This window comes from Bos taurus, chromosome 20 (assembly GCF_002263795.3).
Source record: "Bos taurus isolate L1 Dominette 01449 registration number 42190680 breed Hereford chromosome 20, ARS-UCD2.0, whole genome shotgun sequence".
NCBI classification, from domain to species: Eukaryota; Metazoa; Chordata; class Mammalia; order Artiodactyla; family Bovidae; genus Bos; species Bos taurus.
This window is the reverse complement of record NC_037347.1, coordinates 17475487-17763844: the sequence shown is the minus strand read 5'-3', so window position 1 is coordinate 17763844 and position 288358 is coordinate 17475487. Positions and strand designations below refer to the sequence as shown.

At 43.4% G+C, this 288358-nt stretch overlaps 1 protein-coding gene, 3 long non-coding RNA genes, 1 other non-coding gene and 1 pseudogene across 5 annotated transcripts; 2 read left to right on the top strand and 4 right to left on the bottom strand.

Moving 5' to 3' along the window:
• Nucleotides 1–52471: 52471 nt before the first annotated feature.
• LOC107131561 (uncharacterized) lies at nucleotides 52472–172243 on the top strand. The gene is made up of 7 exons (XR_001494451.3): nucleotides 52472–53396; nucleotides 53505–53673; nucleotides 97245–97339; nucleotides 98988–99115; nucleotides 100182–100295; nucleotides 155089–155196; nucleotides 163457–172243. It is a non-coding gene; the product is annotated as an uncharacterized lncRNA (long non-coding RNA).
• Nucleotides 58550–58644, bottom strand: LOC112443069 (uncharacterized; annotated as a pseudogene).
• LOC132343214 (uncharacterized) lies at nucleotides 110587–182078 on the bottom strand. Its single transcript, XR_009491927.1, has 3 exons — nucleotides 181947–182078; nucleotides 172218–172367; nucleotides 110587–111505 (listed from the first exon to the last, which is right to left on the bottom strand). It is a non-coding gene; the product is annotated as an uncharacterized lncRNA (long non-coding RNA).
• On the bottom strand, nucleotides 142332–144045 carry LOC781741 (BAG family molecular chaperone regulator 1). The gene is given in 2 exon segments (XM_002696310.6): nucleotides 142332–143892; nucleotides 143894–144045. Coding segments are annotated over 2 exon segments (714 nt in total). The 5' UTR covers nucleotides 143954–144045; the 3' UTR covers nucleotides 142332–143238.
• Nucleotides 182079–231945: 49867 nt separating the features above from the next.
• On the top strand, nucleotides 231946–286763 carry LOC104975232 (uncharacterized). The gene is made up of 6 exons (XR_003031226.2): nucleotides 231946–232255; nucleotides 233416–233552; nucleotides 249220–249338; nucleotides 255365–255417; nucleotides 257978–258106; nucleotides 284697–286763. It is a non-coding gene; the product is annotated as an uncharacterized lncRNA (long non-coding RNA).
• On the bottom strand, nucleotides 240234–240306 carry TRNAG-CCC (transfer RNA glycine (anticodon CCC)). The gene has a single exon. It is a non-coding gene; the product is annotated as a tRNA-Gly (tRNA).
• Nucleotides 286764–288358: the final 1595 nt, after the last annotated feature.

The window sequence follows — 288358 nt, the reverse complement described above, 5'->3', positions numbered from 1 at the left end:
CAGAAATATAGATCAATGGAACAAAATAGAAAGCCCAGAGATAAATCCACGCACATATGGACACCTTATCTTTGACAAAGGAGACAAGAATATACAATGGATTAAAGACAATCTCTTTAACAAGTGGTGCTGGGAAATCTGGTCAACCACTTGTAAAAGAATGAAACTAGAACACTTTCTAACACCATACACAAAAATAAACTCAAAATGGATTAAAGATCTCAACGTAAGACCAGAAACTATAAAACTCCTAGAGGAGAACATAGGCAAAACACTCTCTGACATACATCACAGCAGGATCCTCAATGACCCACCTCCCAGAATATTGGAAATAAAAGCAAAAATAAACAAATGAGACCTAATTAACCTTAAAAGCTTCTGCACATCAAAGGAAACTATTAGCAAGGTGAAAAGACAGCCTTCAGAATGGGAGAAAATAATAGCAAATGAAGCAACTGACTGACAACTAATCTCAAAAATATACAAGCAACTCCCACAGCTCAACTCCAGAAAAATAAATGACCCAATCCAAAAATGGGCCAAAGAACTAAATAGACATTTCTCCAAAGAAGACATACAGATGGCTAACAAACACATGAAAAGATGCTCAACATCACTCATTATCAGAGAAATGCAAATCAAAACCACAATGAGGTACCATCTCACACCAGTCAGAATGGCTGCGATCCAAAAGTCTACAAATAATAAATGCTGGAGAGGGTGTGGAGAAAAGGGAACCCTCTTACACTGTTGGTGGGAATGAAAACTAGTACAGCCACTATGGAGAACAGTGTGGAGATTCCTTAAAAAACTGGAAATAGAACTGCCTTATGATCCAGCAATCCCACTGCTGGGCATACACACTGAGGAAACCAGAAGGGAAAGAGACATGTGTACCCCAATGTTCATCGCAGCACTGTTTATAATAGCCAGGACATGGAAGCAACCTAGATGTCCATCAGCAGATGAATGGATAAGAAAGCAATGGTACATATACACAATGGAGTATTACTCAGCCATTAAAAAGAATACATTTGAATCAGTTCTAATGAGGTGGATGAAACTGGAGCCTATTATACAGAGTGAAGTAAGCCAGAAAGAAAAACACCAATACAGTATACTAACGCATATATATGTAATTTAGAAAGATGGTAACAATAACCCTGTGTAGGAGACAGCAAAAGAGACACTGATGTATAGAACAGTCTCATGGACTCTGTGGGAGAGGGAGAGGGTGGGAAGATTTGGGAGAATGGCATTGAAACATGTATACTATCATGTATGAAATGAGTTGCCAGTCCAGGTTCGATGCACGATACTGGATGCTTGGGGCTAGTACACTGGGACGACCCAGAGGGAGGGTATGGGGAGGGAGGAAGGAGGAGGGTTCAGGATGGGGAACGCGGGTATACCTGTGGCAGATTCATTTTGATATTTGGCAAAGCTAATACAATTATGTAAAGTTTAAAAATAAAATAAAATTTAAAAAAAAGAGGTATACAGTCTAATAAAATATATACACATATATATTATGTGTATAAATAATAAAATATACACATTAATAAAAATATACACATTTTTCTTACTATTTGCTAAACCATTTGAGAGCTTATTGCAGACTTTACTCCCCAAATAATTTCATATGTATCTCTAAGAAGAAAGCAGTCTCTCATAAAACCGTCAAATTCTTAAAATTTAACATTGATCCAATAGTGCAGTCTTACATACAGTCCTCTTAAGTCTCCTTCTATCTAGAACAGTTTCTCAGTCTGGCAATTTTTTTTTTTTTCCATGACATAGACTTTTCTGAAGACTAGAGCCTAGTTGTCTTATCTCAATTTGGATTTGTCTGATATTTCCACATGATTTAACTCATGTTATGACTGTGGTGGCAGGAGTATTACTTAGGCGCTGTTCTTTGTTTCTGAGTATATCATATCAGGAGGTACATGATGTCAGTTTGTCCTCTTATTGGTGATGTTTTATGTTTGATCACATGGTTAAGGTGGTTACCTTTATAATTAATAAGTAATTTGTAGAGTGAGAACAAGCCAGTTTTAAACAAAAAAACACTTTAATAGTTGGATAGTATTGACCAAACCTTTAGAAACCCAAGCCCAAATTGCTGCTGTTGGTAAGAAGTTGCAGAAAGAAAAGCCTTCTTCTCTCTTCACAACTTAAAACATGAAAATACTTTTCCTTTTCAAAATTGGAGAAATAAAAATCTTTCCCTTTTTATAATTTGGAGGAGAAGAAATACAGAAAGGACAGTGAGTAAATACAGGTAAAAATGTGGTAACTAAATATTTCTGATTTCTGTGCTCACCCAGAGTAACCAACATATCATATACATACATACATACATACATATACATACATATACATATATATATATATATACATACATATACATATATATATATATAATGTGATGGGTGCAGAAAGCGGTATATGCTCTTAGCCAGGTCATTTCAATAACAACAGGAGAGCACTGAATTGTGTCTTTGAGGCTGAAGAGCTTCCGCAGTCTCTCTGGCTTCCATACTGATTAGAAGTGCTTGAGATACATCATAACAGTGTCAGTATGGTGTTTACGAGGAAATTGTCGCTGTCTCTTGCTTGTAGAAGGTGACATAATGGAATTTCCTTCCTTTGTCCCGGTGACAGGATGATGAGCACTGTCTGGGCTCCAGTTAGGCCTGTTTTGCCATTCATGTATCTGGGCTCAGCTGACAAGCCCGGGGAGATGAGGGAGGTATGTCGGTCACTGGGACAGTGGAGTCCGGTGGGGTGGGCCCGCACTCCTGCCTGAAAAAGCGTTTAGAAATGACTGAATGAAAGCGAGGGTGGGGCGTGAGCACAAAAGATGGGGGCAGGGAGCAGCTGCAGGCTCACTGTTCTGTGAGGTTCTGCAACTCAGGACGCAGAAGTTTACGGGATGGTACCCGGGGTGCCTTTATCAGCGTAGGTGTCCAAGCACAGATTCAAAATAACTTTGCCTATTGTCGCTCCCTCCTCCACTCCTCCAACTCACTAACATAACTTGGTGGTTTAGTTGCTAAGTCGTGTCTGACTCTTGCGAGTCTGTGGACTATAGCCTGTCAGGCTCCTCTGGTCCATGGGATTCTCCAGGCAAGAATACTGGAGTGGGTTGCCATTTCCTTCTCCAGGCGATCTTCCCGACTCAGGAATCGAACCCGGGTCTCCTGCATTGCACGCAGATAATTTACCAACTGAGCTACGAGAGAAGCCCTTACCAACTGAGCTACGAGTAAGCCCTGTGTATTAATGACGTGTAGTATTCCAGAAAGGTTTTAGGAAGTCTTGGTGCTATAATTTATTATTAATAGAGTTGGGTGGCATATTTAAGTTGAGACAAATTAAACCATACATGTTTAAGTGGAGGATATATGTGGGGGGCGGGGATTTTTTTTTTTTTTTCACTTACATCGTCACTTTTTTTCAAGTAAACTAGACCTTGTCTATCAGTACCCCCAGGGAAAGGGATGGCAAAACAAAGAAACAGAAATAAAATAAGTTAATTGCAATGAGTAGGTCCAGGTTAAGGAAGTTCAAGGGATGACTCTGCAGTTACCACCCTCTGCTTTGTCATTGCAGCAGCCTTAACTGGTACTCCCTCCCAGGACTTAACCTCTCTAGTCCACTTTCTAACCTGCTGACAGTGAGATTTCAGGCACACAGGTTCAGTTCAGTTCAGTCGCTCAGTCGTGTCCAACTCTTTGGACCCCATGAACTGCAGCACGCCAGGCCTCCCTGTCCATCACCAACTCCCGGAGTTCACTCAAACTCACGTCCATCGAGTCAGTGATGCCATCCAACCATCTCATCCTCGGTCGTCCCCTTCTCCTCCTGCCCCCAATCCCTCCCAGCATCAGAGTCTTTTCCAGTGAATCAACTCTTTGCGTGAGGTGGCCAAAGGACTGGAGTTTCAGCTTTAGCATTATTCCTTCCAAAGAACACCCAGGACTGATCTCCTTTAGAATGGACTGGTTGGATCTCCTTGCAGTCCAAGGGACTCTCAGCAGTCTTCTCCAACACCACTGTTCAAAAGCATCAATTCTTCAGCACTCAGCTTTCTTCACAGTCCAACTCTCACATCCATACATGACCACTGGAAAAACCATAGCCTTGACTAGACAGACCTTTGTTGGCAAAGTAATGTCTCTGCTTTTGAATATGCTATCTAGGTTGGTCATAACTTTCCTTCCAAGGAGTGAGCGTCTTTTAATTTCATGGCTGCAGTCACCATCTGCAGTGATATTGGAGCCCCAAAAATAAAGTCTGACACTGTTTCCTCATCTATTTCCCATGAAGTGATGGGACCAGATGCCATGATCTTCGTTTTCTGAATGTTGAGCTTTAAGCCAACTTTTTCACTCTCCACTTTCACTTTCCTCAAAAAGCTTTTTAGTTCCTCTTTCACTTTCTGCCATAAGGGTGGTGTCATCTGCATATCTGAGGTTATTGATATTTCTCCCGGCAATCTTGATTCCAGCTTGTGCTTCTTCCAGCCCAGCGTTTCTCATGATGTACTCTGCACACAGGTTGGGACAGATAATTCCTCAAATGAACATTTCATGGCATACCATTGCCTGTTTAAATGATGATGATAGCACAACACTGGCATTATTATTACACAGCATTCATTGAGTGTACTATGTGCCAGGCACTCTTTTCAGTGGATGTATTATGTAGTCTGTCCCTCACAACAACACTATGAAGTAGTTACTGGTAGACATTCCTGTTTACATATGAGAAGCTGAGGCTCAGGGTGTCAAGTAGCTTGCCCAAGGTCACCCAGCTGGGAAGTAACTGAGTGGGGCCCTGATCAGTCTGACTCCAGAGCCTATGCCAATCCCATTTAGTCATGCTGTTCCACCTGGAGATCCAATGTCTCCTGGCATTTGCAGAGGAAAGCTGATGTGTGTGTGTGCGTGTGTGTGTGTGTATGTGCATTCGTGTGTGTGTGCGTGCATGCTCAGTTGTGTCCAACTCTTTCCGACCACACGGACTGTAACCCGCCAGGCTCCCCTGTCCATGGATTTCCCAGGAAAGTATACTGGAGTGGGTTTCCATTTCCTTCTCCAGGGGCTGTTTCCCACCCAGGGATCGAATCTGTGTCCCTTGCATCTCCTGCATTGGCAGGTGGATTTTCCACCTGGGAAGCCCAAGGACAGCTGATAATAATACTTGTGAAAAGCGCAAGTGTTAGTCTCTCGGTCATGTCTGACAAATTTCAGCCCTATGGACTGTAGCCCACCAGGCTCCTCTGTCTATGGGATTCTCCAGGCAAGAATCCTGGAGTGGGTAGCCATTTCCTCCTTCAGGAGATCTTCCCAACCCCTGAACCCAGATCTCCTGCTTTGTAGGCAGATTCTTTACCATCTGAGCCATCAGGGAAGCCCAACTAATATTTATCAGGCGTTAAATATGTATGAGGCACTGTTTCAACTGCTTTAACTGATTTACACAATTACCTTACAGCAAACTTTCGTAGGAGGTAAATAATATTATGGGCTTCCCTGGTGGCTCAGATGGTAAAGAATTTGCCTGCAATGCAGGAGACCTGGGTTTGACTCCTGGGTTGGAAAGACACCCTGGAGAAGGGAAATGGCCGTTATTCTCATCTTTGCATTTTGTAGATGGAGGAGTTGAGGCACACAACTATCCCACCACTGCTAAGTGGCGGGCCAGGCTTCAAACCCAGGCAGTCTGGATCTAGAAACTACACTCTGAATCACCTACTGTGCTGCTTTTGGTGCCTGGCTTCAGGTTTCCAAGACCAGGTGTCTACACATGGGTGGGCTTCTTACAAGGGATGTCCATGTTAACAAAAATAAAGGGATATTTGAAAATCCTCAAGCTGGTAGAGCCCTTCAGCTGTCCTCTGGCTCTGTCCCCTGAGTTGCTGCTGCTGCTAAGTCACTTCAGTCGTGTCTGACTCTGTGTGACCTCATAGACGGCAGCCCACTAGGCTCCCCTGTCCCTGGGATTCTCCAGGCAAGAACACTGGAGTGGGTTGCCATGAGTCAAGCTTTTTTCTGAATCCTTGAAGACAAATAGCAGGCTCATGGGTGTTAAGTGTCCCCTGGGGATGGGGATTCTGGACCTTCTCTGGCCTTTCCCCGCTTTCCTCCCCAGCATGTTTCATCACCTCAGGATGCCACCAGCCAGATGCTTTTAAGTCTCTCGGCTGGAAAAATGACCATGAATAAAGAAAATGAAGCTCTCAATGATGGAAGCTCCCGATGGTGCCTGCAGTGGGGTATTTCCTAGCATCTGTCTCCTCCCACACTGAGATCATCTTTTTATTGCCCAAAGATGCTATCCCTGCTTTGTTGCTGGCTACTAACCAGCCACTCAGGTACCTGGAGTCCAGGGCTGCCTCATTATTCAGCACAGTCGTGTTATACCCCAGACTGCAATACATTATCATTCAAATGAGCCAGCCACAATGGAAGACAAAATATGCACGCTGATTTCTCTCCAATGCCCTTTCTCCAGCACTCCCTAATTGTAGCCGGCAGTTGATTGGGATAGTTGAACATGGAGGCTGACGGGGCAGCCGTGGTGTTCTCCTCTAAGCAAAACACAAACAACACATAAGCTCACTAGCTCTGTTTAGGTAAGCAGGATTTTATTTATAGCTCAGTGGTATAACAGTGCTCTGAATGGATGGTCAGTGGTCTATTATAGCATCTCTCCTTTTGGTTCCATATTTTTGGTTGTCTCTCCATTAAAACAAAACTGATGCACTTGTGACCTTGGCTCATCCTCACTTCTTTTTTTTTTTTTTTTTGTCTTTCATCAGGGTGGTTTCATGATGACTTTCTCCTATCTAATGCTCTGTATTTTTCCGAGGATGAGCGAGCTCCCATGCTGCATTCTGTGTGTTCACTCATGCATGTAGCCAGTCATGCATCCATTCATTCAGAGAACAAATATTTACTGAACACCTACCAAGGGCTCAGACATGTGCAGGGTTCTGGTGTTACAAGATAGTCATTGTTCTTACCTTTATCATAGCTTAAAGGCAAATGGCAGAGCTAAATATTCAACAAATAAATGCTCAGCTAAACATACTTTTGCAAATTGTGACAGGTGCCCTACAGAAAAAGATGAATTGTCACAAGAAAAAAAAAATGTAACCATGTAAGGTGATGAACATTGACTACATTTCTTGTAATCATTTTATAACATATACTTGTATCAAATCCTTATGTTTTACACTTAAGTGAATACAAGGCTATATATCAATTATATCTCAATAAAACTGGAATAAAGAAAGAAGTTTTAAAAAGAGGATGCTTATATCTTGTGTGTGTGCCAAATCACTTCAGTTGTATCCAACTTTGTGTGACCCTATGGACCATAGCCCACCAGGCTCCTCTGTCCATGGGATCCTCCAGGTGAGGATACTGGAGTGGGTTGCCATGCCCTCCTCTGGGGGAATCTTCCCAACCCAAGGATCAAGCTCTGCATCTCTTATGTCTCTTGCATTGGGAAGCAAGTTCTTTACCACTAGCACCACCTGGGAAGCTATGTATTCTTGTATGGAATCCAAATACATTTAGAGAAACACTGATCTTCAACACTAGTACATGATACATAGGTTAGTTAGTGTTCTCCAAATAATATTTTTCTCAGGTTATGCTCTTCATAGCTTGAAAAAATAAATCAACTTTCAAAGTCGTCTGTGTTTTTCTGAAGGAGAATTTGAATGTTAATTCTTTAACCTCTATGATGGTATTTGTTTCCTCTACCCTATTTCTTTGGCTTCGAGTTACTATTGTGTGATGTTGTGTGTCTCTCCTGTACTGGTTAGAACTTGGGGTGGTGTGGTATACAACAGGAGGAAAAGATCCATCCTGTACGTATTTGACATTAAAAAAAAAGTTTCCTATGTCCTAGACACTGTTTTATCTTTCTGTCCTCAGCACCTATCACACAGAGTTTACCACTGATTAGCTCAGATAATTTTTAATATAATGTAGTGCTTCCCAAGTGTCACTAGTGGTAAAGAACCCACCGCTAGTGGAGGAGATATAAGAGATACAGGTTTGATCCCTGGGTTGGAAAGATGCCCCTGGGGAGGATGGCAGCCCACTCCAGTATTCTTGCCTGGAGAATCCCCATGGACAGAGGAGGCTGGCAGGCTACAGTCCACAGGGTTGCACAGCGTCAGACATGACTGAAGCAACTTAGCACACACGCATGCACAGAGAATACTATTATTTATTCATTGGGCAAATTCTTATTAAGCATCTGCATCATGGTAGTGCTAGACCCTGGAGACCTACGAATGAAGTAGACCCAGCATCTCCTTTCCTAGAGCTTAAGTTGCCCGGAAATGTATGGAGAAGGAATCATGCAATAACAGTGACAAGGAACATGTTATCATGGACGAGGCAAGGGGATATCATGGGGGCACCTGGACTCGGCATGGTGGGAGGGAGGGGATTAAGGAAAAGTTGTAAAGGAGATGACACCTTAGCTAAATACGGAGTGTGTGTAGGGCAGCAGGGAGGAAGGGGGCATCACATATGGGGGTAAAAGGGAAGATGTGATGCATCTTAAGACTTAAAAATGTATGTGAAGAGAATGGGAAGTTGCAGCAGATGGGGCTGGAGAGGGATGCAGGAGTCAGGAATGACTTTCTGGGCCCTGTTGAAGCATTGGTAGTGGTGAACACTGAAGGGATTTAGTGGCGGAGGGACTGGAGTGGTCAGATCTGCATGTAAGGATGCATCATGGAGACTGGGTTGGGAAGATGCTGCAGGAATCCACACGGAGATGGTGCAGCATGGATGGAAGTGCATGAATCCAGGGACATTTGTGAGATGGAATCCACCAGGCTGAGGTCCTTTTTTGGACAGAAGGGTGGAGGGAGAAGGAAGAGGCCACTGAGGTAGGCAGGAGGGGATGGAGGTACAGATGTCCGCCTTGGACCACAGCTTGCCTTTTTCGCTGCTTATGGTAGCACGTGCAGAGCCTGCTGCTTTGCTGTTTTCCATGTAGAATCTTCCTAGTGTGCCACAGCGTGGATGCGCCTTAGTTCATACAACTAGTCTCTTCTTGATGGAAAATTATGTTGGTTCCAGTCCTTTACTATCACAAACTGCTGCCAGAGCCCTGTGGCCTCTTGAGAATTTCTAATAGTGGAATTTCTGGGTCAGAGTGTTGAGGAGACTTTTGCCGAAGTCTCCCAGCCAGTGGGGTACAGAACTGATACTCAGCCCGACTAGAAGGAGTCGTGTCTGTGGCCTGTGATCTCTATGGTGCTGTGCCCTCCCAGGCCGAGTGACTGGGATCGCTGGACCATAGGTTCGTCTCTTGTGGAGGGAGTACTGACCCACTACTGTGGTTGGGAAGTCACCCGAGCGCTTCTTAAACATGCAGATTTCTGAGCCTTCTGAATAAGAATCCCTGGAGGTTGGGCTTGAACATCTGAAATCTTAATTTTGTCCCTAACACTTAGTTCCTGCCCTAGAGTCCTTCCCTGGAACTCCGGGAGTCATCTCTGAGGTCCTCCCCAGTTCTATAGTCTCAGGGTTCAGAACAGTCTACAAACCCTCTGTGTCAGCTCCTGCAGAGAGCTGGGGAGAAGGTGAGAATGGGGGGCTGCACTAAGGCGGGAGCTCTCCATCCTGTGAGACTTTCTTCCCCCTCTCCCTGGTACCCTGTGACACCATGCTGTGGTTCTGTTGCTGAGTCACGTCCGACTCTTTGTGACCCCCGTGAACTGCAGCACACCAGGCTTCCTGGTCCTTCACTATCTCTCTGAGTTTGCTCAAACTCATGTTTGTTGAGTCAGTGATGCCATCCAACTATCTCATTCTCTGTCACCCCCTTCCTTCTCCTCTTGCCCTCAATCTTTCCCAGCATCAGTCTTTTCCAGTGAATCAGCTCTTTACATCAGGAGGCCAAAGCACTGGAGCTTCAGCTTCAGCATCAGTCCTTCCAATGAATATTCAGGAATGGTTTCCATTAGGATTGACTGGTTTGATCTCCTTGCTGTCCAAGGGACTCTCAAGAGTCTTCTCCAGCACCACAATTCAAAAGCATCAATTCTTCAGCCCTCAGCCTCCTTTATGGTCCAACCTTCATATCCGTACATGACGACTGGAAAAACCACAGCTTTGACTATATGGACCTTTGTCATCAAAGTGGTCTCCACTTTTTAATACGATGTCTAGGTTTGTTATAGTGTCACCACGTTGGATAATAAAAATTCAAACGCCCAGTTTCAACCACTCTTACGGATCAAGAGGGAAGAGGATCAAGAGGGGGGCTATGATCCTCTTGGGGGCGAGGTGGTCTTTAGTTTCCTTGGCTCTGAGAAGCTGGCCCAACCTCCCACTGGATGTGAACATGGCTGTGATCTAAGGGCCTCCTCTGGGCAGCCAGACAACAGAATGGAGTTGACTCTGGGGCTCTGCCTGTGCCCAGAGCCTGTTCTTGGGGGCGGTGTGCCCACTGCACACCGGGACGCCCTTCACTAGCTCTGTGCCCACACCATCTGCTGACACATTGCTCGTGCAGCTTGGGTTCCACGCCCACGGCAAGAAACCCCTTTACTCTTTCTCAGATTAGGAGAAAAGTGCTTACTGGCAACACAATCCACCAACACTGTTTGCTCATGATTTATGATTAAAAAAAAAATTGGTTAGGTGTAAAAGCAGCTTTGTCCCCAGAGGGCCCTGTGCAGTAGCACTATTAATTTGGAAGCATTAGCCACCTGTTCTTGACACCCCCACCCAGACCTTTGTCATATCTGAGGAAAGAAAAAACAGGGACGATGAGTGACAAGACCTGGACCCTAGCCCTGCCTCAGTCGCTGACTGTGTGGTGCCATGAACTCTCAAATTTCTAGACCTCTGTGTCCTCACCATTAAACTGAGAGATGTGCTTCCTGATGTACTTTTCTGCTCTGGGCATTCTACACATCTCTGATGGGTAATTAAGTCAATACTAATGTTTGTTGAGGCTTCCCTTGTGGGTCAATAGTAAAGAACCTGTCTGCCAAGCAGGAGACATGGGTTTGATCCCTGGGTCAGGAAGATCCCCTGGAGAAGCTACCCCTCCAGTATTGTTGCCTGGGAAATCCCATGGACAGAGGAGCCTGGCACGCTACAGTCCATGGGGTTGTGAAAGAGTCAGAAATGACTGAGTGACTAAAGAACAACAGTGATCTTTGGCCTGCCTGTTCTGTTGAAAGAGAACTAGTCACAGACAGCTTGAGAACTCAGAAGGCCTTTATACCTAGAGTCAGAAATACTGATTTCCATTTGAAACACGTGCAAGTCAACCTTCTTGCCACCCCAGCATGCCAAGCAGAGGGTTGGAGAGATGATGCTTTTCAATGTGCATTTATTTCCATTGCTCTGGAATGAGGCCTTTTACAGGGGACAAGTGCCCCAAAGCCCCAGATATTTAGGGATATACCATTCTGAGAGGGGCTCCATGGAGCACTGTTCTCATTTGGAGTCAACCTCTGTCCTTGGCAGCTGCGGGGTCTGGCTGATGAGGAGACTGAGGGGAGGCCCCTAGAGGGAAGGGGAAGTGCCCAACTGGCCTGGACATTTGTGTTCTGGAAGCCCTGGAGTGGGCTTTCATAATGGGCTGCCAGGCTCTGTGCCCTCTTAGCTCTTTGGCAGCTGAAGCTGGGAATTCCACACCTGTAGACTCAGCTGGCTCCACACTATGCTGGGACTGATCCTAGGTTTACAGGGAGCAGTTAGAAAGAGCCCTCATCAGTTCAGTGTTGAATGTGGTGTGTGAGTCCACTCTGGCCTTAGTGTCCTGGTTTCCCTTGGCTTGGGTTCTTATATCCAGTAAGGTGCTAGCCTAAGAGGCAACTAACAGAAAATCTTACTGAGACTGTATTAGGGCATGTATAAAGGACACACAGAGGCCTCCCAGATGGCTCAGCAGTAAAGAATCCACCTGCCAATGCGAGAGATACAGGAGACGTGAGATCGATCCCTGGGTTGCAAAGATCCATTGGGAGGAAACCCACTCCAATATTCTTGCCTGGAAAATCCCATAGACACAGGAGCCTGGCAGTCTACAGTGCAAGGAGTCACAAAAAATCAGACATGACTGAGCACAGTATAACATAGCAAAGGACATGCATTATCTTACATACTTGAAGATCCAGTTCGAATAGATGCCAGGCTTGGCTGTTTCTTAGATGAATGATGTCATCAAGAACCCATATTCTTTGTGCTTCTCCCTTCTGCCATTTTTTTATATTTACTTCATCATCTAGTAAAGAATCCGCCTGCAATGAGCGAGACCTGAGTTTGATCCCTGGGTTGGGAAGATCCTTTGAAGAAGGGAAAGACTACCCACTCCAGTATTCTGGTCTAGAGAATTCCATGGACTATATAGTCCATGGGGTCACAAAGAGTCAGACATGACTGAGCAAATTTCACTTTCACTTTCATCATCTGGTTGGTAGCAGGATGGTTACAACTGTTTCAGTCATCACATTGTGAATGCAATAATATCTGAAAGAAGAAGGACTTTCCTTTCCTAGGGCTTTCTCTTGAGAGGGAGGAAAATTTCCCCCATGTTTCATAAACTCCAGTTCAGTTGCATGTCCAGTGGGATTACTCTATGGACTTAGATTAATCATCTAAGGTGGAAGGGATTTGGAGGAGGCAACCCAGTGTCCACCATGGTTTCTAGGGTTATCTATTTTCTTTCTTGGTAGTGCAATCAATCTGCTTTCTTGCTTGCCCAATCTCTTTCTCTTTAGCTATTTATCAGTTACCTCCCTTTTCACCCTCCAGTTCCACTGCAAGCCTCCTCTGAATTTATTGCAGGCAGGCACTCCAAATCTAGACTCGGAATTGCATCTTACTCATCGTCTCTCTTGGCTTGACCCATCTACCTGTTGGACTCTGGTTCCTGTGTTCCCCCTCCCCATTGGAGTGGACATTCGATTGTCCCATGTCCCTGGGTGAGACACGCAACAGTGAGGCAGGTCAGAAGAGGGGCACAACCAGGCTCTGGCTGAACCTCAGGGCTGGGTGAGGACTCACAGGTCGTAGTCCCTTTCTGACCACATGGATCACTTATAACCAGAACTGGAAGGCGCCATACTAATCGCTCAGCTGCCTGCTCCTGCTGCCTCCTTGCTCTGGGAGTGACCTGGTGCAAGTTTTAGAAGGAAAGGAGGAGACTCTGTGCTCATTAAGCTTTGCTTTGTTGGGAATGGCTTGCAATTGTGGGGGGCGGGGCATGGCAAGGTATCCTTTCTGCCTAGGAAGGAAGGCGGAATTGGAAAGGTAAGACCCCACCGTGTGTGTTGGAAAGCCACTACTCTCCACCTGTAATATGACTGTGGGTTGAGACAACTGAGCTCTGTTACCTTTCTCCCTTCCTCCCCTCCCTCTCCAATCCCTTCCCTCCCTCCTTTTTTTCCCACTTCCTTCCTTCCATTCTGGAGTTCTCCTGGCCATGGCTGTTAATACAGTATGGTCAATACACAGCTGGAGAGCCAGTCTGCAGGCACGTGCCAACACAGAATGCAGATGAGGTTTGCCAAACAGCTAATCAGGGGGTTCCTCATAAGAGCTAAGATAAGGGGGAGGGGCTGAGGCAGAATGTGCTATTAATTCCCCCAGCAGGCCAGTACCCAGCACTCCCTAGCTTCTCTATATCCTAGTTTATTTTCAAAAACACTTAGACACAGACAAGAGATCAGTTGGTTCACAGCATATCCTCTGTGAGATAGGGAAGGTACTATATCATCCCTATTTCATAGCTGAGGAAACTGAGCTTCAGAAAAGCCAGGCCATTGCCTTGCCGGGCAGAAAGTTAATGATGTATTCTTGGCTAAGTTGACTGCTCAAGGTCACCCCAGGCATTAGTGATGGATTTGAACTCATGAGTGCCAACCATTCCTGCCCACTGTGCTGTATGGTCCTGAGGAGTGGCATAAAATGAAAGTGTCCCAGCGGACTGTGAGCCACGTATGACCTGGGCCTCTGATCAGACTGACTTCTCTCCCAACAGGGCCCGCTGACACTGAGGCAGATGGAACTGAGCTGGGCCCACAAGCAGCATGTGGCCAGCATGCAGCAGAGACCTTCAGCGCCTATTCTGGGAGTCTCTGTCAGTGAGCGACCTTGGGTGGAAAGAACAGTATTCTCCTGTGTGTGTGCATATATGTGTGTGTGCATCCAGAAATGGGATGGGCTGTGGGTGTGGACGTGTGCACACACTTGTCTATGTCAGTCTTCCAGATTCCCAGGAAACACTTGGTACATTCTGCAAAGCTTTTGGGACCAGCTTCTGTTGCTCTTTTAAGAAATGAAATTGCCTTCCAGATGCTTCTTTCACTTGTTTTTTCCTTCACTTGACAGAGCTGCCTAAACTTCTCATTCAGGGGCCCTAAGAGGAGTGTATCATTTCACGCTCCCTTGTTTAGCTTCTCCAAAGCTGAAGCCAAAGCTGGCACAGCTACTGATTAGCCAGAAATCAAAAGCGAAGGCTGGGCTTTTGATGGGAAAACTGCTACATTAGAGAGGGCTGGTTGTTTTACAATTGCAGGGTTAGGTCCATAATATTACCCACCACTGAATGGCCATTAGATTGCAAATTACCGGTCACTTTGCTGGACGGCTCAGCCATCCTGTAATCACGATCATAATATCCTCCATAATGGTCAGGCTCAGGCACCTACCAGGAGTCTGGCTGCTGAGGCGCCAAATTGCTGGTCTGTGTACAGTAATGATTATCACAGCAGGAAGGAAGGAAAGCTGCCCCAGCGTCCTGGGTGTGTGGCAGTCTGTCCCCATTCCCCATTAGGACGCAGAAAGGACTATCGGAATGACTTGTGTTCCCTGCCTCCTGGGTTCCACCATTGAGGATCTGACTTTGTGTGGCTCTCCTACACCATGGCATTACCAGTACATGGGCTCTTGGTTCAGATGTGCCAGCTGGGCTATCAACCCTGAACTGACAAGTGAAAAAAGAAAGTGATTTGTTTTCCCCAGCCTTTAGTGAACTACATATGTGTATGTGTACCTGCATGGGTGAATGTCTGGTGATGGAAATGTGGCTGTGAAACACACAAAGTTTCAAAAGCATTGATACGCTTGTATTTTTAAGTTGGGTGTGACTTCATAATTTGCATACACGTCATAGGTATTCTTTTGTGGTTGTTGTTGCTCAGTTGCTAAGTCACATCCGACTCTATGTGACCCTACGGGATGCAGCATGCCAGGCTTCCCTGTCCATCACCAACTCCCAGAACTTGCTCAAACTCATTTCCATTGAGTTGATGATGCCATCCAACCATCTCATCCTCTGTCAGCCCCTTCTCCTCCTGCCTTCAGTCTTTCCCAGCATCAGGGTCTTTTCCAATGAGTTAGTTCTTCACATCAGGTTGACAAAGTATTGGAGCTTCAACTTCAGCAACAGTTCTTCTAATGAATATTCAGGGTTGATTTCTTTTAGTATTGACTGGCTTGATCTCCTTTGGTGTTCAAGGAACTCTCAAGAATCTTCTCCAGCACCACAATTCAAAAGCAGCAATTCTTTGGTGCTCAGCCTCCTTTATGGTCCAACTCTCACATCCATACACGACTACTGGAAAAACCATAGCTTTGACTATACAGACCTTTGTCATCAAAATGATGTCTCTGCTGTTTAATATTCTATCTAGGTTTGTCATAACTTTTCTTCCTAGGAGCAAGTGTCTTTTAATTTCGTGGCTGCAGTCACTGTCCACACAGATTTTGGAGCTCAAGAAAATAAAATCTGTCACTGTTTCCACTGTTTCCCCATCTGTTTGCCATGAATATGCAAAAAGAAAAAGAGAAGGCAAAACTGATGGGGTGATGAGCCCTTGGCCTAGCACTTGGCTTGTATCAGGGCCCAGAAGGACACAGAGAACATGCTCTGGTGAGGTGGTTATGTCTTTAGGTAAAGGGGTCAGGATGGAGTGAGATGAGTGAGGACCAGGGACTGAACGCCCTGAGCTCACTTGAGTTTCGCCTTCAGCTCTCATGGTACTACTTCCTATTGCCAAACCCAGCCAGAAGTCAGAGGACAAGGGAAGCCAGAGGTACTTTCTACAAAGGGCAGAGCAGGCTAGGGAAGGGGGTGGGATCTCGAGAAGTGAAGTGGACATACCCAGGGCCTTGTCTAATTCCGATTTGTTAATGGGCTGTGTAGGCACTAGCTGGCTAATGGGGCCTCCCGGGCCCTGTATGCCTGGAATTCCAAGGTCTTAGTCCATTGAAATTGGAGTCCTACCCTGTGTTGCCTGGGAGTTAACCATGGGGGCCTCTAGACTTGTCCTTCCCTCTGTGGTGGTTTTCCTGGTCCAAGGGGCCAATGACTCCTCAGTTTCCATCCAACCACAGTTACTGCCCAGCACTTTGGCCCCTAGAGTAGGCTTCTGGGCCTCTGGAAATGCTGCAAGATGACTCATTGGCATGGCCCAGCTGAGCAGCTGTGTGTAGAATGTTCTGAGCACAGACCTGGGACTTGATGCAAGCCTTTCTAAGCAGGAGCTGGGAGGTGAGTGGTGGGTGAAGGAACCTTCCACAGACTCAGGATCAGGCAGAAGGCTTAGCACTTCTCCATGACTTGCAGGGAGGCTCTGGACTACGCCCCTCTCTGTGCTTCACTTTTTTCTCCAATCTGGATGAAATGGCATCCTGCCAAGTTTTGTAAGGCACGGCAGCTCCCTCGCCAAGCCTCCTTCCCAGCCCAAGAGAATGCTAGCTGAGAAGGGAATAAAGTTGGCATTATTTTCAATTCCCCCAGAAAAATACCATTCTCTGCCCTGTGAGAGCCCATTTGCCAAATTGCTTTTAGCAAGGCTGCACTACTGACAGGAAAAGACTCAGATGGTATTCTGTGCAAGCAAAGAGAGCAATGAAAATAGCAAATGCTCACAGTGCGCCTGCTCTGTGCTAGGTGTGTTTCAAAATGCTTTGCAGGTGTTATTATATTTGAGCCTCGCGACAACCCCATGAAGCAGGTACTAACGTTTCCCCCACTTTTCAGATAGGGAAGCTGAAGGAGAGAGAGATGAACTGACTTGCTCAGGGTTACACAGATGGTGAGTCGTGGAGCTGGGACTTGAACCCAGGCGGTCTGCCCCCACAGGTGCGCCTCCTGCTTTTCCTTCTTGGCTACCTTTTCCTTAGTAGGTGCCAAGAGACAGGATGTTCCCAACTATGAATGGAGCGTAGAGCTGGAAATAGCTTAGAGGTTCATGTAGTCCAGCCTCTGTCCTCTTACAGAGGGGAAAACTGGGGGTCCACGAGTTTCCGCGCTCAGCTCTCTGGAGCCCTGATCTAATGTGAGTGAATTACTTGGCAGTTCTGGAAACACTGGGCAGCTCAAAAGTGGCTGGCTGTCCCTAGTGAAAGTCTGGCAATTTTCCTAGTGTTGTTTAGCAAGTAAATTTCTTTGAAGCAAAGTTCTTTTTATCCAAGAAGCAATGTGACCTCAACTCTCGTTTAATAAAACATCTCTGACGTTAGCTGCATGAGGCAAAAGTCCCGAGGGTGTCCGTGCTGCCCTTGTGCTCACTGAGCCTGATGCTGTCTCCAGCATCAGATGAGGAGCTGTCTCTAATGTAAACAACAGCCAAGCGTCAGGTTGTGGGGGCACTCAGAGACCAGATGAGCAGGGCAGGCTGGAGGCACAGCCCAGGGGAGAGAAGGCTTTCCCTCAATTTCCAGGGGGGGTTCAGTGGCCACCTGAAGCATCTTTGTCTGTAGAGGTCCTCAGCCCACCCAGCCAAGCTGCTGTCACAAAGAACAGAGTGTCTTGGGCCATGTGATCATGGGAGAGGCTGCCCAGGCCTCCGAGGGGACTGCCAGCTTCTGAGCTGTTGATTCCATGACTCTGGGACCCAGAGCTGCAGAGAAAGGGCAGCATTCTTCCTGTGCGGGCCTGATCCGAATGGCCCCATGGCTTTCTTTTCTCTGGGATCAGCAGGGCTACTGTTGGGAGGGACAATCCAGGCTGTTGTCCTGGCCTGGCCCAGAGGCACCACGGCCAGATGCAGAGCTGGCTCCCTGGGCTCATCCCTCCCGCACCTGCCCTCCTCATCACTGGGGCTCGTGGGTCAGAGCCACACAGGAGCTCTGCTCCTTCCCATCTCCCGGCGGCTGAGGCCCGGGACAGCTTCTGTCTGTCCAACCCAGACAGCCCTGGGGACAATGAAGAGGACACCCCTTCGCCCATATTTTCCTTCTTCTCCTGGACACATCAGAATTAAGACGGAGACATTCTATGTCTATGAAGAAAGTTTGATGTTCAATTGGAAGACACTTGTTTTCCAGATAATGCACTTACAAAGGGGTTAACATGCCCAGAGTAAGCTCCAGGAGTTGGTGATGGACAGAGAAGCCTGGCGTGCTGCAGTCCATGGGATCGCAAAGAGTCGGACATGACTGAGCGACTGAACTGAACTTGACTGAACATGCCAATATTTTCCTCTGCCTTTCGTGTGGCTTAGCTGATAAAGGGGACACGGCTTGCTCTCTTGGGGGAAGATCTTGCTATTTTTTTCTCTCTCATGCTGTTTTTTAGTCCTCAATCATGTCTGTTGTGAGAAGGCCAGGTGTGACCTGGACAACCTCTACTCTTGCTATCAGGGCAAATGTTTTCTCATGTTGTGAGTAGGAGCTCTTAGGCCTGTGTTTGGTGATTGGGAGAGAAATAGAGAAAGGGTACCATGATCACTTTGCTTCAAGGCACTGCAATCTATTGGATGTTTGGTCAAAGAATCCAGGAATTCCTAAATCTTGTCTCAGACCAACAACCCCTCCATCAAATGATTTCCCATATCATCTGTATCAGTTAGGGCCCAGCAGGAAGCAGGTGGCATACTCAAACTAATTTGGGGGAGATTTTAATAAAGGGATGACTAATAAAAATGTGGGCAGGGTTTAGGGAAACCAGTGATGGGTGGTGTATTATCCTGGAGTTTGCAACCCCAGGAAACTGTTACCTTTTAGGCCTGAAGGCCTAGGGGAATGAGCACTTCCTGCATGCCAGAGAGAGCTGTGGCTCTTTGGGACAGCCTCCTGACAGAAGCTTTGGCCTGTGGAAGAGGGAAGCAGTCAATCAGCCACGATCTGGCTGGCCAACAAGGATTCAGAGCAATCAGTCTCATACTCTCCCTGCCCCTCCACTCCAGCCAGTTCTTCCCATTGACCAAACCTAACCAGAAGCGAGAGAGACCGTGTTGATGAAGCCTATCAACACAGTTCATAAGAGTCAACTTTCTGAAGCACAGAGCAGGGTGAAAGCTGGAGAGTGCATTTGGAGGGGTAAATGAAAGCATTTAGCACAGCATCTTGATGTTACCTGCCCTCTACCTTATCCGGCAGGCACTTCTGTCCATGGGGATTCTTCAGGCAAGAATACTAGAGTGGATTGCAATGTCCTCCTCTGGGAGATCTTCCCAACCCAGGGATCAAACCCAGGTCTCCCGCACTGCAGGTAAATTCTTTACCATCTAAGCCACCAGAGAAGCGCACCTTATCTCTGATTCCTAACAAATATGTATATACATCACCCCAACTTGGAGAGGGGTGTCATAGGCCCTCAGTATACAGAGGTGAGGATTGTTGTTAACCAGCCTACAATATGGGCTTCCTTGATAGCTCAGTTGGTAAAGAATCTGCCTGCAATGCAGTAGACCCTGGTTCGATACCTGGGTTGGGAAGATCTGCTGGAAAGGATAGGTTACCCACTCCAGTATTCTTGGGCTTCCCTTGTGCCTCAGCTGGTAAAGAATCTGCCTGCAGTGTTGGAGACCTGGGTTCGATCCCTAGGTTGGGAAGATTCCTTGGAGGAGGGCATGGCAACCCACTCCAGTATTCTTGCCTGGAGAATCCCATGGACTGTATAGTCCATGGGGTCGCAAAGAGTCGGACATGACTGAGCGACTTTCACTTCACTTCAGCCTACAATATACAGGGCAGCCCTGTGATAACAAAGAACTATCTGGTGCAAAATGTCAATAGTGCCAAGGTTAAGAAACCCTGCTCTTAGCGGAGAAAGGAAGGTCTGGGCTCTGTGAAAGGGACTCAGAGAGCAGGTGGAAAAAAAGAGAAGGGTTTTTGTGTGTATGTGTTTGCTTTGGTCTGCTTGTTTTGAATTTTAAAAATTTTTTGAATTTAATTTTTTTGATGTGGACCATTTTTAAAGTCTTTATTGAATTTGTTACAATATTGCTTGTTTGATGTTTTGGGTTTTTGGCTGTGAGGCAGGTGGGAGTAGTAGGAAGAACCTATGACAGAGGAAGTTTCCAGTTTTGTCTTTGGGAGGACAGCCCCCTGTTGGGGCCCAGCTGGGCTCACTGTCTGTATCTTGGGAATCAGCTGAACTGCAAAGCCAAGCTTCTTAGATACCGGATTGAGAGGTTTTGGGGGGAACATCTCAAACCATAGGGATGACCCTCTAAGTTTCCCTGCTCTTTGTGGCTTCTCAAAGTGGTACAGCAGACTCTAAAGAGCTGTTTCAGGATGGTTCAGCCAGACCCAAAGGTCTGGCAGAGTTCTTGCCTTTCCCAGGCTTTGGGGTTCTCTGCTTTTCAGCTCAAAGCTCTCAGAATGTTAATAAGTGGGGACTTAACATAGTTCTGAAATAGTTCTCAGGACATACAAGAAACGTCCCAGCTCAGAAAGTAAAGGAGTGTAGTCAGCTGTCCTTTGTTAACTTGCTGATTAAACCTGGTCTTTGCTTCTTTATTCCCTTCCTTCCTATAACCCATTTTCATGTTATTTCCCTGCCTGGCTGTGCTTTGGTTAGAAGGGGCAGGCAGAAAAGAAAACTTCCTATCAGCTGCCTTTGGCAAGTTATTAACAGACTCAATGAAAAAATGAGGAAGTAACGAATACAATTACCTTAAAAAAAAATCAGGATTAACAATTAATCCCTTCCTCCATCACCATGTCTTGACTGGGCTGTATTATAGCTTGAATGAGTTTAATTATTTATCAGGTTTTATTTATTTTTTTAAACAAATAATTAATTTACATCATTTAAAAACAAACAGACAAAGGATTTAGATAAAGAGAGGACAGTCCCCTCTCTCTGTCCTCCCAGCCCATCCCCAAAAGCAGTGTTCGTCCAGAGATAGTCTACTGCTATACAAATATGCATATATACTCTCCTTTGATTTTTTTCATCTCATTCAAATAGTAGTATATTTGCTTGTTACTCAGTAAGGTATCTTGGAAATCCTTCCATATCAGTTAAGAACTTCTTAAAAATTGGTTCTATGGTATTATATGGATATATCCTAATATATCTGGCCAAAAAGTTACTTGTTTATAAAAAGGCTTTGAATCCATTTCAAACTAGAAAGAAGGCTCAACTAAAAACAAAACTGAAAGTTTAGGCATGAAAGACCATTTGCTTCTATCATTTTGTAAAACTTTTATTCTTTCATCTTTCTGAGATTTTTCTGAGTATTTTTCCCAGCATTTGCCCCTTAACTTCAAACCTGTACAAAATAGCTGCTCAGCACCATGCAGTGTCCCAAAGGCTCGGATACTGCTTACAACTTAAACCATGTCCGTTTTATTAAATTACTGCGTGTTTACTATTTTTTTCCTCATGGAAAGCCACCCTGAGCCAGTCAAACAATATCAACATCAGAAAAGCCTATTTTGGCTTGGGACAAGACATTGCACCTCTCTGGTCCCTGGTTTTTCCATTAAAAAAAAAAAATCTAAGTAGTATACTGGGGACCTTAGCAGTTTGGAACCTTTGTACCAGCAGGGCTGGTTCAAATTTAGAAGAGCCTGCTTATCTGGGCTGTGTTTCTGTGGACAGCCAGGACCCGTGTAAAAGATGAATATATTTTAAGTAAAGAAAGAACTTGCTGCATTTGGAAGCCAAAGAGAGGGCAGGCAGAAGAGCCATCAGGGTGCAGAGCGGGCTGGGGCTCCAGGGCTTTGAAATGCTTTCCAGCGTTGTCACTTGAATGTCGAACACGTTATTCTCAGAGGACACTAAAGAGAAGTACAGGTACCCTGGGCTCCAGGGGGATTCATTATTCAAGGCACAAAATTTCCTACTCTGGCCTGCAACACATTATAATTCAAATGAGTCCAGCACAATAGAAGAAAAATATGCAAGCAGATTTCTCTCTGTCGTGTTTTTTCCCCCTCCTCTCTGAAGCCCTGTAATTACAGCAGGCAGGTGGAGCATCTGGGGTGTGGGGGAGTCCACTGTATTTTTACCTTCCCAGGAACGCGACTTGCCTACCACATCAATATATTTTATTTTTAATTAAGCGCCTATTGCAAAATCTGAGTCCCTCTGCAAAAGTCTGATTCACAACTCTCCACCCCCCCACCTCCCTCCCCGCGGTTCCTCCAGATGCTGCTGCTATTACTGTCTCAAATTTCCCCTTAAAATTTGCTCTTTTAGTGAATTACTTATGGCCTTTCTTGAACTCTACAGCTCTGAGGCGGTCTAATTGCGGGACCTTCACCTCTCTTTTTTTTTTTTTTTCCGTTTGCTCAGCGCACCTGAGTCGGTTTCTTCGCGTGACCAGCAGCGAGCGGTTCAGACCCGGGAGCCCCTTCCTCTTCCCGGCTTTCCCCGCAGTGGTCATGCGGGGGTGGGGGTGGCGCTGTGTCCATAAGAGACCTCACGTCCTGCGTTCCGGGGCAGCGGACCCCGGCCCTGCAGCCACCACCCCCTTTCCGCACCCCCCCTCCCCGCCCCCACCCGCCTCGGGAAGCCTGGGCTTTGCGAGCTCTGGCGTCCGAGCCTCACTGGAGGAGGCCGCAGGATCCGAGACCCCTACGTTAGTCAAAAGTGAGGGAGCGTGCATAAAACCCCCTTGATGTGGGCGCGCCGGCAGGGTAGGCAGAGGGGGAGGACGAGGCAGTCCCCAGGGATGGCGCGGAGGGTCCCCGCTGGCCACGGCGGAGGCAGAGGGTGCCTTTTGTGATGGGGAAGTCCAGGACTCCAGGAGGGGCGGGAACTCGCGTCCCGGGATGACCTCGCCCAGAGACCCTGGACCGATGACCTCCAGGCAGCGTGGGGGCTCTCGGGGTACCCCCCCAGGAGAAGGAAGCGGCCCTCGACCAGGAGCCTCCAGGCACAGCGAGGGGCTGGGGTGGGGTGGAGGCAGGCCGCTGCGGGGTCCCTGCGGCCGACTGTCTGGGCTGGGTGAGCCTCCCCGATTGATTCCGGCTGGATGAGCCCTGGTACCCTCTCTGGGCACCAGAAACGGGATGCAAACGAATTCCCAGCAACGCTCGGGGCCTCGCGGGGGTGGCTCCCGGCCACCGCACTGCCACTCTGGCGGTCAGCTGGTGTTTCTGCCTCCTAGGGGCAATTTGAGGCATGCTCCGGGGTTGGTCCGGGACAGTGGAGGGAGGCGGCAGCCCAAGTACTGGCGAGGCTTGGGCCGTCAGCACTTGCGGAGAGCAGCAGCAGCCACCTTAGTCTCTAGTGAATCTTAACCAAGGGCAGGAGAGTCAAAAGGGTGTTTTTAGGCTGGGAGAGAAATCTATCTGCGGAAAACAAACCCACGTGTGGACAACAGGGGCCAAGCCTGGAGTGAGTGCCCCTATGCTGCCTCTAGGACCTTCTTCTGGCAGGGTCAGCCCGTGTCCATGCGTCCAGTTTCCAGGGCAAGAACCTAGTCTGGGGGCCAATCTCACTAAAGAAGGGTGGGAAGAGTTGGGGGCTGATGACTTGTTTGTTCTCAGGGAAGGACCAGCCTCGGTTGGACCAGCAGGGTGCTGAGGGGAAGAGGTCATCAACTTCCTTTGAGGAGTGTGTGGGTCAGTTGTATGACTGAGTCCAACCCTCCTGTTCTTGGTGGCCCAGAGACTGGACTTGGGAATCTGTGATTCCTTTTTTTTTTTAAAATAATTTCTGTTCTATTTTTTGTTCTCATTACAAAATTGGTGCATGTTTATTTTGCATGTATGGTCAGTTGCTCAGTGGAGCCAGACTCTTTGCGACCCCCTGGACTATAGCCCACAAGGCTCCTCTGTCCACGGGATTCTCCAGGCAAGAACACTGGAGTGGGTTGCTATTTCCTCCTCCAGGGGATCTTCCCAACCCAGGAATTGGAACCCACATCTCCTGCATCTTCGGCATTATAGATAGATTCTCTACTCTACCATCTGAGCCTCCAGGGAAGCCCATGGCTCACAATGCATGTCTTTAATTATTTCCTTAAGACGTATATCTCAAAACAGTTGGGTTAACTGCTCTGCATTAAAAAAAATAAAAGTTTTAGTACATTTTGTTGAATTGGCCTTTAGAAAGGTTATGTCAATTCATACTCTCACCTGCAGAGAATGTAAAAGTCTATTGCCAGAATTCATCAAGAATCATGAATATTAGTCTTCTTTTTGTTCTTTTATCTTTGACTATTTTTTAATTGGAGTATTCATCTTTTACTTACTGCTTTGTAAGAGTTTTTATGTATTCAGTCTATTAATTCTTCCTCCTCTGTTTTGCATCTCCCCCCAAGTTATCAATTGCTTTTCACATTTAAATTTACATTTGAAGTTTTTGTGTAGTTAAAATTCTTAATATTTTAATTTATACTTTCTGCGTTTGGTAACCATTCTATAAAGCTCTTCTTCCTACCTCAGGATCTTCTCTCTGCCTATATGTTTCTCTAGTACTTGTATTGTTTAATACAATAATAATTGTTGATTTTTTTATTCATATGGAATTTATTTTGATATATGGTACAAAATAGGAACCTTAAGTTTTCTCCCTGCCTATTCTCCCTACCTTCCTTGTTGGTTCCAGTCTTTTTGACTCTGGCACCCACTGTAACCAGTTCCCAAACAAGCAGAGCCAGAAGGGAAGATCTGGTGGCAGAGATCCTGCCTCAAGGAAGCTCAGAAACTTGAAGTGAGAGATTGAGAAACTTCCTGAAACAGCAGTATGATCTGTTTTGTAGCAATACATGATTGGAATCACATAGATGTGGGTGAAGTCCAATTTCTGCCTCTTTTACCCCGTGGAACCTGGAGCAAGTCACTTGATTTATTTAAATCTCAATTTTGTATCTGTAAAACTGGCATACCAATAGCACCTGCCTCAAAAGATGGATGTGAGGATAATGTGATAATATGTTTGGCACATAGCAAGCACCAAATATTATCAGTAGAAGTAGGTAGAGGGGACTTCCCAGATGGCTCGGTGGTAAAGACTCAGGTTCAATCCCTGGGTTGGGAAGTTCCCCTGGAGGAGGAAATGGCAATCCACTCCAGTATTCTAGCCTGGAAAATTCCATGGCCAGAGGAGTCTATCGGTCTACAGTCCAGGGGCTCGGACATGACTGAGCAACTGAGCATACGCATAGTAGGTAGAGAGAAGATAAGGAACTGCATATGATATGGAGTTATTAAAAAGAAACACAAGCTATCAATAATTATAGAAATAAAGGTAATGAGTACATGTGCTACAGTTGTAATTTGAGTTCAAGAGAATTTATCCAGACCAATTAGGGTTTCCTGTGGGGGGAAAAAAGAGAGTCAGGGTGGGGCTGGGGAAGGGGCATGGCTCATATTTCTACAGCCTGGATCTACTAGAGTCTGGGCTTCAACTAAACTCAGACATTTCAAAAGAATTGGGTGGCATTTCTGTACTCAAACATTGTCCCAAAGCTTTCTGATGGACCTGTGTGGGTTGAAGAGAGTCAGCTGAACCAGCAGCGTTTGGAGAGCTTACAGGACAGAGAGCACTGGGGCTTGAGGCTCTAAATGGGCAGCCATCTCCCTCTGGCTCACCCCCAGCTGAGGATTGCTGTAAAGAGAAATAGTCACTGGACGTAAGCCAGGGGCACCAGTCAGCTTAACCAGAGGAATCAATGGACACTGTGTTTTGCCTCCACAAATGAGGAAAATGACATGGTGAGAAGGCATATGCCTTGTCCAGAATCACAAATCCCATGGGGCAGAGAAAGCGGAGAGAAACGTTGCCTCAGAAGGAGCCATTTCCCATCGTGAGGATGCCTGGAGCCCGGCCTCGATTAACAAAGGCATGGGATGCTGCTCCTCAGCTCCTGAGCAGCAGAGGCCCAGTGTATTTTTTTTATGAGGCATGGACAACGAGTAACCGTTCAAAAGGCCAAAGCCGCCTTTTAGAAAAAGGCAAATATTTTAGGAATCCCTTGTTACTAGGCAAATGCCTGATTGCTTTTTAGGGGAGTGAGACTTAGCTTGATGCTTGTATGTCGGACTTCACGCTTGGATTCTGGATTTTTCTTCACTGGGACATGTGCGTGCATGCATACTAAGTCGCTTGAGTTGTGTCATACTCTGTGTGACCCCATGAACTGTAGCCCACCAGGCTTCTCTTTCCATGAGGATTCTCTAGGCAAGAACACTGGAGTGTGTTGCAGTGCCCTCCTCCAGAGGTTCTTCCCAACCCAGGGGTTGAACCTGCATCTCTTGTGTCTTATGCATTGGCAGGTGGGTTCTTTACACCTCGTGCCACCAGTGGTTCTCAATTCTGGCTGTATATTGGAATTAACTCTGGAGCTCTAAAACAGATAGATGCCCAGGTACCACTTCCAGAAGGATGGATTAAATTGGTCTTTAGTAGGGCTGAGGGAGAAGGCAATGTCACCCCACTCCAGTGTTCTTGCCTGGAGAATCCCAGGGATGGGGGAGCCTGGTGGGCTGCCGTCTATGGGATCACACAGAGTCGGACACGACTGAAGCAACTTAGCAGCAGCAGCAGCAGCAGGGCTGAGATGTCAGTGATTGTTAAAAAACTCCTTGATATTTCTATTATGTAATTTAGTATTGAGATAAGCCCCTTTTTGTTACTGTATTATCTCGTTTCCCAGCTGGTGAGAACTAGGTTGTAAGTCCGAACTATCCCACCAAAATATTTCTCAAACTTTAAGAAATTATCTGGGAATCTTTTTTTCTCTTTTGGCCACTGGCATGTGGGATCTTAGTTCCCCCAATCAGGGATCAAGCCTGCACCCCCTGCAGCTGGAGTGCCGAGTCTTTACCAGTGGACCACTGGGGAAGTTCTGGGGATCTTGTGAAAATGCAGATTCTGGTTCAGGAGGTCTAAGATGGGGCCTGGGATTCTGCATTTCTAACAATCTCCCAGATGATGCTGGTCTCAAGTTCACCTTTGAGTAGCAAGAGGCCAGAAGTGGTCCTCATATTTCAGTGAGCATAAAAATGACCTGATCAGCTTGTTAAAAAAGCAGATTCCGAGGGTGACTAAAGAGTGTTGGGGATGGAGTCCAGGAGTCTGCATCTTTAACATGTTTTCAGGTAAGCTGGTAGTTCAAAGGCCACTCTTGGAGAGTGTGATCAGCCTGCCCACGATTTTCTCTAGGCATGCATCTTTTGAGCACATCCTGGAGTAATGCTTGGCTGGAAGAGCATGCAGTCAATTGGCTTGGAGTTGAAATGGAACAGAGAGCCCATGATGCCTGGTTCCCAGGCCTGCACTCCAACTCACTGACTCTGAGATCCCTTAGTGTTGAGGCCAAATCCCATTACCGCAGGAGACCTACGAGTCCTTGCATTTTCTTGGTATGAAGGAGCCATCTGTTTAGGTTTGGGTTTTGATTGTAAAGTTATTTGACCTGTTCCCCCTTGGAAATGTGACTCAATACATCAAGAGTTCAGCGTGTGAATCCTGGGAGGATGAAAAGCAATAGACTTTAAAGATGCCTTCTACCCAAGGAAAAACCTCAAGCAGGAAAGTAAAAGTGAAAAAGAAAAAAAAAAAAAAAATCAGGCTATATGTGCCATTAATTGCCTCTAAATTAATGTACTTTTTTTTTTCTTCTTCATGAAGATAGTCTGTGAGGCAGAATAAACTCAAGACCTGAAATGAGATTCTGAAGGAAAACGGACAAATCCCACCTATTCTCTCTTTTGATTACTGTTAAGGGAGCTAACCGGAGAAGGCAATGGCACCCCACTCCAGTACTCTTGCCTGGAAAATCCCATGGATGGAGGAGCCTGGTAGGCTGCAGTCCATGGGGTCGCTAAGAGTTGGACATGACTGAGCAACTTCACTTTCACTTTTCACTTTCATGCATTGGAGAAGGAAATGGCAACCCACTCCAGTGTTCTTGCCTGGAAAATCCCAGGGACGGGGGAGCCTGGTGGGCTGCCGTCTATGGGGTCGCACAGAGTTGGACATGACTGAAGCGACTTAGCAGCAGCAGCAGCAGCAGCAGGGTAGCTAACAGTAGCTTTTCAAGTGCTAATTATTCAGCTGTAGCTGATTCTAGGTCTTTGTTTTTCTCCTGGCTCTTCTCTCTAGTTTGGGCCATTTTACTGCTTATTAGCAGTTTCACCAAAGATGGAAAATGGAAATGAACCTTATATAAGGCATGTACCATCTTTGAGTAAGTCTGTTTAGAGGATTGATGGAGAGAAAGAGAATGAGTTATTATTGCAGATCTTACGGAATACTCTGCAGTGTGCTGTTCAGGCCCACTTTTATATGATAAATTCAAGCCTTATAACAAAAACAGAATGCTTTTTCTGTAGTTCAGCAACCACCAGCAATAATTTGCTAGAAAAATTGGAATTTGAAAAATGCTCAATTCTTTTATTTATTCTAATACACTTATGACTTTATATGCTTCCTCTCTTCAGATTTGTCTGGGTAAAGCTGTTGGGACATGGGCGACATAAATTTATTACCACATATGTGTAACTTTCCAGAGAAGGCGATGGCAACCCACTCCAGTACTCTTGCCTGGAAAATCCCATGGACGGAGGAGCCTGGTAGGCTGCAGTCCATGGGATTGTTGAGTCAGACATGACTGAGAGACTTCACTTTCCCTTTTCACTTTCATACATTGGAGAAGAAAATGGCAACCCACTCCAGTGTTCTTGCCTGGAGAGTCCCAGGGATGGCGGAGCCTGGTGGGCTGCTGTCTATGGGGTTGCATAGAGTCGGACACAACTGAAGCGACTTAGCAGCAGCATGTGTAACTTTCATTTTTAGGGAATTTTTTTTGCCATCTATTTCTTCTAGCTAGTTATAGTATATAACAAAACATACCTCCTATTCCCCTTTCTTGGTATAATAAATATCATGGTGAAATTTCTTTCAGAGTTTGATTACTCAGTCAAAACCTAAGTATCCTGCTGGGAGAAGAACAATCATTTTAGTGACACTGTTCTATGCTTTGGTTGAATTCAATACTTGCTAATCCAGCCAGAGAAGAAAGACATAGGTAATTGGAATTGAGCAAACATACTGAGCCCCTCAAAAAAAAAAAAAAAAAGACTAACAAGAAGTGTACAATTTCTCATCAAACATCTATCCATCTATTTTCTCCTTTCCTTGTAATAGTCATTGTAGGTGTGGGAAATAACTCTAGAGGCCTGGTCTACACTAGGGAAAAATGTTGTTCCCCAATCAAGTGAACTGGAAATGAGTTTAAACAGTCTGCCCATAGTCAATGTTAGGTCAATAATAGCTATTTTGAATTTTCTATTAAGAAAATGTAACAGCCCTAACCAAGCTTCCCACCTCTCACTGTGTAACACCACCAAATAATTTTGGACTATCTACGGGTAGAAAACAGGGAAGTTTATTAGTCAACTTTTATGTAATTTACCTAAAATACTAGCAACTATTTTCTGTCACTCATCTATACAACCCATGCTACTCATCCTCATCCAGAACCACTGCAAGAGAGCAGTGTTAGAATGGGTGAAGCAATAGGATTGACTGTCTTGGTTGTGGCGTGGTCAGGATCCCTGATACTGGAGGCTTTGTGAAAGTTCCATGATTCTTGCTGTATGCCTGGTGCATAACCCAGCACTTGGCTCTGAGTAGGTATGTAGGTTGGCAGTCTCGGTTTAAACCATGTCAGGTAACAGATGGCTTTTTAATTTACAGATTTTTAGAGCTGGAAGAGACTTTTGAGAGAGTAAAGATGACTATGAATTTCCCATCTAGCTGCAATCTCCCCATTTTCCTTCCATATAGAATCATGATTTTGTTCAGTTGGTTTCTCTCTCCTGTCCCCTCATGAGAGGCTGGAATAGTCCTTCTCAAGGGAACTCCTTTTCAGTGGTTGGTTCAGAAATGGGTACTCAGTGATGACCAGTGCTATTCGAGGAACCTCTGCTGGGGGACTCTCTCACTCCTTTTCCTCTGGTTGCTTTGTGTCTGGCTGCAATACCCAGAATTATGGTCTAGATCTATCCATCATAAGGATAAAGCTGATAATTCAGGATTACAAAATAGAAAATAGAAAGAACCCAGGTCCTTGATGATATCATTAAGCCACTGAATCAATCAAACCCTACGATGGCTAATTTTTTGTATCAACTTGACTGGGCTAAGAGATGCTCAGCTGGTAAAACATTTCTGGATGTGACTATGAGGGTGTTTGCAGAAGAGATTAGTATTTGAATTGGTAGATTGAGTAAAGTTCACCCTCACCAATGTGGGTGGCCATCATCCAATCCACTAAGGGCCTGAGTAGAACAAAAGTATGGAGGAAGGGTGAACTTTCTCTTTTGATTGACCTGGGACAGCCCATCTCTGGCCCTCAGACACTGGTGCTCCGGGTTCTTGGGCCTTCAGACTCATACTGGGATTTACATCATTGTTTCCCTTGGTTCTCAGGCCTGTGGTTTGAACTGGAATTATACCACTGGCTTTTCTAAGCTTCCAGTTTGCAGACAGCAGATCATGGAATTTCCCAGCCTCCATAATCATGTGAGCTAATCCAATACAATATAATGTAAGTCTCCTATTGGTTCTGTTTCTCTGGAGAACCTTGACAAATACAAGCCCTCCCCTGCCTTGTCACTCCACTTTCGGTTTTGCAAAATAATACACTTCCTTAATGTTTAAACCAGTTCAGGTCAGATATTCTTTTGTTTATAGCCAAACCATCATGAACATTAAGAGAATTTTAAGACCACATTGTCACTTCACAGAAGATCTAACAGTTTGCTTGAAGTCATGTTGTCGATGACAGTGGAATTCAGGACTAGAGGTGGGGTCTTCTGCACCAGGGTCATTTGTATTATGTGTTGCCTTTTTTACAATTACTTGATTATAAATTAATGGTAGCTTTTTAAAAAAGTGTATTTATGAACACACTATCTTTGTATTTAACCAAATTGCCCCACCTAGGTCAAAGTCTGGAATTCTAATGCAAATTTTCCGCATTTGGACATGCTGGATCAAACTAGCCACTCTCACATACAAAGAGTGTGCTTGTTGACTCTGAAGAACTGAAAACACTTTGTTCCTTATTGCTGGGAAGCACTAGACTAGAAGATTTGCTCTGTGGGGTAACTGTGAGCAAGAAAGGCAAATATACCTTTTTGGATCAGGACCTGCCGTGTTGTCTAAGGACTTTGTCAAGATTTTGGTTGGCAGATTGAATGGAGTCTGGAGGCAGAGATAGGGTGAGAATAGGAGGGGAAAATAGGAATGGGAAGATTGTTTCCTTTTCTGTTTCTAAAGGTGTTTCTTGTATCAGGCCATTCCCCGACCCAGGAGACCTGTTTGCCTCTAGTAATACCTCAATCTGCCCATGCTGGAGGGTGAAGCTGAACCTCTCCCACTAAGTCTTCTCTGATTATGGTAGCATGCTCTAGTAACTATTTTGTGGAACTCATTTTCTGAACACCTTATTTATTAAACATATCAATGTTATCATGGAATATTTCTTCTGGTATTTTATGCCTTTTGCCCTTATGTTGTGTGCAGATCAGCAAAAAAGAAAAGACAGACTTCAAGGGCACATTGACTTGCTTAGTGTCCTGCTCTGGGGTCCCTGCTTTGCAGAATTCTAGGAGCCAGTCCCTCAACCTGGCAGCCTGCCTGACTCTACCCCTCTGGGGTAACCTTCTCTTGCCAACTCAAGTTCCCTATGAAATGCAGTTGGGGCAGCTCTGAGTAAGCATATTATATTTGTTTTCTATTGCTGCTGCAACAGATGGCTTCAAATGTAGGGGCTTAAAACAATACGCATTTATTACTTTGCTGTTCTGAAGGTCAGAAGTCTCAAAGGGGTCAGCAAGGGTGCTATCTTTAGGAGGCTACATTTCCTTGTCTTTTCTAGCTTCTAGAGGCTGCGTGCATTCTTTGGCTCAGGGCCTCATATCAGTCCAATTTCTTTTCCCTTCGTCATATCTGTCTCTGTTACTCTAACTCTGACCTTTCTACTTATCTTCTACACGTACCCTTATACGGACACTGCATTGGACCACCTGGCTAGTACAGGGTCATGTTCCCATCTCAAGATCCTTAGCTTAATCACTCCTGCAAAGTCCTTTTTGCTTTTTGAGGTAACATATTCATAGGGATTTGGGCATGGGCATCTTTGGGACTTCTCTGGTGGCTCAGATGGTAGGGAACTTGCCTGCAATGAGGGAGACCTGGGTTCAATTCCTAGGTTGGGAAGGTCCCCTGGAGAAGGGAATGGCTACCCACTCCAGTATTCTTTCCTGGAGAATTCCATGGACAGAGGTGCCTAGTGGGCTACATACAATCCATGGCGTCGCAAAGAGTTGGACACAACTGAGCAACTAACACTTTCCCGTTCACTTCATCTTAGGAGTAGGGAGGAGGCGTTTTTCCGCTTACCATATGTATACTCTTTGGGTGTCAGTTTCCACATCTATAAAATGGAAATATTACTGTCTTCCTCACAGGGTTATTAAGGTGATTGAATGGGGTAATTTACGTGTGTGAATTTCCAGCTTGTGCTGGAACAGTGGAGGTGGTCAATTCTGGTCAGTGCTCTCTTCTAAGCGGGTAAGCTGCAGGCGGAGTGCTATGTCCCTACCTCTTTCTAAGCCCTTAGCTTCTAGCTCATGCTGGGTACCAAGTAGGAAATCAATACATGTAATAAGTAATTCCCTTGATCAATGACAATGCCTTGCATGCAATAAGAGCTCTAAAATGATTTGTTGATTGTTTATTATTTTGTTAGCAATTGGTGAGTGGGGAGCATCTGATTAATTAACTGCTATTATTTATCAGATCCAAAATGTAAATTTGGATTTTTCTGCTACACTTTTACCTTAATTACCTTAAATGCTAGTAGGGGAGAGGAATTAGTCCACAAGACAATTTAAGGGAAAAACATCTTGCTGTCATGGACTTTGTCCTTGGTCTGGAGACTTCTTGATTTCCTAGGGTGCAGCTGACTGCTCTCTCTGCAACTGAAAACTCTCTCAAAGGGCCTGTCCAGTTAGGTCACACAAAGCCAGTCTTATTATTTAGAGAGCACACAATGCCCCTCACATGGGGCACAGAGAGGAAGAAATTTTTTTTAAAGCCAATTCCAGTCCCCTGGAGCTGCAAACTGCCCTCAGGGCAAAGAAGCCTGCAGAATAATTGGGAGGAGTCTGGCAGGAGAGAGGCGGACAGAAGTTAAAGCTGCATTTCTATTTCTCTCTGTCTTCGGGTATGCCATGCCACTTTTTAAGCATTCTCCTCTGGGACAAACCTGTATGTCAAGATAAACAATCAGATACTATGCAAGGGCCAAATCAGGAGCACTGCAGCCTCAGCCCAAGAAAATAATCTCAGGAACATTAGCCTGTGCGCCTCAGTGAGGCGGAGGGTACAGGCTCCAGTGATTCTGCAAGAAAATTGGGTCAGGGAGGAGACGCTGCCTGTTTACAATGAGTGTCTGTATGGGCCCCCTAAGCTTGGTAGGTTTGTGCTTTCGTGAGATAATAAGGTGGAAAACGACGTTTCAACATCCCTCAATCAAACCATAGTGCAGTTGCCCCAGGAATCCCTAATATGGTCGTGGATAATGTATCTGGAGGATAGGGTGAGAAAGGAACAGAGTTGCTGTTGTTGTTCAGTTGCTCAGCTGTGTCTGACTCTTTGCGACCCCCTGGACTGCAGCACACCAGGCTTGCCTGTCCTTCACCATCTCCCTGAGCTTGCTCAAATTCATGCCCATTGAGTCGGTGATGCCATCCAACCATCTCGTCCTCCGTCATCCCCTTCTTCTCCTGCCTTCAGTCTTTCCCAGCATCAGACTAGATGCCAAAACTGTGAGAGGGAGGGTTGTGGGAGGAAGCCCCCTCTGCCCTTAGAGCCAGGTGGGGACTGTGTGTAGAGAATTCCCTCTGAGACCTGGCCTTGGGCTTCTAGGCCATCAAGCCTTGGCTGGTGGAGGCCGAGGGGCAGGGGTGCCCAAGTAAACATACCTGATCACAATAGTCTGAGCTGTTGGCACTTGGGGGTTGAACTTGTTTAAGGAACTTTGGGGGAATGTGGGGGGAGCATTATTTGTACAGTGTGTGACCAGAGTGTAGAATTCATGGACAGACGCTGAACAGTCTTAATGTCTCGAGTCCTCTCTGGACAGAAGAGACTAGGGAGCTGGGCTGGCTGAGGTGGCATATTTCAGAGGCCAGAGCAAAGCCCAGCAGTAATACCCAGGAACAGAGCCCCTTGTGCCCAGGGCACGGAGCCCAGGGCCAGCATCGAGTTACTAAGGTTGTGCTAGGCGAGAGAAGGCTGAGTCAGGCAAATAATTTAGAGCATCTGGGACCACAGTGGCTAATGAGTACAATGTGAGGATGGAGGAGGGGAGGTGTGGTCCAGAGGAAAACCCCAGGCGTCTGTGTGTGGGGGATCCCTGAACCGTGTGTATTGGGGCATCTGTAGCTCACAGCTTAGGATGTAGCTCAGGAGGAGAGACTCAGAAATGTTTTGAGCAGGTTGGTCAGTCTGAAAAACCGAGATGACCTTGTTCTTTAATATGGACATTAGGAAGTGCAGTCAGGCTAAGCAAGGGGGCATCATCTGTGTCCCTTTTGCTACAAAACAGAGGATGGTCTTCAAGTCTGCCCTCGTCTAATAATTCCAATATCAGGTCAGCTTCCCTTATGCCCCCACCGAGGGTTTTTAGGTATCTGCTTTCAGGCAGAGGACTTCTTACCCTTCTCTTGAGTAGGGTAAACATGCATTCCACTCTCAGAAGTCCATGTAGAATTGGACAAGCCCAGATGCCGTGGCCAAGCGAATTACACACATGTCGTCCTTTGACTCTGCCTCGAGGAAAGGTCCTTTTTAATGACCAGATCCTGTTTGTAAGCAGAGCAAGCATACATATTGCCAGCAAAAATTCCCCGAATTTACTTTGCAATCTACTTGGTTAAAGTGCCATCCACCAATGAGCCTCAGCCAACTGGATAAATACATGCAACTGGAGCTGCCGTGGAGACACAGGCAGAGCCCGATGCAGGCACAGCACACAAAGCTGCCTCGTCTCATGGCTTTCAGAAGGAAAGCTTGCTGATCTCTCTTTTTCTCGTCTTCCGAACCCTCTATGGAGAAATCCATCAGGGGAGAAAGTAATGACTGCTCTCACTGGGCCAGAAATTCCAGGCTGAAATAACCCAGGGGTAGCAGGCGGGCTTGACAGTCTGTCAGTTTCGGATGGTGCTGCTCGTCAATCATTCATTCCTGCTAAATTGCAGAAACTCCCTTCCTTCATATCAGACTTTATTTGCCCGTGGTGCAGTTTAAGCCCAGTTTCTGGGTCATCCACAGCCAACTAGGTGCCACCCTGTCCATTGGTCATGAGGAAACCATTAAGTCAGCTGCAGCTTTGGTTTCTTTTTCTTCCCATCTGAGACTAAACCTCTGAGTCGTCTCATAAGCCCTAGTATTACTTTTATGCACTGATCTCATTTTGGCTGTACCCATGTTTACCTTCTTTCAGTTCCTTGCATGTGCTAAATTCATTCCCTCTGAAGAGCATCTGGAATGCTCTTCCCCTGAATCTGCCTACCGCTGCTGTCCATCACCTCCGCCCAGCCTTCTTCTCTCTGCCACCTCATTGGCTTTATTTAGTTTTTTAATATTTATATTTTTATTTATTTATTTGACTGCACCCAGTCTTACTTTTGGCATGCGGGATCTAGTTCCCGCACATGACCAGTGGAACCCAGGACCCTGCACTGGAAATGTGGAGTCTTAGACACCGAACCACCAGGGAAGTCTTCTCTTCTGCCTCACTGGCTTAAAAAAAAGAAAAGAAAAGAAAAACCCTCTCCTAGCAGTTATCACTACTGTTATTTTCCAGTTGATGTGTTTGTTCATTTATTCATTATGTTTCCCCCCTGGAATGGAAGCCCCCAGTCTCTGGATGATGCCAGGTGCATAGCAGGTGGTCCCCAAATGTCTAGGAGCACATGGCTCTCCGGGGAGGGCCCAGGGAGATGGAGAGATTCCCCGCCATCCCTTCTTCCGCTCTGGGCTGCAGCAAGTCTCGCAGCGATTCTGCTTGCTTTCTACCACACCCACGAGACTGGAGAATAAGCCCAGTAGGGCAGTGTTCTGATTGTTTTACATACAGAGATAAGAAAACAACTGAAACTTGGTCTTCGCTCTGTGTAGAGAAAAACAAAGTAGTTTTTTATTCAAGAAGAATGTGTGTAATAACAGTAATCTGAAAATAATGGTATCTGTGAGGTCTCTGGTGAAGCCACCCAGGAAAAGGAAAACAATAGATGCGAAAGCTTCAGTGAGTCATAACAGCACCTTTCAGCATCAAACTGCCCTGGAATCAGATTCAGATAAACTGGTTTCATCAACTCTAGACTCAGCTGTACGTGTCCTTTTTTATTCCTAGTGCCAATTGCACATGCTTTAGATAATGGCAAGACATTGGCTCTGTTTCAACTCACTCAACTGTGCAGAGGTGGAATGGAAAGGATTCCACATCAGCTTCTTAAGGTCTACAGACAAACGCAGCTCATTTCTTGGGCTTGCCCAGTGGGCTTCCTTTTCCTTCTGGTAAACTGGAGAGAACTGCTGTCTGGATCTGTGTTCATCAAAGGTGGTCTGTGGGCCATCTGCATCAGGATTATGTAAAAGCTTTTTTAATCCTGTAATAAACCGTAGTGGAAAAGAATATTTTATAAAAGAAGGTCTTTGTGTGTATATACGGAGTCACTTTGGTGTGCAGCAGAGACTGGCACAACATTGTAAATCAAGTATACTTCAATTTTTTTTTTTTTAAAGCTTATTTAGAACACTGATTTCTGGAGCTCACTAGAGACTTAGTGACTCTGATCTCCTAAGTAGATCCCAGGAGTCTGTGTTTTTCACGTCTCCACTCTCGGAGGATTCTTAGGCACCAGGATTTGAGAACTACTGCCTTTGTGCAGGCATACAGCTTCCACCATATCCTGCTACCTGCATCATCACTTACTTCCTATGTGTGACTATCTCTTCTTCCCAGCGCAATTCTAAGGGCGATGGATACATCTGACATTTCTTTTTTGTTCCCTTTACTGCTTAGTTCACTGCAGGTGCTCAAAAAGCACCTATTGAATGAAGAGCCTGAACTAATTTTCCTTTACTTCGAATTCACTGAAACTTTCCCTACCAAAAACTGGACCACAAAATTTGCCAAACTGATGGTTAAGACAAGTTGATGTGTGTGTGTGTGTGTGTGTGAACAAACATTTTGAACAAATGTTTTGAGTCAAAACACCCCCACTTCTCATCCAGAGAGGAGCAACAAGGAACGTATTGCTGGGAAAATTGTCTATCTGGAAAAGGTAGAGGCTTTTCCCCGGAGTTCTTGTCTGGCAAGATCCATGAAAATTTCAAGGTGAGGGAGGTCATGGAAAATGGGGGGACATGTGCCTGGTGTGGCTGAGAGGCACTCGAAGACCCACTCGGCACTTTGGCCAGTTCTTGTAAGGCCCAAAGCCCAGCTGGACCAGTATCAGAATCTCTAACCCTGGAGAGCAGAGCACCCAAGGGGGAGGGTCCTGGGTTTTGAAGGAGTTAGAGACCCTGGGGCTGTGGCAGTGCTGGAGGGTGACTGCACAGGGAGTGAAGTGGAAGCCAGTATGGGGCTCCTGGTGTGTGTGGGCACAGGTTCTGAGGGCAGGGCACCTGGGATGGGCATCTTCCCTAGTCTTATTCAGAGTTGCTCCTGAGGCAGAACCCATGATAAGGCGGCATCACCAATGTGAAGATTGGCGGAGAGGCAGGACTGAGGGGAAGGGACGTGGAGGTTGGAGCACTTGGGGCTGGATCTCATCTTACCTCATGTGGCCTCTTTCTAGAATTAGAAATCTGATCTCCGATCTCCTGGACATCCAGTTTAAGCCGTCCCAGGAAAGGACTCCCTCACAGTCAGTGCAGGGCTTAGAAAGTACCTCGTGGACTGAACTAGCATCTTCCTCCTTGAGGTTTTCTGCTCTTTGCTGGAACTCCTCCTCTCTCTCCTCCTTTTTCTAGGCTATTTCCTGACAGACATTTAGATGTGACAGACATTTAGGGTACTTGTGTTCTCCCTACTCTTCTACCAGGCAGATTGGACTTCCTCAGGCGCTTCTTTTACCCCCTCTGGCTGGTCCCCTCCTCCTCTTCTGCTGCTCACAGGCTTTCTCAGCTCAAGCTGCCTCTCAGTGAGGCCCTCTCTGTTTCTTCTCAATGGTACCTTCATCTTCTCAGTCACTCAGGCTTGAATGTTGGGCTCAGCCTTGCTTCCTCCTGCTTTCTTACTCTCAAGCTGTTGGGAACTGGAGCATCTTTACACATTTTGTGATGTTTGGTTCTGAAGAACTCCCGAGGCAGAAAGTGGACATGGGCGTGGCCTAAGCCTGAGGCTTGAGACTGTCTCTCAAGGAGAGTCTGCACCCTCAGTGACCTGCCCACCGCTGCTGAGATGAGGTGATGTGGGCACCAATGTGGCTGCCGCACAAAGTCCTCGCCTGCTTCAGCCTTTGCAGAGGCATGTTCTCCATTGCTCTGGGGCTGAGTTTAGACTTTGCACTTGGGTGCTCAAGGCTCTTTGTGATCTGGTTCAATGCATTTCCCCAGATTATTTCTTGCCCCACCCTGAGGGACACTTATGTACTCCAGTCATTGTGAACAATATTCTAGCCATTCTGAGTGCTCCATGGTTTTCCTGAGATAATCTGATACATGAAGATATTTGGGTTGGTCTTGTTTGTAGTTGGGGATCCATCAGCACTTCTAACAGCTGTGGAGGTAAGAGTACCTTGGGAAAGGTCAGACTGGGGTCAAACTATCCAAGGTTGGAGAATGGATGAGAAATAGTGAAGCGTTAGAAGGAGTTCATGGTGGCTGGGATTTACCCTGAGAACCACGAGGAAACCACGGGAGTGCTTTAAACAGGGGGGAGAAGGCATCCTGTTCACGTGTCACATGACTCCAGCTGTAGTGCAAAGCATGGATTTGAGGTGGCTGATTTGGTGGATGTGTGGGAAGAGTCACGGACGTTGCCTCAGTGCCTAACCCGAGGAAATGGTACACGGTATTGCCATTAGATGACGCACAGTCAAGGAATGAAAAACAGGTGGGGCAGGAAATAGTAAGTTAGTTTTGGATATTCTGAGTCTGAGACATCCAAACGGAGTGGTCTGGAAGGCTGTGCAAGAGGGAGACCTGGGCTGCAGCTATATATTTAAGGATCGTTAAAGGCTATAAATGGTCAAATGCAGAGAAAATGTTTCTTGAGAGCGAGGAGGGCTTTGGGCTGAACCCCAGCTCTAAGAGATGAGACTCCATACAGAAGGCTGTGAAGGAGAGGTCTGAGAGGCAGGGAAAGATGGCCAGGGTGGGTGTTGTGGAAAGCGAGCCGAGGAGGCTGTTTCAAGGGGCCAGTTGGTGGTGTCAAATGCTGCTGAAGTTTGAGGGACAGAGGAGAGCATGTTGATGTTGGTAACAAGCAGGTGGTTGGTGATCATGTCGGTAAGAGCTGCTGTGGGTGGTGAGGTCAGAGCTGGTTGCAGTGGGTTGAAGAATGAGTAGCAGCTAAGGAGGTGGAGATGGTGCAGAGACATTTGGTTTTTAAAGAAGTTTGTTTGTGAAGGAGAGGAGCCTGTAGCTGGATGGCTGAGATCCTGAAGGCTGTCTAAAGGTTGATAAGAAGGCTCCAGTAGAGGGGAAATTACAGGGGAGGGAGAGAGTGGTCTGTGTCGTAGAGAGATGTCTGAGAAGGTGGTGGAAAGTAGGGATGGGGTGGAGGGTAGGCCTCTCCAGGAGCAGGAACAGCGCTGCCATGGTAACTGGAGGAGCAGAGGGGACTGAACCAGGAAGGGAGCCAGGAGGAAATGAGGGGAATTAGGAGGGGTTCTATTTGATGATTTATTTTACTTTGAGAAGAAGGAAGCAAGATCAACTGATGCGGGGCAGGTGTAGCAGCCCAGATGTGAGGAGAATAAAGAAGGTTGAAATGACTGTGTGGGGGAACCAGAGAGTTCCTGAGTGAAGCCGCGGGCTTCTCGGCAGTGCAGAGGGCCAAGGTGACTTTTGGTGACCTTTCAATATTATGTCTAGGAAGTCGTCTCTGTCGCATCATCTATACCTCTCTCAATGCACTTACCACGTTCTGACTCTTCGTGCAGTTATTTTCTGGCTTCTTAGACTATTGTCAGTTCCACAAAAGCAGGCTTTGTCTTTCTGTTACTCACTGCCCTGTGACATTGTGTGGTACATAGAAGGGGATGGAAAAACATTTGTAGAGTAAGTAAGTGAGAGCGGCTTGACCCTGTAGAAGACAGCAGGGCACTTACTCTGTGATCTGGCGAATGTATATTTAGAAAGCAGGGATTTGTCGAGTGTGCTCTGAGGGTGAGACACTGGCTGGAGATACAGATTTAGGAGCCATTAGAGTTTATAAATGGCCAAGTTCAGAGAAACTTGACCCTGATGACCTACTCTCATTTACATGCTCCCAAGTTCATCACACCCAGTTACCGAATCCCAGGGATCTTGGAGCAGCATTCTCAACCCTATTGGACACAACAGCCTCTTTCATTAAAATGTATTTTATAACTCCCACTTTACTTTCTTGAGGTGAAATTCATTGATAACATAACCCACCTTTTACTATAATTAAGAGATAAATGCAATGTCCTAATGTGATGAGGAAGAGAAATAAAAAGAAAGTCTTTTATAATAACAATACTTTTTCCATGTTCAGATCTACCTAACCTAGAAGAGAGCTTCTCACACTTTTCTGTGCCTCTGAATCACCTGGAGGTCTTATTAAAATACAGACCAAGAGTCTGCAGCTCCAGGGTGGGGCCTGAGAGCCTCGCTTCTAACAAGGATGCAACTGCTGATGGTCTATTTCTACCTTTTGGGTAGAGACTAGGATTCATAAGGAAGGATTGGCCAAAAAGTTTATTTGAGTTTTTCCATAGCATAACAAATGTATTTGGATTTAAGCGAACTAAAACAACATTTAACTGGATATTAAAGACATTTTACTTTAGAGTGGTGTTTTGAAATAAGACATACATGATGCTTTTGAACTGTGGTGCTGGAGAAGACTCTTGAAAGTCCCTTGGACAGCAAGGAAATCAAACCAGTCGTCAATCCTACAGAAAATCAACCCTGAATATTCATTAGAAGGACTCATGCTGAAGCTATACAACTTTGGCCACCTGATGCAAAGAGCCGACTCTTTGGAAAAGACCCTGGTGCTGGGAAAGATTGAAGACCAAAGGAGAAGAGGACAGCAGAGGATGAGATGGTTAGATTGCATCACCGACTCAGTGGACATGAATTTAAGCAAACTGCAGGAGATGTTAGTTGACAGGGGATCCTGGTGTGCTGCAGTCCCTGGGGTTGCAGAGGCAGACACGACTTAGCGACTGAATAACAACAAAAAAGGATCCTCTGCTTTTGGAAATTCTGTTCTCTTTGGTAAATCCAAAGAGGATTTTCACTCTTATGACAGCAAAAATGTTAATGTTTGGTATACAGGCAGTGCACACCTCAGTAGGCAGAGGTCACGACCAAGGTCCTTCCCCAGGAACTGCACTAGGTGTCTCAGCATTAAGCCACCGTAGCTTTGAACTGTCTGTGAGCATCTGTGGTTTATCTCCGTTTATTTGTGCATCTGTTAGCAAGATGTGTCCTTAGGTAATTGCTTCTTTGTTTTATGCTGTTTTGGCTTAGGAAAGGTTTCATAGGAACATTCTGCTTTTGGATAGTATGGGGGAAAACTATATATAATCATCAAGGACGTGACAGTTTCAAAGATCAATTTATATGTGTGTGTCCTATTGGTGATTCAAATACATGATTTGTTTTTTGAAAATGGTAACTAACCATGGGAGGTTTTAGAAAAAACAAAATAAATCTTCCCCCTAATTTCCAGCTGCAGTTTTATTATTGGGTAATTCATTGCATATTAATACTGTACAAAAAATATTTTGTGTTTGTATGTAAAATGCTGTTGTTTAGTCGCTAAGTCATGTCTGACTCTTTGTGACTCCGTGGACTGTAGCCCACCAGGCTCCTCTGTCCATGGGATTTCCCAGGAAAGAATACTGGAGTGAGTTGCCATTTACTCCTCCAGGGAATCTTCCCAACCCAGGGATTGAACCCATGTCTCTTAATGTCTCCTGCATTGGCAGGGTTCTTTACCACTAGCACCACCTGGAACCTCTTAAATACTCTTCTCTAGAATGTTCTGCTTTCTTCTCCAGTTTAAATGAGCTTTCTTCATTTAAATGACCCCCCCAAGACCAGGTCCCAGGTGGTCTTTCCTTTTATGTTTTCCCATCACGCTGAACTTCTCCTTCATACATAGTTCCAACCATATCACTAGCTACAGAGTGATTTGTACTTCAGGTCTGCTTTTCCTTCTGGATGTGATAGGTCCCATTTCCTAGCATGATATTTGGCACCAAGCAGATCCTCAGTGCTTGTTTGATGAGTGCATGTGGGTCACGGTGAAGGGATTTGACTTTTATTGGTAGGATTAAGTACAGTGAGTTCTTCAGAAAGAAAGAAGGAATTCTGGATTGTGGAGAAGTTTACTGGCAGCCGCATGACTGGCTGCTTGACTTTCTGCAGTTCTGCAGGGTGTAGTTTGGGTATACAACACACCCAGTGTCTGTCTGTCCCCTGCCTCCAAGAGCAGGAAAGGGAGATGAGACAGAGGGACTGTGGCTTCAGAGAGGTCGGGCAGGATTGTAGCAGGCTCACAGTACATCTGCTGGAGACTGGAAGGAACTCTTAGACTTTCGCCCTGTTTGCAAGTAAAGGCACAGTCCTACTTCGGAGAAGTCTGTTAAGTCCCTTTGCCTTCCGTTGCCTCACCTCTGAACGGGGACAGCCACCAGCGAGGCTTGTCACACAGTGGTCAAGCAAGGCCTGTATACGCTGCAATGTACTGTGCTGGTATTTTAGCGGCTGTGACTCTCTTTATGTCCTAGGCCGATTTCCTCACACTGTTTGTGATGCATTGGAAAACATGGGACACAGCCTGTGCAGCGACGCCCTTGGTCGGTGACGACATTCGGCAGCCCTTCACAAGTCTTACTGAGGATCCCCTGCATGTCAAGAACTCCCCTGGGCCCTGAGAATGCCGGGTGAACAGAAGAAAACAGGCATCGGTAAGTGAGGCTGCGAGGCGAGCTAAAGACTTCAGAAGGACGGAGAGGACTTGGGGCTTTTGAGCTCTGACCTGCGAGGATGAAGTGAGGAAACGAGCCGTGCGCAAGATGTTTCAGGAAAGTACCAGGCTGTTGTTTAATCCTCTCAAATAATCCCGAAAGGCAGATATTTCTACATAAGAGGAAACAGGAGCATGGGAAGGTGAAGCTGCATGCCAGGCTAATACAGCTGGAGATGCAGGGCTTGGGCTGTCCTCTCTGTACCTCCTCTCACCCCATCTCACATAGCCCCTCTCTGTTTGCCCTCCACTGGGTTATCCTGTCCTCCTCTTTGTTTCTGCATGATGGTTACAAGATTCTTTCTTCAACTTGTTTTGCATTTCCCTTAAGTAGGGACAAAGAGGAGCCGGGGTGAAGAAAACTGGTAACTCGCAGTATACATACTCCTACCGAAGAGGTCAATTTTAAACTCTGAAACAGGTCTTACCTGCCCCTACTTCTCTCTATCCCTCTGCCGCCTTCCTGACCTGGTGATTTGATTTGAATCAACAAGGTAAAGAGATGACAGTCCTGCAATTAAGCTACAAAAGGCTGCGACCTTTGCCTGGCCTTCTTGGCTGGCACACTTTGATGAAGCCGGTTTCTGTATTGGAGAGACCTATAGTGAGAGGAGCTGGAGGGGAGGCCTCTGGTCAATATCCGCTGGAGAACTGAGACCTTCCATCCACAGCCCTTGAGAAACTGAGGGCTTGGAAGTGACTCAGAAGCCGATCCTTCTCCAGATGAGCCTTTAGGGGAGACTACAGACTCTGGGCTGACACTTTTGACTGCAGGCTTGTCAGAGATTGCAGAGCGGGGGACCCAGCTAAGCCGAACATGACTTTGGACCCATTGAAACTGTGAGCTAATAAATGTGTGTGGCTTTAGGCTGCTAAGTTTGGGAGTAATTTATTACACAACAGTAGATGACTTGTACATTGTCTGAGCATTCATTCATAAATATTTGTTGAATGAATAATTGCCTTTGTTGAGCCCTGAACATCCTGAGCAGGTTCTGGAAAGGGAGTGTCCAAAAGTACCAGGATGAAGGCTATCCTCCCTGTAGCTGTCAGTGCTCAGGCTTCCCCCACAGGCCACAGAGCCAGCACCAATGAGAAAGCCTGCTGGTGTCCTGATGGCCAGTTTAGATGGCCTTACCACCTTTGACTTTCTTTACCCCTCTTAAGGTGCCACTCAACCTCCTAGGATCCAGGGGTTTCCTAACAAGGTGCCACCTGGGAAGCTCTGATGAATTTCAAAACCCAACACTCATTTCCAGCAAAGCATGAGTTGCCCAACTGCACAAACAACCCCAGTCCTTTTCCTGGCTATCAAGGAGGACACCTTCATGTGATAATGCCCCCAAAATGAATAATTCATGGTTGATGAGTATACTTCATGAATATACAGGATGCCATATAAAATAACATAAATGTTTCCTAATAGAATTAATACACTTTCCAAGTGGTTCAGCTTGAGGCAATTATCGCACTTCCTGGGAGATACAAATTACTTTGCCCTCAGCCTCATGCCAAATAACCCCCCTAAGACACACACTAATTACCCAGAAATACACTGCCTGCCATAGCTCATTGACTAATTGACAATCGGTTTAAAACTTCAGCAAAATATCTTAAAACTTAGGCGTCACATTTAGCAAGGAAACCAATTTTGTTTATCGCCTCATTTTGGTCTGCCTCATTGGCAGAGATGTAGCATGGTTTGTAAGTAATGACTGAGCAGGCTTATTATAATGATCAATGGTAAAAGAGCAGCATTCCATCATACCATACAGCTTTTCCATCTCTCATTTCTGTGATTCTATTAAGAACAATTACCAATATTATATCCGTTAATATGATACAAAAATAGAATGCAACCGTGTATGTAATAGCTATCGCTAATGTGGTCTGTTAAGCTCAGGGTACAGCTGTCATCGCTTCTTCTCTCTTGCACGTCCAAGATGTGGCCTTTCTGTGCTCTATGCCCTTTATGTTCTAATCCAAGCACACACACCCGCTGAGTTCATGCTGTACCTACACACGATCCTCCTGCCTCAAAAATAAGTTCTGGGCAAAAGTCAAATCTTTCAGAATCATTGCTCTCGATTTCCTTCCTGTTTACAAATCTCTGCAGGAGATCTAACTTCTTTATGAAGCTATGTGAGCCTAACTCTGCCTGAATCTTGTTTCTAATCACTTTGATGATGCCAGGAGTTGACATACTACTACAAACCTTTGTTCTGTATTTTCTAGAATAGTCTAGTCTTATAAGGAGAGTGCACCCAAATTTCAAACAACTGGTTTATAGTTAAACGTGAGGTGGGGGAGAAGGCAAGGGGAAGGTGGGATGAATTGACAGAATAGCATTGACATTCCTTGTATAAAATAGTTACTGGGAAGCTGCTGTCCAGTGCAGGAAGCTCAGCTTTGTGCTCTGTAAGGACTTCGGGGTGGGAGAGAGGATGGGAGGGAGGTCCAAGAGGGAAGTATGCATTTGACTGATTCACTTACTATACTCACGTATATTCACATCACTTACTGATTCACATACTATATAGGGATGCATTTGACTGATTCACTTCATTGTACAGCAGAAACTAACACAACATTGTAAAGCAACTGTATTCCAATAGGAAAATATCTGGGACTTAACCCATTTACACATTAGAGATGGCTGTTCTAGGTGGAGTAGAACAAATCTGTAGTTGTACAGAGTTACAGGCAGGGCAGTCATTGCAGGATGGCTGCACTGGCATTTCGTATGGTTGCAGCCACAGAATATCCAACCAGGAATGGCTTGAACAGTGAGGGAATTGTTTTCCTCACAGAACAAGACCTCCAAAGGCCAGCAGCTGGGAACTGGTGGTGTGGCTCGGCTGTTTTTGTCCTCCTCCATCCTTTGGAGATGGATGATGGCCTCATGCTCTGGACATGACTGCTGGAGAAGACCAGGGGCAGGGTCTGAATCTGGCAGTTCTATCCAGAAAGCCCAGGCTCTGCCCTCAATCCTCAGCAGGCTTCAGCTGAGGTCTCATTAGCTAAATTGTCACATCGGCCACTTTGGTTACAAGGGAGGCCTGGAAACAGTATTGAATTGGGCACAGTATTGAACCCAAAAATAAATCAGGGTTTTGTTAACAAGGAGTCAGTGGAGACTAGAGGGAGATGGACCAGCCTGTCACCCCTGGAGAAGTTCTGAGGGGAAAGAGGGTATCTAAGCTGGCACGGGAGGGATGGTAAGGTTCAGGTGGGAGACAGGAGAGGAAAGGGGACCTTTGGTGGATTTATAGTGAGAATAACTTGGGAGAGGAAGTGATAGTGGCGTGTCCAGGAGACTGTGACAACACTGCTCCAGGAAAATTCTCGTCTGAGAAATTGGAAAAAAGTCAGCCCAGTGATGTGTGTCTAGTTCCTGGAGGACCCTCCCCTCCCTGCCCCAGAACACCCGCCTCGTGCTCGCTCCCAGCACCTCCTTGTTCAGATTCAAGTGGTCTTTCTGATTAAAGAGAACAAAACCTTAAGGGGATTCTGCTTCCTGGACTTTGATCTCTCCCCAGGCCACTTATTCTCAGTATTGGCTATGCATTGGAATAACTCAGGGGTAGTTTTTAAAATCCCAGTGCCAAGGTCATCATCCAGACCAGTTAGGCTCTGGGAGTGGGGTCAATAGTGTGCTGGTAGAAGTTTAATAACTGGCTTTCTAGGGAAAAAAAACCAAATGATAATAAAATATACAATACTCTTTATTACAAAATACTCTTTAGCCCATTGATTCTCAGATAATGCTTTCCTGTTTGTTTGTTGTTATTGTTTCTTGCTGAACTCGTGTGTGTGTAGTTAACCTATGGCCATGATTCAGTTGTGATTTTACAAAATCAGACTGCAAATGAATGCTTGGTTGCCATTGGCTCATGAGGATAGTCCCAACATGAATGCTGGTTGACGTTTCACTTTCATTGACAGAGAGGATGAACATGAAACAATGAAGATGTATGTAGAAACTTCACTTGTTCATCAGTGATGAGAAAGACTTTGGCTGATGGGGTCATAGCTTTCAAATACTGGAAGAACATCTCCTTAATTTTGTGCCATTCACAGTGTAATGATTATAGGCAGGATACACCTTTAAGTTTAATTTGCATTCTTAACATCTTATCCATCACTTTCTAAGGTCTAGACCAGGGGTTGGCAAAATTTTCCAGGCAAGAGCCAGAGAGTAAATATTTTACACTTTGTGGACCACAGTCTCTTCCTCCTCTTCTTTTTTAAAATTAATTTAAAAAGTTTTAAAGCAATCCTGTAAGAATGTAGAAACATGTGGATCATGCAAAAGCAGACTGTAGACCAGATTTGGCCTGTGTGCTGCAGCTTGCCAAGCCCTGATCTAGACAATCAACACAGATTGCCTAGATTCTACCTGACTCAGAGTGTTTGCTAATTTCCATGATGTAAATATTCTATAAGCCATCATGGAGTTGGGAAGATTTGCACAACAGTACCTCACTATGTAGTGTTTCCACCATTCAGGCAGGATAGACAACCTCAAGGGCACAGATAGTAGTGAGATCATTAGAGAGCAACACATTTTGAGTATTTATCTTTATTACCTCTATTTATTTATATTTGGGTCTTCTTTGCTGTCTAAAGGCTTTCTCTAGTTGGGGAGAGTGGGGGCTACTTCTCATTGTGGTGGCTTCTCCGCGGAGCATGGGCTGTAGGTACGTGGGCTCAATAGCTGTGGTGCACAGGCTTACTTGCCCCATGGCACGTGGACTCTTCCTGGGCGAGGGACCAAACCCATGGTCCCTGCATTGGCAGGTAGAGTCTCACTCACTAGACCATCAGGGAAGTCCATAGTACCCTTATTTTTAATAAAGACATTTAGTTGTAAGCTTATATAATCTAATTTGGAATAATGCTGTGTTTAACAACTGGCTTTGAAAATTTAATAGTCTCTTGTGAGCTGGTAAGAAATGGCTCAAGCATGCTGCTAACTTGTCAGATTGATCCTGGGACACTTTGTTGAGGACTCGGGCTTCTTGCTTTATGGTGCTTGGTAGGACACCACTAGAGAGTTTTGATGAGAACATGGTCAAATGGAAGAAATAGGTTTTCTGGGAAGATTCGCTTAGCAGAGGTGAGAGAATGGATTGGAGTTTCTACAGCCTGCCTAGAAGATTTGTAGAAAGTCTTTAAGGAGTCTGGGAACACTTTAAAACTGCACACAAAATCTTGAGCACATGTGTGTAAGTGAATTTGCTTTCTGGGGAGAGAGCTCATATCTTTCATCAGATTCTCTATGAGATTCCAAAGTATGTTAAAGACTACTGGATGAGAAGTAGGAACAGCAAGTGGAAGCTGAGTAATTCAACGTATCAGTCAGGGTCCTGGCAGAAAACAGTTCACGTGAGATGGTTCCAAAGGTAACTTTAAAGAAAGGACTGTGTTCGGAAGTATGGGCAGGGCTGGGTGAACAAACAGGAGACAGAGAGGTACCAAGAAATTAGCCACAATGGGAAACTCTCAGCCCCCAGGACTAAGGGGCTGGAGCTGGAGGAAGAAACCCACAAGTCTGTATTCATGAGAGCTGGAGCCCTGGAGTTGGGGCTTGGTGGAAGCAGGGGGCTGGAGGGGCCATTGTCTTCAGAGATAGCCAATCAAGAGGGAGTGAGGAAGGAAGGGACCCTCTGGCCTCTCTCCTCCCGCCTTTGGCTGACTGTTGTCAGTGCCTCCCCACGACCTCTAACCACCAAGAGAGCCTGGATGATGTGGTCTGCCGGGCCAGAGTGGGCCAGCAAGCGTGGCTAAATGGATGGACATTATAAATGGAAGGACATTGTAACTGGAATAAATGGAGAATAGCTAACAAACAAAAAATGTGTAGAGTAACATGGAAACATATACATTACCATATGTAAAATAGATAACCAGTGGGAATTTGCTGTGTGATTCAGGGAACTCAGACTGGGGCTCTGTAACAACCTATAGGGGTGGGATGGAGAGGATGGTGGGAAGGAGGTTCAAGACAGAGGAGGCATAGGAGATATACCTATGGCTGATTCATGTTGATGTTTGGCAGAAACCGACACAATATTGTAAATCAACTATCCTTCCATTGAAAAATAAATTTATTAAAAAATAATAATATATTACTTAAAAGTTCCAGAACTGTCCAAGAAAGGGATCGATATAAGGTCTTATTTGGTAACCCTGGATGCCATTACTCACCGTCTGGTTTTGGACTTCTGCTTCTCAGCAGTCCTTCCTACATTACCTTGGGTCTGCCCAGTAATACCAGATAATGAGAAGCAAATATGGAGGATTCTGTTGTTGTTGTTAACTTTGCCCTTCCACTGCCATTGCCAAGCTCCTTGACACTGGCAGTCACGAATGTCTCTGAGCCTCCCTCATCCATAAAGCCTGGAGGTTGCTTTCAATGTTCTCTTTGATGGTACCTTCTAGGGCAAAAGCTTTATGAAGCTTTCAGAGGGTCATTGGCTTCCTCCCCATCCAAGGCACCTATCAAGTAGGTGGGGCTTCCCTGGCGGCTCAGCTGGTAAAGAATCTGCCTGCAATACAGGAGACCTGGGTTTGATTCCTGGGTTGAGAAGATCCCCTGGAGAAGGGAACGGCTACCCACTCCAGTATTCTGGCCTGGAGAATTCCATGGACTGTATAGTCCATGGGGTCGCAAAGAGTCAGATACGACTGAGCAACTTTCATTTTCACTATCAGGTAGGTGAGCACTTCTTCCCTGCCTGCTGCCTTCCGCAGTGGTTCAAAGTCTGGAGAAGAGCAAAGGTAATAGTCTCCTGACCCCTCCAAGGGGCCCTCTGCAGACTATTAGCCTTTGGTTGACTTTGGCTCTGCTGTTAGTTGGTAGGATTTGCAGTAAAATGGTTTCAGACCTAAACTTCCCCAGTGGCTCAGTGGTAAAGAATCGACCTGCCAATGCAGGAGATGCAGGAGATATGAGTTCAATCCCTGGGTCAGGAAGATCCCCTGGAGAAGGAATGGCAACCCACTCCAATATTCTTGTCTGGGAAATCTCATGGACAGAGGAGCCTGGTGGACTACGGGGTCACAAAGAGTTGGCCATAACTGACCATGCACGCGTGGCTTCATGCGTGTTTGAGTTGAAGTGTTGCTCAAACTGAGAGAGCACTGATTTTTAAGATTATGTTTGCATTCTAGTCTGTTCTAGAAAGACCTATCAAAAAACACCAAGAAACTCTGCTTCCAAAGCAGGTGGAGGAAATGGTGGAATGTTGCTGAAGGGAGCTCACTACTGTGTGGTTTTGTCGGAGATTTAATTTTTATTAGCCGATGCAAATGATCTGTTCCACATATGTAAAACAAAAGGACAAGAAACTGATCCCTGTGTCAACATCAGGATGTCTGACTTAAGATCCCATTCAAATAGCTCCCTAAAAATGATCAGACACTGAATATATTATTTTTCTGACTTTGACAAAACCAGTCTGCACAAAGCAGTGGCCCCATGAGGGTATGGATAAACCAACCGCGTTAAAACTTCAGCATTTTCATGTCAGTCACAGATTTTCTTAAGGGCCAAGTCACTGTTTAAGGACTAATGTGTTTGGAGAGGGGGAAAAAAATCGCACTGTGTTATTAGGCAGAATCCCCTTTATATACAGGGATTGGATCAGCTTGACCCTGATTGTGTTGCCTGCTTTATTGTCCTACTTCAAACACAGGGCCCTGGGCATCATCTTAAGGAAGGGCTGATTGAACTGTCGGCCTGACACTTGTCAGCTGTGGATAATACGGGTTTCAGTCCGTCATGCTCACACATAAATGAACCATGACAGAGATAGACTGTTGAATAGAAAAAGCAGTTTTTACTGTGGATAACCTTTCTTGAATAAATGCAACAAATAATAAAGTCTGAAAAAGAGGACATGTACCCTAGGAAAGCGGTGACGTTCAGAACCAAATGGTTATTATCTTTTGGGGCCATCAAAAATTGCCCATTATCAAAGCATGTGATTGAGAGAAAAGGGAAAAGTGCTATGATTATAATAAAAACGATGGCAGTTGAGCCCATGCAGTCTCCAATATAATATCACATAACGAAACCCAGTTACAGCTCACCAGGATTAGAAAGGAGGCATTGTTTGGGTACCAAATGGAAGCCACAATTGTTCTTAGGAAATGGTGGCACATATCTTAATTAAAACAGCAGAGGAAAAAAAAAAATCTGAAACACTTTACTTCTCTAAAACATTTCTTCTTATGTTTTTTTTTTAAATAACTCCCAGTAGAAATTGTGAAACTCCACATTTCAATCAACACAGTCAAAAGAATGATTTGAATTTACAGGCCTGTAATTGGAACAAATTGGAAACAAAAGACGAGCTCGTTTAAGCCACGTGATGTGGCCGCAGTGCTGCTGTGTACAGTCTGCTAGGAGAAAAAAATCGTGTTTCTTTAAAGCAAAGCTAACTCTACTGCAGGCTGCTAGCAATTTGCATAAATGTCTCTACCATGATTTTTTTTTTTATTTATGGGCCCTAAGTTTCTAATTAAATACTAATTAATACTATCACCAGAATTGTCTCCCATCCCCTGCTCTTCATAGCTTTGTCACTTTGATTAATGCACAGTCATTTATTAACTTATTTAACAAGCCAGGGTGCCTCATGACAAACTAGATTAAATTATCCTCATAACAGTCTCATTATTGCAAAAAAAAGGAGTCTTAAACTTAATAAAAATTATCCTCGATAATGTTAAAGCTTTTCCTCTGCACCCTTAAAAGCTAGAAATAGGTTTCTTGTTTGATTTATAATATATGGAGTTGTATAAAGCATCCATTAATAAAATGTATAAGTTCATTTAGGCTTGCACATTACACTCGTGCTGGAGCCTTGGGTGCTTATTATTTAACTTTTGCTGTAGTTATGAAGATAATTAATGTCTTGACCAGACAGGGACTAAAATACCCACTAGAATGAGATAATTAGAGACATAAATAATGTTTGGGCTCTCCTGTGCTGCTTTTTAAATTAATTGTTTTGTTTTCTACCCAAACTTGAGAAAGAAGAAAATAGGAGTTTACCAAGGAACCGTACAATAAAGGTGACATGTTTGTTTCAGTGGATCCACAAGGACTGTTAAGCTTCCCAGTTGCTGGGAAGGAGGAGGGACTGGGACTCGGCTCTTCGGAGCGGGGGGCGGGGCTGGAATGTTGGGCCCTCGCTGCTCTCTGGCTCCCTCTTGTGGTCAGGTCGTGGTGGCAAGCACACCTCCGCAAAGCTGCTTCATGACAGGAAGCCCAAGGGTTGAATCAGAACCGAGAACAGTCTATTACCTTGTGGGGTAAACTTCTCATCTTAGTCAAACTCTGAGAAGGAGAGCCCCAGAGGAAACTGAAGGGGCCTAGGGCAACAAATTTTTTCATGCTGACAAGGCAGAACGCAGGAAGCTGTGGCTCAGGCCTTGCTGATCTCAAAACAAAAATGTATAAATGCATTAAAACATATGTGGAACATGGGCTCTTGGTGGAGTGGTGTGTTACAGGAGGGTTTCAACATATTCTGAGGGAGTGTTTTCTACTCGTTTTCAGTTTCTTGCTAAAGTAGCATCCTTATTAAGGTCCCTAGGTAATCTGGTGCCGGAAGAGTAGATCGGGATCTGCTTAATGGAAAAGTGTTTGCTGGTTCGCCACGTGGTCTGTAGTGTCCGGGTCTTAGGCTGGGGCTGTTGGAAAGGGTCACAAACAGGGATCTGGACCCTGAACGCGTAGCACTTGACCTTTTGCGAAGCCCTTTGAGTACGTCATTATTAGCCGCTCCAGGATCCTGTGAGACCAGAGGGAGGCGCTGTCGTATGGTTGCCAAGGTGTCACCTGGCCGTTTGGAGTCTCACCCTTCCTTCCGGGCTGCTTCCTCCCGGGAAGGGCACTTGGCTCCTTTTCTTCTGGTTTCCAGTATCCTTCCTATGTTTCTGTATTTCTGCATCTCGCCTCCATTTTTTCTCTCTCACACTCTTCTCTCTCCCTCTCACCGTTCCTTTTTATCCTTGATTCAGAGCACAGATAACAATCACTGTACTTGTTCACTTACAAAAATAGCTCGCTTGTCAGAGCTGCACAGGGACTGGCGCCAGGGAAATTCCGTGAGCGGAGGAACGGTTCAGAGAACTGTCTTTGGGTTTCAAGAGCTTCATGGTCATAGTTATCTCAAGTTCACACCCATCCCCTGGAGGTGAGTAGATGGCACTGGTCTTTATCATTTGTGACTCTTGCTTAGCACTGATTAACATTTCCATCTTTGCAAGCCCATTACCAGAGACCTGATAGTAGACGGTAGTTTTGGCCCAGAAGAGATCAACATTATGTCAGATCTCAGCTCCCTGATTTACTAGGTTTCCTCCTGGTGACTTTATTTGAGGTCAAGGTATTAAGACCCCAGCTTGCCCAGAATTCATTTGTGACAAGTAGGCCAACTTAATTTAAGCAGGGCCCTGAGGAGCCATGTGAGATGTCACAGGTGAAAATGAAGCTTAGTAAAGGAGACACTCATGGTCAGCGCAGGAAGGTGAGAGCCCAGGGGATCTCATTCCTGCCCAGGACCTTCCCTTTCAGTCCCCATTGGCATCATTATGATGCCCTGAGGAGTGGGGGGCACATGGGAATGGTGGTAAGGTGGAGAGGTGGGTGTGGATTAACAAGGAGTAGTTGGGCAGACTTCATGACTCTGGTTTCAGAGTTTCTGATTTAGTCTGACGGAGGCCCAGGAATCTGCATTTTAAATAGGCCTGAAAGTGACTCTGAGGCAGGGGTCAGTCATGGATCACTGGATGTGAAACACTGGGCTGGGGAGGGGAGGAAGAGAAGATGAAAGAATTGACAGGAGGTGAGGGATTTTTTTCTGAATCCTCTTTACCCTCCTGAGAAAGTACGGTAGCTGTTGCGTGTCCTGCAGACATTGCTCACCTGGGCCTGCATCTCCAGGTAATGAGCAGGGGGCAGGGGAGGGGGGAGCGGTGGTGGGGAAAATGCAAAAGATTCCTTCTGGCCAGAGAGGAAAGCCCACCCACCAGCACACTCTGGCTCTCATCATCACCTTTCCTAAGCGCTGCTCTGGCATCAGTGTCCCGGGCCTCTTCAGTGTTGCTTTCTCCAAGATTTGTCCCTCTCTCACCCACCTCCACCCTGTGATAGCCAAGGAATCCTTCTATGAGCTGGAGTCAGAAGGAGATGGAGGTGTCCTGAGCCCAGGCTTCTCCAAGCCTGCGAGTAAAGAGAAGTTTGTCTGGAGGGGCCCTATTTCCTGTCTCCATAGCAACCCTCTGGAACAGTGTGGGTGTGCAGTGGGCTTTAATTAAACTGATTCAGTCACATGTGGCCTAACAAGAGCCCGGTCAGCTGTGGTGTGTCTGGCTTCTGAAGGCCTGGTCTATTGTTGGGTCATGCTGGGCAGACAGGTGCTGTGGGGGCAAGTGGCCCTCGTACAGCTTCTGAACCAGGCCTGTGCCCAAATGGAACCCCTGACCTCTTGGGTTTTCTCTGTATGTTCTTCATGCCTTTGCCACCGTGTGGCCCAGAGTGATGGAGAAGCCACGTGTGTGCACCATGCAATGCATCAGACGCTGAGGATCGAGGGCAAGTGCCAGGACTGTCCTTGGTGCTGGTAGTACAAAGAGGCAGGAAGTTTTCTTGCCAACAGGCTTGGCTTTAGCCCTTGAGGCTTTCAGTGACAGGGCCTTGAAGAGAAAGATAAGTCTACAGAAGCTGCCTGGGGACCCAGCTGGCCACCAGCATCATGCAGCCCCTTGGAAGAGAACGGAACACCGTGGCTGATGGGTTCCGGGTTGGTTTCTCAGGATGGATGTGACAGTGGGGAGAGAGATGGGGATTGGGGCTGTGGTTCTGAGACTGGCATGTGCTTCCCTCCAGGGCCTGTGTGAAATGATCCACCGGGAATGGGTAGAGAATACTGAAACTCTTACGAGGCCATTAATGCCCTTATATTTGTGTGTGTGTGTTAGTCGCTCAGTTGTGTCTGACTCTTGGCGACTGCATGAACTGTCGCCACCAGGCTCCTCTGTTCATGAAATTCTCCAGACAAAAATACTGTAGTGCATAGCCTTTCCCTTCTCCAGGGGATCTTCCCAACCCAGGGATTGAACTAGGGTCTCCTGCATTGTAGGCAGATTCTTTATGATTTATGGTAAATTTTAAAAAGAAGAAAATGTTGATCTGATAGTAAACTGTATGCAATTTATGAATGAATGAATGAGTGAATGTCAGAGATATGTGCCTGATTATTTCTCCTATATCACTTTTGGATGTACATTATGAATTTATTTATTCGTGACCGTTGGTCTAGATTGTCAATAGAGTGCTTGAAGCTCTCGTCCCTAGAGTCTAGGTTGGATGGGGAACAAAGCCAAACCACAAGAGAGCTGAGAGAATGAGGGGAAATGGACAGAACGGGGGATGGAAGGTGGAGGACACCACTAGTGGGATGATGCTAAATGATGTCACTCAGTTGTGTCTGACTCTTTGCGACCCTGAGGACTGTAGCCCACCAGGCTCCTCCATCCACGGGATTCTCCAGGCACTCCCCATTCTCTACTGGAGTGGGTTGCCATTTCCTTCTCCAGGGGATCTTCCTGACCCAGGGATCGAACCCAGGTCTCCCGCATTGCAGGCAGATGCTTTAACCTCTGAGCCACCAGGGATGATGCTATGTTATTCCAAAGTCAGATTTGTAACCAGAGGAAGGAGTGAATGAAGGGGGGAGGGTAGTGATGGTCCATATAGATACGGAAGTGCCATGTTGATGGGAGGCTCTAGGATAGAAAAGAAGGTGGTAAGCCACCAAGATGCCAGTGGGAGGTTTGGGGGCAGTCGTGGGCTTCCCTGATAGCTCAGTTGGTAAAGAATCCGCCTGCAATGCAGGAGACCCTGGTTCAGTTCCTGGGCTGGGAAGATCTGCTGGAGAAGGGATAGGCTACCCACTCCAGTATTCTTGGGCTTCCCTTGTGGCTCAGCTGGTAAAGAATCCGCCTGCAAATGCGGGAGAACTGGGTTCGATCCCTGGGTCAGGAAGATCCCCTGGAGAAGGGAAAGGCTACCCACTAAAGTATTCTTGGCCTGGAGAATTTCATGGACTATATAGTGCATGGGGTTGCAAAGAGTTGGACACAACTGAGCGACTTTTCACTCACTCACAGTGGGCGAACAGGTGGCGTGAGGAGGGAAGGAGGGATTTATATGAAGGTGGAAGAGCAATGTTGTCTCCAAGGGGTCAAGAGGACACAGATCTCCTTCCCCATCCCTGGGAGTCTGGGAGCAGTGGAGTGGGATGGTGAGTTGATGGCTGAGAGAACCAGACTCCAAAGGAAACAGGAAGAGAAAGGAGTGCTTCCCCCACTAGTCAGGGGAGGATTTCTCACCATGGAACAGAAGTTTCAGAGGGTGCAATAGGAGTAGGTGTTGGTGGAGCAAATGAGACAGGCTGGAGGTGTCTGTGGGGAAAGAGGGCACACTGCCCACACTCAGGGCTCACCCCTCTGCACCACGGGTGTGCTGATATCAAATGCTCTATTGGGTGGGTTGTGGAATAAATGTGGTAAGCATAGCTGACATTTTTTTTAAGAGAGTGTACAAATGTCTTTTCATTCAAAAACACAAAATATGTTATCTGTGGGCGTGCACCATGACAGCCGTAAACCATCATGCACTTTGTCAGCCGATACCCCTAACTGAAACCTGTAACCTTTTCTTTGGTCTTTTTTTTTTTTTTCAAGTGATTTCTCTGAAGTTACTGGTGAGAAATGCAGCTCTGAGAACACGCCACCTCCACACCACCTCCACACCACCTCCACCCACTCTGGCCATGCAGGATCCGCCCCCTCTTCAGTATCTTTGCTACAACTTCTGCTCTGTTTCACACAGCAGAAACAGCCATGAGGCAGCTCTCAGTACCTTAGTAGGACCGGTGATGCCTTTTTTTTTTTTTTTCCTTAGTCATATCTCCAAGCAGAGCATCATCACCAGCTTCTGAATTGGCTTTGACGAACGTTCTTAGCTGTCAAGGATCCTTTTAACTGTCACTTTGGGCAAGGTTATGTTATTGCAGACATTTTGAATATTTAACAAAAATAATTTCTATAGCAGTTTTTTAAAAAAAATTTATTGGATTTGGTGTGTCCAAAGCTGGAATATGATGAACCCAACCAAACCACCTCCTAGAAAGATGGCTTCTTCAAAAGCAGCTGGGCAGCACTGAATGCATCTGGAACTCTTTCCTCTCATTCATTCCACCCCACATGTTCCACCAGTCTTCAGCATGGCTGTTGCATCTGATTGTTTTATAGTACTCAATTCTTCCTCTTCGTACTCACTGACAGTAACCTTCCTTGATTATGATTTTCAATTTGTGACTGATCACCTTTTCCTTTCAAGAGCAGAGACTCATCTTTGACCTCAATGACTTCTCCTTTTCTGAGGCTGAACATCTTCAAGATTTAGGGTCAACTCCTCCTCTCTAAACACCTGCAAAAGCATTTAAAAATGAGTCAGTTCCAGGGCTTAGTTTTCCTTTATTATACCAAATTTATTCATAATACATTATGCAGGTGTTTTGATGAGAATCCAGAAACATCTTGAGACACCATATTTCTCTGAAATGTGAGAATTTAAAACCATCGCTGTTCCAGGACAAGTCTTGTGGATAGAGCTTTTTATTGCATTCATTTGCATTATTGTGTTCCCTTCTCAGAACTCCTGTCAATTAACAACAGCTTGATCTTGCAGTTGAGATAGCAGAACCCAGAGAAAATTCACCCCAAGTCACACACTTGCAAGATGGTGGAGCCAGGACTAGACCCAGTGTTCTTTCTGCTAGATCATTCTGCCTTTTCAGAATTAAGGACAGATCAGACAATAAGCTTATTCCTGATCGGGCATATGACAGGTTCGAGCTGGAGGGGACCCCTCTCTATACCTATTTCAACTCCACCTTCCTAGATATTCAGTAGATGTATCTAATTAGGAAAAATGCAAATTATTTGACTGTGTACCTATAAATATTATCCCTGGAAAGAAAAAGAACATTTGGTAAATGTGAAAAAAAAATGGGGAAAATTTGCATGTTATCCTTGTGTAGGGGCCATGTTAATCTTCTCTGTATTGTTCCAGTTTTAGTACACATGCTGCCAAGCAATCTCCAGGCTCTTTTAAAATGAATATACTATAAGAGAAAATACTAGAGTATATCACATATAGTAAAGATAACTACTGTTTTGTGAGATTTTGTGTTGTGCATATCTGTAATACTGTGGGTGATGATGTAAAATTTATTCCATACTGTGGATTGTGCTAACAATTGTTGAAAAGTCACGGGTACAGCAGAAAGATCATTAGAAAATGGCTTCAATGACTTGATTCCAGTCATTACTCTGCCAATAACCACCTGCATGAGCATGGCCAAGAAACTTACACCCTCAGGGCTTCCACTTCCTTATCTTTAAAGCAAGCAGGTCCAACTACATGTTTTTGAGATCCCTTCCTCTAAGATTGTATCATTCTGGCAATTCTTTCATGGTACCAGTGAGACACAAAAGCCTTCCGAATGAGAACGGTGGGTGGAGGGCGGTGGCTGGAGCAGGAAGTTGACACGGGCCAGGTGCAGTCACCTGCCTTTGCCCACAGCAGCTGCTGCCCTGGTGCTCACTATTGCTGCTTGTCGTCTTTGCTGGTAGCACCCCGACATGCTGCTGCCACAAGGGTGTGAATGATCACCACGGCTGAATCCAAGTTGGAGCCTGTGGGCAGCCGTGGAGGCGAGGACTGCCAAACACACACACCTGGTCCCACCCTTGGCACTACTGGGTGCTCCGAAGCTGTTCTTGATGACAGGCATGGTAAACATTCCGAGGCGGGAGCAAAGAAAATGCAGCGTAAAGAGAACAAGTTGAAACTGAGGAGCCATTTTCCCTTTACAGCTGACATGGAGTAACAGAGACCTTCCTTAGAAAAGAAGAAGGAAGGGGAGCAATTTCAGAAGATATGTAGGGTAAAATGCTTAGTTCGACTCCTTTTCTGGTGTAAACGAGAACTTCATTTTGTGTAAAGAACAGGGACCTGTTACCACTTTTTACTCATTTGATGCATAAGATGCAAAGTTTATTTCATGGTGGAGAATGACCCAAGAGGTTGCTTGCTTTCCTGTAATAGAGAAGACATCTTTGACACTGGCACACAGGATCCGTACACACACACACACACACACACACACACACACACAGGAGAGCTGATAAATGTATTAAAGGCATAAATTATTTAATGGTCCTGTGACAACATGCACTGCAATGAGAAATGAGACGCATCAGTGTGAGAGGCATGCATATGTAGAAATTAGGGGAGTATTTTTTTTTTCCTCAGGTAGCAACATGCCAGAAAACATTCTTCCTTTGAAGAACAAAGTACAAAGATGTTCCTACAACTGAGGGTTATAGTTCTGCACCACTTCTTATCATGCACTGCATTTGGAAATAGGGCCTGGAGTAGACAGTCACCTTCCCCAGCCTGGATTTCTCTAGCACCGTCCCATTGAGCGTCATCTGCTGGGTAAGACTTAACAAGATGTGTCTGTTGGCCTGCACAAGACCTGGCTGACTTGAGCCCTGCGTGTCAGGAAGCAGATCAAAAGTGGGCTTTGTGGTGGTTGAACCCTGTGTACTTTTAAAGAAATAAATGAATAATTTAACTCATTTTAGTATTTGCAGAGGGCACTGAGCTGACAGCTCTGGGGCCCAAGGCCTGACTGCTGCCCAGGTGCATCATGGGTATGAACATGGAAATGACCCGGTCCAGCCCCACAGAGGCACCTCTTACAGTCACAGCTGTCACTCCAGCTGGACTGAGGATGCCTTTCTAGGCATCCTAGTGCTTGGTCCCAGCCTGATCCTGGCTCTGCAGGAGGCCCTGCTGGACAGGGTGGGGAGGAGATGCACTTGCTAGACTTTCCTTTTATTTTTTTAATTTATTTTAAAAATTATTTTCTTATTTGGCTGTGCTGGGTCTTTGTGGGCTTCGCAGGTGGCTCAGTGGTAAAGAAGCCACCTGCTAATGCAGGAGACATGGGTTCGATCTCTGGGTAGGGAAGATCCCCTGGAGAAGGAAGTGGCAACCCAGGAACAGGTGAGCCTGGTGGGCTACAGTCCATGGGATCACAGAGTTGGACACAATTGAGCGACTAACACTTTCACTTTCATTGGTACCAGGTGGCTGACTCAAAACTCCTACTTCCTGTTCAGGGATACAGGATAATATCAAAACAGAATAATTGCTTTCAAGGGTTATTTATATCACTGTGTGTATCACTTTTGGGCTTCCCTGGTAGCTTAGCTCATAAAGAATCTACCTGCAATGCAGGAAGATCCCCTGGAGAAGGGATAGGCCACCCTCTCCAGTATTCTTGGGTTTCCTTGGTGGCTCAGATGCTAAAGAATCTGCCTGCAATGCGGGAGGTCTGGGTTTGATCCCTGGGTTGGGAAGATCTCCTGGAGAAGGCTACCCACTCCAGTATTCTTGCCTGGAGAATCCCATGGACAAAGAAGCCTGGATGGTCACAGTCCACGTCAGCCTTGATGTATTCCTTTCCCTAGTTGGAGCCAGTCTGTTGTTCCATGTCCAGTTCTAACTGTTGCTACCTGACCTGTATACACATTTCTCAGGAGGCAGGTCAGGTGGTCTGGTATTCCCGTCTCTTTCAGAATTTTCCACAGTTTGTGGTGATCCACACAGTCAAAAGCTTTAGCATAGTCAATAAAACAGAAATAGATGTTTTTCTGGAACTCTCTTGCTTTTTTGATGATCCAGCGGATGTTGGCAATTTGATCTCTGGTTCCTCTGCCTTTTCTAAAACCAGCTTGAACATCAGAAAGTTCACGGTTCACATATTGCTGAAGCCTGGCTTGGAGAATTTTGAGCATTACTTTACTAGCGTGTGAGATGAGTGCAATTGTGCAATAGTTTGAGCATCCTTTGGCATTGCCTTTCTTAGGGATTGGAATGAAAACTGACCTTTTCCAGTCCTGTGGCCACTGCTGAGTTTTCCACATTTGCTGGCGTATTGAGTGCAGCACTTTCACAGTGTCATCTTTCAGGATTTGAAATAGCTCAACTGGAATTCCATCACCTCCACTAGCTTTGTTCATAGTAATGTTTCCTAAGGCCCAGTTGACTTCATGTTCCAGGATGTCTGGCTCTAGGTGAGTGTGAGTGATCACACCATCATGACTATCTGGGTTGTGAAGAACTTTTTTGTATAGTTCTTTTGTGTATTCTTGCCACCTCTTCTTAATATCTTCTGCTTCTGTTAGGTCCATACCATTTCTGGCCTTTATTGTGCCCTAGACACTCCTTTTGTATAGGTGACGGGGAGGTTTAAGAAATGAATAGCTTTCTGGTTATGAGCCACCACAGCTGGATTTACAGGCATGAGTCTAATATGGGATGTGGGTATAGCAACCTCTTCAATGACTACGTCTACTTCCAAACGACAAAGACAAACACAACAATCCAGAACCAACACAAAAATACTTCCAAAGTCCTAATGACAGGAAAAAAAAAATGTCCAGCCCATGCTCACCAAGTGGCTGTTATTTTCGTCTGTGGGCCGGGCTGGGGAGATGCTCTTCGTTTGGCTGTCACTGGTCCCGGCCGTCTGACTGGAAGTTTTGTGACCCGGCAAGGGGATGGCTATATTTGGCCTCTGGAAGGGAAGTTGCTGAGAGAGAGAGGGCAGCTTTGGATCATAGGGTTTGAGCCCATGCCAGAGGGAGGGAAAGCCACTTACCCAGCTGAGCAACCAGGTGGGACAGCCCAGCTGACCTGTTTGGCAGGGTCATGGGGAGGTCTACAGGGGAACGCTCCACAGGGTTGCTGGGGGAACTCACCTCAGCCCCACGAGTCTGCTGTCCCTGGCTGAGCCGGCCAGGAGGGCTGGCATGGGCTCGGCTAACAGCACCCGCAGAGCAGGATTTGATTCAGGCTGCCTGTTCTGCTTCACTTAGCTCGCGGCAGTCTAGGCTGTCTCCTGGTATTCATGTAAGTTTCTCTCTTGTTTACTAGTTACTATTCACATGTCCTGTGTTTGCGACTAGGCTCCTCAGTGGTAAAGAATCCACCTGCAATGCATGTGACCTGGGTTTGATCCCTGGGTCGGGAAGATCCCCTGGAGGAGGGCATGGCAAGCCACTCGGTATTCTTGCCTAGAAAATCCCATGGACAGAGGAGCCTGGTGGGCTACAGTCCATGGGGCAGCAAAGGGTCAGATACGACAGAAGCGACGACTTAGTACACAGCCCTCACCCGTGTTTGCTACAAGATCGTGAGTGCTTTGATTTTAACTTTATGATCCACATAGCTTCCACACACAGGATGTTTTAAATATCAAACACGTGCTAGATTGTCCTCCCCCTTTATGCTTTGGGTTATGTATATATAAAATAAATTATTAAATCTTCAGTTGGGTTATAAAAAAAAGAATGACACTCGAGTCATGATAGAAAAACAAGATTATTGTTTATGAATATACCACTAAAATATGCATTTTGTAAGGCTCATTGATTTATTTCCAATTGGAGAAACCACACAGACATACAAAATGGTTCATTTGATATTCATTATACCTCCTTAGCTGCTTTTATTAGAAGTGCCCATGGTGCCAATGGCAAGGTTGATGTTTTCAGGGCTTGAATCAATGCCTGAAACTCATCAATTCTTATAGGCAGTTTTGGTTTAAGGTATTTTGATGATTTTATGAAATGTTTTACCCTATTAAAGAGCTATAACTTAAACGGTGATACAGGGCAGGCACACAGTAGATGATAAATGGCTTTGTGTAAGAGGTTTCAAATTTGTCAAATCTGCATTAAATAACTATATTTGAAATTGGTTAGAAGGTTGGGTGAATTCTCCAGGTGAAAATGACATTTGTTTTATGGATCCCTCCAAAAGAATTCCCCCAGAGTTTTCACTTGAATAAATCACATTCGAGTTCAGTGCTCCAGAAACAGCTTGCATTGTAAAGTTGCATTAGCTGCTTCTCTGTTTCCTCTTTGTAGGAAAAAGCGCTCGATTTCTTCATTGTAAAGGAAGTGAGACTAGATAACCTGGAGTGAGAATCTTTATATCCTCTCATTCATTCATTCCATGGGCTTCCCTGGTGGTGCCAGTGGTAAAGAGCCTGCCTGCCAACGTGGGTTTGATCCCTGGGTTGGAAGATTCCCCTGGAGGAGGGCATGGCAAGCCACTCAGGTATTCTTGCTGGAGAATCTCATGGATAGAGGAACCTGGTGGGCTATGGTCCACGGGGTCGCAGAGTCAGACACGACTCAAGTGACTGAGCACACACGCAAAGAAACAACAACATACAAAACTGAGATCTTGTTCTCATGGAGATGACATCCTAGAAGGAGAAAGACAATAGATAAATAAGATAATTTCATGGATTTATAAGTTCCTTGGGAGAAGGCAATGGCACCCCACTCCAATACTCTTGCCTGGAAAATCCCATGGATGGAGGAGCCTGGTAGGCTGCAGTCCATGGGGTCGCTAAGTTGGACATGACTGAGTGACTTCACTTTCACCTTTCGCTTTCATGCACTGGAGAAGGAAATGGCAACCCACTCCAGTGTTCTTGCCTGGAGAATCCCAGGGACGGGGGAGCCTGGTGGGCTGCCGTCTATGGGGTCGCACAGAGTCGGACACGACTGAAGTGACTTAGCTTAGCTTAGCTTATAAGTGCTCTGAGGTGGTAAGGGAGAGTACTGTGATGTTGAGTTGGGCAGGTGCCCCCAGCCTCTCTGAGAAAGGGTCATTTCTGCTGAGAAGAAACCACCTGAGTGACCCTCCAGAGGGGAGCATTTCAAGAGGAGGGGCCCGCCAGGGCTGTGGTGTGGCAGTGCAGTAGCGTGCTCCAGGAAGAGAAAGGCCTGGATCTTTTCCCTTTTGGCCACTCTGGGTCTTTGTTGTGGCGAGTGGGCTCTCCAGTTGTGGTGCTCGAGCTGAGCTGCCCCATAGCCCCATAGCTCAGATCCCCATAGTGGGATCTGAATTCCCCAAATGGGAGTTGAACCCATGCCTCCTGCATTGAAAGGTGGGTTCTTAACCACTGTATCACCAGGGAAGTCCCTGAGGGTTTTCCTTGTGGATCGTCTTCCCCCATCTCTAAAACTGTTAATACTTTGCTGCACAGAAATGAATGAGGCCCAAGGGGTCGTGGAAAGTGTCCAGAAGGGAGGCAAACAAGATTGTAGCAGACCCTGGGGTTGGGTGTGGGCTGCCATGTCAGGGTCCACCAGGGTACACTCTGCTGCAATAATGAACAGCCCCACGTCTCAGTGTCTTAACCAAGCATAACCTGCCTGTGTCATGGTCTGCTGAGGCTCTGATGGCTCCCCTCTGAACAGGGAGGCAGATTCTTGCCATCTCGTGTCTCCACCATCTTAAAGTCCTTTATTTTTCATCTCATGAGTTGGGAGAGGAGAGTGAGTGAAAGACTGAAATGAATCTTTTAGGGACCAGGGCTGCCCTGGCTGCCTGTCTAGAACCCAGGTCCAGGACTCTAGTTTGACCAGAAGGGAGGCTAGAAAACAGTCTTCCTGTGTGCAGAGTGAGGAGTAGATGATCTGGGGAACATCAAGCCAATCTCAGCCACAGAGAGAGGGGAGAAAGAGAGGGGGGGAAGAGAGCGAACCCTCCTCCCCTCCCTGTTTCTTGAAGACCTGCATGGCACGTGTTCCCTCTTGGCCTGGAATGCTGATCGAGGGGTGGGGATATGGAGGGAATATCCTCACAGTGTGACTTCTTACCATCCCACCAGACAATACACAAAGAAGAAAGGGGGGAAAAGTCATATCTTAACCGTTGAAGGGAGGTTGCCTGTATGAACCCCCTGGTTTAGACTAAGTCATTTTGCTGCTTGTTAAGAGTATGGCAGAGAAGCCAGATTTGATGCTACAGTAGTACTCCTATTACCCCATGTTAGTCCAACTCTGCTGCTCTCATCTCACCATCTACTCCAGCCAGGCCCCATTTCTTGAGACTTCCCACTCTATAGAGAACAGAATCCATCCCCTGTATTCTCACTACTCTGCTCCTGCCCTGCCTGAACCCTCCTCTCTACAAAGCCTACTAGGCCTTCTTATCATTATGGAACCTTCCCTGCCTTCTCAGCCCTCAATGGAATGCAATCACGAAGAGACCAGATGTCTCTTCCATTCAACCTTCAAATCTTCTCCAATGAGTCCTTATTAACCCATCCTTTAGAGACACCCCATAGCTTCCTGGATCACCTCCAACAATGAGAATAGCCTCAGTTTTGAAGGAGTTCAGAATCCACCTGCCATGCAGTTTGCCTCATATCTGCCTGGTAGCTCAGCTGGTAAAGAATCTGCCTGCAGTGCAGGAGACCCTGGGTTGATTCCTGGATCAGGAAGATCCCCTGGAGAAGGGACAGGCTATCCACTCCAGTATTCTTGGACTTCTTGGTGGCTCAGATGGTAAAGAATCCTCCTGTAATGTGGGAGACCTGGGTTCGTTCCCTGGGTTGGGAAGATCCCCTGGAGGAGGGCACAGCAACCCACTCTAGTATTTTTGCTGGAGAATCCTCGTGGACAGGGGACCTCTCTGGGCTACAGTCCATGGGGTCACAAAGAGTTGGACACGACTGAGCAACTAAGCCCACAGCAATTTTGAAGATGAGGTTTATTTACAAGTATTAAAAGTCCAGTCCAGTCTAATGTATCATAATACTTTAGAAAGAAAGAAAGAAAGAAAGTGAAGTCACTCAGTCGTGTCCAACTCTTTGTGACCCCATGGACTGTAGCATACAAGGCTCCTCTGTCCATGGGATTTTCCAGGCAAGGGTACTGGAGTGGGTTGCCATTTCCTTCTCTAAAGGATCTTCCCAACCTAGGGATGGAACCTGGGTCTCATACATTGCAGGCAGACGCTTTACCGTCTGAGCCACCAAGGAAGCCTGGTATGATACTTTAGGCTCATCTCCAAATCCAAGTCACTTATCCAAGTGTAAGCTCAGAGATGTGCAGTTGGGAGGGAGGGGTTGATGTGTAACGTTATTATTCTTCTACCTCATTTTCCTCTGGCTGTTCCAAGGTCCACGTTGGTGTTGATGAGATTAGAGGAAGAGGGACAAAATAAAACACACACCACAAGATTCCTGGCTAATGTTGAGAAGTCACTCATTGCCTTCTTTTCTGGAAAGAACCATTGTCAGTTATTTCATGGGGCACAGTTTTTGGTACTTTAAACAGAACCTCCTCTCACTTACCACATAAACTTCACAGCCCTGCATTCTTACTATTCTCTAGCCACTCGGGCCTTCTTTCTACTTAATGTTGCTATGTTCCTTCCTGCCTCTGAGCCTTTGCAGTTTTACTCCCTTCACCTGGAGTCCAGTCTCCCTTGCCCCTTGTCTAGGCAACTGCTAGTCATCTTTCAAATCTCAGCTCAAGCATCAGTTCTTTGGAGAAGCTTAATCTGAACTCTCAGCCCAGGGCAGGCCCCAACTGTACACTCTCACAGCCTCTGTAATGAAGACACTGATTGTGTAAACAATTATTTAACATCTGTTTTCCCCACTTGAATGTAGATTTCAAGAGGGCTCGATAAATCAGTACTTGTAGAAAGAATAAATGTGTTTCCCCAATAAGCTCATGAACACTTTGATGTGCTAAACAAATAGTAGTGGTGTTAGTCATTCAATCGTGTCCGACTCTTTTCGACCCCATGGACTGTGGCCCACCAGGCTCCCCTCTCCATGGGATTCTCCAGGCAGGAATATTGGAGTGGATTGTCATTCCCTTCTCCAGAGGGTCTTTCTGACCCAGGGATCAAACCCGGGTCAGTAGGCACTCAATAAATATCTGTGGAACTGACTTGAAATTAATGGCAGGAGCTATGCCTATTAATCTCTGGGTTCACTATATGACTTAGCACATTGTAGTATTTCAGTTAATTCAGTCTGTTACCTAAGTGTTTTGAACAACCTCACCAGCATTGACCAAATAACGGAGAATTGACTGGAATGCAGTTTTGACCTATGCGTTATGGATATTCTTCATTGTCAGCAGCTTTTTGAGCCAAGCCAGGCTTCTCACTGGCTGACTTCATATTCGGTGGTCCAGGAGGAACATGCTATAGAAAGGGGACATTGTTAATGTGACCCTAGGTCTAAAGAATGCCAAAGTCTAATGATTTTTCCCTTTGCTCTCTTTAGTACACTTGTGTCTTATCAGTGCAACTGATCTAATTCTTGGTCCCGCAAACAAGGTCTACCATATGCGCCTCCAACCTGACTTGCGTGCAGACTTCTTTTATTAGTCACAATTAGTTGCAGGTGCAAAGACTGAGGGCACAACTGACAGTGTCTGGAATCACCCACTCACATACGAAATTAAACACTTGCACACTCAGAATTAGGTTCAAGTGGCTAATTGCACCCGGAAGTAGGTAATTGCAGGTGCAATTAGCTGCAAGTGCAATTTTTCACCTGAGACTAATTGCTCCCAAAGTAAGGAGATAGGGATTGGAAATTCAGCCCTGAATGAATGTGTGGTTATTGCAACCACCTGTGATTTTAATAGTCCTCCCCCTTGGAACTTAGAGTGTGGTGGCCTCCCTTTTGGTTTTTATGAACAGTTAGGTTGCTTAACTCCTTCTGTATAGTCATTTCACAGCATTCTCTTCTCCAGTTGGGTCTTCTTTCCTTTGCCAAGACCGTCTTACATTGAGGGTCTGCCAAGCCAGAGATCTGGAATCCCTGGCTTTTTAAAAGATGTATGTTCCTCCACTGATATATGTGTGCATGCTCAGTCGCTTCAGTCATGTCCAACTCTGTGACCCTATGGACTGTAGGCCACCAGCCTCCTCTGTCCATGGGATTCTCCAGGCAAGAATACTGGAATGGGTGGCTGTGCCTTCCTCCAGGGGATCTTCCTGAGCTGAGGATTGAACCTATGTCTCCTGTATTGCAGGCGGATTCTTTACTCACTGAGCTGCCTGGGAAGCTCCCACCACTATCTGTACCTAAACCCCTCAGAATACAGTATTAGAAATGGTACATAACTTGCAAAGTTAGTGGGTGGTAACGTCCAGTTAGTTCTTGAACACTGTCCCCTGAAGATTGCCATTTGAACATGAGATGGAAAGTTCTCCTCCCCAGCATCTCCCAGGTAAGGAGGAGACAGATCCTCTATCAAACTACCAGTAAAACTCTTCACTAGCAGGTTCAACCTGGAGAAGGCAATGGCACCCCACTCCAATACCCTTGCCTGGAAAATCCCATGGACGGAGGAGCCTGGTAGGCGGCAGTCCATGGGGTCGCACAGAGTCAGACACGACTGAGTGACTTCACTTTCACTTTTCACTTTCATGCATTGGAGAAGGAAATGGCAACCCACTCCAGTGTTCTTGCCTGGAGAATCCCAGGGACGGGGGAGCCTGGTGGGCTGCCGTCTATGGGGTCACACAGAGTCAGACACGACTGAAGCGACTTAGCAGCAGCAGCAGGTTCAACCTGACATGTACTTCCCTCCATGTTTTCCTCCTGTGTTGGAGTCCAACCAGGAAAATAGAAACCACCATAGGTTGTTTTTTTTTTTTTTTAATGATTATAAAATTAAAGCATTGGAAAATTCAATGAACTTTAAATTAAATACAGTAAAACTAACCAAGGAAACCAAATTGTTAATACTCTCCAGAAAGTCTTTTGATTATATAAACATTATTTAGGTAAGGAGTTGATCACCATAGTTGTTTTAACAGAGAATTTAATAAAAGGAATTAATTAAACGTATTTGCTAGTGAAGTCGCTCAGTTGTGTTCAACTGTTTGTGACCCCATGGACTGTAGCCTGCAAGGTTCCTCTGTCCCTGGGATTTTCTAGGCAAGAATACTGGAGTGGGTTGCCATTTCCTTCTCCAGGGGATCTTCCTGACCCAGGGATTGAACCTGGGTCTCCCACACTATAGGCAGACTTTTTACCATCTGAGCTACCAGGGAAGGTGCTAAACTGGTATTAGCAGACTGAAAGGGCAAAAAAAGAACCCTGAGGCATCTCAGAGTTAACTGCAGGAGGCAACTATCACCCTGAGGGCTAGGGAAATAGAGGCGAGAGGCTGGGTTTGTGAGCACTAGGAGTTTGGAGACGGGGTCCTCTAGAGCTGGCGCACACGGCTCTGGGAGGGGCACCACCTGGCTTGCTTGGTGCCTCAGTGGCTCGGAGGCAGGATCACAGAGAACTGGGACCCAGAACTCTGAGGAGAGGGCACCGTCCATCTGCTTCTGGTGCTTCAGAGAGAAACCCTGCAGAAGGGGACCCAGAGCTCCGAGGAGGACTGCCACCCAGCTGGCACTGCCCTGTGGACAACCGGTGAGGCACAGCAGTGCATGAGGGAAAAATGCCTTCAGGATATGCCATGGACCCTGGGGCTTGTGCGGCTTGGATCAAACCAGGATGTAATGTCTTGATATAAGAAGGGAAAGTGAAAGCTGCCGAAAAGGATTTCTGAAGAAGGCATGGAGGAGAGGAGTGGGAGCCTGTGCAGGGCGCTGTGCTTTCATTCGGGTCTTCTTCGTCTTTCATTCTTGAGGCTGTGGGGTTTTAGCACAGTGGACCCCTACTGACCTCAGGAGCTCATCTTCCAGTTTTATATCTTTTTGCCTTTTCATACTGTTCATGAGGTTCTCAAGGCAAGAATACTGAAGTGGTTTGCCATTCCCTTGTCCAGTGGACCAGTTTTTGTCAGAGCGCTCCACCATGACCCATCCGTCTTGGGTGGCCCTGCACGGCGTGGCTCATAGCTTCATTGAGCTACACAGGGCTGTGATCCATGTGATCATTTTGGTTAGCTTTCTGTGATGATCCAGCATTTTCCTTTGCCTGGTTTTATTTGATTATGAAGAAATTGTGGGTGACAGAGACACAGAGAAAGGGAAAGAGGGAATATTACTGTCACAATGCACGCGCGCCAGTGGTGGTGCTAAAACTCTGGTCTCGGTAGGTGTCCACAGCCAGCCTTGCCAAGGGATCTTTCCTCACTGCTCACCTGACTGATCAGCATCCTCTCTCCTCCTTGCTGTGAGAGCTCAGGGCTGCCTGAAGCCTGTCTCCTGACCTACCCAGAGTGCTGACTCCTCTGCCTCCCTGCTTAGTCAGTCCAAAGTAGGATAGGATCCTGCTCGCTAAGCTGGAGGTGGCCTCAGCTGAATGCCAATCAGATGGGGCGGTGACCCCTTTGAACTCCCTCTGGCTGTGGAATCTGCCCTTATTCAGTTGCTGTGGTATGTAGTGACAAAGCCTGGCGAGGAAGCAGAGAGACTGCAGCCAGAGGGGAGTGGAGGAGGGCGGTGGCCTTGGACCGGCCCTGGGCACCTGCTGGCCAGTCTCACACTCCAAGGCTGGGCTTGGGCAGCGAGGTCCGGAGCGCTCAGTGCTGCCGCAGGAAGGCGGTGTGTACTCGCTGGCTCAGAGCCAGCTCCTGATGGACAGATAGGTTGCTTCAGCCCAGCACTTTCATTTGGCAAGGGGAGCAAATGCTCCTTTGCCCTTATCACCTGGTCGGTGGCGACTTAAGCCTCTCCAGAGGGGACATAAATATTAGGGGAAGTTGGATCACCTGCTGATAGTTTGGACTCAGAAAAAATTCTTTTCTTCCTAATAAAAGAATAAAACCACATGGAAGAAATGCTGGAATTAGAGGGAAAAAAACAACAGCTTAAAAAAATCTGACTAAGCTACAATAGTCACTAATATCACATAAAGATGTTTTTCCCCACCCCTCCCTGTGGAAATAGTTTGTTCAGCCATTCCTTCCTTCCATGAGTATTAGTTTGGCATCTACTATTACCAACACCTGGAGATGGGACCCTGAATAGGACAGATAAAAATCCTAGCCACTGCAAGAGCTTATGTTCTTGGGGAAGAAGTTCTAATATCTTGCGCATATAATTTCTTATCCAGTTTTCACTTGTCATTCTATCATCTCATGAGCTCTTCCCTGGTCACTGCCTCATCTTCATACCCACTATTCTGAAAACTATAACACTTACATTTCCAGGTGAATGGGTCAGAGTTTATATAACCATTGCACTATAGTCAGGTACGAGCTCTGTTGCCCATCTCCCCAGCATTAAATAATGCTGTGATAAGTATACTTGTACTTAGGGCTTCCCAGGTGGTTCAAAGGGAAAGGATCCACCTGCCAATGCAGGAGATGCAGGTTCACTCCCTGGGTAGGGAAGATCCCCTGGAGAAGAAAATAGCAACCCACTCCAGATTCTTGCCTGGCGAATCCCACAGACACAGGAGCTTGGTTTACAGTCCATGGGGTCGCAGAAGAGTTGGACACAACTTAGCAGCTAAACAACAGCAAAAGTGAATACTTACGTAGGTGGCTTGGAAAAATTTTTTTCCTTTATTTTGGTTACTTTCCTCCTTGGCTATATCTTTCACAGTATCAGGCAGGCCTCCTGGTGACAAACAACAGCGCTAATAGCTGGTTAGGTTAAAGAGGAAAGGAACCTGCTGGAAGGTTATCCATCTAGTCATTTACAGGATTGGTGGAAGGGTGCAGCACCAAGCTCTGGAAAGCAGCAGGAATGTGGGGCTGGAGCAGCAGAAGTACAGGCCAGGTCCACCCCGCCGGGAACAGTGTTCGTAAGCCTTGAAGCCTCCTCTCCCTCTGGACAAGCCTCAGGGCCTCCTCCCAGCTCCACCAACATGGGGAGGAATCTTCATGCTCCTTGGACTTTTGTCTCACACCCTCCTTCAAGATTCCAGGTTTAGGGCTGGCCAAGATTTGGCCTCACTGGGTGGATCTCTGCCTGCCTCTCTGTTTGTAGGGAGTCAGGGCAGGGAATAGCTCTCCTTCCCCGTCTGTCCTGGAGAAGATGGGTTTCTGCCCCACCCCTGCAGACAGGGAAAGCGGTGGTTCTGGATAGGAGAAAAGGAAAAGTATTCTCTACAAGCACATTCTTTTACGTATTATATGTAGAGGGGTGGAGAGGTTGGGGCAGAGGTAACAGTACCATTTGATTCTGTCTGCCAGTGGAGGGTACAAACACTGCTCAGCGGGGCTGGGTTAGGACCCAGGGGTGCTAGGGACTACCACTGGCCCTGGCATACTCAGCGTTCAGAAAATGTAGGTGAGATTCACACTGATGAGCTTTACTTTATAGATACGGAAACTGAGGCTTGATAAGGATCTGTGACTTATCTCGGATCACGCAGTCAGGAAACCTAAGCCAGCCAGACCTGAGTATAGGTCTTCTAAAAACCCTGTGGGTTAAAGGGTGACTTGACCTGTACTACTTCCCAGCGCTGAGCTGGTGGCTGGTGTGAGGGGTGCCTGGAGCAATCCACGTAAAGGCCCTTTCAACAAAGGGGCCTTTGTAACAAGTCTTTGTTTGGCCATCAGGCTGTTCCCTGGAGTAATTAAGGCCTGTAGTCCTGAGATACAAGGCTGGCTAACACTACTTAACAGTAATACAGCAATGTGACCTTGGGTGCAACGCTGTGTTTGAAATGCATGAGTCAGGTCAACCCAACTCCCAAACACCTGGGTACGAGACACAGAGCTGGATGGCCCTGCCTCTCCTGCTTTGGCTGGACGATGCCCACTGGTCCTAAGGGAGGAAGTGTAGTGGCATTCTCCTGGGCAGTGCCAGACAGGAATGCTGGCACACAGACCCTACTGCTGGGGCTGCATCCTTAAGACCTGCAGGCAGACATCTGGCCTGCTGCTGCCTAGACGAGAAAGGTCCCAGCCTTGAGGGTCCTTGAGTACCAGGTCATGCCCATCTGCATCTTTTCTGCCAGTGCCCCGTGCCCTCCTGGGGTGGTGAGTAGATGCTCTCCTCTTTGCCTGGGGACACAGTCTCCCCTCGATTCCCACAGGTTCTCCGGAGACAGTGTTAAAATCAACTTGTGTTTTCTTTTTTTCCTCCAAGACTGTAGCTTTATGTTAAAGATCCCTCATCTAGAGGAGGAAAGACAAGCTTGACTCTCCTTGCAACCAGGAAATTAGGCTTTCATCAGACCTGTACTGCTGGGGACCGTGAGGGTCAGCAGACAGAAACGGGGTCTCTGCCTTCAGAGCACTTTTGATGTCTCTCTGGGTGGGTACTGCCTGGAGGGGAAGAGCAGCGAGAAGGCTCTTTTGTTAATGATAGGGCCCCGGTCTGGCCTTTTCTCTCTGAGCCCCCAAACACACCACCATGCAGCTCACCTGCCTAGCAGATGGAAGAATCTCAGGGTTTCGGTGGAAGTGGACTTCTGGCAATGGTAAGAGTCAGCACCTGCGGATTCTACACCTGTGTAAGCTCTCCAAGACTCATGACACAAAGGGATTTCCAATCGTGCTGAGACACATATTTCCCCCACACGAGTGGTGGGTGACTCACTTCACTACTGAGAACCAGCATCAGGGTTTCAGCAGAGCTTGAGGCTCTCAGTTCCTCTTCACCAAGGGCAATCTGTGAGGGGATCTTTCTGCTTCGGTGACTTTGGAGAATTCAGGGAGTCATGAGGGTCTCTCCGGGGGACTGAGTCCCAGGGAATGTGTGCTGAAGGCCCTGTATCTCAGGCTTACTGTTCACCAGTTGCCCTCATGCCCTCCTGGAGCCCTCAGGCTCGGGGTGAGGTTCCTTCAGGCTCAGCCCCTGCCCGCCTTGAGCTCATGGCACCGGTGTGGGCAGTGGGAACAGTCCTCCTGGCTGTTGCCCATGGTTCAGGGCTGCAGTGTTTGCTGAGAATTTAAAACCAATAATAAAATTGAGTGTAAGTCAGTCTGCTTTTTATTATCCCCATGCCAGCAATTCTAAACAATGTCAGTGATAAAATACTTTTATCCGCCTCCCCAAATTTTTGTTGGTCCACATTCTAAACAATTACTGTGGTGATTGTTGAATTTTAATTACACACACACACACACACACACACACATATATGCTTCAAATTGGCATATTTTATTGCTTATCCTTTAATAAATATTACATCCCACATGAAAGTTAATTAGGAGGACTCCCAGTAAGAACAGTTCTGATGGATCAAGCTGGCTTCAGGCACAATTAGTGTCTTTAGCCCTCATGGTGCCAGGTACTCCTGCATTTAAACGGTAGGTAAATGAGGACAGCACAGTGATTGTAAAGTCAAGAAACAAGACCTGAGTTAAATATTCTTCCATATGGCCACTTGGTGTTATCATGTTTAAACTTTAGCAAGTGCAAATTTTAGTCCATATATAAAGTGTTTGACTAAATTTAATAGTATCTTTACAATTAAAATCTATTCTAAGTGTTTTAAAAGGAACAAATGAGCAGTAAGAATAATAATTACAGATTATTCCATGACTATCATTGAATATATCATTGAAATATATCATTGAAAAATATCATTGAAAATAACTCACATAGAAGAGGGAGTTAAAAAAAAAACAAAAAAAAAAACCTACTTTGGTTGTGAGACATGCTAGGTCCGCAATGTCTGTGTTGATTCGGATGACAGAAATCAGAACCTGGCTGAAACAGGAAGGGCTTGTTAATCAGGCTTTAAATGGCCTGCGAACCCTGTGAAGAACTGGATGAGCAGTATCTAGCCAGATCTCCCAGAAGCACCTCCAGCTCAAAGAATTATTGTGAGATATGAGTGGGGAAGGCTGTGAGCCCACCTGTCCACTGCAGAGCCCACTGCCTCTGTCATGATGGAGGCCAGCCAAGCAAAAGCCTCATGCCCTGTCCACATGGGCTCTAGACTGAGGGCTTGCAGCAGTGCATCCGATTGGCAGAATCTTATCCCATCTGAAGCCCTGCTTGCAGAGGAGGATGGAAGACAGAGTTGTTTCCCAGGATTTGCAGTATAGATGGTCCCCTGGAGAAGCTTGGGATGGAGGTAGAGCTAGCCAGTGCCCAGCATCCTCCCCAGTGACTCAGCTGGGTGTCCATGCCACCTTTCCTCTGGTCTCTGGAAGGGAAGGACTGATGCTGAAGCTTCAATACTTTGGCCACCTGATGTGAAAAACTGACTCATTAGAAAAGACCCTGATGATGGGAAAGATTGAAGGCAGGAGGAGAAGGGGACGACAGAGGATGAGATGGTTGGATGGCATCACCGACTCGATGGACATGGGTTTGGTCTAGCCTCAGGACTTGGTGATGGACAGGGAAGCCTGGTGTGCTGCGGTCCTTGGGGTCGCAAAGCAGGACACGACTGAGGGACTGAACTTGGCTGAAGGACTGCCCCTGTTTGCCAGCCAGGTCTGGTGCATACTGGCTTCTGGGTGAATGGCTGACTGTCATCAAGCATTTCCCACGCAGCCATTCTGTGTTGTGGCACCTCTCTGCTTCGCAGGGATCTTCTCTGTGTGGGGTCTTTGTCCAGATGGTCCTAGTGGTACATTGTGAGTGTTCTCTCCAAGTCTTCTCCACCTCAGCTTAGTAACATCTGTCAGGTAAGAGAGGCTCAGAACACCCACACTTCTCCATGATACCACACCTAAATCCCACCCCTTAAGTACATGCTTCCCCCCCCCCAACTTATTTTGGCTGTGCTGAGTTTTCGTTGCTGTGTGCGGGCTATCTCTAGTTGGGGCCAGTGGGGGCTACTCCTTGCAGCGTGAGGGCTTCTCTGTGAGGTGGCTTCTCTTGTGGCAGAGCACGCACAGGCTCAGTCATCGTGGCACACAGACTTAGCTGCCCTGGGGCATGTGGGATCTTCCCAAACCAGGGATGGAACCTGTGTCTCCGTGTTGGCAGGGAAATTCCCAACCCTAGACTCCCAGGGAAGTCCGGTGCTTGTGTTTTTATCGTTCTTATTTTATAATAACTTTCAGGCATTTTTCTCAATTTGCAGATTAAATGAGACTCTTGTCCTCAAGTTCTCATTATCATTCTCATAACATTAAAAAAAACCACTCTAATTTGCATCTTTACTTGGGCCCCACAGCCTTCTGGGGACAGTGGGTAGTTGTGAGTGACACTGGGACCGAGGAGCAGGCCCCGGAGGGTGACAGTGCAGACAGCGGCTGGAAGCAACTTTGCTGGGAGAGCAGCAGCTGAGGCCCAGTCTTGGAGCCCAGTGTCCACCCTGCAGCCGGGAGGCAGGGCCTGCCCAGCAGGCACAAGCACCCAGGGAAGCTCTGCTCACAAGGCTGGAGAGAAGAGTGTAGCGCCTGCAAGGGAGAGACTGGGATTCTCTCCTTTGCAGCCTCTTGGTCTCTTGATCGCTGTGCGATGTCGACAAGGACCTCTCCGGGGAGGGGTGTTCCTTCTGATGATGGCAGCTCTTACTCCTGCTCCAGTGGGACTGCAGAAGGAGTGGCCCAGAGGGAAGCAGGAAGCAGGATTGGTGGCATGAGGGTGTGGCCTTCTTGGATTGTCTCTGGAGGAAGTGCCTGAGACACACAGATGGTCAGTGTGGAAGGCTGGCTCCCTGCCCTGCCTTCACCACCCAGCCACCACCAGGACCCTCAGAAGTGTGCCCATGGTCCTGACTTCAGTATGTATAGAGTGCAGCTGAGGAAACGGGGCTGCAGCGTCTGCTTCCTTCCCCAGCCAAGGGACCCACTCAGGTTCACACCACTCTCCACAAGCCATTCCTTTTTCTTCCCTGTATCTTCTCAGTGGCCTGAATCCCACTTTACTTCAAATAGTGGGGACAGAGTTTGACCCATTACCATCTCTACTGAATACAAGAGGTCTTGTTTCTCATTTCTTGCTTTTTATATTTTACTTTATTTTTTATTTATTTTTTAAATTTTATTTTATTTTTAAACTTTACATAATTGTATTAGTTTTGCCAAATATCAAAATGAATCCACCACAGGTATAGTTAAGGCATACAGTAGGCTTCCCAGGTGGCGCTAGTGGTAAAGAACCTGATTGCCAATGCTGCTGCTGCTGCTGCTAAGTCACTTCAGTGGTGTCCAACTCTGTGCGACCCCATAGACGGCAGCCCACCAGGCTCCCCCGTCCCTGGGATTCTCCAGGCAAGAACACTGGAGTGGCTTGCCATTTCCTTCTCCAATGCATGAAGTGAAAAGTGAAAGTGAAGTTGCTCAGTCGTGTCCAACTCTTAGCAACCCCATGGACTGCAGCCTACCAGGCTTCTCCATCCATGGGATTTTCCAGGCAAGAGTACTGGAGTGGGTTGCCATTGCCTTCTCCAGATTGCCAGTGCAGGAGACGCAAGAGACACACTTTTGATCCCTGGGTCAGGAAGATCACTTGGAGGAGGGCATGGCAACCCACTCCAATATTCTTGCCAGGAGAATCTCAGGGACAGAAGAACCTGGTGGGCTATGGTGCATAGGGTCACAAAGAGTTGAACATGACTGAAGCAACTCGGTGCATACTCACAAGGTATACAATATGTTGATTTGATATGTATAGACACAGAGAGATGATTACTGTAGTCATATGGGACATGGATTTTTTCCCCAGAATCCTTGTTTTCTTCAAAGCAGGGTCTCCCAGTGTCCTGTAAGAAAAGGACTTGGCACAAGTTCAGTTTTATATATATAAAATATACATGTTCTATTTATGTACATATGTATTTGTATATATGCATAATGCATACACAGTTTATTGTTAATATTTCTTTCTTCCCGGTTCACATTTACCAGAATGACAAGGCATCTTGCTGATGCCCCAACCAACTAGGAAGTGCCTCCAAAGTAGGACGTGGTCAAGATTAGGCTCTTCTCCAACAATATGGCTAATTCTAACCAGCACATTAAGATTCTGAAGTTAAGAGCACATTGCGAAATGTGAATCGATGTGACATTGTCAGACGAAATGACCTGTGGGCTTGGGAGGTTGGCGCTTGTAGGAGGCCGAAGTATGCGTCTTAATCTTGATTTCCTTTGGGAATATCTACTCCATTGTCTTCCTGACTCTGATTATGTTCTCGTGCAATCGAAATAGCTCTAGTCTCTCGGGCTGGACAATTCTTTTTCTTTTTGTAAACACAGGGCAAATTGTTGTTGTGTTTGATTTTTTTGAGCAGCAACAACTGTTTGGTTTTTGAGTTGTCATGTCTACATGCGTGCACAAAATCCCATCCCATTAAGAGGAGAAGGGTTGGCTTTAGAGTTCTGTTAGGCATGTAAATTATTTAATGCACAGGGACCTCAAATGTTCAAGTGGAAAACCAAAGTTCAGTATTCAGAGTTCAACCTCAAAATGGCATGAACAATCCAATAGGTAAGCACAGATTTCCTCCTTTATATCCATAATCTCAGGATATTAGGAAGCCTTTAGCCTTAAGAAAATTTCAGTTGGGATTTGTATTTAACCTCAAGCTTATCTTTTGCTTGGTTTTACATATATAGTTGGGACCGGGTAAGCTGGTAATAATAGAAGTTCTGAATTCTAATATAGGGTTTGTTTCCCTATCTCTTCTTCCCTGTCAATATGTGACTTGGAAACTTCCCTACTGGATGTTGTCATATTGCTGTTTTGGGGTGGGGGGATCTTGAACTGAAGCATAGTGTTTAGAGTATCCATCCATCTCCATATCTGGACTTCACTCAGGTCCTCCCTAAGCTCTCTTTCAATTTCTTCGGCTATGTACTTCAGTGAACTGCAAACAAACAGATCATTTTGCTGATGGTGATAGGGCAGTAATAGACTTTACTTCATTGCCTAGTGCCCTTCAGATATGCTTCCTCCCAAACTCCTCAGCAGAACAAATGTAGTTACTGAATCTGGTTACTGGTACACAATGAAATAATAGCGAAATAACATAGTTACGTGGTTATAATACAGTTAAATCATGCAGCAAGTTGCACACAATAGAAAATGCAGTTAGGCGGAGAGAATGAAATTAAGGGTTAGAGGTAAAAGAGAGGATGTATCTTTAGATGTGATTTGAAATGAAAAGCAGACACCCTTGGAAGGACACAGAAACATGTCACCAGATGATGCCTGAGGAAGTGACTTCTCTTGTCAACTAAGGCAAGGCAGGGTAAGAGCAGTGGGAAGGACGTGCTTAATGGGTTATATATCTTATATGTCCCTTTCTTTCCCTTTCCATGGCAGTCATCCTCATTTAAGTCCTTATTACCTCTTTCCTTGTCTTTGCAGCTGTTAAATAGCTGATCTTCCGGTTCTCTTCTGATTTATCCCATGAAGCCTCGCCAAATCAGCTGTCCTTTAATGCCATGTTGATTATATCATTCATGTGTTCCAAATCCTCCAGAGCCTTGTATTACTTGCTGAAGTAGAGTAGGTACCAATTTCTTAGCTTGGCGTTCAAGGCTTTGACAGTCTTTGCTCTAGCCTTGTATACAAAGTATGTATAGCACATGAGTATCACTGGGAACTTGTTGGAGATGCAGCATGTCAGATCCCCCTTAGGCTTATTAAATAGAAATCTACATTTTAGCAAGATCTGCAGAACTGTGGTGTTGGAGAAGACTCTTAACAGTCCCTTGGACTGCAAGGAGATCCAACCAGTCCATCCTAAAGGAAATCAGTCCTGAATATTCATTGGAAGGACTGATGCTGAAGCTGAAACTCTAATACTTTGGCTACCTGATGTGAAGAACTGACTCATTTGAAAAGACCCTGATGCTGGCTAAAGTTGAAGGTGGGAGGAGAAGGGGACGACAGAGGATGAGACAGTTGGATGGTATCACCAACTCAATGGATATGAGTTTGAGTAAACTCTGGGAGTTGGTGATGGACAGGGAGGCCTGGTGTGCTGCAGTCCATGGGGTTGCAAAGAGTCAGACACGACTGAGTGAACTGAGCTGAGCTGAGTTGCAGGTGATTCCCACACACAGAAAGTTTGAGAAGCACTGCTCTAGCCAAACCAGAATACTCAGAAATATACTCCCTACTTTCCTTCTTTTAATTTTTGCCTGTGGACTTACCTCCACGTTTATGCCATCTTTACCTGGCTATGCATGGGATCCTTTTGTATGGTCATCTCAAATATAACTTCTTCCATGGGACCTTTCCCAGTTATCTCATTGACCAGGCAGACTGACCTTCAGAATGCCTGTCAAGCCCTTATACATTGAACTACACATGCTGAAGGGACAGCTTTATTTATACCCCCATGAACTAGTCCTTTTGGCCACAGAGAATTGGTTCATGATTAGGTAACCAGCACTAGAGCAGTCCATCTAGTGGTTGACCAGTAACCCGGAGTGCAGCCACATGAAATGGTAGTAGGGAACAACTGAATTTTCTCTCTCTCCCTTTTAAAAATTCAAATAAGGCAGTGAGCAGTGACTGCTAAAGCTAACCACCAGGTGACAGAGTGAAGCTCATGAGTGGTCATGTGCAGACCACAGAGGAACCAGAAACTTTGAATAAGCCAAGTCAGTAGAGACAGGAGGACAGAGGAGACCTGCTGAGGTTGTAGAGATGCCTCAAGAGAAAGAGAGTGGAGAGAATAGCGGATGCCTAGACCTGACTTTCTCATGCCAGGCCTCATAATAACACAACCCCCATGACTTGAGAAAGCTTGCATAAGTCTCTGTTTCTTGCAACTGGAATAGCTACTTTAGACCCCTCACATGGAGCTGCTGGCTTCATCCCTTGACCTCTCTTTGAAACTATGTTCTCATTCTCATTGGCAGTTTCCCAGCCTTGCGTTGTAACACCTGTGACGCTATAAACACCAGCTATCAGCAACTCATGATAAGATTGTTTCCTTCTCATTTTTCAGCATCTAGCAAGATACATGCTAAAAGAAGTGGTCGCACTGATATAAATTGAATTCCAGGGAAGCAAAAGCATTACAGGGAAGAAACCTGGGAAGGAAGGTGATAGGATTATGTCGTTAAAAAGGGCAACCGAACTGTAGAGTGGCCAGCATTTAGTTGGAGCCTCTGGTGCCTTGTTGCACCCACCAGGCCAAAGAGCCACGAGCCAGTGTATGTTTTTAATACAAGCTGTTCCGTGTCATAGCAGCGGAATTAGTAATTCCCACCTCTCAGGAATCCAATCTCAGCTGACACTCTCAATAAAATAATTTCTTTCAGTGAGTTGAATGTACCAAACACATGTTTCCAGACGGTCAGCAATCTTCCTTCTTAACCTCTCATCTGCTCCGGACGCTTCCTAAAGACTATAGGACAGATGAGTTTAGAGAGTGGTGAGTCTCTGTAGATTGAAAGAGGCAGCAACAGTGCTGATATTTGGAGGGTTGCCTTCCACTGAGGGTCAGTGTGGGTCTATGACGTGTGCAGAGTAGCATACACAGAGAGCTCTGTACACGGAGGGAAACGGTCCTCGTGTGTGTGTATTGTGTCTTTTAGTGTGGGAGATCAAGAGGAATCTGAAAAGTGTCATTATGGTTGTTGGGAAGGCAGGCAGAGAGGGGGCCTTAATTTTACAAGTAGATGGGGATTTCTTTCCCCTTGTTCAGCTCCCTCTTGGAGAACATCACGCTCCAGATCCGGAAGTTTCATCTGCTTTTAAGCTGGAAGCTTCTTCTTTAATGGCTTTGTGACTCACAGGGCCCGGGTGATGGTAGCTTTTTCTGTGTATAGAACTATAATCCTTCTCAATTATCAAAGACATAAATTACTATTATTTCCTTACCAGATCGAACATCTCGCTTAAATATGTGAAAGAAAAATTGTTGGTTGTCTGGTGAATTTTCCTCTTGGAAAAACTGCCTTTTCTTAATCTACAAGTTCAATGAAAGTTCAAAAGTTTATCAGTGCAAAGTCTATATTCTAATAATTCATCAACCAGCTTCCATACCCACATTAGGAGGCTCTGGGTTGCGATGTTTTGTCCTGTCTCCTGTGTAAAAGTAATCAAACGGCGCATTTCCTGGGCATATCGCAGATACCTATTGATCACAATCAGAGCACAGATGGCATGAGGGAGCTTGGCTGACATGCTGGCTCTTGTGTCAATCACAGGAACAAATTGATTTTGACTGCCTAGCCACGATTCTCCTAGCCCAGCAGAATTCCATTCAGCACTGCTGTTTGGAGAATTTTGAGCAGGCAGCATTTCTGAAGGAGTGTCATAGTCCAAAGTCATTGTAGAAGTAAACTTGATTACTGAGAAAATGGTGATTTTTAATATACTTCATGCTTACCTTTACCACGAGAATGTCAATACCTTTCTCCAGTATTTAAAGAGCGCTCATCAATTTAAAATTTATCCTGATTTATATCTGCTAATTAGGGAAAAGGAAAAACCTGATTTGCATTTTTCTATGATGGTATGAAGTGCCATTAATACTTTTCTCCAACTGGGATTTGTTTTCTTACTCACTTTTTTAATTAATAATTTTCATTGACAAAATAAAAGAGCTTACACTTATGCTATGAATCTTTCCTTATGACTTGGGTGTAGATATGTATGCTGAAGAATGATATCAGAAGAGAGGGATAACACCCCCAATACTATTATAAGCATTAAAATCCTCGGTGAGAACCAGATAAGAAAGGACAATCTTCGATACTATCCATTACTGTCCATTACTTTACTGCTTCATACATCAAGGCTGCCAAGTCAAGTTCAGTGGGAAATGGGAAATGGGACTCCATCAGGGAAGGTTTGGGATATGAATGAAGAATGACCTGGGGACCAAGCTCTTCTGTCCTTATTCCAGTTCCGCAGCTCTAGGCTGGCATGTTTCCCCCGTGATCCTCTTTCTTGTCACTTAGCCATCCTATGTAGCTTTTCTCCTGAACTGCTCCCCAGCTGTGCCCTCTCACTGATGGTTAGGTGGGAGGGTAAACTAGATGACTCTGTATTTATGTTACTCTTTGTTAAACATATAAACCTATTCTCCTGCTTTGTTTGATTGGAATAGGAGTAGACATTTGACTCAAAGGGTAAATGGGAAGGAAATCCAAAAAAGAGAAGATACAGGTATAAGTGTAGCTGATTCATTTTGCTATATGGTAGAAACTAACATACAACTGTAAAGCAACTATATTCCAATTAAAAAAAAACAAAAACAAAAAAGGAGACCAGTCCGTTGACTGGTCTAATGCAACCAGAGACCTCTCCAGAATTCAAATTAAGAGATACACAATCGGTAATCAGATATTGTCGGGTGCCTGGAATCAAAGGCATATAGGCTAGTAGAAATCAAATGTCATGCAGGCCCAGGTCAGCCATTTTTAGGTTTGTGTATTCTGATGAGGCAGCAGAGAAAGTTCCTCTGCTAAGACAAATAAGAGCTTAAGGCTGGTGCAGAGATGAGGGATGTCAGGCCCCTCTAGGGAGACAGCAGGCAGCCCTGACTCCAGGGGCTGTAGTATCAGACCTGTCACTCTTGTGACCCAGCTCCCTTACCTCTTGTCCTGGGATACTCTTATGCTTGCCTGTCATGCTTCGGGAAAGGTCCTTGTTTTTCCTAAACCAGCGTGAATGAGTCTCTATTCTTCACAACCAAATATGCCCCAACCAGAAGGTATCCTGCTAGAGAGATTCAGATGAGAATTTCAGTCACCTTCACTTACCTAGGGCTTCCCTGGTGGCTCAGACGGTAAAAGAATCTGCCTGCAATGCAGGAGACCTGGGTTTCATCCCTGGTCTCCTGGAAAGACCCCCTGGAGAAGGGAATGGCTACCTACTCCAGTATTCTTGCCTGGAGAATTCCATGGATAGAGGAGCCTGGTGGGCTACAGTCCATGGGGTCACAAAGAGTCAGACACAACTGAGTGGCTAATGCTTTCATTTTCTTTCACTTAGTCCAATGCCTGGGAACAACACTGACAAATCAGAGTGCTCTGTTTTGTCTATCTGAATACAACTCCACAGGGGAGAATGTGCCAGGAGCCCGAGTGTTGTTCTTGACACATTCAGATCACTCCACCGTACCTTCAAAGCCCTCTACACTCCTCTGCCTCTTGCTCTGGCGATCGTTCCTGCTTTCTGGGATTGATCATTTATGTACCCTATTCTGCTTTATCCATTGCTCTCTGAGGTAGCTTAAAGTTGGCCACACATTTGTTGTGAATTTTCCCATTGAGATGGAATCTAATTCCCATTTTCTGGAATATGGGCTGGCCTTTTTAACTTGCTTGACAGTAGAATGTGGTGAATATGATACCTGGGTTTTCCAGGGTTAGGTCATAAGAAGCCTTGCAACTCTGGCTGTGCCCCTGGGAGCCCTGGGAACCCTAAGCTGTCTTGTAAAGAAGTTATATTGCCCCAGGGCTTCTATGGTGTTAGGATCCCAAGTCCAGGTGAGGGAGACAGTTGAGAGGGATGGCAAGACAGGCAGGTCAAGGACTCCAAGCACCAAATTTACGAGTGAAAAGCTACCTTGGAAATGGACACTCCAGCCCCAGTTGGCTCCATGTAGCTCAGAGGTAAACCACCCAGTTGAGCCCTTCCTGGACTATTGAGACAAAAAACATGTGAGCAAACTAAAATGCTTCTTTTACACTACTAAGTTTTGAGGTAGTGTGTTACACACCAGTGGTTAACCAGAATATTATTCCAAGTCCTCTGAAGGCTGCTCCAGCCTGCTTGCCTTTCCTTATGTCATTCTCTACCCAAGGACGCCCTCTTCCTCCTCCTCTACCTCCATTATCTTTCAGTTACCAGAACAAGCATCTCTCTTCCGAGAAGCCTTCTCTGATTGCTTATCTCTTCTGTAACACATTTGCCAAAGCCTCTCTCAGAATTGTTTGCTGGTTCAGTCCTGTGTGCTTCTTCAATGTATTTTTACTGTCATGTCCTAAGTCCCCAAAGACAGAGCCCATTCCTTGTTCCATTTTTTGATTCTTCTGTCCCTTGACAGAGTCCTAGACAGAATTTAACATATGCTTTGAGGCTAAATAGCCCTAATCACATTAAATGAAATTTATATTGGTACTAATCAAGGGCTTGTCTTCGATTACACATTCCTGATTAAGTATTTACATTCAGAGATACTTCTTACTTTTCATCCTCAGATTGTATGTAGACTTCAATCTTTTGGGCTGGTTGGAAGAAAACTCCAAGGTGTGCAGATAGAAATACCATGTAACATAGACATTAGGCAGAAGCAGGTGGCATTCTCCAAGGCTGTTTGCTTGTCAACACATTCTTATATCATTTATGGGGGAGGGGTCAGAGTCAAACTTTGTGTCTATAATCCTCTTGTAGCCAGGGGGAGTATCTTTTAACCACATCACTTTCTAAAACCCATTTTTGGGGACTTTTCCCAACCCACCAAATGAACTTTCCCGTGTTCACGGGACATTTTTTTTTTTTTTTTTCATTTTCATATACCCTTTAGTTTCCCTTTCACATGAAGCATTCTTTGCTATGTTCAGAAAACTCATTAGGGCCCAAACTCTTCAATTAGGAAGGGTAAACACACATTACTCTGAGTTTTCCTCCCTTGCAGTAGATATAGACAGAATTCAAGCAAAATGTTGGCCGAATATCCAAGGATTTGGCCACTGAAGTTTACTTCTCTTCAATCAAATTCAGGTCACGGCTTCCTGTAGTTTCCTATATAACTAATTAAGCCCTTATCTTCAATTTCCAAAGGATCACTGTTTCCTTTTAGCTTATATCCATTTCCTCATTAATTCATGGTGTGTACTTATCTATTATTATATGTGCACCAATCAGTTTTGGAATCATCTGCTGTTAGATTTCCCCACTTTTTGTTAATCTAACAATCACAGTATCAGCAACATGGTAACAGGCGAACCAAACTGAGAGGCAGAATTCTTTTTTTTTTTAATGCTGCAAAAGAAAAAGAAAAGGCACATTTAAAATGTTCTGATTCTTAAACTTGTTTTTTTCCTTAAAAAAAAAAAAAAAAAAAAAGCTGAGAAGTTATTGCACTTCTCCCTAGAAATTGCAACTGTATACATTCTAACTTTTCCCAGCACTCAGGCTTACAGAATACAGGGAAACATTAGCCACATTCTATTCATGCTCATAGGTCGTGACTAAGATAAATAGAATCTGGAGAAACATCGATGTGGGTGTACTCCAAGTGGGAGGAATTTTATGTTCCAGTCTCCCTGATGAACACCTAGAATATTAGAGACTCTGGAAAGTTTGTGCCTGACTCCTTTTAAAGGAGAATGTGATTAAGGTCACAGTGTGATATGTCTCTGACACCCCACTGTCAAGGAACAGGGATCTGAACAGAAGAGAGCAAAACAAGCTGAAGTGAAAAGTTCAAATGCATGAGTGGTATTCTTACAAGTAAAAGGCAATTGAGGGTTATTAAAGAGTAGTTTTTATAAAGGAGGTGGCTAATCATCCACATTTCTAACAGGAATGAGCTGCAATTTCTGTTTCTTTTCTGCTTTCATTTATAACACCTAGCCTGCACACTGCTTATTTATACTTAATAACCAATCTGTTGAAAAGTATTTACCCTTCTTGATCAGAATGCCAAATTATAACATATATCTTCAGTTCATTAGCAACAAACTGAGGTGTCACCGTTGTGAGATTCTGGTCATTTGAGAGGAAAGGGGATGCTGAATTGTGATGGAGAAGATCCTCATTTTAATCACAAATGTGTATAAGAACTGAAAAGACAATATGAAAAGGCAGGTCAAGGAAGCTGCATGGGAACAAGTGTTTTTGATTAAAGTTTGTGTTGGCCCAGAAGTCCCCTTTAAGTTCTTTTTTATTGAATAATTTCCCTTTGATCCTTGAGTAACTAAAAGAAAACCCAGCACTTGACATTAACCTGGAACTCTGAGCCTTGCTGGATCCCAATGCCTGACCGCCATCAGGGGTCCACCAGACGAGAGCCTCGCCCAACACAGGTCAGCCCTCCATCTATTTCTTAGCTCTTCCGTCCCCCTCTCCTGGGTTGGGGGTGGAGAACACTCAGCTGAAGCAGCCATTCTGTGTGTACTTATTTCATTGCTTGTCTTCAAAGAAGCTAGCCAGGAGACATTAATGACAACATAAGAAGGCATCGATCATCTCAAGAAATTGACCCTGGAAAAAGGGTAGAGATTACCAGACCCCAGGAATGTTGAGGATTTTGTCTCATTTTGTTTATTTGTTAAAAATGATGGGAAAATAATTTTTTTATTTTTGCCTTTGTGGTTATAACCAAATCATTGAGCAGCATTAAAATAGGAAAAAAAGGGAACAAAATTAAAAGGGAAAAAACGTGGAATTCTTAGAGTTCAAGGATGTGTCAAGAAAGCAAGGATTATTTAAACAACTTTGAGCATGTTTTTAAAAACTGTATCATTGCAATTCACGTGAATTCCCAGTTTCCGTATTTAAATGTCTGATCAGACATTCAGTTCCAATGCAGACATGATGTTTGAAGGCCACTCTGTAATGATTTTACCCTGGTTCAGATTATTTGCAATCCAGGGGGAAAATGCGAAAGCAAATAGAAAACATATCTGAGCACAAATCAAAAGAATGATTACCACACTGCGCTCGGTACCCATTACTGGGTCCCTAAGGCTCTCCTTCTGTTTGCCTTGGCGCTTTTTCTTTAGCTGCCTTTGGTTGGACTGGGTGGGAAAAACAACTGCCACCCACAAAACCCTCAGCAGAGAATAAGGGCAGTGGAAATGGGTAACCTGAAAAGATGTGACATCTTCTGAGAGTTTGGTGCTCCAGACTTCATGGTGGGGGGAGTCGCCTGGAGAGACCTCCCAGGGCTCTCAAGGAGGTCTTGGCTGAGTGCATGTCAGAAAGTGCCCCACCAGCTGGGGGACGGGTAACCCTGCTCTCACTTTAGTCTCTAGAAAGCTCCCACTCAGTGGGTAATGAAAAATGGCATTTGCACGGAGTGGTGAGAAAAACCATTGTTTCTATAACACATTAGGCTCGGCCCTGCTCAGGAGACAACACATCATGTCCCATAAAAAGAATTATCTATATAATTTACTATGCATGGCAGCAAAGTTGCAATGTGTCTTTAAAAAAGAACTGTCTCCACACTACAAGAAACACTGTCTCTCCTGATCCCCACTGACAGAATAGCCAGTGTTTATAAACAAATCTGCTCAACCTCTTAATGATGACCTAGGATAAACATTTGACTTACACTGACTTTCAAGGTCTCCTATGTTTAAGCATCAATTGTTCATTTCTATGACTTTTGTATCCAGTCTGAAGGAAAGACAAATGATGCAAAGAATGATTTACATTAGCGATGGAGGCAGAGGTTGTGCCTGTGTTTATCTGATCCTCTTTTTTTTTGTATAACTAATGGTGAGATAACCAGCCTGGTTCACAATGACCATTCAGTCTGAGTCACCCACCAGCCTGATTTCCATGTTGACTTTAATTTTAAAATATATTAAAAGCACAGGCCCTTGAATCGCTAGGCTTCTTTGGTTCAGGCAGGTCTGTAGGCAAAGGATGGGTTCCTCATTAGTGTCAGGCTTCTTCTCCATCAAGTCTGCAAGGGTATTGCCACTGGGGTGTTCCTCTCTTATTACACTAGGAAAATTGGTACTCTATGAGGGTGTTGCGGATGCCCAGCTCAGATTGACTCTCCGCTCTCAGCAGAGTTCTGGAAACTTGGACCAAATTCACCTAGCATCAGAAAAGGCTGTAGGGAGTTGTGTATGAGCCTGGAGAATAGGAAAGCCTGCTTCCCTTTCAGTAAATTTGTAAGAAAAATCAAGTCATCTCAGGTACTATCAGTCTGGCCTGGAAGAAAACTTCATGAGACTAAACATTGACCTTCAGGACAACCTGTACCACATTTAAACATGATGCCGAAGACTGAGTTCACTAAGGATCCCCTCTGGAACAAACCATTGATTCTTAAATAATAGGAATTGATCTCTGAAGGAAGAAATGCTTCTTATTTGTCTGGGCTCTATATAGTCCTCTGTGTGCCAAACATCAAAGTTGCCTCAACTCCAGTTGCAGACGATCCCTATGGAACTCTTGGAGATGCAGTGATGGTAAAAGCGTGGTTGTGGAAGACAAACTCATGGCCATGGAGCAGTGATGGTGATAGAAGATAGTAAGATGGCTCAATGTATCAGTCCCAAGCCCTTTTCTGACCTGGTTCAAAGAATGGGGGGGACATTTTTCAGTTCTGGATCATATAGAAAAAACATACTCCACCTGGTTGTACTGACTGGCTGAAACTATAAAAACAAGACAAAGTGGATGAGGACTCTGAAACATAAAAAGTAGAAAGTAATTTGGGGAAGAAGACCAGAATTTGGAGTACCGTTGAACTGGTGGTGAATTTATCATTTTTTTTTTCCCCTCCAATATCCTCCCATCCTGAACTCAACACAGCCTGAAAACAGAAGTGGGCTCTAGGGAAAAGACTTGAAGAGCTCCAGGAGAAGCTGGTTCAAGGAGTGAGAAAAGACACTGCAAACTCTCAGAGTATAAAAATTCATCGTTGAATTTTTCTTTTCTCTGTTCCCTTACACCCCAGTCCCCAAGCAATCCCTTAATGGCAGCAATGGGAGCAAAGAAAGCAATATGGAACAGAAATCAATGAAATTGAAAACAGAAAACAATAGAGAATATAAAAGAAGCCAAAATTTGGATCTTTGCAAATATTATTAAAATGTATAGACTTCTAGCAAGATGGAGAGAGAGAGAAAGAGAGAGATTAAACAGAAAGAAAGAAAGACTGTGAAGAGAGGGTCAAATTACTGAACATGAGAGAAGATACTGGTATAGACCAAAAGAAAAAAAAAATCATCAGGGAATACTGCAAACAGCTCTATGCACATACATTCAACAACTTAGAAAAACTGTGTTGTTTTCTTTGGAAAGCTCAAGCTACCAAAACTCACCACGTTGAATAGCTTTATGACTATTAAAGAAACTGTATTTATAGTTTAAATCTCATGAAAAATAAATCTCCAGGCTCAAATGATTTCACTACTCAATTCTCCCAAACATTTAAAGAAATTAGACCAATACTATGCAATTTCATGGAGAAGGAAATGGCAACCGACTCTAGTACTCTTGTATGGAAAATCCCACGGACAGAGGAGCCTGGTAGGCTACTGTCCATGGGGTCGCAGTCCGGACACGACTGAGCAACTTCACTTCACTCACTTCATACTTTATCGCTGGAGAAGGAAATGGCAACCTACTCCAGTGTTCTTGCCTGGAGAATCCCATGGACAGAGGAGCCTGGCGGGCCATAGTCCATGGGGTCACAGAGAGTTGGACACTGCAGTGACTGAGCGCATGCAATTTCTTCCTGAAGATGTTCATGTTCCATGAAGATGCAACACTTCCCAACTCATCTTATGAGGCCAGTATTGACCAATACCAGATCGATTCTATTATTTCATTGATTTCTGCTCTCATTTTTATTACTTCCATTTTCTTTGTTTGCCTTGGGTTCATTTTGGTATGTTTTTCTAGATTTTTAAGGCAGAAACTTAGATTATTGATTTGAATACTTTCTATTTGCAGCATTAAATATTTTAAGTAACCACTTAATGCTATAAGTTTCCTTCTAAACACTGCTTAATGTGCACCTCACAAAGATAACACACAAAAAAGCTATAGATCAATAGCCTTCATGAACAGAGACACAAAAAACTCTTTAACAAGTATTAGCAAGTCAAATCCAGCAATATATAAACATACTTTGCCAGGATTACTTGTAATCCACTATATTAACAATCTAAAGAAACAAAATCACATATTCTTTTCATTCGCTTTTCATTCTTTTCACATGCAAAAAAGCATGTGACAAAATTCAATATTCATTCATGATAAAAATTCTCAACAAATTGGAAATGAAAGGGGCTTCCTCACACTAATACATGGCACCTATTAAAAGCTTGTGGCTAACCTCATACTAAATGGTGAAAGACGATGTGATTTACTCCTATGGGAACAAGGCAATAGTATCCATTCTCACCACTGCTTTTCAGTGCTGTACTGGGAGTTCTACCAAGTGCAGTAAGGCAAAAGAAAGAAATGAGTCACATACTGGGAAAAGAAGAAACCCTATTCACAGGTGACATATTTTTCTATGGTCCCCCTAGAACCAATTCAGTTTGGTCACTCAGTCATGTCCGACTCTTTGTGACCCCATGAACCTCTGCTGCTGCATCACTTGAGTTGTGTCCAACTCTGTGCAACCCCATAGACGGCAGCCCACCAGGCTCCTCTGTCCCTGGGATTCTCCAGGTAAGAATACTGAAGCGGGTTGCCATTTCCTTCTCCACCATGAACCGCTAGATGAGTTTAATAAAGTTGCAAGATACAAGGCAAACACACAAAAATTAATAGTACTTTCATATACTAGTAATGAACAATAAGAAACCAAAAATTTACAACAAAACCACAGTTTATCGTAGCTCTGAAAACAGAGTATAGCTATAAATACAATGAAACATGAGCAGTATCTGTTTGTCTCAAACTTCAAAAGGATGAAGAAAGAAATTAACAAAGACTTAAAGATGGAGAGACATCCTGTTTGTAAGTTGAAAAATTCAATGTAGTGAAGAGGTCACTTGATCTTAAGTTGATCTGTAGATTTAACACAGTAACAATCAAAATCCAAGCAGGTTTTTTTTTTGTAGGAATAGACAAGCTGATTCTAAAATGTGTATGGAAAGGCAAAGGAATTAGAATTGTTAAAATAATTTTGAAACAGAAGAATGAGTTGGAGGAATCATACCACCCAAAATAAGACTTATAAAGCTAGAGTAACCTAGATAGTAAGTATGGTGAAAGTGAAGTCGCTCAGTCGTGTCCGACTCTTTGTGACCCCATGGACTTTCGCCTACCAGGCTTCTCTGTCCATGGGTTTCTCCAGGCAAGAATACTGGAGTGGGTTACCATTTCCTTCTCCAGGGGATCTTCCCTACTCAGGGATCGAACCCGGGTCTCCCACATTGGAGGCAGACGCTTTAACCTCTGAGCCACCACAGAAGTACATATTGGCAAAGGACAGGCACATAGATAAAAGGAACAGAGTTGAGTCCAGAAATTGACCCCCAAATATAGGGCCAACTGATTTTTGACAAAGGTGCAAAAATGACTCAATAAAAGAGGTATATTTTTCAACAAATAGTATTAAAACAATTTAAAATCCATATGTAAAAAACCAAATCATGACCTAAACCTCCTACTTCATATAAAGAAAAAAATAAGAAAGTGAAGTCGCTCAGTCATGTCCGACTCTGCGACCTCGTGGACTGTAGCCTACCAGGCTCCTCTGTCCATGGGACTCTCTAGGCAAGAATACTGGAGTGGGTTGCCATTTCCTTCTCCAGGGGATCTTCCCAACCTAGGGATCGAACCCAGGTCTCCCACACTGCAGGCAGATGCTTTACCCTCTGAACTACCAGGGAAATTAACTCTAATAGGAGAAAACCTTAATGAATGTACAAAGAGTTTTTTAAACATGAACAAAAGTAAGATTTACAAAAGAAAAAAATTGATAGATGTACTTTACCAAAGTTGAATTTTTTTAATTATTTATTTTATTTTGGCTGCACTAGGTCTTTGTGGCTGTGTGTGGGCTTTCTGCGGAGAAGGTGATGGCACCCCACTCCAGTACTCTTGCCTGGAAAATCCCATGGGCGGAGGAGCCTGGTGGGCTGCAGTCCATGGGGTCACTAGGAGTCGGACACGACTGATCAACTTCACTTTCACTTTTCACTTTCATGCATTGGAGAAGGAAATGGCAACCCACTCCAGTGTTCTTGCCTGGAGAATCCCAGGGATGGGGGAGCCTGGTGGGCTGCCATCTATGGGGTCGCACAGAGTTGGACACGACTGAAGCGACTTAGCAGCAGCAGCAGTGGGCTTTCTCTGGTTGCTGCAAGTGGGGGCTACTCTGAATTGTGGCACATGGGCTTTCCATTGCAGTGGCTGCTCTTGCTATGGAGCTCTGTCGGTGCACGGACTCAGTAGTCATGGAACGCAGGCTCTGGGCACAGGCTCAGTAGTTGTGGCGCATGGGTTTAGTTGCTTCTGTGGCATGTGGAATCTTCCTGGACCAGGGATCAAACCCATGTCCCCTGCAGTGGCAGGTAGGTTCTTACTCACTGTACCACTGTGGAAGTCCTCAAAGTTAAAAACTTTTGCTCTGTGAAAGACACTATTAGGGGGAAAAAAAGATACTATTAGAATGAAAAGTCAGTACATGTTAGGGAAATATATTTACAAGTTACATGTCTGAACAAGGACTTGTATCCAGAATATATGAAGCTCTCTCCAAAGTCAACAGGAAGAAAACAAGCAACCAGTTAAAAAGTGGACAAAAGAATACCAAAGAGAACTAAAGGATGGCAGATAAGCACATAAACAGATGCTCAACATCGTTAGTCATAAGGGAGATGCAGATTAAAACCAAAATTGTATACCACTAAGAATCAATTAGAACGGCTAAAATATAAAAAAGCTCACAACACAAAGTGCTGGTGAAGAGGCAGGGTAAATGACAAACTCTAATAGGAATGCAGAATGGACTAACCACTCTGGAGCACAGTTTGGCAGATGCTTATAAAGTTGAACACATCCTTACTGTACCACCTAGCAGTCCCACTCCTGGGTACTTACCCTAGAGAAGTGAAAACTTATCTTCTCACAAAAACTGATACCAGAATATCTGGAACAGCTTCTTTGATAATGGCCCATATCTGGCAATAATCCAAATGCCCTTCGATAGGTAAATGAATAAACAAACTGTGGTGCTTCCATCCAATGGAATACTTATCCAGCGATAACAAGCACCAATTTGGATGAATCTCAAAGGCATCTGAAAGGCATTCGGAGTGAAAGAATCAAATCTCTAAAGATTATGTACTATATGATTTAATTTATATGACAGTGTCAAAAGAACAAAGCTATAGCACAGAGCTAAGGAATATCTCAAGGGAACTTTCTGGGTAATGGAATTGTTCTGTATCCTGATTTTGGTGGTGGCTATATGTGGCCATACAAGTGCTAAAATCCATAGACCTGCACATCCACACACACACAGACACAAAGTCAATTTTACTGTATCACGATTGAAAAACAAGGTAGGCGCAAACGTGTTGAGTCTGCCTCAGGAGGATCTCCCCAGGCTCATTCTCCTTGGGGGCCCAGGCCTTCCTTTCTCTCCTTGCTCCCTTTGTCCCAGTCTCATGGCCCTCTTCTTTTCCCTCCAGAGCTCCATCATGGCCAGGCTGTAGCCCTTCACAGTGCCTAAGGCTTTGGTTTTGCACCACACTTTTCTTGGTTAAGACTAACCATCAAAATCCCCTGCACTTTGATCCGATTCCCTTAACAAGCCAACAAACAACAAAAACAAAATCCGTCGTTGCTTTCCCCCTTTCTCCACCTCTGCATCCAATTCATCTTGGAGTACTGCTGGTTCTTTCAGAACAGATCCAGAACCTAATCACCACAGGCATCGCCAGGCAGAGCATGGCCATTCTAGGCCCCAACTATTGCAGCTGCCTCCTATCGGGTCTCAATACTTCCAGTTCTTCCCTGCTATTGTCTGTCCTCAACACAGCAATCAGTCATCCTAGTAAAACAAATATGTCATTTCTCTACTGAAAATTCTCCAATATCTTCAAGTGATTTAGAATAAAAGGCCTACTCTGGCCTCTAAGGGCCTTTTGAACCAGCCCTCACCTGCTTTCCTGGCCCTTTCTATTCCCATTCTTCCTCCCATACTGCAGACCAGTCATTCTGATCTCCTTGCTCTTTCTAGAAGATGTCGTTTATTCCCACCTTAGTGCTATTTCCTCTGCCTGGAAGTAGCTTCTCGGAGATATCTGCATGACTGCTGCTTCAGATAGTTTAAGATTCAGCCCTAAAGTCACTTTCTGAGAGAGAGAACTTCTCTGACTGCTTGTTTGAAAGAGCCTCCCTGGTCTTCCAGTCTCTCCATCCCCTTAACCTGATTTATTTTCTCTCAACACTTAGCCACCTGCATGTAGCTTTCTTACAGATGCTGACTTCCTACTGCAACTCAGAGTCCAAACTCCTTACTGTCCCCCTGCAAGATGCTCTGTGGTCTGGCTCCTGCCTTCTTCTCTGAAATCACCACCCTCTCCTCCTCTTGCTTCCCTGACTCCGTTTCCCCCTGTCCAGGTACCCTGACTTCCCTATGTTTCTGGAACATGCAAAGCAGGTTTCTATGTCAGGATCTTTGTGCTGGCTTTCCTGTCTCTGTGGAAAGCTGTTCCTTTATGCAGCATCCGAGCATATTCTGCGCAAAAGTTGCTTAAGCAGAAACCTTATTTGACTAATGAATCTAAAACAGCAAGTCCTTCATCATCTGGTATCCCCCTTCCCTGACTTATTTTCTATTGCATTTGTAACTGCCTGATTTTTGTGTATGCATATGTTTTTGTTACGTGTTACCTGTCTCTCGTCACGAGGCTGGTGAGAGCTGGGACCTTGTTTTCTTTGCTCCTGTCTCACTCTGTGCATGCTAATGCCAATTTGAGGACGACTGGTGCAGGGAGGCACTGGGACTATCAGGAGCTCTCGGGGTGGTGTGCGGGAGCCCTGGCAACTCTCCTGTTGTTGCTGCCTGTGTCTCTCCCCTGGTGTGAGCTCTGTATGGGCAGAAGCCAAGAGGCAGTGCCCAGCACATAGTGGGTACTTGGGAATAGTTGTAGAATGAATACCTGAATAAAGAAATGATACAGGCCTTTGGGTATCTAAAAAGGATTTTGCCGTTTCAAAGAGGAGATCTCCACGTTTTAAATGGAAAGAAATGGTATGAATTAGGGGTAGGAGGGTACAAAATTTGGAAGCTCTTTCTGACATCTTTACATTTACCCTGGACTGGTAAACATATTTTGAGGCCCTTCTATTGACCTTAGGCTAGTGATGACATATTTTAATATGGCCTCAGTCACACACAGCTCTCTTCTCAGTTCCTCCTACATGTGTCCCCTCCCCACTCAGCTCCTGTGCCTGGACCATCCTCCCAGCCCCGAGCCTTCCCAGAGTCAACTCTTCCTCACCCTCGCATCTTAGCTCAAGCCTCTCTTCCCCAAAGTTCCCACCAGATCAGGACCAGGGGGGCACAGCTGTGATTAACACGTGTTCGTAGGATTCCTCAGGGAAGGTTCCCGTGAAGGGGGAGCAGTGGCTGCATTTGCCCGGCCATTCTCTCTCCTGGAACCCCACACTGCCTGGCAAGGAATAGACTTAATGAAAGATTTGTTGGATGAAAACATTCATTCATTCATTAATGAAACAAAAGCTACTAACTTTTCAGTAGAGCCCCAATTTCAGGATGAAGCAGTGAAGGCAATTGTTCAAACAAAAGGCAAAGAAATGCATTCAGCTTTTAACTCCCGGTACTGTTAGAATATGAAAGATGCTGTGGTGTGCAGGGCATGGGACGTGGGACAGGTGGGTTTCTAGGGGTCAAGAAAGGACAGAGGAGCTTCACTGCTGCTGAGCTCTGCCACTCTGACCTGAGCAGGCTTCCTCATTGTTTGAAGTATAACAGGACCAAACCTTCAATCCAGTAATACAGCTGGTGCTCAGATTTTTTTTTTTTTTTACATTATGTGAAATTTTCTTTGTGCCTTTCTGCTGAAACTCAAATGATAAGAATAAGAATAGAAGAGATCATTGAAATCAGCTCCACATAAGGTGACCTTCAGGCAGTCAGCTGTGTCCCACTGAGGGTTGCTTGGCCACATGTGCGTTTGGCAGGGAGGAGGGGTTTCCAGAGGCTCCTTGTCAGGAAGGTGTGGAAGTGAGTCAGCTTTCAGGTAAGGGACGAGGGACACTGGTCCGGCCCCCTTTAATAGGGCACTCCTCCTGGAAACTCCGAAAGTCTGTGCCCATGCTTTCTCTGTTAGTCTAACTTCAGTCTTCTCCCTTACCTAGCCTCTGCAGGAAAGGCTGAAGTGGTGTGTGCCATGCCTGTTGCTCATTGGAATCACAAGGGGAGATCCAACAGTTCCGAAGCCATGGCTCAGATGGTAAAGTATCTGCCTACAGTGTAAAAGACTTGGGTTTCAATCCCTGAATCAGGAAGGTCCCGTGGAGAAGGGAATGGCTACCCACTGCAGTATTCTTGCCTGGAGAATTCCATGGACAGAGGAGCCTGGGGGGCTACAGTCCCTGGGGTCGCAAAGAGTCGGACACAATTGAGCGACTAACACTTTTACACTTTAACACTGCCTGTGACCAGTTAACCTAGGTGATTGGTAGGGTCAAGGTATCGGTATTTTTAAGACGCTCCCTAGATAACTCTGGAGTGCATCCAGAGTTGACATCCACAGGAAGGCATCAGCACAATCAGCCGATTTCCCTTTTTCTTCTTTCCTGTTCTCCTTCTGGCTCTCAGATGGGCTAGATGGTGACGGTGTATGTGGTAGGCAGACCTGTGTGATGGCTGCCAGGCGTCCTGCCACCTGCTACCCCTGTCCTTGTGGAACTTCTGCCCCTGGAGGGCGGGCTGGACTTGAACTCCAATCAGCCTAACCATCCAGAGGAAAAGGGTCAACACAGCGTGGGGGAGGTGAAATGAAAAGCCCTGCATAATCCACAAGCCTGGGGTTTGTCTGGGTCAATGGTGGGTCAATAAGCTTCACCACCTCAGGTCTCCTCTGCCCCCTCCCCTGCACTCTAACCCCAATCCAGTGGGGATGGTTTGGGGGTGATCAGCCCCTTAGTGCTGTTAACATCCTCAATAGAACCTTTCTTCAAGGCTTCTGGTTCTGCCACCTGCCTTCTTTTCCCCTTCGGCTTAACCTTGGCCACCTGGTCTGAACTGGGTGTTGGCATCCTGGCCCTGTTCTTTCTCAGCTAGAGGAAAACCTCTTCTCAAAGCAGAGCCAGCCAGGGCAGTGTTTGGCACAGCACAGCCACAGAAGCTGCTTCTCTAGGTCGGTATTACATTCGGTACTGTGGTGTGAACCCACCACCGGGGCCAAGGTCTACTTGGGTGCCCTGGCTCTGGCGGTGAGTCACTCTTGCATGGTCTCTGCGAGGGGAGATCAAACTCAGGCTTCCTGACCAAACCTCACTCCTGATGTTTCTTCAAGGAGATGTGGACTCCCAGGCCAATTGGTTCCTCTCCCTTACATTTTCCCCAAGCGTCAGAAGAACTACTCTGGGGACACTCGCCATGTCCCCAGCTCCCCTCAACCCAGAGGTGCCAGCAGCTCTTTTGTTGGTTTGGTTCTCCACTTAGATCATTGAAGTGATTTCAGATCCAACTGGGCAACACTCAGCATTTCATTTATGTCTTGGCAAGGTTACCATGTTATTACTTAACTGTGCTGCTGCTACTCAATAAGTGGGAACTGATTGAAATAACCACAGGAGTTGCTGGATTCCCCTAATTTTAGCACAGAGTTAAAGCTCACTCCCACAGTTGGAAGTTAAAATAGGCTGCCAGCCCACAGAAATGCCCACCCACCACACCTAACTGTCACACCACTGATGCCTGTCAGGGAAGGAGATGCAGAAGGCTGCAGAACATTCTTAGAAGCAAGGTTCTTCTCCTTGGCAGATGCCTGAGGTCATTTTGGCCTGGCTGAGTTTCCCTCAGACCCTGTGCCTGTGGAACTTTGCATGGCTGCTTTTAGATACTCCTGTTTTCCTCCCTAATTTGTTTAACAGGCAGTCCAAGTACAGAGTACACGTTAGCGCAATGGAAGAGAACAGAAACTTCTGTTTGGGGGTGCCACTTTAAATGACTCATTCCTGGAGGCCAGATGTGTGGAGGGCAAGGACCCTGAGAAATCAAGGTAATTTGGAAAGCATAAAACTGATATTTAATCCAGGCTAACTTGCTTTCTTAGTGTCATGGCAATCAACCACAAGCCACATGCCACAGCTTGAAGTAAAATCTCGAGTAAACAGCTTCTCGTATGATTCCCCCAAACCCTATCCAATTCTTTTCGTTTTGTTCTATTGAAAACTGTATCTTACCAGAATTTTGAAGGAATTCTATGAGAAGTGAGTTCTTACAGTGTGCCTACTGCTTAATGTTTCTAGTCACTGGTCAGTTGCAAGTTCTCTTGCTCCTATCTTAAGTCATCATCTGCCCCTAACACCTTAGCACAGCATTATGGGTCAGACTGTCAGGGGAAACTAAAGGAATAGATTAGGCGGAGTTTTTACCAAAAGAGAAAAGGTTTTATCCATAAGGTATTTCCTGAGAGGATGCCGGGCAGCTCCCAGAGTTCTGTCAAGTCTTCGGTGCCGGTGTTGGCCATTCATTTCTTCTCTCTCCATTGCCATGGCCACCGTCTTCTCCCAGGCCTCAAGGCTGGCAGCTGGGCTTTGCTGGAGTCTTGGCATCCATGTGGGTTATCAGGGCCACATTGCTCTTCTTTAAAGATAGCTTTTCCCTGCCACTGTTCTGCCTAAAAATGTCCAGTGACTTTCTGTGGCCTGTAGAATCCAGTCCAAATAACTTAGACTGCCAGTGATTTAACTGGTTCCTAATGGCATGCCCTCCTAGATGCCATGACCTTTTCATGAAAACTCTTTCAGCCAGACTCAGTTTTTCCTTAACATGCCCATTCCAGCTCACCTTCTCACCTATCAGCTAGAACTCCTCTAAGGCTCATCTCTTCTCCCCCTGCCCAGCTTGTTCAGTCCCATCCAATCTTCCCGCCTGTCCACATCCAGCTCACCTCTGCTGCTACCTGCACGGGGCCTTTCCTGATTGTTCCCAACATAGAGTGAGCTCCCCATGTTTTCGGATTTTCACAAGTACTTGTGGTACTATTATCCTGCTGGTGTTGTTTTTCAAATTAGACTCAAAGTTCTAACCCTTGTACCTATTTGCTACTTCATTTTTTTCAGAGTCAGTATTTTGAGCATACAAGATGGGTAGGAGTCATGGATCCAAGAAAAGACAAGGAAGCAGAAACAAAGGAGTGGACGCTTCTGTCTGCAATGTGATGCTTTCAGTGTTAGGTGGGTGCTTTCTAAGATCTATGAAAGTTCCCACTCTGGGAATTGTTCTATAACCAAGTTCTCCCGCTGTGCTATCAGGATCCCTTGTACGTGGAATCATAGTTCTTGCATATCACGAGACTATCCTGGTGAGAAAGAGACTTGGGCTGGTTCATTTTTTTTGTAAAGCTGCAAGGAAATCTAGTGCATGACCAGACTTATTCACACATTTACTGAATCAGGCCAAGCTTGGAACTAAATGATGAAAATGAAAATTAATCAGGGACTCCCCTGGGTCTCACACATGGCAGTTTTGAGTCGTCTTTTTTTTTTTTTCACTATCACAATTATTTTTCTTATTCATTTTCTTTGGTTGAATAGACGACTGTAAAAAAAGGGAGGGGGGGCAGAAGTAGTGATGGAAAGGAATAAACCCATGGAAACAGTGAAATAGCTGCAGAGATAAAATTAGGCAGGAAGGAAACAAAAGCAATTTCAGTATCTCTGTGCGAGGCACGCAGACCTTTCCTTGCCAAGACCCCTGGATCAGGTTGTCTGATGAGGTGGCAGGTGCTTCCTCGATTCACACAGAAAACAAGCCGGGGGCCTCTCTCACTGTGGCGGCTAGTTACATAAACACTGTGTCCTGTGCCTCCTTTATGTTCCTCCCAGAAGAGATGAAAACGACCCAGTAGTTGAGAAAAGAGAGAGAAGGCTTTGTGCCTTTTCTTCTTTCATGAGGACTTAAGGTAAAACTCTTCTTGACATTATAAAGTAGGGTTACGTCCCCTTTACTGACTTTTTGTTGAAAAACCAAACCACAATAGAAAGCAAGCAATCATATAGCATTTTCACACCCCAGAACCTCACTCATCTTGGTAGAACAAAATGGCTTTAACATATAGAAACCTTTTCTTCTCACACTGATTAACAAGTAACATTAGGCATGACCCCAGTCAGATTTTTAAAACTTGCTGAGTACCTTTCATGAAGACTTGGAAACTGCGTAAGACTCTTTCTCCAGGAAGCTGTGTTTGACACTTTAACAGTATTGCCTTAGCAATACAGAGAAGGCAATGGCACCCCACTCCAGTACTCTGGCCTGGAAAATCCCATGGATGGAGGAGCCTGGTGAGCTGCAGTCCATGGGGTCGCTAGAAGTCAGACACGACTGAGCGACTGCACTTTCACTTTTCACTTTCATGCTTTGGAGAAGGAAATGGCAACCCACTCCAGTGTTCTTGCCTGGAGAATCCCAGGGACGGCAGAGCCTGGTGGGCTGCCATCTATGGGGTCGAACAGAGTCGGACACGACTGAAACGACTTAGCAGCAGCAGCCTTAGCAAGAGCAGAAAACATTCAGAAGGCAAATCAAGAATTTGTCCCAAACAGAGTGCTTTCTTCTGAGCACGGGGATGGTTTCTATATGAGATGTCAGTGTAGTTTCTATATTTGCCATAAAAATGTCCATGAAAGCTAAACTATTGCTCAGTTTTTTAAATCAAGCAGAGTTAGCCAAAGTGCTTTGTAGAAGAGACTCTCAGGAAAGGACCAGAGAGTGGTCATGATGACTAATCAGCGGCAGGAGCGGGGCTAACCAGTATTGGCGGGGAGGGACCTCAGGGCCCTGGGGACCTGTCAGGCAACTCAGATTCCTTCAATTGTTGGAAACAGTCCTCTGGAAGGGACACAATGAGTTAATGTGCTGATTGAATGTACTGCCAGCTGCTAGTTTACTCTAGTACAGGAAGGCTGCTTTCCTTACACACAATTCTTTGTTGTGTTGTGCTAAAGAGAAATAAATATATAAAAGCCTAAAAGGAAGCCTTCCATGCTTTATGTCTGCTAAAATTGTCAGGACCATGTGCCTTGAGGGTATGTGCACCATGCTTGCTTTGCAGGGTTGTTGTGAAAGAAGATGGCGCTATCAGAACCAGCCCATACACTTCACAGCTTGTAAAGAACTTGCATATACATTTTCTCAGTTGAACCTTGCAACATCAGTGGGAGGCCTGGAAGGCTGATGTTGTTATCTCTTGAGAGGGAGTGACCATACTGCTGCAGCATACGGCAGCTTTGCTTCAGGAAGCCCCAGTTTATTGTGTTGCATTTTTAAGTAGTATTTTGTATCGTACAAGGATGTTTATGGCAGCAGTGTTTATAACAAGGAAAACTGGAACCAACCTAAATGTTTGTTAGTAGAGGACTAATTAAACTATGGAACTGGCCTAGGTAGAATACTATGTAGCCATTCAGTCCAGTTCAGTGGCTCAGTTGTGTCTGACTCTTTGCGACCCCATGAATCGCAGCACTCCAGGCCTCCCTGTCCATCACCAACTCCCGGAGTTCACTCAGACTCACGTCCATGGAGTCAGTGATGCCATCCAGCCATCTCATCTTCTGTCATCCCCTTCTCCTCCTGCCCCCAATCCCTCCCAGCATCAGAGTCTTTTCCAATGAGTCAACTCTTCGCATGAGGTGGCCAAAGTACTGGAGTTTCAGCTTTAGCATCATTCCTTCCAAAGAAATCCCAGGGCTGATCTCCTTCAGAATGGATTGGTTGGATCTCCTTGCAGTCCAAGGGACTCTCAAGAGTCTTCTCCAACACCACAGTTCAAAAGCATCAATTCTTCGGCGCTCAGCCTTCCTCACAGACAGAATGTGGTCCACTGGAGAAGGAAATGGCAAACCACTTCAGTATTCTTGCCTTGAGAACCCCATGAACAGTATGAAAAGGCAAAATGATAGGATACTGAAAGAGGAACTCCCCAGGTCAGTAGGTGCCCAATATGCTACTGGAGATCAGTGGAGAAATAACTCCAGAAAGAATGAAGGGATGGAGCCAAAGCAAAAAGAATAGCCAGCTGTGGATGTGACTGGTGATAGAAGCAAGGTCCGATGCTGTAAAGAGTAATATTGCATAGGAACCTGGAATGTCAAGTCCATGAATCAAGGCAAATTGGAAGTGGTCAAACAAGAGATGGCAAGAGTGAATGTCGACATTCTAGGAATCAGTGAACTAAAATGGATTGGAATAGGTGAATTTAACTCAGATGACCATTATATCTACTACTGCGGGCAGGAATCCCTCAGAAGAAATGGAGTGGCCATCATGGTCAACAAAAGAGTCCGAAATGCAGTACTTGGATGCAACCTCAAAAACGACAGAATGATCTCTGTTCGTTTCCAAGGCAAACCATTCAATATCACTGTAATCCAAGCCTATGCCCCAACCAGTAATGCTGAAGAAGCTGAAGTTGAACGGTTCTATGAAGACCTACAAGACCTTTTAGAACTAACACCCAAAAAAAGATGTAGCCATTAGGAATTAGAGGTGTGCTCCGTCGCTTCAATCATGTTCAATTCTTTACGGCCCTGTGGACCATGGCTTGCCTGGCTCCTCTGTCCATTGGAGTCTCCAGGCAAGAATACCGTAGTGGGTTGCCATTTTTTTCTCCAGGGGATCTTCCTGACCCATGGATTGAACCCGAGTCTCCTGTGTCTCCTGCATTGCATGTGGATTCTTTACCCACTGAACAACCTGGGAATTAGACAGAAGTGAATTCATTAGTGTTTAAGTGTATTCTCTGATGAAGAAAATTATTCAGAATATATTTAAGCCAATAAGCAATGCATGATCCCTTTGTGATAAGAAAAATGTGCGTGGTAAAATAATGCTTATCTTTGGTGCTGAGAGTATGTGTACTATTTGTTTTCTTTCTCATCCTTGTCACTTCCAATTTTAATGTTCATCAACATTAGCAAAGTGTGAGTCAGCATTTACACCCAGATTAACTTATAATCATTAATGGAACAGATACAGCTCTACCTCTGGGCTTCCTGGGTAAAATGGTCCCCATGCACACAGGTATATCAGCCAAGGTCCTGGCAGGGACCTGAGTTCAACCAAATGGTGGAGATGTAGAGTGTTGATTAAGCCACAGTTTACAGTGGTGTGGCGTGGGTGAGGGAAGCAAGCAAGGGTGACTAGGCACCCAGACACTAGGAACAGAGGGAAGAGCCATGAGCAGCCTTAGGGCACTGGGTCTAGAGGAGGAATGGGGGCGGGGCTGTGGAGGAGGGGACCCTTGATGGAAGCTGTAACAGTGAAGGCCATTGCCCTTGTCAGACACCAGTGAAACAGGGAAGCTCTGATCTAATCTTTCTCTTTTTTAAAAAATTTATTCATTTTTTATGTAGGCCATTTTAAAAGTATTTGTTGAATTGATTACAATATTGCTTCTTTTGTTCTTTTTTTTTTTTTTTATGCTCTGATTTTGGCCATGAGGCATGTTGGGATCATAGCTCCCTGACCAGGGATTGAACCTGCATCCCCTGTGTTGGAAGGTGAAGTTTTAACCACTGGGCTGCCAGGGAAGTCCCCTCTGATCCTGTTCTCCTGCCTTTTTTCTTATCTACTGATGCCTCCCACTGACCAAGCCCAACTGGAAGCCTGCTGACAAGGGGATCTGGCTAAACTGTACATAGAGGTTAGCCTCCCAGGGCACAGAAGAGGGCCGAGAGTGCAGGAAATGGGTCTGGTGATGGGGAATGTGCAGCAAACACAAGGAGAAGAGCCCCCTCCCTCCCCCTAGCCCCCTCCCCGCCCCAGCCCACGCTTGGTCTCAGTTCTCTGGAGAAAATGGGTATCTCTTAGCCAGGAAACTGAAACAGAAAGGAAGCACCTCTTAAAGCTGTGTGAGGTGAGTGACTTGATTTTGCTGCCTGTGCTCAGAACCTCAAAAGCATGGAGACGGGATCACAGATCACCTGGCCCACGTGAGCACAGAAAGTCTTTGTGGAGTGTTGTACAGAGATAAAATGGTACATTCTTGGATCCCAGTAATATCATCTCTGCTGCCTGGGGGAAAAGGGGGACTTCCAGGGAAAGGAAGACCCAAGTCATGACGATCTTGCTGTTTCCTGCCGGCCCATCTCTGCTCACATGTCCTCTTGCGCTTCAGTGTCTCCTTCATCAGCCCCCGATGAGAGCAGAACTAGAGAAACAGTGGCAGCCCGTGACTCCTGAGCGCTAACAAGGTGGCCAGCACTGCAGGCTCTAACCACTTCATATGACCAACTCATTAAGCCTCTCAGCAACCCTGTGAAGGAGGTAACACCGTTCCCACTCCACTGAGTGGCTCAGAGCACGCATAATGCAGCCAGCCCGCTGGGCTTTGAATCCTGCCTCTTCCACTTCCCAGCTGTGTGACTTGGTTTTCCCACTTGTAAAATGGGGACAATTACAGTGTCTGCTTCATGAGGTCATTATGAGGAGTAAATGAATAGATGTAAGTAAAGGGCTCTGCAATGGGTCTGGTGCTTTAGCAAGCAGCCGGTAACTGTTAGCGGTTTGTTGTTCAGTCGCTAAGTTGTGTCCGACTCTCTGTGACCCTATGAACTGTGACCCACATACCAGGCTCCTCTGTCCTCCACTATCTCCCAGAGTTTGCTCAAATTCATGTCCATTGAGTTGGTGGTGATGCTATCTAAGCATCTTACCCTCTGCCGCCCCTTCTCCTTTGGCCTTCAGTTCTTCTCAGCATCAGGACCTTTTCCAGTGAATCAGTTCTGCGCATCACGTGGCTGACCTATTGGAGCTTCGGCTTCAGCAACAGGCCTTTCCAGTGAATATTCAGGGTTGGTTTCCTTTAGGAGTGACTGCTTTGATCTCCTTGCTGTCTAAGGGCCTCTCAAGAATCTTCTCCAGCTCACAGTTTGAAAGTTTCAGTTCTTGTTAGTGGTTATTTTCCCCAGTTCCCACGAAAGGAAACTGAGGTAGAGAGATGTTAGCTGCGGTAACATCTGGTAGCATTGATGGTAGCTGCCGTCAAGTCACAGAGCTGATAAGCAACAGAGTTAGGGCTCCAACCAGGAAATAGGGTTCAGTATTACACAAAAAGACCCACTCTTTCTCGCCCTGCTACATTTGAAGGGGGCAAGGTCACATCGGGTTTGAGGTTGATCATTCTCTGCCTGCCTAAGATGCAAAACAATTCCCTCGAGTTTTGGAAGACCGTGCAGGCGATGATCTGTGAACGCCTGTCCATCCTTCAAATCTCCCTTCCTCCAGGGTCACTTCTCCCAGGTGTGTAGTCCCCTGGCAGAAGGCAGTTGGCAGGTCGGGGCAGGTGAGTAGCCTGTTTCTCAGTCTCGTATCCCTTGAGATCAGTTAGAATAGAGAGCAGAATTGTGGGAACTGAGGGGCTCAGGTCAGCCTATGAGTCCTCAATTTTCCAATTCCTACACCCTGGCAAGCCATGGCAAGTGTGTGCTCCAGCTCAGCTGCCTGCTCTGGGACAAAGAAGAGCCTGGGGTTGCCCAGCACATCGCCATCACTGGTTTTTTCTATTAGCCAGAGAAAGGTCAGGGGCAATCACCTGGCCGAGGTCATGAAGTCAAGTCAACACAAATGTTGAGGTAACTGACAGAGCTCACACTGGAATTCACAAATTCTTTAAGTCTGGGCCGCAGCAGTCTTTCCTACTCTATTTCATGTCTTTGAAACTAGCTTACCTGCATCTCTCTCTTGGCTTCCTCTTGAATAGTGGCTTTATAATTAGATTTTTTTGTCAGTCTCATCTTTCATTTTACAGTGGAATGTGATCAGTTACAAACTACAACAGAACATGCTCAAAGCTGTGCCACCAGCAAGTCAAAAGGCCCCAATGTAATGTCCATAGCTTGTTGAAAACACAATCAAATGGCTATTCAGCAAATCTCTTTTTCTTTTATTCTTTTTTTTTCTTTCTTATGGCCTGGCATGCAAGGTACAATGAAATAATATGAATGCAATAATATGTCCTCAATTTTACAGATGCCTAGTAACCAAAGTCAAAGGAGATTGCCTAGTGTTTATTAAAAAAAAAAAAAAGGCAATTCCTCCAAAAACATCATGTGCAAGAGAAAAATGTGTATTTAAGTTTGCACAGTGTTGATTGCTGCTTTGTTTTCTCACTTATCTTCACAAAGTTGCTTTCAGGAAAGGGATTATTTAGTCAATGACAGCAGTTCTTTACTTGAGTCTGAGCTAAGTCACTAGTGCTACGTAGCAGCACACTGGCTAGACCCTGGCATCCAGGCTGGTGGGAGGAGAAGGTGATGTAAAAGCAGATCTGGACTCAGTTTCCTCATCTGTGAAATGTAGGGGTTGACCTAGCCTTAGATGATCTCTAAAATTCCTTCCAACTACAAAAATATTTTTTTCTCAAGCTTCTGGACCTGAAAACTTTAAAATATGTGCTGAGCTGTGTTCTGAGTCATTAAATTAATTAAGAAAATGTGCTTAGCTTTGAACCAAACATGGGGCCATCAAGAGCTGAGTAGCAGAAGTGGGAGTAGGGTGAATGCTATTTTTTGCTGGTTCATAGGATGATTTTCTGATGATTAGAAAATGTGCCCTCCTTATTGGGAAATTGGAATTAACATATATACACTACAATGTATAAAATGGATAACTGATGAGAACCTACTATATAGCACAGGGAACTCAGTGTTCTATGGTGACCTGGGTGGGAAGGAAATCCAAAAAAGAGGGGATATATGTATACATTTAGCTGATTCACTTTGCTATATGGCAGAAACCAACACAATATATATATATATATATTTTTTGACTTTTCTGAAGTTCAATTCTGGTGTCATCTTTTTTTTTTTTAATTTAATTTTATTTTTAAACTTTACATAATTGTATTAGTTTTGCCAAATATCAAAATGAATCCGCCACAGGTATACATGTGTTCCCCATCCTGAACCCTCCTCCCTCCTCCCTCCCCATACCATCCCTCTGGGTCGTCCCAGTGCACTAGCCCTAAGCATCCAGTATCGTGCATCGAACCTGGACTGGCATCTCGTTTCATACATGATATTTTACATGTTTCAATGCCATTCTCCCAAATCTTCCCACCCTCTCCCTCTCCCATAGAGTCCATAAGACTGTTCTATACATCAGTGTCTCTTTTGCTGTCTCCTACACAGGGTTATTGTTACCATCTTTCTAAATTACATATATATGCGTTAGTATACTGTATTGGTGTTTTTCCTTCTGGCTTACTTCACTCGGTATAATAGGCTCCAGTTTCATCCACCTCATTAGAACTGATTCAAATGTATTCTTTTTAATGGCTGAGTAATACTCCATTGTGTATATGTACCACTGCTTTCTTATCCATTCATCTGCTGATGGACAACTAGGTTGCTTTCATGTCCTGGCTATTATAAACAGTGCTGCGATGAACATTGGGGTACACGTGTCTCTTTCCCTTCTGGTTTCCTCAGTGTGTATGCCCAGCAGTGGGATTGCTGGATCATAAGGCAGTTCTACTTCCAGTTTTTTAAGGAATCTCCACACTGTTCTCCATAGTGGCTGTACTAGTTTGCATTCCCACCAACAGTGTAAGAGGGTTCCCTTTTCTCCACACCCTCTCCAGCATTTATTATTTGTAGACTTTTGGATCGCAGCCATTCTGACTGGTGTGAAATGGTACCTCACAGTGGTTTTGATTTGCATTTCATGATAATGAGTGATGTTGAGCATCTTTTCATGTGTTTGTTAGCCATCTGTATGTCTTCTTTGGAGAAATGTCTATTTAGTTCTTTGGCCCATTTTTTGATTGGGTCATTTATTTTTTTGGAGTTGAGCTGTAGGAGTTGCTTGTATATTTTTGAGATTAGTTGTTTGTCAGTTGCTTCATTTGCTATTATTTTCTCCCATTCTGAAGGCTGTCTTTTCACCTTGCTAATAGTTTCCTTTGATGTGCAGAAGCTTTTAAGGTTAATTAGGTCCCATTTGTTTATTTTTGCTTTTATTTCCAATATTCTGGGAGGTGGGTCATTGAGGATCCTGCTGTGATGTATGTCAGAGAGTGTTTTGCCTATGTTCTCCTCTAGGAGTTTTATAGTTTCTGGTCTTACGTTTAGATCTTTAATCCATTTTGAGTTTATTTTTGTGTATGATGTTAGAAAGTGTTCTAGTTTCATTCTTTTACAAGTGGTTGACCAGATTTCCCAGCACCACTTGTTAAAGAGATTGTCTTTAATCCATTGTATATTCTTGCCTCCTTTGTCAAAGATAAGGTGTCCATATGTGCGTGGATTTATCTCTGGGCTTTCTATTTTGTTCCATTGATCTATATTTCTGTCTTTGTGCCAGTACCATACTGTCTTGATAACTGTGGCTTTGTAGTAGAGCCTGAAGTCAGGTAGGTTGATTCCTCCAGTTCCACAACATTTTAAAATAGCTATACTCCAATAAAAATTAATTTTTAAAAATTGGTCAAATACAAATAGGCAAATTATAGATGATATGCTATGACCAGTGAACACTCCAAAAGATATTCAAGAGTTTCTAATAATAAAGAAGTATGAACTAAAAGACAAAAGAAGAAAATGTGCCCTCTTTGTATGGAAGCACTTCTCAGGCCCATGGCTCAGTGAGCTGACTGTCCCTTTCTGGAATTAGGAAACTCCTTCCTTGGGCTTCCCTGATGGCTCAGATGGTAAAGAATCCACCTGCAATGCAGGAGTGCTGTGCTATGCTTAGTCTCTCAGTCATGTCCGACTCTTTGCTACCCCATGGACTGTAGCCTGACAGGTTCTTCTGTCCATGAAATTCTCCAGGCCAAGAATACTGGAGTGGGTAGCCATTCCCTTCTCCAGGGGATCTTTTCAACCCAGGGATCAAACCTAGGTCTCCCGCATTGCAGGCGGATTCTCTACCAGCTGAGCCACCAGGGAGGCCTGCAATGCAGGAGACCCAGGCTCAGTCCCTGTGTTGGGAAGGTCTCCTGGAGAAGGGAATGGCTACCCACTCCAGTATTCTTGCCTGGAGAATTCCATGGACAGAGAAGCCTGGAGGAGTACAGTCCATAGGGTGGCAAAGAGTCAGACGTGCCTGGGTGATTAAGCACACATGCACACGCTCCTTCCTCTGGGCAGATGCAGCCTGTGCTAGGACTCTGCTTGTGTGAATGAAGCCCCACCCACTCCTTAGCCAAGCCCCTGTGCCGAGCACCACCTGCACAGCCTGCCTGAAGACCAGTGTGATGGGCATCACGTTCATGAATAGAGTCTGCAACAGCTAAGCAGGAACCTGCTTTTTTTGTGTTTTCCAAACTCTTGTTTTAACCTAAAAATAAGCAAATAAGCAAACAAGCAAACCAAAAGACACCTTGGTGCTCATGTGAGTGGAGATTCCTTGAATTATAGTACATGGACCTCTCATTTCGCTGAAAAAGTGTGTTTTGTGAATAGGTCTGGGAGAGCATCTTAGCCTGGGTTCCCTCAGAAAGCAGGACCTGAGAAAGAAGGGTGATGTATGTGGTTTATTTGGGAAACACAGGTACCAGGAACAAGAGATTAAGAGCCGTCAAAAAAGATGGGAGGTAAGCCAGTACAAGGTGCTTCATCAACCTGGTCCCTAGTGTGGTCAAATGGAGCTCCATCCAGCTTGGACCTTGGAAGACCATCTTCTCAAGGAATGAAAGAGAGAATCATTTTCTGGCTCTTAGGACCAATCCGTCAAGGATTGCCCCTGGGGTGTTGACTCCTCCGACATCCAGGTGTGTACATATGTCGGGATGGTTAAGTCCATGGTGGTGCTGGCCGAGGCACTGTGTCAACGAAGGCTAACCCTATCTCTTTCTGGTACTAAGTCAGTGCTTCGAGGATAAAAGAATGTCTGGTGGAAAGCAACCTACTAGCAAGTGACTGGCTGGCCTCCTTTAGGGATGCCTATGCAGATGGAGTTTTCTCTACGTGACAGGAATTCATTCAGTACAGCAGTTGCTAGACTGGTCTTGGTGAGACATCACTCAGGTGGTTGGGGCCATGCTGGCTGACCCTCTATCCCTGCCCCATGTCTCCTGTGTCATGCAAGTCCTGGAGCAGCTAGGGGGAGAGGCTAGCTGACATCCACAGGCCGTCCTGTTCACCCAGTGGTTTAGTGCTGCCCCTGCAGGGGATGTGCTCTGATGGGCCTGGATATGAACCAGACATCTGGCTGCTATATGCCTAGTACTCTACATGACTTTCTCCACATTTTCCTACCTCCTTGACTTCTGAGGCTGAGTCATAAAAGGCCATGGAGCTTCTTCTGTGTATCAAGACACTTCTTCTTTCAATTACCCTGAAGCTATCATACTATGAAGAAGTCCAAGCCAAATGATGAGGCCATGTGTTGGTGTTCCAATTGACAGTCCTCACTGAGCCTAGTAGGCTTCAAGTCATCTAGCCTAGAAACGAGAAATAGGTGAAGATGATTTCAGAAGATTCCAGTCCACTTTGAGTCAGTCACTTTCTGCCATTTCAGTTTCCCCACCTAAGGCTTTAGCCAGCTTTCCAACTGAGTTCCCTCGTCTGAGCCACAGAAGAGAGAAATGGTTTGAGTGACTGTTCTCTGAGTTCTCCCAAATATGGCACAAAGCTAGTACAATTCTAGATACACAGGAGAGAAATCAGTTCATTACATACATACAAATGGATGCCTCTGGGCATTGGGACTTAATCCAGTCATGGGACCCCAATTTAGAAAAGCTGGAAGAAGTAGGGACAAGACTTTCTTGGTGTGTCCTACCCAAATTCCTGACCCATGGAATCTGTGAGCACAGTGACAGGGGGTTCTTTTATATCTCTAAGTTGTGGGGTGGTTTGTTATGCAGCAAAAGAAAACTAGGCAAGGTATAAGATCTAACATCTTGTCTTTTACCTCAAAAAGTTGTAGCATCCCCAGATCATTGGACTCCTAGAAATGTCACTGATCAGGGGTCTGTGTAATATTCACAGGGTTTCATTTCTCTGACACACAACTTGCTATTTCTGTTTACCAGGTTAAATTTGTGTGATGGCATCAACACAGTGTTCCAACATGCTTATGGCACAGCAGAGGCAATTAAAAGGTCACTGAAGACAGTTCTGCAACACTGTGTAAGAGGCTTCATATAGCCTTAAGCAAGACTATGAATGTGTACTGATGTCCTTCCCACTTAAAGAAGGCCTAGTCTTGATCCTGTTTATTGACAAGGAGATGAAAAGCACATACTCAACAGATCAATAGCAACATACAGAGGGCCAGAGGCTGTGTTGACCTGTTTTGGTAGAATATCACATCTAGCTGAGTAACTGAGATGATTGGGACTCAGTTCAGTTCGGTTGCTCAGTCGTGTCTGACTCTTTGCAACCCCATGGACTGCAGCACACCAGGCTTCCTTGTCCATCATCAACTCCAGGAAATCGCTCAAACTCATGTCCATAAAGTCAGTGATGCCATCCAACTATCTTATCCTCTGTTGTCCCCTTCTCCTGCTTTTAATCCTTCCCAGCATCAGGGTCTTTTCCAGTGAGTCGGCTCTTCAAATCAGGTGCTCAAAATATTAGAGCTTCAGTTTCAGCATCAGTCCTTCCAATGAATATTCAGGGCTGATTTCCTTTAGGATGGACTGGTTTGACTCCTTTCAGTCCAAGGAAATTTTAAGAGTCTTCTCCAACACCACAGTTCAAAAGCATCAATTCTTTGGCACTCAGCTTTCTTTATGGTCCAACTCACATCCACACATGACTACTGGAGAAACCATAGCTTTGACTATACAGAACTTTGTTGGCAAAGTAATGTCTCTGCTTTTTAATATGTTGTCTAGGTTTGTCATAGCTTTCCTTCTAAGGAGCAAGCATCTTTTAATTTCATGGCTGCAGTCACCATCTACAGTGATTTTGGAGCCTCCAAAAATTAAGTCTGTTACTGTTTCCATTCTTTCCCCATCTATTTGTCATGAAGTGATGGGATCAGATACCATGATCTTTGTTTTTTGAATGTTGAGTTTTAAGCCAACTTTTTCACTCTCCACTTTCACTTTCATCAAGAGGCTCTTTAGTTCTTTCTGCCATAAGGGTGGTGTCTTCTGCATATCTGAGGTTATTGATATTCCTCCCTGCAATCTTGATTCCAGCTTGTGCTTCATCCAGCCCAGCATTTCACATGATGTACTCTGCATATAAGTTAAATAAGCAGGGTGAAAATATATAGCCTTAATGTACTCTTTTCCAATTTGGAACCAGTCCATTGTTCCATGTCCATTTCTAACTGTTGCTTCTTGACCTACATACAGATTTCTCAGGAGGCAGGTAAGGTGGTCTGGTATTCTCATCTCTTTAAGAATTTTCCACAGTTTGTTGTGATCCACACAGTCAAAGGCTTTTGTGTAGTCAATGAAGCAGAAGTAGATGTTATTTTCTGGAATTCTCTTGCTTTTTCTATGATCCAGCGGATGTTGACAATTTGCTCTCTGGTTCCTCTGCCTTTTCTAAATCCAGCTTGAACATCTGGAAGTTCTTGGTTCATGTACTATTGAAGCTTGCTGCTGCTGCTGCTAAGTCGCTTCAGTCGTGTCTGACTCTGTGCGACCCCATAGACGGCAGCCCACCAGGCTCCCCCGTCCCTGGGATTCTCCAGGCAAGAACACTGGAGTGGGTTGCCATTTCCTTCTCCAATACATGAAAGTGAAAAGTGAAAGTGAAGTCTCTCAGTCGTGTTCAACTCTTAGCAACCCCATGGACTGCAGCCTACCAGGCTCCTCCATCCATGGAATTTTCCAGGCAAGAGTACTGGAGTGGGTTGCCATTGCCTTCTCCAATTGAAGCCTAGCTTGGACAATTTTGAGCATTACTTTGCTAGCATGTGAAATGAGTGCAATTGTGCAGTAGTTTGAATATTCTTTGGCACTGCCTTTCTCTGGGATTGGAATGAAAACTGACATTTTCCAGTCCTGTGGCCATTGCTGAGTTTTCCAAATTTGCTGGCATATTGAGTGCAGCACTTTCACAGCATCATCTTTTAGGATCTGAAATAGCTCAACTGGTATTCCATCACCCTGGCATATTGAGTGCAGCACTCTCACGGTGTCATCTTTTAGGACTTGAAATAGCTCAAATGGTATTCCATCACCTCCACTAGCTTTGTTCAAAGTGATGCTTCCTAAGGCCCACTTGACTTTGCACTCCAGGATATCTGGCTCTAGGTGAGTGTGATCACACCATCGTGGTTATCTGGATCTTTGAGATCTTATTTGTATAGTTCTTCTGTGTATTCTTGCCACCTCTTCTTAATATCTTCTGCTTCCATTAGGTCCCTACTGTTTCTGTTCTTTATTAAGCCCATCTTTGCATGATATATTCTCTTGGTATCTCTGATTTTCTTGAAGAGATCTCTAGTCTTTCCCATTCTATTGTTTTCCTCTATTTCTTTGCACTGATCACTGAGGAAGGCTTTCTTATCTCTCCTTGCTATTCTTTGGAACTCTGCATTCAGATGGTTATATCTTTCTTTTTCTCCCTTGCCTTCACTTCTCTTTTCTCAGCTATTTGTGAGGCCTCCTCAGACAACCATTTCACCTTTTTGCATTTCTTCTTCCTGGGGATGCTTTTGATCACTGCCCCCTGTACAATGTTATGAACCTCCATCCATAGTTCTTCAGGCACTCTGTCTATCAGGTCTAATCCCTTAAATCTATTTGTCACTTCTGCTGTATAATCACGAGGGATTTGATTTCGCTCATACCTGAATGATCTAGTGGTTTGCTGTACTTTCTTCAATTTAAGTCTGAATTTTGCAGTAAGGAGCTATTGGGGCTACCACTCCGTTAGTTTTGTGGTAGTCCACTATCATCCACCATGATCTGACAGTTTACTTTTTCAAGACCCATACAGATGAATTACACAGGGATATGATAGAGAACATCATCCCTTTATAGTAATACTTTGTCTTTGATGGTGACACCGATTCTCTTCAGGATGAAGTGTTGACTTGGGTTTACTCTCCAGGCTGGTGGGGTTGGGGTTGGATAGTTTTCATGTGGTTGGATTGTGTCCACTTAGCCCTTCCTATCCTAATGGCTCTTACTCTGTAGGTCAGGGACCAAGGAGAGGATTATGCCAGCTCCTTTGTTTATCAATCCAAATCATGTATTTGGGGAATGGGGAGATAACCAAAGATGGATCTATGGACGTATTTAGTCTACTTTGAAGTGTGTTTGGGTTAGCTCTCAGGTTTTAAAACCCAGTTGTATACGTCAAGCACCACTCTAGTTGGCTGCTCATCTGTCTCATCACTGGGAACACTCTGGCTTTTTAGCCACTACCTTAGATGCCTGAGGACCAAAGCACCTTCCAGCATTGCTGCTTGTGTAGTAGTCACATATCCTACTTTCACTTAAGAATTGCCACCTGGCCTCTGACATTCCAGAATCCTGTTATCTTGGTTGATGATAAGCAGCCTAGACCCCTGGCAGCATCTCCTCCTATTAACTCCAGTTCATAGGAAAAGTTACCATGGAATTCCTCAAAAGATGCCAGTGTTCTCTTCATCAGTGTATTTCTTATTGCTTTAGTCAATGGGATGTCTTCTAGGACCTCCTGGGGAATATAGAGAGGTGGAGAGTTCTCTGCTCTCACTAATAAATCCAATTTAACATTTCTATCCTCCCTTGGCCCTTCCTGGATAGTCCACCAACGTCATTCTAGCAACTATGCCTTATTCACTGTGATCTATTGATGTATCCAATCTTCAGAGTCATGCCAGCAGTGTGTTATGACTAGATTCTGGTGTTTTTGCCAGGACGTTAAATCCTAAGTCAAGAAAGCAGGCTCCCGTATCAATGAATTCTTACCACCCGTATTTATAGGCAAGTCTCCCTTGCCAACCCTCGCAAGATGCACTTCCATGTGTATTTTGCTGGTTTCTGCCAGCACATATTTGCCAGGTCTTGCAAGTCTGTTGGTATACAAGGAGAACACATTGCGTTTCCTGAATAGGGCTGTGCTGAGACCTGACTCTGCTTATTGGTAATAACAGGAGGACAAGGTCAGATCCTGAGGAGGTAAAGCACCTTCTCCTGGAGTACTTGCCTCAGATAAGGCTTTGGCAGCATTTCCACATAAGGGGAGGCTGTTTACTCTGGAAGGAGTGATGTAGTTTTTTCTTTGTGTCCTGAGTGGATGAAAAGATCTATTTTTTCCCCCATCTGTTACTTGTTCTCTATTTCCTCTATTTTTTAGGTTGACTATTTTTTATGATTCCCTTTGAACTCTTTTATTGTCTTATTAGCTAAAACTCATTGTTCTGTTATACTATACTTCACATAGAGCTTAGGAACCTAACAGTGAAACACATCTATTTCTCCCCTTAAGGCTTGGTGCTATTTTTGACATACATTTCCTTTATATATATTATAACCTTACTTTACTTTGTTTTGTTGTTTAAATAGTCAACTATGTTTTAAAGAGATTTAACCAAGTTTTTAAAATCTTATATGCTTATCTATGTTATAACCACTTCCAGTTCTGTGTGGAGATCCAGATTTTCATCTGGTATCTTTTTCCTTCTGCCTGAAGAGCTTCCTTTAGAACTGATAACATGGATCTGCCAGTGACAGATTCTGTCTTCTTTTGTATGTCTAACTAGTCTTTATATTTTGTCTTAACTTCTGGAAGGTGTTTTCACTGGGTATAGAATTCTAGGTTGACAAGTTTTCATATTTAAAGCTATTATTCTAGCTCCCTTCGGTTGCATTGTTTCTGGTGAGATACTGCTGTCATCCTTTTGTTGGCCTTCCTCTGATTTTTGGTTTTACTCTGTTTATTAGTTTGAACAATTTGTTTATAATATTCCTTGTTTTAGTTTTATGTGTCCCATACTTGGGCTTCAGTTTTATTTTAATCCTATTTACTTTATCTGTAGATCTCAATTACATGAATATTGGGCTGCTTTAAATTGTTCCAAAGATCAGTGAGTCTCTGCTTTTTTTAAATTCTTTTTTCCTTGGTGTGTTTAACTGGGCATAGTGTCTACTGCTATTTCTTAAAATTCCTTAAAGGTTTTACCCTGCAATATCTAATTTGTGGTTAAATCCATTCAGTGTAATTTTTATCTCAGAAATTGTAGTTTTCATCACTAGAGTTCAATGTGGATCTTTTAAATATCTTTCGTATTTGTACTTCACTGGTTGACCACCTGTAATACAGTGTTCATACTTGTTTGAATGTCCTTGTCTGTTAATTGTCACATCTGTGTCAGTTCTGGACTGGTTTTGATTGGCTGTTATTTCTCCCTAGCATTGGTCATATTTTCCTGCTCTGTTGCGTAACAGGTCATTTTTAACTGGCTGCCACACTTTGTGAATTTTCCTTTGTTACTGGCTATTTTTGTATTCCTATAAATATTCTTGAGCTTTGTTCTGGGATGCAGTTAAATTGCTTGTAAACGGTTTTCTCCTTCTGGGTCTTGTTTTTAAGATTTGTTAGGTGGAACCAGAACTGTGTTTAGTCTAGGGTGAATTATTTTTCATTACTGAGAAAAGAGCCTTCTGAGTGTCCTACCCAGCGCCCCATGAATTGTGAGGCTTTCCAGTCTGGTTGGTGGGAAGAGGCAATATTCATGGTCCTGCACCCTCTAATTTTGGGGGTGGTATCTTCCTCACTGGGCAGCTTCCTCACATGCATTCCTTGATCAGTATACTCTGTGGAATATCAAAGAGGATGCTCTGTAGATGTCTCTTGTTCTCACTCTGTGCAGCTGTCTCTCATTGGATAGTCTGTCTTGCAAACTCTGGTTGTTTTGTCTACTTCTTTCAGAGAGTCCACTGGATTCCTCTGCTTGGATTCCCCTTCCCTGCACCACAGCCTGAAACCTCTCTCCAGGTAATAAGCTTTTGTAGGGTTTATTTTATAGGAACAATTATTTGCTTCCTATCTCTTAGAAATCACTGTTGTTTTGTTACCTAATATTCAGAGTCTTAAAAACTGTTGTTGTATGGATTTTGTTTTGTTTTGTTTTGGTTCCATGAAGGAGGGTTAAGTCTAGTCTCTATAATTTCAGCTTAGCCAGAACTAGAGTGTGTCTGTCTTTAAAATATTCAAAACTGCATTTGCCTCTTCATTTGTAGAGCATTTGCAAAGATCTTGAGTGCAGAAACCAAGCTGAATTTATCTCTGTAAACCTAAATGACCGATATGACTTTGCATATAGTAGATACTTGGTAAATGATTGGTATTTTGAATTGTAGTAGGAAAAGCAGGTGAAAATATCCTAATGGAATTTAACAAAAAGTTTTTTTTGGAGTATAGTTGAATTACAATGTTATGTTAGTTTCAGGTGTACAGCAAAATGAATCAGATATATATATATATATATTTTTTTTTTTTTTCACTCTTTAGATTCTTTTCCCATATAAGTCATTACAGAGTATTGGGTTCCTTATGCTATACAGTAGGTCCTTGTTAATTATCTCTTTTCTATACTGACTCTATTTCTGTTTTGTAAATAAGTTCATTTGTACCTTTTTTTAGATTCCACATATAAGCGGTATCATATGATATTTGTCTCTTCTCTGACTTACTTCACTCAGTATGACAATCTATGTTGCTGAAAATGGTATTTGTCCTTTTTTATGGCTGAATGATATTCTTCAGTGGGATATTTTTTGCCTAATTCAAGATAGAAATGTCTAACTGAATGTTCAGTAATGAAAACTTCTAAAAGTAGTGCTCTTTCTTTCTATTATGGGAAGTGTTCACAGAGAGTGAGGGTGCTCATTTTATGGGAATCAACATTTCCATATTGTCCAGCAAAAACCTCAGTCCAATGCCAGTTTTCCATTAATACTTTTCAATCTTAATCTTTGCCAAATATGAGATATTACAAAAATAATTATGAAGGACACATATGCTCTAGATTACTTATTAATTAATTGTGAGTTATGAAAAGGATATTACCCCTCTGAATTTTTCTATAGCTACACTCTATTATCTACAGAACATCAGGTAACAAGGAAGCCTGGGTACTATTATCCCCAACAGGTTGATTGAGAAATGGAAATACGCGAGGTCTTAGGGGCCTTATTTTGTGCTTATAATTTTATTTATTTATTTTTAGCTGTGCTGGATCTTCGTTGCTATGCAGTCTTTTTTCTAGTTGCGGTGAGTGCGGGCCATTCTTTGTTGCAGCGCGTGGCCTTCTCATTACAGTGGCTTCTTAGGCTTTAGGACAAGTGGGCTTCAGCAGTTGCAGTTCCTGGGCTCTAGAGCACAGCGTCAATAGTTGTAGTGCATGGGCTTATTTGCTCCACAGCATGTGGGATCTTCCCGGACCAGGAATTGAAGCCGTGTCTCCTGCATTGACGGTGGATTCTTTACCACTGAGCCACCAGGGAAGCCCTGGGGGCTTGTTTTAAGTTACACAGTCAACTGTAGAGCCAAGCCAAGAAACAGGTCTCTAAATGCAAAGCAGCATTATTTCCCTTTGGCAACACTGCCTCAGAATACCAAAGGAGCTTAAAAAGTCCAATTCTTTATTTTTTAATGTGGGTTTTTAAAAATAGGCAGGAACAAAGATAGTGGAACAACTGTAGGATTCAGATAACATGGCATGTGTTTCCACCATAGAAAGTAAGACTGAAATTGAAGTTATTCTGCTGCAGAAGTTAAACAATGAGAAAATGGTGTACGGATCCCCAAAGCCCCGATGATCTGAAGAACCTAGGCAAGCACTAAATTAAATCAGACAAGCAGGGGTTCAGATGAGCCAGACAGTGTTCAAAGTAAATAAAACACTCAGTAACACACCCTCACTGCAGATAACTGAGGTTCTGGGTAAAGGAATTTTAGGTAATCAGGGGTTTGCAGCATAAACAAACAAGGGACATGGACTAGGAGGAACTAATTGAGAAGATTCAGGTAACAGGTAAGCTGGTTTCTATAGTCACATTCTGGTTGGCTTTGGATGATTAAGTTTCCAGAATTCACCAAGGTAAGGTGGTGAACAGGATAAAATGTTGGACAGTTAAATAACCTCACTAACCTACATCCTGAATGACAAAGTATTATTACAGTTTACGAATGCCTTAGGAAGGCAGGACCGAGCAAAAGCTATCAAGAGTGAAACTGGAGCAACCTGCTTATTATGGAGAAGCAGGAAGACAGGAAGGAGGGGAAGGGGAGGAAGGGGCAGAGGGCTTTGTTGGGGTCAGGATTAGCATTTAGGCTTAGTTGCATTCCCACAGCGCAGTGCAGAATGGGAAGAACTAAAGACTAAACAAGCCTGGATTATTGAACAGGAATAGGACCTGGTTAAGAGCAGTGGCTCTACCTATCCCCATCACCTTTATCAACTCTTTTCCTCTAAGATTCAAAGTAATCCTCGCCCCCTGCCGCCCAACCCACCATCCAGCAGGGAACACACAGCTCGAGAACCAGTAATGCAGAGGCAGGGTCTGGAATCAGGGAGCAAAGGGAATAAAGAATCAGTAAACTATGAAAAAGAGGAAGTGGAAATGGTTCATCCAAGAGGAGAATGAGGTGGCTCCTTGGTCAAAATGGGGAGGTGAGGATAGTGGGTGGGATGGAGGATCCATGTCTAACTTCTTTCACAACCTCTGTGGGTATTATTTCTCCTGTGAGTTAAAGGGGGCAGGAATATGAGATAATTTTTGTGAGAAAATTATTTCCTTTTCGTATTGCCTTTCTATATTCTGAGTAAGTCTAGAGAAAGGCACAGTTTGGAGTTGGTTTTCCTTCAACACCTCTCCAGCACCTCCTAATCACACTCCTTCCTGCTTGCCTCTTAACAGAGTGAAAAGGCTGGGCTTCTGAGCTCTGGTAGGCAACCACCATGAGCTGGAATTCCATCACAGCTTGGTGTTTATAGTATTTCTATTGATGGCAACTGATCTGGTTTTAAATTTAGCTTAATGTAGGTTAAGTTTTCTTTACAATGAAATTTGAACAAAAAATTATTAGAATGAAGTTCAAGCTGTGTGATTTGAAACTATTTATCACAGGATGCGTTTGTTTGAAACAGGATTTGTCTTTGACTTAAATATCAGGAAAATGATGGGATGGCATGATGGAACTAAACCCTGCTCTGGGAATCAGAACTCTTGCATGGACTCTGAGTGTGCTGGGGGCCATTGTCATTTTATTTTCATTTTTATCAATTAAAGACACATAGCTGCTGGCCAGAACCTAGCAGGAGATGTCCGAAGTTTTCACATATTCAGTTTTTAAAGTTCTAATCAAAGGCAAAGAAATAATGTTTTCATGACTCTCTGCTACCTTGACACACACGTAAGTTTAGAAATACTGAGAGGTCATGTGAAGACTCCATCCTTCAAGGTGTCCTGGGATGCCAACCACTGGAGTAGATTATTTCTAAGAGATCTTCTCCTTCTAAATTGCTGTGTCAAGCATTCAATCTGAGGGTCAGCAAAGACAGCGATCTGATAGGGAAGGCGAGTGATAGATCATCACATAAAAATCTCATTTTCTTTATCTCTATCCCACCTATCACATAAGTAGCCTGCAATGAATCTGCTTGAAACAGAGGTCAGGTACCAAGCATAACCCTTTCCTTTGTCATTTGAATCGTCAAAAGTTTTACATTTTTTAAAAGCTATATTTACATGACCCCTTTAGTAAAGTTACTTTATTTTTATTTATTCTGGCAGCACAGCATGGCTTATGGGATCCTAGTTCCCAAGACCAGAGATCAAACCCAGGGCCCCTGCAGTGGAAGTGTGGAGTCCTAAACATTGGATCAGCAGGGAATTCCTTAGTTTTACATTGTTTTGAAGGTCAAAGGAACTGGGGCCTTAACTAGATCAGCAAGGGGAACAAGCTGGTTGGCTTGTGTTGGCCTAATTTGGCCCTGATGGAAGAGACCACACCTCCCACTCCTGTGAAGCTTCTCCCAGTTGGCTAGCCCAAAGAATTTTCTATCTGTAGAATCCCCCTGAGAGCATCACTTCTCTGTATTCCAGGGAAAACAGCAGGGGTTAGGATAGGTGCTTTAGAGACTGACAGTCTGGGTTCAAATTCAACTCCCCTAGGGAGCCTCCTTTTTATTTAAATTTCTACATTTATCTAGCATAATAACTCAATGAGGTAGGTTCAATTTCAGGGCAGTTGCTACTACTACAAAACTTTTTGTGTGAATTAGAAAAGCACACATCCCTTTCCCTAAACCAAGCCCTGCCCCACCCCCTCACAAACACTCACTCACTCACTCCAGGCCCATGAGTCACTAGAAAGCATCCTGTCCTCAGGGCCAGCGCAGTCTCCTAGTCCAGCCGACTTGGCAGACAGAGCAGGGAAAAGATTTAGCCCGTCTGCCCCTCCACTGGGTTTGGTAACCCAGTTGGTAAAGAATCTGCCTACAATGCAGGAGACCCCAGTTCCATTCCTGGGTCGGGAAGATCCCCTGGAGAAGGGATGGATAGGCTACCCACTCCAGTGTTCTTGGGCCTGCCTGCTGGCTCAGCTGGTAAAGAATCCGCCTGCAATGTGGGAGACCTGGGTTTGATCCCTGGGTTAGGAAGAGCCCCTGGGGAAGGGAATGGCTACCCACTCCAGTATTCTGGCCTGGAGAATTCCATGGACTGTATAGTCCACAGGGTTGCAAAGAGTTGGACATGACTGACTTTCACTTCACTTTCCTTCTGCCCCTCCACTGGGTGCTTTTATAAAGGGCTTAACTTACTGAATCTCACACGGTGACCAGATAATTATCACTATTTTCAAGGAAGGCTAAGTATTTGTGTTTTAAAAAGATCACCCTTGCTGCTTTGTAGAAAATGGATCAGAGGAGGATGAGGTTGGACACAGGGAAGTGTTAGAAGCCTGTCACAGCTGCCCAGGTGAGCTGGTTAATCAGGTTCAGGGATGGAGGGAGGGTGGTGAGAAGGGAACAGATCCCTAGATGTTTAGCAGGTAGAGTCGACTGGTCTGGAGGCTGCTGTGGGGACTCGAGATGATAAAAATGATGATGATGATGTTAACAGTACTGTTCACTGAGAGCTTATTTGTACCAGGCAGTAAGTTGTTTAAACCAGGGAAACTTGACTACATTTCATTTCTACATGGTTACCAGAAGAATCAAATGTAACAGAAAGTTCCCAGCCCAAAGCAAATCTTTCATAAATGGTGAATACTTGTCTATTATTTTTGAACAGCTAGTATTTGAAATTTCTCTGTTAAGAAGCCCTAGTTTGTGGGCATGGACTAGGCAGGACATGGGCATGTGGGTAGGTAGCACAGGCAGGGAAGCATAATTAAGACCTTGATTTAATTATTTACTGAGTATCAAATTAGATCCTTCCTGAAACTTCAAAAATTTTTATTTATTTGTTTGGTTGTGTCCGGTTTTCATTTTGGCATACGGGATCTTTTGTTGTGGTGCACAGACTCTCTCATCGTGGCTCACTGGCTTAGTTGCCTCACAGCATGTGGAATCTTAGTTCCCCAACCAGAGATGGAACCCATATCCCCTGCATAAGGCATATTCTTAACCACTGGACCACCAAGGAGGTCCCTTCCTATAACTTTTAAAGGCAACAGATTTCCAACCTCACCTTCACCCCGTTTTATTTGTTTGGAGTAGGGGTCTTGGTATCAATGTTTTAGCAGCTCCCCAGATAGCCAGGGTTGAGAACCACTGAATTAAAGAAAGAATTTTGGGAATCAGACAAATCAAGGTGAAATCCTGAGTCTTTTCTGCCTAGTGTGGTTTCCTTGTTTAAACCTCAGGTTTCCTATTTGTAGAAGGAAGACAGTCATACAGTCTGTTCCAGGATATGTGAGGATGAAATGAGGTTTCGTGTGAACTCCGTGATAGCTCCAGGGACATCTCTGCTCATACCTAACTTGGCGTGGTGCCTGGCCCCTAATGTGGGTTCAGTAGATGTCGAGGTGATAACAGTGGGGTCAGGAAGGAAAGGGACCTAATGGGGACATGAGCCAGTCTGGGGCTGAGTGCTCTGCATCCATCACTTTGTGTAATCCTAGCCTGAAGTGTGGCCGTCTCTTAGGGATGCAGACACTCAGGCCCAGGGAATAAGTCATCTTCCTAAGGGCACCTGGAGGGAGAGCTGGGATTGGAGTTCTAGTCTGTGTCTTTCTGCTACAAGTCAGATTTATCGCTTATTATTATGGAAAAGTACTTGTCACTGAAACAGTGGTACCAGGGAAAAGAGCCCTTGTTTGTCCTGCTTTGGATTGCTGGCCTGAGCCACGCAGTGAAGAACAGGGAAGAGCTGACAGTCAGCCAGGGCAGCTCAGAGCATCTCAGAAAGCTTGGTGGTGGGCAAGGAGGGAAGTGCAGAGTGAGGAGATGGGCAAGAGGCCAGGAACAAAGAGGGAAACGGAGCAGAGTGCTGCCAACTTCTGGGTGAGCAATCACCTGTCTAGTGTATGGCCAGGGAAACGAGATGGCATATGCCAACCAGTACAGTAGCTCGTAGATTACAAATATTCAATAAATGTTATTTTATTTTTTTCCCTTTTCCAAGTTGCCTCCTCCTCCTGCCCTCACCCCCAAGATAAGGGCAGGGGTCTATCCTCTTTTGGTGCAACACATCTGTTGGCTTGTCTGTCTGTCCTTCCCATTTCTGGGAATTGCTCCCCCATCCACATGTTTATGGGGCAGTCATTTCCTAGAGTGTCCCCTTGAGTGGCAGGAGGGATTCAGAAAGAGTGTCTATTGGAGAAAAACAGCCTCTGTGGCCTGGGAGATTTTTGACTTTGTTTTCATGTGTGTTTGCCTTTATCAAAGCAGCTAATCTGCTACAGGCCAGATACAACTGCATTTGGATACTGCACTGGGACCCAAGGACGTCCCAAACCACTGCCTGGGAATGCCAATTTCTCATAACAAATTAGAAATCAATGATAGCAGCTTCCCTGCTAAGTAAAATAAAAAAAAATTACATAATTCCTTCTGCACTACTGCATTAAGCAGATTTTTTTTTTTTCTTTTCCTGAACATATAGTAAGTCCCAAGTGGTTTAAGCCATGGTGCCTCTTCTTCAAACAAATATGAAATCACTACCAAATTTAAATAAAAAATAAATTCTGTGTTGTGGTAGAAGATTCTCCTGCCAAAAACTCTCACACAATTAACACACTAGCAGAATGTGTTGCTAATTTCATGCCACTGGAGTCTTTTCTACTTCAGAATATAGAAACAAAATCGGGTCAGAGCTCCAATAATAACAGGATTTTGTTAAAATATACAGCCCTGTGTTGCAGATATGTTGTAGACATGGGCGAAAAGTAGAATCACAGTCGTGCGTGAAATAGCTTACTCCTGCAAATAGAACCAGAGGAATTTGTCTCCAGCTTCCCTGCGCCAGGGGGGAGAGAGAGAGAGAGTTTAGAATGGCCCAATTCTGTGGGGAAAACCCTCATTATCAATGTTTGTCCATCCACATACTTAAACAAGGGAGACAAACTCCAGGAAGAGAACTCAAGGATGCAAAGCCACTAAACCCTGGAGCTCTAATTCCCTCCTTTCTCTCGGACTCCCTCTCTCCAGCCTGGCCTCCCACCTCTTAGCATCCTCACAGGGCCTGGTCTTTTCCATAACAAAAACAGAGATAATGAAAATATTTTGGCAGCATTCAGGGCTTTCACATGGTGACCCTGACCTCCAAATCAATTTTCTTTATTCTTAACCTGACCTTGGCATCCATTCTCCCTGGTGTTCAATATTAGTTACAAAATCCTGAACTCCAGGAGACCTTCCCTCCTCCCCCAGGTTACCAAGGCAGGCCACACTGGTGAAGCTCTAGAGAGGAGAGAGGGAGAAGGCTTCTTGACAAAGAAAAATAAGAAAGAGCCCCACAAGCCCGTGCGTTCTATAGGCGTCTCATTTGCACCGAATGCCATTAGCTCTATTATTTACTCAGACAACAGGAGAGGCAGCCCCGCTCCCGTGCTCGCAGGGGGCACACTGGATGACTCCATGCATCACCAGCCGGCACAGCCCAGCCACTTCACTTAAATAGTGATACGTAAGGTAGAGCCTGGTACATTTAATCCATCACCCCTGGGTTCGCCAAGTGCAAGGACTGGAAAAATTGCGCACGCCTCTCCACTGCTGCCTGCATTAATACCAAGAAGGGAGTTAGCTGAAAAGAGAAAGTGCCAATTTCAGCACACATGTGAAAAAGAATAAAAGGGAAAGAAAGCATATCCCAGACCAGGGGTGGGAGGGGGTGTGGTGGCGAGGGGGAGATTTTTAAGACGGCTTTTCAGAATTCTTGTGCATTTACTATGAGAGTAAGTACTCACAGAGACAGGAGTTCGGGGTCATCATACATCTAGCAGGAGAAGTTAGCTGGCAGGGGCTATTTTTCTGCAAATTAGTTTTCTCTCAAGGGTAACGGTGTGGGAGGAGCAGAGGAAAATGAATTGGGGCCTTTGAATAATCGTGTATTGTTTGGCTGGTTGTGGGACCTCTGAACTGATGCTCCAAGAAGTCTTTCCAGGCCTTGCTTGTAAATGGACCGGGGTGGAAAGCCTCTCACAGCTGTTGATGAGTGTCCTGTAGGGCAGCAATGGGGTCAGCAGTGTGGCCCCACAAAACAATGGTCCACAGAACACCAGCTCCACTTGGCGAGAAAGGCACAGGGCTGGCCAGGTGGCCAGACAGGACAGTGAGAAGAGGCGGGGCCCTAAGATCGTGCTGGTCACGAAGGCTGTGGCAAGGGCCAGGAGACAGACACAACAGCGTGGCAGGAAAGGACAGATCAGCTTTCCTTGGGGGGATGTTTCTAGCATGAAAATGAATGAGCTCATGCAAAAGCATGCGTGTCTCATTGTTTTCAAGTCCAGATCCTGAGTGCGAAGCTCAACATGTGTTCATCCTTCAGACATTTTTCTGTTCTCACTTCAGCATTTACAAACGCTGTATCATCAAAACCAGGGCTTCTCAGTTTCCCCTGGAGTGCCCTCATGACAGAGGAGCTTAAAGGCCAAGTCCAAGGACTCTGGAGGTAGAGCCCGAAACTCCCTCCACAAGGGAGAGACTTCTTTGAAGTCTTACATGTGTTTATTCTTAGTAAAAGTTACCTAAACTGATATGTTGTGCAAGTAATGGAAATATTTTGACGTTAAAAATAACATTTCAAGTTCCTCTATTTCCTTAATTCTAGGATGTAGCTCAGTCTATCTCAGGAAAAAAGGACACCACCCATCTAATGCACACTTTACCTGTGAGAGGCATCCACCCATATTCCTAAAGCTTAAAGCACAAATTAGAAAAATCTTGATTTCATAAAATCAAGGAAAATGGAAACGTTAGAAAGCAACTGCCACTCTAATCTGTGGCTCCAGACACACTGGGGCAAACCCCAGTTTGCAAAGCATTATGGAGGAGAACGCTATTGTAAAGTGATGAAAAACAGACTTCCCTGGTTGTAACCACCTCATAATAAAAGTGAGTGTCTCCTTCACGCTGGTGCTGTCGGAGTGCACTGTGGCATCAGGCACACAGCAGGTGCTCAATAAATAGTTGGTGAATTGAAAGTTGTTGATAGCACTCCAGATTCATTCTCCCCTCTGGGCAGCCTGTGACAGGGTGTTGAGTGGGGGCGAGGACATCTACGGAAGTCGTGTGACAGGCTGCCCTTCCTGGGAGGGCAAAGCAGGTTAGAGTGGCATGTGGTAAAGGGAAGGTGGAAAAGAGAAGTCACCTTTTCTCTTGTGTCTGCTATGCCCTTGCGTGCTGGAAGGGCAGAGAGAGCCCAGCGGGGGCCCCGCCTTCGGGGCGCCCACCTTGGTGCCTTTGGCTTTGTTGTAGAAAGACAAATCCTACAGTCCTCCAAAGTGCAGTGATGAAAAACACGGCCATTGCCTTACCGGGAATCCATCGTATCTTAGGTAATTCACAAGGCAGGACCCTGAAATTCACAGTTTACTCCCTCTCCTCCTCCCCGCCCCACCACCTGCTGTAGTCGCTTTCTAGTGTGTGGCTCACTTAGCACAGATCATCAGACTTGGGTCAAAGTGAGCAGAATCATCTTAAGTCAGTGTTACGTGATACTGGCCCAGCTTTTTATTAAAAGTGATCATTTGTAAAAAATGAGTCAGAGGCTAGGGTCAAACCAGAAGAGGCAGAAAATGAAAAGAAGTAAATGATGATTTCAAGTTTAAAACATAAGACAGAAATGCACACTTTTATTCAGTAAAAAGCAAAGTTGATGGTTCTTAAAATGAAAACACAGTGTTTGTCACTTACTGAAATCCCAAACTTGCAAAAATAATTAAATTAGAGGATAATATTTTTAATCATAAAAGGATTTTGCTTTCTACATCCTGTGGTTCCAACTTCCTAGAAGATTTTAAAATGATGTTTAATCTCTCTTCCCCACAAAAGTTTATATGCTGCCTTTTAAAATCAAATATATGATAACTGAATGTATTTCAATATAATTAAAACACAGAGCACCTATATTCTTGGCTTAAGACTGCTTTCATGAAGTATAGAAGCTTTGAAATTCTATCATATTTACTCACTCCTGTATTTGTTCAAAAAGATATTGATCAAGTCCTGATACAAAGCAGGCGTAGTGCTAGTTCTGGAGATATAGCCTGATCTTCTGACACTTATCTTTTCTCTGTGGCTTCCAACCTCTCAGCGTCCCCAGTGTTGAGTGAAATCAGGAGTCTGCTCCATTGAAATTGAAGCTATGATAATCAGTCAAAATACACTTTAAGTCATTGGTTGAGGAAATTTTGTTCAGGGAAATTGTCGTAAAGCAGTGGTTCTTAGACCAGCAGCATCGGCATCATCTATGAGCACGTTAGGCACGTGAGCTCCTGGACACTGGCCCTAATCTACTGAGTCAGAGTCTCTGGGGATGGGGTTCAAGAAATTGTGCTTCAGCAATACTCCTCCTGCCTTTTATGCATGTTAAAGTATGACAGCCATTGCCCTGAAGTTAATCAGGCTTCACCCAGCAAAACTCCTTTAGAGGCTTCACTCATATCCTGATAGTATTGCCAATCAAGTTCTATCACTTGCCTGCAATATCTGTAAGTTTAATCTTCGAAATGACACAAGCATCTCCCAATCAAGTCATTTATGCACTGTCCCAACTCTGGGAGAAAAATAGCAAATTCTCAGTGATAATCAAAAGGGAAAATATTTGGACAGGTAATTTTAGGAACCAGCTATGGATCGCTTTGCACAATAACGAAGTTGAGCAATTAGGCTTGGAAAGCCACAGCACAGAAAATAATTAACCCACAAAGTAATCATCTTGTAAGTCCCAAAGCTAATGATTAAAATAAACCTGAAACAAATGATTGTTTAACTTTTAAGCCGTGCTTGTTTTAGCCACAGTGTACTTCAGGTGTGAGCTCCCGGGAATTTCTCCTGTCTGCTGAGATTGGCTTTAGGACAATTCTTCTGCCTCTCCCTCCCTAGGGAAGGTTGCTTGAGTATCACAAAATACCACTCCAGTGTGGAGTGAGGAAGTTGGCTGGGCTGCTCTTCCCTGCTCAGCACTGGGGTGTTTCAAGCCCTGGAATTTCGTCTGCAGCTGTGGTGGGCTTCAGCCATATTGAATCCTATATAACCTTGGAGGCTGAGATGCATGCTTTGCTTTTATGCAGCTTGCTTTGCACTTTCATTGGTAGCTTATTATTGCAAAGCATGGCATTCCCCTCCCCCACTCGCCTCTCCACCCAAAGAAGTGAATTAATAACTAGAAAATGAGACAGAAATGAGATCTAGAAGAGCCTGAGCTTCTGAATGTCACTGTGAGCACACAGCAGCGGAGAGAAAAGGTTCCTTTCCATCTTATGTGCAGTGCTGTCTGTGCATTGACTTGTTTCCTGACACATGAGCCATGGCTTGAAAGGAATTCAGGCCCCAGCAAATTTTGCATTGTGCTTCAATGTGGCCTCTGGGATTGAATAAGGGCAAATCTATTATACTGTTGCCATGGAGACCCTGGCACAACTGCTGATAAAGAGTGTCTGATGTTTGGTAGGCCTCATAGCATGGTACATACCATTTAAAGGACGGTGTGTGTGTGTGTGTGTGTGTAGCATGCATGTGTGAATCTGTAAGAGAGCAAGTGTGTGTGGGAGGAATGACTGGGGGAGGTGATGTGGAGATTAGGGTACAGTGGGGAAGGAAGGAAGACAGGCTGGTTTGGCATATCATGAAGGAATGTCCTGTATTTTCACAAAGAATTTGTAAATACTTTCTTCTAAAAAAATGAATCCTGCCTTCGAAGAATCTACACATCAAACAGATGGGGGCAGCAGAAGATACACAGACTCTCCCCTTGCTCTAGCAAAATTAGTCTTTAATTCATCTGAAGGAGAATTAAGCTAATACAATAAAAGTGAAAATGCGCCCTTTTGCGTCCTCTGATGAATGCTGCCTCCGTTCAGCTGTCTGTCTGAGGATCAATAGCAGGCCTGTAAGGATTGCCAGCATTTGCTAAAGCGGACTAGCAAGATGATGGATTTTAATCATTAAAATGATTTTATAACCATGAAACAAAGAAGGCTGATTGTCCTTTCACATACATAATCTCAGTTTTGCTGTTATTGATTTAGCCAGTCCTAAATTCACTTCCTGTCTTGAAGGCAAACCTTATCCTCCCCAAATTCCATACCACATATCCATTTCTGGCTCCCAATGATCAATATGGGCAAGTTGCTTTTTTTTTTTTTTTTTGGTGCCCTTTTCCCCATTAGCCTCAGACCCGGAGAGGGATGGCACATAAAGCCGGAGCCAAGCCTCCTGGTTGGCCTGATGTGGGGCCAGGAGTCTCAGGCTGAATCACCTATAGTCCATGAGTTTTAGAGTGCGCAGCTCTAACAATGGGAGGCTGGGCAATCTGCGGTAGTTGATAGGATTATTATTATTACAGAGCGCAAAAAGCTTCTGCTTTCTTTTCTGCTGCTTTGCAGACCTCATAAGGCTTCTCTGTGATTTCTGCATAGTTAATTTGTCAGTTTATAAATTACCACATTATGTTAACGCTGAATGCTTCAAAACACAAATATATGCACAGAGGGCTTGAATATTTGAAGTGTTTTAGTACTACGGGGAAATAATTTTGTTGTCAAGCTGTGGCAGATATAGAACTGCTAGGGGATACATGGCCATTTCATCAGGACTGTGTCGATGATGGCCTGTGAACATCCAAGGGGGAAAATCATCTTTTATCACTATTGTGTACCGTGCCGGTCCAGATGGAGGATAAAACATGCATGAGTTGCCCGCAGCTCTGAAAATAATTATACTCATTTGCCAGAAATGTAGAAAGTGCATCCAACCAAGTTACCACCCATCATAGTGACACTCCGTTTGCATACTGATGAAGTTTAAAGCCAGAGACAATGGTGTTGGTATCAGTAGCGAAGGGGGGCTGGGCATCACTAGTGCTGTAGGATTAATAGCGCCATCATTTTATATTATGCAGCAGTTCACTTATGCTGCATATCAAAAGACTACTGCCTCTGAGGCTCACCTCCCTGTTTATAAGATTACAATTTGCTTTAAGACTCCAAACATTAGCCTGGCTTCCTTTCAGTTTCCACAAACAAATGCAAAAATATCTGTGTTCGATAAAGTGCCTAGAATGTAATTATGGGTAAATATGTTTGGATGCCATTATAAGTGCTTGCATGTGTGTGTATGTGAGTGTGGGTGGGTATATACATGCCCACATGCACACATGTGATTTGGGGAGACTGTAAAGGAATATGAGAAGATAATATGCGCATGCTAAGTCCTGGTACTACTGCAGAGTAATTGATGAATGGGTTTTTAAAATGTAGAAAGAGAATGAATACAAGTAGGACCCAAGAGAATAATTCTTTATATTGCAATCAGCTTAGCTTATATGTTCTTGCTTTAATCATAGGAATCAGCAGTAAAAAACAGAAACTCGGTTATTTAATCCTCACTGAGTAAAAGAGAATGTCTTATAATGACCCTCTAAAATATTACAAAATTTAAGTTATTTTTATATGCTTCTCATTTTTAGACAACTATAAAATAATCACAGCCATTGCTAGAAAATTAACAGATTTCTTTAGATTTTTGAGTCCAGAAAATGTACACATAGAAACCAAGAAGGGGCACTTTTCTCACAGAACCCTGAATTCTCATAGGTGTTCCATAATTTGAACATAGCCCAGTCATGATGTTGTTACAATGCTTATTTTTAAGTAATGATTTTAATTAAACCCTCTAAAAAGGAAACAACACTGTACCTCTCTTATACGGTCTGTACTCTGATGATTACACAAGTGCAGTTTCCCATTTTACTCTGGTGTCATGGGGGCAAGGATAACAATTTCCATCTCATCACAGGAGAGAGACACTATACTTCACTCTGCACAAAGCTTCGGTGTAATCAGAAGAAAGATTTTATGCTATAAAATTACAATAAAACAACGGAGGAGAAAGTTCCAACAGAAGTGTGGTTCAGAGACAAGGATATAATGCAGGATAGCACAGAATATTCTTATATGGCAACAAAGATAGATATTTCCCCCTAACTAATAGGGCAAACTGGACTAATAAGATGTTTTTATAGGTTTTCCAGTTCTGCTTCTCTTAGAATGGTCCTTGAAACATGGAGGGAACAGGGACTCCTCCCAGCTCAACAATGAGTAGCTGAGAGAGTGTGAGGCTAGCAAGCTAGGTCCCCCAGGAGGACTTTCCCATGAGTAGGTGGCAGGGTGTATTCTTGGTAAACTGAGCACAGAAAGAGGTAAATTTAGATTTTCAGAAATGCTGTCCACACCTTCCCTTTCCTATGGTATTGTATTGGCTATAGTGTTAATACCACTGGGATAAGGCTAAAGAGCTTAGGACTGTCAAAAGCCAAATTCTTTCAGGGAAGTCATAGGAATGCTCAGTGGGTCAGAAATTTCTAAGAATAATAGGTGATGTATTTGCTTAAAGTGCGATGAAAAACTTGACCAGTTTTCTGGTTTGCAGTACTGTTGTTATTGATCAGTTTTCACATGCCTAACAATCTTCTTATAGTCTCAGGTGTTAAAAGAGAAAGAATGATAGAAGAAATAGATACACACATGAGGCTTTGCCTAGGAAATAGAGTGGTAGGGATGGGCATTTAGAAAATACTTTACTAGGTGGCAGATGTGTGTGTGTGTATCATCTATCTGTATATCTATATATGTGTGCGAAAGTGAAAATGGTAGTTGCTCAGTCCTGTCCAACTCTTGTGACCCCATGGACTATAGCCTCTGTCCAAGGGATTCTCCAGGAAAGAATACTGGACTGGGTAGCCATTCCCTTCTCCAGGGGATCTTCCTGACTCAGGGATCAAACCCAGGTCTCCTTGCATGGCGAGCAGAGTCTTTACCCTGTGAGTCAGCAAGGAGATATACATGTATATATGTGTGTGTGTGTGTATATATATACACACACACATTCGATAAAGTGGGCATCCCTATGTGAGGTAGCCTGGTACAAGGGTATCAGAGCCTACTTACGGTTGCAAGTTTTCTATCCAGAGAAGTGACTGAGCATGAAGAGGCAGACTCCACACAAGCAGAGAATGTTGGTAGAAATAGTATATTGGTTGCCTAAAAGTCTATTGATCAAATCAGTAAAACAATCAGAATAACGAGAGCTAGATTACTGGTGATTGGAGAAGGGAGTTACAAATATGGAAAGGAAGAGAACTAGAAAAAAATATTGTGTGTAGTCTTGAAATAGGAGATATCAGTGTGACTGATGGTTTTCAATATATTGATAAATAGGGGCTTCCCAGGTGATGCTAGTGGTAAAGAACCCCCTGCCAATGCAGGAGACATAAGAAACGTGGGTTTGATCCCTGGGTCAGGAAGATACCCTTGAGTAGGAAATGGCAACTCATTCTAGTATTCTTGCCTGGAGAATACCATGGACAGATAAGCCTGCCAGACTATAGTCCATAGGGTCGCAAAGAGTCACACGTGCACCACACATGTTGATAAATATATATGTATTTGTATATAAATATATAATATAGGTGATATATATGACATACATTTATTATATCAGTTCAGTTCAGTCATTCAGTTGTGCCCGACTCTTTGTAGCCCCATGGACTGCAGCACGCCAGGCTTTCCTGTCCATCACCAACTCCCAGAGCTTGCTCAGACTCATGTCCATTGAGTCGGTGATGCCATCCAACCATCTCATCCTCTGTCATCCCCTTCTCCCGCCTTCAACCTTTCCCAGCATCAGGGTCTTTTCCAATGGGTCAGTTCGTCATATCAGGTGACCAAAGTATTGGAGTTTCAGCTTCAGCATCAGTCCATCCAATGAATATTCAGGACTGATTTTCTTTAGGATGGACTTTAGGTTGGATCTCCTTGCTCTCCAAGGGACTCTCAAGAGTCTTCTCCAACACCACAGTTCAAAAGCATCAATTCTTCGGTGCTCAGCTTTCTTTATGGTCCAACTCTCACATCCATACATGACTACTGGAAAAACCATAGCTTTGACCAGATGGACCTTTGTCAACAAAGTAATGTCTCTGCTTTTTAACATGCTGTCTAGATTGGTCATAGCTTTTCTTCCAAGGAGCAAGCGTCTTTTAATTTCACAGCTCCAGTCACCATGTGCAGTGATTTTAGAGCCCCTCAAAATAAAGTCTGTTGCTGTTTCCATTGTTTCCCATCTATTTGCCATGAAGTGATGGGACCGGATGCCATGATCTTAGTTATCTGAATATTGAGTTTTAAGCCAACTTTTTCACTCTCCTCTTTTCACTTTCATTACGAGGCTCTTTTATTCTTCTTCACTTTCTGCCGTAAGGGTGGTTGCCCGGAAATCTTGATTCCAGCTTGTGCTTCATCCAGCCCAGCATTTTGCATGATATACTCTGCATATAAATTAAATAAGCAGGGTGACAATATACTACTTTGACGTAGTCCTTTCAAAGGAATATATGTCATATGTATACACTTTTCTCCGTGCACTATGAATACCAGGAAAAGCAACGACTCAATAGTGATGAGTACACTAGTGCCAAGATCCTGGTTTCTAATACTGTTCTGCAAAAAAAGAGCCTGGACCCCTTGCAAAAAATGGTTGATTCCAAGGCTGCAACAGAGAAAAGACAAGATGAGCCTGGAGAGTCTTATTTTGCTAGCAGGCCAACTGATGCAAAAATAGATTATGTAATTTGCCCAAGTCTCAGCTCTATGAAATTGCTGTTGAACTATATGTGGATGAGACAACTCTAAAGGAGTGAGAGGAAAAAATATTAAAATCTAAAAATTAAAATGGTTCAAGTGATTTGAAAAAATCTTTAAGTTCTAACTTCACCTCAAAGAAACACAAAGTAGAAATCAGAGATGATGCCTCAAAAAGTTTATACAAGAAAGACATCATGGAACTGTAATCAGAAGATTGGATTGCAGAGGAAAACTCTCTATCAGACAAAATGTTTAAGGTACTTACATATCATTTTTTTGTGAATTAACTTAAGTAATTAATCAAACAACTCCTAACCCTAACCACCTGGGATAAAGACTTAATTGCCACTTGCTAAAGCTGATGACTATCTGTAACAAACTCAATGATGCATGCCATGGATCGTGTGTATGGCCACTTGCATATAACTGAGTCCTGGCACTCAATAGCTATGAAACCTTGCTGAATCCCTAACCACTTTGTGTTTAGGTTTCTCTATCTGTAAAGGAAGAGCTTCCCAGGTGGCACTAGTGGTAAAGAACCCACCTGTCAGTGTAGGTAGATATACCAGATGCAGGTTCGATCCCTGGGTCAGGAAGATCCCCTGGAGGAGGGCACGGCAACCCACTCCAGTATTCTTGCCTGAAGAACCCCATGGACAGAGGAGCCTGGCATGACAGAGGGTTGCACAAAGTCAGATACTGAACTGACTTAGCATGCACACATCTGTAAAGGAAGGTACTTGAACTAGAGGTCTCAGTGAGTTGCCATATTTTATTCTATTTTTCTATCTTTGAGCAGGCTGAATAGCGTTAAGAAATTCACCCAATGGTTAGGTTTAGGTGAATATTTTCTGCCACACTGATGGGCTGTGTCCCAGCCCAGATGGCTGATGAGCTCAGGAGGCTCCTCCAGCTCCAGAGTGGACCTCGGGCTTGGATGGCTGTCAGATGGCCGTACGGAAAGGGCAAATGAAGCAACACACTGAGGACTGCAACCCTAAGCCACCTGACCAGGTTGTTAAAGATAAGGCACCTCCCCAGATTACAGTTCCATCTCTCTCTTTCTCCTCCTTTCCCTCAGTTTGGAAAATGTATTAATGCCTTTATCTCACCCAGATTACCAGGAATATTATGCACACTATTGTATCTCATAGTCTATTGATCCATAGAGATTTTGTGGGGGGTTTTTGTGTGTTTTTTTTAGTGTAAACTTAAAAAAAATGTTTTTGAAACAATCACAAACTTACAAAGAAGCTGAGAGTGCAAAGGACTTATTTTCCTGAGACATTTGAAATGCACACTATAGTGTCTGGGATGATGAAGCATCTGGTTGGAAATTTATTTTCCCAAATCATGAGGTTGTTGTAAGAATTAAATGAGTTAATGTATACAAAAGGCAAAATAATAACCCCGACCCCCTTCTGCAACTCAACATGGAAAGAAAGAAAATTACACTGAACCTTGTGGTGTTGGAATTAGAGAGTTCAGTGCAGCTCATGGTTTTCAATATTAATAGATAGACATAAAATATATGTAACATGTATTCCTTAGCTTTGTCAGCTGTAAGAACCATTAGTGATGAATATCCCTAGTTCCCAGATCTAATACCATTCTCCGCTGAAAGGATCCAGGACTCCTTGAAGAAATGGCTGATTCCAGCGTTGTGGCAGGGAAAGTACAAGTTATACCCCAAACATCTTGTTGCCAAAAGCAAGAAAGTGCTCAATGAATGATGGGGACATATCAAGCCAGCTTGAGGGTGATGCTACTGGAAAAATTGATGGCAGTTTAAAGTAATTACGTTAAGAGATTATAACCTGAATAAAACAGGATATTATGAGTCTTTACTCTCTCCCAGAGACTCCAGAAATAAAGTAGCTCTGCTGATACCTTAATTTTAGTCTCATGAGACTGATTTGGAATTTTTACCTCCAATTTATTTATTTAGGAAATAAATTTGTTCCCTCAAGCTACTAAATTTGTGGTAATTTGTTATAACAGCAATAGGGAGCTAACACATATGAAGCATTTAAATAGTACTTGATACATAATAATCACAGCCATTCGTGTCTTGTTGATCTTGTTATTTAGTATTTTCAAAGCATTCAATTTAACTACAGTAATCAAAACAGTAAGGCACTGGCACAAAAATAGACACACAGATCAGTGAAACAGAAGAGAGGGTCCATATATAAACCCACATCAGTTCAGTTCAGTCGCTCAGTCGTGTCTGACTCTTTGTGACCCCATGAACTGCAGCAAGGCAGGCCTCCCTGTCCATCACCAGCTCCTGGAGTTCACTCAGACTCACATCCATCGAGTCGGTGATGCCATCCAACCATCTCATCCTCTGTTGTCCCCTTCTCCTCTTGCCCTCGATCTTTCCCAGCCTCAGGGCCTTTTCTAATAAGTCAGCTCTTCGCATCAGGTGGCCAAAGTATTAGAGTTTCAGCTTCAGCATCATTCCTTCCAACAAACACCTAGGACTGATCTACTTTAGAATGGACTGGTTGGATCTCCTTGCAGTCCAAGGGACTCTCAAGAGTCTTCTCCAACATCACAGTTCAAAAGCATCAATTCTTCGGCGCTCAGCCTTCTTCACAGTCCAACTCTCACATCCATACATGACCACAGGAAAAACCATAGCCTTGACTAGACGAACCTTTGTTGGCAAAGTAATGTCTCTGCTTTTGAATATGCTATCTAGGTTGGTCATAACTTTCCTTCCAAGGAGTAAGCGTCTTTTAATTTCATGGCTGCAATCACCATCTGCAGTGATTTTGGAGCCCAGAAAAATAAAGTCAGCCACTGTTTCCACTGTTTCCCCATCCATCTGCCATGAAGTGATGGGACTGGATGCCATGATATTCGTTTTCTGAATGTTGAGCTTTAAGTCAACTTTTTCACTCTCCTGTTTCACTTTCATCAAGAGGCTCTTTAGTTCCTCTTCACTTTCTGCCATAAGGGTGGTGTCATCTGCATTTCTGAGGTTATTGATATTTCTCCCGGCAATCTTGATTCCAGCTTGTGCTTCTTCCAGCCCAGTGTTTCTCATGATGTACTCTGCATATAAGTTAAATAAGCAGGGTGACAATATACAGCCTTGGCGTACTCCTTTTCCTATTTGGAACTAGTCTGTTGTTCCCTGTCCAGTTCTAACTGTTGCTTCCTGACCTGCATATAGGTTTCTCAAGAGGCAGGTCAGGTGGTCTGGTATTCCCATCTCTTTCAGAATTTTCCACAGTTTATTGTGATCCATGCAGTCAAAGGCTTTGGCATAGTCAATAAAGCAGAAATAGATGTTTTTCTGGAACTCTCTTGCCTTTTCCATGATCCAGTGGATGTTGGCAATTTGATTTCTGGTTCCTCTGCCTTTTCTAAAGCCAGCTTGAACATCTGGAAGTTCACGGTTCACGTATTGCTGAAGCCTGGCTTGGAGAATTTTGAGCATTACTTTACTAGCGTGTGAGATGAGTGCAATTGTGTGGTAGTTTGAGCATTCTTTGGCATTGCCTTTCTTTGAGATTGGAAAGAAAACTGACCTTTTCCAGTCCTGTGGCCATTGCTGAGTTTTCCAAATTTGCTGGCATATTGAGTGCAGCACTTTCACAGCATCATCTTTCAGGATTTGAAATAGCTCAACTGGAATTCCATCACCTCCACTAGCTTTGTTCGTAGTGATGCTTCCTAAGGCCCAGTTGACTTCACATTTCAGGATGTCTGGCTCTATGTGAGTGTGAGTGATCACACCATTGTGATTATCTGGGTCGTGAAGATCTTTTTTGTACAGTTTTTCTGTGTATTCTTGCCACCTCTTCTTAATATCTTCTGCTTCTCTTAGGTCCCTACTGTTTCTGTCTTTTATTAAGCCCATCTTTGCATGAAGTGTTCCCTTGGTATCTCTAATTTTCTTGAAGAGATCTCTAGTCTTTCCCATTCTATTGTTTTCCTCTATCTCTTTGCATTGATCACTGAGGAAGTCTTTCTTTTCTCTCTTTGTTATTCTTTGGAACTCTGCATTCAAATGAGTATATCTTTCCTTTTCTTCTTTGCTTTTCATTTCTCTTCTTTTCACAGCTATTTGTAAGGCCTCCTCAGACAGCCATTTTGCTTTTTTGCATTTCTTTTTCTTGGGGATGGTCTTGATCTCTGTCTCCTGTACAATGTCACGAGCCTCCATCCATAGTTCATCAAACACTCTTATCAGATCTAGTCCCTTAAATCTATTTCACTTCCACTGTATAGTCATAGGGATTTGATTTAGGTCATACCTAAATGGCCTAGTGGTTTTCTCCACTTTCTTCAATTTCAGTCTAAATTTGGCAATAAGGGGTTCATTGGAGAAGACTCTTGAGAGTCCCTTGGACTGCAAGGAGATCCAACCAGTCCATTCTGAAGGAGATCAGCCCTGGGATTTCTTTGGAAGGAATGATGCTAAAGCTGAAAGTCCAGTACTTTGGCCACCTCATGTGAAGAGTTGACTCATTTGAAAAGACTCTGATGCTGGGAGGGATTGGGGGTAGGAGGAGAAGGGGACGACAGAGGATGAGATGGCTGGATGGCATCACTGACTCAATGGACGTGAGTCTGGGTGAACTCCGGGAGTTGGTGATGGACAGGGAGGCCTGGTGTGCTGCGATTCATGGGGTCACAGAGTCGGACACAACTGAGCGAGTGAACTGAACTGATCCGAGCCACAGTCAACTCCCGGTCTTGTTTTTGCTGACTGTATAGAGCTTCTCCATCTTTGGCTGCAAAGATTATAATCAATCTGATTTCAGTGTCGACCATCTGGTGATGTCCATGTGTAGATTCTTCTCTTGTGTTGTTGGAAGTGGGTGTTTGCTATGACCAGCGCATTCTCTTGGCAGAACTCTTTAGCCTTTGCCCTGCTTCATTCTGTACTCCAAGGCCAAATTTTCCTGTTACTCCAGATGTTTGAAGAAGGAAATGGCAACCCACTCCAGTGTTCTTGCTTGGAGAATCCCAGGGACGGAGGAGCCTGGTGGGCTGCCGTCTATGGGGTCGCACAGAGTCAGACACGACTGAAGCAATTTAGCAGCAGCAGCAGCCAGATGTTTCTTGACTTCCTACTTTTGCATTCCAGTCCCCTATAATGAAAAGGACATCTTTTTTGGGTGTTAGTTCTAGAAGGTCTTGAAAGTCTTCATCGAACTGTTCAGGTTCTTCGGCATTACTGGTCAGGGGATAGACTTGAATTACCGTGATATTGAATGGTTTGCCTTGGAAACGAACAGAGATCATTCTGTCGTTTTTGAGATTGCATCCAAGTACTGCATTTTTGACTCTTTTGTTGACTATGATGGCTACTCCATTTCTTCTAAGGGATTCCTGCCCACAGTAGTATGGTCAATTAATCTACAATGAAGGAGGCAAGAATATATAAAGGAGAAAAGACAGTCTCTACAATAAGTGGTGATGGGATAACTGGACAGCTACATCTGCTTCCCTGGTGACTCAGACAGTAAAGAATCTGCCTGCAATGCAGGAGACCTGGGTTCAATCTCTGGGTGGAGAAGATTTCGTGGAGGAGGAAATGGCAAACCACTTCTGTATTCTGGCCTGGAGAACTCCACGGACAGAGGAGCCTGGCAGGCTACAGTTCGTGGGGTTGCAGAGAGTCAGACATGACTGAGCAACTTTCATTTCAATTTACTTCAAGGAGGGAAGACTATATAAAGGACAAAAGACTGTCACTTCAGTAAGTGGTGCTGGGAAAACTGTACCTCTACAACTAAAACAATGAGGTTAGAACATTCTCTCATACCATATATAAAAATAAACTCAAAATGAATTAAAAACCTAAATGTAAGATGTAAAACCATAAAATTTCAGAAGAGAACATAGTCAGAACACTCTTTGACATAAATTGTAGCAATGGTGTTTTTTGGATCTGTCTCCTAAGGCAAACGAAACAGAAGCAAAAATAAATAAATCGGACATAATTAAAAGTTTTTGCAGAGCAAAAGAAACCATTGACAAAATGAAAAGACAAACTTCTGGGAGAAAATAGTTGCAAATAATATGAACAATAACAGATTAACATCCAAAATACATAAACAGCTCATACAATTTGATATAAAAACAAACAAACAAAAAAAAAACAGCCTGATTAAAAGTGGGCAGAAGACCTGAGCAGACATTTTCCAAAGAAGACATGCAGATGGCAACAGGCAAACAAGAAAATGCTTGACATTGCTAATCATCAGAGAAATGCAAATCAAAACCACAAGCCAGCACCTCACACCTGTCAGACAGATATCACTGAAGAGTCAACAAATAACAAATGTTGGCAAGGATGTGGAAAAAAGGGACCCCTAGTACGCTGTTTGTGGGGTGAAAATTGGTACAGCCACTGTAGAAAATCGTATAGAAGTTTCTAAACAACCGAATATAGAGCTATCATATGATCCAGCTATTCCACTGCTACATTATATATCCAAAGGAAACAAAAACACTAATTCAAAAAGACATAACACTCCAATATTCATAGCAGTTTTATTTAGAGTGGCCAAAATATGGAAGCAAGTGTCCATCTACAGATGAACAAATAAAGATGTGGTATATACAGACAATGTAATATTACTCATCCATAAAATGGATGAAGTTCTGCCATTTGCCACAACATGGATGGACCCAGAGGATATTATCCTTAGTGAAATTAGTCACGGAGAAAGAACAGTACTATATGTTATCACTTACAGATGGAATCTAAAAAGTCAAACAAATGGATGTATAACAAAACAGACTCATAAACTGGTTGTTAGCAGTGGGGCCAGGGAAGGGGGCAAGATAAGAATCTGAGATTAAGAAATACAGACTACTGTGTAAAAAGTAGATATGCAACAAGACTATATTATGCAACAAAAAGAAATATAGCTATTATTTTGTAATATTTTTAAATGGAGTATAATTTATAAAAATATTGAATCACTATATTGTATGCCTGAAGCTAATATAATATTGTGAATCAATTATACTTCAGTTAAAAAGCATTCAACTTAGTTTCTTTTTTTTTTTTTGCTGATGTGTATATAAACTGCTTTATTTTTTAAATAACAAATGAAGGGGGAAAGGACCACAAAACAGACAGAAACAACCTCAAAGTAACTTGAAGAAAATGTAGATCTCAGAAGGGGATGGCTCCTAACAATGCCTTTGAAGGAACTCCTGAGAGGTTTATGGCTGCCCTCGCTACCTGCCTGCTGAATTCACTCTGGCCCCCTCACTGCCCCTCGTAAGCCAGGGTTCTGACCTGGTTGCAAGCAGAGACTTAGTCAACTCTGGGTTCTAACCTTCTAGAGATTTGCTTGGGAGCAAGGCAGTCCATATATCAACCACAGGCCCCACTCCAGGAATGAACCAGAGATCTCACGAGCTATGGCTGATCAGGGTCATTGGGAGCTGAGGACAGGGTCATGAACCCACAACCAGCCAGCTGTTTCAGAGGTCACATGAGAGACACTCGGGCTACCTGTTTTGACCCATTCCTGATTTTCCTCACCAGACACGGGCTCCTGGTGATTCTGGTTTACACAGACAGGTTTATGGGATCATAAGAACAAAAAGGCCTCTTGGATCTGAAGACCAAAATGGCCAATAAACTCAGAACTACCTCAGGACACATAAGAGCTCTCACCAGCCCAAAGAAAGCACCCAAAGGTCCGAGCAGCTGGGAAGACTTGGTCATGGGGGCACTCTCCAGACAAGGTGGGCTGCTGGACAGCATAGATCCACAGAGACAGAACGAGAAGCTGATAGGAGGCTAAAGATTGTATGGACGACACTTGTTCATTGAGAGCGGGTTGTAAGAGAAGGAAAAGGCAACGGGCCAATTGCCCCAAGCAGCCCTGGGGAAGGCAGGTAACTTCTGCTCCAGAGATGGCAGGGCTGGTGGGGCTGTTCTTCAGTGCAGCACGGCCTTCTCCGCCTCACCTCAGTCAGCGAGGGCCAAGTTTGTGGACTGCAGTCGCTCTGTCTCCTGGCAGATGTTCTGTTCCACTGTGTCACACTCGGCTAGGAAGGCCTGAATCCTTTTCACCAAACCCTTCCTTTTCATTCTACTGTCTTTAAAATTTTCTGGCAGAATTAGTGTGTCAATCTCCTCCAAGATCTTCATAAACTGCTCAATTGTAGCTTTTACTCTCCTATCGAGTTTGCAGAGAGCTTCAGCTTGCAAATCCTTGGCCAGAAAACCCTGCTGGATTCCAGCAAGGTCTTTATTCAGTTCTTCCAGCTGGTCAGCTATCTGCTCCACAGATTTCTCCAAATCTTTCAGCTTCTTTAGTTCAGCTTCTTCCTCCGGACTGTTCTTTTTCCCAATTAACATAACCCGGCAACCATTTTGTATTCCAAGTGCTGACAATGGCATCTCCATTTCCTTCAGAGATTTTCCCTTAAATATGAGTTTCTGAAAAGGCAGCGGAACCCCTGTAGCCTCTTCAACAACTTGGGCCAGGTCTTGGACAATTGGCTCACTATTGCCTTCTTGTGGGGTAACTTGAAGATCGTGCTTTTCATTGCTGTGGGTGACGGTCACGCTGAGCCCGGCTGCCGCCATTTCCTCGCTCTGGGCCACCTCTTCGCTCAGGGGCCACCTCTTCGCTCGGGGCCACCTCTTCGCTCGGGGCCACCTCTTCGCTCCGGGACATCTCTTCGCTCCGGCACACCTCTTCGCTCCGGGCCGAGCGAGGCTGTGTTTTCTTTTTCACCCGCGGCCTGCGAGCGCAGGCGGCGGCGCCTCTGGTGGATCCGGCATGCCCTCTGGTCACGCTCTCAACTTAGTTTCATAGGATCAAGAATAGAATCTTTGTTTCTGTAGTTAGATTGTTGTTTATGTAATATTTGATAACGTCACATATCTATAGCACAAGTGGTGTGAGCAGGTTTGTAAATAAAGAGAATAGCCTTTGTGAGTACGCTGCTGCTTCTGCCTCAACCCCTCCAGTTCTTCCCTCTGGAGACTTACCACATGCCCTGCCTCTGGGGCTTTCTTGCCTCTGGTCTTGTCTTCTATGGAGGCATGGGGCAGACCAGAGCGGGAGAGGGTATCTGTCCTCCCCAGTTCCCGCCCTTCTGGCAGGTCAGCAGCGGCCACTTTCCTTTTCTGAAGGCCGCCACTCCTGCTGGGTCTCCTCTGTGGCTCTCAGTCTCCGGTAACCTCTCCTTGCTCTCACTCCTTCAGGCTTAAGGACGGTACCAGCTCCTAGCTGGTGCTAGTCATTGGTTCTTCATTATCCTTTATTAACGGTGTCTCTGCAAATTCACTGAACTCTCCTCAGTGATACCCCTCAAGTACACTGTTCTGTGAGCATCAGGACTGATAAAGTATATACCAAACCTTTCCTCAGTGGGGAGCACTCATGCCCAGGAATATAAATGCCTGAGAGGCTTAGTAGCCATGAGTGGCCAGCACACTTTGTTCACAGAGAAAGAGTGGAAAGCATCAGTCTAGTTGGTGTGCCTTGTCAGTATCTGCCAGCCAAAGCCCACCAGAAACACACCTGCAGTTGAACGAGCTGGATTTGGTACCTGTTGTAGCAAAGGAAAAAGCACCCCATGGGGAACTATGGGGAGGGTGCATTTCAGCAATAGAATATTAGAAAGGACTTAGAGGATGTGGGCTTGTGTTGGGGAGGGTTTAAGGAAGCAGGGCTTTGCTCTGGATTCAATGCTATGAGGAAGCAGGGGTCATTCTATGATTATCTCAATAAATAAACAGTAATAATACTAACAGGCTTCCCAGGCAGCACTAGTGGTAAAATCCCCTGCCAATGTAGGAGGCGTAAGAGACGTGGGTTTGATCCCTGGGTTGGGAAGATTGCCTGGAGAAGGGCATGACAGTCCACTCCAGTATTCTTAACTGGAGAATTCCATGGACAGAGGAGCCTGGTGGGCTACAGTCCACAGGGTCACACAGAGTCAGACATGACTGAAGGGACTTAGCATGTGCTCAAGAATACTAATAGGAACCTGGTAGGGGAGATCCCATGGTCATCAAGAAATATCTATAAGAGGGCTGAAATAAATTGAAGATAAGCCGTAACTGGGAAAGTAGCATCAGTCACTCACACTAGCTGGGAGATGGGGCAACCTTTGGTGTTTGTGGTTTGGACACTGTTCTTGTTTTCATCTGTGTTCAGATATGATCGCAGAGTGTTTTTGCTTTTGTCTTGACCCGTTATGGTCGCACAGTGGCTTTGTCTGGTGTTGAAGTTGCCTGAAATTGTTTTTGTTCGCCAGAAGAACACGAGGGCCGAGCATCAGTGCTGCCAGGACAGCGTCTAGCACAAGCAAGGCCCAGCTGGGAGTCAAAGTGTGGTGGTACTTTTCTCTTTCTCAGCTCTCTTATGGAGGTTAAAGTATGATCTGCGTTAAAATCAGCCACAGACCCCAGGGCCCTGCCCCCAGATGTGCTGAATCAGTGTCTAGGGTAGGGCCTGGAAGTCTGTATTCCTTCTCAGCATGCTACACCATTCTGAGACACACACACCAGAATGTGAAGGCCCCTGGCCTAAAAAGAGAGATGCCGCAAATCCAGGTTCACAAACCCAGATGTGTGGCAGCCATTCAGTGTGAGGCAGCAAGCATTAAGCTGCATGTTTAAATGTTCACTGGTGTCAAGTTCCAGCACCCTGGAGTTGTAGACTTCTAACGCAGTGGAAGCAGCCTTTGAATTTACAAGGTCATCTGTGCTTTTACCTTGTGTGCCAGTTTCAGAAAAGCCTCAGCTAAGGAGGTCAACCTGTAAGTGACAGGAAAAAAGGGGGCTGGCCACCTATTACCATAAATCAATAAAAGGTAAACACCAGTAGCAAGACTGCTGCCACACAGGGGGAAAAAAAACCAAAACAATGAAGAATTCCTTTCAAAGTCAGTGAGAACATTCACAAGGGCAAACCAAAACTCCAGAGACAGAGCTTTTCAAAGATGCCTGACAGAAATCCCATTGAACAAAACAAACTATAGATCAGAAATGAGGTGTCTTAACTGCAAAAAGAACCCACCTGCCAAAGCAGGAGACGTAAGAACCACGAGTTCCATCCCTGGGTTGGGAAGATCCCCCGGAGGAGGGCGCGTCAGCCTACTCCAGCACTCTTGCCTGGGAAATCCCACGGACAGAGGAGCCTGGCGGGCTACACTCCGAGGGTCGCAAGGAGTAGGACACGACTGAAGCAACTTATTAGCATGCACACACGCAACTGCAAAACATCTGATCAGATCGTTGCAGATAAAACCACACTTTCTTCAAAGGAAAATTCTTAACAATACAAAGAAAGCCGAAATGAAGTGAATTTATTCTAGCACCACAACTGGGACAATATTTGGCATTTTTAAGTGTCAGAGAAAGAGTACTAAAAGTGTGACTAAGACAGAATCTAATAATGAACTTGACCTGATTTTGAGATACTAGTGAGATTTGACTTTAGGATGACGAGAACAAGGATACTTGAGGCTCAGACCTCACCACCAAATTTAGTTTCGGACATTTTTTTTTTCCCCCACTGAATTTTTCTATTCTTCAGATGTGGAGTTCATCACAATCAAATAACCTCACCTTTTCTAACAGAATGTATGTAGTGAGTCTTTTTAGCACGCTAATGGTTTTTGCCTTAAAGTCTATTTTGTCTATAATCTCCACAGACAGAGAATCTGCATCTATATATAGCTCATTACCATTATTCTGATATTAATGTTACTTTTCATCAGTTACTTGGATGCAAGATCAAATTTAGCAGCCAGATCTCCCCTTTAGTGAGGCCACCAAGGATGTATCCATCACCTCCCTTCCCATGACCGAATCTGCTGCAGAAACCTTTGTGCTCCTTGTCCCTCTCTCCTCCCCCTCCTCTCTCTCCACCTCCTCATCCTACCATTGTGTTACCGTTACAAAATCTTGCATGACTTAAACCCTGATTAATTTATTCCTTTTTACTTTTATCTGAGAGAGGACAGATGGATGGACCTAGAGATATCATACTAAGTAAGTCAGAAAGATAAAGACAGATACCATCTGACATCACTTATATGTGGAACCTAAAAACTTAATACAAATGAACTTATTTACAAAACAGAAATAGACTCACAGACATAGGAAAAAAAAAAAACTTGTGGTTACCAGAGAGGGAATCAGGGGAGGGAGGGATAAATTAGGAGTTTGGGATGACTCCTAGATAGATAACACACTACAAACATCTATTTCTGCTTTATTGACTATGCCAAAGCCTTTGACTGTGTGGATCACAATAAACTGTGGAAAATTCTGAAAGAGATGGGAATACCAGACCAACTGACCTGCCTCTTGAGAAACCTATATGCAGGTCAGGAAGCAACAGTTAGAACTGGACATTCCATTGTGTATGTGTACTACAACTTTCTTACACATTTGTCTGCTGATGGATATCTAGGTTGCTTCCATGTCGTAGCTATTGTAAATAGTGCTGCAGTGAACACTGGGGTACATGTGTGTCTTTTAACACTGGTTTTTTCAGGGTGTATGCCCAGCAGTGGGATTGTTGGGTCATATGGCAGTTCTATTCCCAGTTTTTTAAGGAATCTCCACACTGTTCTCCATAGTGGCTATACCAGTTTGCATTCCCACCAACAGTGTAAGAGGGTTCCCTTTTCTCCACATCTTCTCTTGTGTGTGTTTGTAGACCTTTTGATGATATGGCCACTCTGACCGGCGTGAGATGACACCTCATTATGGTTTTCATTTGCATTTCTCTGTTAGTGATGTCTAGCATCTTTTCATGTGTTTGTTAGCCACTGGATGTCTTTGGAGAAATGTCTGTTTAGGTCTGCCCACTTCTTGGTTGGGTTGTTCACTTTTCTGGTATTGAGCTACATGAGCTGCTTGCCTATTTTGGAGATTAATTCTTTGTTAGTTGCTTTATTTGCTATTATTTTCTCCCATTCTCAGGACTGTCTTTTCACCTTGCTTACAGTTTCCTTCACTGTGCAAAAGCTTTTAAATTTAATTAGGCCCCATTTGTTTATTTTTGTTTTTCTTTCCATTACTCGGAGGTGGATCATAGAGGATCTTGCTGTGATTTATGAGTGTTGTGATTTAAGAGTGTTGACATATGGATGCTTTGCCACTGCACCATCTGGGAAGACCCCCACATATATATAATCATATTAATAATATACTATATATATATATATATATCCGAATCACTTTGCTATATATACCTGAAACTGACACAACATTGTAAATCAATTATACTTCAATTTTAATTAATTAAATTAAATAGAAGACCCCATAACTCTTAAAAAATAATAATAATTCTACCTATTTCTAGAATTTGGCTCTGTTGCAGAGCTGTCAACCAGTCCAAACTTTTCAATTGTTTCTATTTCCTAAGAAACTCATCTGGGAAGTCTTGATGCATGGATCTGACAATTGGCTCAGGTTTTACCTTTCTTAATGAAAGTTTAGCTCAGTTCATTTACTCAATTTACTTCCTAGAATCCATAAGTACAAATTCAACTTTATAAACATAGCTGTACTTGGCAAATACACTTAGCAAGATAAAAAGGATGTGTTTAAGAACTTTCCAGAGTATATTAATAAATTAAACTTGCTTCTTAACAGTTAAGATTAATCCAGTAACACTCTCTTAAGTTTGATCTCTTTTTTCTTGAGGTACTAAGCCTTGTGAACATGCAAAACTCCCAGGAGATGTAGCATTTTGACAGGCTGCCACCAAGCCCTGAATTTCTTTACATAGTTTGAGTCTATACTTTTAAGTGCATATAGATTCAGAACCATATATCTTCCTCATAATTTTAAAAATAATGATACCCTTTATCCATAAAATGTGTTTTTCCTTAAAGATTAAACTTTTTGGGTATAATAGAGCCATGATGGCTTAACTCTTGATAAGAATTTGTCTAATAAATCTTTCCTCTCATCCCTTAACTTTCTGTCTTTTTGTTCCAGTGTGTATAGGTGTCTCTCTTATACTAGTGATTTTAAAATCCAGTTTGAGCATCTCTGCTTTTTAATTGTTTAATCCATTTGTATTTATTGTGATAATACACATTTGGTTTTATTTTTCACCGTGTTATTTTCTGCTTTCAACCAGCCATACTTTGTTTCCCAACCTATATTCCTATTTGAAGTGTTCATGTTATATTTATTCATATCATATACATATTGAAACTTCACATTCTACCTACCATGTTTCTTAACTATTCTTTCCTATTTTCTGTATCTTTATGTTACTATAATTCACAGTTACCCACTTTTGGATTTGCTTTTCCTGTATGTAAAGCTTTAGGCTCTGTGGTAGAAGTCTTGATTCCCAGAGGGCGATTGCTTTCCCCAGGGGATACAGTAAGAGTCCTACTTTACACTACGGCTATCATCAAGTCACTTAGGTTTCTCATATCAAGAGGATGGTAAGCAACGGAAGTACATACTCTCCATACAAGGTTGACTTGCACTGATCATCAGGAGGAGGCTCAGCAGCTGCTGTATAGGAAAAAAGGGAAGACTATATTTCACACTCAGTGAACAATAGGGGCATCTTTTGATAATCTGCTGCTCAATTGGGATGGTCGGTGGATAAGTACACAGACATAAGTGTACTTATGTCACATAAGTACATAGACATGACCTCAGAAGGGCATGGTGATCAGAAGTTTAGACCCTAAGTGTTTCTACTTGTTGTTAAGATCATGAGAAGTACTAGGCAAGGGCGAGGAGAATCTAGAATGAGTAGTAAAGTAGATGATGAAAACTGATTGTGCTCCTAAAACTAGTTGCAGCAGCAGGGATTGCTAACTTTTCCCACTAACTTGCTCTGTGTAAGATTCCTCAGGAAATGAGACCACCCAGAAACCTGAAGATCCTTTCCCAGATGGGACAAACTTAACACAAAATGTAAATACATCTGAACAGCCCAAGGGTGGGCTGTAGCAGATGCTGACTGGTGCTTCTCCGAGTCCCTACCGCCTATCCCTGACTTCAAGTCTGAGACCTTTATTTCTTTGTTGTTGGGTACAGGGCTGCTGACAGATCCCTTCTGAATTTCTCTGGGGTTTGCTTTTGGCTGAAGGGAGCCATTTTTCCCAAATTCATAACCTCTTTCAGGGGCAACTTGCATCCAGGGATTGGTGCCATTGAGATATAAAGGCCCAATCTAATTGTTTCAGTCTGGGTTATTCTTCAGGGCCATCCCAACTCCAGAGACCCTTTGGGATAGCTGAGGCTTCAGTTGCAACTGTATCACCCTGTCTCCTGCATAATCCTTTCTTCACTGTCTTAGAGATGTTCCTTAGAGTGTTCTCCAAAAAACCTCCTCCATGCCAATCTCTACCTCAGAATCTGTTTCCAGGAGACTCTTCTTAAGACATATCTTTTTCAGATAACACTTCTATTATCATAGGTTACTGGGTATCTATCCTTCTGTCTTTGTTTCTACATCTTGAATTATAAACTCATCTTCATTGAAACCTTCCTATGAAAATCCTGTGTGGCCTAAGTAGGGATGTGTCACTCCATAGAGATTTTCCGTTCACATCTACAAGGTACTCCAGGGATATCACTGTCCCAGGACTAATTTTTATGTAAATTTCTAATCCTGACAGTTTCCAAATCATGACGCAAGTATACATCCTAACTTCAATACATCAAAAGGCAGAGGCTGAGGATTTTTATTTTTCTGGGAATAATTTTTCTTTCCTTTTCCTTCGCCCAGAACAGCAAACTTTATCATCTCCCTGTTAAGGTGAATGGAGTTTTTTTCCTGGACTCCTCATTATAGAGGCAACATAGCTTTGAGCATCCCAGCTTCATGAGGGTATTAGTTTTCATTCAGTGTCTCATAGGACCCACAGCCTCATATCCTGGCCTGATTGTGTGCTAAAACCCAAACTACTAGCTATTACTGAATTTGATAATCATCCATGGGGAAGCTTCAGGATCAGATCCTAAACTCACAGCTCCTAATTTCAGGTACCTTGAGATTTCCATTTATTTCTTGCCAGTTGATATGTATGAATGTGATTCTTAATATATTGCAGAATCTGAAATTACACCTAAGTAGCTTAATGTTTCCTGGAGCTAAGTTTTAGTAAGTAATGGAAACCAGGAGGGCACTGGCCTTGAAACCAAATTGGAGGAAATGATGTAAGTGAGAAGGAAATGAAAAAATTCAGACTACCTCTTTCATATCCAGGCCTAGATTGGCAAGGCATTAATTTGGTAAAAACTGACCTTGGGTCCTCAGGGACTTCAAGTATCACCCTCGTGGGACTGTGAAGTCCTTGAAGACAGAGACTGTGTTTCGTTTGCTGTTGCACACCTAGTCTGTAGTTCATGCTCAGGACATGTTAACATGTTCAGCAGATACTTGATGACTAAATGAATAGGTCAGGAGTACAGCAGTGCTTGGAGAAGGAAATGGCAACCCACTCCAGTGTTCTTGCCTGGAGAATCCCAGGGACAGGGGAGCCTGGTGGGCTGCTGTCTATGGGGTCGCACAGAGTCGGACACAACTGAAGTGACTTAGCAGCAGCAGCACAGCAGTGCTATGCAAAATGATGAGATATTTAAAAATAAGAAGCAAGAATATAGCATAACATTATTTCAATGCTGGTCTAGGGAGGATTATAAAAAACAGTAGAAAAGGACAATGTGAACTGAATTATCATATTCATTCTTTCCAACATACCTCTAACAAATATTTATTAAACGTCTGTTGTTGAATCTGGCATTGTGCCAGATATGGAGACTGTGATAATGAGCAAAAAAAATGAAGGACACGGCCCTCCCCATGTAGAGACCTAGGGGAGGCAAACTTTAAATGAAAATGTACAAAGAACAAGGTGACTAGACGTTCTCTTAGCCCAGAAAAATCTCTCTTCATACTTATTGTCCCAGGGTAATTGTTACGGTGTCCCATTCACTCTTAGGAACGTTGCAGTTCGGATGGTCATCCTAGCTGTGACTGAGAGGTATGTGGTGTTGGCCAAGTGTATGATATTGAGAACCACCTATTCAGGAACTAGAGTGGAGGCTTGCCTGGGAAAAATGAGACAGACTGAAAAATAGTGGCTGGAACACAAAAGCATGTGATTGTGAGGGGTGCCAGTAGGGAGAACCTGCCAGGCAGATAGAATAGTATGTGCAGAGCAAGGCACACCAAGAAATCAATAGTCAGCCTGTCTGGCTAGAGTGTCAAGGGCAAGAGGTAGCCTAAAAGAGTGGATGGCACAAGGCCACACAGGTCTTGCAGGCATCTCCTGAATTTTAGAATTTTGTTCTTTATCCCTTAATTAAGGGTGGAGGTGGGAGGTGAGGGATTTAACATTTTGAAAAGATTCCTATTGGCTGCAGTGTGGAGAACAGATTTGAGAAATTTCAAGAAGCTAGTTACTAGAAGTCTACGACACTAGGCCAGTTAAGACATGATAGTAGTTTGAGAAGAATCTAAAGGGCAAGATGAACAGGCCTTGGCAATGGATCGGCTGCTATAGAGAGAGGGGATAGGGAATCATCTAGAATGTCTTTGACTTATGCACCTGGATGGATAGTTATGCAATTCAGTGAGCAAGGGAATGCAGCTAGTATTAAGATGTAGAACATCTATTCATCCATCCATGCATTTACCTCTTTAGGGAACCGGCATTCATTGATATCTGTATATAGCAGGCATTGTGGGTGATAATAACAGGTGTTTCCTCTGATATCTAATAGGAGTATAAATACACACATATTTATTTCACTAGTTACTATACTTTCAGCTGCAAGTAATAGAGAACTAGACTACTCAAGTCAAAATTGCTGAAACAATGGGAACATTTCTAAGTCCTGGAATGGGGATCTCCAGTTTGGCTTATTTGGTAGCCTCAATGACATCAAGGATGTTTGTTCTTTTCATCTTTCTGTGCTGCTGTCATTACTCGTTGACTTTTCCTTGACTAGTACCCTTTATGGTTGCTTGATTGCCATCCCATTTCCAAGCACACACACCCATGACAACACTGAGCCGCAGAATGACTATTTTCCCCTATGAATCTCCTTTGCAAGGCTAGGAAACCTTTCCTAAAATCCGTGCCACCCTCCCCACCCTGCTCCCACCCCTTCAGAGATTTCCTGCTCACATCTTGGTGCGTAGAATGATGTTACATGTTTATTCTCAAGAAAGATCTGAAAAGGGGAAAGGAGTGTGTGACTTGTCCAGTGAGCACAAGGTCAGGTGGAAGAGGATGACTTGCTCAACAAATTTGGGGGTTTGTTTATAAGGAAAAAGGGTGAAATGACTGTTGAGTAGGCAACCAAGTGTATCTACCGTATCTACAGCATTGTCTTAGGAGTAGTTCCGAGTAGCTTAGGAGACTGAAGCAGAAGAAATCACCTTGGAGATTGGAGGAGAAGAAATGTTTCCAAGGCTGGGAAAGGTTACTAGGTTTATGTCACTCTGAAGGCAGAACCTGAGGTCTGAGATCACAGCAGCACTTAACATAATACTAGCATAAATCCATCTTCACCCATTGATTCTCCAGATTTCAGGCATCCTCACGGATTTCCTGAATTCCTCCAAAGTCATATAAATACTGTTTTTATTGTTTCTAAGCTTCACTGAACTGAAAGAAAAATGGTTGAATAGTGTTTTGCATAAAATACTAGAAATATTTGTTCCTTAGCTCTGGCTCGATCCGAGCCTGACCTGTTTCTGTCATCACCGCTGGAATAGTTCTCCGGCTCTTGCCAGATTTTGAGTTGTCAGGATAATAATTTATCCATCTTGTTGTCAGATTCACAGCTCGTTTGCCTGACTCTAGGGGAATCTAAATGACTATCACTACACATGGTGTGCAACTCATATTTTAAATGCATTTAATTCCAAATATCTTCCCTCTGCCACACCCCCGATCCAAAGAGTTAGTACACTGCTGTCACGGTACCATTTTCCCCTGTTGTAGAAACCTCCACCACCCACCAAAGATCAGTTTTCCTCCAGTTTTCTTTCATGCTCACTAAAATGATTGGCAATGTGCACTGACCACAGTTACTTAATCAGTCTCCTAGGTCTCTTTTTATATAGTTCTTGGCGTTCTCAAAGCAAGTATATTGGAGTGGTTTGCCATTCCCTCCTCCATCACTGATTCAATGGACAGGGACTTGGGAAAACTCTAGGAGATGGTGAGGGGCAGGGAAACCTGGTGTGCTGCAGTCCATAAGGTCACAAAAAGTTGGACATGACTTGGTGCCTGAACAACAGCAACAATTCCTAGGTCTCCGGGTCCAGAGCTGGCCTTCGGGTCCATATTTCGTCCATCCTCACTTCCTCAAGCCAACTACTCTCAAGTTATGCCTGTTCTTCCAAGAGTCTTGATTTCCCGATGTGGTATATAACCTTTTTGTTTTACAAAGAGCTGGTCTTGAAGCTTCTCACTTTAAAGACAACTCTCGGGGTTTACTTTACGAAGCCAACCAGAAGTTATTTTCTATGTTTATTAATTCATCCCCTTCAACTTCCCTCACAATGGGTCCTTTTCAAGGTTTTAACTATAAGCATTAAATTACCCTCCTGACATCCCTTTCCTCCTCCTCCCAGGAATGCTTGGAAAGGAATCCAATTGTGGGCAGATGTTAGGTCTTTCTCAAAAGCATTCTGTGTCAAATAACAAGTACCCAGTTGTAGTTCAAACAGAACACTAATAGTGATTTATATGTTAAGCAAGAGTGGTAATTATTGGCTTTGAAAGCATATCATAATGACTCTTTACAGTTGTTCTTATATTTTATTATTCTTCCTTTCTTATTCTCTAGTCAGTGTTCTTAATTATACTGCTCCAGAAAAATACACTGGGAGAAAATACTGCAAAAAACATGAGATGGTGAAATATCCTGGCCACCAGAGCATCCGGATAAGATTTGGTAGGTAATGTGGGGTCATAGGGAAGCAGCACCAGGATATTTGGGCTTCTCCTACTTTGTCTTTTCCACCCTCAAAGCTACACACATAACTGCCAGAGTATCAGTTAACAAAAATGTATTTATCAAATATATACTGATATTTGGCTGAGGAGGGACTGTCTAAAAGCTCCACATTTGTGAATACCTCTGGATGCTCTCATGTTTACTGTTAGGTACAGCCAAACCAGCAGAGAACTAACTTGACCACTAAATTTTGTGCTTTTCCCCAAGCCCCATGGAATAGATTTTACTATGACATTTTACCACTTCTTTTGTCCTTCACTGAAGGACATTAAAAGAAACAGAGTTATAAAAACATATGGCTCTACTGGCTGCTGGGACATTATTGAGGACATTGTTTATTACATCACGCAGTGTCTTTTTATGAAGACTCACTAGGCAAAATTCTATTTAATTTTATTATTGGAAGTAATCACACTTCTGAACAATTCTTTATTCTTTTTAAAATTTTGTGGTCTTTGTGAATCATGTCACTGATCCTCTTTCTCTTTTTGATTTGGCTATTAGACAGCCCAGCTCATAAGGTCATGATTCATATCTAGCAAGCATCCACCCTGGACTTTGAGACGCGTGTGTGTATGTACTGGGCTCACTCTTTATCCTATTTTCCCTCCACTCACTTTCCACTATCCTGATGACTTGTTTATTGTTTCATGCAGTGGAAATTTATTTCTTGCTCACATAATTGTTAAATGTAGGCATTTGTCAGGTAGCCTTTTGTGAGGTGGCTTGAGGACACACAATCCTTTCACCTTATTGATCTTCTGTCCTCTAGAGCAGGGGACCCCAACCCCCAGGCCATGAAATGAAAAGATGAAAACTGAGGAACGAAGGAAACAACCCATTCTGTTTTCCCGAAGATACTTCTGCAAACAGCCTGAACAGCATTGTTCACATTAGCAGGAATAACCATGAGTTATTCATGCCGAGAACCCTAGGGAGTCCAGTGGATTCTCTCTGTGGCCTTTCCCTTCTGTCCTTTCCTCTCAATTCTTTCTGCCACTGCCTTTGTTCAAGCCTTTTCTACTCCATGCTCAGTCTACTAGAACTCCTACCTTCTTGGCTTCTGGAGAGAACTATCTTTTGAATAGGTCTTATAGGTTTTTTTTTCTGAAAGTTGGCTCACATATTTTATTGTTACCTAATGCTATATGGCCCTGGAGAAGGAAATGGCAACCCACTCCAGTATTCTTGCCTGGAGAACTCCATGGACAGAGGAGCCTGGTGGGATATAGTCGTCTGTGGGGTCGCAAAGAGTTGGACATGACCAAGCGACTAAAACTGCAATGCTGTATGAAAAATCATCCTAAAGTTCAATGGTTTAAAATAGCAATAATTACTTAAATCTCTTATGGTTTCTATGGGTCAGAAGTTGGGAAAGCACTTTAGATGGGTAGTTTTGCCTTGGGGGTTCTCATGCGTTTGCAGTGAGATATCTGCTGAAGTTTGCAATCATCTGAGTACTAGACTGGAACTTGACAATCCTCTCCCACGGTGGCTCACTCACATGGATGGCGAGTTGGTGTGGGCTATTGGCAAGAAGTCTCAATTACCCTCCACAGGGGCCTCTATTCAGGGCTGCTCGAGTGACCTGGGGCTGAATTCTCTCAGCATTTAGGATGAGCTCATTTAGAATGAGCATTTAGGAGAAAGGGTACAAGCCACAATACCCTGTAGACCTAGCCTCAGAAGTCCCACACTGTCCCCTCTGCCATACTCTGTTGTTCAGCTACAACAACCCTGATTGAACACGAGAGAATTGACGCTTTTGAACTGTGCTGTTAGAGAAGACTCCTGAGAGTCCCTTGGACTGCAAGGAGATTCAACCAGTCCATCCTAAAGGAAATCAGTCCTGAACATTCATTGGAAGACTGATGCTAAAGCTGAAACTTCAATATTTTGGCCACTTGATGCTAAGAACTGACTCACTGGAAAAGACCCCGATGCTGGAAAATATTGAAGGTGGGAGGAGAAGGGGATGACAGAGGATGAGATGGTTGGAAGGCATCACTGACGCGATGGACATGAGCTTGAGCAAGCTCTGGGAGTTGATGACGGACAGGGAAACCTGGCGTGCTGCAGGCCATGGGGTCACAAAGAGTTGGACACGACTAGCAACTGAACTGAAAGACCACACGAGGCCATGGATATTAGGAGGCATAAATCCATGGGCTGGCTATCATGCATTCTTGCATGTGGAATATGTCCCTCAATCTCAATTTTTCAAAATTCTCTCCCAATTCTTACAATTCAAATCAAGGTCCATCTTTTCTGTTAAGTCTGTCCTGATCACTCAACAACTAGCACACCAATTGTAACTCTTACTGTTCTTACAATAGAGAGGCCTTTACTATTTAGTGCCTTGTTTTGAGCATCTATACATATGTCTTTTCTCTCAGATGAAATTTAAGCAAACAGGGACACACCCCCTGTCATATAGTAAGTACTCAATAAATATTTTTCAGATGGATAGATGGAGGAGAGAATGAGAGTACAAGCTGGTAGTCCTGGGTCTCGTTTGTGGGCTTTTCCCCAGCTGCTTGACCTCGGCCAAATCATTTAACTTCTTGGTTTCAGTTTCTTTCTTACATAAAATAAAGATAATGATACCCACCCCACCTTTCCTCACAGAGGTGCCTTGAGATTTGAAAGAGGTAGCATTGTTGAAAGTGTTTTGAGATGTGTAAAGAATAAGGGCAAAGTGAGGTTAGTTACCTGGCTCGGTGATGGCTAAGATGTAGTGTATTGTCACAGGTGGAGGTCAGCCAATAACTCAGGCTTCCTCCTCAAGGAATAGTTAACTAATCAAGCTGTCAGCATACAAATGCCCTTCACTCCTATAGCTGCTGTCAGCATACAATGGTTCATAGCTGGGGGCAGGGGCAGGGGGAGGCCTTGGGCAAAGAAAACCGCCTAGATTAGGGGGCTGGACCCCATCACAGTCACACTCTGGAAATGTCAAAGCTCAAGGGCAAGGTTTGTTTCTCTAGCAGAGTTCTCAGACGTCCTCCTCCCTTATGTATACAGGTTTAAAAATTTTTTTTCTCTTATAGACCATTTTCTAAGTATAATTTTTACCATCCCACACTTTAGAAATATTATTTTTAAAATTAACATAAATTTGCCTATTTTTAGTGTACAATTCCATGAATTTTAATACACGTGTAGGTTTGTGCAACCATCACCACCACCATCAGGACACACAGTAGTTCTATCACCCCAACAAATTCCCTGTACTTTCTTTCTGTAGTCACAACCCTTCCCCACCTGAACTGATGGGAACAACTGATCTGTTCTTTATCACAATACTTTTTGTGACTATCATATAAATGGAATCATATAGCATGTAACCCTTAGGGACTGGTTCTTCTCACTTGATGTGTCTTTGAGAGTCATTTAAGTTTCAGTTCAGTTCAGTCGCTCAGTCATGTCCAACTCTTTGCAACCCCATGAACCGCAGCACACCAGGCCTCCCTGTCCATCACCAACTCCTGGAGTCCACCCAAACCCATGTCCGTTGAGTCGGTGATGCCATCCAACCATCTCATCCTCTGTCGTCCCCTTCTCCGCCTGCCCTCAATCTTTCCCAGCATCAGGATCTTTTCAAATGAGTCAGCTTCAAATATTTAAGTTTGTTCCTTTTATATTACTGAGTAATGGAGAAGGAAATGGCAACCCACTCCAGTGTTCTTGCCTGGAGAATCCCAGGGATGGGGGAGCCTGGTGGGCTGCTGTCTATGGGATCGCACAGAGTTGGACATGACTGAAGCGACTTAGGAGCAGCAGCAGCAGCAGCAGCTTCTTTGTAAGAGTGTATCTTGTTTATTCATTCAACTGTTGAAGTACATTTGGAATGGGATTTCTGGCCCATCTAGTAAATATATGCTTAGTTTTAAAAGAACCTACCAAATTGTTTTCCTGAGTGGCTGGACCATTGTAGATTTCTACCAAGAATATGTTTCTTATTTGTATCAGCACTTAGTACTGTATTTTTATTTAGCCATTCTCATAGACATGTGGTGGTATTTCATGACTTTGATTTGAGTTTCCCTCAAAAGTGAAGTGTCTGTTCAAGTTCTGACTGCTTTTTAAATATTTTGTTTGTTTTCTTATTGTTAAATCTGGAGAATTGTTTAAGTATTCTGGATGCAGGTTCTGTGTCAGATATGTGATTTGCAAATATTTTCATCCAGTCTGTAGCTTTTTTCATTTTCTTAACAGTGTCTTTTGCAGAGAAGTTTTTAATTTTGATAAATTTAAATGTATTAATGTTTAATTTTATGGATTATACTTTTGGTGAGATGTTAAAAAACATCTTGTTTAACTATAGGTCTTGGTAAATTTCTTCTAATATTTTATTCTAAAATTCTTATTTTTAAAATATACTGCATTTAGATCCATGATCCATTTTGAGTTACTTCTTGAATTAAGTTAGGAGGATATAGGGCTTACTTGGGGCTTCCCAGGTGGCACTAGCGGCAAAGAACCTGCCTGCCAATGCAGGAGACATAAGAGGTGGGTCAGTCCCTGGGTCAGGAAGATGACCTGGAGGAGGGCGTGGTGACCTGACCCACTGCAGTATTCTTGCCTGAAGACTCCCTTGGACAGAGGAGCCTGGTAGAGTAAAGCGCATAGGGTCACAAAGAGTTGGACGAGACTGAAGGGCCTGAGCACACACAATCACAGGGTTTACTTAGAGGTTCTTCTTAAGATTTTTTATGTGGTTGCCCAATAATTCCAGTACCATTTCTTGAAATGATTATCCTCCACTGAATTGTCTTTGCATTTGTCAGATGCCAATTGTTCATTATATGTAGATTTACTACTGGACTCTATTCTATTGCATTGATTTATGTGTCTTCTCCTTAGTGAATTTCATACAGTTTCAACTACTCTAATTTTATGTGCTGTGCTCAGTCACTCAGTTATGTCTGACTCTTTGCAGCCCCATGGACTATAGCCCAACAGGCTCCTCTGGCCATGGAGCTTTCCAGACAAGAATATTGAAGCAGGTTGCTACTTCCTACTCCAAGGAATCTTCCCAACTTAGGGATCAAACCCTTGTCTCTTGAGCCTCCTGCATTGCAGGTGAATTCTTTATCACTGTGCCACCTGGGAATATAATTTTATAGGAGGTTTTAAGATCAATCATTATGTTTCTCTCTCTTAATTCTTCTTTTCCAAAGTGATTTTTTTTCAGCTCCATTGACTTTTGAAAGGAATTTTAGAACTAGTTTGTCTTTATAAAACTCCTTTTGGGACTTTCATTGAAATTGCTTAAAATCTATGGATCTATTTAGGGACGAGTGACACCTTCACTATTGTGAGTCTTTAAACCCATAAACATGGTATATCATTCTAATTATTTTGGATTCTTTGCTTTCTTTCATCAGAATTTTATAGTTTTCAGCACACAGTTCGCATTATACATGCATAAACTCATGAACTATAGGAGAGAAAAACTGCTTCAAATTCTAGAATTCATTCCCAGCATGCTTGCTAATATTTACTTCCAAGAGTCCTCAGTGCATTTTGCCCAGGTTTTATAACTAAAAGTGAGAGAGCGAAATCTTATCCAGAACTGGAACTGTTAGATGTAAATCTTACTCTTTCTAGTCCTTCAGATTTCTGGCCTCTGTACTCCATGAGGGTTAGAAGAAAGGTTCGTTTTCTTTGCATCCCCCTCTGAACCTAGCATAGTGATTTGAATGAGATTTTGTAGGTCAAGTATTACGTCAGGGCACATTGGGAGACTTGTGTCTACTCCACAGTGTTTGGGGCCTCACCAGGAGTGGCTCGAATGGCTGGGTATGTCTGGGACAGCTTGGCTGTGGCCATATATCTGGGTCCTAAATTCTGTCATTGGCTAGATTCCTCTGCTCCATGTGGCTTCTGTCTGGGCTGCAGTATCTGAAATGGCTTCTTCACTCTAGAAGTAAACTAGAATGGGTAGAACAGCTAAGAAAAGGCTGGCAGCTCACCCTCCACCTGTTTAGTCTGGGCTTCCTCACATCATGGCTGTCTCAGAGAAGTTAAATTTATATAGTAACTGGATTTGCCAAAGAAGTTCAGCAACTTATTTTAAATTTTATTCCACTTGTTGTACATGTGCATTGTTATAAGTTACCTTAAATTTATTTTAGAACAATGTGGGATGTAAATATGCAAATAAAGTGAGATATAAGTTAAGTATCAGGAAAAATAAAGATATATAAAATTATTTCCCTAAAGGAGTTTAGAATCAAGCTTAAGAGAGAAACTGTAGTATACCTATGGGTGATTCATGTTGAAGTTTGACAGAAAACAGCAAAATTCTGTAAAGCAATTATCCTTCAATAAAAAATAAATTTATTTTTTTTAAAGTTAGCAAGCAGTAGGAAGTGGAGAACATTTGTTTTCTAAAAAGTTGTGTAAATAATAAGTGCTATACTTTTTTGCAGGAAGTAGGGAATACTTGGAGCAGGACATGGCACCCCACTCCAAGACTCTTGCCTGGAAAATCCCATGGACGGAAGAGCCTGGTAGGCTGCAGTCCATGGGGTCACTAAGAGTCGGACACGACTGAGCGACTTCGCTTTCAGTTTTCACTTTCATGCATTGGAGAAGGAAATGGCAACCCACTCCAGTGTTCTTGCCTGGAGAATCCCAGGGACGGGGGAGCCTGGTGAACTGCCGTCTATGGGGTCGCACAGAGTCGGACACGACTGAAGCGACTTAGCAGCAGCACAGAGAATACTTTGGGCTCCATAAAGGAAGTGAATATGAGCTTTTATTTCTTAATTTTTCAAAATAGAGAGTATTTGGACCAGCTGAGAGAACTGGAAGGATAAAAAAAAAAAAGTGGTTTATGAAAAGGTAAGCATTTTGGAAACCCCCAAGGCATACTTTGGGTCCTAGCAGTCAGCCAGTGGGCTGCAGAATCTGTCCACTGGAACTCTATGTAAGAATTTTTTTCCTTGCCTATGTGTCCATCTACCCACCATTTGGTAACTGAACCTAGGTTTCCTTTTGGGCAACTACCCTCTCACTACTCAAGCATGAGTTCAAGGCCTGAGCTAAACAGAGGATTATATTCCTCGGGCTAAAATGTTGATTCAAGACATCAGCAAGACCAGAGGGCAAGGAGGTCACAGCGCTCATCTCCCCAGCAAAAACAACCAAATCAAAACCACAACAAAAACATTTAAAAACTACAAACCAAAGAAAATAGTTCAAGAATGAGCACACAAGCCCCTCTATGCCAGTGATACACCAAGAGAAGTTTGTCAGAACTTTCCATTGAATGTGAACGTGAAAGAATATAGAAGCCAGGTCTCCTGTTGCCTTCTTGCTACCATGCAGAGCCTGCCAAACAGGTTCAGTAAATATTTCTGCAAATACCGGAGTGGGCACAGCCTAAAAATGGAGAGAAACTGAGTCTTGATGACATAATTTGAGTCTTGAGTCAAGTCACACCTATAGCAGAATTCAGAGACAAGACGCTACACATACATAAAACAAAAATTTGAACCAGGTGTCTGAGAAGAGTGAGGGGAAAACAGCGTGTCATTAGAGAACAAGAGAATCATTGGCTTAGAGGTAAAAACTAAAAATATTTTTTGTGCTTGCAAGGTGTTTTCTAATGCAGTGCTAACCTTGTCCCACCTCTGCCTTTCCTGCATCTCTTATCTCTTCATCCGAAACTTTGCCTGTTCTCTATACCAGATCCCGTACTCTGCATATTTCTTGCTCTTTCATAACTCTATGACTTTGCCAACCCTGCTCCCTATTTGAAATTGCCCTTTCCTGTCTTTTTGTTCTGAAAAATTCTCTAATCATCCCTGAAGGTCCACCTAGGGGAACTCCCCCCCCCCCCCAAGTGCTTGTGTGATTCTTTATGTACTTCTATATTATAGCTCTTACCTCATCGTTTCTGTCTGTCTTTCCCATTATTCTGTGAGCTCCTTGAGAGGAGAGTCTAAGTCCTGCACACCTAAAAGACCTTCAAAGCCTTTAGAACAGTATCCCATACACAGTGAGAGCTTAATAGATGCTTGTGGATGAGTGAATTAGAAATGGCAGGTAATGAATGAACTTTCCAGAGTCCCCGGTTTTGTCACCACTATCTAGGAAGTGATCCCATCTTGATGCACAGATTACTAGGCACTTATTATTTTCTCATCATATTTTGTTTCTTTCGTGTTTTCCAACCTCCCTTTAGTTGGATGTGGCCATGAAGCTGATTTACTTCCAGTGAGGTGTAGGAGGAGGGATGTGTACCACTTCTAGGCCTGGACTTCAAAACTTCCATCCTGCATCCTCCGTGTTTCCCTTTGTGCTGCTGGGCAATGTCCAGAGGGACCTTGGGAGCCAAAGCCTGAAGGCAGCCAGGGCTCTGCCAGCCTAAATCCTTAAATGACTGCATGAAATAGAGCCCTTCCCCAACCCCATCCACTGCCGCCCCAGATCACTTGCACTCAACTGTTGCACAAAAGAGAGAGAAACTTCCTCTGTGTCAAGCCACTGCACTTTGGGGGCCTGTTTGTTTTCACAGCGAAGGCTGCAGTAACTAATATAGGACTCAGTTCGAGGACAAGAATTTTCTCCGCTCAAACCAGATTCTGAATGTGTTGAATACTATATACAGGGCAAAAATATATTCTGGAAAACCCTCCTATGTCTCTGGCCTCTTTTTTTTTTTTTCCAGAAAAAGGTCACTCGTGGTAGGTAGCACAGCAATTGGGAAGTTTTGGAGGTTGGAGCAGTAGGCTGAGGATGAGAAGGGTAGAGTCTATTACTGGGTCTGCCCCCGCCTGGCTTTGGGTTCCCAGCCGAGGAAAGATGACAGCGTGGATTCTCAAACACCTCACCCTAGGGGAGTGAGTGAGTGAGTGAGTGAGTGAAAGAAAGTTGCTCAGTCGTGTCTGACTGTTTGCAACCCCGTGGACTGAATAGTCCATGGACTTCTCCAGACAAGAATACTGGAGTGGGTAGCCTTTCCCTTCTCCAGGGGGTCTTTCCAATCCAGGGGTTGAGCCCAGGTGTCCTGCATTGTGGGCAGATTCTTTACCAGCTGAGCCACAAAGGAAGCCCCACCCTAGGGGAGTGCGACACAAACATGCAAAAACAATCACCCCAGCAGGTGATGGTGATTTCTGCAGCGGGAGAGGATAACGCCCACACCTCGTCTCTTTCAGGCTTCCTAGTCTTAATGCTTGATGCCTTCCAACCCTACACACGCTGCTTACTGATTCCAAGCCCAGCCAACAGAGAGGAGCGTTTTGACCTTTCTTTGGTGCAGGCAGACTGCAGATGCACCACTCAAAGCATCTCCTTCCTTGTCAATGTCAACTTTCTAAGCCATAGGAAGAATATTGAGTTTACATAGTTCAAAGACAAACAGAAAGTGCCAGAAGGTGCAGCAGTACCTACTGGAACCCACCGGTCAATGCTTCCAAGCCGCACACCTGCTTGACCTAGAGTAGAATCTGGTTTTACAGAGCCTGTCCCCAACACATCTACATCCTGCATACAGGCTCCTTGAGTGTCTGTTGCCCACCCAGAGGAGGGATAGCTGTTCCTTATCTTCTTCTACCAGACTTTCTCATGTTCACTTCTGTGGGTGAGGAATCACAGCAGTTGTTTATCAGGACCAAAGTTCTCTCAAAATGTCAGAGCTCCCTGATTCCCCATTCTGGGGATTAAAGCTTCTCCACCCTCCGCATCCAAATCAGTTACCACGTTAGACTCCTTTTGTGTCTCTACCACTGGATGCCCCTTTATCGGGCCCTCAGCCCTAAAGAATGCCACCACTGACATTTAAGTATCGAGCAGGCCTAAGAGTCACTTGAAGAATGTCTTCTGAATGAGTTTAGGCTTGTGGGTTTACCCCTTGGGGTTCTGATTTTGTAACTGTAAGGTCCATGGGGTCGCAAAGAGTTGAACACAACTGAGCGGCTGAACGATAACAACAAGGTGGGGCACAGATTCTTCAGTTTTAACTGGTCCCCCAGGTGATGCTAGAGGGTCTGAGAATCTGATGCTAGAGGGCCTGAGACCACACAGTTAGGAACGCCCTTCCTCTGAGTGGTGAGTCATCGTTTTAAAAAACACAAATGGGTTCATAATAACCCTTTTAAAATTCTTTGATGGTTTTCCATTGCTGTCAGGATCTGATCCAGATTCTTTAGGTGGCAAATCAGTGTTCCATAGGAAGTGGCCCTTATTTATTTCTCTAGCCTCAGTTCTCACCACGTGTCATCCAGGTCTTGTACATTTCAGTCATTCTGCATTAGGATTTGCTGCTCTTTCTTTCACCAGTTTGTGAATGTCACTCTCTGCCTGGACCACTTTTCCCCTTCCTCCGGTCTTTATCTGTTTCACCTGTAGTTAGAAGAAATCCCCCTTCCCCTTGGGAAATGATTCTTTCCTGACTAAGAAAATGCCCACTGCTATGTGCTGACAGGCTTCCCAGATGGCTCAAAAGTAAAGAATCCAGCTGCCAATGCAGGAGATGCGGGTTTGGTCCCTGGGTCGGGAAGATACCTGGAGAAAGGAACGGCAACCCATTCCACTGTTCTTGCCTGGAGAATCCCATGGACAGAGGATCCTGGTGGGCTACAGTCCATGGGGCCGCAAAGAATCAGACACACCTGAGAGACTAACACTTTGGTGCTATTTCTAGGAGTATTAGACGTTGCAAGATTGTGTTACGATGCCAGTGCTGTTAACTGGGAGGCTCCATCCAAACACAGCAACATATGAAAATGCCTCACATCCCACATGGAACCTAGGTTATATCTTACTATTTGAGTTAAGTAGAATTGCACCTGGGAGAAGGCAATGGCACCCCACTCCAGTACTCTTGCCTGGAGAATCCCATGGACGGAGGAGCCTGGTGGGCTGCAGTCCATGGGGTCGCTGAGGGTCGGACATGACTGAGCGACTTCACTTTCACTTTTCACTTTCATGCATTGGAGAAGGAAATGGCAACCCACTCCAGTGTTCTCGCCTGGAGAATCCCAGGGGGAGCCTGGTGGGCTGCCGTCTATGGGGTTGCACAGAATCGCACACGACTGAAGTGACTCAGCAGCAGAATTGCACCTAGGGTTTCAGGATGACTGGAGAAGAACCACCTGCCATCTTGACCTGCTTGCATCAAGACTGTTACCTGCAAAAACACAGTGTCAGTGGATCACTCTATGGTTGGGCCTCTTTGTTACAGAAATTTAACTTTCACCTTAACTAATAACAGATGGCGTCATGCCTCCTAGGCAACTTTGCTGGGATAAAGATCCTGACTCTGGAATGAGCCCCTCTTTGAGCCCCAAAATGTTTTCCACGAGGAAAGCAGGTAGGGCTTAACCTGACCATTCCAGGCATGGACCTAGTAACCTACACAATTAACACAGAAAGGCATGTCCCCTCTTTCTTACTCCTCTGCAGAAACAAACAAAGCAAGTAAAAAGGAAAGTAAGCAATGTTAAGAGTAGGAAGCATCTCCTCCTTTTGAGAATTCAGAATGTGGGTGCCCACCATCAGTTAATACCAGGGAAATAACAGGAAATTGTCTGGAGGGAAATGTGAAAAAGGGAGGCACCTGCTTTTGAGCTTTCTGAATAATGAGTCTGAGGAAAGTCAATATCTTTCTTTGCAGGCTGTTGCTACCTCCTCGTGAATACCACTGGTGCATTTGCACCCAATAGTTCCTAGCCACCCAGGAAGCAACAGAGCCTTGCCATTCCCTAGCTTCCCAAGAGCCTGCAAAGCTGACATCACTGATCCCATTCTCTAAATGGGAAAATGGAGGCTCAGAGGTTGAGTGATTTATTTAAAGTGCAGTACAAGCAAGCATAGGAGCCAGCAGGAGATAAGAGCTTGTCTAACTCCCCAGTCAATTTTCAGTTCCCCAGATAACACAGAACCTAAATAAACCTACATCAACACCATATGGTATCAGCAAAGCAGGGGGATGTTAGATACTCATATTAAAATGGGTTATAAAGGAAAGATGGTTTGTGTGTGTGAATAGTCAGGGAGCAAACCATCCTTTTGATAATTCTCATCATTTTTAATTCAGTAACCTAGGATGACATGAGTTTTGATGGAGTGGACAACTTTACTAATACCTACTCAGTCCTAATTTTTCATATTAATTACAATAAACCATAATTGTTATGAATGCTCAATAGGTACCAACTTAAGCATGCGTAGAATTCTGGCTTATTAAATATTCTTCTTGGCTAGAAACTCTAAGGTCCCTTGAAAGGGCCTGCCTTGAATTTTGAAATGAAAATCCATTCAGTGTTCTTTTGGAATAATCCACTTCAGAATTTTCTTCAATGCCAGGAGGGAATGTAGACTTAGTAAAACTGCACTGCAAGCCTGTTAACCTATAACAACAACCAGCTAGTCCAATGCATGGCCCCCTGGACACAGTGATAAATCTCACTAGGCTGCCATGAGGGTAAATACGATTCGTCTATAGAATTAGGCTTCGCTGTTAAGAGTCCCTGCTTTGGATATGTGGTATCCTGTGGACTACAAGTGGATTTCATGTCCCCAAACAGATGGGCTTTCCCTTTATGGCCACTCTTAAGTTTTCTAGACAAACTGCAGCTGCACTAATGTCCGTTTGTGTAAAGGAATGTTTAAGTTGAACCATTCCCCTTTACCTGATGAGTATTCAGAGTTTTGAGCCAAGGACAACTGAGATATGCCAACATCTGCAGAAAAGTACAAGTCCCTTCTTTGTGCTCTTTCGGATTGACTGAGACAGGCAGAAAGAGCTCCTCTGGATATCAACGAGGGTCTTTATTTGCAAACAACTGTAGCTCATGGAAGCAGGAAAGAAAGCTTAGTAAAGAAATTTGTGGTGTCTCTAGGGATTTCTAGAAAGACAGAGAGTCAAGCTAGGAGGGTTTGCAGGAACAGTGGCCAGGCTGCACCACCAGACTGCTCCACGGGAGCTGGCCCCATGGCTCTCCCTGCCAACCCGGCCTGGGAAGCTATTACCAGGACCTCTCGCCCTGCTGCCTCTGCCTCCTGCAACAGAATGCTCTCTTCATGGCACTGTCTTCTTCATGACATTCTCTTTCAAACTGAAATCTCATGTGCCATGTCTGCTGCTGCTGCTAAGTCTCTGCAGTCATGCCATGTCTAATTAGTGGCAACTAGGTCCCAGTCTTGGAAACTCATCTCTATCTGTAAAGGATGATGAGAAAGAAGTGTCTGATGTCTATCTGCAGAACGTGGAAGATTTCACAAACACTGAAAGGATGCTCAAAATGTAAATGGGGACCCACAACTTAAAATGTGTCTAGTCTGTTTACCATTTGCCTGTCCAACTGCCTATAAACTCTCTTACATACTAATTTTCTAAATATCTCTAATCACAAGTGCAAAATGCTTCTGTTTCACAGCATGTAAGTGTTCCTTGTATAACTGCTTACTCTCTCCTCAAAAGGGGGGCAAGGTAAAATCTTCTCAGTTTCCAGACTGAGTTCTAAGGTCTCCAGGGATATTCACCTTCTCCAATTCAGTCACAATCCCATCTTGATATTCTGTGGCCCAGAGACTAAAATATAAAGCTAATTACCACCCTGTGTTACCCACACTTCCTATAAAAATGGAAGGGAAACAGAGGAAGGGGAAAATGAAGACTAGGCAGTGTATATACGTGGCAAGGAAGAGAAATGAATGGCTGCTGTTGTCCTTGTTTCTGCGAGCGGTCATGCGGATGTGGCTGGTGGTAATGACATCCTTCCTCCACAGCCAGACCGTGTTCTTTTTGCCTTCAGAACCAGCACGTGAGCGGGTTAGAGCTCTTTACCTGACAAGGTGAGCCTAATTTTCATTTCTAGACCATCAGGCCTCTTCTAGTGATCCTTCTGATGTGTGGTTGCCATTTAATTTTACCACTGGACAGGACAATGCACAGAAGTACCTAAAAAGATCTCCTGGGTTCCAGAAATACTCCTCGCACAAAATGGTATAAACTACCCTATTTTGTCTTTTTAATTGGAATCAATCACCCTAGTTGACCATCTAAAAACCCCTTTATTGCTGAAGTGGCATGAAAATTCCAAAATATCCTCTTCTTGACAAGGAGTTTTATTTCTAATTAGATGAAACTGTCTGCCTTCCTGGTGGAACCACTCTTTCCTCAAGCAGTAAGACTTTTAAATTGGCAGATCCCACAATTGGGGGATTAGAAGCAAAACTTTTTCAATGGGGTCATTAGATGTAATTAGAAGTACCCTTTTGCTTCTACTTTTTGGATTCAAATCCCATGCACTTTGGTTATGGAAGGGAAAATAGTGTCATAAATTTATCATGACAATTTACCACATCCTTCACACATCAGTCCAAACTCATAAGGTGCTGTCACTCAGCTGGCATCAGCTGGCACTGTTACTAAGACTTCCACCATTCTGTAAGTTCACGGTGATATGGGAACTCAGGGTTCTCTGAATCATCAGAAATGCACATCTATCCTCAATTTAAAATCTCAGGATCATATTCTTCTCTATTAAGGTCCTAACTCTGATATTGTTGCTGTTGTTCAGTCGCTAAGTCATGTCCGACTCTTTGTGACCCCATGGACTGCAGCATGCCAGGCTTCCCTATCCTTCACCATCTCCCAGAGTTTGCTCAAACTCATGTCCATTGAGTAGGTGATGTTATCTAACCATCTCATCCTCTGCTGCCCTCTTCTTTCACCCTCAACCATTCCCAGCATCAGGGTCTTTTCCCATGAGTTGGTTCTTTGCATTAGGTAGCCACAATCTTGGAGCTTCAGCGTTAAGTCCTCCCAATGAACAGTCAAGGTTGATTTATTTTAGGATTGATTGGTTTGATCCCCTTGCAGTCCAAGGGACCCTCAAGAATCTTCTCTAGCACCACAATTTGAAAGTATCAGTTCTTCGACCCTCAGCCTTCTTTATGATCCAACTTTCACATCCTTACATGACCACTGGAAAAACCGTAGCTTTGCCTAGATGGACCTTTGTCAGCAAAGTGATGTCTTTGCTTTTTAATATGCTGTCTAGGTTTGCAATAGCTTTCCTTCCAAGGAGCAATCGTCTTAATTTCATAGCTGCAGTCACTGTTAGCAGTGATTTTGGAATCCAAGAAAATAAAATCTGTCACTACTTCCACTTTTTCCCCTTCTATTTGCCATGAGGTGATGAGACCAGGTGCCATGATCTTAGTTTTTTGAAAGTTGAGTTAAGAGACTCAAAAAGGCTATGATTTCCATTGACCTTGTAATTTGCCAATCCCATCAGGTTCAAATACAGGCTTTAGTGGCTTCTGAAAGATGACCATTTCTACACCATTTGCCTCAGAGTCTAGTCAACATTTCTTTCTTCATGTCACTCTTTCCTAAACTTAAATCTCACAGTGGAATATTTGGTCCTATGTCCTCGGCATACAGCTGTATCCTAGCTTGCAGAAGATACCCGGACACAGAGGGGATGGCAGGATTCAGAAGGGGGGAAATCTCCCTAATACATGAAAGCTACTCAAAGCATGAATTATGTCCTTTACCACTAGCAGCTGGTTCCCATTTTTAATTTGAGTGAGAATTTTGACTTTGAGTAATTTATTACACCACCCTGCCAGTTCCTGTGAAATCATGAACAGAATCAGAGAAGGGCCTTCAAGAGATAATCAGATTGAGCCCCAAACCTCTACCTCCCACATACTGACAGTAACAGAGTTATTTATACTCATTGGGCATGTGAGGTAAGTGAGTCACAAGAAAGACCCATGCCCTGAACACTACTATCCAAATTTCCATTGAGATGTTATCTCACTTTAACAGAATGTTTGACATCTTTAAGTGAGGATCATGGTTTCCAACCTTGGAAGAGTAAAATAATCTTGGTTATAATTTTTTAATGCTAGGGATATGTCCATACATAGGACAAGACTGAAAAAGTGAGTAGACACAGAGGAATGCTCAAAAAAGCCCTATATTTTTTGAAGGAAGCCATGGGAATTATATACAACATAAAAGAAAGCAGAAATTATAGTGGGTGGTTTTTGCTATGTGCTCAACATCTATTCCCCTTTCTTTGGATATTTACTGGGGGAATTACTCTCCCTTAAACATTAGTCCATGTAGGTGACTCACTAACTGTCGGTCTATCCCCCAGCCGTGGGTGAATACACAGTGCATCTCTGACCAATGAGCATATTCCACCCCCTGGCTTTGGTAATGAGCATATGACCGAACTCAGTGCATTAAAACTCAGTCTTTGGCAAGGATGTGTGTGTCAGTCGCTCAGTTGTGTCTGACTGTTTGTCACCCCAGTCTCCTGCACTGCAGGCAGATTCTTTACCATCTGAACTACCAGGGAACTGTGTGAGAAACTCTGTTTCCCTTTGGCTTGGTGGCAGGATTTATGTCTGGAGCTGTCGGGGCCACCAGACAGAGAGCTGCCTGAGAATCAAATCAAGACAGAGAAAGCCAGAGCTGAGAGATGGAGAGAGTCTGGGTGCTGAGGACATGTTCAAATCTCTAGATCCAATCCAGCACCCCCCGCCCCACAAGAATTCCAACTGTTTGAGCTACTGAAAAGTGAAAGTGAAAGTAGTTAGTTGTGTCTGACTCCCTGTGACCCCTGAACTGTAGCCTACCAGGCTCCTTTGTCCATGAAGCTATCCAGGCAAGAATACTGGAGTGCGTTGTCATGCCCTCCTCCAGGGAATCTTTCCAACCCAGGGGTCGAACCCATGTCATCTGTGTTGTGGGCGGATTCTTTACTGACTGAGCCACCATGGAAGCGCAAGTATACTAGAATGAGTAGCCTATCCCTTCTCCACGGGATCTTCCCGTCCCAGGAGTTAAACTGGGGTCTGCTGCACTGCAGGTGGATTCTTTACCAGCTGAGCTGTCAGCGAAGCCTTCCTTTTATTTTCTTTGATTTTTGACCCACTTCACTTTTTCTTGCTTCTGACAATCGGAGGAGTCTTACCTGAAGCACCTAAGCAGCTTCCGCATTTGCATGGCTTCCGAGCTGACCTTTGGGTGAGTCATTCAGCCTCTTGGAGTCTGAGGAAGATGGAGGGCCTTTGAGGCCACTTAATACAATCCCCATCCACTTGGCATTTCCAGATCCAACGGGCTGTTAGAAAAACAAGCACGAAGTAAATCACTCTCACTCACAGGTGCATCAACCTGGTTTACATTCCACACAGAAAGTCGATGTACCACTTTGTGCAAGTAATAAAGTGAAGTAAGGATGTGTGACGCCCAGGTGCATAGACTGCTTTGAAGCTCCTTTAAGTCCTTGGAATTTCAATTACAGAATAAGAGCAAACTATAAGAATTAGTGCATCTTCCAAAAAGAAAATCACACTCCCAACTTACCAGTCAGGTGGGTGACTATATAATTCCTTAAAATCTCAGCAAGTGGTTATATACAAAACCCAATACTTTGTCCGCATCATATGTATCTTGTCATACTATGACCACCTTGGTGTGTGGGGCTGTTTCTGGCGTGGGAGGGAAAATATCTCTAGTGGAGTGCCAAGGAAGACAGTACAGCTGAATGGAAGAAAGCTGACAGAGAAGAGTACATACTGAATGATTCTTTTTACACAAAATTCTAGAAAATGCCCACTGACCTACGGTGACAGAAAACAATCAGTGTTTGCTGGGGACAAGGGCAGAGGGAGGGAAAGACTGCAGAGGGACACAAGGAAGCTTTTGGAAGTAAGAGAAATGTTCGGCATATGATTTCACATATATATATATTCCCTGGTGGTTCAGATGGTGAAGAGTCTGCCTGCAGTGAGAGAGATCCCTGGGTTCGATCCCTGAGTTGGGAAGATCCCCTGGAGGAGGGAATGGCTACTCACTCCAGGATTCTTGCCTGGAGAATCCCATGGACAGAGGAGCCTGGAGGGCCACAGTCTATGGGGTCACAAGGTCAGACATGGCTAGTGACTAACACTTTCATTTTATCTAAATATAGATAGATATACATATCTCCAAGGAGATCAATACGAAAGAAAGTCAATCAGTCAAATCCTAAAGGAAATCAACCCTGAATTTTCACTGGAAGGACTGATGCTGAAGCTCCAATACTTTGACCACCTGATGCAAAGAGCTGACTCACTGGAAAAGACCCTGATGCTGGGAAAGATAGAAGGCAGGGAGAAAAGGGGACAACAGAGGATGAGATGGTTGGATGGCATCACCGACTCAATGGGCATGAGTTTGAGCAAGCTTCGGGAGATGCTGAAGGACAGGGAAGCCTGGTGTGCTGCAATCCATGGTGTTGCGGAGAGTCAGACATGACTGAGTGACTGAACTACAACAACGTCCAAACACATCAAAGTGTACATCTTAAATTTGTAAAGTTTATTGCATGTAAGATTTACCTCAAGATAGTAATCAAAAGAAAAATGTATAGTCAGCCCTCTGTACCTGAGTTCGGTATCCTTGGATTTGGAGGACAGACGGTATTACTGCATTTTATGTGAAAGACTTGAGCATCTGCAATCTTTGGGATCTGCGGAGGGTCCTGGACCAATCCCCCCTGGTTATCATGAGATGACATAGTACCAAACTAAGTAAATGAACCAGGAAACTAAGAGCAAATTGAGGAATTTAGTGGAAGCCTCCCTGATAGCTCAGTTGGTAAGAATCCGCCTGCAATGCAGGAGACTCCAGGTTGAATCCTGGGTTGGGAAGACCCACTGGAGAATGGATAGGCTACCCACTCCAGCATTCTTAGGCTTCCCTTGTGGCTCAGCTGGTAAAGAATCTGCCTGCACTGTGGGAGACCTGGGTTCAATCCCAGGGTTGGGAAGATCCCCTTGGAGAAGGGAATGACTACCCACTTCAGTATTCTGGCCTGGAGAATTCCATGGACTGTATAGTCCATGGGGTCACAAAGCATCGGACAAAACTGCACAACTTTCACTTTCACTTCACTTTTCACCATCCTGAGTGAGCCCCTTATACCTAGTGAAACTGATCACAAAATTAGACAATGTTTCAAAGCTCAAGATATCTTAAAAGTCCTAGGCCCCAGATTTCTCCTCAACCTGTATAAAATGATACCTGAAATTCCCATCAGCATCGTCACTTCCACAGAGCCCCTGGAGACAGGAGCATTTAGACCGAGTATATGCATCATGGTACCTCATTAGCTAACGCCTTACTTTATTTACACCAGTGGCTCCCAACCTTTCCCCCCAGGAACCCTAAATTACACACCAGGGAGATTCCATGACTCTAAGGTTCCAAAGCGGATCGTATGTTTTTTTTCTCAAGTGACGAGTCTTGCATGGCGGGATAATGAGCAGAACTCCCAAAGTCTTAAACCTTGGACTGCACCTCCTCTGCCCAGTTCTCCTAGTCCTTTCCTCCATCCTCTCACCCACTCAGACAGAAACAAAGATTGACATGAACCACGGTCACTGCTTTGGACCTCGGCATCATGTTGCCGGCATCATGAAAATCAACTTGCCCTCCGGTTGTTTCATGTCCATCCCATCCCCAGTCCACGCCCCTTATTCTACTTTGCTTTTTGGCTATGAGACTAATAACTCCCTCAAATGGTTGTTTATGGTCTCCAGTTTAAATGCTTAGAAATGCCGCTTTCCATGCTGACCTGGGTTGCAAACAGTAAGGTGGTTGACATTGCAGAGTGATTGTTGAACGTGATTTACCCATGTGGCTCCACAGCCCTTTTGCTGAGAGGTTGACCTGTGGGAATAATATATAGGACTTGTACATGGAATGAAATCAGGAGCTGGAAGGGGTTCCAGGCCCTAGTGGGGATGCCATATAGCGACATTGCCTATATCCCAGGGCTGCAGGGCTTCCTCCCTGTGCTGTCTCTCAGCAGCTCTGAAATGTGGCACGCAGGTCTGGACAGAACATCGTCTCAGGAGCCTAGGATCCACAAGGTCTTGTTTCCACACAGAGGGAACAATTCAGTTTTAAGTTAAACTTTTAACTGAAGGATCCACTAATCTGTGCATCTTGAAGAGGACAGCTGGAGCCTTACCTTTGCTGTTGATATCTGTACCCTCCATAGTCACACACGCAAGCCTCACTTGTGAAGATGTCTATTCACTGAAGATAATTATAGAGGTCTAACACTTCTGCTCTTCAATTAATGCTATAAAATTAATGGTCCTTCATTTTTACATCCTATGCAAATGATGGTGTCATCTCCAACCGTAAGCCTCTCTACTCACACTCTGAATATGATTAGTGTCCCTTCAAGCTGAATTAGAGCGTGTGACCTTCTGGGGCATGGCAGGAGCAAATCCTTCCCATGCTGTTTCCGAGGTTTCATTAGGATATGTTCTTAAAACGCAGAATTTCAGAGTTGACACCAAAACACACATCAGTGACTGATCTTTCGGGGTTGTGGCCTTAGGAAAGAACCGCCAGGAACTGGAGGACAGCTCATAAATCTCTGCTTTCAGCCCGAGATTCACCAGGCTCCACAATAAGCGCATTTCCAAACAAAGGACAGATAGATTTCTGTAAGATAATGAGGCAGGTGTAATGGAAATGCGGTGGTATACAAATACTGTACCCATTAGAATATCCTTCAGCAAATAGACCCAGGGGAATGCTTGGTGGTGGAGAAATAGAAATGTATTTTCTTTGACAAGAGGGTCTGAAAACTAACAAAAATGGCTGATGCGATAGCTCAGACAAGGAAAAACTAAGATGTTATGATTGTTTATTGCAAGGCCTGGAGTATATCAGGAACTCATGACTCCGTGGCTTCTGAGGACAGTGACATCTTGCAGGAATCACTGCGTGCATGCTTCCATTCCATGAGGTGCATTTCTGCACTGCAGACAGCTCGGGTGGGTTGAAAATACTGCATAGCTCAAGTGCCCTCACACTCAGAGTCCTTATCCTCACTCTTGCTTGGAGAGTTTTCATCAAATAATGGGATACTGTCTGGTATTTGAGTCCTAGGGAGAATGTGCAAATTGGAGAGGACTGGGGAATAAGGAAAGGGACGAAAGGGACATGAAGGAAAGAATGTTAAGAACCTTGACCATCCCTTCTTAATGGGAAAAAGAGGAATTGTATGGGTATTCAAGAAGACACTGGGGAGGAACTGGGCTCAGGGTTGTTGGAGTCTGCGGTCTCTGGCAGCCAGAATCACTTGGATTGATGGACATACCCCTGAAGTCAAGTTCAAAGAGAGTGTGCCTATTTATTCCTTGTGGTCTGAGTTGGGTGAGACACAAATATTCAGAGAATTTTTTCCCATGGCAAGTGAAAATTCCTTGGCTGCAAGAATACTGACTATGAGCTGAGAAAACTCAGAAGTCTGGAAGAGGCAGGCTTAAACAGGCTGCCTGCAGCCATAGGTTTGCCTGAGAGATGAAAACTGTAAAGTTATCACACCGAGGAATATTGCATTTCAGTGAAATAAATGAAGACTTTTAAGTGTGGGTGGCATCACTTTGCACAGCCATGGTCCTTGGAAGAAAAGTTATGACCAAGCTAGATGCCTTTGCCAAAAAGCAAAAGCATTACTTTGCCAACAAAGGTCCATCTAGTCAAAGTTATGGTTTTTCCAGTAGTCATGTATGGATGTGAGAGTTGGACAATAAAGAAAGCTGAGCCCTGAAGAACTGATGCTTTTGAACTGTGGTGTTGGAGAAGACTCTTGAGAGTCCCTTGGACTGCAAGGAGATCCAACCAGTCCATCCTAAAGGAGATCAGTCCTGGGTGTTCATTGGAAGGACTGATGCTGAAGCTGAAACTCCAACACTTTGGCCACCTGATGTGAAGAACTGACTCATTGGAAAAGACCCTGATGCTGGGAAAGGTTGAAGGTGGGGAGGAGAAGGGGACGACAGAGGATGAGATGGTTGGATGGCATCAGTGACTCAATGCACATGAGTTTGAGCAAGCTCCAGGAGTTGGTGATGGACAGGGAGGCCTGGCGTGGTGCAGTCCATGGGGTCACAAAGAATCAGACACAACTGAATGAACTGAACTGAGCTGGTGCTGTTTTCTGAAGAGCTGTGGGTGCACCAGGAGAGCAGTATTCCCAGTTTCCTTCTCTCTTAGAGGCAGGACTTGAGGGAGATGCCCCCAGCATACTGCTCTGGATGCACAGGATGAACATGGGGGTTGGACCAAAAAAAGGAGCTGACTTATGTGCTTATAACAAGGCAGAGAAAATTATACTCACCAGAATTCTTCTTAAAGACAGTCCTGAATATATTTGGATGAAGGAGTATATACTTTTAGCAAGCCACTTGGGTGGAGGGTGAGATCCAAGGGGATATTCAAGCTAGAAAAGTTATTATTAAATATCTGCATGAGATAAGGAGAGGAATTTGTCATAATCATAAGTGAGAGAGGAGAGAGGGAAAAGAAAGAGATGGGAAGTGGGTGAGTGGGAATGAGAGAGACTGGCAAGAGGTAAGATTGTGTTCTGTGTGAGGAGAGCCCCTCTCCATGACCCTGGCTGCAGCCCCGAATTCTTTTTCTTAACACATATGTATGTATACACGTATGTACATATTTTGGGCTGTGTCAGGTCTCAGTGGTGGCATGTGGGATCTTTCATTGTAGGGTGTGGGCTTAGCTGCCCCACGGCATGTGGGATCTTAGTTCCCTGACTGGGGATCGAACCTGATTCTGAGCAGTCTCCTGCATTGCACGGTGGATTCTTCACCACTGGACCACCAGGGAAGTTCCAGCCCCTAATTCTTAAATAAAAGAATGAAGCTCACAAAATTCTGGGTGTGAGTGGAGGTTTGGGAAAACCCCTGTGGGAGATGAGTGTGAGGTTTTGTTGTGATGGATAAAATAGAGGCAGCACCCATGATTGTTAATTCAGTGGGAGGAGCCCATAAAACTTAGGGCCTGGATGGTCCCAGGAATCACAGCACACACTTTGAACTTTAATGGACGGTGAAAGTGGTTTTGAGTTAAGTTTATCTTATTCTCTCCAAAGGTGGGGGATGTGGGTAGTGAAAATCTAGGTTATATATGGATAACCCATAAAACAATTGGAATATCTAAAGATACTTATTAGTGTATTTTGTATGAAACTTACTATCTAAAATAAAAGGAAATATTGTAGGATCTTGTGTATCTGGAGATAGGGCCTTTAAAGAGGTGATTAAGATAAAATGAAGTTGTACAGTGGATGTGATTTAGTCATTGCGTCGTGTCTGACACTTGCAGCCCCGTGGATTATAGCCCACCAGGTTCCTCTGTCCACGGAATTTTCCAGGCAAGAATACTGGAGTGGGAAGCCACTTCCTTCTCCAGGGGTTCGCCCAAGGCTGGGATCGAACCCAGGTCTCCTGCATTGCAGGGAGATTCTCTACCAACTGAAGTACCAGGGAAGCCCCAGTAACCCCTAACACATATGAGTAACTTGGATGTAAGCCTTTCAAAGGGATGATTGAGCTCATCTGAGTAGGACCTTCCTTATATGAAGACGAATACATCAGGGGTGGGCGCACATAGAAGAGAAACCTGTAAATAGATAACAAGAGGTTGGCTGTCTGCTAGGCAAGGAGAGAGACCTCAGCAGAAACCAACTGTGCTGATGCCTTGATCATGGACACCCAGCCTCCAAAACTGTGAGAAAACAAAGTTCGGTTGCTTAAGCCACCCCGTGTGTGACATGTATTTTGTTATGGCAGCCCGATTGAACTAATGCAAATAACAAAGAAGGAAAGGAATTAATACTAGATTGGCCTGCTGGAAATGAATTCCAGACTGTTCCCCCTTCTCCTCAAAAGTATCTCACCCCACTTTAAGATCCCAGCTTTTTGCCCCTTCCATTCGCTGCTCCCACTACAGTCTCCTTCACATTGCTAAAATTCTGGTCCTAGTGGTCAGACATTTGCCAAAACATGAAAGAGACACCCCTAATTCATGGAGTTTGGGAATCCTCTGAGGTCACTCTGGTTTTTCCATTTGTCCATTTCCCAGCCTGTCCCTGTCCTTGTGGACACAGTTGATGAACCCCCAAGGAGGGCAGGAAATTGAAAAAATAACAATGGTAACTAAACTACATGAGGAAATACAATGCAGAAATAGCCTGTAATTCTACTTTTCATCTCTCCCTGAAGAGGAACATTGTCCTGACACTTAAAGCATTTATTATGTCTTAAAGGAAGGCTCTTATTTCTGGTTCAGAGACTCAATGTGGCACTTATAATTATATTCTGGAGACAACATTGTTAAAAATTTGGGTATTCATGCTAAAAGTGAGTTTAAAAATATAATTACTGAATAATTCTCCTGAAATGGTGTGATTTTCCTTTCCCCCCCATAACTCATCTGCAACAACTCATTTTTTTTTTTTAAAGAGAAACTCTGAAATAACACACAGGTGCTTTGACCATGGCATAGCTAAACTCTGCAGCACGTGGTGATTTCTGCAGGAACATTAAACTGAAGTCATAACAATGGGTAATATTTTAATATAACACAAAATGATCATTAACTTCTCTCAACAGGAGGGAAATGAATTTTCCTCATTGTACACATTCTGAGAAAAGTAGGTATGAGACAATTTCAAAGGATGTTCTAGCCAACCAGAATAGGCTTCAAGTACCATCATGACAATAGCCTTAGAGAGCCCGGTGTCAGTAAACTGAACAAGCAGAGCTTCTGAGGAAATGAATGTGGTTCAGTGTCTCTTAGAAATATATGTAAATGAACTTGAGATTTTAGAGGACGATTAATCCTACACAAAGTCAAGTGCCTTTCCCAGGGGTCTTTCTCAGAGCTCAGGTAATTCACAATCACGTCTGTCTATCCCACCCATTCAAAGCGAGTATCCTATTGAAACTCCATAAACCATTTCAACTTAAAATGGTATCTTGTGACAATAAAAGTGTACATTTATTAAATATTCTGTGTAAGTCACAAGAACTTCAAAATATTTTTTGTACAATATCTGGGACTGTGGCATAAATAGCTTTTCAGAAGTCATTCATCTCAAAAGTTCTCTTTGCTACAATCTCAGTTTGTCCCGGTCCCTTATGCCACCAGCCCTCAACAATCCTTACCTTGACCCACTTCTTATCACCTCTGTTTCCTTTTCATTTTTCTGTCCCCATAGTCCTAAGCTACCCCGATACAAACAATTGTCTAGAACAGATACACAACCTAGGATTCTCCTCCCAACATTTACATCCAAGTCAAACCAACAGGGAATGGAGACCAGACTCATTCATTCAGTGATCCAACATCAGTGAAGAAAATAAAGCAGACCGATTTTTTTAACTCATCAAGACATAGTAACCCATTGATCTGATTTGATTTGATTTCACTTTAGTGTTTTGGGGGATTGTGACCATGCAGCCACGACACTCTGAGGGTCTCTTCTTGCATCTTACACTGCTCGTCCTGTTGGCCTGGGGCCAGTTCATACTTTTGTGGCCTTGGCAGTATTATGGAGATGAAAGTCAGGCACTTGTACCCTTTCCCTACCAGCTTAAAACAGCCTGATGTTCCTGTGGGTTTAGATCAGTTCACCACCCACCTCCAACCTAACAGCTGTAGCACAGAAGTCTTCTGTGACTGAGCCACGTGGGTGCTCTTCCTCACCAGGCCAGCCACAGAGCGGGATCCTAACACGCGATGACCCCAGTTTGTAGCTGGCAGGAGTGTCTGCAACCTGTGTCACTAATAAAAACCTCTCCGCGCTTCTTCAGGATGTCATCACAGATCAACGTGTTGTTCACCACCTTACCTACTCCCCACCCCATCACCCCATCACCCTGCTGCCCAGTGTACCCCTGGGGAGGGAATTTCTGTTGGATATGTTCCTACTCTAAGTGCTTGTGATACTTTGGCAAACACCCCAGAGGCCCTGCCCTCCTCTCCTCAGCCCCTCCCCTCCCTAGGGCAGAAGCACCCGGGGAGAATGCTAAATTCCTGCACGCCTGACGCAGGCGGATAGAGCTACGTTGGGCCTCCCTCAGGCTGGGGTACCAGCCTGGCCACAGAGCTCTTCTCTGAGCAGATTTGGTGGGGCACATGGCTTTTGTGATCAACAGAAGAAATCAATAACATTCCAAAAAATTACAATCTTGCCAATGATTAAAAAAAAAAAAAAGCACCCAAGCAAATGACAAAGCAGAACAAAAGCCTGGGTTTGTTTTTAAAAATGAAAGTCTGACTTTTGATGATCAGTATTTTGATGGATTCTGTGCCAAATGATAGCTCAGGAAATATCCATAATTTGCTCTGTTCTTTCCTCACCCTCTCTATATCCCCACACTCTCCACTGCCCCCAAACCCCCTTCTCCATCAGGGTCCTGAGCCTTTACGATAAAAGCTAAAATTAGGATGGAGTTGGGGGGACTGAGAAAGAACAGAGAAATTGATTAATGTCAAAATCAAACATCTTGCCATTCTTTCTTCCTCATGTCACTTGACACTTCTCCTGCACATCAGAAATACGTCTTCACTGAACCCTCCCCTCATGAGCCAACATGAAACATCTTATATTTTTTCTTTATTTAAAGTCTAGTTTTTAAAAAAGTTGTTTAATTAATATGCCAAACATGGAGAGATATTGAAAAATAGAAAATGCCAAAAAGGAGACTAGGGCACAACAGAGTTGCTAATGGGACCATAAAGGAGAGAATTTGAAATAATTAACTTTACCAAGACAGCTACCACGTCCTTGAAATAACTGGTAAAAAGGACCATCTCCCATACTCACTGTAGATGCTCAGTAGTAAGGACAACATGGACCAACTCAACATGTTGACTGCTGATGTTCATTCATTCCTCACTTCCATTCACAGTGCTCCTGGCATGCATCATGGCACCGTATGCTTTGGGGAAGTGGGAATGTGGAATGTGTGGTTATGGGAAATGGAGTTTTTTGCTTCATAAGATTCTGAGTGGCAGAATTGTCCTGAAAAGGAACGGATCTCAGTAGGTGTGTGATGGGAGTCTTAGAACAGGGTGGGGCTTCAGAGAGCCCCTCCTCTAAGCTCTTATACGGGTAAGGAAATGGAGGTCCAGAGAGGCAAGTCAACTTGCCCAAGGCCACACAGGTGGTTAGTGCGACTTAGTGCACTTAGCTAGGACTTTGGAGTTAGAGTCTGGAATTCCTGATTCTCACATTCTTTACGCCAATTCACCATTCATGAGACTCAGGCTACAGGCTTCATCCTGTGACTTTAAGGGTAACCTGAAGGGTGCTGATAATAACGTTTTCCATGTTTTTCTCCATTAAGATATCAAGAATCTTTTTGCTCTCTCAGATCAAGCAGTTAATATCAAAATACAAAGGAAAAGTGAATATAAAGAAACAGTGTGGACTTTAGAGACAAAATAAATTGCAGCTCTGCATAAACAACGGCCTTAACTCCTTAAGCTTCCCTGTGGCTCAGCTGGTAAAGAATCTGCCTGCAATGTGGGAGACCTGGGTTCCAGGGGAAGGGAAAGGCTACCCACTCCAGTATTTTGGCCTGGAGAATTCCACAAACTGTATAGTCCATGGGGTTGCAAAAAGTTGAACACAACTGAGCGACTTTCACTTTCACTTTCAAACTCCTTGAACTTCCGTTTCCTAAACTGTAAACTGGGGGTGATCATCATTATTACCGTATCTTATAGGGATCTTATAGGGATATTTGTATCTTATAGGGATCTTTGAAGATGAAAGATAATATGTGTAGAGCATCAAGCAGAGAGACTAGCACTTAGAAATACCTAGTGATGGCTATAAATGGCCTCTAAATTCCCAGAGGAATCACTGAGCCTGAGAAGCTGGGTCAGTGGGACAGAAGCCTGGGGCATTCACAGCACAGAACAGAGGCGTGTCGTGGCGAGGTCCCTTCAGCTGCTGTTACGGCCCCAGCAACTCCAGTGCTTGGACCAAGGATGCTTGTGTATGGACATGTGTACTGCAGCCAGTTTGTAACAAGGTGATTTCCCTAAAACCACCCAAGAAAATCAGTCTGTTAAGTGGTATCTAAAGGAGGAAAAGGTGGTTTTATAATGTTAGAGTAATATATTGATTCCTGATGAAATAAAGAGAAATAGGCTAGGGAGGACAAAGGAATTAAGAGGAAAAATGTGTTGGAAAGACTTGATCTTGAAGTAAGATGAGGGAGATTGAAGTTCTGGCTTTGCCCTAACTGCTGTGTGTCTTCAGAGTAGTCATTTCACTCCTGAGTCTCAGTTTCCTCAGCCATTAAGAGAAAATAAAACTATATGCCTTATAAGATGACAGCATAATGTATAAAAATCATTTTAAAGAAATTAAACTATGTATGTTTGTTCATTTTAATTATGTAACAAAGATATAAAGAATTTGTTCAGAATTGGCTTTTAAAAAAATTTTCTCACCAAATGAAGTAGGAATTAAAAAGAAAGGGGTCTTCTGGTTCTGAGGGCTGATGTAAGCTTCATCTTCTCTTATCTGATCCTGCCTTTACCAGTGGGCAGCAAGGGGAGGGAAGGTCAGTTCAAGGAGCAACCCCTGGAGCTTCAATGGGGGTCACACCCTGGATTCCCCGCACTGGTTCCTACCCTAAGTCATAGTTAAGATGCAGCATCCTGGCAGCATGCAGGGAATAGACAAGGAAGGTTAGGGGACAGAGAAGAACATTTTCTGATACAGCAGCTCCTTTTTGAACACGGAGAGCAGATGATCATTGTTGGTGTTCTAATTTTATTTTGTCTGTGCTGGTCTTTTTTGAGGCACTCAGGCTTTCTCCAGTTGCTGCACAAGGGCCCCTCTTGTTGCAGAGAATGGGCATTAGAGCACATGGTCTCAGTAATTGCAGTGCTCAGCTCTCTACTTGTGATGTGTGTGTTTAGTTGCCCCATGGCACGTGGGATCTTAGTTCCCAGACCAGGGATAGAACCCGGGTCCTCTGCTTTGGAAGGTGGATTCTTAACCACTGGACCACCAGGGAAAGTTCCGTCTGATCTTTGTTTTGAATTATGTTTCCCATCCTGGAATGCGTTCTATTGTCCAGATAATGTCAAGTAGCTCTGTGGTTTGTGTCTTTCGGAAAGGCGTGCCTCAATTGTGCACACATGCTGGTGCACACGTGCACACACACACAGCTCCACACACCACAGCCCATAGGTTTGCAGCCTGCCTTACTTTGCTTGATGCATGTATCTCAGAGCAATTCCCACTCACAGTTCTGAAGCCCAGCAAAGTGAAGAACTCTGCTTCCACAAGCAGCATCTCTTCAGACACATTTTCACTTTGGAGGTGCTCTATATAAAAAATAATTAAGAGGGTCAACATCATAGCAGACGTATTTCTTTATTAGAATAATTTGAAGTTACACCCTTGGTGATCCAATCAACCAGAGACTCAAAGACAGAGGAAAAAAAAAAAAGCAAGTAATTAAAATACATAAAGCAGAAGACGCAATTACTGGCATATATCATGATCAATAAAATGACAATGTAAGAAGGCAAGCTTCCCAGCGCACCCTGAGGCTAGCACGCCAAGTCTCTATCACACTGGGGAGAGGCAAAAAAACTCCTTAGGCAAGTGATGTGTAGACCTGTCAGGCTTCCACCTCCTCACAGAGGGGATGTGAACACTGTCAGGTGCTGTGGTCGTTCTCTGTGGTGGGGCGGGTACCTTGAGAATAAGGTCATCTTCAAGCACAATTCCCAATTTTTTCCTTCCCAAATGCATATAAACCCAATGCTCACAGCTCAGGTTCCCAAGAAAATATGCAGACATGTTTTTTAAAAATAAAGAATTTGGGGAAAGCTAATCTGTACTATGATTCATCACACTGATGGCCCCTCTCCTGTTGGCTCAGCCCTCATGGGACAGGCTGAAGGCTGCCCACCACACTCAGAACTGCTGACACTACACCATTCAAGAAGGAGTATTCCAGCGCAAGCAAGAAAGAGGGCTGTTACCCACGGACAATCTTGAATCTCTCCAACTTGTTAAAAATAAAACTTAACCTTTAAGGAAGCAGACTTAAGCTACTAGAAACAAATTCTGGCCATGGACTTAAAATTGGCAGAACCCTCCCTGTGTGACATATCATGGGAGTTAAGGACAGTCTTGGGCTTCCCAAGTGGTGCTACTGGTAAAGAATCTCATGCCAACGCAGGAGACATGAGAGACAAGGTTTCCATCCCTGGGTCGGGGAGATCTCCTGGAGGAGGGCACGGCAACTCACTCCAGTATTATTGCCTGGAGAATCCTGTGGACAGAGGAGCCAGCACAGCACACGGCAGGACGCTCTTTGCAGATAGCTCCTTAGGGACTTCTTAACCCAAGCCAGAACTTGGGGTCCTCACTGAGGGAGAGGGAGCCTCTGGCCTCAGGGTGCAGCCTGGGACCGTCAGCCTTTGGGCCGTTAATACTGAGTGTCCACTGCGAGCAGGGCCTTGTGCTGGCTGGGGTGGAGAGAGAGACACAGGGAGAAAGAGGAAGTCTGGCTTTTGCTGGTTAATCTGCTGGGATGGGCAAAACGAACCCCACAAAAGGCTGTGCCCAATTTGGGTACAGACTGTCCCCAGCGCTGCCTCTTCTTGCATGATGGTGTTCACTCTGGATCCCAGACTCTTCAGCAGATTCCCAACTTAGGCTTGTTGCAAGAAAGGCAAAATCAGAAGACAACCAGCCATCAGCAATACAGAGGACCTGGGATCTAACTGTGAGCCATGACGAAGGTTAGGGGCCGCCTGTAGCTGGAGCAAGGTTAAGGTGCCTGTGAGCTGGGGAGTAGGGTGATGAGGGTAGCCTTCTTTAGCAAAAAAAGGCAAAAGGGCAGAAATGGATGCATTTGGGAGGGAGGAAAGCATGAAGAAGGCCTGAACAAATGGTACCTTGGCTAAGAGGACAGGTATCTCCAATTTTAGGTATGCCACATTTCTAGAAACCATGGGGGAAGGCTGATCGGCCTCCAGCCTCCAGCCAGTTCCCGTGTGCTCACTGCTCCTCCCTTGCCCTGAGCGGACACTGGCCAAAGGGAGGGAAGTAAAGAAGGTAGAGATCTTCATGGGCTGGAACCAAATGCCTGGGATGTTGTGATCTTTAATAGGGAAGGAAAGATGTCTCCTGAAATGAGAACTCGTAGTCATTAGAAGAAGGCTCGGGGATAGGAGGTAAACCCACAGAGCTTCAGGGGAGTTTGCCCTGGGAGAGGGGCTGCTGTCTGCAGGAGCATTCCTGAAGGGCTGAACATCTGGCCTAACCCTAACATAAGCCATTTGAACCATTAAGGAGAAATAAGCAGGAAAATGTTAACAAATGTGTGTATTCAGAAAAAGTAAAAGCAGGGCCTTTATGCAGGGAAGTGTCTAAAATCTGTGCAATATCAATATTTCTGCTGCTACCCCAGAAGTTTACATGATCTGAAACCCTTAGCTTTATTTTGAGTTTACCCTCTTTCCTGGGGAAGATTCTGGGTTTGGAGTGGCATGCCAGACATGCTGTTACACTGCAAGCTCCCAGAAGCTGACCAGAGGATCTGGTGGAAATCCCCCAGGGCTGGGAAGGGGTGCCTGCTCGCAGTGTAAAGATGCATTTTCTACAATTTAAATAGGACCCGTTTCTCAGCCATTCTTCACATTCAGGAATCCTACATGTTTATTCTTTCTGATTAACCTGTGACTAAAAGAAAACGGGTCAAACCCCATCCTACCCAGTATCAGGGGATGTTCTCATTCTTTGGGAGTCCTTCATATTGCTTACTTTGGGTGTTTGCCTAAAGGAAGTAGGGCTCGGAAAACATCTGGCTCTACAGATTTGGGGAGGCAATTCAGTGTAATTTGTTGGTAATAGGATTTGATCTGTGCTAAATCTGAATGTCTGTGTTATTTCAATGGATTTAATGAAGTTTTGTTTGTTGTTGAGATATGTGCAATGTCGTCCCTCATCCTGTCTTCTGGGGACCCCAGGTGGGAGTGATCAGGCAGGCTGATAATAATAATATGCTTTATAAGGAGGCATTACTTTGTCAGGGAGTTCAGATATGATCTCATTAATATCTTACCTTGGGGAAAGCTGAAGGGAGAGGAGATGAGTTATTCTAAAAGGAAAAAACCCACATGTGAAGAGTTATGAAATAAGGACCAACCTCACCAATGCTACCTGTGGTGGTAAGTTTCCAAAGATGGCTCCCTCAGTGAATCATGCCTTGCATTATTCATGCTTTGTGTACTCCTGATTTCTTGCATCTGGCAGGTTCTGTGACTTGCATTTGACTGATGAAATATGGCAGAAGAGACACTGTGTGACTTCTAAAGCTGATGCGTAAGACATTTTGCATCTTTTTCCTGGGGCTCTTGAAATGCTCACTCTTTGGACACTTAGAACCCAGCTGCCACATGATGAGAGGCCCAGACACAGGGAGAGGACACACACAGGTGCTTCAGTGAACAGCCCCAGCTGAGCTCCTAGCTAGGATCAACTGCCAGCCTTGCGAATGGGTCATCCTGGACTTTCAGCCCAGTGGAACCTGTGGACAACTCTGAGTCCAGCTACCCTCTGACAGAAGAATGAGGGCAGAAGGATGAGATAGTGTAAGTGATTACTACCCACTGAGCCTTGTTAACCTACAGAACTGTTGGACAAATTAAGAGATTATTTTAAACCACTAAGCTTTGGGGTATCTGATTACCCACTCCAGTGTTCTTGCTCGGAGAATCCTAGGGACACGGGAGCCTGGTGGGCTGCTGTCTATGGGGTTGCACAGTGTCGGACACGACTGAAGCAACTTAGCAGCAGCAGCAGGAAGCTTTGGGGTATCTGATTACATAGCCATAGCTGATCAGAGCACCATGCTCAATGTTTGAGTAGCTGCTGCTCAGTGGAAACTAAACCTAGTCCTCTTGGAGCGGCTGTTCAAGACTGAGGATCCCTGAACAAGCTTTTGCTGGCGCTTTACGGAGACATCCTCCACACCATTCCTCTCAGCAATGGATTTCCCTCCTTCCTTCAGAAAAGGCAAGTCTCCTCTGGATAGGAAGGTAGCATGGTGGTTGTAGGGGCAGGGAAAATAAAGTGGGAAATAAGAGGCAACTTTCTCAGATAAACCCATAGTAGGACAGAGGCTGTAAGTTCAGATGCCCGTAAGTGCTAGTTAAGCAAGGGGATGGAACAGCGAGGGTGTAAGACACTAGGGGTGGTGGAGACTGTGTTGAAATAGTGAGCACACGACTATGTGGAGGGGCAGATACTACAGCCCAAGATGGCCACTGTGGCCATTGTTACCTGGTTGTCTCATTTCTAAAGTGAAGTTAGAAATCCATTTCTATTTTTAAAATTTTATTTTTTCAATTGGTGGAAAGTGACTTTATAATTTTGTCTTTGTGTTAGTTTATGCCATACAAGGCAAATCAGTCATAATTATATATATATGTGTGTGTGTGTATATATATACATATACATAGGTGTATATGTGTGTATATATATATACACACACACACACACACATGTATATATGTATCTCCCTTCCTTCCTCAGCCTCCCCACTCTCCCTCATTCCACTGATCATCACACAGAGCCAGGCTGGGCTCCCCATGTTACTTAGCAGCTTCCCACTAACAATCTAGTTTACACACGATAGTGTATATATGTCAGTGCTACTTTCTCAGTTTGTTCCGCCCTCACAGTCCTCCTCTGGGTCCACAAGTCCATTCTTCCCTAGGTTCATCAGCACCGTTTTTCTAGATTCCATATATATGCATTAATATGTGATATTTGTTTTTCTGATTCACTTCACTCTACATAAGAAGTTTTAGGTTCATCCACCTCACTACAACTGACTCAAATTCATTCCTTTTTATGGCTGAATAATATTATATAAATGTACCACAACTTCTTTATCCACTCATCTGTTGATGGATATCTAGGTTGCTTCTGTGTCCTAGCTGTTATAAGTATTACTGCAATGAACATTGCAGTAATAGAATTATGGTTTTCTCAGGGTGTATGCCTAGTAGTGGGATTGTTGGGCCATATAGTAGCTTTATTCCTAGGTTTTTAAGGAATCTCCATACTGTTTTCCATAATGGCTGAATCAGTTTACATTCCCACCAACAGTGCATTCTCCATTTCTTTAATGTAAAAATTTCCTGTTTTTTTTTTTTAACACTGGTAATGAATTGTAAATATTTTTAAACACTGTATAAATATAACATACCTGGGACTCCAAGGTCTGCTAGTTTGATGTCTCTACCATAGATAGGAGGATGAATCCAGGCTAGCCTCAATTCAGCACCCCTGCCCTCCCAAGGAGAACAATCATATTCTTCAATGTACTATGGTTTAAAAAATGCTTTTGCATCCACATTCAACTTGAACTTCTCAACCAGGGACTTTTTTTTAGAGGTAAATAGGCCCAGGGAGGTTTGGGGCTTTGCCTGAGTTAATGCTGCTCTGGGGGAGTCTCCAGATGAAGAGGCAGAGGAAAAAATTAGCTTAGGATGATATAGTCAATTCCGGGCAGCTGAGAGGCAGAGAGGAGGCAAGATGAGCAAGGTGAGGAGCTGCTCTGGGGCCCCTCTGAAGTTCCCCGAGTCTTACACCATGGTCAGGACTGACATCTCCTACTTTCTCCAGAAAAACAAGATGAATGCTGGTGTTGCCAGCTGAAGGCTGGGCCCTAGAAGATTTCTCTCCTTGTTGCCTGTAATCATTGAGTCTGAATAGCTTCTACCTCAGGTTCAAGGTTCCCCCTGGAACTTGGAGAGAAAGGGGAAAGCACATCCTCCATATCCAGTCCCCCTTCAGACAAAGGAGGCAGTGGTATGGACTGCTTATGCTCCCATCCCCTCCCCAGCACCCACAGGCTGGAGGAAGCCTTTGAATCCACGCATCTCCTGCGGCCGCCGTGTCTGCGTGCACAGACGGGAAAAATCTTCATTCAAACAAAATGCTCTATTTAACGCAGAAGGTTCTAGTTTCCTAATGAATGAAGGAGGCTGCCCAGGGGCCAGACTGTGAGCTCCCAGTTTCTAAAGGACTTGGTGAGGGCTGGTCACTTGGTCGCTAATGAACACACACAAACACAGTCATTAACAAACACACACACAAATACACACACTTGGTCATTAACGAACACACACAGACACATGGTCACTAACACATACACACACACACTCCCCTTCAAGGGCAGTCCTTCCCTCAGTGCTCTTGGTCACACACACACACACATACACACACACACATACACACCCTCCTTCAAGGGCACACACACACACACACACCCTCCTTCAAGGGCACACACACACACACACACACACACACACACACACCCCACACCCCTCCTTCAAGGGCAGCCCTTCCCTCAGTGCTCATAGGCCCTGTTGGACACAATGCCACACACAAAAAGAAACGCTGCACAGAAAAAATGAAAAAAAGATTTCAGATTCTCTTCCTCTCTCTCCCTCCTTCGCAGACGGTATTTTTCTCCCTGGGGATGGAAGGCACACAGGTGCCCTCACCACCCATTCCCCACCCGCCCCACCTGCTGTAGGTCTCCTTCCCCCACTAGGGTAGTGACCGGGCTTTTTTAATGCAAATAGGAAAAACCACAGGGAAGCTTTTATTCGAGGCTTAGGTGGCGGGGATGCGCCTGAAGCTTAGCACCTCCGGTACCGCGCTCAGGCGGACCATGTGAAAGCCTCGTAGCCACTGCGCCAGTGTCTGTTACTTTCTCACTATCCGCTCAGCCACTGCGATCAAAGCAGATGAACGACAGACAAATGGCGACCTGTCCAGTCTGACCATTGGATGCAACTGGCTCCCGGCAGCACTCACGCGAAGGGCACCTTACATTTATGATGGACAACACGCCAGGTACTTCTACCCCATTCTCCTGACTCAGCTTCTCTGTAGTCTGAGTCAAACATGGCTGTGTGTGCTTAATAAGAAGAGGCTGTGCAGGCGGTCCGACACTGCACAGAGTTTAAGTGGCAAAATCACGCATGTGAACCCAGGTCAGTCTGCATGCCAGGCTGTCGGCGTTTACCAAATTCAGCCACCGAGATAGAAATCTGTCAGCCCCATTCTTCCCAGGGCCAGCACTACAGGGCACGGCTGTGCACGTCGTGAACCTCTAGCCCTGTGGGGCAGGGTCCTCACCCGTCTCTGCGGATGGCACATCTAGAGTTGTGTGGGAGTGCATTCTGTGCCCCTGAGGTGGCAGCCCTGCCTCCCACCACAGCAAAAGTAAAATTTTGTTAAAATAACAGATTCTCCGTTGGAGGTCGGCTGGGATAAAGTGTTTAATCAGCTACCCCAAATTTGGACTTCTAAGAATTCTAAGAAATACCGCAATATTTTTATTTGGTTTAGCAAAAATTCCAGTTTTCAAGTTGTTGTTGAGTGCTCCATGCCCCAGTATTTATGGCAGTTAATTTAAACACCTGCCTCGGAACCAGCGGGCATCAAGCCTTACCTTCTGGGAGTTGGACTTGCAGTGTGAGAGACCTGCTCAGCTGAACTGGGGAATAAGGAGTCATTCCCTCCAGTAGGAAAAACAAAAAAACCAGGTCTTAGGTAGGGCTCCACAGCTCCTTTCAGTGGCTCCTCTCTGAAGCTGGTGGAGGAGCCAGCGTCTCCGGGAGGGAGGGATCCAGCTCTGCCAGGAGTCTGACACACCCTCCAGGCTGGCCTAGGGAAGGAGAGCTGTTAGCTGCCTGCATGAAATCCTGGAGCGAACTTCCTAATCAGAAGAGAAGGGCCTTGGTGTCAGGCCAGGGGAAGGGGGCAGTGGGAATGTGTGAGGAAGGTATCGTGTCTGAAAAGAGTGTGATGAACCAGGCAGGGTTTTTAATATTCACGTCAAAAAGGGTTTTAGATGCAACTTGGCATCATGGACAATAATCTACTTTAATTCATTCAATTTGCCATAAAAGATGTCACTTTTTATGTGACATGTGAGAAAATGCCACACTTACCTTGCTAAGTTAGTGCCGTGGCTTTCTGTGGCCAGAACCCACTGCACACAGAACCCCTGGGGGCGGGTCACTGTAGCTGGTGGGTCTGCTGTGACACTGTTTAACCATATGGCTCAGGTCACTAGACTAGGTCTGTCTCTCTGGGAAGATGCTCCTGAAGGTCCACTGCCTCATGGGGGAAAAATTGATATCCAAATCCATGACTATCCCTTGTTTCATTTCACTTTCTCCTGATGCCTGTCAAGCCACCAGGATAAAGAGAGCTTCCTCAGCTCAGCAAGACTGTTACCCTGAACCCAGCCAGACAGTCCACAGTTCCCTTAACCATCCCATACCTCCTGTTTCTCACTACACAACATTAATCTGTACAAAGCACATGTCACCCCCTAATAATTGGCAAATGTCCTTTCTCAGCATAGTCAGTGGGATCAGATAAACAACTGGAAATTTAGCCACTCCACTTTCTATCCCTTGGAGATTAAGAAAAAATTGCACATCTAGGAACAATATGTGCAAAGGTGGTCTCCTGGCAATTTGCAGCCAATTACAAGTGTACATTGCTTTGCACAATGGATGTGCTACTGAAAAGGTTATATGCAAATCGAATTTTTGTAAATTGAATTATATTTAACATGCACCAAGGGAACTGGCTATTTTAGGGACACCAAAGTTGAATTCATTTTGTGGAGCAGGGAACCCTTTGTAAAGCAAATTATCATCCTTCAATTCATATATTCTTTGATAAGGTCAGGTTTTATTATCTTGGACCTTTTTGAACTAGAGCATACCTACAGTGTTAAAATGGTAATAATAGGATATTCAGATCCTTCCCCAAATTCTAGAAGTAAAAGAAAGAGAGAATAAAAACTTACTTTGATTCTCCTCCTAAAGGAAAGGATGAACTGGAAAACAGGGAGACTTTCCAGCCTTGACTGGCCAGGCCCCTAGATTGTTAAGTTAAAGGAAGATCCAGCCTAACCAGGGCCTTTTTAACACTTAGGCCCTTTTATCACAGGGCCTGGGGCCTATCATCTTTTTAAGGACCCAGCAAATGTCTGAAAACTGAAAGAACACAGAGGAAAATTGCAAATCAAAATTAATAAATGTTTAATTAAAGATCTACGAAATGTAACACCATGTCAACTTCATTAATTGTTAAGTTTGGTATTCATGAAAGTTTAATTATCTAAGAATTAGAAAGGAAGAAATCAAACTTATTATTGACAGCTACTATAATTGTTCACATAAAAAATCCAAGGGAATCTATATACAAACTGTATCAGTCAATGGAGGTTGGATTATGCTGTGTTAACAATCCTGAAACATCAGTGACTTAACATAATAGCAGTTCATTTCCTTCTTATGCAGTCTGTTGAAGTTCTGAGTGACTCTCTACTATGTAGTGATTCATCAACCCAGGCTCTGCTACCTCAAAGCCAGGTGTCCACACTTATTTCAGCTGGAGAAGAGAGAGATGAGAAAAGTCATGGAGAAGCTTTCCACTGCTTCAGTCTGATAATGACCCACATCACTTCCACTCCCATTTCATTGGCTACAACTGGTCACATATCCCCTTACTGTAGGGTACTTGGGAAGTGTTGGCTATTTTTTTTTTTTTTTGGTATGCACAGGGAGACCTGGTAATATCCATCATATAAACTATTAAATTAATAAGAGCTCAACAAGGAAATTCCAGAAAAACATCTACTTCTGCTTCATTGACTGTTCTAAAGCCTTTGACTGTGTGGATCATGAGATGGGAATACCAGGCCACCTTACCTGCTTCCTAAGAAATCTGTATGCAGGTCAAGAAGCAACAGTTAGAACTGGACATGGAACAACTAACTGGTTCCAAATCGGGAAAGGAGTACGTCAAGGCTGTATATTGTCACCCTGCTTATTTAACTTATACGCAGAGTACATCATGAGAAATGCCAGGCTGGATGAAACAAAAGCTGGAATCAAGATTGCCGGGAGAAATAGCAATAACCTCAGATACTCAGATGACACCACCCTTATGGCAGAAAGCGAAAAGAAACTAACGAGCCTCTTGATGAAAGTGAAAGAGGAAAGTGAAAAAGTTGGCTTAAAACTCAACATTCAGAAAACTAAGACCACGGCATCTGGTCCCATCACTTCATGGCAAATAGATGGAGAAAATGTGTAAATTATGTCAGATTTCATTTTCTTGGGCTCCAAAATCATTGTGGACAGTGACTGCAGCCATGAAATTAAAAGACGCTTGCTCCTTGTAAGAATAGCTATGTCAAAACTAGACAGAGTTTTAAAAAACAGACATCACTTTGCTGACAAAGGTCTGTATAGTCAAAGCTATGGTTTTTCCAGTAGTCGTGTATGGATGTGAGAGCTGGACCATAAAGAGGCTGAGCGCCAAAGAATTGACACTTTCTAAATGTGGTGCTGGAGAAGACTCTTCAGAGTCCCTTGGACATCAAGGAGATCAAACCAGTCAATCCTAAAGAAAATCAACCCTGAGTATTCACTGGAATGACTGATGCTGAAGCTGAAACTCTAGTACTTTGGCCACCTGATGCAAAGAACTGACTCATTGGAAAAGACCCTGATGCTGGAAAAGATTGAAGGCAGGAGGAGAAGGGGACAACAGAGGGTGAGATGGTTGGATGACATCGTGGACTCAATGGACATGAGTTTGAGTAAGCTCTGGGAGTTGGTGATGGACAGAGCCTGGTGTGCTGCAGTCTATGGGGTTGCAAAGAGTCAGACATGACTGAGCAACTGAACAATAATAACAGCAAGATCAATATACCCAAATCAATAGCTTTCTTATACATCTGTAACAATTAGAAAATGTACATTCAAATAGATGTCAACTTAAAATGCAACCAAAGCCATTAGAACAAATCTAACAAAAGTTATGCAAGTTCTTTATAGAGATAATTATTAAACTTTATTGAAGAATAGAAAAGATGTCAGTCCTCTCCAAATTAATCTATAGACCAAATGCAAATTTGATTCAAACACAGAGTTTTCAGTGGTGATCAGTAAGCTGATTAAGTTTGGGTATTTCTGTATGATAGTGAAGTGAAGTGAAGTGAAGTTGCTCAGTCGTGTCTGACCCTTTGCAACCCTGTGGACTGTAGCCCGCCAGCCTCCTCTGTCCATGGGATTCTCCAGGCAAGAATACTGGAGTGGGTTAGCATTTCCTTCTCCAGGGGATCTTCCTGACCCAGGGATCGAACCCCGGTCTCCCACATTGGAGGCAGACGCTTTAACCTCTGAGCTGCCAGGGAAGCCAGAGCATAATTTAAAGCTACTGCAAGAATCAAAAGCAGGTAGCACAAGAGAACAAGGGCAGACAGAGATGTCTGTAAAGACAGTAACGAAATGGTCCAAAAGGTATTGTGACTCAGAGCACGGAGTCCACCAGGAGGTAAATGAAAACTGCCTCCCAAATGTGGTTGACTCTATGTTCCTTTAAGTTCAAGTAGCCTAAGACCCAGGAGGTAGTATAAGATATGGAGGATGGGGAGATGAAGCAGATTATGGGGAAAAAAATGATAAAGAGAAATCTCTACTTTTGACCTTGAGCCTTAACCACCTCCACGTAATTTATGCACAAAGGATCTACTCATATATATTTTTTGAAATGGAAAAATCCATACACATCATGTTTCCTTAAGGGTCTGAACACTTGCAAATCACTAGCTACCTAATTCCTTTCACCTATATTTAATTAGTCAAAGAAGCGGGTCATGAAATGGATATTTCTCCACCTTCAATAAATAAAAACACAATTTTCTTAAAAATTATAGATTTATATCCAGTTTACTTTTTGATCCCTGTTACATCAGTGACAATGAACAAAGTAGCTCCTTAGTATTTGCTCTGAAGTCAGTTGCTTTGAATGCATGCCAGGTAATCCTAAAAACAAATTCCACAAACCTTTGTGGGGACTCTCAGACGAATTCTGAGCATGAATACAAAGAGTGTCTCCACGAGGAGCTGTGTGCCCTACACCCCCGCTGTAGGCTACCGTTAGAGCAGGACAGTGCTGACATGTCTGTGTGCTGTCTATGCACCTTTCACACAAGTCTGTGTCAACAGCAATAACCTGATCAGAGACGCCTTAGAGGCCTCTGAGAGTCACTCCTTTGTTCATTCATTCATTTGTATCAAATCAGTATCAGACACTTAATATGCACAAGACACTATGTTAGGCTCTGGACACCATCTATTCACAGGTCTGCCAAGTTTTACAATCTATTTTCTTTGTTAGAAGCAGCAGCAAGGACATAACACCTCTCAGGGAGGGACTGTTCTACTTAACATTGGAAATTGTGCTGTGGCTCAGCAGGCAAAATAGATCACTAAAGATTAATAAAGATCGCTGTAGGCTAAGGAGGTTCTAAGTTCTCATTTATCCCAGAATGACCCTGGGACTTCAGTCTGAATAGTATAAGGATAATGGGGGTAATGCCTTCTCTCTGGGTATGATAATGGCACATTTCTAGCAAAACCGATGGCCGCAGATATCGGACAGGGGAGGTCCTCTTTGTAGCAGAGGGAGGCTAGAAAGTTCTGGGTTTACCTGTGAGCAGGATTCACGGAGAAACCATTCAGCCCTTCTGTGCCTCAGTTTGCTCATCTGTAAATCAGACAGCAATGCCGTCTTCAAAGGTTGTTGTGACAAATAAAATACCATGAGAGACATGCAATCAACACAATGTCTGCCATGAGGCAAATACCCAGATAAGCACAGAAGGAACACACAAACGAAGGAATGGAAAAGTAGCTCATGTATTAATAGAAGTTGGAGAATACTCCGCAAAGGAAAGAATCAGGGTCTTTTTCTTCCTACTCTGGCTCTCTTTCTTTCTGCCTTGGACCAAGATGGGCCAGGAGGGTCACCAGAAAGATTCAACGCTGAAAAGCTAACTTTTCTGAGTTATTGGGGACACATGAGAGGAAGGGGTTACAGTGCTTTTTGAAATTGCTCAAATAGGATAGTCCTAGATCTATAGAAATTCCAGAATTTCAAATATTCTTCATTAAAGATACTTATATTGAAACATTATATTATCTTCTTGCCTGCAGTAATAGCTTAAGAGGTTGGGGGTGATTAGGGGGAGGACCACAAAGTCATGTACTCTGGACTCAGCACTCAACAAAGAGCTTTGAGAAGTAACTGCAGCTGTCTTTGAGGAACTTGATCTCTGGTCTCTTCTCTCTCTCACCATGATTTTACATGCTCTGCTCTCCAAATAGCTTGGAGAGTTGCCATGGAAGATGATTTGTATATCTGTAAAAACTTCAAATGTCACAGCCATCTTTCAGACGACTTCAGACTAATTTCTGAATGTCTTGGCTCCAGTTTACTGATCTGTAAAATGGAACCTAATTCCTTTGACATTGGATAAAGAAACAAGATAATGTAGAAAAAGCACCAGCCATAAACTAGGGGCTAAGGAAATGTTAATGTTGATTCTCAGTATCTCATATGACCTTCTGATCCTCAGTTCATTCTGTAGGATCAATTAGTGGCCACTGTTTTTCATCAGCATAGGATAAGCTGGTAAGAGATGATGTCAAGGGTATGTGAGACACCAGTGCATCTATGCCTTGGGCGTGGCATGTGGCGGAGCTGTAGACCCTGGCCTGGGCCTAGCTGTTCTCTGTGGGGTTGCCACTGTGGGTAGCATCCTAAAGGGGGCACTGTTTTCCCTCTCCATAGAGACGCTCTGGCTTGAGTGGGTGGAGCGGGCCATTTGCTGCCACCCTCTCATTCCTCACTGTCTCTATCCCTTAGAGGAAGGTGCTTCTAGTAAACTCTTTGCAACAGGGGTGGGTGGGGACTTTTAACCATGGTCATTTGCTTCCCAGGTCTCGGCATGTCCACAGCCTCAATGACAGGATGCATAGCGTCAAGATTTACAATGTACGTCTATTAAGAGTCTAGACTTCTCTCAACAGCATATGGGCAAGTTTGGCCCAGTGTGGGAAACACAAGCCAGCAGATCTGCAGTGCGAGAGACCAAGGTGCAAGAAACTAGGGTCAGGGTCCTGAGCCAGCAGGGTGCCTGTCAGGATGCGCCCATCGAATTCCCCAGTCTGCTTAAAGTCCTGAGCTGCATTTTCCCCGTGATATGAACAGGCCCTTGTTCTCCCACGCAGATGAGGACTTGGTAGTTATTAAGAAAAGCTCAATTGTCCCCCTTGGCTTATCATTGCTAACCAGGCAAAGGAAAGCTGCAGCCCACCATTGATTTAGATTAGCACCTTCGTTTCAATATTATTAATTACCCAAGTTAGCATATGGCATGTCAACATCAAAGCCCTACTTTTCAAAATTAACTGTTTCATTTGCAACTGCATGGCTGTACCTGCTTTCTTTCTTGCTTCCAAGGACCAAAACAGAAATATCTCAAAGATATGGTTTTAACTGTCATAAAACAAGGTTTTTGGACTGGGGACTGAAGAGTTTCTCCTTTCATGGGAGGCCACCAGCTTAACTTTTTGAGGCGACAGTTCCATAATAACTTAACATTTGCCAAAGTTCTCCATTGCATTCTGTGCAAAGTAAACAGAAGGGTTAATTTAGTTCTCTAATCTCTTGTTATAAGCCTAATTATTTTACATGTCTTCATTTCATTAATGAATTGCTGCTTTTTACATGCAGCTCCTTCCCCATTGCTTTTGTTTAAACCTCCTGGTGGGAAGGGGTAGATTAATTTTGTTGTGCCTTAATGAAACTGTATGCTACATTAGATTTAACCATTTGGCATGCACTGCCAGCATCACCATTATGCATAATGAATTATTTTTTGTGAGTCCCAAACTACTATAGGCCTTCAGTGTTCTCCTTCAGATACTGTGCCTAGGTGACGGGTAGGACAGGAGAGCAAGCTCATTGTCCCTCGCATCTAAGGAAACCACCTGGTAGCTTTTTACTTTCTGTCACCTGCATAGAAGAGTCTAGACTTCCCCTTGCCATGGGGAGCCAAGATATCCGGTTGATTTCTAATGAGCATCTCAAATGAAACTAACAAGTTGATTTTGAGGTTTGGGGGCTAAGCACTGTGCTAGGCACCTTAAGGCAGAGCAAAACTTACCTAAAACAAGGACTCATTGTTGCTCCTATGTCTGCAGGACGTCTGGGGTCTGCCTGGTTTTGACTGGGCTCGACTAGTACTTCCGCTTCAGACTACAATGTTGGGGGCAGCTCTGTCCCTCCTGTCTCCAGTTTTTCCTTCTGGGATCAGCAGACTAGCCAACATCTGCTCTGCTCTTGTTAATGGCAGAAACTCAAGAAAGCAGGTAGAAATAAGCAAGGCCTTTTAAGGCTTAGGCTTGGAACTGACACACCATTACCTTTTCCCTTTTATTGTTGGCCAAAGCAAGTCACAAGGCTAAGTCCAAAGTCAAGAGGTAAGGAAGTATTCTCTTCTGTGTGTTGGCCAAGACAAAAATTATATTCACGGGGACTGGCAAATAATTGGAGCCAATAATTAAATTGTTTATAAGTTTCTATGGTTGGCTGAATTCTAGAGTTCAGTTCATTTCAGTTGCTCAGTTGTGTCTGACTCTTTGTGACCCCATGAACTGCAGCATGCCAGGCTTCCCTGTCCATCACCAACTCCCGGACCTTGCTCAAACTCATGTCCATTGAGTCGGTGATGCCATCCAACCATCTCATCCTCTGTCATCCCCTTCTCCTCCCGCCTTCAATCTTGGCCATCATCAGGGTCTTTTCCAGTGAGTCCATCTTCACATCAGGTGGCCAAAGTATTGGAGCTTCAGCTTCAACATCAGTCCTTCCAATGAACACCCAAGACTGATCGCCTTTAGGATGGACTGGTTGGATTTCCTTGCAGTCCAAGGGACTCTCAAGAGTCTTCTCCAACACCACAGTTCAAAAGCATCAATTCTTCAAGGCTCAGCTTTCTTCATAGTCCAACTCTCACATCCATACATGACTACTGGAAAAACCATAGCTTTGACTAGATAGCATTTGTTGGCAAAGTAATGTCTCTGCTTTTTCGTATGCTGTCTAGGTTGGTCATAGCTTTTCTTCCAAGGAGCAAGCGTCTTTTAATTTCATGGCTGCAGTCAACATCTGCAGTTATTTTGGAGCCCAAAATATGAAGTATCTCACTGTTTCTATTATTTCCCCATCTATTTCCCATGAAGTGATGGGACTGGATGCCATGATCTTAGTGTTCTGAATGTTGAGTTTTAAGCCAACTTTTTCACTCTCATCTTTCACTTTCATCAACAGGTGATGAAAGTCCATTTAGTCCTCTTTGCTTTCTGCCATAAAGGTGGTGTCATCTGGTTATCTGAGGTTTTTGATATTTCTCTCAGCAATTGTGATTCCAGCTTGTGCTTCATCCAGCCTGGCATTTCTCATGATGTACTCTACATATAAGTTAAATAAGTAGGGTGACAATATTCAACCTTGATATATGCCTTTCCCAATTTGGAACCAGTCTGTTGTTCCATGTCCAGTTCTAACTGTTGCTTCTTGAGTTGTATACAGATTTCTCAGGAGGCAGGTAAGGTGGTCTGGTATTCCCATTTCTTGAAGAATTTTCCAGTTTGTTGTGATCCACATAGTCAAAGGCTTTGGCATAGTCAATAAAGCAGAAGTAGATGTTTTTCTGGAACTCTTCTTATTTTTTCGATGATCCAATGGATATTGGCAATTTGATCTCTGGGAGTTCATGGTTCACATACTGTTGAAGCCTGGCTTGGAGAATTTTGAGCATTACTTTGCCAGTGTGAAATGAGTGCAATTGTGCAGTAGTTTGAAGATTCTTTGGCATTGCCTCTCTTTGGGATTGGAAAGAAGATTGACCTTTTCAAGTTCTATGGCCACTATTGAGTTTTCCAAATTTGCTGGCATATTGAGTGCAGCACTTTAACAGCATCATCATTTAGGATTTGAAATAGCTCAACTGGAATTCCATTACCTCCACTAGCTTTGTTCATTGTGATGCTTCCTAAGGCCCTCTTGGGTAGCCACCCCCATATTTCAAAGCTGGAACCATTTAATCTCACAGTTAAGTCCAACCCCAGCCAAGACCTAAGATCCTACAATTTCCTACCTCAGGCCAAGACTAGTTCCAGAATCTGGGCATCTTCTTTTCTCTTCCAAAGATTTCTTGACTTCACCTGCTTTTCTCAGTCCTCATCATCTCAACTGGCAATAGTGTCTTAACCAGCTCCCTTCTCCAAGTCGCCTTCAACCCCATCCACCAGAGGTGTTTCCCATCACCTCTGGGACAAAGTCATGGCTCACATGATGTAGATCCCATGTTCTGACAGCTTCCTCTCCAGCCTTATCTCTCTTCTTTGCTGTGATAGTGATTATCCCCTGGGCCTTTGCATTGACAGTCCCCCTGGCAGAATCACACTATCACCACTGCTCATCCTTTAGGATTCAGCTCAAGTGTCATTATGACTTTTTGCATATTGCAGAGCACATGTTCTGTAAGATATATATATATTTCTTTACCAGCTGAGCCACAAGGGAAGCCTGCATATGTGTGTAGTGTAGTGTTAGTCTCAGTCACGTCTGACTCTTTGCTACCCCATGGACTGTAGCCCATGAGGCTCCTCTGTCCATGGGATTCTCCAGGGAAGAATCCTGGAGTGGGTTGCCATTCCCTTCTCCAGAGTATATGTGTGTATGTATGTGTATATATGAGAATGTTCAAGGAATAATGGACTTGATTCTTTCTGATACATCATAAATGCATAGTTATTAAAATTTAAACTGTCCATCCACATACCCCTAAAGATTATCTTGTGTTCCCCTATAAGTTTGCCTACGTCTTCAAAGCAGTGAGGAAAGCCATCTGGCTGCTTAAAACCAGAGAGTTGGAGAGGGCTCTGAGAAGCCAATCATTCTGTCTTTGGCAAGTTCATTGCTTAAATGGCATAATATTTAAGTTGTTAACATTTCTTGAGTGTTTCCTACATGCTGAACACTGTTCTACATGATTGACATGTATTCACTCATTTAATCCTCATAATAACTCTATGAGATGACAATGAAATCATCTCTCCCTTACAGAAAACAAGATAGAGCTTCGGAGTGGTTAAGTAACTTTCTCAAGATCACCAGCTGATGAGAGTGGACCGGTCTGTTCAAACTCAACCATATGGTTAGAATCCATGCTCTTAGCCTATCCATATGCTCTCCCCTCTAGCAGAGTTTACTGCCTCTGGTATTCTATAGGCAAGACTATCCTTAGTGCCTAGACTTTGCTGCAGTGCAGCCTTTTTTCCCTGGGGAAGGGAGGACTATGATCAGAAAGCAGGCGGGAGACCTAGAAAAGGTAACCTTTGGGAAATGGGCCACTTAAGTCTGTGATTCTCTGGCCTTGCTTTAAGAAGTTCTTTGTGGAAGAAGCCAAACGGGCATCATTGTGACAGAATCCCCAGCTGCTGGCCACTTCTGCTCTCCTGTGTATCTTTCGGTCTCCAGAGGTAGCCTGAATGTTCCAGCTCTAAGTAATAAAGCTTTGAAACCAAATCATCCAATTTCTGCCTGAAACTTGTAAGTGCCGCCCCTGTTGAACACAGCAGAGCCTCAGCTTTTCTACAGAAGAACCTTTAGGCCAGGTGCTAGGGCTCCTGCTTCATGCTATCTATGCTTTACTTGCCCTAGCTAAACAAACAAACAAAAAATCCTCGCTTGAGTCATTTCTGCGTCTGATTGGGAGTTTTGTGGAACCTGTGCTTGTCAATTAAGCAGCTCGTTCTTGTCACATGCCTGTCACATTCACTGGGAACCAGCGTGTCTCCACTTTTGAAATGACACAGCCCAGATGCTATTGATCAGCTCAGTGTCTCTTGGAGAAACCCATACTCAGCTATGTCCCTGTGGGTGATAAACAGGATAGATGCCCCATCCCCCGATGAAGTACTTGTTATCTACAAATGTATAACTCAGAAGGAATTACCACCAATATTCTTTTAATTGGAAATATCTTTCTTCTTCCTAAGCAGATACATGCAAGCTCCCTTTCCTGCAGAAGCCATCCATAGAAACGGAGCATGTGTGTGAGAGACAGGCTGTTTAATCTTTCCCTGTAATCAGCTCCCGCGAGCCCAAATGCTGAGTCTGTAAAAGTAGCAAGCCCAGGCCGTTCTCCTGCTACAGACTGGCATGGCCTGCCCCGCCCTGTCTTCCTGACTTTGGCAGTGGGACTCCTTGGAAAGCAAGTGTGTCCCACCTTGAATGAGATTCTCCATCAGAATCAGACACCCTAGAAAAATAGAGCTTAGGCAACATGGCTTTTCTGATCCCATTATTGATAAGCTCTTAGAGCTCATCAATGAAATTAGAACTTGTTAATCCTGTACATTCCTCCCCCCGCCTTGAGTTTTAATTACAGAAGAAAGAAGCAATGGATAACTTCTGGGGCTGCAGAGACACCAAGGCTGTCAAGAGAAAATTAAATTTACAGTCAGAGAGTTTTGTTTTCTCAAGTGTCCTTGTAAAATGCAAAAAAGGCTCCTGGCATCACCAAGGCAATTCAGCCGGTTTCCTAAACTGGCAGGGTTTTCCTCGAAGAAGCCCTCCTTCGTTTGCCAAGAGAGTGTATTAATGACAAGGACTGGACCTAAAGGGAACTCATTCAGAAGAAAACTGCATTAAAAGAACATTAAGGGCGATGTTTTAAAGTCTGATTTAAACTCATGAAAGCAAGGAGATTTATTGTTGAAGCCAAATTGTCGAGCTGACGCGCCCTGCCTGGTAATGCATTCTGATTGGAGCACCGGGGATTGAATCCGCTCAGAAACATCACTCATCGGGGCCAGGCAATCCAGCTGGGCGAGAGGAGGACAGCCAGGGGGGAAACTGGCTGGGGTGGCATGTTTCTGAAGGCAGATGGACTAACATCCCACAGGGGCCAGCCCACCAGGGCAGCAGGGAGAAGAGGAGGGTGCTGCCAGCTGAGATCAGCCTTGACAGGAGCAGACAGCTGAGCAGTCTTTGAGCTTCCCATGGCTGCTGGGGGCAGCCAGGGTGGAGGCACCCCCTGAAGAAGCTGGAAGCTTGGCAGGATGTCCCAACCCCTGTCCTCTGAATCCTCAACTCCTCCTGTGAATTCCCTTTGGCAGCCCCTCCTGTGAGCAAATAGATCCACAGCAGAATGGTCACCCCTCTTACTCCAGCCTATCGCTCTGTTTCCCTGACTGTACTAGGCTTTGGAGGAATGCAGTTCAGGTCTCTTACCTGTGCTGCAGACCTGGACTCCAGCCAAAAGGCTGGCTGCTTGCCATCTTGCCAGTCAGGGTCTGATTTCTAGGTTAGAAGTGTTAGTACCTGTGCTGGAAAGGTGCAGTGGAGTCTCCTGGAAAAAAAAAAATCAAAGAAATCAAAGAAAACAGCCTCAAGCTTGTGTTCTTCCCTCCCCTCCTAGTGCAGGGGTGTTGCCAGGGTACTTGTCACCTTTCCCAATGCCAGCGTTTAGAGTTCAGCCTGCCATAGCATCACAGTCTAGTCCATGTATCAGCCACACTGCAGGACGCCTTGGTGCTTTTTCAACAAGGGCCTAGAACTGATTCTGTTTCAAGCTTTTCCAGTGTCCCTGGGCCTGGACAGACATCCATCACCCGGTGTCTAAATCATGAGGAGTCCTTACTGTGTATGGATATAGCCTTGTCTTTTCCAGTGATGGGATCTGAACAGCCAAGGGACTATTGGGGTGGATACGAAGTCATCGGCCACAGTTAGAGGACCAAAGAGTGTCACCCGGGAAGAGACATGAAAGCCTTTGGTGAAGACAAAACTGGGGTCTGAGATGAGGAAAGCCCATTGGTGTCAGGGTGCAAATGTGTCTCAGTGACGGCGTGAGTGGACGGTCATTTATCCAGGTGATTAGCAAGGGCTGTGTGATCCTTTCGAGTGTCCATTCATCTGTATGTTGAATGCTGCACAGTATCAGCGAGGATGAAGCTGTGTAAACAAACGCAGTGAACGTGACAAATATAATAGAGGAAGGTACACTTTCTAATCACAGGCAACTGCGAAAGAGGGTTGGGGAGGGCTTCCCAGAGGTGATGGCTGCTGAGTTGGGTCTTGAAAGGGAAATAGATATTTGCTAAGACAGGAAAGGGTAGTGACTGGTGGTGGGGTGGGGTGAGGTGTGAAGCCCAGAACAGGGCCTGGGTGGTTAGTATCCTCTGGAGAGGAGGGAGCTGTAAAAGAAGAGACTGGAAATGTCCTCAGAAGCATGATTGCAAATGTTCTCTGTGTCTTGTAAGAAATATTAACTATTTCATGCTGTCAGTGGGCTTCCCTGGTGGCTCAGTGGTAAAAAAAAAAAATCTGCCTGCAATTTGACCCAGTTCAATCCTTCGGTTGGGAAGATCCCCTGGAGAAGGGCATGGCAAACCACTCCAGTATTCTTGCCTGGAGAATCCCATGGACAGAAGAGCCTGGTATGCTATCGTCCATGGGGTCGCAAAGAGTTGGACATGACTGAGGAACTACACAGCAGAAGCAGCATGCAGCCAATAGGCAGCAGTTGAATATATTTTAGATAGCTTGTGAATTTTTCTTGTTTGAGGTAGCTAAAAACCCACAACTGACCATGTTGCTACCCTATTTGCAATATTAAGAGAGAGTGGAGGGGGACCCACATTATTTTGAAGCTGGGCAGAAAGCTGTGAACTTCCTCCCCAGAAAACTGCTTCTATGTTCACAATTTTGCATATAATTTCATGGTTTTCACGGCCCCCCTAAAGCCCACCCATAAACCGTAACTTATAAGCCCTCACTCTAAAGGTATCTGTGCGAAATAATTTGTTCCCTGGGGAGGATTTCATAGTTCTTAGGGGATGTGTGCTGCAGTATTTAACAAAGATTTGTCATAGCGCCTATAACTTTCAGATGGTTTGACAACACATTTTCAAAAATATGTGTGTATGTTTTGTGGGGAGAGAGAATGAGGGAGAAGCAACTGAGGCAAAAAGTTAACAATTGATGAATCTAGGGGAAGAGTATATTGATGTTCATCTCAATTTCTTTCAACTTTCCTATACACTGGAAATTTTTAAAAATAAAAGCAAAGAGAAATCAAATCCTTGCTCGAGGCAGAAGTAGAAAGGATGAATATAAAGTGATGGACTTTATTCATTTATATTCCTTCACTATATACTATCTGAATACCTACTATAGCTGTTCAATATTTAGTTGGAACAATCAATAGGAATTAGTGCCTGATGGGAGGTGGACGGAGGTGGGGAGATAATGGAGGAGACACAGTGATGGAGCATGAGTGGCCAGCGTAAATGACTGGAGCTCAATTAACAGAGACCACAAGGCATAGGGCAGTGGGCCGAGGAGGGGAGATGGGTCCAAGTCTGTGGGCGGCATTTTGAAAGGGATGTTAATGAACTTGAATGAGTCTGAGGGAGAGCCACCAGAAGTAAGGGGGACTAAGACAGTGGTACATGAGAAATGGTACGGGCCAAGGACGGGAAGATATGTGGGAAGAAATCGAAGTGAGTGAGAAGTCTGCAGATTATCTGCAGATATGAAAAAAATCCAGGAAAAGTAGGCTTGATTTACGTGGCCTAAGAGGGCTACCCTTGGAAGATGGCTGAGAGCTGTGGACATCGACTAGGTCTGAGGCGTGGAGGGAGCTTTGTCTTCACTGCGCTGTTGGACGGCTCCCCACCAGGCTCTGTGTCAGGCACAAGGGCTGGCTGAGGTCAAAGCTTCAAGGCAGGGCCTCTCCTTGGAGTGGCACAGGCAGTGTGGGATGAAAGAAGAGATCCACTGCTTGACACAGACCTTCACAGTCTTATAAAACTTACAACTGTCTATTCAACATCTCCATCCAGGCACTCAGGATGACTAAAATCAAAACACACGCAAAATTCCCAAGAATTATGGTGGTGGAAAATAGAAATTCCAGCTGTCCTAGGCAAGTAGCTATTTCCACAATTTCATGGTCCCTCCCCAACCAGTTTCTTGCACCACCACGACACACACACAGAGCTAAAATGAGTACGGGCCTTCTGGAGTGACATTTGCACATACGAGAACGGTGGGAGTCTTCTGAGAGGGAAGAGGAGGAAGAAGTTCCAGGTGAATGAAGTAGCAGAACGGAAGCTAGAGCATCTGTCATCCTCCCCCGTCTTCTTTCAGGGAAATGGGTTAGAGAATTGAAGGAAAACCCGGAATACGGAACCCTAGTTTATCTTGGGGTCTGCTGTGTCCTGTCCTTCCTATTCCCGGGCTCATTTATTTATCTCCCTGGTCTTAAGGCTTCACTGCTGGTCAGGGGCTTAAGGTAAGCCCAGAGGTTCCCTTCTGGAGGTATCTGAACTCAAGTTCCTGCAGGATTTGGCAGAAGCCCCCAAACTTATTTTGCTTTCAATATGTTTCCTCTCTGTCCCCCAACTAAGCACAGAAAGAATTGTGTAAAGTGTGTCCCTATGTCCCTTCGCCCAAACTGCCCTGGCTGGTTCTCTCCCTTCCCAAAGGAAGATATGGATGTGGCCTTTGAAAGTTCTCAGCAGACAGCTGCCAGGCCATCAACACCCGCCCCTCCTCCACATCTCCAGGGCTAGCGTGCATGGAGCATCTTCTCTGTGCCAAGCGTCTTGTGGGTTCTTTACATGCATTTCATCCTCATAGCAGCTCTATGAGAAGAATGCAATTAACCCCTTTCTACAGATGAAAAACAGAGGCTTAGAGCATGTAAATAACTTGTCCAAGGTCACTGGACCGTGATGTGAGAGGGCAAATAGTGAGATCTACATAGCGTTGACTCCCGAACCCAAGCTCTTAAAAATCCACAGGCCAGCTACGCTGTCTCTTTCTAGCGGCTTTGGTGGATTCTGAAAATGATAATCAACACTGATAGAATGATACTGTTTTCAGGCTTTGTTCTAAGGACTTTACATATATTAATTCCATTAACTTCAAAACAACCTTATGAGGTCAACACTATTGTCATCTGAGATAAATAGATTGAGGCACAAAGAGGTTAAGTAAGTCGCCCAAGCTCAGAACTTTAACTCGTGGTCAGCTCTTACACCTGTGTCGCTATGGCACTATATCTAAAAAGCATGCCGAGTATGCATGTGTGACTTGCAGAAAAGCGTCTTTTCAGGAATGACACACCCAGCCTGTACTTGGGGTGCCTCACTGTCCCAACACCTCACTCACCAGCCAGAGACTATCGGAATGACAGTCATGCACACATCGCTTCTCAGTCATCCTTGTCCCTGGAATCCCACACACTGTGAGAGAAGAATCAGGAATGTTTCTTGAGCTAGAGGGAGGGCTTAATTTTCAAGTGTTAATAATGTGAAACTCAGGAGAAACATGCTCATACTGTGAAAATCCTATAAGATATTAAGTTTTTTTTTTAAATTAGCATATTTACTCTCAAAGTTAGAAAGGAAAAAGATCCTTGCTGCTGGCATTTATTCATAGTTTGCTTATCTCAGCCTCCATGCAAAGCATTTGGGTACCTTTTTTTCCCCTGCCATCAATAAAAAAGAGAATCACTAATTTGTCTATGAAGAAAGGGAAAAAAGAGAAGAAGGATAGGTAGGAGGGAGGGGATGGTTAAAGAAAACCTTTTTTCTTAGATTGATCTAGCGGAGCACGGGGATAGGAATATAATCTGAGCATCTAAATCCGCCTGGTCTTACTGACTCCCATTTGTGAAGTGGTTATTTTTTCCTTCATAGGAAATATTTTGATTTACCATTTTCATTATGTGTAACCTTCCTTACATCTAAAAGTAGTTTGTCCCAGGGTGACATTCGGAATTTACTTATGATCAGCGTGGCCAGGGACCCAACCAGTCAGAGCAGGTGCTCCCTGCTCCGTGGTGCCTATGAAAGCAAACCCAACCTCGGCCCTCACACATCATTGATCCAGAGCTTTAAAATAAGACCTGTGGGAAAATAATAGAGCAACGTATCACTCTTCCCAGATCATTTCCCCCAGGATTTAAATAATCTAAAATCTAGCCAAGAATCAGGACAGCTCAGCAAAAAAGACAACTGAGCAACTTGATGGACCTAGAAGAAGGTCTAGGTATCATAGCTCACACACTCTGTTTGCAGGAGACTTCTTACAAGGGATTCTGTGCCAGTGGTTTTGATTTTGAAACCATTTTTAATGTTCAATTTGTTTTCATCAATCAGTAGACTGGAAGCTGCAAAGGGAAACTACAGGGAAAGGATTATTGCTGGAGACAGTATACATCGATGACAGCAAAAAGAGATAAGGAGACAAAAGAGCAGGGGGAGATCCCCAAGAAACAGATGTAGTAACTCTAAAGACACGAGTCTGGGGTTATTTAGTGCAAGGCAAATGGCCCTGTACAGCCCAAGCAATATCCCCAGAGAGCAGAGAATCATCACAATTACACATGGTGATGACTCTGGCCATCAGGAAAAGATGAATTTATGTTCCAGATGAAAAAAGAAAGATGAATGCAATAACAGAAAAGATTTATAATATATACACACATTAAAATTCTTAAAAAATCTAATCCTTAAAAGAATAGCTTGCTATGTCAAAATGTGTCTTAGGGTATAAAACTTTGTTTAATGTTACTTTGTTTACTTTACGTGTGCTCTTATATATACTTAAAAATAGATTATTCCATAGAATAAAGGAAATGGCATTATCTTTGACAATGTTGATGACTAGGTTTTACAAAGAATTTAATAATCATAAAGTAATAGGAGAGGATAAATTGTATTTTCCATAATTCCATGAAGACTAGAACAATCCTTTGGTTGGGTTGAGCTGTTTTCCATCCGAAAAGTGGTGGGAGAAGATGGCTGAAGGACTGGGCTACACCTCCCAGGGCCAGGCCTTCCGGGGGTGTGAGCTCCTTGTTGCAAGAAGCCTCCCTTGTTAGAAGGTAATGGGTAGCAGGAAGAACCTACAGAACGATACAAAGCTGAGAGGGTCAGAATCCAACCTCTTCTCAAATATGAATCTAATCAACTTACCAGATGCTCAGTGTCTATGAGAGAGGTTGGGTTGTTTTCTTCTTTTTTTTAATGTGTGAAAAACAGCTAAGGAGCTATTTTTTCTGGGTACTAGCTGGCTGCACATTAAATTAACCTTAGGCTCTTGGATTTAGAGGTAGTAGAAGAAAGCAAGTGGAAATAGGGTCATGAACTTGTAGGAATTGTAAGGAGGACTGATGGATTCAGAATCTGAGGATATGGATCAGTTTATCCATATCTCTGAAGATCAGGGGAGCCCACTGGAAATCTAGATCTCTGTCTGTCTGTCTCTCTCTCTCTCACATATGTGTGTTGCATGTACCTATGTATATTTTTAAACAATAATAGTTGTTGAATACCTATTGAGGTTAGGTGCTATGCCAAATGTTTTTTACATCTGTGATTTCATTCAACTTTCATGAGGTAAGAATTATTACTGTGAAGAGATTGATGCTCAGAGAGGTTAATTAGCTTGCCCAAAGTCAAAGTCACACAGCCAAAGAATAGTTATTATAAAACACATTCTTCCTGCTAAGCCCCAAGCAGATTTTAATGCACCAGGAAAAGCTGCTCCTCTTTATTTCCAAACCCACATTCCCACAAAGACTCAGGGTGTCTGTCTTCTGGTTGTCAAATTACTAAACCTTGACAACAATGAAGGAGAATTTTAATGTTCCAAGATTTCAATAGATCTGGAGTTTATGTGGGAAATTGAAGACACGGATTTAATGTGGGACAGGGAGGACAGCCATATCTTGTAGATTTAAGGCATTTTCTGTGTATACATGTTAGGAGTGGTTTTCTTCTGCTACCACCACTGCCAGAGATAAAGCATGAATGATATCGAGTTCATGGGACTGATATCCATCAGCGGCAGAATATATTCCAGCCTCATAGGAACAAATACAAGGATGTACTGATAATTACGCCTTGATACACGGAAGAGGATATAAAAAACTCTTTCTCAATTTGTCTAGTGCACTGTGAATAACAATGCTGTCCCATGTGTTCATAAGGCAAAGTATTTAAAGCTCTATTGTTATTTTCACAAAAAACAACTTTGGGCAAAGCATGTTTTCAGTATTAAGCTGGAATGTGGAGTTCATCTCACAGTGCTATGCTGCCTTTTCTAGCTGGCATCAATTCCTGGTATTTAAATGCATCAGAGACACTCTGCCTTCACTTTGAAATGAGAGAGTCTTACGGAATGTCAAACAGAGCCCTTGTTTCCTGACTTCTGACCTAGCTCAGGTTTTTTTTTTTTTTTTTCCTTTTTTTTTTTACCCCTTTACATGACTCAGACAGGCTCTTGGAGGCCTAGAGATAAAAGGCCCTATTAGAAGTGCAAAATATGACTATTATTACCTCCTTTAATAAGGCTTCTTGCCAATTTTTCAAATGACTAGAATCTGTTTGCTAATTATTACTCCACAGTTTCTGCATTCATTTTCTTCCCCTGAAGGAGCCTGATCCCAATGAAGATGAAGCAAAGTGCTAAAAAGTGTGTTTACTGCCATCTATGGGATGTTGCAAGACTGCCATGGCATGGATCCCTTCCCAGGGAACTCTCACTTATTACTTTGTTTCAAAGCCATGGGGGCTTTTACAAGTTCAGCAACTGTAAGCACAGGCATTACACTGAGACCCCACATGCAAATACCACTGAAAAATCATGTGTGTACAGTTTCCCAGCAATATAAATTCATATTGCTGCTTTAGAGAGTGAGACAGTATGTTTTCCTCTATTTGAGGCAATGATGTTTATGTGTACAGTAATATATGGGCACGTGGGCTCTACTCATGACTAAGAGTTCTAACCTGTGATTACCCTCAGATGTTCTAGCAGAGCATGTTAGAACTAGGAGTTCATTTGCTGGATGATTCTGAATATTCTGAAGAAGACCAGGAACCAGAAAATAATAAAGACTCCTGAGTGACCAAAACAGATGTAAACTGTGTGTGTTATGGCCTATGGACTCAACTCAAGAATCAGGCCTCCAAGGTTATTATCACAAATTCTATTGTTTGAGTATCAGAAAGTCTCATTATCAGAGGTAGTAAATTACGAGATAGCGCAAGGGTTTTGAAAGACAGACATTTGAGGAAAGCAAACGCGATAGCTCATATCCTAAAACCTAGGGAGGGAAGAGAAAACTAAAACCAAAACCAAATATAAGAGTTCAAGAGAACAAAGCAGTCTGCAAAATCACAGTGTAGTATAGCGATCAGTGTTCATGTTAATGATTCAGTTCTCAAATAGGGGTTAAATTTCCTGAGGTCTATTAAGTCATTAACATGACAGACTCAAATGACATGTCTACACAATTCATAGAAAGAGAAATACAAATGGTTCTTAAAACAGGAAAAGATACAACTTCATTCAGAACAAGAAGGCCTTCAAATCAAGAGGAAACCACTTAAAGACAAGCCACTGACTCAGAGAAAATATTTGCAAAACTAGTATCAGATAAAGGACTTGTACCCACAGTATACCAAAAAGTCTTAAAATCCACCAAATGAGAAAAGGAACAACCTAATTAAAAAGTAGGCATAACTACTGTAGAATTTTATATAAATAGAACCCTGCTGTGTATCTATCTACCCCTTGTATCTGCATTATCTTGCTCGTTGTTTGTGGTATTTCTCTATGGAGTTGAATGTATCAGTAGTTTGTTCCTTTGTGAATTTTTCCATTTACATACCACAACTCATCAATTTAGGGACATTTTGGTTTTCTTCAGTTGGGGAATAAGAATGCTGTAGACATCAAAACAATTAAAAAATAAAAGGTAGGCATAAGATCTGAACAGACAATTCAAGCCAAACCATATTAGAAGAGACAAAGAAGGATACTTTACAAGAGCCACATTCTACAATATACATTTTTTTTTTAAGTAACTGAGTTTATATTCTTTATTCACCAACTGACAAAACTTCAGAAGAAAAGTTTGGTCACATATGGTGCTAATGAAGGTGTGGAGAAACAAATCCGCTCATACAGTGATGGCAAGAGGAAAAACATGATGTGTACTCTGCGAAGGGCAGTGTAACAGCAGTCATCAAAATTACAAATGTGCATATCCTTTCTTAGACCCGGTGATTGTTTTCTGGGAATTTCACCTACAGATATCCTCAGACATCTACAATAATGGAGTAAATAAGGAGATTATAATTGCAGAATTTTTTTTATAATAGCAAAAGATTGGAGCAACTAGATGCCTATCAGTAGGGAACAGCCTACGTAAATGATGCCGTACCCCACAATGAAACAGGATGCTGCCATTGTATAGAATGAGGAACTCATATGTACTGTTGAAGAATGATGATCAAGATAGGAGATTTTAAAGAGCAAGTGCACTACTGTGTCCTAGCATGTCACCTTTTGTGGGAAAAAAATGCATGTGTACATATAGAATATCTGCAGAAGGAGATACCCTACATAAGCTGGTAGCATCCGTCAGGGATGGGGAAGTGGGAGGCCGGGGCACTGGGGCAGGAGAAAGACTTAATTATCAGTCTCTACTCTTTTGTTTCTATTCTGGAAAAAAGGTGATATAAAATAATTTAAAAATAAAGAAGGCAAAAGGGTATATAATACGTTTGGGGATGCTTCCATTTACCTTTTTTTTAACGTTGATCTTTAAAGTGTTGGTTAGCTCTAGTTATCTGGACAATTTAATTATGTAGAACACCTCATTTCCTGACGATGCTGGATGAATAAGGCAGTACTCTGGTTTGCTGACTTATGCACAATTACAAAGTTAACATTATCATCACAGCACAAAAGAGATTGGAATTTAGAACAAAGGCTGTGATACTTTTTAACAAGGCATGAAGGCAGAAGGAGAATGGATGAAGTGGAGAGAGTCTGTAACCCTCACACTGATTGAGGGATGAAGGCCTAATGAACAAAATCTATGAGCCTCTGTGAAGTGCGGTACTTCTGCATGTAATAGGCCAGGCTTCTGTTCCCAAAACGGCAAAGGCAGTTGCTTTCTTTGTAAGAGACGCTTTGTTAGTCGCCAGCCTTGACAGGGAGAGTAGCGTTTGGTGCTTACAGGTGCTTTGGAGTGACTGCAGAGAAGGCAAGGGCATAATTTCTGGCCCCGGGAGAAGCCTGGCCCCGTCTACCAGACACGGCTCAGGACTCAGGAATGCAAGCAAAGCATACTCATCATATATAAATGCAAGCAACGTCCTTGAAAGAATAGAGTAGAAACGGACCATCAGGCTGATACAGATTGCAGAAATAGCCTTCGCCATGTTAAAGATCTGGATGTTTCGTATGGAAACTCAGGTTTCTTTTTTCAGCTATCTTGAAAAGTTGGAAAATCTAATGATACAGGGCCTGATTTTCTTGCATGTTAACACCCACTGGAGCTGAGCAGGGACTGTCCCCTTTATATGGGACATAAGCTTTATGTGGGGCAGTTAACCATGGTCCCCAGTGTTCCCTGGTACCCTACACCTGGTCTGTCTCTCTCAGCTACTTGCCTGGTCTCTGCAGGCATTGCAATTTGCAAGTCCTGGTCCAGAATCAGGAAAAGGTAGTTTGGGAAAGTGTCTCAGATGTAGGAGATTCTTGAGCAGACTTTGAAAAACAAGAGAGAGTGGCCTGGTGGATTGGGTGTGCAAGATGTTTTAGAAGGAAGCGTCCTAGAAGACCAGACTGTTTCCTCTTGATCAAAAATTGGGCCAATCACAAGTTGTCTGTGCTTTAGAAACATCCAGATGATGTTGGCTGAGCAAGGTCTTCCCTCCTACTCTGTGCTAGGAGCACTTTAGTGGACAAGTTTTCTGTCACAGGCAGCTTATAGCCTACTCATGGAAGTGACCAGCCCACCGGAAAACACACTGCTATGTGTAGATTACAGTGAAAGGAAAGGACAGAGTATTGTCATAAGAATTACAATGAAAGTGTCAGGGGGAACATGGAAGCTGAGGAAGGAATGTGATCAAGAAGCTGTGAGGTGGAGGGAACAGCATGTGCGAAGGCCCTGTGCTGGGAGCATCTGGAGTATTCCCAAGACTGGAGGAGCACCCAGCATGTCCAGAGCACAGTGAGGAAAGAGGAAAGTGTCATGAGATGGTGCTGGAGGAGGAAGAGCCTCTGAGTGAAGGCTAGAGCGGTTTTAAGGATAGGAATGACTTGAATCTACACACCAAAGTTACTTAAGAGATCAGCCTGGGAAAAGCAATGCAGGGCCGCACCCAAGGAAGTCAGGAGGCCGTGTACCATGATGAGCCGAGGCACCTGGTGTCAGCTTGTTTGCCCTTTCAGCTGCCCACAGTTGGCACCAGGGCCTTGTCAGCAGCCCCTCCTGGTAGGACAGAGGTCCACCTCACTACTTTCTTTTGGGTACTGTCTTTTTCCATCTCTACCCTTGGTGCTCCGTTTTAAAATTTCCCTAGAACAGAATGTGAAGGGAGTGGTGATTTCCTTTCTCTTTTCCCCCCTCCCCTGCAAGCTCCCTCCCGCGCCCCACCACACATATGCACACACCTGCAAATGTGCACACACGGTGGTCTTCGTGCACCTCAGGATGGCAGCACAGGTGGAAGGGCTTTGCTTGGCTGGAGCGAGGTGGGCCAACCTGAGCTGGGCAGGAATGGACGGCAGTTAGGTAAAGCAGGGCTAATTGGTAGTGGGCCTTGAAGTCCGAGACTGGAAGAGTTTTATTATGATTTGAGAGGCAGCTGGGAGCCTTTACGGGCATGCGAGGAGGAGAGCAATGTGATCTAAGTGACACTGGAGGAAGATGATTCTCGGTGATGTGTGTCCGATAGATGAGAGGGAACCGCACAGGCTGGAGGAGGGGAGCTCACTGGGTCCAGGTGTGCGGTGATTACAGTTTGGACCAAAGGTGTGAAAAGGAGAAGGGAGACAGAAGCAGAAATGCCAGGATTTAATGCTGGACTGGGAGTGTCTCTGGGTGTGCGTCGGTGATGGGAGATGTGGGTGCAAAGATGAAGTGAAGAAGAAACTGGGAACTTATTTGACAGTGACATGGGAACTAGGCATGGATTTGAAGGGACAGCCAAGAGAGATGCTTAACAGCTCACTCAAAAGTCCCTTCTGCAGGAAGTCATCCCTTCCTCCCTCCCCTGCCTTGGGTGCTTAATTACTTTCAGGTGTGTGTCCACGCCTATTCTTGTACCATGATGCTATGTTGTAATATGTCTTTGTCTGTCTACACCTGCTGCTAATCCGCCAGCCTGGAAGACAGAGGCCCCGGTTCACTCCCTTTCTATTCCCAGTGCATAGTTAGCAGGGGCCTGGCCCATAGTAAGTGTACTCAACATGTTTTACTGAGTGAGTAAGTGAATGAATAGAAACTTTTCAGAGGCATGCCATTGACCCCAGCCACCGTGCAACGCTGTAAAACGTGCACATTCTGTGGCAGCTGCAGCACCCCTTAAACAGTTGTGGAAATCAGGTTACAGCTGGGAGCCACACAAAGCCCCAGCCATTACAGCAACTGACAGGTGGTCATAGAAGGAGGCTCTGTCTGCTCCTGGCTCAGCAGACAGGAGGCTGGAAGAGTTAAGATACTGCTGGGGGAATTTAAGATCAAGTTGCAGGGTTGTTTAAACACCTTAGGGTTACAAATGAGCTTTCACCCTTAAAATCCCATCTGTAAATATGTAACCTTCAACTGTCTAAATAGCCCTCTTAGTGTTGTTAATTTCCAGGGTTGGTAGTGGCTGAAGGAACACTCTTATCCTGTTGCTTTCACTGGAATTACATTTGTGCTATAATGAAATCTGAAACCTGAAAAATACATAAAAATGAACTTTCCCCTACCACATTATGCCACCAACTAACATCAAATTTTTAGACTTTCTAGATAACTACCTTTTATTCGGCTTTTACTGTGTGCTGAGCATTAATTTTATACACACAAGTTAGTGGCCATAGGAAAGACTGTACACTCTCATCCTGCTGATTTCACTGAAATTACATTTGTGTTACAATGGAATCTGAAACCTGAAAGATACATAAAAATGAGCTTTCCCCTTTCACATTATGCCGCCAACCAACATCAACCAAATTATTAGACTTTCTCGATAACTACATTGTAGTCAGCTTTTACTCTGTGCCGAGCATGAATTTTATACACATTACAGTGTTTAAAGTTTACGACAAGTGCATGAGATAGACACTTGTTCCCATCTTGTAAATAAGCAACCTTTGGCCCAGGGAAGTTACATTACTTGCCCACTGGGTGTGCGCTATTTTGAGCTCATCATTTGGCCATGTAGTCTTCCAGCTGACAATGAGAAAGACAAGCCTGGGGAAGACAAGGAGACGTGGGGCTTCAAGGAGAACAGAGAGTCCTCTTTCTGTCAATAGCACTAACAGAAGCCATTTGAGCAGCCCAGTCCCCCTAGAGAATGCACATAGAGGGAGTCAACAAGAGTGTTCGAGATGGCTCTTCATAGTTGGTCCTTGGGAGATTCTTAGGGAAGAGGAAGAGGAGACAGCCAAAGGACCGTCCCAAGAAACAACTGGGAGTCACTCAAGTCCCTCTAGATATAGCCTTCACACACTGTTAGCAGGGCCTCCAGCTTCTGCCTCTATTTCTTTTTGCTATTCCTTCCCTTATCACCCACCCCTTATAGATAAACAGATTGGATGACAGCAATGTTTTCAATTCAGATGTTTATTTAGTTGGAACTTGGAGAAGTCTGAATATCAGTCTATCTAGAGTCTGCAATCTAGATGAGAGCATCACAGCTACTTCATAAAAGGATAAGATATAGAAGGAGTATAATTGTGACAATGGCAAAGGGGTGTATAATCTGCCTTCTGAGAAGCCAAGGAAACCCAATGAATGGCACAACAAGACTGCACTTTCCGGGTCGTTTTTTTTTTTTTTTTTGCCCAAGGATCTTGGAAAATTGCCATTGCCCAAGGCCACTCACAACAGCGACAGTAAAACAACGGAGGGCAAGAAGGTGAATCTGGACATCAGCGTGTTACTCTCCAAATGGTGGCTGCAGAAATTCAATTGATAGCTTTAAACTGAACTTTTCCAAAACTCAAATGAGATGCAGGTTATATATTTGGTGAGAGCTATTTTGCTGATAATATTAGAAGTGAAAAGATTCTGGGAGACAATTTAGTTCAAATTCTTCATTTTAAAGCCCAGAAAACTGATGTTCAGAAAGGAGAAGCAACTTGCTCTTGGTTATACAACAAGACAATTGACATTCTGGGGCCCAAAACCAAGTTTCCTATATGTTCTGCTGGAATTTTCTCCCCAGGGGACATAGGAGAGTTAAGCATCCAAATAAAAACATTGTCTCAGCATGACCTTCAAGGCAGTGCTTTTTTTGGTTCCTTGTTTTTCCTTGAAGTCAAGACAGCTCAGAGCAAAGTGGAACATTCTGGAAGCCTCTTCCTAGTTGGAAACACTTGGTCAGCTAGGACTAAGTGTTGCTCCAGACCCTGCCCGTGTGCTGAGGGAGTTGGGTCTTTTGTTTGTGTTAGTTTGGATGGTTAATGATGTGAATATATAGCTAGTCAGTTCACTCAGCATTTATATCAGACCTGATGGACAGGGAGGCCTGGCGTGCTGCAATTCATGGGGTCGCAGAGAGTCGGACACGACTGAGCAACTGAACTGAACTGAATGGGTAATATTACTTACTTATTTCCTTACTGCCCATTGAAGGGTCGACAATTGCCAGTAACTTTTGCATTCGGAGAATTGCAAATTGTTCATGCAAGCATGGCATCTGCTTTATTTTTTTATTTCTCAAAAATATTTATTTGTTTTGGGCTGTCTTAGGTCTTCACTGGTGTGCTCAGGCTTTCTCTAGTTGCGGCAAGTGGGGGCTACTCTCTAGCTGTGTTGCAAGGGTGGCTTCTCATTGTGGTGGCTTCTCTTGAAGTGGAGCGCAAGCTCTAGGGCGCACAGGCTTTTTAGTCATTGTGGTACATGGGCTCAGTAGCTGTGGCGCACTGGCTCAGTTGCCCCGTGGCGTGTGGGGTCATCCCTGACCTGGGATTAAACTGGTGTCCCCTGCACTGCAAGATGGATTCTTAACCACCGGACCACCAGGGAAGCCCTGCTTTTTTTTAAATATCTATTTTTATTTATTTGGCCACAGGGGGTCTTAGTGCAGCACACAAGATCTTTGATCGTTGGTCTTCATTGCAGTGTGAGGGATCTTTAGTTGCTACATGTGAACTCTTCGGTTGCAGCTGGTAGGGTCCTGACCAGGGATCACACCAGGGCCCCTGCATTGGGAGCATGGAGTCTTAACTACTGGACCACCAGGGAAGTCCAAGCCTCGTTATTTTGAATGCTTTATATTTTCTTTACTTAGATTTGAAACAGTATGCGTGCCCTTGGCACACACACATCTCTTGTATTTTTCATCCTGGCATGTGGATTGAGTGTAGCGTATAGGGTAAAAAAATCACTTGATATGATCCATGCTCTCAGGTTTCACTTTTCCCTGCCTGATTCTGGGAGGTCCCAAGCCAACCCCTCAGTAGGGGACTGAGCCCAGGCAACCCTGAGACCTGTGACCAGGGGTTTCGAGATACATGGAGCCCTGTCAGTTACCCTGATCAGTGACCCACACTGTTCCCAGAGCTTTGTCCAAAGTGAAATTCCCCACCCTACCTTTGACGACTCTCCAGCCAACTAGACAATGGCTTCATTTTGCTAATAGTGACCTGGGTTGGGATTTCTCATTATTTTTATTTCCTGAGGGCCAACAGCCACACATTCTGTGGGAATCTAAACAAGGAAAGAGGGCAAGTTGATATGCAATTTTCCCAGCTTCTGTTTTTCTTCCAAGTGCAAATTCCCTGGCTGGGGTCTACCTGGACAGCCCGCAGGAATTTGGACCTGAGTGAAAGAGAAAACAGCTGAGGGACCACCTGAATACTCCAGGAGAAGGTGCTGCCCAGGAATCACAAAGCACTGAGTGGAGGGGGCTTATTAAAGCTTCACCTTCTTTCAGGCGACTCTGGAACTGTTCTGCCCAGCCCTCCTCTCAAATCCTCTCCCTTTACCTCTGGCAAGGACTTCCTGGCATAGAATGTTCTCTGTTATCCTAGAAACAGGTCAGAGCTTCTTTTCATCTTGGATACAAATTTTCATGGTTTAAAAAATAAATCAAAAAACGGCTCATTGGAACAGACTTTCCAAAAGGCACTCTGGCAATATGTATCAAAAGTCAAAGGCAATTATATTTGGGGGGATTTATCTTAAAGGAACAATCAGATCTCTACATAGTGCTCTAAGTACTAGATGTTCATCAGAGTGTTGTTTACATGAAAGCAATGGGATTCCAGAATTTCTAGAGTAGGGTCAGGCAGCATCTCTCCCACCAGAGGGACATTTGTACCCATTGGTTTGAGAGGCTGAACACAAGGCTAAGTATAGCGCTGAAGAGCTTCTTGAGGATAAACTATTTGAAACATTGTCCTTTTTTTTTTGAGGTTCAGACATCAGGTATGTCTGGTGAGTGTGGCCCCAGTGGAAATGAGACTGGGGGATCCTAGGATGAATTTTATCATAGAGAAGAAAGCAAGCCAGGCTGAGCCAAAGGGCCTAGTCTTGGAAGGAAGCAGTGCGGTAAACACAGCATGTTGGCTGACGCCAGTACTTGAACCAGTTCCTCTACTAGTGACTGACCATTCTGGCTTGTAGGGGACTGGGAGCTTCCTGGAACGTGGGACTTGTGTTACTAAAATCAGGAATGTCCCTGCAAACTGGAATGGTGGGTCATCCTCCTCCTACTAGGGAAGTGGGGTGGGCACTCGGAGAGAGAAGCTGTGCAAGAGAGTGTGTCACTCACACTAGACAGCCGGGCTTTGAGCAGTCTTGCTATGGGACCCTAGCTGATCATAGTATATATACACGTTCCCTCTTACTTTCAGGAGTGGTAGAGCAATAAAGTCAATTTTCAAGTGCATTGATGGTATTTTGGTTATGTCAACATTTGAAACAACAGATCTTCAGGACATGGTGATGACTTGGTAAGCCAACAGACACAAAGTTCAGCTTGAAGCGTATCCCTGTGGAACTGTCAGGCATGGAGTGAATCTGTTGGTCATGGAGGCAAGCAGTAGCCAGGAATGACCCGCTGACATAGTGAGCACTCCTGTAGATTCTGAAAGCGAAAGTGTTAGTCACTCAGTCGTGTCCAACTCTTTGTGACCCCAGGGACTATAGCCCACCGGGCTCCTCTGTCCTGGAATTCTCCAGGCAAGAATACTGGAGTGGGTTGCCATTCCTTTCTCCAGGGGATCTTCCTGACCCAGGGATCGAATCCAGGTCTCCTGCATTGCAGGCAGACTCTTTTACTGTCTGAGCCACCGGAGAAGCCCCCCATAGACTCTGGGAAGTATTTAAAGAGGAAGACTTTGAAAACCATGAGAGCTGAGACCCTAGGGTTACTAAATTTTGGAAATCAATGTTAATGAGACTGTATTTGTACTCACTGGCTAGTAGAGCCTGAGATATTCATATCACATTTATGAGTAAAAAATTAAAACAGTCTGATAATAGAAAATTGATTAAATAAATTATGGTATTAGTCATTTGGAATGGAGATATGAATATATTTATAGACATGCAAAGAGGGTCACAGTATTATTGAGCAGTATAAAATCAGTATGTAAAAAATAGCCTATTTTATTACAGGATGGCTACATTTTTGATTCAGATGCACATATATGGACAACCAAAAGAGTCTAGAAGATTAACAGTGAAATAGACTCTGGATAGTAGGATTTTAGGTCAGTTACAGTATTACTCAATTTTATAATTTTTCTAAAAGAGCATACACAACCTACGCTACACACACACACACACACACACACACACACACACACACACACACACACACACAAACCACCTGCACATGGCAGACGGTGGCAGTTTCCTAAAACCTTTGTATAGAACAGGCATCATGTCTCCAACTTTAAGATGTGTTCAGATTGAGCACTGACACCTTGGCTGTTATATTCATACAGAGCATGTCAGGAGAAGGCGATGGCACCCCACACTCCAGTACTCTCGCCTGGAAAATCCATGGACGGAGGAGCTTGGTGGGCTGCAGTCCATGGGGTTGCTAAGAGTTGGACATGACTGAGCGACTTCCCTTTCACTTTTCACTTTCATGCATTGGAGAAGAACACCCCTCCAGTGTTCTTGCCTGGAGAATCCCAGGGACGGGGGAGCCTGGTGGGCTGCCGTCTATGGGGTCGCACAGAGTCGGACACGACTGAAACGATTTAGCAGCAGCAGAAGAGCATGTTACCTTTAGGCCTGAACTAAGAAGTATATGGATTTTGAGGTGCTAAGGGAAACAAAAGCATATGTTAAGTTCTCATGACCATCTAGGTTCAGAAATTGGGGAATAAAGAAGTTAAAACTCCTCTTGCATTTCATTGGCCAAGGTTTCTTCCCCACCCCAGAATTTCTTGAGCCACAGGCCTGCTGAGCTGGGTGAGAAGGCAGCACATGACAGAGGCCTAACCAGCCTGGGGGGTGGCGGGGGGCTCTGGGCACATTTGCCTGAGAAGAGCATGGGCTGGGGAGGGGCCGCTGCAGGCTCTGCTTGGACAGGAGCCCTCCGTCTGTCATCTCAGAGCCTGGCAAGGAATGGGCAGGAAGCAGGCCCTCACTGTGGGCTTGTTGCATTCATTGGACAATACCAACAGCCACCAGATGCCAGGGGGGCTTTATTGTGCTTTCTAGCTCAGCATTTTGCCAGACACTTTATATAAACATACATATCCCCCATTTTAAAGATAGAAAAAGTGGGGCTCCGTGTGGCTTAGTAACTTCACTGCCACTCTGCATCCCTGACGATACTATGCCAGTGGTATTTGTTATCCTAGATTTGCCATCCCTTTGTGTTCCCAGCCTGGAGAAGTAACCAAAGTGGGGCAGCAGAGTAGCTGCTCTGGGAAAGGACGCCATGCTGGCATTATGTGCTCGGATACTGTGCAACACTTGTTAATGGCCCAGACAGTGGAAATTAGAGGACTCAGAAGCTCCTCCTCTTGTCATCTGTAGCATGCCTTTACTCTTGATGAGCAGAATGCCAAGAGCTTAGAATTGCATACTTAACTGAAGCTCATCCAAACCTCTTTGGTCTGGATCATGGGCTGGAAATCAAACTCTTGCTGAGAGTTTGTAGTTCAATCAAGTCAAAAAATTACATGAATCTCAGTTTTTTAAATACATCTTTTTTTCAGTATGATTGAAGAATTACTTCAATCTTCAGTTTCTACTAGTTAGCCCGCATTTCTCCATTCCTCACCTATCATCCAGAAGTGCACAGAAATCTGTCCTAAAAGACTTCACTGTGTTGAAGCTGCTAAGGAAAGGACACTTGCTTAAAATACTCAATCCGTCAGAGTTTTAAAAGCGTTAGACTCAGTGTGTATGCCCAGCAGTGGGATTGCTGGATCATAAGGCAGTTCTATTTACAGTTTTTTAAGGAATCTCCACACTGTTCTCCATAGTGGCTGTACTAGTTTGCATTCCCACCAACAGTGTAAGAGAGTTCCCTTTTCTCCACACCCTCTCCAGCATTTATTGCTTATAGACTTTGGATAGCAGCCATTCTGACTGGTGTGAAATGGTACCTCATAGTGGTTTTGATTTGCATTTCTCTGATAATGAGTGATGTTGAGCATCTTTTCATGTGTTTGTTAGCCTTCTGTATGTCTTCTTTGGAGAAATGTCTATTTAGTTCTTTGGCCCATTTTTGGATTGGGTCATTTATTTTTCTGGAGTTGAGCTGTAGGAGTTGCTTGTGTATTTTTGAGATTAGTTGTTTGTCAGTTGCTTCATTTGCTATTATTTTCTCCCATTCTGAAGGCTGTCTTTTCACGTTGCTTATAGTTTCCTTTGTTGTGCAGAAGCTTTTAAGTTTAATTAGGTCCCATTTGTTTATTTTTGCTTTTATTTCCAATATTCTGGGAGGTGGGTCATAGAGGATCCTGCTGTGATGTATGTCAGAGAGTGTTTTGCCTATGTTCTCCTCTAGGAGTTTTATAGTTTCTGGTCTTACGTTGAGATCTTTAATCCATTTTGAGTTTATTTTTGTGTATGGTGTTAGAAAGTGCTCTAGTTTCATTCTTTTACAAGTGGTTGACCAGATTTCCCAGCACCACTTGTTAAAGAGATTGTCTTTAATCCATTGTATATTCTTGCCTCCTTTGTCAAAGATAATGTGTCCATATGTGTGTGGATTTATCTCTGGGCTTTCTATTTTGTTCCATTGATCTATATTTCTGTCTTTGTGCCAGTACCATACTGTCTTGATGACTGTGGCTTTGTAGTAGAGCCTGAAGTCAGGTAGGTTGATTCCTCCAGTTCCATTCTTCTTTCTCAAGAAAGCTTTGGCTATTCGAGGTTTTTTGTGAATTGAAAGAGACACGTGTACCCCAATGTTCATCGCAGCACTGTTTATAATAGCCAGGACATGGAAGCAACCTAGATGTCCATCAGCAGATGAATGGATAAGAAAGCTGTGGTACATATACACAATGGAGTATTACTCAGCCATTAAAAAGAATACATTTGAATCAGTTCTAATGAGGTGGATGAAACTGGAGCCTATTATACAGAGTGAAGTAAGCCAGGAAGAAAAACACCAATACAGTATACTAACGCATATATATGGAATTTAGAAAGATGGTAACAATAACCCGGTGTACGAGACAGCAAAAGAGACACTGATGTATAGAACAGTCTTTTGGACTCTGTGGGAGAGGGAGAGAGTGGGATGATTTGGGAGAATGGCATTGAAATACGTATAATATCATATATGGAACGAGTCGCCAGTCCAGGTTCGATGCATGATACTGGATGCTTGGGGCTGGTGCACTGGGATGACCCAGAGGGATGGTATGGGGAGGGAGGAGGGAGGAGGGTTCAGGATGGGGAACACATGTATATCTGTGGTGGATTCATTTCAATATTTGGCAAAACCAATGCAATATTGTAAAGTTTAAAAATAAAATAAAATTAAAAAATTAAAAATTAAAAAAAAAAGCGTTAGACTGACTCCATGGAAATATAGAGAATTTTTAATTAAAGTTGTACCCACTGAATTCTTTAAAATATGATACCATTTGTAAAAGCTACAAATTAGAACACAGTAACTCCTTAAAGTAAAACAGTGCTCCATAAAAAAGGTGGGACGGGAGGAAAGGAGGGAAGAAGGAGAAGTGTAGTCAATCGTATAAGTAGTGGCACCTATTACAACTATAGATCACTAAATTTAGGTAGTAAATCATGTGAAAAGTCATCTTCTACTGTGTATAAAGGAAGAGGGGGAAAGGGATATAAAACATAAGAGTGCCCAAATAATTTACATTCTTAAAGTGATGGTGGTTCTGGAAATACCAGTAAACACAATCATGCTCTTCAGAAGGATGGACCTCGGTGCAAACAACTGTCTTTTTGATGACCTGATGCAGTATAGAAACTTAAGAGTTGGAAGCAGCAGTCCAGAAATGATACACTTTTAAATCCAGGTATTTCTCATCTTTCTTGTCGAGGTATCTAAGGCAACTTTGAAGGGAATTCAGTTCCTCAGGCATCCTAAACCTGCAAACTTGCGTCTAGTTGTTAAGCTCTCTGAACATGCATGAACCTCACCCATATTTCCTTAGGCCAATTCCTCCCTCCTTTTATTGCCCTCTCTCTATATTTTTTCTGTCTTTTAAAATTAATATGTCCCTGTAGAAAAGCATCAGGTCTTCTCTTGCCCCGAATTCAAATTCTTCAAGGTTCTCAGAGTATTGGAACAAGCACATATCCTAGTACTGAGCTACGCCCACCTCTTCTTTCACAGGTGAGGAAATGGATAAGAGTAGTTAAGAGACGTATCTACAGTCACGGCATGATTTTCTGCAAATTATAGTATGGACTATGTAGAATGACTGGTCTTTGAAATAACACAGACTGCATACGAGTCCCAGACCTATCCTTTGCCCTGTAGCCTCAGGCACATCCGTATAATCACAGTCTCTACAATGCCATCTGTAAAATGGGGATAATAAAATATATATTAAAGGTTGTTATGTGGACTAAATGACAGCTAGAAAATGTCTGGCCTATGATAGGCTTTCCATAAATGTCAACTTCCTTTCTTTAAAAAGACAAGGCATCAAAAGAAGTAAAATATTAAAGAGATTAAAATGGCCAAAATTCCTAATTTATTTTTAGCCACACGTAAATGAGGCAAAATTTCTATTCTGAACTGATTTCTGTAATTCTTATCATTTTCTAAAACTGTGTATCCCCACAAGAATGTCCTAAAAATATTTCCACCAATGTCAGAACCTAGGATTCTTGTGCTTCCCTTTTGTAGCCTGGAAAGTACTTTTCCCTGGCACTGGGAGGAGGCAGGGACCTCCTTGACACTGGCCTGTATTACACAGGCCATAACTCAAGATTCAGAGAATGGTCTCCTGATAAGATTCACATAGTAATCATAGAAAATCAGGCTAAACACTTGGTAGAATCAGGAAAATTATAAGACTGATGTACTGACGTGAATATGAAACATAGCCTGTTCTTCAAAGTGAGAAAGACAAAAAGAAAGATACTGGCAATTATCACCATGTAAACATCTTATCCAGCCATAATAATTGTGTGTGTGTGTGTCTATGTGTGTGTTTAAGTATCAGGAAAGTGATGATATCAGGAACAATAAGTGGCTTAGGCGTCAAAGAAACAAATCATGCCAGCACAAAAGCTTTTTTTTTTTTTTTTTGACAGAGTTATGAATAGATGAAGGGGAAATGTAAGAGATGTAATATATCTTATGTTGGTAAAGATTTGATATGTCTCAGGAAATTTTATTTGCAAAATTAGCTACAAGATCATAAAGAAAGGTTATTGATAAATTGCAAAGTAACTAGTTGTAGGAAGGTGCAGAGATGGCTGTCGGGGATGGTCTAATTTAACGCCTTCATCATTAATTTGGATGAGGGAGTGAATGTCTCTTCGTGTTCATGAAAATTGCAGGTTATACTAAATCAGGACGTGGTGTGAACACTGATCAGCCAGAGACTGACACAAAGAGGTCCTCAAAGAAGGGCAAATTGGACAGAAGCAGGAGCCAAGTGAGAAAAACAGCATTTTTAGGTCTGCTTTGATTTACCTTTTCTTATAGTTAACAGAAATGAGAACTTTATAGCTAAGTGGAACCACACGACTTAGAGGAGAAGATGGACAACAGAAAGGCATCTGTTAGGTGCTGTCGTAGGTACTCACATTTGCTGGGGGCCTGCTGTGTGCCAAGCTCTGAATTTGGACTTCACTCTGTTAGCAGGTGCCCAGAGGAAGCTCAGAGATATTGATATTCAGGATCCCTTCATAGAGGAGGGACTGGTTCTGCATAATCTAGACATTACTCACTGAGTATAATTAGACATAAATTGAACATCCTTGACTTCTTGGAGCTTGAATTCTATAGATTTGCATTTTATCTGTAAGTCTATGGTCCACTTTGAGTCATTTTGTAAAAGGTATGGATCAAGGTGAAATTTATTTTGCGTAGGGACATCCAGTGTCATCTATTGAAAAGACTATCATTTCTTCCTGAATTGCCTTTGCACCTTTGTCAAAAAACAGTCGTCACATATGTGTGAGTCTGCTTCTGAAATCTTCGTCTGCTCCATTGATCTATGTGATTATTCTTTTGCCCGTAACTCACTGTCTTGATTACTGTAGCTTATCGTAATCCTTGGGATCAGCCAGTGTGAGTCCTGCGGCTTTCTTCCTTTCCAAAATTGTTTTGGCTAGTTTAGTTCCTTTCTTCTTTCATATAAATATTACAAACAACTTACCAATATTAGTAAAACATCTTCCTGGGATTTTCACTGTGATTTCTTTGAATTTCTAAATCAGTTTGGGGAGAATTGACCCCTTAACAATATTGACACAATCTGTGAATACAGTGTCTCTCATTTCTTTAAGTTTCTTTGATTTCACTCATGTTTTGTAGTTTTCAAGATATAGATCCTGTACTTAGTGGTATTGTAAATCATGTTGCTATCTTTAACTCCAAATTCTAAATTTTACTACTTACATACAAAAATATAATTCATTTTTGCATATTGGCCATGTACCTTGCAGCCTTGCTGAACTTAGTTATCAGTTTTAGGACTTCTGTTATATTGTCCACATAGGCAATTATGTCATCTGTGGAGAGAATTTTATCTCTTCTTTTCCAGTCTGTATGCCTTTTGTTTCTTTTTATTGCCTGATTGTCCTGGATAGGACTTCTAGTATAATGTTGAAGAGGAATGATTATTTTTTGCCTTGTTCCCCACATTGGGGGAAAGTATTCCGTCTTCACATATGACGTTAGCCTTCGACTCCGAGAAGAATGCCCTTTATCCTAACACAGTTTTCCTCTATTCCTAGTTTGCTGAGAAGTTTTAATCATGGATGGATGTTGAATTTTGTCAAGAAAGTTTTGCATTCATTCTGAAATCAGTGTAGCAGACCATGTGATATTTTCCCACAGCTCTTCTACACTCTGTTCCATTTGTTTATTTAGCATTGTTGTTATTCAGTTGCTCAGTCGCATCCGACTCTCTGTGACCCCGTGGACAGCAGCACACCAGGCTTCCCTGTCCTCCACCATCTCCCGGAGTTGGCTCAAACTCATGTCCTTGAGTCAGTGATGCCCTCCTTATTTACTGGGGCTTTTTCATTTTAAGCATTTCCGTGTGCCCTTTGCTTATGGTTTTAATTTCTTTGCTGAAATTACCCACCTTATTCTTGTATATTGTACTCCTTTCCAGTTAGAGTCTTTAACATATTAATAATGGTTGTTTCGAATCTCTTGTCTGAAAGTTCCAGCATTTGCGTATCTGAGTCTGTTTCTGTTGTTTGCTTTTTCTCTTTGCAGTGTGTTGTTTTCACTTGCTTTTTCATCTGCCTCATTTTCTTGTTGTTGTTGTTGAAAGCTGGACATCTTGTGTAGCACAGTTGAGACTGAGATAAATACTCTTTCTGTCTGTGAATGGGCATATCTCTCCTATTGATGCCTTTAGTGTGTGGTTTTGAATCAGTCTACCGAGGAGTTGAGATGTATTTAGGGTTGCTATGGCTACCCTTAGTGCACCAAAGGCTTCCATTTACTCTTGTAATGACGTGTTTAAGATGGGGGCTGGTTCAATACGGGGTATTTTTCAGTGTCTGCTTCACTCTGAGCATCAGGTCATTGCTTTTTGCTGCATCTCAGAGAGTCTCTTTCCATGCTTTCTAGTTCTCCCAGCAGAATTCCACTCTGGCTTGTTTCTTATTAACCTGGTGATGGTGACAGGGGTATTCTCTGTTCAGACTTAGCCAGTCACTGTGTCCCTGAGTCTCATGGGTTTTCACTGCTTTCTCAACACTACGGCCCCTTCCTGATGTTTAGAGGTTTACTTTTTCTATTTTCTTCCCCAGCTGCAGTGGGTTTTCACCAGACCTAAGAGTGACAGTATTTGCTGCCTTTCTTCCCACAGCATAAGGCTTATTCTATAAGATCGAGGAGAAGAGATTCCTTCCCACAGCCCTACCATTCACCTCCCACAAACATGCACTTCCAAGAATGCTTTCTCAAGACCCTCATCATTATTATTATTTTTTTTGAGCATCTGCTAACATTAGTGGGAAAGAGAATACAAGTGGGTGAGAATCTAAAGTCATTGGCAGTTCTGTATTCTCTGCATTACTTGCCTACACTCAGCCTTTGCTAGCCTCATTAATTTGTTAACAATTCACCTAAGTTCTTCTACCAGTGTCCAGCTGCATCTGTCCCAGGTGAGAAAGTGTCCTCACATCATCTCTTTGTGGGCATCTGTCATTCGTTAGCTCTTTTAGAGGGTAAAGTGATGTTGTGGATTTGCTGTTTGTCTAGTTTTCGTGTGCGTATTGATGCTGTTGCTATTGTTGTTTGTGTAGGGATGAGTATGATGCTATTTCTAGCTTTCTGCATTCCCTAGATGGACTAGAAAGTATCTGTTTGCTTTTGATAAGACAACCAGAGATCTGCCCTGTGCTGGGGACCAGATGTTATTCTCTGTACTCTGATGGAGAACAGAAAAAATGTGCTCCCGTTGAAGGTAAAATGATACCTACCTTCTGTGTTTATTTGAATCTTTTGATATTTTCTACAGAGTTAATTTTGGATATTTTTCCATTATTCTCATCAAGTCAATAGAACCCTTAGAAGTTCTCTTATGTTGAGAAGGTATGTGAATTACTTCATTACAAATTTATTTACCCTTGGTAACACTTCACAGAAGCTTTTCTAAACCCCCTTTCCCATTTCCCATTTCAAAAGTATGAAGCCAACAGGCTATTCTATTATTTCAAAAAAGAAAAGAAATCATTCAATTAGTAGCATGTCAGATGAAAAGGACCTGAATTGTGGCATCATTCTGAACATATGAAAAGCCAGGTCTGCACCTGTCATAACTGTGGGATGAGGCATGAATATTCTATACATTTCTGATTAATAAAAATCCATGCAAAAGTATCAGTCAGATCAGAAGAGTCAGAATTGATTAAACCATGTTTAGCTTATCTGTATTGTCCGGGTATCACGCAGATTAGAATAGAAGCCAGCGTGATAGTGTGGGAACAAAAGACTTGTCAACCTGACACTATTTTAAACACAGAAACAAATGGGATCTTGCAAACCAATTCTGATTAACTCAACCTGACTCCACCTTGAAAAACACAATGGTTTTATGTTTTTATGATTTTAATACGGTTATCAGTGCATCTCTTCTCTTCTAAGGTATCTAGACACATAATCTTCAGGTGTTGGGAAATAACATCTTCAATCTGAGAATAACAAGGCCTGCAGTATGCCAACCACATACAAGAAACTACAGGGCAAGCCTGTTTCTGGTGTGATTAAAAGCGCACTTGAAAGGATCTCTTTGCATGTGGAACTTTCCTGGGTAAAGGATAGAGAGCTTCTTTGTCTTCAAAGAGCTTCAAAGGATATATGGGAAAAAAGCATGTGGCGACAAGAGAAGCAGATGTACGAGGTAAGGAAAGGATTAACGTTTTATGCTCAGATAGCACGTAGTATCTATAGCCCTTACTCCTTGGCTCCATCCTCCAAAAGAAGCCATTCAGGTAGAATGGGGTAGAACAAAGCCCACCTTGACCTCTCCCACTGCTATTGTGCTGGGCAGGCTGAAGATTTTGGAATAACTGAGTGGTCATGGCTGGTGACTGAGGATGCAAAGGTGGGCCTTAAGTGAGGGCGACTGCAGGGGACAGTCTTCCCAGCTTGGCCTCAGGGCCATTGCAGTGGGCAGAAGTGGTACGTGGCCTCTGCATGACTGGGGCACGCAGTGCAAACCACTTCTCTGTTAGGCCTCTTGCTGTCCTGTTACCCGCCTGAGGATTAAACCTCATATATCCTGAGAAGCAGGAAGGAAAGTCGAATAGCCGTAACACAATCCTGCTCTTCCCCTCTGTTTTCTCTCTCCTGAAATCCAGTCCCACCCATTTGGTTCCTGCAGCTCACTCCTCTGGGACCTCAGCAACCTCTATTCCTTCCTCCACCATGATGCATGTCAGCATCAGGACATAGAAGCAGCTGCTAATCCTCCACCCTGGTGGGCAGAGGGTGAGGCGGTGAGCTGTTTCAATAGGACTGTGTACCTTTTGGTAAGATTCCACCTATGGCGAAAGTTAAAAATGCTTTCAGTAAAGACAGTCTAATTTTTTAAGAAGAGAATAGCTCTGGGGGCAGCACAAATTTTAAAATCCACAATTTGTTTCTTTCCAAGCCAATTACCAATCAGGCCAATAATGAATTTCTAGGTTTCTACAATATCCATATCATAACAGCTTTCGCCAAACTAGTCAAGATGAAATATTCTCACCTGACATTCCTTCTCTCTTTTTAATTAACTCAACCACCCCCCTTTCTAATTTACCTTTCTTAAAATCCACAAGCTTTATTACAAAGTCAGTGTCCAGGCTTCTTATTCAAAACTTATTTACCATTCACAGGAATACTCATTTATTTGAATTATACTGAAATTCCACTTGATAAATCCACCAGGGAAAATAAGACATTTTAGAGTCAAACTCACCTCAAATTCTCTAGGTAAGAGATCCTATTCTTATTCTAGAGTTCGCTTGCACTGTATCCTATTTTCATCCTAAGTAGATGAAAACATGCTTTAATAATGTTTCTGCAACATCAACTCAATCTCTGGTCCATTTTCTAAAAGGTGAGGGGAGGTAAAAAGTGAACTTATGAATGGGTAGTGATGAAATTGGTACACATGAAAAGATCAATAATTTCTAATGTTAAAAATTCTTGCTTAAATATTGCTTTAAAAAATTATCTCACCAAAATTAATTAGGGATCTTTAGAGTAAGAAATTTAGGAATTCCCCTGGCAGTCCAATGATAAGGACTTTACACTCTCACTGCCAAGGGCCCAGCTTCAGTCCCTGGTCGGGGAACTAAAATCCCACAAGCCATGGGGCATGGCCAAAAAAAAAAAAAAGAAATTTAAGTAGTTGACAGAAAATCAGGAGGCAGAGGTAGAGGAGGTGGAGGGCATAGGGGAAAAGATGAGCATGAAGGTTGTGACACAAGAAATTGGTTTGAATTTTTGTATCTTATGTGTACCAGCAGTAACAATGAAAACAAATGGACTAACATAAAATATACGTGTCAGGATTGAGAAAGCATGGGTCTTGCATGAAATCATGAACATAAAGTAGAATTCAAGTATTGTGTCTTAGTGTGGAAACGTTGCCATGCTATAGCAAGAAATGTCATTTGCTTAGTGAGCAGAGAGGTCCCCTTTGGCGACCATCATCTCAGTTTCAGAAGGAAGTTAAACACGAGTCTGTTTTCTTTTCGGGGTAGTGGACATTGGTGGTGCCTGCCCAGCCTCCGGCTCTGCTTGTTCTGAGATTGCTCAGGCACCCTCCAGGCCTCCGTGTACGCGATCTGACTTCGAGGAACCTGACCCCATGCATCCAGGAGTGAGCCTGATTGGAGAGGTTCATCCTCTTCCTGCAGACCATGGTCAGCAAAGCTTTCCTATAAAGGGCCAGGTAGTCAACACCTGAGGCCTTGTGGTCAGACAGTCTCTGCGGCAACTCCTGATGCCATGGTAGCACGAAAGCAGAGCAGACAGTGCAAAGATGAGTGGATACGGCTGAGTTCCAAGAAAACTTTGTGGCCACTACAATTTTCATTTCATATAATTTTCACACTATGAAATATTTTACTTTTGATTTTTTGCAGCCATTTAAAAATGTAAAAACCAGGTTTAACTAGAAGGCTATACAAAGACAGATACTGGATGAAATTTGGCTTTTGAGCTAAAGTCTGCTGACCCTTGCTCTAGCAACCAGTGTTGTGCAGCGGTATTTTCTGAGATGGTAAGTTGATCACATGTGGCTACCAAGCACTTGAAATGTGTCCAGTATGACTGAAGAATTGAATTTTTAATTTTATTTAACTTAAATTATTTAAATGTAGACATGTAGACAATCGCCTTTAGAGAGTATCCTAAGAACTCTCTATTTTTTTGATATTTGACTTCTGATACCTTTTAAGCCTCATCATTTACCCCAGATCTATGCAAGCTCAGAAGAAAGCCTGGTGCTCCCTCTTTGGGCACTGATGGATGATTCAAACCACATAGACTGCTGCTCACACCATGTGACGCTCCTACTGGCCCCACCCCTGACTATAATGAGCAATCAGGCCAGCCTCTTATCCCTGCACTCTCAAGCTGTCTCAACTCTGTTAGAGAGGGCTGCCCTGCTCTCTCTAGAGACCTCAGTCATGTAAGTTATGAAACTTCATATCCTTGGTGTATGTATATGGCATCATTCTCAATACAACCAAACTTTAAACAAGGGTCCATCTGCCTCTGCAGGCAGCCATAAGAGTGAGTCTTCATTATATTGGACAACACAGCTCAGAGAGTAGTTTATTCAGGGAAGTGACTCAGTTTGGAGTTGGACTGCTGAGAACACGAGAAGTTGGTTAGGGACATCTGGGAACTTTCTTCTCAATTATTTGGAAATAATCCTCTGCCTTTGACTCAATGTAAATATGGAATTCTGTACTCCATTTGCTGCTGGCATCTGTGTTTTTACCTAGAAAGGGAACGAGCCTTAGAGAATGAAGTTGATCCTGTGAGAGGATCAGATCAGATCAGATCAGTCGCTCAGTTGTGTCCGATTCTTTGCGACCCCATGAATCGCAGCACGCCAGGCCTCCCTGTCCATCACCAACTCCCGGAGTTCACTCAGACTCACATCCATCGAGTCAGTGATGCCATCCAGCCATCTCATCCTCTGTCGTTCCCTTCTCCTCCTGTCCCCAATCCCTCCCAGCATCAGAGTCTTTTCAAATGAGTCAACTCTTCACATGAGGTGGCCAAAGTACTGGAGTTTCAGCTTTAGCATCATTCCTTCCAAAGAAATCCCAGGGCTGATCTCCTTCAGAATGGACTGGTTGGATCTCCTTGCAGTCCAAGGGACTCTCAAGAGTCTTCTCCAACACCACAGTTCAAAAGCATCAATTCTTCGGCGCTCAGCCTTCTTCACAGTCCAACTCTCACATCCATACGTGACCACAGGAAAAACCATAGCCTTGACTAGACGAACCTTTGTTGGCAAAGTAATGTCTCTGCTTTTGAATATGCTATCTAGGTTGGTCATAACCTTCCTTCCTAGGAGTAAGCGTCTTTTAATTTCATGGCTGCAGTCACCATCTGTAGTGATTTTGGAGCCCAGAAAAATAAAGTCTGACACTGTTTCCACTGTTTCCCCATCTATTTGCCATGAAGTGGTGGGACCGGATGCCATGATCTTTGTATTCTGAATGTTGAGTTTTAAGCCAACTTTTTCACTCTCCACTTTCACTTTCATCAAGAGGCTTTTGAGTTCCTCTTCACTTTCTGTCATAAGGGTGGTGTCATCTGCATATCTGAGGTTATTGATATTTCTCCCGGCAATCTTGATTCCAGCTTTTGTTTCTTCCAGTCCAGTGTTTCTCATGATGTACTCTGCATATAAGTTAAATAAGCAGGGTGACAATATACAGCCTTGACGTACTCCTTTTCCTATTTGGAACCAGTCTGTTGTGGGTCTTTAATGACAATATTGAACTTCTGGATCAGCCCCTTCCTGAAACTGTCCTTCTCTCACCTTCCAGGATGTGAGCTGACATATTTCTCAATCAGGTTTCTGTTAATTACAGAAAGCATTCTAACATATATCATTGATTCTAAAAAGTACAGTTTCCTCTTCGATTTTAAAATCTCTAAAACTGGAAAGAGTCTTATAATCTACAGCATGACATAATATACCTGGTAGACTCTCTTTATTTCTTTGCAGTACACAATGTGGTGGTGTGTTTCATAATGGTGGGATCTTAGATCTGATGAAATACTTTAGATTTGATGATTAAGTTAGGCTTTGAGATCTTCTTCCTTTCTCTCTTTTTTGTAATTATGCTTATTTAACTTTTTGAGTAAGATTTTCTTCTAAGATAATCTTTTCTTCAAATTTATGTATCCCCCAGCATTATGAAACAGCATTTTCATGTTAGCATATCTTCAGAGCATGCCTAACTGAATTTTAGTACCAAGATAAGATTTTATTACTGGAAGAATACATCTGCTTTGTGAACTAAAGGCAACGTACAAAACATCATTCAAAATTGGAAAGATCATTTGGGAATATCAACTAAATTAAAAAATATTATTAAGGGGCTGACATATTCTAGCAATACTCAGGCGCTAAGTGAACTGGCCTTGGATAAAATGAAAAAGAAGGTATCTGCTTAATTGTATGCTTGATGCACTCCATTGTCCCTGGCTACTGAAGAGCAGCTTAACTCTGAATTACATTTTTGTTATTAGATTTTTAACATTCTTTTTGTTTTATTGTGAAAATCCAGCATAATGCAAGCATATTATTATGAGTTTTTAGTCAAGAGCCACCAAGCACTGCCATTAATTCAAACATATTGAAATCCAAGATAAACACCCACATTCAGGAGCCAAAACCCCCAATTCACATTGAATTCTCTTACTGCAAATATCCCCCCCTACTCCACCCCCAAATCTCTCTCATAATGGGAATAAGAAACTGTAATGAAAAATAAATTTCCACTTCATAATTTCAACAGAAAAGATAAAATGCCTAGGAAAGTATGTGACTGTTTGCAGAACACTGCGAAAATTTGAGATATGTAAAAGAAGCCTTAAATAAATTGATACAGTGTTTTTGCACTGGAAAAGTGATGCCAGTATTTCAGAAAATTCTTAGTAGTTGTATGAAGTCCTCTTGGAAATACTACATAGGGGGAGGAGAGTCTGACAAAGGAATTTTTAAAATAAAAGGCAAAAATAGCCAAGAATATATTGCAAGACTAACAAAAGAGCACTTGCCCTACCAGATAATGCAACGTCAATAATTAAAGCAGTGTACTACTGACAAAAGAATTGGCAGGCAGATCCATGTAATGGATTTGATGGCCCAGAAATCGACCCCAGTATAGATGCCGACTTAGTATATATTAAAGACGGTATCACAAATCAGTGAGAAAAAGATTCATTATTGAAAAAATGGTTCTGGGACAGATGGTTAACTATTGGGAGAAACAAAGTTAAATTATCAGCCTAAAATAAATTGCCATGAGTGACCTTTCACCTATTAAATGCTAGAGGTAAATATAGGGTGAAATGTCCTCTTTAAGCATAAATTATTGTGAAGAAATCACAAAGGAAATCATTAAAAAGTGAAGCACATGTCTCTACTTCCTCTATGGTTCCCTGGAAGTGATAAAAAGAATAGTTTCAAAGAATCAAATCTTCCAATTTGTTGGCTTTTCAGTTTGATCAACTTTTTATCTGTTAGGATGGAGTGGCACCTTCCAGGCATCTTACATGCAGAACTAGAGAATGGAAGTTTTAAGACAAAATTTTAAATTTTAACCTGACTTCAATGAATGGTCTTGTTAATCCCCTGATTTCCTTTCCAAGACACACTGGCAATAGAGATGGAGTGGCTTCCATTGAAAACTAGCTGAACAATGAAATTAAGAAAACCAGGGAGCAGGAAGTAGACAAGGAACCTCAGAGCTTACTGGAAAGATATTACAAAAGCCGCAGAAGATGTGGCCGTTTTGGTCAAGAAGGTGTCTAGCTAAATGGTTCTCATGGAAACCAATTGTACCAGTTGCATGAGAAATAGCTAAAGGGACCGGGAAGAGAACGGCTTGATCCTGACAGGTAGCTGCTAATTAGCAATCAAAACTTAATTGAGATTAACAGCTGTTTTTCTAGCACGGTTACTAACGGGGAGGCAGAAATGGTATGAAGATCATCCAAGCTCTGTAAGCTGCGTTTTAGTATCAGAAAGCGACCAGAATAGAGCAATGTGCCAAGCAAGCCGGGAGATGAAAGCAGGCCATGAACACAGAGCTGAGCTGACAGGCCAAAGAGGGCTGGATCCAGAGGACCAATTAGGCTGTCTACAGGGGTGCTGGCGGCAGATTAAAGGGGCAGGATGCAAACAGCAATAGAGAGTCTATTCACTGGCTGGTGTGGCCGAGTGACTGCCTGCTTCTCCTGGAGGGAAGGGCACCGGGTGCAGCAATCTTAGCTAGCAGCTGTGCCCTCAGGTTAGGCTGGAAATTCTTTCAAACACACTCTCTGAGCACCATCCCAGCAATAGTCCAGCCTGTAGAAATATCTATTGTGTGGAGGCCCTGGTCGCCCCATGGGGCTGAACCCGGTGACATATCCACCAGGTAAAACACATTGAATGGTCAGTCTCTCTCTCTTTGAAATCTGTTCAGTGGATTTTCCTTTTCTGGGACAGTCTCAGCCTAGTGACTCTGAATGGGCTTCTTAATTAGCACCACTAGTAGAACCAGTGGCTGCCACCAGAAGTATGTCACAGGACCCAGGAGGAACTAAAACACCGGGCAGGACCCAATCAGCGTGGTTTAAAGCAGTTAGACACCTTGCTGCCTGGGTCAGTGGAACCTGTTGAACACTAAAGGAATATGGTCTGGCACCTCCTATGTGCCTGGCGTTGGTCTAAGTGCTGACATATAGTAACATATGTAGTCTTCAAAATGCCTCTGTGAGGTATTGTGCACTGCTGTCATCTCCATTTTACAGATGCGAAAGTTGAGGAAGAGGGGCTAAGAAGTGTGACCTGGTTTCAGAGCTCTAAGTGACAGAGGTAGGATTTGAACCTGTGCAGTCTGGCTCCAAAGTCTACACTCATAACCACTAGCCTGCGGTCTGCAGCCTCACAGTGTTGTCCCCACATAGAACCTCATTAGAAATGCAGAATTTCAGACCCTGCCCTGGACCTACTGAATTAGATGCTACGTTTAATAAGATGCCCAGGTGATTCCCAAGCATATTAAGGCTTCAGAGACACTGTGTTATGCTATATGCCCTCATGCAGATGAGTCTTATATGTATATTTATACTTAATTAATAGTAAAAACATAAACTGTTCCTCAATAACAAGGGCACACTGCAGGTAGACCAACAGGATAAACAAGGGGAGGAAATGTCCTCTATTGAACACTTTTCTCTCTCTTCAGTCACCAGGCCTGTTTTTCCTAACTGTTGCCTCATTCACTGAATAAGAGTTATTTTTCTTCTGACTCTCTCTGCCGCAGGCCATTTTCACAACCTGTAATTCCTGTTGTTTCAGCAAATATACACTACATTTTAAGTGATAATTGCCTCTTTCCCATCATTTTTTTCCTTCTTACTTTTGCCTCAAGTATCTACACTCTGAAGTTTTCTCAGTTAAAGTAGCTTAGTTAGTTTCTAGAGCATCCAGTTTCTCTCCTTCTGTTCCTCCTTACACTTCCTTCATGGTTGCTCCTGAAGTACTGTTAACTAGGATATACTTAGCAACTAGAACTCTCATGCACTGCAGGTGGGAATGCAACATGATAAAACCACTCTGAAAAACATTTTGGCAGCTTAAATACATGCTCTCCATATGACCCAGCAGTCCCACTCCGGGGTACTTAGAGAAGTGAAAACTTACATACAAAGACCTATATACAAATGTCCATAGCAGGTCTATTAGTAATTACCAACAACTAGAAACAACCCATTGTCTTTCAGTGAATGAATGGGACAAACAAATTGTGGTGTATCCATACAAGGGATCGCTCACTACACAGCAATCAAAACACCTGAACTACTGATATGCTTAACAATATGAATAAATCATTATGCATTATGCTAAGTGAAAAGGCCAGACCTAAAAGACTACATCCTATGTGATTCCACTGCTATGTAACTCTAGAAAAGGCAAAGGTATAGTGATTGAAAGCAGGTCAGTGGTTGTCAGAGGCAGGGCTTGGGAGCAAGGGATTAGTGCAAGGGGCACAAGGAAGCATACTGAGCTGACGAAAATGCTTTGTATCATGATTGTGGTAGTTGCTATACTACTTATATATTTGTCAAAGTCCATTGAACTGCTCATTTAAAATTCATGAATCTTACTGTATATAATAAAGCAGTAGTGGTTAATTTTATTTGTCAATTTGACTAGACCACAGGGTGCCCACGTATAAGGTCGAACATTATTTTGGGTGTTTCTTTTGAGGGTGTTTCTGGATAAAAAATTATGGAGTCCCTGGTGGCTCAGAGGTTTAAGCATCTACCTGGAACGTGGGAGACCTGGGTTCAATCCCTGGGTCGGGAAGATCCTCTGGAGAAGGAAAATGGCAACCCACTCCAGTACTCTTGCCTGGAGAATCCCATGGAGGGAAAAGCCTGGTAGGCTACAGTCTATGGGGTCACAAAGAGTCAGACACGACTGAGTGACTTCACTTTCACTGGATAAAATTAACATGTAACTTGATAGAGTAAAGCAGATTGCCTTCCTCAATATGGGGGCCCTCATCCAATCAGGATGAAGGCCTGAACAAAAGGGCTGATCTTCCTACAAATAAGAAGGGATATCTTTTTTTTTTAATTTATTATTTATTTATTTGGCTGCAAAGGGCCTTAGTTGTGTTACAAGGGATCTTTAGTTGTGGCATGTGGGATCTAGTTCCCTGACCAGGGATTGAACCTGGGTCCCCTGCATTGGGAGTGTAGTGTCTTAGCCACTGAACTACCAGGGAAGTCTTAGCTACTGGACTACCAGGAACTTCTTGAGTCTCAAGAAGAGCCAATATTTCAGGATAGAACTACACATCTGGCTCTCCTGGATCTCAGTCCTCTGGACTAGAACTATAACTTAAACCATCCACTGTACTGGGGACTCCAGATTCACAAGATCTCCAGATCTTGTGAATTCTTAGCCTCCATTATCACATGAGCCAATGCCTTGTAATAAACACAGACACACAAACACATGCCTTTTTGGTTCTTTTTCTCTGGAGAACACTGAGTAATACAAAAGCTAACCAAAATAGAGGAATTTGGTATTCATCATGGGTTGGTATAAGGAAGAAGAGGAAGGGTGGGCAGATCCTCTGAAGCCCCTGGTGGTCCAGAATGTTATCATCATTATCATCGGATAATAAAAGAAACAGCCTACAAATACCCAACACAGATTAGAGTGGTAGTTTGTTCTCTGGAATAGCCTGACTGAATTCAGTACTTAAAGAAAACACATTCTAAACATGTTTGCAGTATCCTGAGGCTGTAGAATCTGAAATTAGTTCTATGGAGATGCCATAAACTTCTTGTAATTAAAGACATGCTAAATGTTAGTTGCATTAATGCTGGGAAAACACAAATGCATAATCTAAAGCTGTTGAGAGTCAGTACCTCATTGAGATTGAGAATCATTACGTCTCATTGAGAGTAAAAGTCCAGTCTTCATGGACCCAAGCCCCTGTCTTTTTACATAGAGGAGGATGTGTAGTACTCTAGTACATATTTAGTGAGAAACACATGTAAGTGGACCAGCAGAGTTCAAATCTGTGTTGTTCATGGATCAACTGCACAGGACAAAGACCTTCTTTTTCTTCTGGACCAGTTGGGGGTACGATGCTAGCCTTACTCTCATCTTACCATCTTCCCCTTAACTATTATGTGTGTTCCTACAAACAAGGACATTGTCCTAGATAAACAGGACACAACTATCAAAATGAGGAAATTCACATTGGTTCATTACACCATCTAATCTTCAGACCCCATTCAGGTTTAGCCAGTTGTCTCAACAGCGTCCTTTACAGCATACAGATCCAGTTTAGATACACACATTATATTCTATTGTGTCTCTTTAGTCTCATTCAGTCTGGAATAGTTCTGTAGCCTTTCCAACTTTCATGACATGTTTGAAGATTTTGCTGTGTTTGAAAATTGCAGGGAGGTTATTTTGAAGAATGTGCCTTGATTCGAGTTTGCTGATGTTTCCTGATGATTAGATTGAATTTAAGCATCTTTAAACATGGTCCACTGGAGAAGGGAATGGCAAACCACTTTAGTATCCTTGCCTTGAGAACCCCAAGAACAGTATGAAAATGCAAAAAAATAGGACACTGAAAGATGAACCCCCCAGGTCGGTAGATGCCAATATGCTACTGGAGATTGGTGGAGAAATACTCCAAAAAGAATGAAGAGATGGAACCAAAGCAAAAACAACACCCAGTTGTGGATGTGACTGGTGATGGAAGTAAAGTCCGATGCTGTAAAGAGCAATATTGCATAGGAACCTGGAATGTTGGTTCATGAATCAAGGCAAATTGGAAGTGGTCAAACAGGAGATGGCAGGAGTAAACATTGACATTTTAGGAATCAGTGAACTAAAATGGACTAGAATGGGTGAATTTAACTCAAATGACCATTGTATCTACTACTGTGGGCAAGAATCCCTTAGAAGAAATGGAGTAGCTATCATAGTCAATGAAAGAATCTGAAATCCAGTACTTGGATGCAATCTCAAAAAGGACAGAATGATCTCTGTTCATTTCCAAGGCAACCATTCAATATCACAGTAATCCAAGTCTATGCCCAGACCAGTAATGCTGAAGAAGCTGAAGTTGAATGGTTCTATGAAGACCTACAAGACCTTTTAGAACTAACACCCAAAAAAGATGCCCTTTTCATTATAGGGGGCTGGAATGCAAAAGTAGGAAGTCAAGAAACACCTGGAGTAACAGGCAAATTTGGCCTTGGAGTACAGAATGAAGCAGGGCAAAGGCTAATAGAGTTTTGCCAAGAGAACACACTGATCATAGCAAATACCCTCTTCCAACAACACAAGAGAAGATTCTACACATGGACATCACCAAATGGCCAATGCTGAAATCAGACTGATTATATTCTATGCAACCAAAGATGGAGAAGCTCTGTACAGTCAGCAAAAGCAAGACTGGGAGCTGACTGGTTCAGATCATGAACTCCTTATTGCCAAATTCAGACTTAAATTGAAGAAAGTAGGGAAAACCACTATACCATTCAGGTATGACCTAAATCAAACCCCTTATGATTATACAGTGGAAGTGACAAAGATTCAAGGGATTAGATCTGATAGAACGCATGAAGAACTATGGATGGAGGTTTGTGACATTGTACAGGAGGCAGTGATCAAGACCATCCCCAAGAAAAAGAAATGAAAAGAGTCAAAATAGTTGTTTGAGGAGGGCTTACAAATGGCTGAGAAAAGAAGAGAAATGAAAGGCAAATGGAAAAGGAAAGATATACCCATTTGAATGCAGAGTTTGAATTTGCGCTGGCTCATCAAAAAAAGCAAGAGAATTCCAGAAAAAACATCTACTTCTATTTTATTGACTACGCCAAAGCCTTTGACCATGTGGATCACAACAAACTGTGGGAAATTCTTCAAGAGATGGGAATACCAGACCACCTGACCTGCCTCCTGAGAAATCTGTATACAGCTCAAGAAGCAACAGTTAGAACTGCACATAGAACCACAGACTGGTTCCAAATCAGGAAAGGAGTACGTCAAGGCTGTATATTGTCACCCTGTTTATTTAACTTATATGCAGAGTACATCATGTGAAATGCCAGACTGGATGAAGCACAAGCTGGAATCAAGATTGCCGGGAGAAATATCAATAACCTCAGATATGCAGATGGCAGCACCCTTATGGCAGAAAGTGAAGAGGAAATAAAGAGCCTCTTGATGAAAGTGAGAGAGGAAAGTGAAAAAGTTGGCTTAAAACTCAACATTCAGAAAACTAAGATCATGGCATCCAGTCCAATCACTTCATGGCAAATAGATGGGGAAACAATGGAAACAGTGGCAGGCTTTATTCTGGGGGGCTCCAAAATCACCGCAGATGGTGACTGCAGCCATGAAATTAAAAGACACTTGCTCCTTGGAAGAAAAGCTATGACTGACCTAGACTGCGTATTAAAAAGCAGAGACATTACTTTGCCAACAAAGCCATCTAGTCAAAGCTATAGTTTTTCCGGTAGTCATGTATGGATGTGAGAGTTGGACTATAAAGAAAGCTGAGCACTGAAGAATTGATGCTTTTGAACTGTAGTGTTGGAGAAGACTCTTGAGAGTCCCTTAGACTGTGAGGAAATCCAACCAGTCTATCATGAAGGAAATAAGTCCTGAATATTCATTGGAAGGACTGATGCTAAAGCAGAAAATCCAATACTTTGGCCACCTGATCTGAAGAACTGATTCACAGAAAAAGACCCTCATGCTGGGAAAGATTGAAGGTGGCAGGAGAAGGGGATGACAGAGGATAAGATGGTTGGATGGCATCACTGACTCAATGGACGTGAGTTTGAGCTTGGGAATTGGTGATGGACAGGGAAGCCTGGCGTGCTACAGTCCATGGGATCACAAAGAATCAGACATGAATGAGCAACTGAACTCATTCACTCTCAAGCATCTTTAGCAGAAATTCTCAGCACTGTCTATCAGGCGGCACAAGATTTCAATCTGTTACTGACGATGCTTAGTTGGATTGCTTGATTATAGGGGTGTTATCCAGGCTTCTCTTTGTAAAGTTACTCTTTGTTCCTTTGTAGTTAGTGAGAAAATTGTGGGAAATACTATCAAACTCTACAAATACCCTGTGCCTCATCAAACTTTCTATCAATTAATTTATCTATTTTTTTGAACAGACTCATGGCTTCCTATTTTATTCAGTGGGCATAATCTTTTATTATTATATTGATTTCAACTTGTCGTCATGTCGGCCAATGGAAGCAACTTCAGACTGGCTTCTGTGTCCCCTTGCTGGGCCTCCCGTGAGCACTTCCTTACTTTCTGGCACAAGAAGAGACGCTGGTCTCATCTTGTATTTCCCTGCCACAAGCCCTGGAATTAGCCATTTTTCCTGGTTTCTTTTGTTAAAGAGTGCTACTGAAAAGCAAGTTTATGCTAAATGTTCATTGCTATTGGAATGTTGCTGTCCCCAAGGCCTCTTCAACTCCCTCAGTAGGCCTTGGGAAACGTGTGTGTGTGTGTTATTATGTAATACACACACTCCCTTGTAGCTGTGTTTGTTTTGATATATACTTATATATATAGAAATCCATGAGCTCACTCTGATATCTTAAATTCCAATCCCAAACCTCAGAGTTTGTTCTAAATTCATCCAGTTACATACTTGTAACTTCCTTCCCCACCAGCGAGCAATCCAGCCCCCATAGTCTTCATATATTTAGTCATTTGGTTGATCTCCTGCATTATGTAAGAAATTTCCCATGCCGTCACTGTCTCACCTCTCCACATGTGCCGTCCTCTGCCCGCTGGCTTGACACCCTTGCGGTCCCCACCAGCCTGTGAAACCGTCCTCTGACCACACCTAGACCCCCGACTTGCTGGGCTGCCTCCCCTACCTGCACACGCAGCCTCCTCGCCCCACTTTTGCTCCATGTGGACACCTTCCTTACCCCTTCCAGCATGACCTTCCTGCCCCATGCACTCCCCTCCACTCCTTCCCACCCTTCCCAGGCTCTGGGTAAAGAGGGAAGAGAGGAAAGGGTGAGGGAAGTGAAGGAAAGGAAAAAACAAAAAGAACCAACTGTGTTTTTAATCCCACTGTGCTGTCATTGGAAACCTGAAAGGTGTCTTCCTTCTCTTGTGTACGGAACTGCTTGTATTCCACTCCTCTCGAATGCATTTGAGAGTGACCCTTCAGGTCCCTCAGTCTAAAATCCATTTTTGCTCAAACTTCTGCTCCCGTTCCAGATCCATCTCACTGGCAAACTTCTCCAAAAGGACCACTCTGGTCACCTCTGCTGCCATCTGGCATCTGCCTACAACTCCTACTGAACTTGTCCTCCCCAAGTTCACCGAGGACCTGCAAATGACCACATCCATGAGCTTTCTTGTAGATTTTTCACTCATCTGCTTGATATTGCTAACGACTGTCTCCATCTTGAAAATCTGTCCTGCTTTGTTTCCTGGGATAACACTCCCTCTGGTTCTCACCCCATCAGTGCCCCTCCATCCTTCCTGTCTCTTCTGCCAGCAGCTCCTCCTCTGCTCCCAGTGGTGGGTGTTCCCCAGGGATCTGTCACTGGCTTCTTCTCTTTTTAATCTATATTTGCTCCCTGTGAAATTTTATTTTGTCAGTTCCTTCTCTCGTTTCTAGGTGAATGAGTCCCAAATTGACACCATGAGTTTAACCTCTCTCCTGAACTGTGGGAGATTTCTCCATAGTTACCATGAGCTCTCTCTCTATTTCCCCAGGTAGCTCACATTCTAAAATTTATTCATTGCTTCAAATTATCAGGCTTGTGCTAGGTCGTATCAACACACAGATGAATAAAGCATAGTTTGTGCAAACAAGAGGTTTTATCCAAGCTGGAAGCTGTAGTTATCTTCAATAGCCCTCTCTCCCTAATTCCCAGTCTGTAACCCATCTTTCGTATCACTATGATACTCAGCTTTCTAGAGCACAATTTTGATCACACTACTCCCCTACCCAGAAGCTTCCAATGTCCTCTCCCTGTCCATGGCAAAAAGTTGCAGCTCTTTCACCGTGACTGTTTCTTGCCACTCCTTGCCCCTACTCTTTCCAGATAAACAAGATGTTGAATCTATGCTCTATGCCATTGTTCATGCTGTTCATCATAAAGGAATGCCCTGCTTCTCTTTCCCACCTATTAAAATCTTACTTTTTTTCAGGCTGAACTCCTATTACACCTCAACTGTCTTTTTTTCTGCCTCTAACAGAATGACACCTGAGATTTCCCAGTTCTTTGAATTTTGTCTATATCCTCATGATGACGAATATCCTAGTTTACCCTTAACTGTGCTTTGCAGTACATACATTTCTCTGAGCAACTAGAAGACAAGGATGTGGTATTATTCAAGTTAGCTCCCCTCTAGAACAGTCCTTCCCAAACATTTTTGGCTCACAGTACCCTTAATGTGTCAGCAAATTTTCATGGTGCCCACGGACCAAAAGGAATATCTTGTAGTTCTATTTATTAGATAGGCACAAAAACCCCAATAAATATTCTTGTCCTAATAACTCAGTACCCTTTGGAAAAAATACATATAAATTAAAGGTAAAATAATGTGTGCATTTTATTTTAAAACAACCACAGTTACTTACTAGAGGGATATGTGTGTTTTGCTGGTCACTGCACATCTCCTTAACTCTTGGAATCTGATTGGGAGTTAACACCATCATTTTCTTCTCCACACTGATTCTCATCACAGCTACTGCCAAAACCCAGTTTTACAAAAATTTGACATCACTGAGAAGGATACAGAGTGACAGAACACGAAACTGTGAACTACCTTGGGCTAGTTGACACTCTATCTACGGAAGTTGCTGTGTTTTTCTCAAAACATTTAAGATACTTTGCAGTGTCCCATGAGTTTGTTTCACCACTTCAGGGCATCAAGGCACATTTCAGGAACCTCCAAGGCCAGGCCTGATGTCTGCTATACATGGGACCCTGGTGGACTGAATTAGGTCTTGTTTTATTAATGGATCATTAGTTAGAAATTTATCTCATGTCTCAGTCCTACAAATAGCTTTTCTAAAGAACACAAATTTCTTTAAACATGTAGCATTATAAGAATTATCATTATTATCACAATGTCAAACTTTACCAAGGACAAAAAACATTGGATTGATATATTCTTAACAGCCATATTTACATTCACCTAGTAATGGCAAATAAAAGCTTTGTTTGCATTGCTTCTTTCAGGAGAGGAATGGTTCTTATAGCAAGGGATGTTATCTAGGAATCCATTTATGCAAATTCTTGCCTATTTGAAGTATGTTTTTTCTGAAGACAGTGTGTATAGTTTCCATAAGATCCTTTGTTCTCTGACCAAAACAGTAAAATTTGGTCTGTATCATTAAATAAAATGCAAGTTTAAAATCAGCCTTGTCATGTCATTACTAACCCCAATGATGATATTTTGCCAAAGTTGATCTTGTTGATACAAAAAAAGTTTTACTTCCCATCAACCCCCCACCCTGGCCAGGATTTAGTGTTTATCAGTGTCAAAATGAAACAAAGAGGATTTACTGCTTTCTTATTTTATGATTATTCCACTTATTTCTCCAACTTTATGAGATTTCCCTCCTCACTAGAAATAACTTAGAAATGTGATAAGTAATTTCAAAAATGAAAATAATGATTTTTATCTCCTTTTTATTTATAGGTGATCTTAATTTTCCTAGCAGACTTAAACAAAAGTTTCACTTGGAAAATAACAGTTTCCAAAATGTTTCTCTTTGTGCAATTTATGATCTCCCTATGAGATTCTGGCTAAATTGATGGCATTTAATATTCTTTCTTGCTCAGATGGATCTTCTAATAGATTGAAAACTTAACATGAAAAGCTTTAATATGAAAGCCAAATGCTAAAGCTATTACTACATGATCTCAAACTCCTGGATTAAAAATAAAACAAATAAACAAAACCTTTGAAATTTATTGCGTTATTACAAAATATTCCAGTGTTTGGCATTGTGTAGACCTAACATCTAAATTAATTGCTTCAATAAACTCAAGTGGTCTTGGATTAAAAAATTGCTGTTAATAATAGATACAGATTAACTTGCCTGATGTTCTTTACTGTTCTAAACAATAACATTTTGTCTTGTCTTTTTATCCAGCTCACCTCATGTCTCAAATTCTCATGATCCCTGACTTTTCCAGCTCAGAGTGAAAATTCCCTTTCACTGAATTACTATAAACTTCTAATCTTTAACAGAAAATGTAGACTTCATCTCCTCCTCTAACTCCTTCCCAATTCTACACACTACTTTTAAAGGAATCGCCTTCTTCTCAGCCTGAAATTTGGATTTATCCTCTCTCTCTCTTACACAATACTCCACAGACATTCAGTAAACAAAATCTAAAGGGTTTACTTTTATCATATATTTGAAAAATTACTTCTTTTCACCACCCTACTGTCCACCATAGTTCCACCTCTCATTTCTTATTATCTATACAACTGTAATAGCCCCTCCATAACTGTTCTCACCTCTGCTTTCTCCCCACTCCAATCCACTTGACATAGCTCTCCAGCTTATTTTTAATATCAGCTCATTAGGTTGTTCTGTCTCTTAAAATCCCATCATGATTCCCTATTGTCTAAGAAGAAATCCACTGTATGCCATAATTCACACTGACAGCCTCACCTTCTACCACTCCCCGACAATTCACTCACAGTATCTGCTCCCAAAACGATAACCCGAATTTTAGACTTAATGTCTTCTCTACTTCTGAACTTTCATAACACTGTGCTTTGTCAACACTTTCTAAGTATTATAGTTTTTTAGATATTTGTCTTACCACTTTACTCCCTCATAAGCTTTGTCCGTACAGGAAAATAAATGTATTCTTCAATTCATTCAGAATGTACTACTTACTTGGTAACTGCCAGGCATACTGTAGGCCCAGGTGTTCAAAGATGAACAGGATAAGCCTGCCTGTACTTAGTACTGAAAAAGTATTTGTTAAGTTTCTGATAGTTTTCAACCAGTTATACACATAAAGGACGACTTTATTAAATTGAATGGGACCCTACTTTTGCATTCTTTTATATTTAACTATTCTAGTTTTATACTCTCCAGGAGGTAAGAGACCCTGTCTTATTAATCTTTTGCCTTCCCCAGATCATACGCTACATCTGCAATGGATTTTCAATCGTCCACTTCGGTTGAATGAGCCAATGCTTCATTTTCTTCTGTGTATGTGATGTAGTGTAACCTGAACCCAGCGGTATAATCAGCAGGTGAGATTAACACTGCAAGTGGTAAAACTTGAGTTGACTATTTTTGCTTCTGCAGGCAGAGCCTTTGTTGTTGTTCTGTCACTCAGCCGTGTTCACCTCTCTGCAACCCCATGGACTGCAGCACACCAGGCTTCCCTGTCCTTCACAGTCTTCTGAAGTTTGCCCAGATTCATGTTCACTGAGTCAGTGATGCCATCCAACCATCTCGTCCTCTGTCATCCCTTTCTCCTCCTGCCCTCAATCTTTCCCAGCATCAGGGTCTTTTTCAATGAGTCGGCTCTTCACATCAGGTGGTCAAAATATTGGAACTTCAGCTTCAGCATCAGTCCTTCCAATGAATATTCAGGGTTGATTTCCTTTAGAATTGACTGGTTTGATCTCCTTGCTATCCAGAGAACTCTCAAGAGTCTTCTCCAGCACCACAGATCAAAGGCATCAATTCTTTGGTGCTCAGCCTTTTTTTAAATTGTCCAGCTCTCACATCTATACATGACTACTGGAAAAACCATAGCTTTTGCTATACAGACCTTTGTCAGCAAAGTAATATCTCTGCTTTTCAATACTCTGTCTAGGTTTGTCACAGCTTTTCTTCCAAGGAGCAAGTGTCTTTTTATTTCATGGCTGCAGTCATCATCCACAGTGATTTTGGAGCCCAAGGAAATAAAGCCTTTGCTGTCATTTGATTTTCACTTTTGAGTTGGCACTTTCTGAAGCCAAAACTATTTAGAGTTAACCTGCCACCTAATCCTTTAAGTTACTCACATATTGATCTAGTTCTTATATTCTTATCAAGACATCTGAATACCGGACAAAGAAGCTCTAAATGTCAGAAATCATACCAAAGTACTTGTATTCATTTTGAATAGTTTTTAGTATTAATTTAGCTTTTTTTAAAAAATAAGATTTCTTTACATCAATATACATAGAGTGGGTAGATATAAGGATTCAATATTGAGATTTTATATTTAATTCAACAACTGTTACTGAGTCTAATATACAAAAATGCTAAATTCAGTGGGAGACTACTACCCTCATAAAGTTCATGTATTAATTCATCAAACAGATGTTTCATTCTTGTGAGTGTATTCAGAGAAATGTGAAACTGAACTGCCTGAAAACCAAAGAAATTGCCAATTATGATGACTGTAATTAATCTCTCTCTACTCCAAATAAAATGACGCCTGTAAAGCACTGGCAGACTAACTGGCATATAGTAGGCATTCTGTAAACGTTAGTTACCTTTCCCCTGGTGGCTGAGAATAGAATTAATCAACTATTTATAATGGAGTGCAGAGAGTGAGAAATTCTGACTAGAAATTTTCCTTTAGCAAGAAGGACCCAAATTGTTTTTGTGCTTTAATTAAAATTATCAGATAACTGTTTAATTCATTTTTTACTTCCCCTATGAATACAGAGCTAATTATATAATGTGAAAGAAATAAAAGGAAAGAGAAACACAAAACCTTAAAATATAAAATGTTGAAACTATTGTGAAAATTATGAGACACCTAAAACAGGAAAGATAATGCTGAGAGAAAAAACAAGACGTATTATAAATATTCTGCTTCTGAAGATAGTCTAAGCTTCTTACCATCATGCTAGACACAATGGATGCAGACTGCATACATATAGACCGATAGACAATGGATTAAAAGGGGCTGACCATGTTCAGTAGAACACATAATTTTTAATTTTAAAGAAATTGTTATGTGCCACAGTTCTAGAAGACAGGATTGCCTGGCAGCCTAGATGATGTCTTGGCCCCTTCCTTACAGTCCAAGGGAGATCTTCTCTCCTGTGCCTTTCTGAGAGGCATAAGCAGGGGCCTGCCGCAGCTAGAAACAGCCTCAGGATCTGGCATTTTAGGAGTTTCTCCACTCTGCCAAGAAATTGCCCAGCTGGATGGAGACAAGAGAGTTGCCTCCTGGTCCTCAGAAAGGAAAGACAGTGATGCCAGCAATGAGTCCTCTTCCACTGGCATCTCTACCTGGTTAAAGAGCCAAGCAGTCATAAAGGAGAACCTGGGTGAATGTCAGTGGGGAGAATGAAATTATGCTCAGTCAGCAGGGTGATCTCAGAATGGTGGGAACACATCACACCAGACACACTCAATTGCTATTGTGTTAAAATTACAAAAACACAACTGGTTGCTGGTAAAACTGTAGTTGCTGTATGTTGAGATTTATTGAAGTAATAAAGAATTGGCTCTGCAGTCTCATGACATTCTACCAGCAAATTCTGCTCAGACCAGTTTGGATCTGATTGTAATCATTTGTGTAAGCTGAAAATTGGCTGGAACACATTCAGACAGAGCTTCCTGATTCCATGGAAATCAATCCAGTCAGAGAATGGCCAAGTGAGTTGCCTCAGGGTAAATGTTAGGCCTTAACATTTGTGTGGTGTCCCTTCCAAATGTACAGCCTATGGAAGCAGCTCCATAATAAACTGCAGCTTGGTCTCCTCTGCTAGCTCTGGCCAAGTTCCTTAGACAACTCGCTGCCTGAGATGTAGTCTAACTACTATGATATCTGTCCACTTTGGTTTCAGCAAGAAACTTCTAGAGAGCAGGTATATATATATTTTTTTCCTGCATGTAGAGTTTGTTCCCTGGACTCTACTGGCAAAGTCTGGGAAGAATGAGGTGATAGTACTCCATAATCTTAATCTTCCAGGAGCTATGTTAAGAGTGTTTATACACTGTCTCATTATATCTCAATAACTCGATGTGCTCTGTGTTATTATTTTATCATTTTATAGATGAGGATACAGGTTCACAGAGGATCGGGAATATGCCTGAGTTCATGGCAGAGCCAACCGGCCTCATTCCAGAGCCTAAGAAACCCATCAATTCTGTGCCCAGCTGCATAGAACGGTACAATGAATCTGAGTGCTTTCTGTGTTTTACATGGAGAACGTGAGGCAGCCACTGTTGTCATCTTTCTGAAAAATGCAAGAGTTTGAGCCAGTGGTTGAAGCCAGGAGGAAAAGGGCATGACAGAATGGATGAGATGGTTGAATGGCATCACCAACTCAATGGACATGAGTTTGAGCAAATTCCAGGAGATAGTGAAGGACAGGGAAGCCTGGTGTGCTGCAGTCCATGGGGTCACAGAGTCTGCCACAGCTTAGCAACTGAACAATAATGGGGAGGTGAGATGCTGCTGCTAATTTGGGGAGTGGGCTTGGTCTAATGGTGACTGAGCCTACCAGAATTCTGAAACAGGTAAAATTTGTCTTTTGATTCTCTCCTATTTGTTTTTTTCTTAATTTGAATGAACTTTAAATTTTAGAGAAGTTTTGGTGGTGGTGGTTTAGTCACTAAGTCGTGTCCAACTCTTGTGATCCCATGGACTATAAAGCCTGCCAGGCTCCTCTGTCCATAGGATTCTCCAGGCAAGAATACTAGAGTGGGTTGCCATTTCCTTCTCCAGGGGATCTTCCCAACCCAGGAATTAAACCCAGGTCTTCTGCATTGCAGGCAGATTCTTTACCAACTGAGTTACAAGTAAAGTTTTAAATTTACACAAAAATTGTAAAAATTGTACACAGTTCCATACCCAATTTCCCCTATTGTTAACATCTTACATTAAGAGGATTGCTATTGCTAAGTCACTTCAGTCATGTCCGACTCTACGTGACCCCATAGATGGCAGCCCACCAAGCTTCCCCGTCCCTGGGATTCTCCAGGCAAGAACACTGGAGTGGGTTGCCATTTCCTTCTCCAATGCATGAAAATGAAAAGTCAAAGTGAAGTCACTTAGTTGTGTCTGACCTTCAGCAACCCCATGAACTGCAGCCTTCCAGGTTCCTCCATCCATGGGATTTTCCAAGCAAGAGTACTGGAGTGGGGTGCCATTGCCTTCTCCCACATTAAGAGGATAGATATGTCCAATTGATGAACCAGTATTGAAACATTGTTATTAACTAAAGTCAATACTTAACTCAGATTTCCTCAGTTTTTACCTAATGCTCTGTTTCTGTTCCAGGATCCCATCCAGGGTATGTTATGTGTTCTTAGGCTCCTCTTGGCTGTGATGTTTTATCAGACTTTGTTTTTAATGAACTTAACAGTTTGAAAAATCCTGGTTAGGTATTTTGTAGAATGTGTTTGTTTGATGCTTTTCTCATGACTGGACTGGCGTTATTAGTTGTGGGAGGAAAACCCCAGGGAAGTGCCATTCTCATTATATTACAGCAAAGGTACATACTATTTACATAGGAAGTTTATCACTTATGAGTTACACTATTGAGACTGACCTTAGTCACCTGGAGGAGACAGTGTTTGTCGATTTATCCACTATAAAGTCACTCGATTTTCCCTTGTGGAGGGAAGTCGCCAGGCACAGCCCATGCTAAGGAGTAAGGAGTTATGCTACCTTCTCAAGAATGAAGTAGCTAAATAATTTATTTCGAATTCTTCTGCAGGGGAAATTTGTCTCTTCTCCAGCATTTGTTTATTCTGTCATTTCAGTTCAGTCGATCAGTCATGTCTGACTCTTTGCGACGCCATGGACTGCAGCACACCAGGCCTCCCTGTCCATCACCAACTCCCAGAGCCTACTCAAACTCACGTCCATCGAGTTGGTAATGCCATCCAGCCATCTCATCTTCTGCCATCCCCTTCTCTTCCCTCCTTCAATCTTACCCAGCATCAGAGCTTTTCCAGTGAGTCAGTTCTTCACATCAGGTGGCCAAAGTATTGGAGTTTCAACTTCAGCATCAGTCCTTCCAATGAATATTTGCAACTGATTTCCTTTAGGATGGACTAGGACTCTCAAGAGTGTTCTCCAACACCACAGTTCAAAAGCATCAATTCTTTGGTGCTCAGCTTGGTTTTATAGTCCAACTCTCACATCCATACATGACTACTGGAAGAAACATAGCTTTGACTAGATGGACCTTTGTTGGCAAAGTAATGTCTCTGCTTTTTAACATGCTAAGTTTGTCATAGCTTTTCTTCCAAGGAGCAAGCGTCTTTTAATTTCATGGCTGTAGTCACCATCTGCAATGATTTTAGAGCCCCCCAAAAATAAAGTCTTGAACTGTTTCCAGAAACAGCGATTGTTTGTTGCTTTCATTCTATCATTTTCTTATATTGATATGAACTCATGGATATTTATTTTGTACTTTGAGTTATAATTCAACGCTATTTATTTTGTCATTCAGATTATCCCAGTTTTGGCCATTAAGAGCTCTTTTATGTTGGTGCCTGTGTCTCTCTGACATACTTCCATCCTTGCAGGGTTTTTCATTTGTTTGAGCGCTTCCTTAACTTTCTGATGCTTCAAGATGTTCTGGGTTATTTTTATATATTTCCTGCCCAAGTCCTAGAATCAGCTATTTCTCCATAGAGCTCTCTTATCCTTTTTAGGAAAGGAAACCCAAAGAATCTTGAGAGAACTCATGAAGGATATGAAGCAGACAAGTGAGATGATCTGATTAGATTTTAGAAAGATCAACTTTTGGCTGGATAAAGCTGAGACTAAAAGCAGAGTGGCAAACTACTGCAGTGGTCCATGCAAAAAAAAAAAAAAAAGTGGTATCTTGAAGTATGCAAGCAGCAAAGCGAAGGACAGACACTTGGGGGTAGGTGAGTCAATGGAGTTATGGATAGTCCAAGTCCTGGGCCTCATCCTACACTGTCAAAAAGCACATGGCAATTTTCTGGATAGAGAAGAATAATCAATAATAGTGATCACTAATGTTTATTGGGGATAACCTGGTGGCTCAAACGGTTGAGTCTGCCTGCAAGGCAGGAGGCCCGGGTTCAATCCCTGGGTCAGGAAGATCCCCTGCAGAAGGAAATGGCAACCCACTCCAGTATTCTTGCCTGGAGAATCCCATGGATGGAGGAGCCTGGTGGGCTACAGTCCATGGGGTCGTAGAGTCAGACACGCCTGAGTGACTTCACTCAGTGTTTATCGAATATTTATTACATTCTAGGCACTGCTCTAAACACTTAACATACAAGTTTAGTCCTCACAACAACTCTCTGTGCTAATTATTATTATTTTCTCATTTTACAGGTGAAGAAATTGAGCATTAAGAGAATCAATAAGTAGCCCCGCCATCTCAATTGGTAAGCAACAGGCAGACACACAAGCACAGGAATCCTGACTCCAGCCCTGTACTATTCCACACAGTACTCTAGTGCCTCTTGCTGAAAGACGGTTTCAAACCTTGAGAGCTCCTTATTGCCAGAGCCGCATCTCAGCTGCCTGGGCTGGCTGCTAAGATGTCTAATCCTGCTTCTGCCTGCAGTGCTTCTGTTCCCCCTGACTCCTAGCTTATCCCTCAAAGCCAGCTTAGACTGATAGCCCATTGTGCTGACTTAATGCCTGCATCTGTGCCTTCCCAGAGCCAGCTGACACGTGATCTCACTTCTGAACTTTCCATTTCAAAGCCCTCAGTGAGCACCTGCTCCCTGGCGCTGTTGTAAGGTGCTGGGGATGCAGAGGGAGAGTCATTCTGTTCTTAAGGGGCTCATGGTGTGAGCATATGTGTATGAGTGTGTTGCTGCTAAGTCGCTTCAGTTGTGTCTGACTCTGTGCGACCCCATAGACGGCAGCCCAGCAGGCTCCCCCTGCTGGGCTGGGGATTCTCCAGGCAAGAATACTGGAGTGGGTTGCATTTCCTCCTCCAATGCATGAAAGTGAAAAGTGAAAGCGAAGTCGCTCAGTCGTGTCCGACTCTTAACGACCCCATGGACTGCAGCCCACCAGGCTCCCCTGTCCATGGGATTTTCCAGGGAAGAGTTCTGGAGTGGGGTGCCATTGCCTTCTCCGGTATGAGTGTGTATGTATGTGTAAATTCAATGTAATCTATAACTGTGCTTACAACCCAGGGATCGAACTCAGGTCTCCCGCATTGCAGGCAGATTCTTTACCAGCTGAGCCACCAGGGAAGCCTACTCCATTTACTCTGAACTATCTTTCAGCCTCTGGTACCTGCGCCCCAACGCTGAGCTGTCCACTTTATTTTAGACCATATTCTGCTTCAGACTCTCGGCATCCAGGTCTATTCCCAGGTTCAGCCCCTTCTGTGTCTGCTGTGACTCTCTCTGCTTGTCTGTGGGCTTCCCGTCTGCTGATCTTTCTCTACCCACACCTCCATCACCAGGAGCCACGTGGGCAGCTTCCTCTCTCTCCTGTTGTTAATGGGGTCAGCTTGGGGAAAATGCCAGGCCAGCCCAGCCTTCCAGACTGCTCTGAGTCATGCTAATTTTGTTTCCAGAATTTGTTTTCATTCACAGTACTAGTGGAGCTTCAGACTCTCTCTTGCTCCAGAAGGAGTAGGAGGTGAATTAGGGATAATTAGCAGCCAGATATCTTCCATCACTTCTTTCAAACCCATCTGGATTTTTTCTACTTGAATATTTTCTGATGTGAGTCTGAGTCATTCTGCCACCAAATAGTAAGACCATTTAAATAATCTGCATTATTTATCCCATATTTGAAGTTTCAAAATCCATCTTATATACATTAATCTCCCAAAGGGATATTGCCTACTTGGTTGTGGGAAACATCTTCTCTGGGTAGAACCTAGAGAAAATGTCACTATGATTAGAATAGGGAGATCCTAGGTAATCCCCTGTGAAACTTTTCAAAAAGGATGCTAACAGCTATTTCTCCATTCTCTCCAGAGATTCCAAAAATATTATACAGGCTAGTTATGTGGCATAATGCTCAGTTAAGTGACACACTTAAGACTCACTGTTTCCTTCAACATCTTATTTCTAGTTTTTAAGGCATCCTGAATTTGTATTTTTCCAAGTCAGAAGCAAAGATTCCTTTTGGTCCTTTCCTTGGCCTTTCTACATTTTTGGAGAGGCAGACCTGGATCAAAGGCTATGAGTGAGAGTAAAAGAAAGGAAGGGAAAGTAGAGAAATTAATTTTTTAATTATTTATTTTAATTGGAGGATATTACTTATAATATTGTGATGGTTGTTGCCATACATCAACATGAATTGGGCACAGGTGTGCATGTGTCCCCCCATCCTGAACCCCACTCCCACCTTCCTCCCCACCATATCCCTCTGGGTTGTCCCAGGGTACCCTGCTTCATGGATCAAACTTGCACTGGTCATCTGTTTTACATATGGTAATGTACATGTTTCAATGCTATTCTCTCAAAACATCCCACCCTTGTCTTCTCCCACTGAGTCCAACAGTCTGTTCTTTACATCTGTGTCTCCTTTGCTGCCCTGCATGTAAGATCGTTGGTACCGTCTTTCTAAATTCCATATATACATGTCAATATACAGTATTTGTCTTTCTTTTTCTGACTCATGTCCCTCTGTATTATAGGCTCCAGGTTCATCCACCTCATTAGAACTGACTCAAATGTGTTCCTTTTCAAAGCTGAGTAATATTCCACTGTGTATATATATCACAACTTCCTTATGCATTGACCATCTTTTATACACATGACTCTCCCTTTCCCTCCCAAAAGGTTACTCTCTCTCCAGGACAGTCTTATTGGTCACACTCTTGTAACCCAGTTTTAGAAGTTGTTTTGCAAAGTACTTGTAGCAAATAAATAGCAAAGTTGGAGAATAACTGAATTTTAGTGCCTAAGTATTCAAAGTTATGTGTTCTAAGGATTCAAAGCTAAACCTAAAATAACATAGCTCTTTCAGTCTCTTACAGAACTTGCTTTCCTGTGTGGGAAGGGAAGCGGAGGCGTTTCAACTGTGTGACAAGTAACCCACTGAATGGGCTGTCCTATGCAGCCTCTGCAGAGAAGCAATGGAAAATGACAAAGCAAGGTGAGCGCAGGGTCATCTTTTCCTCGAGGAGCGTCTGTTCACTCCTTCAGGGCCAGAGCTTTGTAGGTGGGTTTTGCTGAGAGCAGCGAGGCACATCTTGGCCCTAGGCATGGCCTCATTCACTTGTGCCCCTGTGTACACAGTGGCAGCTGTTTGTGGCTTCCAGGGCCAGAACTCCCCTCCACGGCCCCACCAGAAAACTCCCAGAGCCATCGTAAGGTGAGAACAAGCAGGCCACCATGAAGGTCTGCTGTGCGATGGACACTGAGCGGACAACCCCTCTTAGACATCAAAGGAGAGCTTGGAACAGCAGAGGCTGACCCCTTCTAACATCCCCTTTAGGTCACCTCCCACCTTGACTGAGTTCTGGGCCTCTGGGCCTTGATTGAGCTTCCCATTCTTTCATTGGTAAGCTTCTATTTAGGCGAGCTGAAGGCAGAGGCTGAGAGTGGGGAGGACAGTCAAAGGAGAATATTTTGGCAGGTGCTTGGCTCTTGTCCTGCCTCTCCCAGGTAGCCTCAGGAGACCTGGGGTCAAGCACCGTCTGTTATTGGTTCCAGTCTCTGTTTCAGAAATCAATATCAGGCAGTTGTCCTCCATACCTAGACCACTGCAGGACTGTCAGCTAGGCTCTGCATTCCTGGGGAGTGAGCCATCAGAGAGCTCCTCAGGGCTGTGGGAAGGATGTAAAGCCAGTTCTTCTATCTTGCTTGCCTTCATTACTTAAAATGCATTTTTGCACAGCTTGAAAAGGATCTGGTTGCTGCCCTTCTCTGTGTCTGGTTGGTTGCATCTGATCTACTAGGTCAACATAGCCTCTCCCAGGAATCAAACTGTGTTCAGAAACAGAGTTGTTGGCTTAAAGAGAGAGGGAGTGGCAGGATCAGGTACAGCAGGGAGGTGCGCTGGGGAAGAGGCTTCCGTGGGGTGTGATTCAAGGGCCTTGCACAGGCCCTGAAATTCCCATCATCTTAACTCCATGGTATTGGCATTCTAGCTTCCTGAAGGTAGCTCACACTGTAGCATGGATACTATATATAAGTAATGATGATCATAAACATCTTTAAGCACTTTAAGGTTTAAGAAATGCGTTTAAATCATTGCATTTCTGTGGGATGGTCCCAGATGAGCCAGACTTCAGCTGAAATTGTGTTGGTAGTTCTGGATAAAACTCACCATCTCAGTGTTCCTCTCACAGCTATTGGGTTGGACAAAAAGTTTGGGTTTCTCCATAAGATGTTACAGAAAAACCTAAACAAATTTTTTGGCCAACACAATATTTCCCTGAATGGTCTGCATGGTAAGAAAGAGCCTATCCGAAGAGAGCTTTTACTATCAAGGTCTCTGAGAGGCAGGGTAGGGGACATAGGCTGGGATGCTAGGAAAAATGTGAGCTGTCCCCAGCCTGACCCACCAAACTCACCTCCCTGATGGAAGAGATCAGCGATGCAAAGTCACTAAAAGGAGCTATTTTTTCTAGAAGGTAAGACTGGGAGCCCAAGCAGAGCTCTTTGGGATCCAAATGACTTCTTGTGGCACAGAAATGTGAAGGAGGAAGTAGATCAGCCTACTTGTTCTTGGAATATGGCACCACTGCAATAAGTCAGCCAGAGGTACAGGAACTGCAGCATTCTTTGGCACCTCAAAGTTTGGTGTTTTCAGTAGCCCAGGGAAGCAACCCCTAGCCCAGCCAGAAAGGAACATTCTCACATAGGTAGCAGGTGTTGCCATATGCTGGGAAGACAGGAGGAACTGGCTTTGAGCAAATATGTGATGCTTCAGAGACCCCAGAAGTGACTTTTTGATGATGGCCATTCTGACTGGTGTGAGGTGATACCTCATTATAGTTTTAATTTGCATTTCTCTAATAATTAGTGATGCTGAGCATCTCTTCATGTACCTTTTAGCCATCTCTGTCTTCTTTAGGGTTTCTCAGGTGGTGCTAGTGGTAAAGAACCCACCTGCCAAAGCAGGAAATGCAGGAGATGGGAGTTTGATCCCTGGGGCGGGAAGATCCCCTGGAGGAGGGCAAAAACCCACTCCAGTATTCTTGCCTCAAGAATCCCATGGGCAGAGGAGCCTGGCAGACTATAGTCCGTAGAGTCACAGAGAGATGGACATGACTGAAGCAACTTAGCACACACACGCATGCACACGTCTTCTTTGGAGAAATGTCTGTTTAGATCATCTGCCATTTTTTTATTGGGTTGTTTTTGTTGATATTGAGCTATATGAGCTGTTTGTATATTTTAGAGATTAATCCTTTCTTAGTTGCATCATTTGCAAATACTTTCTCCCATTCTGTTGGTTGTCTTTTCGTTTCGTTTATGCCATGTTCCTATGCCATGCAGAAGTTTTCAAGTTTAATTAGGTCCCATTTGTTTACTTTTGTTGTCATTTCCATTACTCTAGAAGATTGCTCAAAGAAGATATTGCTGTAATTTATTTCGAACAGTATCCTGCCTATTTTCCTCTGGAAGTTTTATAATATCCCAGTTTTACATTTAAGTCTTTAATCCATGTTGAGTTTACTTTTATGTATGGTGTTAGAGAATGTTCTAATTTCATTCTTTTACATGCAGCTGTCCAGTGTTCCCAGCACCACTTTTTTTTTTAAATCAGAGTAAAATTGTTTTACAATGTTGTGTTGGTTTCTACCGTACAACTACGTGAATCAGTCATAATTTTATATAAATTATATATATACATATATATATATAAATAAAAAATACATATATCATCCTTCCCTCTTGATCCTCCTTCCCCTCCGGCCATCCCATCCCACTAGGTCATCACAAAGCACCAGGCTGGGCTCCCTGTGTTATATAGCAGCTTCCCACTAGCTATCTGTTTTATACATTATAGTGTATATATGTCAATGCTATTTTCTCAATTAATCCCACGCTCTTCTTCCCCAACTGTGACCACAAGTACATTTTCTATGTCTGTGTTGCCATTCCTTCCCTGCAAATAGCTGCATCAGTACCAATTTTCTAGATTCCACAAATATGCATTAATACATGATGTTTGTCTTTCTGACTTATTTCACTGGGTGTAACAGACTCTAGGTTTATTCATCTCATAACAACTGACTCAAATTAATTCCTTTTTATGGCTGAGTAGTATTTCATTGGATATATGTACTGCATCTTCTTTATCCATTCATCTGTTGATGGATATCTAGATTGCTTCCATGTCCTAGCTATTGTAAATTGCGCTACAGTGAACACTTGGGTTCATGTGTTTATGAACAGTTGGGTACATGTGTTTTTTTGAATTGTGGTTTACTCAGGGTATATGCCTGCTAGTCAGATTGCTGGTCATATGGTAGATTTATTCCTAGTTTTATAAGGAACCTCCATACTGTTTTCCATAATGGCTGTATCAGTTTACATTCCCACCAACAGTGCAGGAGGGTTCCCTCTTCTCCACATCCTCTCCAGCATTTACTGTTTGTAGATTTTCTGATGATGACCACTCTGATCAGTGTGACATGATACCTCTTTGTGGTTTTGATTTGCATTTCTCTAATAATGAGTGATACTGAACACCTTTTTGGGTGTTCATTGGCCATCTGTATGTCTTCTTTGGAGAAATGTCTGCTTATCAGCACCATTTATTGAAGAGGTTGTTTTCTCTCATTGCATAGTCTTGCCTCCTTTGTCATATATTAATAGACCATAAGTACATAGGTTTATCTCTGGGCATTCTGTCCTGTTCCATTGATATATGTTTCTATTTTTATGCCAGTTCCATACCATTTTGATGACTGTAGCTTTGTAGTATAGTCTGAGGTCAGGGAGCCCTATTCCTCCAGCTCTGTTTTTCTTTCTCAAAAGTGCTTTGGCTCCTCAGGGCTTTTTCTGTTTCCATAAAATTAAAAATTTGTTTCAATTCTAGTTCTGTGAAAAATGCCACTGGTAATTTGATATAAATGGCATCGAATTATAGAGTGCCTTGGGTAGCATGGTCATTTAGACAATATCAGTTCTTCCAATCCAAGAACACAATGTATCTTTCCATCTGTTTGTGTCATCTTGGATTTCTTACATCAGCATTTCTTTCATCTGTACTTTTCAGGGTATGGGTTTTTTGCCTCCTTAGGTAGGTTTATTCCTAAGCATTTCTTCTAGGTATGGGATTGTTTACTTAATTTCTCTTGTCTTTTGTGTCTAGAAATTCAACAGATTTCTGTATATTAAATTTTTATCCTGCAATCTTGCTGAATTCAGAGATATGTTGTAGTAGTTTTATGGTAGCCATCTTTAGGATTTTCTATGTGTAGTATCATGTCATTTGTAAATAGTGAGTTTTACTTCTTTTCCAATTTAGATCACTTTTCTTTTTATACTGAATAAAAGTGGTTAAGAGTGGACATCCTTGCCTTGTTCCTGATCTTAGAGGAAATGCTTTCAATTTTTCACATTGAGTATGATGAGTGGATTTGTCGTATATGGCCTTTATTGTAGGTTCCCCCTATTCCACTTTCTGGGGAGTTTTTTTTTAATCATAAATGGATGTTGAATTTCATCAAAAAACTTTTTATGCATCTATCGAGGTGATCACACTGCTTTTATCCTTTAGTTTGTTAATGTGGTGTATCAGACTGATTGATTTGTGAATAATGAAAAATCTTTGCATCCCTGGGATAAATCCCACTTGATCATGATGTATAATCCTTTTAATATTTTTTTGAATTTACCAAGGCTAGCTCAACATAATAAAAGCTATATATGACAAACCCACAGCAAACATTATCCTCAATGGTGAAAAATTGAAAGCATTTCCTCTAAAGTCAGGAACAAGACAAGGGTGCCCACTTTCACCATTACTATTCAACATAGTTTTGGAAGTTTTGGCTACAGCAATCAGAGCAGAAAAAGAAAGAAAAGGAATCCAAATTGGAAAAGAAGAAGTAAAACTCTCACTATTTGCAGATGACATGATCCTCTACATAGAAAACCCTAAAGACTCCACCAGAAAATTACTAGAACTAATCAATGATTATAGTAAAGTTGCAGGATATAAAATCAACACACAGAAATCCCTTGCATTCCTATACACTAATAATGAGAAAACAGAAAGAGAAATTAAGGAAACAATTCCATTCACCATTGCAACGAAAAGAATAAAATACTTAGGAATATATCTACCTAAAGAAACTAAAGACCTATATATAGAAAACTATAAAACACTGGTGAAAGAAATCAAAGAGGACACTAATAGATGGAGAAATATACCATGTTCATGGATTGGAAGAATCAATATAGTGAAAATGAGTATACTACCCAAAGCAATTTATAGATTCAATGCAATCCCTATCAAGCTACCAACAGTATTCTTCACAGAGCTAGAACAAATAATTTCACAATTTGTATGGAAATACAAAAAACCTCGAATAGCCAAAGCGATCTTGAGAAAGAAAAATGGAACTGGAGGAATCAACCTACCTGACTTCAGGCTCTACTACAAAGCCACAGTTATCAAGACAGTATGGTACTGGCACAAAGACAGAAATATAGATCAATGGAACAAAATAGAAAGCCCAGAGATAAATCCACGCACATATGGACACCTTATCTTTGACAAAGGAGGCAAGAATATACAGTGGATTAAAGACAATCTCTTTAACAAGTGGTGCTGGGAAATCTGGTCAACCACTTGTAAAAGAATGAAACTAGAACACTTTCTAACACCATATACAAAAATAAACTCAAAATGGATTAAAGATCTCAATGTAAGACCAGAAACTATAAAACTCCTAGAGGAGAACATAGGCAAAACACTCTCTGACATACATCACAGCAGGATCCTCTATGACCCACCTCCCAGAATATTGGAAATAAAAGCAAAAATAAACAAATGGGACCTAATTAAACTTAAAAGCTTCTGCACATCAAAGGAAACTATTAGCAAGGTGAAAAGACAGCCTTCAGAATGGGAGAAAATAATAGCAAATGAAGCAACCGTCAAACAACTAATCTCAAAAATATACAAGCAACTCCTACAGCTCAACTCCAGAAAAATAAATGACCCAATCAAAAAATGGGCCAAAGATCTAAATAGACATTTCTCCAAAGAAGACATACAGAAGGCTAACAAACACATGAAAAGATGCTCAACATCACTCATTATCAGAGAAATGCAAATCAAAACCACTATGAGGTACCATCTCACGCCAGTCAGAATGGCTGTGATCCAAAAGTCTACAAGCAATAAATGCTGGAGAGGGTGTGGAGAAAAGGGAACCCTCTTACACTGTTGGTGGGAATGCAAACTAGTACAGCCACTATGGAGAACAGTGTGGAGATTCCTTAAAAAACTGGAAATAGAACTGCCTTATGATCCAGCAATCCCACTGCTGGGCATACACACTGAGGAAACCAGAAGGGAAAGAGACACGTGTACCCCAATGTTCATCGCAGCACTGTTTATAATAGCCAGGACATGGAAGCAACCTAGATGTCCATCAGCAGATGAATGGATACGAAAGCTATGGTACATATACACAATGGAGTATTACTCAGCCATTAAAAAGAATACATTTGAATCAGTTCTAATGAGGTGGATGAAACTGGAGCCTATTATACAGAGTGAAGTAAGCCAGAAGGAAAAACATAAATACAGTATACTAACGCATATATATGGAATTTAGAAAGATGGTAATGATAACCCTGTATATGAGACAGCAAAAGGGACACTGATGTATAGAACAGTCTTATGGACTCTATGGGAGAGGGAGAGGGTGGGAAGATTTGGGAGAATGGCATTGAAACATGTGAAATGTCATGTATGAAACGAGATGCCAGTCCAGGTTCAGTGCACGATGCTGGATGCTTGGGGCTGGTGCGCTGGGACGGCCCAGGGGGATGGTATGGGGAGGGGGGAGGGAGGAGGGTTCAGGATGGGGAGCACGTGTATACCTGAAATTTAAAAAAAAAAAAAAATTAAAAAATTTTAAAAAAAATTAAAAAAAAAAGAAAGCAAAAAAAAAAAATCCTTTTAATATATGGTTGGATTCAGTTTGTTAGTATTTTGTTGAGGATTTTTGCATCTACATTCATCAGTGATACTGGCCTATAGTTTTCTTTTTTGTGGTATCTTTCTCTGGTTTTGGTATCAGGGTGATGGTGGCCTCATAGAATGAGTTTGGAAGTGCTTTTCCCTCTGCAACTTTGTGAAAGAGTTTCAGAAAAATAGATGTTAACTCTTCTCTAAATGTTTGCTAGAATTCACCTGTGATGCCATCTGGTCCTGGACTTTTGTTTGTTGGGAGTTTTTAAATCACAAATTCAATTTCAGTACTTGTAACTGGTCTGCTCATATTTTCTATTTCTTCTTGGTTCATTCTTGGGAGATTTTATCTTTTTAAGAATTTGTCCATTCTTCTAGGTTGTCCATTTTATCAACATATAGTGGCTTGTAGTAGTCTATTATGATCCTTTGTATTTCTGTGGTGTCAGTTGTAACCTCTCCTTTCTCATTTTTAATTATACTGCTTTGGGCCCTTTCCCTTTTTTCTTGATGAGTCTGGGTAGAGGGTCATGAATTTTTTTTTTTCAAAGAACCAGCTTTTCGTTTCATTGATCTTTTCTATTGTTTTGTCTTTATTTCTGTTCTGATCTTTATGATTTCTTTCCTTCTACTAACTTTGTGTGTTGTTTGTTCTTTTTTCTCCAACTGCTTCAGGTTTAAGGTTGTTTATTTCAGATTTTTCTTCTTTTCTCGGACAATCATGTATCACTATAAAGCTCCCTCTTAGAACTGCTTTTTATGCATCCCATGGGTTTTTTCTGTGTTTTTTGCTTTTATTTGTCTCTCAGTTAAGTTCAGTCACTCAGTAGTGTCCGACTCTTTGTGACCCCATGAATCGCAGCACGCCAGGCCTCCCTGTCCATCACCAACTCCCGGAGTTCACCCAGACTCACATCCATCGAGTCAGTGATGCCATCCAGCCATCTCATGCTCTGTCATCCCCTTCTCCTCCTGCCCCCAATCCCTCCCAGCATCAGGGTCTTTTCCAATGAGTCAACTCTTTGCATGAGATGGCCAAAGTACTGGAGTTTCAGCTTTAGTATCATTCCTTCCAAAGAAATCCCAGGGCTGATCTCCTTCAGAATGGACTGGTTGGATCTCCTTGCAGTCCAAGGGACCCTCAAGAGTTTTCTCCAACACCACAGTTCAAAAGCATCAATACTTTGGTGCTCAGCCTTCTTCACAGTCCAACTCTCACATCCATACATGACCACAGGAAAAACCGTAGCCTTGACTAGTCAGACCTTTGTTGGCAAAGTAATGTCTCTGCTTTTGAATATGCTATCCAGGTTGGTCATAACTTTCCTTCCAAGGAATAAGCGTCTTTTAATTTCATGGCTGTAGTAACCACCTGCAGTGATTTTGGAGCCCAGAAAAATAAAGTCTGACACTGTTTCCACTGTTTCCCCATCTATTTCCCATGAAGTGATGGGACCAGATGCCATGATTTTCATTTTCTGAATGTTGAGCTTTAAGCCAACTTTTTCACTCTCTTCTTTCACTTTCATCAAGAGGCTTTTTAGTTCCTCTTCACTTTCTGCCTTAAGGGTGGTGTCATCTGCATATCTGAGTTTATTGATATTTCTCCCGGCAATCTTGATTCCAGCTTGTGTTTCTCCCAGTCCAGCGTTTCTCATGACGTACTCTGCGTATAAGTTAAGTAAGCAGGGTGACAATATACAGCCTTGACATACTCCTTTTCCTATTTGGAATCAGTCTGTTGTTCCATGTCCAGTTCTAACTGTTGCTTCCTGACCTGCATACAAATTTCTCAAGAGGCAGATCAGGTGGTCTGGTATTCCCATCTCTTTCAGAATTTTCCACAGTTTATTGTGAGCCACACAGTCAAAGGCTTTGGCATAGTCAATAAAGCAGAAATAGATGTTTTTCTGGAACTCTCTTACTTGTTCCATGATTCAGCGGATGTTGGCAATTTGATCTCTGGTTCCTCTGCCTTTTCTAAAACCAGCTTGAACATCAGGAAGTGCATGGTTCACATATTGCTGAAGCCTGGCTTGGAGAATTTTGAGCATTACTTTACTAGCATGTGAGATGAGTGCAACTGTGTGGTAGTTTGAGCATTCTTTGACATTGCCTTTCTTTGGGATTGGAATGAAAACTGACCTTTTCCAGTCCTGTGGCCACTGCTGAGTTTTCCAAATTTGCTGGCATATTGAGTGTAGCACTTTCACAGCATCATCTTTCAGGATTTGAAAGAGCTCAACTGGAATTCCATCAACTCCACTAGCTTTGTTCGTAGTGATGCTTCCTAAGGCCCACTTGACTTCACATTCCAGGATGTCTGGCTCTAGGTCAGTGATCACACTACTGTGATTATCTGGGTGGTGAAGCTGTTTTTTGTACAGTTCTTCTGTGTATTCTTGCCATCTCTTCTTAATATCTTCTGCTTCTGTTAGGTCCATATCATTTCTGTCCTTTATCCTTGATTTCTTCTGTGATTCATTTGGGTTGTTTCATAGCATATTATTTAGCCTCTTTTGTCTTTAGACATGTATACCTTTTTTTGGTGGGTTCTAGTGTTTTCCTCTCAATGGTTGTTCAACAGCTAGTTGCAATTTGAGTGCTCTCACAGGAGGAGATCAGCACATGTCCTTCTACTCCACCGTCTTGAACCAATTTCTCAGTCTCTTTAATTGACGGTTATTCAGCAGTTAGCTGTGATTTTGGAGTGCTCATGAGAGGAGGTAAGTTCAAGGTCCTTCTACTCCACCATCTTGTCTCTGTCTCAATATCAGGTACCTTCTGAGGTGATCTAAGGAAGACTCTTCACCTTTGTGGTATTCTTGCCACAAACCTATTACTCTAATCAAATCATGAGAAAACATGAGATAAACACAAACTGAAAGGCATCCTACAAAATCACTGAAGGGTAGTCTTTAAACTGGAAGGTCATTAAAAGCAACCATAAGAAAAGAATAAGAAGCTGTCACAGATGGAGGAGACAGAGAAAACATATAACTAAATGTAATGTGCTATCCCAGACTGGATTCTCCAACAGAAAAAGAACATTAGTGGAAACACTGGTGAAATCTAAATAAAGCTGGATTTTAGTAAATAGTATTATACCAATATTAATGTCTTAATTTTGACAATGTTCTGTGGTAAGATGTTAACAAGAGGGAAAATTGAGTGAATAGACAGGAACACCATGTTCTATCATTGCAACTTTTCTGTAAATCTAAATTGAGAGCCAAAAACTTTTAAAATGACAAGGAACCCAGGGTAGAAAGAGAACTAGATAATACACACAATGTGTAAATAAACAGGGAATAATGGAAAGTCGGATGAGACAACTGGCATTCCACAAAAGGTTTATTCCTCTGGATGGCTGCCCAGGTCATCTTGGGTCATCTGGATTTTGGGTGCTGTATCACAGCACAGGTAAATAAGGAGCTACAGTGGCCTGTGGAGGAAGAGCAGGCTTCAGAGATTCCACCCAAAGTTTGGTTTGGGGGAGATATGTTCACCTCTGTACTGGGGAATTGAGTTTAAAAGTGTTTTCTTTTTTTTGGAAAGTCTTAGAAGACCAATATAAGATAAATTGTTTAATGAATTAATGATGTCTCTTTTTTATTTGCCATTTTATATAAGTATAAACCCACCATTCATACTGACATGTTATCTGCCTCCAGCTCCTTGAGGCTTTGTGGTCAAAGAGGCTTGGTTTCACATTTTTGGAAGGCATTTTACTGTGGGATTGTGCCAGGGAAATCTAAGAACTTTCCCATCCATTTTTAAAATGTGATAGTCACTTGTACTTTTTGGTTGGGACCAGGGCTAGTCTTTCAAGTACATGGAGGTGGTAGCTAAAAGATAATACAAGTTCTCTCTACCCAAGGCTGATCTAGTACTTTAAAGCCGTCAACTAGCAGTTTTAGGGACTTCTTTTTAAGGTTTAGCTTCTCTCTTCTGTTAGGCATAGCTTGCCTTTTATGTTAAGAATACCAACCTCTGCATCTTTTTTTGCTTACTGGAGAATAATTGCTTTACAATATTGTGTTGGCCTCCGCATCTGCATCTTTTCCTCCATGTAACATGTGAGGTTGCTGGGTGTCATATATTGGGTTCCCTAGAAAACAGATACAGAGTCCCTCAGATTTGCATGCTGGAGGTTTATTGGGGATAACTCTTGGTATCAATAGCTGAAAAGGGTAAAGCGTAAGGGAAGCAGTATTCAGCAGAGGGAGAAGTTGAACTGTGATGCAGCTGCAGCAGAGACCTCAGACAAATCCTATCAGTAATGCTGGAGCTGAGATGGCCCTTTATATATGAATGGGTGGAGGAAAAAGAAGGGGCCTCATCTCATAACTAGTTATTGGATATGATATAGTCCAGGCAGTGGTATAAACTTGGGTAAAGTAACTCACTCTAATAGAGGGAAATTCCTAGGGAGGGACTTGGGCATGAGCTGTCACCAACTAACATTCCCAACAGTTAGAAAAATAAGTTCATTAATCCTGAAAGGGGCTCTCTGAGGCATATCAGTATAGTCCTCCCTTTCCACTATCTGAATCCCCCTCCAAATGGGATAGGCCCATCCAGAAACAGGTTCTCAGGATTTGGGGAGATGTTCATGGGAAAAGTTATAGTGTTAAGGTGGTAGAATGAACTAAAGGCCCCGCGACTGCAGCTGGTCTCAGAGCTATAGCTGTACTCTACCCACCGTTAGTTGCTTCTCTGTTGGTCTTGGTGAGTAAGGTGGTAGAGCCAGGTGGTCTTCATCTCTGAGTGTTCTGAGACACTGGTCACCATGCCTATCTCAGGCCATAGCTATTGCCTGAGTCCACTTGTTGTGAAGATTGGTCAAAGGAATAGCAAAAGATTTTCTAGTGCATCATTGGGGTACCAAAGTATTCCCTGTCCCCATTGTACAACCTCCCTAAGACCTAGGTCAGTTACTGCAGGATAGTGACTCCTTTCCTTGTCTGTTGGTTTATTGACATAAGAAGCCCAAAATGACTGGGCAGTAGTGGCAGCTTACAAATTTATGTGAGAGTTGGACTATAAAGAAGCCTGAGCACAGAAGAATTGATGCTTTTGAACTGTGGTGTTGGAGAAGACTCTCTTGAGAGTCCCTTGGACTGCAAGGAGATCCAACCAGTCTATCCTAAAGGAGATCAGTCCTGGGTGTTCATTGGAAGGACTGATGTTGAAGCTGAAACTCTAATACTTTGGCCACCTGATGCAAAGAGCTGACTCATTTGAAAAGACCCTGATGCTGGGAAAGAGGAGAAGGGGACGACAGAGTATAAGATGGTTGGATGGCGTCACCGACTCAATGGACATGAGTTTGGGTAAACTCTGGGAGTTGGTGATGGACAGGGAGGCCTGGCGTGCTGTGGTTCATGGGGTCGCAAAGAGTCGGACACGACTGAATGACTGAAATGAACAAATTTAGTAGGATTCTAATTGTGTTTTCTGGTAGAAGTACTACATTTGGAACAAGTACTTTAGAACTACAGAGTCAAGAGCTGTAGGGGTGAATAGCAGAAATTCCCCAGGTCACTGGAAGTGATGCTACTCTCAATTTTAGGTTCTTGGACATATTCATGGGGAAACATATGTTGTCAACTTAGGATATATATTGTATGCTGAATGACATCCTATTCTTATAGGGTATTTTCTCCAAACTGGCACCTCAGCTGCCTCATCCAAAGATTGTTCTAGAAGCCCAGCATCTTCTAGATGATAAAGAATACGGGAAAAAAAAAAAAAAACCTAGTAAATCCTATGGTCACGTGCATACTGTTGCAGCTCCATTGTGGAAAAGTGGTTCTCCTGATCTAATGTGACATTCTATGCAATCCTGTATTGGTGGATCAGACACTCTATAACGCAAACCCATATTCAGAAAATGTGCCAAGTTCAATCAAGATAAATAATTACCCCTTCTAAGGTTCAGTTGAGTTGCTAGGTCATGTCTGACTCTTTGCGACCCCATGGAATGCAGCACGCAAGGCTTCCCTATCCATCACTAACTTCCAGAGCTTGCACAAATTCATGTCCATTGAGTTGGTGATGCCATCCAATCATCTCATCCTCTGTCATCCCCTTCTCCTCCTGCCTTCAATCTTTCCTGCATAATGGTCTTTTCCAATGAGTCAGTTCTTCCCATCAGGTGGTCAAAGTATTGGAACTTCAGCTTTAGTAACAGTCCTTCCAATGAATATTCAGGGCTGATTTCCTTTAGGATTGATTGGCTTGATCTCCTTGCTGTACAAGGGACTCTCAAGAGTCTTCTCTAATACCACAGTTCAAAAGCATCAGTTCTTCAATGCTCAGCCTTCTTTATAGTCCAACTCTCACATTCATACATGACCACTGGAAAAACCGTACCTTTGACTATATGGAGTTTTGTTGGCAAGTAATGTCTCTGCTTTTTAATATGCAGTCTAGGTTTGTCATAGCTTTTCTTCCAAGGAGCAAGCGTCTTTTAATTTCATGGCTACAGTCCCCATCTACAGTGATTTTGGAGCCCAAGAAAAGAAAGCCTGTCACTGTTTCCATTATTTCCCCATCTATTTGCCATGAAGTGATGGGACAAGATGCCATGATCTTAGTTTTTTGAACATTGAGTTTTAAGCCAGCTTTTTCACTCTCCTTTCTCACTTTCATCAAGAAGCTCTTTACTTCCTCCTTGCTTTCTACCATAAGAGTGGTGTCATCTGCCTATCTGAGGTTATTGATATTTCTCCCTGCAATCTTGATTCCAGCTTGTACTTCATCCAGCCTGGCATTTCACATGATGTACTCTCCATATAAATTAAATAAGCAGAGAGACAACATACAACCTTGATGTACTCCTTTCCCAATAAGGAATCAGTCCATTGTTTGATGTCTGGTTCTAACTGTTGCTTCTTGACCTGCATATAGGTTTCTCAGGAGGCAGGTCAGGTGGTCTGGTATTCCTATCTCTTTAAGAATTTTCCACAGTTTGTTGTGGTCCACACAGTCAAATGTTTTGGTATAGTCAATAAAACAAAAGTAGATGTTTTACTAGAATTCTCTTGCTTTTTCAATGATCCAGCAGATGTTGGCAATTTGATCTCTGGTCCCTCTGCCTTTTCTAAATCCAGCTTGAACATCTGGAAGTTCTCGGTTCATATACTGTTGAAGCCTAGCTTGGAGAAGTTTGAGCATTACTTTGCTAGCATGTGAGATGAGTGCAATTGTGCAGTAGTTTGAACATTCTTTGGCATTGCCTTTCTCTGGGATTGGAACGAAAACTGACCTTTTCCAGTCCTGTGGCCATTGCTGAGTTTTCCAAATTTGCTGGCATATTGAGTGCAGCACTTTAATGGCATCATCATTTAGGATTTGAAATAGCACCACTGGAATTCCATCTCTTCCACTAGCTTTGTTCACAGTGGTGATTCCTATGGCCCAGTTGACTTTGCACTCCAGGATGTCTGGCTTTGGGTGAGTGATCACACCATTGTGGTTATCTGGGTCATTAAGATCTCTTTTGTATTGTTCTTCTGTGTGAGAGATCTAGTTTAATATACTGTGACTAAGTGACTGGTTGGTCTCCTCCTGGCATGTTATCAGGGGCTTATATACATATATTTAAGTTATCACAATCTACCTTCAAATGATAGTATACCACTCATGTGTAGTATTTTTATAGTACAGTATAAAAATCTTCAGTATGTTTCCATTTCTCCCTTCCAGACTATTGTACTATTGTTATACATTTAACTTCTACATATAAGCTGTACCCTACAGAATAATTTTTGTTTTAGCTATCAATTTTGTTTTCCAGAAAGCTAAATAATACAGGAAAGTCTATATTTACTCATTCATGTGACATTTCCCAAACCTCTCAATTCCAAATTGATTACTAATATCATTTTACTTCTGCCTTAAGAATTTTCTTCAGCATTTCTTGTTAATGTAGACCTGCTGTTAATGAATTATTTCAGCTTCTGTATATCTGAAAGTATTTTGCCTTTATTTTTGATAACTATTTTTGCTAGGTTATGAATTTAAAGTTTAAGGATTTAGGGTCTTTTCTTTCAAAGAATGTAAAATGTTGCTCCATTGTTTTTTGCTTGCATTGTTTCTAGCAAGAAATCTGGTGACATGCCTATCTTTGTTCTGCTCTATATGTCTTTTTTTCTGTCTGCTTTTAAGACTTTCTCTTTATCACTACTTTAAAGCAATTTGATTATAATGTGCCCTGGAAAGGTTTTCTTAATGTTTTTGTACTTGGGATTTGATGGGCTTCTTGTGTCTATGTACTTAAAATATTCATCAAATTTGGAAATTTTTTGCCCACTATTTTTTCTGTTATATCCATCACTCCATTGGGAACTTTAAAGTGTCATTAATCCCATCCAGTGTATTTTCAACTCAGACATTTCAGGAGTTATATTTATATCTTCTTTTTACCTTTCATGTTACTACTTAACACCATCAGTTTTTCTCTAGCATTTTTCTGGGTCTCATATCATTTGTTTCTTGTCTCTTAGCAACCAGCATCCTTCATTCTTTGGCTATCCAATGTCTTGAAAAAAATCACTGTTTCATTTGTGTACTCTGGTTTTTTCAGGTTTTCTGTTTGTTTTCAGATGGGAAAGTAAATTCTGTCCCTGTTACTTCATGTTGGCAGTAAATTGAAATTCCTTCTAGGTCCTTCTGAAAATCTCAAGTGTCTTTTAAATGTAAATTTTCTCATAAACAGTGATCCATTAAATTCCTGGCCCTTCACGTTAGATACTTATGGGCATCCACCTAATACCCGCTATCCCCTTTTCCTTGCTGACACAGCCTTGATTTTGTTTGGGTAGGAATGTTCCAAGCCTCAGGGAATCCAATAGTTTGTTCTATGTCATGGGGAAAAAAGTCTCTACTATTCTTTGTCAGTGAAACTGTGGGCATTAGACTCAGTCTACTGTGGAATTTGTGAGAAATATTTTCTCGCAAACCAAACATAGAGCTAGAGATCGAACAAAGCCCTTTTTCTATTGCCCCTTCATGCTGTTTTCTGAAGATTTTGAGAGAATTTGATGCTTGAATATGTGTCAAGTAATTTGCACTTATGTGGCAACAATCTAGGGAACAATAAGAAAGAACAGGAGAACTGTAGACAGGCCATCCCTACCCTAAAGCACATAACTTACTTGGCCTCACTTACCTTTAAACTTCCTATTAAGTGACATAATACACAGTCCTAGCATTTAAGCCACTGTTTTCCAGGCTTTCTGTGACTTGCAGCCAAATACAGCTCAATCAGGTCCTACTTTCACCATGGCTCAGTTTCTCAGATTTATCTGATTATTTTCCTCCAGAATGGAAAAGATGATGATCTGGGAATGCAGGTCACTATCAGTGACAGTGGAATCTCAATGGCAAAATACCTACTTCACAATTTGTTAAAGGAGTGGAACTTCCCACTCCAGTACTCTTGCCTGGAAAATCCCATGGACGGAGGAGCCTGGTAGGCTGCAGTCCATGGGGTTGCGAAGTTGGACATGACTGAACAACTTCACTTTCACTTTTCACTTTCATGCATTGGAGAAGGAAATGGCAACCCATTCCAGTGTTCTTGCCTGGAGAATCCCAGGGACGGGGGAGCCTGGTGGGCTGCCGTCTATGGGGTCGCACAGAGTCGGACACGACTGAAGTGACTTAGCAGCAGCAGCAGTAGTCAAAGAGCCCTGTAGACTTTGCCCCTTAGAGTAATTTCATAGACAATGGCTATGCAGAAGTTGTGCTGATAGGGAACTTGATGGCAATGTCCCCAGAAGGAGAGCTGCACTGATTCTTGAATGGAATACTAACTTCCACCAACTGTGATCCACAAGAGTAAAAAAAAAGCTCGACCCAAAGTTACTTGAAATAATATATATTAATACAGTTCCATCATAAATAATACATACTGTTAATATGGCTTTAAATAATGTATAATTCTAGATTTGCATAATAAATAATCCATAAATATGTAATCATCCAGTGAAGTCACATGAAATTAGTAGTCATGAAGGAAACTTAAGCTATTAACATGCTAGGAGAGGAAAGTTTTGCAAGTGGCTTGCAGGTCCTTAATCAGTGCTGCTGCATAATGTCTTAGCTGAGAGAAAAAAAGTAGTAATAACTGGTAACAGTCTTTTCAGTGTATAGTCAATAAAGGGTTTCCAAGCTCTATAAAGACATGGCTCTTTTTTATTTAATTTTTATTTTATATTGGAGAACAGTTAATTTACAATATTGTGTTAGCTCCCAGGTATGCAGCTAAATGATTCAGTTTTATATATATATATATATATATATATATATATACACATACACACACACACATTCTTTTTCAGATTCTTTTCCCATATAGGTTATTACAAACTATTGAGTACAGTTCCCTATGCTATACTACAGGAACTTATCTATTTTATATATAGTAGTGTGTATATGTAAATCCTAAACTCCTAATTTATCCTACCTCACCACATTTCCCCTTTGGTAACCATAAAGTTGTTTTTGAAGTCTGTGGGTCTGTTTCTGTTTTGTAAATAAGTTCATTTATATCATTATTTTTAAGATTCCACATATGAGTGACAGAATATGATATTTGTCTTTGTCTACCTGACTTCACTTAGTATGGCAATCTCTACATCCTTCCATGTGGTTGCAAATGGCATTATTTTATTATTTTTAATAACTGAGTAATATTCCATTGAAGGTATGTCCCATAACCTTATCCATTCCTCTGTTGATGGACATTTAGGTTGCTTCTATGTCTTAGCTATTGTAAATAGTGCTGCAATTAACACTGGGGTGCATCTATCTTTTGGAATTGTGGTTTTCTCCAGATATATGCCCAAGAGTAGGGTTGCATGATCATATGGTAGCTCTATTTTTAGTTTTTTATGCAGTATACTCTTCTCTGTAGTGTCTGTTACCAATTTACATTCTCACCAATGGAGTAGGAGGGTACCATTTTCTCCACACTCTCTCCAGCATTTATTGCTTATAGATTATTTTTTGATGATGGTTATTCTGACTGGTATGAGATGATACCTCACTGCAATTTTGATTTGCATTTGTCTCATAATTAGTGATGTTGAGCATCTTTTCATGAGCATTTTGGCCATCTGTTTGTCCTCTTTGGAGAAATGTCTGTTTAGATATTCCACCCATTTTTTGATTTGGTTCTTGGGTTTTTTAAAATATTGAGCTACATGAGCTGTTTGTATGTTTTGGAGATTAATCCCTGTACTTCACTTCATTTGCAAATATTTTCTCCGATTCTGTGGTCTGTCTTTTTGTCTTGTTTATGGTTTCATTTGCTCTGAAAAAGCTTTTAAGTTTAATTACATACCATTTGTTTATTTTTGTTTTCATTACTCTAGGAGGTGGTTCAAAGAGATCTTGCCATGATTTATGTCAGAGAGTGTCCTACCTATGTCTGCCTCTAGGTGTTTTATAATATCTAGTCTTACATTTAGGGCTTTCATCCCTTTTGAGTGTATTTTTGTGATGGTTACAGAATGGTCCAATTTCATTCTTTTAAATATAATTGCCCAGTTTTCCCAGCACCACTTATTGAAGAAACTGTCTTTTCTCCATTGTATATTTTTGCCTTCTTTGTCATAGAATAGATGACCAGAGATCAAATTGCCAACATCCATTGGATCATAGAAAAAGCAAGAGAATTTTTAAAAAAATCAACTTCTGCTTCACTGACTACACTAAAGTCTTTGACTATGTGGATCACAACAAACTGTGGGAAGCTTGAGACAGGAATATCACATTACCTTATCAGTCTCCTGAGAAACTTATATGCAGGAAAAGAAGAAACAGAACCAGATATAGAACAATGGACTTGTTCCAGATTGGAAAAGGAATACATCAAGATTGTATATTGTTACCCTGCTTATTTAACTTATACGAAGAGTTGTTGTTCAGTTGTATCTGACTTTGTGACCCCATGGACTACAGCACGCCAGACTTGCCTGTCCTTCACCAACTCCTGGAGTTTACTCAAACTCATGTCCATCAAGTTAGTGATGCCATCTAACCATCTCATCCTCTGTTCATTCCTTCCTCCCTTCTCCTCCTGCCTTCAATCTTTCCCATCATCAGGGTCTTTTCCAATGAGTCAGTTCTTCACATCAGGTGGCCAAAGTATTGGAGTTTCAGCTTCAGTCCTTCCAATGAATATTCAGGACTGACTTCCTTTAGAATAGACTGGTTGGATCTCCTTGCTGTCCAAGGGACTCTCAAGAGTCTTCTCCAACACCACAATTCAAAAGCATCAATTCTTCAGCACTCAGCCTTCTTTATGGTCCAACTCGCACATCCATACATGACTATTGGAAAAACCATACCTTTGACTAGATGGACCTTTGTCGGTAAGTAACGTCTCTGCTTTTTAATATGAAGTCTAGGTTTGTCATAGCTTTTCTTCCAAGGAGCAAGCGTCTTTTAATTTCATGGCTACAGTCCCCATCTACAGTGATTTTGGAGCCCAAGAAAAGAAAGCCTGTCACTGTTTCCATTATTTCCCCAACTATTTGCCATGACGTGATGGCACAAGATGCCATGATCTTAGTTTTTTGAACGTTGAATTTTAAGCTAGCTTTTTCACTCTCTTCTTTCACCTTCATCAAGAGACTCTTTAGTTCTCTTCTCTTTCTGTCATAAAGGTGATGTCATCTGCCTATCTGAGGTTATTGCAATCTCCCTGCAATCTTGATTCCAGCCTGTACTTCATCCAGCCTGGCATTTCACATGATGTACTCTCCATATAAGTTAAATAAGCAGGGTGACAATATACAGCTTTGACATACTCCTTTCCCAATTTGGAACCAGTCCATTGTTTGATGTCTGGTTCTGACTATTGGTTCCTGACCTGCCTATAGGTTTCTCAGGAGGCAAGTAAGGTGGTCTGATAGTCCCATCTCTTTAAGAATTTTCCACAGTTTGTTGTGATCCACACATGGTCTTTAGTGTAGTCAATGAAGCAGAAGTAGATGTTTATCTGGAATTCTCTTGTTTTTTCTATGATCCAGTGAATGTTGGCAATTTGATCTCTGGTTCCTCTGCCTTTTCTAAATCCAACTTGTACATCTGGAAAGTCTTGGTTCATATACTGCTGAAGCCTAGCTTGGGGAATTTTGAGCATTGCTTTGCTAGCTTGTGAGATGAGTACAATTGTGTGGTAGTTTGAACATTCTTTGGCACTGCCTTTCTTTGGGATTGGAATGAAAACTGACCTTTTCCAGTCCTGTGGCCAACACATTATGCAAAATGCTGGGCTGGATGACTCACAATCTGGAATCAAGATTGCTGGGTAAAATATCAAGAACCTCAGATATGCAGATGATTCTACTCTAATGGCAGAAAACGAAGAGGAACTAAAGAGCCTCTTGATGAGGGTAAAAGAGAAGAGTGAAAAAGCTGGCTTAAAATTCAACACTTAAAAAATTAAGATCATGGCATCTGATTCCATCACTTCATGTCAAATAGATGGGGAAAAAGTGGAAGCAGTGACAGATTTTATTTTCATAGGCTCCAAAATCACTGTAGACAGTGACTGCAGCCATAAAATTAAAAGATGCTTGCTCCTTGGAAGAAAAGCTATAACAAACCTAGACAGCATATTAAAAAGCAGATACATCATGTTGCTGACAAAACTCCATATAGGTAAAGCTATGGTTTTTCCAGTAGTCTCTACAGATGTGAGAGTTGAACCATAAAGAAGGTTGAGTGCCAAAGAATTGATGCTTTTGAAATGTGGTGCTGGAGAAGACTCTTGAGAGTCGCTTGGACAGCAAGGAGATCCAACCAGTTTTCTTTTTTTGTGGTATCTTTGTCTGATTTTGGTACCAGGGTGATGATGGTCTCTTATAGATGAGTTATTTAGGAATTGCACAACAATTTATATTTATAGAGCACTTTACAATTATCTGCTCATTAAATCTTATGACATTTCTGTTCCTTCCTATGCAGTTCTTTGGAGAATTTCAGAAGGATAGGTTTTGACTCTTCTCTAAATGTTTCATAGGCTTCACTGTGTGAAGTCATCTGCTTTTGGACTTCGTTTGTTGGAAGATTTTTAATCACAGTTTCAGTACTTTCGATTGGTCTGTTCATATTTTCTATTTCTTCTTGGTTCAGTCTTTGAAAGCTATATCTTTCTAAGAATTTGTCCAGTTCTTCTATGTTGTCCATTTTATAGCCATATAGTCATATAATGACCCTTTGTGTTTCTGAGATACTAATATTTTGAAATCTCAAATCTATCATCGCTTAAAAGACTATTGAAGAGTTTCCTAAAAACAAGGCAATGAAAATCATTGTCAACAACTCTATAAACCCTTCCATTTCTCTAAGGACTCATTTGTGTTATTTTAATAGTAATCCTAGTACTCTGTAAGATGGACACCATTATCTTCATTCTGCAGCAGGGAACATTGGGTGGGAGAAGTGACTTACCTAAGGTCACACAACCAATTAATGGCAGGGAAATGTTTACATGTCTTCTGAAACCAAAGTCTGATGTTTTCCTTTACTTTGTACTATCCTGTCTCATTTTTAGTGTAGCTTTTTTTCTGTGGATTAAGATCTGGGCATTTTATAATTTGGATTCAGCAGACCCTTTGTGTGTTTAACAGTGTACTGATGGCTCATGTGGACCATGTCATTTGTCCCTACAATCATCCTTTTGGGCACTTCTGTCTTCATCTTACAGATCAGGAAACTGAGGCTTAAAAAAAATGAAATGACTTACCTCAGAGTGCAAAAAAAAATGCTGGGTGCTGTGACTCTAAACCATAGCACACAGCATCTCTAGTGACACATGAGGAAAGGTACTTCCTGCCTTCATGCCAGGCTCTCTGCCTCTTCTGGAGAGCACACTCAAGACCACTGCCTGGTGAAACTGGATGGCTTTCTTCTAGAAGAGGAAAGGTAATGTTTTGGGAATGGAGATTGATGTCAAGAGATTTAGCATGACCAGGGGCAAACTTTATACTTCACACATTTTCAAAGGGCTGGCATTCTGAGACACATCAGGTACATTAGTAGTTGAGTCTGTTCACAATCACCGAAGAATTGATGCTTTTGAAATGTGGTGTTAGAGAAGACTCTTGAGAGTCCCTTAGACAGCAAGGAGATCCAACCAGTCCATCCTAAATGGAATCAGTCCTAAATATTCATTGGAAGGACTGACACTGAAACTGAAACTCCAATACTTTGGCCACCTGATGTGAAGAGCTGACTCATTTGGGACGACCCAGAAGGATGGTATGGGGAGGGAGAAGGGAGGAGGGTTCAGGATGGGGAACACATGTATACCTGTGGTGGATTCATTTTGATATATGGCAAAACCAATACAATATTGTAAAGTTAAAAAATAAAAAAAAAACATTGAATTGAAAAAAAAAAAGACAAGACTCTGATGCTGGGAAAGATTGAAGGCAGGAGGAGAAGGGATGAAGGAATGAACAGAGGATGAGATGGTTGGATGGGATCACTGACTCAATGGACATGAGTTTTGAGTAAACTCCGGGCGATGGTGATGGACAGGGAGGCCTGGCATGCTGCAGTCCATGGGGTCTCAAAGATTTGGACATGACTGAGTGACTGAACTGTTTACAGTACTTCACACTCAAATTCTTGAGGCCCTCATGTTCCACTCCTCTACAGTTTATAGTTGGTTAAAAGTCCCCATTCCTCTGGTAATAGCATTCTTGGAAATTGTGCTTTGAGTTCAGGTCTTCTGGGAAAGACATAACCTACTGAAGAGGTACAGAAAAGAGTTGAAACCTTAAATGTTGAGCTTACCCAGGAGAGTAAATACAAACCGCTTCCATCTTTCAGGCTGAATTATAGCTTATCAAGTACACGTTAAAACTTTAAGCCTTTTTTTCCTTAAGTAAGAATAAATCTAAGTTGACTATTCCAGCATATGTATTTGTTTTCCCTACACTGTCTATAAACCATGTCCAAGGTGAGTATTTATAAGCCTGAGCAAAAACTAGACAAACAATTCTGAGAATAAGTGACAACTATAACAGTTCATGATAAGACAGTCACAACAAAGGAAATGCTATGCATTAAGTGATTTTTCTTGCAAATCCTTTATACATGTGTCAGGCTGTGTGCTGGCAGAATGAAAGAGAATAAATCAAAGAGAATACCCGTGTAAGAAAGGGTTTTTAGCAAATGGTGTCTTGCATGCATAAATCAAATAAATAGTGATTAAAAAAACTAAAAGAACAGGATAAATTTCTATGGAATTTTACACAATGAAATTATTTAGCAGTTTCACAACAATTTATATTTATAGAGCACATTACAATTATTTGCTCATTAAATCTTATGACATTTCTGGCAAGTAGGTCCATACCATTAGTTTAATTTTATAACGAAGGTAACTGAAGCAGGGAATTTTCAAGGTTGCACAGCCAGATGTGAGCAGGAGTTAGTTTGGAACTCTTGCTCCCACAATCTTGAGTTGCATTTCTGGGTAGGGGTTAAGCTGCCTCTTAGCTTCCTCCTTGATGCAAGACAGTTTGGGGTGGGGGTGGGGCACCAACCTGGGCATTTGGAGGTAGATGTTAACGGCAATGGCTCTTGGCAGTTAATCTAGAAGTGCCAGTGGTAGGTATTGGCTTTAGCATTTCAGCTGGCATGTGGACCCATCAGCATGTTGATACACAGGTATACAGTGCAAATCCACAACTGCAATACAGCCTAGTTTGAGATATTCATAATGGTTAAGTCCAAAGCTATAGTTCTCAGCCCAGGCTGCAATACTTGGGGCGGGGCGGGGGGGAGGCATTAAAAATACACTGATAAACCAGTGCCTCAAGATCAGTTAAATCTGAATCTCTGAGGTTGGGGCTTGGACAAGGATAGCTTCGAAGAGCAACTTTTTCTAATATGTAATCAGACTAGAGAACCATTGGTACAAAGATCCCTCCAGATTTGCTGCTCATGGTTGGGCAGGTTGTTCCCTGCATGAGGATACCTAATGGAGAGGCCAGTAAAGACTGAATCAGCTCACACACAGGGTGCCCTACCTTCGAAGTGGCATTTTTTCTCAAGAAGAGTCACCTTTTGTCTAATTACCACGAAGGGAGCCCGGAGTCATTCCCCTATTCTTGGATATGCATTTTTGCATATCCTACATATTTTGTTTTCAGCTTTTTTTTATGCATTCAGTAAAAATTACATTGAACATCTACTGCATGCTGGGCACTCAGTATACATGGGGATACACAACAAAGCCATCACAAGCCTGCCCCTATGTAGTCCACAGTCTGTTGGGGAAGACAAGTGACTGGACAGGGAGTTAACACAACACATGGACTGCTCCAGCAGCATGAGTGCAGGCAGCTGGGAGGATACTAGAAGGCACTGCCCCAGACCTGGGACCCAAGGGGACCTCATGTGGACATGGGATGAAAGGGAAGGGGTAGCACCCAAGACTCAGTGGCAGCATCTGAAGAAACCTGGGATCAAGACAGGTGAGGACTACGGGGAATTGGCAATGGTTCAGCCCATTCACCCGGAGGATGGAGTGAAGAAAAGCTGGAGGAAGAGCTGGGGAGTGCAGTGAGTTTTCCCAATCTTCCAACAGCACTGTTGGCCACCTGCAAGCTTAATCTTTTATGCTCTGCCCCTCAGTCCTACCTTCCTCTTTCTATCTGCTCTCCTTCCCTGCCATCTTCTTTCCATACATACAGTCCTTTATTAGAGCATGAAATACCTAGACAACTTGTTTCTTACTTCCTGGCACTGGGAAGAATTGGAAAGCTTGAAGCAGGCAAAAGAACAAACATGGGGAAACAGATGTCACCGGTTCACTTGGCACCACCTGGTGAAGCCACACAATTGGTGCAACTCTTTCCTTGCTCACTGCTCTTCTTATTTGATGTGCCTGGTCCTAAACTGACAGTCAACAGTGCCATCCTAATCCCTGGGACTAGTGGGAGTGGTGTGGAGTTGGGGGATGGGGTATTATAAATGAGACAAGATTGGGCATGAACTCATGAAATTACTGAAGCTGGGTGATGAGTACATGAGTTTTTACTAGTTCTGATTTCTGATTATGTTTGAAATTTTCCATTATAGAAAGGATAGAAACAAAAACAAAACTTAAAATCTTCTGCTGTTTTTTCCTTTGTTTTGCTTACCATTGCCTCTAGTGATACTCTGTTTTCAAAAAACTCTGGTTTGATTTGGTTTAGGTTCTATTTTTCACTTCAAAATAACAATATACCTTTATTTTGTTCATAGGGCTATTATGCATGTGTGCAGATTCAGTCGCTCAGTTATGTCCGCCTCTCTGCAACCCCATAGGCTGTAGTCTGCCAGGTTTCTTTGTTGATGGAATTTTCCAGGCAAGAATACTGGAGCAGGCTATTATAATGAGCCAAATTTCCTAATCCATTAAAATCATAATGTAGTGGATCAAAATTCACTTCATCCTCAGAAGTTTGTGTTTGTTTGTATGACATACTCACCCACTCCCTTTGGATTACCCACTCATGATCCTGATAAATGGCCTACCTTCCTGTCTTGCTGTGGCCACAGCAAACTTTCAATATTCAGAGACTGTCAGGCTGACCTTCTCTTTCCACACATTCTGTGAAATCAAAGAATGTTTCTGCACTTACAGTTGGAAGGCCTGCAACAGGATAGGGGGGAAATGGACAATCAGCCTTTGAGCAACTACATCTCCCATTCCTCCAACCCTGTCCCATCCTATTTCCATACATGCTAAATAGCTGCAGCAGCTGCACAGCAACTGTCCTGTCTCCTAATGCGTGAGACCGCATACTTGCAAACGAATGAGACTTTCCGCGGCCTCCAAGCCATGAAATAAATCATTCACTCTGTTTCACAATGTTCTAGAGTAATGGTGTACATGTTTGCCACAAAACAAGGGCTCCTCTGCCCTCCTCAGCCCTGGTAGCTCGCCCATACGTCTATGGTACATGCGTGGCATGCTCTGTTCTACGCTGTTCTCTACACCTGCTCCTCCCTATTGCAATGGAGCTCCCTAAGTACATGGGAAGGACAGTCTTTTCCAAACTCCCAGGACCTAGTCTTCTGTTTGACCCAGGGTAGATGATCCACATGTGTTTGTTAAATGAATGGATGTCCTAATCATACCGATATGTAAGCCTATTTCATTTGTAAGGAATTCATTTGGAAATACTCTATTTGGAAACAAAGAATAAGTATATCCCATATTCGAGTCTTCCAGCAGGTAGATGTGGTTATGTCATACCCAGGTTTGGATGGCCTCCCTTCCCATACATGTGAGCCATGACTTGGCTTCCTAAGACTGAGTCTGATTAGAACACAGTCATTCTGTTCCAACTCTATCTCTTCCAAAGAATTAAAAAGAAAAACCAAACTTTTCATTCGTGCTTTTGTCAATATTGAAAAACCAGCTTATTAATGAAGGATTTCTATTACTTTAACCAGTCTCTATGTCTTCTTATGGCTACAACCTAAGTCTTTATGGATCTTGTCTAGTCCCAAAGGCCAATTAATCTCTCTTCTGTGCTGTGATCTCCAGGGCCCCAAGAATGAGGTTACAGAGAGTTTATGGGAAGAACCTTCTCACAACAAGACAATGCAGACTAAGTTTGCTCTGCCTTCCCTTTGTTGGTTCCAGCTCCAGGACAAATAGGAAGTGAATGAAGATTTGCAGCCCATTAAAAAGAAGGACCCCTGAACTGCACCTTGAAAGAAAACAGAAGGAAGAATCAGCAGGCTCTGCCCTGCTATGCTACTGAGAACTTACTAGATCACACAAGCAGTCAGCCATAAATTTGCTTCCACTAGCACAAATCACACAAATATGACAGGACTGAACATTGCTAGAACCAAATGTGCACAGATTCTTCTGTCATCTCCTCAACCAAATCTGAAAATAGGAATTTCATAGTTCTTCCCTTCATTAGGAACCTGACTTAAAAAAAAAGTGGGGGAGAGCCTGAAAAGGTGAGGAGCCTCAAACACATGTAGCTAAGGCTGTGCTCTCCTTGCCTGCCTCTCCTGTCAGGCATCAGTGCCCCTGACCTCCCACATGGTGGGACAAACTGCACCCACTCTGGCTTTGCCACACCTTGACTGCTCGCTTGAGCAGTCAGTTGAGGAAAACTGAGACTTGGAGAAATTGAAACCACTTCCCTCAGAGGATTGCATGAGTACCCAATAAGCTCGCTGATACTCTTAGACTAGCGAGGGTTCCTGTGCCATCGGGCTCAGCAAAGGCGAGCTGCCCACCCCCTGGATGGCCCTTGTGCTCTGCTCAGTGAGACACTGCTTCTCCAGCTTTCTGTGGGCATGTCTCTGCCTCTTCTCTGACTCCATCATTGTCCTGGCTGCCCCTCAAGGCCAAAGCCTTGTCTCCTCCCTGTCTCATGGCACCCTCTCTCATTAGGCACTCAATAAATGTTGTTGACAGACTGGCTGACTGCCTGGCTCACTAAAGATGGCATCTTTCCACCAAGGGCAAGTGTCCTTCGCTGCCTTTATTTATTGCTTAATGTCAAATGGTGTCATCAGCATGATATAATTTTCCTGAAATGCCCATCAAGATTAATAAGAGTTAAAGAAACCTAAATCATTGGAGGGTATTGGCCCTAATTAGTATCATATCACTGCTGCTGCTACTAAGTTGCTTCAGTCGTGTCCGACTGTGTGTGACCCCATAGACGGCAGCCCACCAGGCTCCTCTGTCCATGGGATTCTCCAGGCAAGAACACTGGAGTGGGTTGCCATTTCCTCCTCCAATCATATCACTAGTAACAGAATTTGAGTAATGTCTTATAGGTGTAGAAATCTTTTGAGTTAAACATGTCAATTTACCCCTGATTTTTATCTGTTACCAATTTTTATGACATCATTCCTATGTACATTAGAGAATTTTCAAGGAAATTTTCAAGAAAGTAGAGAATTACTTCCTATTACTTTAAGTTTGGGGGACAAAAATTAAGAATCACATTTTATGCTATTTAACAAACAATAAGAATAAACAAAACTGTACCCCTTTTTCCATGTGGAGATCTCCCTTCTTTTCAACAGCCAGCAGGCCTTGGAATCAAAGTGAAGGCATCTTTGTCCCAAGCTACATTCATCACCATTCTTGCCTATATGATTTGCAAGAGGATGGGGAAAATATTTAAGTTCGATCAAGTCCTTAGATAGCTTTTACCTTATTAAAGCATTAAATAAAAACATAGAGACAGATAGACACACACACACCAAGAACACAGTAAATCCAGTTTTATGAGGTTTATGAAATAGTTCTGATTAAAAATCCATCCATTTGTCATTTCCCCTTGTCTGCCATTCTTATAAAATCCTCATCACTATTCTTTCACAAACACTCTCAAAATGCTGTCAGATGGGTTATCATTGCCTTGCACTTTTGTTCTTTTGTTAATTTTGGATAAAGTCCTAGAGTGTAGCAATATTATTGAACTCATTTCTGCTTAGGTCTCAAGTTTCCATAGCTCCTCTATTACCAAGCAGCAATGCACCCTATAGGCACAATAAATAAATAATACAATACTGAAGCTCTAACAAATCACAAAATACATTATTAAAAAATTAAGAAATAAATATCCTCCTCTTACTTAAATAGAGATTGATTTTATAATGTGGAATGCTGAGGAGAGCTGCTCTGAGATATATTAAAGCCTGGGGACACACAGAATACACTGTAATGGGCATTCTGCTCCCTCAGCCAGAGGGAAACACTCCTCCAAGTGAATGGATGTATTTGTGAAATGGAAGCTGATATTCTCTGTTTGTTCACAAGCCGAATATGATGCACTGCTCTCTTTTTCACATGAGGGAGGAAAGACCTGCAGGACACATCTGTCTTCCCTAAGCACAAACTGAGAGTCTGGATGAGAGTGATGAAGATAAATGCTTTCCCGAAACTGAAGTTGGAGAAGAACTATTTCTTTCTCTTGACTTTAAATCACAATTCCGGCTTCCAAAAAGATGTTCTCAAACCAGGATTCTGCCACATTTCCTCCAAGGTGCTTTATTTAACAAGGAGAGGATATGGCATAGATCTCTCCTCAATGTTTACATTCCAAGAGAAAAAGTTAAATAGGATCCTTTCTCCACAGGCATGAAGATTTTCTATGGAAAAGACAAAGTCTATTGGGTCCTAGGACTCTCAGGAAGTTCCTCCTGTCTTGTTCACCTTGATGTTTGTGTTGATAAGCCACTACTTCTGTACTGAACAAATACTCTTACTCCATTCTGGAGTTGTGTGGCATTTCCCTATCCTGGCCATAGATGAATTGAGACTGAGAAAACCGTGCTGACTTCACTGCCCTCTGCAAAGACATGAGGGAGAAAGACAATGGCTAACAATTGCTGCCATCCTTTCCTCGTCCCAGAACTTTGCAAGAAGTTTACTCTGGTGGCACAAAAACCCACTTCATTTCCTTATCTCACCACTCTCTACAAAAGATGCTGGGTAGGCTCTAACAACCTCCCAGAGAAGGGATGTTGAATCCATGCAGAGAGGACTTCCCACCAATTGAGTTATTTTTAACAGACCACTGGAAATAGTTCACTCGAAATGAGCTGACCCATTTGCGGATAAGATAGTAAATAAGTAAGCCCCTCTGGTTCCAAAGGCTCTTAGGGCACTATTGGCCAAAACCTCAACTATGTTTTCTATATGACTGCTCCTTTATCTTCCGTAAGTACATTAGGCATATATCGGATATAAGGCATATATAAGTGATGATTTGGTATTTGCTTTTCTTATTCCCGATGGAGAGATCTTCTCACTTGTACCTGAAGTTCTCTGAAACGTGTGACTTCCAGGACTGGGGCTCACAGAGACTCTGCCATCTTCAATATACAGCTTCTAAGATCACCTTAGACTTGAATACCTGGATGACAAATGGAAAAGAGAAAAGTAGAAGAATGCAGGGAGATTTTTCATGTATAAATCTTGATGTAGAATATATAACTTCCATGAATGTTACACTGGCCAGAACTAGTTACAGGATCTTACATTCAAGTGGGGCTGGCAGGAGCCACCCCAGTTAGGCATCTACATGATGGTGATAAAGACTACAACAGTAGAAAATCAGAAGGTTGGTGAGAAATGTATCAGCTGGCATCCCTGAGACTCAAAATCTCAGTGTGGAAAACTTAAGCTATTTCACATCCCATGGAAATTCTGAAATTTTTATAAAT